At 41.2% G+C, this 273,735-nt stretch overlaps 18 protein-coding genes and 2 long non-coding RNA genes across 31 annotated transcripts; 12 read left to right on the top strand and 8 right to left on the bottom strand.

Annotated features, from left to right (window-relative positions):
- Nucleotides 1-624: 624 nt before the first annotated feature.
- cdk11b (cyclin dependent kinase 11B) lies at nt 625-10,003 on the bottom strand. Of its 2 annotated transcripts, none has more exons than XM_079557595.1 (20): nt 9,918-10,003; nt 9,199-9,326; nt 8,253-8,392; nt 8,051-8,178; nt 7,840-7,981; nt 7,590-7,762; nt 7,367-7,492; nt 7,186-7,284; nt 6,860-6,985; nt 6,711-6,785; nt 6,309-6,523; nt 6,145-6,235; nt 5,777-5,898; nt 5,588-5,693; nt 5,386-5,507; nt 5,138-5,245; nt 4,723-4,839; nt 3,611-3,759; nt 1,944-2,133; nt 625-1,113 (listed from the first exon to the last, which is right to left on the bottom strand). In XM_079557595.1, exons 2-20 carry the CDS (start codon nt 9,313-9,315, stop codon nt 1,021-1,023), a joined length of 2,439 nt encoding a protein of 812 aa, XP_079413721.1. In that variant the 5' UTR covers nt 9,316-9,326; nt 9,918-10,003; the 3' UTR covers nt 625-1,020. The 2 variants fall into 2 exon arrangements, with proteins under 2 accessions (XP_079413721.1, XP_079413720.1); XM_079557594.1 differs by having other exon boundaries at nt 626-1,113; nt 7,367-7,495.
- Nucleotides 10,004-13,500: 3,497 nt separating this feature from the next.
- On the top strand, nt 13,501-19,183 carry szrd1 (SUZ RNA binding domain containing 1). The gene is made up of 4 exons (XM_079557664.1): nt 13,501-13,602; nt 14,741-14,790; nt 16,736-17,005; nt 18,531-19,183. The coding sequence occupies exons 1-4, from the start codon at nt 13,555-13,557 to the stop codon at nt 18,646-18,648; spliced, it is 486 nt and encodes a 161-aa protein (XP_079413790.1). The 5' UTR covers nt 13,501-13,554; the 3' UTR covers nt 18,649-19,183.
- Nucleotides 19,184-20,937: 1,754 nt separating this feature from the next.
- atp13a2 (ATPase cation transporting 13A2) lies at nt 20,938-36,495 on the bottom strand. Its single transcript, XM_079557553.1, has 29 exons — nt 36,400-36,495; nt 33,674-33,750; nt 32,686-32,853; nt 32,357-32,415; nt 32,221-32,290; nt 32,066-32,145; nt 31,187-31,264; nt 30,491-30,560; nt 30,265-30,399; nt 30,087-30,153; nt 29,740-29,871; nt 28,279-28,440; nt 28,085-28,195; nt 27,796-27,842; nt 27,534-27,722; nt 27,260-27,466; nt 26,869-26,970; nt 26,654-26,798; nt 25,107-25,218; nt 24,902-25,026; nt 23,237-23,412; nt 23,034-23,126; nt 22,869-22,948; nt 22,644-22,796; nt 22,102-22,198; nt 21,802-22,025; nt 21,574-21,725; nt 21,263-21,435; nt 20,938-21,178 (listed from the first exon to the last, which is right to left on the bottom strand). The coding sequence occupies exons 1-29, from the start codon at nt 36,410-36,412 to the stop codon at nt 21,011-21,013; spliced, it is 3,465 nt and encodes a 1,154-aa protein (XP_079413679.1). The 5' UTR covers nt 36,413-36,495; the 3' UTR covers nt 20,938-21,010.
- Nucleotides 36,496-50,205: 13,710 nt separating this feature from the next.
- LOC306964427 (DNA repair protein complementing XP-C cells homolog) lies at nt 50,206-52,182 on the top strand (the record flags this gene model as incomplete). Its single annotated transcript, XM_079558419.1, has 5 exons — nt 50,206-50,358; nt 50,451-50,620; nt 50,731-50,824; nt 51,043-51,292; nt 52,157-52,182. 5 exons carry the CDS (start codon nt 50,206-50,208, stop codon nt 52,180-52,182), a joined length of 693 nt encoding a protein of 230 aa, XP_079414545.1.
- A 332-nt stretch (nt 52,183-52,514) lies between these two features.
- Nucleotides 52,515-53,917, top strand: LOC306963910. The gene is made up of 3 exons (XR_013792932.1): nt 52,515-52,567; nt 53,190-53,245; nt 53,778-53,917. It is a non-coding gene; the product is annotated as an uncharacterized lncRNA (long non-coding RNA).
- A 6,111-nt stretch (nt 53,918-60,028) lies between these two features.
- LOC306964426 (glutathione synthetase-like) lies at nt 60,029-62,284 on the bottom strand (the record flags this gene model as incomplete). The annotated part of the gene is made up of 5 exons (XM_079558418.1): nt 60,029-60,365; nt 61,290-61,476; nt 61,900-61,981; nt 62,076-62,218; nt 62,275-62,284. The coding sequence occupies 5 exons, from the start codon at nt 62,282-62,284 to the stop codon at nt 60,242-60,244; spliced, it is 546 nt and encodes a 181-aa protein (XP_079414544.1). The 3' UTR covers nt 60,029-60,241.
- Nucleotides 62,285-63,097: 813 nt separating this feature from the next.
- On the top strand, nt 63,098-64,672 carry LOC306963909. Its single transcript, XR_013792931.1, has 4 exons — nt 63,098-63,168; nt 63,280-63,345; nt 63,968-64,023; nt 64,540-64,672. It is a non-coding gene; the product is annotated as an uncharacterized lncRNA (long non-coding RNA).
- Nucleotides 64,673-70,878: 6,206 nt separating this feature from the next.
- LOC306963865 (glutathione synthetase-like) lies at nt 70,879-76,357 on the bottom strand. 2 transcript variants are annotated; one of them, XM_079557615.1, is made up of 13 exons: nt 76,240-76,357; nt 75,748-75,889; nt 75,535-75,680; nt 75,214-75,289; nt 75,011-75,150; nt 74,480-74,596; nt 74,317-74,397; nt 74,148-74,225; nt 73,756-73,825; nt 72,895-73,089; nt 72,719-72,800; nt 72,155-72,341; nt 70,879-71,215 (listed from the first exon to the last, which is right to left on the bottom strand). In XM_079557615.1, the coding sequence occupies exons 2-13, from the start codon at nt 75,877-75,879 to the stop codon at nt 71,092-71,094; spliced, it is 1,428 nt and encodes a 475-aa protein (XP_079413741.1). In that variant the 5' UTR covers nt 75,880-75,889; nt 76,240-76,357; the 3' UTR covers nt 70,879-71,091. The 2 variants fall into 2 exon arrangements, with proteins under 2 accessions (XP_079413741.1, XP_079413740.1); XM_079557614.1 differs by having other exon boundaries at nt 76,137-76,350.
- A 68-nt stretch (nt 76,358-76,425) lies between these two features.
- LOC306963895 (U8 snoRNA-decapping enzyme) lies at nt 76,426-79,746 on the top strand. 3 transcript variants are annotated; one of them, XM_079557655.1, is made up of 6 exons: nt 76,459-76,528; nt 76,627-76,705; nt 78,347-78,478; nt 78,829-78,869; nt 79,032-79,266; nt 79,494-79,746. In XM_079557655.1, the coding sequence occupies exons 2-6, from the start codon at nt 76,697-76,699 to the stop codon at nt 79,728-79,730; spliced, it is 654 nt and encodes a 217-aa protein (XP_079413781.1). In that variant the 5' UTR covers nt 76,459-76,528; nt 76,627-76,696; the 3' UTR covers nt 79,731-79,746. The 3 variants fall into 3 exon arrangements, with proteins under 3 accessions (XP_079413782.1, XP_079413781.1, XP_079413783.1); XM_079557656.1 differs by lacking the exon at nt 76,627-76,705 and having other exon boundaries at nt 76,426-76,528; XM_079557657.1 differs by lacking the exons at nt 76,459-76,528; nt 76,627-76,705 and adding an exon at nt 78,133-78,224.
- A 2,345-nt stretch (nt 79,747-82,091) lies between these two features.
- arhgap4b (Rho GTPase activating protein 4b) lies at nt 82,092-111,166 on the top strand. Of its 2 annotated transcripts, none has more exons than XM_079557563.1 (24): nt 82,092-82,277; nt 91,595-91,866; nt 96,368-96,539; nt 96,821-96,983; nt 97,656-97,718; nt 97,798-97,971; nt 98,856-98,984; nt 99,078-99,299; nt 99,386-99,487; nt 99,609-99,794; nt 99,898-99,982; nt 100,881-100,908; nt 101,081-101,177; nt 103,098-103,158; nt 103,243-103,320; nt 104,505-104,633; nt 105,527-105,632; nt 105,787-106,014; nt 106,238-106,293; nt 107,073-107,244; nt 107,776-107,859; nt 109,066-109,173; nt 109,245-109,347; nt 109,764-111,166. In XM_079557563.1, exons 2-24 carry the CDS (start codon nt 91,797-91,799, stop codon nt 109,968-109,970), a joined length of 2,823 nt encoding a protein of 940 aa, XP_079413689.1. In that variant the 5' UTR covers nt 82,092-82,277; nt 91,595-91,796; the 3' UTR covers nt 109,971-111,166. The 2 variants fall into 2 exon arrangements, with proteins under 2 accessions (XP_079413689.1, XP_079413690.1); XM_079557564.1 differs by lacking the exon at nt 101,081-101,177 and adding an exon at nt 102,206-102,233 and having other exon boundaries at nt 82,093-82,277.
- Nucleotides 111,167-112,357: 1,191 nt separating this feature from the next.
- Nucleotides 112,358-113,648, top strand: cav4b (caveolin 4b; the record flags this gene model as incomplete). Its single annotated transcript, XM_079557671.1, has 3 exons — nt 112,358-112,570; nt 112,831-113,018; nt 113,323-113,648. The coding sequence occupies 3 exons, from the start codon at nt 112,358-112,360 to the stop codon at nt 113,507-113,509; spliced, it is 588 nt and encodes a 195-aa protein (XP_079413797.1). The 3' UTR covers nt 113,510-113,648.
- Nucleotides 113,649-115,884: 2,236 nt separating this feature from the next.
- Nucleotides 115,885-129,654, top strand: fam50a (family with sequence similarity 50 member A). The gene is made up of 13 exons (XM_079557639.1): nt 115,885-116,144; nt 116,595-116,679; nt 118,030-118,129; nt 119,956-120,095; nt 120,162-120,238; nt 121,147-121,213; nt 121,293-121,354; nt 123,018-123,094; nt 125,398-125,452; nt 125,580-125,628; nt 125,711-125,781; nt 126,022-126,132; nt 128,913-129,654. The coding sequence occupies exons 1-13, from the start codon at nt 116,034-116,036 to the stop codon at nt 128,919-128,921; spliced, it is 1,014 nt and encodes a 337-aa protein (XP_079413765.1). The 5' UTR covers nt 115,885-116,033; the 3' UTR covers nt 128,922-129,654.
- Nucleotides 129,375-134,724, top strand: LOC306964425 (interleukin-17 receptor D; the record flags this gene model as incomplete). Its single annotated transcript, XM_079558417.1, has 12 exons — nt 129,375-129,494; nt 130,592-130,676; nt 131,011-131,169; nt 131,654-131,772; nt 131,912-132,035; nt 132,673-132,711; nt 132,826-132,977; nt 133,052-133,126; nt 133,197-133,263; nt 133,337-133,474; nt 133,581-133,759; nt 133,860-134,724. The coding sequence occupies 12 exons, from the start codon at nt 129,375-129,377 to the stop codon at nt 134,397-134,399; spliced, it is 1,797 nt and encodes a 598-aa protein (XP_079414543.1). The 3' UTR covers nt 134,400-134,724.
- Nucleotides 134,725-135,281: 557 nt separating this feature from the next.
- sars1 (seryl-tRNA synthetase 1) lies at nt 135,282-142,177 on the top strand. 2 transcript variants are annotated; one of them, XM_079557605.1, is made up of 11 exons: nt 135,282-135,469; nt 136,401-136,471; nt 136,536-136,616; nt 136,737-136,895; nt 139,037-139,180; nt 139,354-139,509; nt 140,633-140,854; nt 140,930-141,059; nt 141,134-141,291; nt 141,412-141,541; nt 141,675-142,177. In XM_079557605.1, the coding sequence occupies exons 1-11, from the start codon at nt 135,334-135,336 to the stop codon at nt 141,830-141,832; spliced, it is 1,545 nt and encodes a 514-aa protein (XP_079413731.1). In that variant the 5' UTR covers nt 135,282-135,333; the 3' UTR covers nt 141,833-142,177. The 2 variants fall into 2 exon arrangements, with proteins under 2 accessions (XP_079413731.1, XP_079413730.1); XM_079557604.1 differs by having other exon boundaries at nt 141,134-141,541.
- Nucleotides 142,178-143,196: 1,019 nt separating this feature from the next.
- LOC306963900 (PTB domain-containing engulfment adapter protein 1) lies at nt 143,197-145,519 on the top strand. The gene is made up of 7 exons (XM_079557662.1): nt 143,197-143,265; nt 143,333-143,407; nt 143,472-143,543; nt 144,249-144,347; nt 144,419-144,556; nt 145,038-145,142; nt 145,415-145,519. Exons 2-7 carry the CDS (start codon nt 143,360-143,362, stop codon nt 145,490-145,492), a joined length of 540 nt encoding a protein of 179 aa, XP_079413788.1. The 5' UTR covers nt 143,197-143,265; nt 143,333-143,359; the 3' UTR covers nt 145,493-145,519.
- A 557-nt stretch (nt 145,520-146,076) lies between these two features.
- Nucleotides 146,077-149,590, top strand: LOC306963886 (transmembrane protein 106C-like). The gene is made up of 7 exons (XM_079557642.1): nt 146,077-146,598; nt 147,470-147,533; nt 147,613-147,772; nt 147,919-148,059; nt 148,280-148,329; nt 148,408-148,461; nt 148,977-149,590. Exons 1-7 carry the CDS (start codon nt 146,298-146,300, stop codon nt 149,101-149,103), a joined length of 897 nt encoding a protein of 298 aa, XP_079413768.1. The 5' UTR covers nt 146,077-146,297; the 3' UTR covers nt 149,104-149,590.
- Nucleotides 149,591-149,968: 378 nt separating this feature from the next.
- Nucleotides 149,969-203,146, bottom strand: tns2a (tensin 2a). Of its 6 annotated transcripts, none has more exons than XM_079557542.1 (28): nt 202,603-203,146; nt 180,726-180,831; nt 180,608-180,645; nt 167,767-167,805; nt 167,317-167,355; nt 167,093-167,141; nt 166,207-166,403; nt 165,702-165,752; nt 165,234-165,356; nt 163,955-164,019; nt 163,207-163,290; nt 162,766-162,878; nt 162,513-162,573; nt 162,235-162,310; nt 161,166-161,295; nt 157,975-158,040; nt 157,767-157,883; nt 155,735-157,195; nt 155,263-155,428; nt 154,098-155,005; nt 153,727-153,858; nt 153,314-153,409; nt 153,036-153,113; nt 152,810-152,887; nt 152,510-152,675; nt 152,231-152,299; nt 152,012-152,041; nt 149,969-151,407 (listed from the first exon to the last, which is right to left on the bottom strand). In XM_079557542.1, the coding sequence occupies exons 1-28, from the start codon at nt 202,729-202,731 to the stop codon at nt 151,269-151,271; spliced, it is 4,806 nt and encodes a 1,601-aa protein (XP_079413668.1). In that variant the 5' UTR covers nt 202,732-203,146; the 3' UTR covers nt 149,969-151,268. The 6 variants fall into 6 exon arrangements, with proteins under 6 accessions (XP_079413668.1, XP_079413667.1, XP_079413670.1 ...); XM_079557541.1 differs by having other exon boundaries at nt 167,317-167,358; nt 202,603-203,145; XM_079557544.1 differs by having other exon boundaries at nt 166,207-166,390; nt 167,092-167,141; nt 202,603-203,145.
- Nucleotides 203,147-228,729: 25,583 nt separating this feature from the next.
- Nucleotides 228,730-230,971, bottom strand: LOC306964424 (keratin, type I cytoskeletal 18-like; the record flags this gene model as incomplete). Its single annotated transcript, XM_079558416.1, has 7 exons — nt 228,730-228,880; nt 228,960-229,159; nt 229,340-229,465; nt 229,549-229,713; nt 230,179-230,335; nt 230,409-230,491; nt 230,612-230,971. 7 exons carry the CDS (start codon nt 230,969-230,971, stop codon nt 228,748-228,750), a joined length of 1,224 nt encoding a protein of 407 aa, XP_079414542.1. The 3' UTR covers nt 228,730-228,747.
- Nucleotides 230,972-233,708: 2,737 nt separating this feature from the next.
- On the bottom strand, nt 233,709-236,976 carry LOC306963873 (keratin, type I cytoskeletal 18-like). The gene is made up of 7 exons (XM_079557624.1): nt 236,285-236,976; nt 235,691-235,773; nt 235,453-235,609; nt 235,038-235,202; nt 234,824-234,949; nt 234,440-234,660; nt 233,709-233,843 (listed from the first exon to the last, which is right to left on the bottom strand). The coding sequence occupies exons 1-7, from the start codon at nt 236,669-236,671 to the stop codon at nt 233,717-233,719; spliced, it is 1,266 nt and encodes a 421-aa protein (XP_079413750.1). The 5' UTR covers nt 236,672-236,976; the 3' UTR covers nt 233,709-233,716.
- Nucleotides 236,977-237,837: 861 nt separating this feature from the next.
- On the bottom strand, nt 237,838-244,656 carry LOC306963872 (keratin, type I cytoskeletal 18-like). Its single transcript, XM_079557623.1, has 8 exons — nt 244,358-244,656; nt 243,495-243,707; nt 241,590-241,672; nt 240,702-240,858; nt 239,790-239,954; nt 239,320-239,445; nt 238,494-238,714; nt 237,838-237,983 (listed from the first exon to the last, which is right to left on the bottom strand). The coding sequence occupies exons 1-8, from the start codon at nt 244,583-244,585 to the stop codon at nt 237,872-237,874; spliced, it is 1,305 nt and encodes a 434-aa protein (XP_079413749.1). The 5' UTR covers nt 244,586-244,656; the 3' UTR covers nt 237,838-237,871.
- Nucleotides 244,657-273,735: the final 29,079 nt, after the last annotated feature.

Below are 273,735 nucleotides of genomic sequence, written 5' to 3'. Positions count from 1 at the left end.
TTTGTGGATTTACTGTGCATTTGGGAGGTTGTGGTTTGATTTGGATAAAACTTTGGCTAAAAATAAAGCCCCTTTAATATGTAGTAAAAAGATTTTGATGCAGTTAAAATATTTGACTCAGCGTGCTATGAAAGCCAACATAAGCAATGTAGTGTGCAGCCTGTGGCATATGGAACACTTCAGACTCTTTACGGGAGGCACTGGAGCCAGCGCAGTCTCAGAGGAGCAGCAGTCAGTTCCACACAGCGCTCCGTCCAACACCACTCAACACATCAGGTGCAATAATCTGCACAGGGCGGGGGCAGATAAAACTGATTCATGAGTATCCCCCTCCCCCTAGTCCCAGGACGGGGGAGTTTTACTGTCTGTTCCACTGAACTCAGTGAGGAGTCGGGCACAAGCCGAGCTGTTTATTTAGCTTTGGATCACAATCAAAGCAATTATTTGTATAAATCTAAAAACACAATAGCATTGTAAAATATCAAAGCTACAAACAAAAATAAAATCACTTTTGGACGACTTTTAACTTTTTATATTTTTATCTGGCTCTAAGTTTTTGTCTGAATGGTTTGGACAGAGTCTATAAATACAGAAAGAATGAGTAGACAAAACAAAAGCTTTAACTTTATTTCTATGAAAAACAGTCCTGATGACAGAACAGGCTGACATTTCTAAGTATGGTCCTAATGGTGACAAGAGAACGAAGCCAGTGCTGCATCATTATACAGTAGCTGCGGTAGCCAGGAAATACCAACCATTTAGAGCCTGGTCCTCTCCGTCCAGTAGAAAAGGAAAATAAAACAAACGTGAGCTAAACGTGAATAGATTTATGGCTTCCCCGTTAAAAGCCAACTCCGGCACAAGAGGGGAAGAGTATTAGCCACCTGGAGTCTTTGCTGTGAGACAGTCCTGACCATTGGTCACAGTTTCAAAAGGACAGTTTGACTGTGTACTGCAGTAAAGCAGGACAGTCCCGGTCCACAGAACCTCCCTCGGTTTTTGCAGAACTTCAGTGCGGCCTCAGAACTTGAGGCTGAATCCAGGGCCCACAGCTGACGCTCCCTGGTTACTGGTCGTCAGGTGGAAGCCTGTGTCTTTCAGGTCATCATCGCCCTGCACACAAAAACATTGCGGAATATTAATCTATCCATCCATCCATCCATTTTCTTCCGCTTTATCTGGGGCCGGGGCAGTCTCAGCAGAGATGCCCAAACTTCCCGATCCACGCACACCTCCTCCAGCTGTTCTGGGGGGACCCCGAGGCGACACCAGGCCAGCTCGGAGACATAGTCCCACCAGCGTGCCCTTGGCCTTCCACGAGGTCTTGTCCCACTAGGACATGCCTGGAACACCTCCCGCGGGAGGCGACCAGGAGGCAATATTAATCTAACAAACAATATGCCTACATTCAAAACTTTGAATACAGTATCTCCTCAAGCAAATCCACACAATGTAATGAGCTTTCTTGCTTGTAGGTATAAAACATTCAAAGGTCATCTGCAGAACCTGGTTTATAAGCTAAAAAAAGCCAGTTCATGTATATAACGCTCTTCTGGCTTGGCATTGATTCCAGAATACATAAAAGCCTTATTCAATGTATTAGTTGCAACCATGTGATTTTCGGTTTATTGGTCATTTTATTGGAGCAGCTTGATCCTGGGTGAGTTTGAAGTGTGCTCCATTATAAATGCTTTTGCAGCAGCCAAGAATAAACAGATTTGAGTAGTAAAATGCTCAGTCTCGTGCCGGAGACAGAGTGGTCCTCTGCAGCCGCTCCTGGGTGGGGAGGTGCTGCAGAACACATTAGGAGGGAAGTGCGCTGATGATGGAAAACAGTGAGGAGCGGCGGCGACACAGAAGCTGCGGCTCTGATGTGTTTAACACACACACAGAGCTGGTAGCACAGTGTTTGCTCTGTAATCCACAGACCCTGATGCTCTTACCAGCTGACTATAGCCCAGTCCTCCCTCAGGCGGCCGCGGGCTGGTGCCTCTCTTCACCCTCTGCTGCTCGCTCTTGGCCGGCCATGTGGGGAACATGGACGGGTCGATGGGCAGTGGTGTCTCCCTGAAGTACTCATGTTTGAGAGCCTCGTCTGAAGTTATCCTCTTGGCAGGACAGTAGGTCAGAAACCTGTGACAACAATGAAGATGAGTGGAAGTATTTCACTGTTTGATGAAGGTGAAAGCCAAGCACCATCTTTCATCCGTCTCAATGGAAGAAATCGCAATCCTTCAAATTTACACTCCACAAAAGATCCTTAAAATAACCATACAGTCATATTTTTTTTCTGCTTCTTTTTACAAAACTGTTCAGTGGCTTTTGGGTCATTTTGATAAGCCACTGGAGCCCGCAGCCTTCGGGTCAAAATGACCCGGAGACCACACAAGGGATCCCAGAGTCGCTGATAAGATGATGGCTGGAGAGCGGAGCAAGGAGCAGTGCTGACGGTGATAACCCTGGACTACAATATTATTTATATAAGAAGATGAACTTCTTTTATGACTGACATTCCTCAAGTAAAAACACTGCAGCAGGAATTGGGTTAAATCCAACAAATTACTCAAATATATATATAATTTGTAATATGTAAATTGTCACTGCTCATAATTGTAATGTTTATATCTACGTTTTTGCCAGTATTTGCAGTTGTAAGAAATTCATAGCCTATTAAGTTTTTATATTAGGTTTAGAATTGAAGTAATAACTGCCTTTAACAGTCCTCTTAGTGACGACATGCACAGACAACATCACAGAAGTGCTTGATTTAGATTTTAGATGAGGATTGTACAAAGAAGAATCTCTTCACGGTTGAGCAGCTCCAGTGCAGATGTCTGTTACATAAACTATGAGGATATTTTCAAAGGCTTTTTCATATTCATTTGGCTACAGCCCAGTCTTCTCCTACAAAGGTGTGACATTCCTAGCATCTGTGAAATTTCTACCTGGCTCCACACACAGCAGCCCTTTATATCATGACCTTTGACCCAGTCTCCATGGAAACAGATTAGTGCACTACAAACAGGCTCAATAATGTCTCTGAACCAACCAAGAGCTTGAGTTTTCTCTACAAATTTGCATGCTCTTGTGTTAATACAATGGAGGAATGCTTAGGTTAGTCAGATTTGCAACAGTGAGTGGAGACTGTCAGTGCAACACTGAACACAGGAGTGAACAAATGTGATGAATTGGCCGAGGAGCCCGAACAGAGTCTAATCCGAGTTTAACATGCGGCGGGCGGCAGGCTACACAAGTCACCCTGAACAATATCTGCCATTCAGATCAACCGTTCAAATGTCAGGATGAAGACAGCACTGTGCCTTAATCACGCGAATAACAGACTGAAATATTCCACAGTGATGAACTGTAGATAAAAATGAGCCTTATTGTTGTAATACCTAAGGAGTACGATGCATGTGGCATTTTTCATTTATTTATATACAAAGTGTTTGTACTCCACTTTTAACAGGGTGAAGTGTCCCTCCCTCTGAATTATGCGAGTTTTCCAACAGTATATAAGACCACAAGTTTAACTTTGGGAGGTAACATGTTACTATTCGGCACAGGTGCCTTGTTGAGTGTGAGTGTGAGGATGCAGACAGAGTCATACTTGTTCATGAGGTCAAAGCCCTGGTCTGAAAGCAGAGCTCCGAAGCGCTTTCGCAGGTTGTTGTAGGGATACTCTGTGAAAGACATCTTCTTCACTGCAGGCAGCTCATTGTAGCCGGGCCAGATCTTCTCACTGGGAGAGCCCAAGTCCTACAGGGAACACAGCGGCGAGGAGATAATACAGGACATTACTATTTCAACAGACAAGACCACACCCTCAACTTTTACACAAAGATTTAACAATAGCATTACACAGTAAGGTGGATCAAAATGAAGACGCTTACTACAACAAACCATCTGTGTTTTAAGTCCTCCAATGTCTTTTGTAACAGACACATTTACTTTGTTGTAAAACTATGCAGCATAACATGTCAAAGAATTTCATAAAGTAACATTTTCTTAGCTTTTTTTTTTTTTTATTCCTGCGAGAAAAGGCTAGGCAGGCTCTGGCCCAGACCAGCAGCAGTTTATTTCGAAAAGCATGAACTCAAAGATCCATTTTGTGAGTAGTGCTGTTGAAGACGGTCCAGACAAGAGGCCACATGGCAGCGTGTGTGCAATACAACCACTAGGTCTTCATTTGAATGTCTGTGGTGAGGCTGGCTACACCGCAGCACTACACTCACCAGGATGGATGCACTGCCAACACTCTGGTCACTTAAAAGAGGCTGGCCAGTGGCTACGCATGCACTCATTTTTATTATCAGACATTTCCTAACTCTTAAAAGACATTCATTTGAGTTTGGGCAAATATTAGATAGATTTACATTCCACAGGTTTGATGAATAAATATAATTGTCTAATAGAAAAATTTGGATTGCAGTTTGCTTCATGTATGAAGCCATTTCAAAGTCATCAACTACAAAATCAAATAGACTTTGCTGTGTGTCACACTGTTGATGCAGCCTTGTCAAAACAATGATAAAAAAAGGAAAATGTTACAGCTCATTCACTAAAAATACAGACGTCTCAAAAAGCTTTTTGCGGTCTACACACAGCTCCCTCCTGTGGTGTATTTTACAACTACATGCATACTTTTGACAGGCTGCATACACAGAAGGTTTACAGTCGGTATATACTTTACATTAGTGACTCCACTTCACACACACTTACCTTAAAGATCTTGTTAATTTGGTCGATTTCAGACTTTCCAGGGAACAGAGGTTTCTGGGTTAGGAGCTCTCCAAAAATGCAGCCCACTGACCACATGTCTACAGCTGTGGAGTACTCCTGCGGAGAGAAGATAAACACAAGTGTAACAGTCTGCTGGCACCAGCGCTGCTGTGAGCGCACTCCTGGACTGCTCCGACCATCAATCACTACTGTAGCTGTGTCTGCGAACACTGAGCAGAGTCTACACAAGCATTATGGTCATAATAATGTTACTGACCAAGTAAAGTTTTTAGTTAGCCTCTAGGCCTTGTAATTTCTTCCATTTTCCTCATAGAACTGTTTAAATGATCATAATGCTAAACGTAACTCGTTGCAGCTGTTTGCCCTTGTTGTAGTTTAGTGTGGAAGCCCTCACCTTAGCTCCAAGCAGCAGATCTGGAGACCTGTACCACAGAGTGACCACCACAGGAGTGTAGGGTTTCAGCGGAGAGCCGTACTCACGGGCAAGACCAAAGTCCCCGATCTACAACACAGCACCTCACAGTTACATCGACAACAAGGATCAACAACTTAGGCCGAAGCAACTGACACTTTTTTAATGAGACTAATATCTCACAGATTATTAAACCAAGGAGTTTGAAAAGGTGTTTTATTGAAACAAACCTTGAGGATTCCCTTGTGACTGAGCAGCAGGTTGGAAGTCTTGAGGTCACGGTGAAGAATCCAGTTATCGTGTAGATGTCTGACCCCTCTGAGCAACTGGATCATCAGAGTCTTCACTTCACCTGTGTAAAACAACGTCATTCAAATTCTTCAAATAAATAACGGTTAAAACAATAGAAATGAGTGTTTTTTTAAACATTACCCGGTAGGAACGGCTGCTTCATGGTTTCCATCAGGCTCTTCAGGTCGTGCTCCACATAGTTCATTACAATGTAGATCTTGTCCATATTGCTCCCAACAACAATTTCCTAAAAAAAGACAGAGTAATGTACCAGTTTTTAGTTGTATGCTGATTGATACGCTTCAGTTTATTCTACACAATTGTTCATACCCGCACAGTGACGATGTTTGGGTGCTGAGCCTTAAGGATGGTGTTGATTTCTCGTAATGATGTGATCGGGAATCCTTCCTTCTCTTTCTCCATTTTTAGTCTTTTCAATGCAACAATCTCATCTGCAAACAGGGACCATATCCATATATTTCGGACAATTTTCAAATAGGCTTTAAGCATTGTTGAAATATTTTACATTTAGACAAATATCAAAAAATATTAGATTAGATATATTTTACGCATTTGAAACATTTTTTTCAGAACCTGGACCTGAAAGGATAGCAGCAATTTAACCATGGCCGATATAACACTGCTACTTTTGTCTTATTGTCATTGAACCCACAAATAAACATTGTTTCTTTGCATACCAGTCTTTTTGTCTTTAGCTCTGTAGACCACCCCATACGTCCCCTCCTCAATCCGATTTAGACACTGGAACTCCTCCACACTGCGGCAGCCCTGGAACGGCACAGTACAGTTAAGACATACAGTTTTTTTTAGCAGCTTCGTGGTGAACAGTTGGGCTCCACACCTGGAGAGCAGGCAGGTACTTGGGCAGCTCTTTCTTCAGCTCCACAGGGGACATGGGAGGGGAGTCGGGGACATAGTTCTCTTCAGGAGTGGCTGAGCGGGAGTGGGTCTGAGACTGAGGAGTGGGATCACCTTCCCCTCCTTCTTCCTCCTCCTCATCCTCCTCCGTGCCCTCACCACTCTCCTCTGAGTTGTGGTCAAACCGTGACTCTGGCACTGAGAATTCAAATTACCCAATCATTACATATAATGATGTTTGTCATTCATTGCAACATCTTACAGCAATCATCAATGGCATGAATGCACTGCAGGGTTAAACCACTTTCTTTACTCAGATTTTCTTGTGAGATTCAATACACTGACAATTATGGCTGTGACTGTACAGAGTAACTATTTGCATTACCAGGCGGAATATGGTTTCCGTTCTCCCGCTCCTCTTCAGACTCGTCCTCAGACTGTTCATCCTCACTCACGTCCTCTGAAAAGTAGCACAGAAACACGTCTTATTGCAGTTCAGTTCCCTTGATAAAACAAGTGTGACTGTGACTGTACCTGCACTGCGCTCTGACCGGACTGATCCTGAGGCAGACTCTTCCTCCTCACCCTCGGCCTCGCTCTGGCTGCTGGAGTCCTCTTCCCCATCGTCATCTTCCTCTTCCTCTGAGGCTGATCCAGAGGCTGCACAGCATATTTGAGTCAGCAAAGCAATAGTCTGCTTTTCTTAAGGGACAAAGACTGACCCGTGGCAAAATAAAATCAATAGATAATGTTATAACAATAAACTAGCATTTTTTTTCAAAGTACAAGATAGACACACATGTATACCAGATTGTATCCTTCTATCCTACAAGGTTTGTTCATGTGTAAGTATTAATTACCAATGGAAGACTCTGCTGTGCTGGTCTTACGCTCGTTGTCACTGATGTCTTGGAGATCTGCCAGCAGGTCTTTGAGTTCCGGCTTATCTTCCTTTGGCACTGTAAACAAAACATGACAACATTTTATATAAGCGGCTGCAGAAAACATTTGTACAATTCTCTCTGGAGTTTGCAGTAGCACCTGTAGCTTTGCGTGGTTCACTTTGTTCAGGCCTGTCTCTTGGAGCCCATGTGGGACTGCGGCTGCGATGTCTCGGCTTTGGTTTGTCATCGTATTCCTCTGGTGGAGCTCGATGGTGAGTTTGCACTACTACCAAAAAGAATGTAATGATACTTTTGAAGCATGCATTAAAGAATGACATTATGTGTCAATTATCAAGGCAGGAACACTAAGTGGGAGATACCTTGTCTCCAGTCTCCTCTGTCTTTGCGCCTGTCCTCTCCTCTCCTCTCACGTTCCTTCAACTCCCTCTGCTCCTTCAGCTCTCTCTGCTCTTTCAAATCACGCTGTTCTTTCTGCTGCTCACGAAGTTTACGATCTCGTTCTCGCTGCCTTTCCAGCTGCTCCAGTCGATCGCTGTAATCCACGCACAATACGCTAAAATGATTTTAGAGATTTTATCCAGGTTTTTTAACTGTTCACTGAATGCTCACCGCTCTCTCCGCGAGTGTGCCCTGGCCAAGTCCCGCCGTTTCTGCCTTTCCCAATCTCTCCGTGCCTTATCCTCCTCCCACTGGCGTTTCCGCCGGTCACTATCGCGTTCTTTTTCTTTCTCTTTCGGCCGTACGTGTTTTCCTGAAGATGCACAAACATTGTAAATAGACGTACTTGGAAAGGACAAGCTGCAACATCTCATCTGCTGACCTCCTTCAGCTGAGTGACTGCGGTTTCGTCTCTTGTCTTTTCTCTTCTCCTCTTTTCTGTGGTGGGATTTGTCTTTTCGTGCAATCTGTTGAGGAGGCTTGATGGCAAGTGATTCATCTTCTTCTCCCCTGATAATTATACAAACACATATTAAAAAACAATTACAACCAACTTCTTTATAATGGACTATTTGGACACTTGCCTGTCTTCAGTCGAATCCTCCCGAGCATACGGGGAATTACGAATTGTTATTTCCATTCTTTGATCCCGTAATTCTCCTTCTTCAGGAGTGTCTCGTTTAGATTCCCGTTCATCCGCCTGTGAAGCCGGGTCCGGTGTGAACTGTGGGCCCCAGAGAGCACAGTCTGTATTAATGCCAGCTGATTGTTGTGAGAATTAACCAATTTACCAAATGTTACAGTTCTAGTTCGCCTGTCACGATAACAGAATTTAAAGTTCCATATAGTGAGCCATGAAAATACTGCGATAAATGATATTACTGAAGACCTTTTAATGCCATAGAAAGTAACTCTAAAGCATAAAAATGGCGGTAAATATTGGTTCGCAAAGTACTTAATTTTGAAATATCTCACTAGAAACATTATATAAAAATGATATACAACTCTAAAAGGGAAGCATTTCAATTGAAATTTCCCAGTGTAAGGCCGGAAATTTTGACTTTCGAGTACAAAAAGAATGCACCAATAGATTCAATGAGATACAAAAATCTAATTTATCTTGTGTGCAAAACACATTTATCAGCATAATTAGCAAAGTAAACATTTTAGACTTACTATTTGCTAAACTGTAAGTATGTTGGTTGTTTTTTGGGGGTTGGATTTTAGCATTTAGAACATAATACTACCCTTTAGAACTAGTTTTACAACGCCTCAGCCTCGGTGCCTGCTTTGCTTTGTAATCATAAGGAGGAAGCAGAGCTTCTGCTTCTGCAGGGAAAGGTTAGCTCACTGTTTGAATGTGGCGCATTGAACGATGCAATGTGGGAATGCAACCATGCTGGACCGGCAAAATGGAGTAGCTGAGCTTAGCTATAACATAAACTTCATTGTAATTTGACATATTATTGCAGCTGAGATGTAAGAAAACAGTAGCAATACAGGATTAGGGATGTCATTGTGTAAACATACATTTTTTTGACGCTTGTTGTCAGGCCGTTCCTCTAACTCTCTTCTGCGTTTCTTCTCCTGCAGGATTTCATCAAGTGTTTTTACTTTCCAAGTGTCCTTTTCGTCCCCCATCAGCATCCAATCTCCGCCTGCACGCCATACATATGTGAATCATTAACATGCACACAGACAAAAGCTATATAGTTACATAACATAACATAACAAATTGTCCTTCCAAATTGTGTGCTATTAGTAAAACGGGTAAAGAAATAGGCCAAAGCCTTACTGTACTGTTATCTTTGTTGTTAAACAAAAACATTTTATTTATGTGCAAATACACATGACTTACTAAGTGTGTGTGGTTCACTTCACATGCAACTCCTACCGACTCCATCATGTCAATTAATAGACAGACACTGAAGCTTAATTTATAAATACATGTTTATAAACTAAGTTGTGGTATTATACATCAGGCGTAGCCAAGGCTCTTTAAAAACGTTCATCCCACACATGTTGCTTTAGCTGTTGGTATTTTTCTAAAAGACGCTAATGCTAGCGTTAGCATCCGCTATTTTGCGCCTAAGTCATTTTGTAGAGAACAACACAAGTGATCTCAACGCTACGTATAAGAGAAACAGGTTTCACAAAAAGAATTGTATCTCGATATCTCCTACTCTTTAAATAAGCCAGTTGACGATACAATTTAAGTCAACGAGTGACCAGTAAAATGTGAAACTAACCTGAAGTACGCGCAGTGTGACACACCGGAAATGCACTAAGTGGTGCAACGGCGAATTGGGTTCGACTCGCTGTAGAAACGGATGCACGGAATTCAATAGTTCCTCCGTTATGAAAACTCAAACATGAGTGACTGGTCGGGTCATCCTGTTAACATTGTAAAATGAGCTGTCACTAAAATATAGATAGGTGTACAATGTGTACGAGAACTGTTTTATGAAATATTATGACACTAGAAACAAAGTCAAATGATGAGTAGGCTATACTATGAATTGAACAACAAAACTTAGCTTTTTCAAACCACTGGAAATGACAAAAGATAAGCCTACTTAACTTAGAAATCATTGAATTTGATTAAGGACAGTAATTCTCAAATCCTCCTTGGGATTAATTGGGCCTGTTTATTGACTATGCATTAAGGATTACTCATGGATAGTCAATAAAAGGTAGAAGTTTTACAGATACCAATTCAATTTCCATAACTATGGATTCTGTATGTGCAATCAGTAGCTGAAGTCTAGAAAGCTGAGATTACCCAAGGCCCGGATTGCCCTTATCACACAGTCATAAGTAGTTTGAGAAAAACATTTTATGACAGGGTCAGCCCACTGAACTCTGACCAAGACCTTGTACTGAGAAGGAAAGCTCTTGGTTCAGTTCAGTGGTTATATGTGCTAGACAGAGGCAAGAGCTTCAGTTGGCCTGGTTGCCTGGTCACTCAGGTAAAACTTCTCTTTATTATCTCTCTCTCTTTCTTTGGACTAATCTTAGCCTAGCCTAACTAAAACAGTGTTCTAATGTTAAAGCCACATTGTGTAACATTTAACCTAATTAATAGATTTTAAACAAGCAATTATATATTACAGATATTTGTATTGTGGAAAAGTACCATAAACAGTTACAAACATGTATCTTTGCTGTGAGTGGGTCACCTTTCCGCAGATCTGGGACGTCTCAAGCTCATTCAAATCAATTTAGCTAAAATAGCATTTTCTGTGTTTAGCTGATCATTACAACCAGCTTTTGGCATTTTTAAAATGATAGCACTGGTACAATTCTGAGTTATAGGCTTCTGGGTTTCATTCTTGTACATCTGTTTTTTGTTTTTTTCAGGGCTTAGACGCAGAGTCTAAAGGGTGATTGAGACAGCTGATCTGAATAATCCCATCCACATGGAGTCCAAGACTACAGCCAGAGTGCAGTATGACCGCTGGAATGACACTAACATCAACATAGACATGGAAGGGGGACAGTCCTCTCTGACCAGGTTAGATCATGGGAGAAATATTGAAAATAAGAAATCGTTAACAAAGTAGTAGTAATAGCGTTAAGTGTGTTTTATTCAATACCTTAAGAAGAAGTAGGAATTGGTGATAGGAGCTCATGACCAAAGACAAAAAAATGTGCAAAAGTCAAGTCTTTTCAACTTGTAATAAGAGCTACAAGTTACAAACAAAGTTCTGAATAAAAATTTAAATAATACCGGCTTTGTTTTTCACCAATGTAATCAATGTCACAGTATATTCTATAGTATATTCTATATAATCTATGATATAATAGGCTACTGTAATTATATTCTATTGTACAAATGACAAAAAAAGTTTTTGAAACAGAGGGTTCACAATTCAGGGGTGTCCAAACTTTTTTCATCAGGATATGACCCTTAATTTTATACACACTAAAGGGATGACAGCAAACAAACAGTTTTAAGATGTTTGACATGCAAGCTAGAGCATTATGTGTAAGAAGAATCATCTCTCAAAGTTTTTTACCATCCTGATGATGTTGTACTGAGCCAGTTTATTGTTTCAGAAGGGTGTTAAACGTGCAAATGTTGAGTTCATTTAGTACAGTCATTTGGCCAGTACGTTCATTGATATTTTAAGGCTATTGCAAGGCTTGTGTGTTTGCTGGACTGTTGATTGACCATAGACAAAAGCAGACAAACAGTGTTAAATGATCTAACAGTGTCATTCTAAAACTAGTTAGAAGAACATATGAAACAAGTGAGATAAATCCATGTGCTCTCTGGGCGGCGGGTGCAGGATGACAGTGATGTGGTGCCTTGTCTTCAGGATGTACAGCCGCATGTGTGTGGGCAGTGCTGGAGTTGCAGTGAAGGCCGCTGGAGCTTTAGCTGCTCTGCTGTCCCTCTACATCCTTGGATATGTGACGGGATTCTACGTGCACAAGTGTGGAGGCTAGAAGCGTGAAAATATCTAAATTTAGTGCAGATAACTTATTTTATGAGCGATTAATTAACTTTACAAAATGTGTGTCATGCCGCTGCTGTTGCAACATGTAGCCCATTGAAGCATTGTATATATTTGTGTGAATAAATAAGCTGTATTGTAGTTGATAGGACTCCATGGCATTGACACAATCTGTTTTTCTGGGTTAGATTCCTGAATAGGCTTTCTCTGTATGGAGATTGCATGTTCTTTTTGTCTGTGTGAATAAAGCATGCACAATATCGGACTAATCTCCAGGATCAAGGCTCATTAAACTCCTGCAGCTTTGAAGGACAAGTCATATCAAAGGCTTCATTTCTAAAGGGAACAAAATCTTGCCATTCAACAATAACAATTGACTTTTAATGTGTTTTGCTATGTGCTACTGTTCAGCACTTTGTAAACATTGTTTTAAAGGTGTTCTATGAATACAGATTTATTATTATTAGCATAGACTGTTATCAGCAAAATATTTGAACTGCATTACACATTTGAAAATGTGAATGTACCTTTATTACTTGATAATTATCATGACTATTTCATCAGTGAAACAAAAGAAACTGCAATCATTCCTTATACAGAATGTAAAGTTAATTACAACTAGAAGAAGTCTTCTTCACATAGCAATCTAGAAGTTATGGAGGAAGGTAACACAGGGATAGACATTAAATCTATTCTAGTCAATTCATAAAGCACTTCACAACACTGTCCCCATGCGTTTGTTTACAAAAATCACGATGTCAGACTTGCGTCATCATAGCCCTCTAAATAAGCTCAAAAAGGATTGTATGCCCAATGCCTACAGTTATTTCATAGGCTATGTGTATGCATGCATGTTGGCAACATCTCTTTATTGTTTGCTTTCATCACAGAACATCAGTAGGCCTATAAGATAGTCTTTATTAGATGTGACTGTAGGCTACTGAACTGACAATGGAGAAAGTCAATTCTTAGAATAGTTCAAGAGCACACGTGGGTTGCAGGAAATGTGCAAACAAGTAATAATAATAGAATAAATATGTCTCAAATCAAATTAGAGCAAAATATCCAAAACATCAAAAGATGACTTGATCAAAAACGAGACTCAGCAGGTGCACACACTGCGCAGGCAACCACAGCGACGCGCCCGGGAATATTTTCTAATGCCTGATCTCAAGAGCCAGGCTCTTGGACAGAAGAGTAGGCTACTGGCAAGTGGTGTATGGTGTTCACTTAATTATATGGATGGCCAACAGAGTCAAGCATTTATTACAACACAATTTTCATGGTGAGGGTGAGCGCAGCCCATAGCGCAGCCATGCAGAGTCGGGGGATCCCGTCGTTGTGACGTCACAGAGCGCAGCCTTCAGGGTGGTGCACAAGCCCCGCCCCCAGCCCGCAGCGTGTCTGCGCCTGAGCAACATGAAACATGGATGAGGAGGTCGCCGAAAGTTGGGAGGAAGCAGCTGATAGTGGGGTAAATGGCAAAAGTAGAAGTATTTCCAAGTTTTGGATGAACAGGCTACCGAGGTTATCAAAATTTTAAATAATAAGAACGGGATTAACCGATGCTTTCTTCTGAAACTCACGGCTCTTCAGGGCTAACAATGTGGCTAAGCTAACGATAGCTTTAGGAAACTTGGTCGGCTAAAGTCGGGTTTCGAACAATAATGGCACTGGGAATTTGTTATCTAGCGTAGATTCTGGTAGAAGAACATGCTTTAAAAACTATTATTGTATTGCGAATGGAGATTACACTAACTGGATGAGAGTAACCAAAGTATTGGTTGTGAAATGCTAAAACTGACGTTAGCACTAGTTAGCATTAACTTAACAGGACAATTCAATCGATTGTAGTTTTAGACACGGCTCCTGTTAAATAGTTTCATGTTTCAATATGAGAGTTGCACACATGACAAGGGAATTAGGTATATATTAGTTTCAGTTTCAAGTGATAAACTTGTGACATGGCTTAAGGTTGCAGATTAAATGAGGCATAAGGGAACTGCTGGTATACACGTATCAGCAATGGTCTTGAACACCAGGTATGTTTTTGTGTAAATAATGTCATGTCTGAAGGTGTTTTTTCACCTTCATAACATGATGGGTGAATGTTTCTGCTCTTGATACTTTTCTCAGTAATATGGTGTTATTCTAGCAATAGAGAGTAAAATTGGCCTGACGAAGTGTGTTTTAAACCGTAATTCTTAAGGGGGTTGTAAATCTAATCAAAAATACATTTGGTGAATAGTTTGTGAAAATTTGCAAAAATGTATTCATACATGCAATTTAGTCTATTTCTAATCGCTAAATTAATGAATGTATTTATGGTCATTAAGTAGAAGTCACCCCTAAGGACCAGAAACTTAACTTTAAAACTAACTTTCACCTTAAGCTTGTTAAGTGTTCTACAGTCTGAGACATCTACGTCACATGCTGAATGTTGGCTAAGTGACTGTGTTATGACTTGGCAGCTGTCCTGCACATGGTATAAATAGCTTGAAACAGAACCCAGCTTTCCATCATCTCATGCACTTGGCTAATAATCTTCTGCACTGTGTTGTTTGTGTACTGCTGCTCTTAACACATGTTAACATGCAGCTTCTTCTCTTAAGGAAATGGAAAGACGGTTGGAGGAGAAGATCAGGATCGCCCAGAGAGAAAAGTAAGAACCCACATTTAAACACTGCTCATATTTGGTATGCTTTGGGTTATATGCCAAGGTACATAATCAATACTTGTAATGACACATTTAGGGATGCACTGATACCAATAAACCGATAATTCTCAGACTACCGATAATGACACAGATAATTATGTATATATATATTTTGTAACAAGAAATCAATTTCACAGTTCTGCCCAAAATGATCAAACTCTACTAGAAAATATACAAGTGTGTATAGATCAAATAATTTGATTTTATTTTGGGTTTGGGTCTCCACCTTTCTAAAAGCTCAGGGTTTTGTTCCATCATCTGAGCAGCTCTGTCTCTATCACTCTGCTCATCTGTGTCACATCTTATGAAATATAATAATATTACAACTTCCTCCAAAGTATTTTTCTTTTAGTTGCCTCCTATGGACAAGTGTTGCAAATTAGCAGTTTTGCTATACACAAAAAACAATGTATCTGGTTTGTCCAATGCAGTTGTTTTGTCCATATCAAATAAATAAATGATACTAATGAATCCTAAGGCACCAAACTGGTGGAATACAGACATTTATTATATTTCACTGAGTCCAGAGGTGAGTCATTTTGTTCTCCCCCTGCTGTTTTGTGCAGTGCTGCTCTAACCTGCCGCTGACGTGAGAGAGAAGTGACGCCTGTGACAGATTCACATTTGCATTGTGCATTAAGTAGATAATATGGCACCAAAGCAAGACTCTCTCCTATTATTCGACTTGTTTGTGCATTTGTGTGGCAGAAAACACGAGCCCCGTGACTCATTTCATCAATGTAAAAGTTATCCCGTTCACAGCGCTTTGATCACAGGGCTGTCGTCTTTATTTTGTCAAAAATACAAGGATAATACATCGCTCGGGACCCGCTCTGTCCGAGTGTTAAACTTACTTGAGCGCGAGTCCTTGCATTTCCTGGTCTTTTACACATTTTGGTGCGTTGAAATGTTGAAGTGACTTCAATGTAAAAAGTGAAAAAAAACCTCTTCCTTCATGGATAGTGCCTGCAAAGCATTGTTTTGCTGTAATATTCTTTGTATTTTACAGCTAATACAGTGCAGAAGTGGGGAGAGTGTAGATCTGCTGCTGTCATGAATCTGCGGCAGCTCCGGGCTGTTGGAGCGGGGCAGCCCGACAGAAAGGCAGCGAGCTGGAGCCCCAAAATCAATGCAATTTGGGCTTATAATTATCTGACCCAATTATTGGCCAAACAATTATTTATCGGCTTATCAGTGATGGCGTCAATAATAATGATAATTGCAGATATCATCGTGCATCCCTAGACACATTATTTTAAAGGGACAAAGTTCTGTAAATGTTTCAACACTCGTTTTATTACATGCTATGGCAATAGCGGGGTTGCATTTATGTATGAAATGGAGTATCACAGCGCACACTAATTGTACCATTCATTCAATATATGCATGACACAAAATATGATTCCATGTTGAACAAAAACCCCAATACAAACTATACCAAAAAGCAGTATATACTTTTCTTTGTAGGCTCAAAAACCACTGGGCCCATAGGATAAAAAAGTATTGTACTGAGCTCAGCCCAGGTTTGGCCAATGTGATGATAATGCTGACAGGGTTTTAGAATTTGCACATGCACCTGTATCTGAAGTTGCGCAGTGCCACAGGACCAGTTGGCACACCTGCATTTACGAACATTTGGCTCGCACTTCTCCATCATAGGACCCTAAGCGGCATCCGCATTGTTACCATAATTTCCGGACTTTAAGCCACTACTTTTTTCACACACTTTGAACCTTGTGGCTTATACAACGATATAGATTATAGATTTTTATATTCCATCGCACGTGCAACGGGTCAATATAGTTGCTGCACCATTAACTATTACTGTTGCTTTCACCATATTAATTCAAACAATGTATTGGTGTAATATGAATGTCATGTCTTGTGTCAGAGAGTCCAATATCAACTCAACACGGTCCCCACTGAGGACAGCAATGGTGATCCAGGATGAGTCCCAGCCCACAGCCCCTCCTCCTCAGATACGTATCTTGAAGAGACCCAGTAACAATGGGACACTAGGCTCCTCTCTGAACCAGAGTCGGCCCACCCCCCAGGTGAAATCACTGGCCCAGCGTGAGGCTGAGTACGCAGAGGCCCGCAAGAGAATACTGGGGAGTGCCTGCCCCGAAGAACCTCCCCAGGACAAGGCCAACACAGATCGGTAAATCACATTCATACTCTTCTCTAACAAGTATTAAGCATTTGTAAGTAAGGGATTGTTGTTGATTTATTGCAATAGATGGGGAAAAAAGTCGCAAATTTGGCCCACAGAAATACAGCTCCAGTGTGATCACAAGTTCTTCCAGTATCAATACAAGATGGACATGAGGATAATTCAAGGGTAGTTGGACTGGAGCTCTTAACCCTCAATCACAAATTTAAAAAAGTTTTGTCGTGGGTGCTTCGACACAAAAATGTACTTTTAACTTTAGAAAGCTATTAATAAAAAAGTATTGATATTTTTCAAAACTTTTTTTTTTGTCTTTTTGAAGGTTTCTCCTCTTTTTATACATATAAAAACATTCTAACAGTTTAACGTTTTTAACCCTTTAATTGCCAACAAAATATAGTCCCTGGTCCCCCAAAAATTCACTATTTACATTTTTGAACATTTTAATTGCAAAATGTGAATTTTCTGATCTGGCTGGTGTGGTCAGATGCCTGTGAAATATGACCCAAAGGATTTGTTTCAAGTATGCTTGGTTGTGGCAATTTTAGAAAAACAAAAAATCTCCTGTTGTGGGTGCTTCGACTCAAAAAAAAAAAAGTTTTTCATTTTGAAGGTCTGACTCTCCTCTTCCTATACATGTAAATAAAATTATTATTTCTCTATGTATGACAAGAGGCGAGTTAGACCTTCAAAATTAAAAATTTTAAGAAACTTTACAAACAAATTTTTGTGTCAAAGCAACGGATGTATTTTTAAAATTGTATTATTATTTTTTTAATAAAATTGCCACTACATTAACAAATTTGAACTTGGAAACAAATCTGGCCACACCAGCCAGAACAGAAATGTTTTCATTTGCAGTTGAAAATGTTAAAATATTTTATTTGTTTGTGTTTTTGTAACATAGACTACAGTATCTTTAGTAACTATACTGTATTGCTGCTGTGGGCCCTTTGATTTAAATAGTAGTTCATAGACTTACATTGTAATCACTTTTTTTCAAACCGATTGATTGAAAGTGTAATTTCAAACTTCGCATATTTTCTGAACCTTGAGCCATTTTTACCTTGTATGGCAAATATTTGCCTTTTATGATCAATGGGTCAAGCAGTGATTTCCCATTGAAGCCCATCTGTTGCATATGTCATCTATGTTGTGACTTTTTTTCTCATTTATTACGCCAGTATTTGTCCTTATAATCTCAAATATCATGTTTTTTAAAACATGATATTTGCCCAGATCACAATATTTAACATGAGTCACTCATTATGTGGACTATTTTAAAGACAGCCTTCATGCAAAGTTAAACCAAAACAAGTTTTTGGTTTAATCAGCTTTCGGCTGGTGTGCGCCCACATGGTGGCTGGGTGGATGAAGCCAGAATGCAAGAATGTCGCAGGTTCAGCTCTTGCACTATGTGGGCCATTTAATTTAAAGTCTGCATTTCTATGTCTGGGTGGGTTTGTCTGAACTAGAAGTTTTGAAATTGTAAATTATATTCTATTGTATCTTTTAGCAAGCCAGGGCGCAATAACAACTCAACACTGCCTTCAGAGGACTCCCGATCAAACAACCACACGGTGCGCCAGCCAGTGGGCCCGGATGGCACCCAAGGGTTCCGGCAGCACAGATGAAAGACCCACAGAAGCTGAACAGCGAAGGGAGCAGAACTTTCCGATAGACTGTGTGCTTCCTCCTCTGATCAGCCGAGGGAACTTTCCTCTCCCTTCCAGTTTGTGAACACTGTGACGAGAACTCACTGTGATGATGATCATCCCTTTAAAAAGTGCCCCTTCGCCTTCAGATGCCCTCCACACGACAGACTGATAAGGCGCAAGCGGCACACAAAATGAGCTGGTACTTGACAGCAATAATCTCACATCACTTCTCACGGTTATGTCTGGCTTCTTCAAAGTCTCTTCTAGGAATTCACTGATACACAGGTTTTTATTTACAAAAGGATTTTATAAACTGATTAGGTCACTATAATGCATTCATTGAGGTGACTGAATCTCTTCTAGGATGTTATAGCCTCCAGCCTTAATTGTTCCACAATTCCCTTATTTTAGACCTGTTGCCAGAATATACGAAGCAAAACCCTTTTTTTCCCACCTTTGGGACAGTGTTTTCTCTTAACATGTTAACGTTCAAAACAAATGGTGAAATGTTTTTTTTCTTCATTGCCCCCAGTAATAACCAGTAATAACCAAAGACTATCCATGAGAGAAAATCTGTGCATCTAGTATGGCAACAAAAAAGGTCTTAACTCGGTTCCATCCATTATTCAGTTTTTGTTGCCACAAATAGAGGGGTTATTTCAATAGAAAATTATTAAATTGTTACATAGAAGAAAACGTACATGACCTTTATTTTTGTTGTTAATCTACTGCAAAGATTTTACATTATTTTATTCCAACAGTGCACAGGCCTATTCCATGTTTTTATAATAGTGAGTTCTTTTGAACAGTATTATTCTAACAGGAATTCATAATATTAGAAAAGTGAGCTTTTTATAACTGCACATGTGGGTTATTGGTTGAACATGTGAAAAGACCATGAGGTCATTGCAGTTTTGGATGTAAAACAACACATCCCAAGACTTGTATTTTTATTAGCAAATACTGTCAGCGTGTCCCTAGTAAGAGTATGTGCAATGCCATTTTTTTAATCAAAAGTGATTGTACGGTGAAGGTTGCTTGTCAAGTTGTATTAATGTTGAGCTTTGTTTACGTTTTTTTAAAAGCTTTTTTAGCTGTCTTCCCCAGAGTTGTAATTTCTATTTAAAAATAACATGAGGATGGATATTTGGTGCATTTTAAGTTTATGCCTTTTGTATGAATGATATGAAAGTCAGTGTTTTAATGATCAACCAAAACCATTTTTAAAATGTACATATAGCCTATGGATTAAAGATTATTTAAAGGAGACGGTTAAAGCCAGGTCTGGAAAGAATTTCTATTTTTTTGTGGCAATAGTCTTCATCTCATCTGTCACTGATGTACATAGGATCTCAGGTACAAGTGATTGAGACTGAATGAATGAAATGAACAAAGATTGTAATTTTGAACGCTTAAAAAGCAAATGTTAAAGTTGGTCTAGAAGTGTGACAGCACTATTCTGGAACTTTCTCCACAGAAACATGTACCTGTTCATTGGACTATGTCTCACTTGTGAATCATGCAGCTGGTATTTCAGTTCAGTGTAGAATCTTAAAGCCATACTGAGTGGTGCACATTTTCAGTAGAAACTATTGAATACAGCTTGTGCCTCCTGTGTCACACCGTATCACTGGTGTCTTATTTTGCTGTAGTTAGTATCAGAACTCGAGTCTAGTCTGTTCATTTTCAGTTTGGAAAAGCCATCGGCAGGAAATGAACTGAATGAAACTGCCTGTACATAACTGATTTAATAAAATGATTTGCAACAAATGTGTGAAGCTTTGGAACTCAATGGCGATGACCAGGCCCAATTTGTCAATGTGAAAGGTTGTATTTGATAACAAAACCCTTTGTAGATTTTGATAACACTGTTAATATCCACTGGACAAGGAAGAATTTACTTTTTTTTTTTGAGTAATTTGGCCTTTAGAAAACCTACTCATTGTTCTGGAAATATAAACAGGATTGTAACAAGTTTTTGAAACTGGCCTCATACCTACTTTACCATCTATGGTACACACCTGAACGAGAGTTACACACAATTATGGCATTGAAAACCACATCTTAGTTTTTCCCTTGTATAATTAAAAATTACCATACTGTTTAGGACTTGGATGAATTTGCCTAAATCTACTGAGTATTGTGCATAAAGAGGAGGGCAAGGCTGCCATGAGAGCAACTAACAAAATATGCAACACATGCTCAAATGGTTTAAGTAACATTGTTTCCACCAAAACAACTGCCAACCACTGTTTTACTAAAAATAAATTTTATTCACACAATACAGAAATGTGTCCAGTCCGCTGCCATCACCAGGCCAGAGTGTAGTGAGAGACTGCTAACTCAGACTCATGATTGTATTGTGGGTGGGGAACAAGGCCTGGTTCAGGGGGGGCCACGTTGGAGACGCTAAGAGCTGAGCGTTCAGGCATTTGTAAGGTTTCTTAGAAGGACGTTGCCCGCGCAACAGCCGCAAATAGTTCAGTAGGCCAATGTCTACCAACATCTGAAACAGCAAGAACATTAAATTTCACATGATTAAGGTAATTTACAATACAGTATATGGAGTACATAGTTAAGGATCACTTACTTCCATCAACAAACAAGTGAAGAAATTGAGGGCAGAAAACCCAACAAGCACAAATTTGAAGCCTAAGTCCTCCACTTCGTATAGTTTGAGCCACGTACGCATAAAAGGCAGGGGGTACATTACTAGCCAGGTCATGAGTCCAGAGAAGACCAGCAGCAGTACCAGAAACCATCCTGCACACAGCAAACCGGACGGTTTTATTTAAATTTAGACAGAAAAACACAGTTAGCAGCATTACTTGTGTAGCCTGAGTAAAGTCTCCCATAAATTAACATAAAAAAAAAAAACTTATGTCAAACACAATGCATTACCGTTATAGTAGAGCGGTTTCTTATGGGGGTGGGCCTTAGTGACCACTACAGCCATGAAGATGTACTGAAAGCCAGACACTGCAAACATACTGGTGTCCTCTATGTTCGGCCAGTTATCTTCCCCAGGCACAGTTCCATTGAGTGGGACATACCTATGAATGGTACAGGAGAATTGGACTTTACTGGTATAAAACATTGCGAGGTCATTATTTTTGTTATTGCACTGACCAGTCCTGTGCTCTCGTAAAGAGAATCGCTCCAGTCTGGCCCAGGATAATGAGGGAGGTGTGGATCAAGAGGCTGCCCAGGACAGGAAGAGACCACAGACTGGCTGGGGGTCTGGTTGTATGGAGTTCATTACTTGGTCCTCCCTTCCCCATTACAATAGCCAGTACAGTGACAAGAACCAAGTCAAAGAACAGGAACTGCAGGTCTGCCAGGTTTGTCCTCATCTGGATACACAAAAACACATGCATCATAAGTTACTCAAAGACGCACTTTGTAAAACTGCGTTAGAGCATCGCTTACAGAGTAGAGTATGAGGACCGAGCAGAACTGAATGAGGCTGTACATGGCCATATATCTGAAGAGGCTGAAGGATGTGACCAGAGAACAGCGACCCTCCCTGCAGAGCACACAGGTAGAGACGGTATGAACTACACAAGTGCTTTTCAAACTTGGGAAAACGTGGGATTCTTTTTGGCTTAGTTCCTTTTAAATCAGAGACATATGCTTTAGAAATGCATTTAAGTCTGGAGTTTCTCTGATTTAGACACCCAGACACAACACACAATTTAGGTTTATGTTAGACCCTTTACTTGGCAATATAAGACCTAATAAGCCATAGCATTGCAAAATTTGGGAGCACACTCAACACCTCCACAACAGACACATTTTATTTATATTTATATAAGTAAAATGTAAAATATATTCTGGTCAATATCTTTTGACCAGGAACCCTTACCCCTCATTTGAACTTGGCCTGATAGTACTTGGAAGGTGAAATATTTTGTGAGGTGGTACAAAAATTGAGAACCACAGATCTGCACAATACAGAATCACAGTCTGACCTGATGAGCAGAGGGACACAGCTAATGTTCTGGATCTTGGAGGTGAAGGGTGAGGCCACAGACGCCTCTGCTTCAGAAAGAGAGATGCCCACATCAGCAGCTCGGAGTGCCCCGCAGTCATTGGCCCCATCTCCACACATGCCGACTTTATACCTATGGGTCCAAAAGTACAAGTGATTGTGTGAACTGCAATTATAGCATTGTTGTAGCGTGGCTTAAACTCACTTGAGTTTCTGTAGTTCTTTCACCAGCTGGGTCTTTTGGTCTGGAGCCATGCGAGCAAAGACTGTAGTTCTCATTAAAACCTCCAAAATCAAACACAAAACTATTGTCCTTAGAGTCAAGTACCTGTGTTGCAGAATGTTCTTTGAGATAATGAAGTAACATTACCTTAGACAGGTACTCTGGAAAGTAGTCACAAAGAGCAGCAAAAGATTTGCCATTGATGGCCAAATGATAGCTATAGCCACTCTGATACAGGCCCTGACAGACAAAATCAGAACGCTTTAGATAAAATGACTCTTTCAATTACCAATTACCGTAAGATGCCAGAACTGCCCTTTACGAGACAGTTCTAAAAATGAAATACCTACTTGGGTGATGACTTCTATGTTGTCCTGAGAAGCAACCGCCTCGTCCCCCAGAGTGAACCTCAGAGTGGGGCGAGACTGGTCAGTGTGAGGGAAAGCTCTAACATAGATCACCTTCTCATCAGATCCAATCATTCCGCAATTCTTTGCTACATTGACTGCTGTCAATATGTTGTCACCTGTAACAACAGGGTACGGAGAAATACCATCATCTGTTATAAAAATGATCAGTGCTTGTTACAAAAGCAAACTGTGGCTGTGAAGGGCAGCAGAGTGAGTGACGCCTTGTGGTTCACTTCAGTGAAGATGTTTATAGTTTATAGAAAACATCAGAAACCTTTGTGAAAATACTTTAATGCTGGTTAACTATAACTCAAAAGAATAAAATAAAATAAAATAAAATAAAACAAAATAAAATAAAATAAAACAAACAGTAAAATTGTCAGAGAATTTAGAAATATGCGAGGAGCTAAAATGCATCACTTAATAGTGATTATCAGATGAATGTGAAGATGGAATAGAAATCTGCATGTATCAATTGTTGTATTCTAATCAAAAGAGTATTCAGACCAAAGTGTTTGTGATATGGTAGAGAGTATTTACCAGGATAGAAAATAGCGTATTTTAGTAGAGTATTTATCTTGATTGAAAATAGAAGCGTATTTATCGTGATGGATGTTAAGTGTAGACACTATATGGACACTATAATACTCAGGGGTGACCATATACTGTGGGAAGTGAGTATGTAATGTAGTACAAATAATACAAATAAGCACATCTCACGTGCATGAATGAATGTGAACAGTTACATGATGTCATGCCAATAGGACTAATTCACAGGTCAATCATGTCAGGTCACCAATCATAATAATTGACAGGACCAATTAAAGGTTAAGTGCTTCCTAAGGGCCAGTTATTGCAACAACGACAAAACTATGCATGATCCATGTGTCATATGATGTCATGCTGTCAGTAAAACAGCCTCAGGCGGGTCAGAACAGACTATATACCCCGTATTCCGGGCGGAGTCAGTCAGCTGACCTCTGGGGAAGAAGACATCGCTACATCATTGTAGACCTCACCTGCGAGTGAAGGCATTTTTGTGAACTCTTTTTTTTCTCATACTAAATAAATATTCAAAACTAAAGTTTTTGAGTGACTTTGAATTTTTGCGTTTTTTAAGTGATCCAGCCCTGGTCGAGGGTCATTTTCTGAGAATCTGTAGATCACAGGATCAACTCCTGCAATGTGGGTGCATTTGGGCACTTACACACTGGGAACACATCTCTTGGTACCGAATAGAGGACCCTCTGGGGCAGCAAAAATCCATTAATGGATTTTGAGCCGTCAGTGAGCGCATCAGGGCACAGAGCCAGTGACACAGTGGTTAGTAAGTAATTAGTATAATCACATGTCATCCTAGTTACTATCCTGAGAAACCAAGGAGTGGAACTTCAGGAGTAGTTGATTCTGGGCACTTAAAAGGAGAGCCACAGTACGTAATAGGGCTATACACTCATTGATAGAGCAGAGAATATTGATTAGATCAAGACCCTGCTAAAAGAGCTTAGAGCAGGACGGACCAGGGAGGTGTAACTAGAGACAGGCCTGTCCTGCTCGACTGTATAACACAACAATGTTAATGTTGAGGGGATGAAGAGACCGCACCAGTGACCATGATGGTGCGCAGACTGGCCATGTTAAGCATGTTGATCACTTGGGGACTCTCCGCTTTCACCAGGTTCTTCATCATCAGGAATCCCAAGAAGTGCATGTCTTTCTCCACGTCCTCTCTTCAGAACGAATACATCACTGTATAAATATCTTTGTGAAATAAATATAAATATAAATATTTTACACATTGATGACTCACCTTTCAATAGTATTCAAGTCCGTAGCTACATCTAATGGTTTGTATCCAAGAGCTAGAACCCTCAACCCGTCTTTGGAGAAATTTGACAGCGTGGTTGAAAACTGCACCGGCACTAAAAAAATAAATGAAGTGGAGTCACAGCTTTTACAAACATTTCTCACCAGAGACCAGGATGTGATCCTTAGGATGTATTTAGCTTTATAAAGGGCCACCAGATGTAAAACAGATCTATATAAGGACTATATCAGGGCTCAATACTACAAAGCTGGTTGAACTTATCCAGGATAGGTTTCCCTTCCCAGACATGAGAGATATGTATGTTCATATTTGTCTGAAAGCCTATTTGTTCAGCGCTGAGTTTTCTAAAGTGTGCTTTAACGCCACATCGTGTGAACTGTGCATCGTGCTCAGGGATGAGAGCAGATGAAAGGACCTCTTTTCCTTTACTTTTGTGTGCGTTTATGAACCCCAGGTGAGTTTTTGTTGCTTGCCGTAGGACATTTGGGGAGCAAGGTGGTGAGAATGTTTGATGTTTCTGTCGCTTGTGCTAGCTGATGTGTATTATTGATGCATGACCAATTAACAACTTTGCACAAGGCTGCGTATTTGGACGTCATGTTTACTGTGTTAAACAATTATTTTGAAATGTGTTCTTATTACCTTGTTGTGTTTCTAAGTTGTCCACTACTTTTGCTGGAAATCATAATTTCTGCACTGTGCTAAGCGTAATGAGGACACTAGGCATAGTTATTTTATTTATGTATATTATTTAATTACCAGTATTTTAATAACTATATTTCCCTTTGTTTTCTCTGTATTCAGACCACACACACACACACGTACGTGGAAACCTGTATACTCCTCGCTGCTGAAATAAAGTTGAAGAAAGATTCTCTGACCGGAGTCATCTGCAGTGCTCCCTAACCACTAGTCTAAAATTTACAATATACATATTTTTACACATTTTTTCTCCACTCTTCACTCCAGTCCACTCCATTCACTAGAAGAGTTTGCAGAATACTTACCCCTGTGATTGGTCAAAAAGCAGTCTTTTTATGATGTAGGGTAGGGGTTCTCAAACTTTAAATCAAAAGGTCCGAAACATAAAATTCACAGATGCCAAAGGTCTGAAAAATTCCAGCCTTTCCAGCAAATTGTGCATCTCATTATTTGCTGCCCCTACAGGCCAAAGCTGCAACAGCACTTATGGGAACGCAACAAGCGCTGCGATGGCAATAAAATCAACAGCACAAAAGGTGACCAAATCACCATGAGGTCCACGAGAAGGCCTGATGTTGGAGAACTTCAGGGCATATTATCATAGAGATCTACAACGATGCTAATCCAGCTTTATAGTATAGGGCCCAAGTCCAAAATGAAACCAAAATATGACTTGAGTAGATCTAGACAAGGACTAACCAAAAAAGGGTAAAAAACATAAAGAAAATGTTTCTAAAAAGAAAAAAAGATAAGGCTTCAAAGAAGCCGTTGTACTGGCAGTGTTATACATAACACATTTTGGGTAAAGATACAAACTTGTTTCTAACCAGTTTCCTCTTTGCATAGGCTAGCCACCATCTCAGGAGATCCTTTGAGAAAAGCTACCACAGAGTGTCCCCCTGGAGCCACGGTCACCACACTCATCCTCTGAAGGGCGGAGCTGAAAGGAAAGCGGCGAATAATAGCCACTGCCTGCAAACAAACACACAAAACTGTTGCACTATAACACAGCTGTGTTCCTGCTTATACTGCGACTGCCTACGGTCGTGTCCTGCTGACTGGGAGGATTCATCACTGCCAACACTGTGTGACCTCCAAACTCAGAATTAAGAATCTGCCCATTCCCGTTTGGCTCATCTTGAGTCTGCAAATTAAATAAGATGTGGAAATGGGTTAGACAAAAAACAAGAAAAAAATAAAAAGATCTTCCACGTACCACCAGGCCTGGATCATGACCAGATACGGACTAAGCAGGGTCTAGATATATCTAAAGTGAACTAATTTACTTCTATAACAGGTGTAAACCACGTCCAAAAAACATACAATTTAAAAGCATTACTAACTTAAAGCATGAATGAAATGATCTCTAAGTAAAATAAATCCTCAGTACCTCCTGAAAACCACAGATAATAAACCATATGACGGAAAATTACCCAGCCGGTGGACTGGACCATCTTGAGCTCCAGAGGGTCTCCCAGAGGGTTTCCATGCAGAATAGTGAGAGTATGGCAGCAGGCAAGTGCTGAGAGCATGGGCCCAGGACGCAGCGATGAGGGATCAGAGACCAGCTCAGAAAAACCATCATGACTGCTCTCCATCACTCCCCACATGTCCAGACTATCCTCCGTCAGAGTCCCAGTCTACAAGGACATAATCTCTGAGCAACACCGCACTTCAACATACACTGTAGCTCATGTTGCTTTTTACCTTGTCAAAGCAGAAAACTGAAACCTTGCCACTGATGTTAATGCGAGGAGGACTGATGCAGAAGACATTCAACCTTTTGAGTCGCTGTTGGGCATAGATAGTGGCAGTGGTGATGGCAGCAGGCAGCGCTGGGGGCACAACAATGGTCACAATGTCCAGGGACCGCACAAAAATGTCCTTCAGAGGGGCCTGAGCACAATTAATGAATATATGTGAGTGAACCATCAGAATGAATCATGAGTCAAAACTAGTAGAGACTTACTTTGTATTTGATAAAAAGCAGAATGCTGTAAATAGTTCCCATGCACGCTGAAAGAATAGACAACAGTGAATTCAAGGGCTTACCAAACCTGCAGGTTAGTTAAGTGTTTGTTAGTGATGGAATACAGTTTATATTTATAGAGTTTATATCGACCAGCTGCTGCTGCTTGTGTTTATGTGAAATGTTCTTTATGAAGACATGAACATACTGTGTGTTGGATCTTAGAACTAACATGAATAAAAAGAGCTAAATGGACATTCCAAGTACAAAAAATATATTACTTCCTTACCTACTGCACCCAGAAAGAGCAGAAACTTGGAAGCATCTCGATTGAAGCGGAAGTCTGAATCCTGTGGATACAAAATGGAGCTCACCAGACCTCCTTTGGCTGTGAAATAACCTATCAGAGCGAGATGACAGTTTGAGAGCATGTTTTACTTATGCACAATCATGTCAACATAATAGTACTGGACATAGGTATACCAGTACTGGTGACCACAGCCATGGCAGGGCCGTCATTTGGCCCTCCTCCTTTGCCCTGGATGACCTGAGTGCCACAGAACAGAGTGTGTCGACGCTCTGTCTCAGAGCAGTACCGCCGGTCTGCAGCTGTCAGAGGAGTTTTCAACACAGGGACGCTCTCACCTAAAAACATTCAAGAAATTCAAATACAGAGCAATACCTATGCTATGAAAGGTATGCTAAAAATTACATTCAAAAGACAATTGTCAAATGATTCTTAATTCGCTAAATGCTGTAGTGCCAGTGTCATTCAATAATAACACATAATAAAACATAGTTACAAAGTGCTTTCCACGTTGGATAATCAGTTAAAAAAGCATAACACATAAAACCATAACAAATATAAAAACAATACATAATACATATCCAGAGTAAAACAAATTAGGTTAAAAAAGCTCTTCTGTAAAAGAGCGTCTTCAGCTTAGATTTAAAAGTTGACACAGAATTGGCCTGCTTTACCTCAGCAGGTAAGGAGTTCCACAGTATGGGAGCTCTGACTGCAAAGGCCCGGTCTCCTCTGGAGATGAGGTTAGTTGAGGGGACAACGAGAAGGTGTTGGTTAGAGGAACGCAGTGGGCGCCTTGGAACATAAGGTGTGAGCATATCCTGGATGTAAGGAGGGGCGAGGCCTTTCCGGGCTTTAAAAGCAATAAGTAAAATTTTAAAATCAATTCTGAATGTTACTGGTAACCAATGCAGGGAGGCTAAGATTGGGGTTATGTGGTTGTATCTGTTAGTGCCACTCAAGAGCCTGGCTGCAGCGTTTTGGACCATTTGGAGGCGGTTCAGGGCTTTTTTACTAATACCAGACAAGAGGGCATTACAGTAATCTAATCCAGTGGTTCTCAACCTTTTGGAGCCGCGACCCCCATTATAACAGGTAAAGGGGTTCGTGACCCCCCCGGCCCGGGTCACACTGTGAAAAATAGGAACATTAGCCTACATAATTCTTAAAAAACAAATGGCTGAAATAAAATTCATGAAACTACGATCAAATAATGGCACTCTGGTAAAATTGCAAACACTTGCTACAATAAAACATAAGATTATATGCTAATGAAATTATGTATATTTTATCTAAATGATCTGGCGACCCCCCAAATTTGTCTCGCGACCCCCATGGGGGTCCCGACCCCCAGGTTGAGAACCACTGATCTAATCTAGGGAAGATGAGGGCATGAATGACTTTTTCCAAGTCTGTATGGGAAAGGAAATGCTTCATTTCTGCGATATTTCGGATTTGGATGGATGGATTCAAGATAAAGATATCCTGCAAATAAGAGTCCTTTACTGTGGCTGTTGTATTGAAGCATTAAAAGATGGTTTATGGTGTTTTGAAACCAAATTAATAACAAGTTAGTGAGTAAGTTATTGTCTTTTTCAAAGCCATTAAAGAAACTACAGAACCAACAACACGTTTACCTGTGAGCATGCTCTCATTGACCAGGCACTCCCCAGACAGCAGCGCAGCATCACAGGGCAGCAGCAGGCCTTCTGCAGGGATCAGTATACAATCTCCAGGAACCAGGTCCACTGAGCTCACAATCTGCTCCTCTAACACAACATTGCCATTAACATGCTGTCACATAACACACACTGTACTGTTTTTCCAATTTAGGGTCAGAGCGATGCTGGTTTTATTGCCTTAACTGGTCACAGTGCATACCACAGCATTATACCGTATTAGCATTTTAGACTGAAAATAATCTTTATGAACTTTATGTCCTAATAGTATTTAATGTCTTCTTTATGTTTGAGCATTGTCTCACCTCCTGAGCTTTTGCTGATCTTTACATCCACGACCAGACGAGCCATGTTGTGAAGAGTAACGCTTTGCTGAAAAGATAAAACATGTTTATGTGCATGCAATAGTAAGAATAGTAATAGTAATAGTTAATGCTGATAGTAAATAATATACAAAATCAATTACAATATTTCTAAGCATACCTTTCGGATCATATAAAGTGAAACACCAATGGAGATGAATGAGATCACCATTATACATATAGCATAGTAATAATAATGATCCAGCATCCACAGGATGAAGCTAGCCAATTGGAAAATGTAGAAGGGATTGAGGACCTGGTAGAGAAAGAGGGCAGGTGTAAGTGGGTCACAGTTTCAAAAATTGTATCTTAAGGTGTGTAATTATCCAAAGTGGTGTCTGTCTTACCTCTTCAAAAAGGAGTTGAATATAAGATTTAACAGGCACATCTATAAGGTTGGAACCATACACTCTCCTCCTGGGAGAAAAAAGGACAGGAAAGATTAAGAACTGCATCAAGGTTAGGGTGCTCTGTGGCCCAATTGGCCCAAAAGTTTGATAATTAGAGCAGTGTTTTTCAACCTTATTTGAGCCCAGGCACATTTTTTTCCATCGATTAAATCCCGAGGCACACCACCAGCAGAAAATGTTTGAAAATGTAACTCTGTAGCCTATAGTCACAATATGAAGTTGTGTCTTTAATAGGAATGCCACTGTTACCACCACCTGTCGCATTCATGCATCACTAATTCTCTCTGCGGTCACTTACTGACATGGAAGAGTTTTACATGGTTACTCTGCCGATCACTACACAGCACAGAGACTCCACAATGGCACATTATTTGCAGATAATAATTCATATAGTTTGAAGACTTTTTTTTTTTTTAAACCAACTAGGTGAAATTGGACAATTTCCCAAGGCACACCAGACAATATCTCAAGGCACACTAGTGTGCCACGGCATAGTGGTTGAAAAACACTGAATTAGATAATAAAAAAGAAAAATGCACTACAACCATCCTGAACTTGGCAACATAGAAACATTCAACAGTTCCACCTGCTCCACTCAAGCATGTGTGAATTACATGTGTCTATTAATTTCACCTGAAGATCTGCTCCAGTGGGCCAAGACCTTTTTTGAATCCATGCAAATCTTTGCAGGTCCAGTCCTCATTGAGGATACTACAAGGGAGAAAAACAGGAGTTGACTGTATTTTAAATCCTATTATGTTATCGGTGATAACAGTTGAACAAAATTAAATGTTCAGGATGCTAATCATAGATGTACCAGTACAGCCTCAGCGCTTTTTAAAAATATATATGTTTAAAGCCACACTGCGTGAAATTTTACCCAATACATAATATTGAAATACAAGCTTTAATTTTTTGACAGATATTTTCATCATTGAAAAATACCTTATCAATGTACAAACAAACATGAGCCTTTGCTGTGAGCGGCTCGCCTCTCTTAAGGCATAACGGTAACTTTACTGGGAGCGGGTACACCTCCATTGAGAGCAGCAGAATTTGAGATTTAAATAGGTCAGGTCCTCATCCATATCCATTCTTTGATTACACACTGCAAAAACAGCATTTTCTGTGTTGAGCTGCTCATTGGCAAAAAATTTTGTTATGTTTTGACGGCAACAGTATAGTCCAAAATGTTACGCAGTGTGCCTTTAAGTAAAAAGAGCAGTGAAATATGACCCAACATTTCAATAAAGAAACATTAAAAATGTCATAGGCTTTATATAAGGGTAACATCAGCTAAAAAACAAACACATTTAGCTTTGACTTGGCATGTTTTATCATACCGTAGCAACTTGGTTTTCATATTGGTTGCTAAAAGGGTTGATTTAATTTGATATCTGATATCCGAGGAGCAAGTCTTTGGACTGACCCAGCCATACCAACCATCTAGCTTTTCTTTGTAGCCTAAATTGATTCTTTTAACATGTAAAGGAGATAGAGGTGACTCAGTACCTAACACGGACAAACAATCCCTTCCTGTCTAGCCACACATATCGCAGACCTTCAAGAAGGTAGTACCGCAATACCGCTTTCTGGGGGACAAAAATAAAGTTTTTTTTTTGTTAACCAATTTCACAGGTTAACACTCAGCCTTGGTCTTTTTGTACCTGGTCCTCCTGGTACAGTTGAACGGTGTCTCTTGACTCATTATCATCTACCTCTCCCAACATTTCCCAACTGCAAAGACAAACAACACAATAAGCAATCATTACATGCTAGATTTCAGTGACATATGTGGCCTACCTCCCCTCCTCCATCTCCTCAGTTAGCACTTTAATCACATGTTGCTTGCCACCACTGTCCTGAGGGGCAAAAAAGTCGGGCGTAATACATTTTGCTTTTACAGTTCAGAAGTCTCTCTTTCATTGACACCAGTCACAACAATAAGAAAATAATTTCTAACAGTTGAACCTATTTCAAAACCACGGTTAAATAACATCTGCCCTTCAGCTAATAATAAAGAAACACTTACTACTAATGATAATAATCGTATTAGTCATGTGCTACTTCTTTTTTCTGGATTACTTCTTACAACAACAGTGTAAAGGTGCGTTCTGTAGGTAGAGAATTACTTGTATGAGGAGGACATCAGCCAGTACCAAAGGACAAGGTGTGCAGCGGGCACGGACCCCCAGTTGAGGGCGCCAGTAAAGCAACAAAGCAAAGAGGCCCCCAGTCAGTATGGCCAGGACCCGGCACAGCCACACGCGCCACCGCACCCACTTATAGCCCTTCATATCCTGCAACAATGACACATCATGAAAACACGCTCAGAGCCACAAGACCTGTCATCAGGCAAATCTCCAAAACCTGCCCCACAAGCATTTCATGTGACTGCATGTTTAGTAGTAAAGCATTTCAAAGCCTTTAACTGGACAGGGTTGTTCGAGTTCACCTCATTCTCTTCTCTCTCTACGGTAAGAGTAACATACAAGCTGGAAGCCTATTTCAACTCCTTCACTTAGGGCAGGGGTGTCCAAAGTGCAGCCCGGGGGCCAAATGCGGCCCTCAGACCAATTTTTGGTGGCCCTCTGCCTTCTTGCTGAATCGGGACACATCATCAGAGATAGTCCTTTTTATTTGAAATGTAATAATTCTACACAATTCTAACCAAACAACTAACCTTTTACTGTGAGACTGAGCTGGCATGAAGGTTTTGAGCATAAATAAAAGTGTGGGGCACAATTAAAACCTCTGCTAGTCAAAGGTTTTGCGGCACTAACCTCCGAACTATGGCCCTTCACCCTGTGTTCGCTTCAGGATGCGGCCCCCCATGAAAAAAGTTTGGACACCCCTGACTTAGGGGGAGTGGATGCGGCCACAGCTGACCCGGCTTCCACCATTTCCAGATACACTTGAAGTCACAATGTCTAAATGTTATTTTTTTTAATTTTAACACATTTTATTCTCAACATATGACCACAATTTGACGAACAGCACTTCATTCACAAAAAACATTCTATAAAGGTAAGTTAAAGGGAAAATAAAGACACATATACACACATTAACCGGTTATGGTTGACCATGCAACTTAAAAAAAAAATGGTCAAACAATCTTACCATGTGTGAGTCTGGGCAGAGCAGAGGGCAGTGAGCACAGGGAGTGGGCAGCTCACTCGGAGGCTCCCCTCGGCTGCCTGCAAAATGGTAATACAGTGAACACACAACACTGTGCAAACATCTGTCATTAATGTTTACATAGTAGAACACAATTACCGGTTAAAAGTGCTGTAAAAGTGTGAAACTATACTGTTCTTGAAAGGCATTCGTTTAGATTTAACAGTCAAGAAGTAGACAATGGTGAAAATGTGAAGTTTATTCACAAATGAAGACCGAAATCGAAACCAACGACTATAACAAAGAAGTGGTTTAAGCCTATACCTATTCTATTTTTATTTGATTTCCTGTCATAAGATCTCTGTTTGCGTGGGTGACATAAAAGGCAAGAGATAAGACAATGGATAAACCAGTACATTTACCAGAGAGAACATTACAAGACCACTTTATAGCAGTCGTAGATCCTATGTTTTCGAAACCTTTAACATTTACAAGGCTCGTAAACATCCCGTAAAGAAATAAAAAAGAAACACAAGCTGCAGCACAAAAGCTGGAGCGACATTTCCGCATCGCAATATCGGACATTGCTTGAAGGCGGCCGTCACAATCGTGTATTAGTTCATTTTGAAATTAGTGTAAATACTGCACAAAAAATGTACATCCAAGTAGTCTGAGCGCGCACCTGCCCCGTGTTCCCTGCCTGCGGTGGATCTGCATCGCACAACGGGGAGAGCCGCCGCTGTACGACCTGCCCAACCGGCTCAACGCTCCGTCCTCCCTTTCTCTCTACTTTCAGAAAACCAGCGTTTCACTTCTGCCCGGAGAACACCTCCCATCCGAAACTGGGACACATCACTAGATCAAAGCAGCAGCGCGCGAGGGGAGTGAATGTCCAAAAGGTTCTAGACTCAAATATGTTTTTTGTGTGTGTCTCTTTTCCTCTCTGTAATCTTTCTGCTTTTAAAACTGGATAATAAAATGATTGTTATATATATATAGGCCTACAAAGGAGAGGCTATACCTTAACAGTACAATCAGGTGTCGACTATGCCTATAAATGTACACACATGTAAATAGTACGTGTGTTTTCAGTGGACACTTCCTGTGCTTTTTTTTTTCCTGAAGGCATTTTGTTTTCTTTCTGTAACACATAATCATCTAGTACTGTAAGGACTAATTGCACCTCCTTTTAAGAATGCAAACAAACAAGTCTGCAAGAACAGGTGCATGTCATCCTGATGCAAGATATACAGAAGATATTAACAACAACAAACCCATGTAAACAAGTTAAACCTTTAAGAGTGCAACAACAAAATCTTGATTTTTTTTTCTTTTTTTTTTTTTTAAAGAAACTACATGAATTGTAGATAAATACATGAATCATTTGAAATCTAGTAACTCCAAGTTCCTTACCCTTTGTTGGATTCATAAAGCCAAACCACAAGGGACTTACTACAATTCTTAGCAGATTCAAACTCAACACAATAAATCTTTCACTTGACAAGGAATTTTACTCTGGGAATGATGAAGGGAATTCAATGATTAATCAAAAGCCAATCATAAATTCCCATAAAAAATATCCATAAAGTCACCACTTTTGCCAAGATGCACATGACTGTGGGAGATGATCATCTGAAAACTGCTGCTAGCTGACTATTCATATGTTTTTGAATCATCAGCTGGCAGACACAAATCCCAGAGAGAAAAATGTTTCATGACAATCATGAACATTCTTCACGTGACCCGTCTCAGGTAGCCGCAGACAAAACAACAAGACACAGTAACTTCAAGTAGATTACCACTTGCTGTGTTGTTACATCAGGTGGTTTCGGTTACAACTTAAAATCTGGGGGGGTAAAAGGAACTGAGTCTGCAGTAAGACTCAGACAAGCACAAGACAAGTCAGCTGAACAGTGAACACCACTGAAAATACAAATGGTTTCATACAATCCAGATTCAAGAGAATCTACATAATCTCAGAGGAACTGGGATTTTCCAAAAGCCGAAGGCAAGGACTAATAGATAGGGGTCAGTCTATGGAACAGTTTACTTTAGACAAAACAATTAACATTTAGCATTTTTCTTTTAATCTATAAATTAAACACAACTACAGCTGTTGCAATATTACCAGCATCACCTTTTCTTTTGTCATTTCCGATTCTTGATGTGTTACCAGGGCTGAAAATAAGTATGTGACATATTCTAATGATCATAATAACTGAAGAATGAACCACATTTATTGGCAAGTGAGAGGAGAGTAGCACAACAGATAGCAGTCTTCACAATTACTGGAAATTAACAAGAGTGGCAGTCTGTACAAAATCTTTCAAATAAGACTGATTGGTGATCGAGCATACAAAAGAACTAATAACACATGTACTTCATCATCAAGTGATGTCACTGTGTTCCCATTGTACAATTACAGAATAAATAGACAGAAGGCAGCTCATTAAACATGATTCATATCCAAACATTTCAACTGTGGACTATAAGCAAAACAGCCAAAGACCTACTACTGTGAATGATATTAGATTATGATCCTAACATGTTATTTTCCATATATCACTATAAAAGGTAAAACAACACAAGAACTTTTATCTAGCAAAGCATGACAGCCACAGATTCCCTTGTGTTGCTATTGCAAAGCTAACAGTTAGCATCAGTGTGTGTACATGGTCTGTGAGCCCTTCTGTGTCTCTGTGACTTTACAGGCGATCCGACACACTTACCACGCCTGTCCATCCTGGTCCAAACGCTGACAGCCTTCACATCAGCTTTATTCACGGCATGTTCTCTTGCATTACAGCAGCACTAATAGCGTTTCAAAACATACATCACCGAGCCAGCCTACTGCTACGGGAAGTCACATGGTCCAGAATTAATACGACCAATACTGGAGGATGAAACCATACGTTGTAATAATAAATACAAAACACAAATAAATAGTCACCCTTTCCACCTAGAATGTGGAGAGGTAGGCTGCCTGCTTCTGTGGTTGTGCGTACTTTAACTCTACTGATTTAGACACGTTTACACACAGTTCAGACATAATGTAGCACCTTTTAGGTCTACATCAAAACCTTTCGTTCAAGGCGTGGTGGTACCGAAGGTCAAGTTGATCATGTTCAGTAAGATATGAATTCCAAATTATAGAATTATATAGTCTCAAAGAGGCCCTATTGGCTCATTTTCATTTACTTATTTTCAATCAAGTGTTAATGCCTTGAAACAGAACAGCTTCAACATTAGTTGCTTTTGAGTTAGAACAGCCATTTTGGTTGTTCTTTTTTGATAATGTTTCACTTTTACAATGTTGCCAAGTGAACTGCTTTGGTTAGAGTGAGGCAGTATGATCAAAAATATTCAGACTCTACAAGTTGTGCATTATGCGGCTTACAAAAGCAGGTAACTCAAACACAGCTCAACATGGATAGACATAAGTAGCCTACTGTGGACACATAGCTCACCATCTCCAGAATTGACAGAGCAAGAGGTGTCTGCGCTGGCTGTAATTAGGACTTGATTGAAAACAGGTTCTATTTTGAACTCTCTCATTAAAAAAACAGAGAGAGACTCCCTCACCTTCAAGATGTTACAAACTTACAAAATTTAGATTATGGCAAGGCAAATTTTTTTAGGATTATCATTTGAGAACCAAAACATAAACAGTTTTTACATCATGCAAATTAATATTGTGATTGTGATGCCACTATGAGCCAGAATCAAAGAGTTGTTTTGGCAACTTTAAATATACATGTATATTTCTGAAACCTTTTCAAATTGCACTGCAACAAAGAACCAGATTTGTTTTTGCATTGAATTTAATTGATGTCAGGCATTTTCAATTTTTTATTACAAATGCTTTGATTCCCCTTTCATTACATACGGCAGATGAGTCACCACTTAAAATTATTACAAGCTTCAATGGCATTTTACTGTAGCGGCTCCTGTTGTTTGCATGTTTATCTATGGGTCGCAGTCTAACTTTTTGAAGTTTAATACTATGGCGTAGTAATATAGCTTTTTAATTTATTTTCTATAAAATTGGTCAACAACCCATCATTTACTGTCAAAGGAGCTGAGAATATCGACTCCAAGGGGACACAGAACGTCCTGATGTCATTTGAAGCTCCTACAAGGCGCAGGACTGGGCAGACTGACCATCATCAGTCAATGTTCAGGCCCACAACACACCCTACCCCTGGGTCTGCCACCTATGCGGCTACAGGCTGACTTCTTTGTAGGAAATGTACTCTACACAGCAACTAAATCTTGTTATTATAAATTATCGTTGGTGTAGTGGTGGTCTTCAGCCCTGTCCATGGAGGAACCCCACCTATTTATATGGACATTATATTTGCCTGAATACTTAATGTGCTTGAACTTTACATTGTCTTGTTTATTGTTTTGTCTCATTGCTCAAAACCGGAGCAATTTGCATATATGCAAACCAATTGACATATTGATGAATGGAAATGGACTTAATTTGTCATACAAGATTGTAGGAATAGATGTTTCTTTTTCCCTTCCCTGAACTTCTCCTGTTTGTCAGTCGGACCCCGGATCCCAGCCGTGCACGCCCAGTCCGGAGTGGTAGCAGAACTCGCAGCGGCTCAGAGGGCAGAGGAGAGGTGAAGGAGAGGAGGTCTGCTCAATGCTCATGATCTCATCAGATTCTCAAATCGTAGGTAGTGGTGGCCATTGTCATTGTCATTGAGTCTGAGGTAAAACGTCATTAAGGAATTTTTTGGAATTTTTTTTCGAAATTCATTGGTGTTTGATGTTATCCTTTCCAGTCCAACATTAAATTTTTTCTCAAACACGTTTACTATGCTGAAATAGTAGATTGATATTGCTTTAGTTAACTTTTGATGCTTTTTAGGTTTGACTGGCACTACCAGATGTCCTGTAAACTTTGGCAAGACATGCCAGACTAAGGTCAGTTGTTTTAAACGTATTATTGTTCATTTATGGTAGAGTAAAATATTTAGCCATAATTGTAGTCAAAGTCATATTTTGAGAGACTAAAATTGGACTAAAACTACCTTCAAAGTTTTTTTTATGAGACTAAACCTGTATCTAAAATGTCCAGATATTTTCACAAATAAAAATAGACTACTACCTCTTTAAGCCCTGCATGTTGCCGGTGGGCTGTGTTCATCTGAAGTTGCCAAATCTTCACAGAGTCTCTAGAAAACTCAATCTGGACGCTGCTCCTGCTGTGACGGGGTTCGACTTCCACGGAGGATACTCGCATGCCGTGTAAGAGCCGTAACACTGTAACAATTTTACTAAAATCACCATCTGCACCTTGGCTCTTTTCATCTGCATTTCAAAGGACATGGGATTTATTGTTTTGCATGTTTTTGTAGTACTGATGGATACATAGTGTGTGAGGAGCATGAAGAGATTCTGAGAGCAGCGTGGGTGGAAGAACAGGAAAACTACAAACAGAAACAGAAAGAGGTAAGAAATAAAAAAATAAAAAAATAAAAGAAACACACAAACAAACTCATGTGTGGTGTAAATAAAGTTATTTTTTTCATCTTTTTTGTCTTTATGATTGTACGGCAACTGAAGAAAGTGCATTCAACTGCAATTCTCAACTTTTTACCAATTTCTTTCAACAGAAGCGTGAAAAGCATGCTCTTTCAAACTGGAGCTGGTTAAAGCTGATTCGTGAGCGTCTAAAGCAGCGATACGGGACGAAGCCTGGCGCTATGGGGTCTAAGGAGGGTCCTGAGGGAGAGACCGGCGGGTTCTCATCGGACGAAGACCCGGACAACGAGGAGCTCAGTCCAACAGGAAAAAGTGCCTCTGAAACTCTTGCTCTGTCCTGGCCACAGAACAGACAGGCAGAGGAGGAGACCAGTAAAAAGAAAGCCAAACGGGGCAAAAAAAGACAAGAGCAGAACCTTTTTCCATTTGAGAAAGTATCACACACAAAGAAATACTGCAAATTTCAAATAGAAATTGTTTTTGAATTAAATTGCTGTATAATTAAAAAGTTAAATTACTTTCTATTTGTTGATGTGACCGCATCATTTCTAAACTTTCACATTTTGGACTATATTTGCTCATTGATGGAGGAACTTTATTAATCACAGAGTTGAATACTAGACCCCATTTTCAAATGTTTACGCCTTAGGGACAATGGTTTCCCTAACCTTTGTAGGGGCTTAACTTTACATACATACATACATACATACATACATACATACATACATACATACATACATACATACATACATACATACATACATACATACATACATACATACATACATACATACATACAGTTTCAAATGTACTCTTCTGTTAAATGTGTGAATTACTTTGTTTACACTTTTTAAGTCACATGTCGTAAAGCGTTTCATTATGTCAATTTGTGTTTTTGTACAAAGTATTTTTGCAAGAAAATGTTCAATAAAAATAAACTATTTCCTTATTGCTGTTTTTCACTTGCGAGACACAATGGGTTATTGGCTTTGCCTCTAAAAACAGGCTGTCAAACACAATCGCTCTCCAAAGTAAAATAAAACCTGGAACCTCCTTGGCTAATGGTGCAACAACTGATTCCTCCCTCGCTCCTTTTATTTGCAGGAATGGACTCGTATTTAATTAAATAATATTATTAATATTTTTAATATCAAGAAGAAGGATACGGACGTTGCTCTTAATCTTGTTTTATTTTTGCCTTTCTACAGCTCGATTTTATTTTTATGGCGTTGTCGAAGTTGACGTCGTTGTCATGGCGACAGATGCGCTATATAAACTGCGAGTTGCTGGAAAATCATTCCTGTCACTGCGACACCCGAGAGAGAGATTACACGAGAGGTCTGTATCGTAATTTCTCACCAAGTTTATGTCAATTCTTAGTCTTAGACACATTCAAAACGCTTTCTAACACTTTGTTTCTGTGCTTGTATGTGTTTTTTTGTTTTCCAGATTTACGAACAAACGCTCAACTTTGACTGATCATCATGGCATGGACTCTGGACCGCTTCCCTGGGGGTAAGTGTCTTTACAATACTGTATATCAACAAATATCACTAAAATAGCAGGGATTTTCTTTGTTAGTACCAGTTTTGTCCGTGTGAGGGCAATGCGGCGTTTGCTAATGCTAAAATTTTGGTCTAAAGTGGTCAAGTTGAAGCTAATGGAATTGGTCAGGTGAGAGGGGTTAGTAACTTTCACTCGACGATTTCTTGTTTGAGCATGGTTAATACCTGATAAAAATGGCTTATATTTATCAGTAGGAGTCCTAAGTAAAAAGTTATCAAGGAATTTGTTAGAAACATGAAGTAATTTAGTTTCACGGCGTCGTTGTAGTGGCCCTAAGTGGTAAGGCTAGTGAAAAGGTCAGTCTTGAGACTCGTTGCTTACTTGGTAACTTTCAATCGTCTGTTTCTTTTTTGGACACGGTTAATACCTGATACAAACTGCTGACATTCATCAGTAGGATTCTTAAGTAAAACATCATCAAGGAATTTGTTGGAAAACAGAGGTATTTTAGTTTTTGGGCGTCGAAATTCATTGGTGTTTGATGTAAACCTTTCCAGTTCAACATTCTAGATTATTTCTCAGAAATGCATTTGCTTTGCTGAAAAAGTAGTCAACTTTTGATGCTTCTTAGGTTTGACTGGCACTACCAGGTGCCCTGTGAACTTTGGCAAGACATGCCAGATTAAGGTCAGTCATTTTAAACTTATTATTGTTCATTTATGGAAGCTAATTAACATGAATTGGTTATTACATTCGTTCGTGCCAACTGGACTAAAACTAAATTCAAAGTTCTTTTTTGAGACTTAAACTATGTCAAATGTCCAGCTATTTTCGTCGACGAAAATATGACTAGATAAAAATGAAATGAAGAGACTAAAATCATCCAAACTTCCGCTGACAGTTGAGTTTAAGTGCAGAAGTAAAAATTCACTGCCAAAGGCACAGCTGTGAGCTTTGTTCATGTGGGAGAGGCTCCATGAAGCAGAGGACCTTAATAATATATGATTATAATAAACATTATATATGCAAAGTCATCTAAATTTGTCTTCAATTCATTTATTCAACAAAAACTCGACTAAAGAAGAAGAGAATTATTTGACTAAATCTTGACTGAAATTAAAGGACATTTCCATCAAAAGACTTAAGACTAAAACTAAATGAAAATATGTTGTGAAAATGAACACTGGTTTGTGCTGTTGCTCATGTTTGTCTGTTTCAGACCCTGTGGACGCTCCGTGGTTCCTTCTGTGGGACGACACGTGGGACGCCCCGGAGGACGTGGTCGACGCAGACGAGGACGACGTAGGTGAGTTTGGGGGTCTTGGGGGTCTTTTTTTCTTGCGTGCGTTGGAAGAGGAAGATGATGAAGAGGAGGACGACGAGGAGGATGAGGTGGAGGTGGAGTACTGGGAGGACGAAGAGGACGTCTTCTTCATCGAGGAGGAGGAGGAGGAAGAAGACCAGTGCGTGCCTGGAGAAGAGTCTTTGGCCCCTCCAAAGGAAGAGGAAGACGACGAAGAGAACAGCGATGAAGAGGAGGAGGACATGGACGACGGTCGTCTTTCAGAGGAGGAGGACATGGACGACGGTCGTCTTTCAGAGGAGGAGGACATGGACGACGGTCGTCTTTCAGAGGAGGAGGACATGGACGACGGTCGTCTTTCAGAGGAGGAGGACATGGACGATGGTCGTCTTTCAGAGGAGGAGGACATGGACGACGGTCGTCTTTCAGAGGAGGAGGACATGGACGACGGTCGTCTTTCAGAGGAGGAGGACATGGACGATGGTCGTCTTTCAGAGGAGGAGGACATGGACGACGGTCGTCTTTCAGAGGAGGAGGACATGGACGACGGTCGTCTTTCAGAGGAGGAGGACATGGACGACGGTCGTCTTTCAGAGGAAGATGAAGACCAGTGCGTGCCTGGAGACGAGTTTCTGGCCCGTCCTGCTCAGTCTGTGGAGCCGGTGGTTCTTCCCCTGAACCATTCCGCACCGCGGCGACCCCTGCCTCCAGCCTTCCGCGCCCTGCAGAGGATGTTTGTGGAACCCTCCCGTCCCGTCCCGGAGTTGTCTTCAGGCCCTGCTCTGGACTTTCTGCCCCTCGGCGGATCCAAGCGCAGCAGGGATGAAGATGACGAAGACGAGGAGGACGACGCCAAACGCCCGCGCCTCTCCTTTTCTGAAGACGGCTCCGACGCTCCTTCCACTTCTGCTGGGACGTTCAAGGGCTTCACCCGTTACTTCCTCCACCCCCACGTGCTCCAGGACCGTGAGTCAGACGAGGACTAAGTTTTAGACTCAGAAAGTCTGTAACGGCCACATTTACCAACCTCCACGCGCCGACCTTTGACCTCTAGAGCCTGAACTCAGTCGTTCCTACGTGTGCTTAAAACACCAAAAGTATAGTAGTAGTAGTAGTAGTAGTAGTAGTAGTAGTAGTAGTAGTAGTAGTAGTGTGTTCTTAAAAAAAACAAAAAAAATTCTAGTAGTAGTAGTAGTAGTAGTAGTAGTAGTAGTAGTAATAGTAGTAGTAGTAATAGTAGTAGTAGTGGCAGTGTGTTCTTAACACCAAAAGTATATCTAGTAGTAGTAGTAGTAGTGTGTTCTTAAAAACACCTAAAGTATATCTAGTAGTAGTAGTTATTGTAGTAGTAGTAGTAGTTGTAGTAGTAGTATTAAACACCAAAGGTATATCTAGTAATAGTAGTATTTGTGTGTGCTTTAAAAACACCAAAAGTATTTCTGTTTTTAGTATTTGTAGTAGTAGTACAGTGGCAGTCGTAGAAGTAGTAGTAGTAGTCCAATAGCAGTAGCAGTAGTAGTAGTAGTAGTATTTGTTTATGCTTTAAAAACACCAAAAGTATTTCTATTATTATTGTTATTATTAGTAGTAGTAGTAGTGTGTGCTTTTAAAATCCAAAAGACAAAAAACATATTTCTTGTAGTAGTATTATTTATGTATTTGTGTGTGCTTTAAAAACAAAAAGGCAAAAAACATATTTCCTGTTTTGTAGTAGTAGTAGTAGTAATAGTAATAGTATTTGTGTGTGCTTTGTGGTAAGTATCTGTGTCTCCAGTTTTCTCAATGTAAAAGTATCTGTGTGTGTTGAACAATGACTCTCTATTGTTCTTCTTCGTGTCATAACTGTGAGACTTTAAGACAAACTGACCCAAAAAGTTTCATGTCTCTGTTGCTCGCGTTTGTGGGACAGTCGTCCCCCCATGGGGGGGTTGTTGTTGTTGTTTTGGGGCAGCAGTGGCTCAGCTGGTAGAGTTGAACCTCTAATTCAACGGTTGGTGGTTCAATCTCAGTTACTGGCAGTGCACACTGTCGTTGTGTCCTTGGGCAAGACACTTGACCCGCCTTGCCTCCAGTGTAGATGTGTGAGTGGAGAGAGTGTGTGGGTGAATGACTGAATGACTGACTGCTGTGCTGTAACGTAAGTGTGTCTTTGGAGCCGTCTGTTCACACTTGCTGACTGTTATAAACTGTAACCAGGACATTTGGGTTTGTCCATGAACTCAGCAGTTTGTGAGACACTCCCTTCTTCCTGATTCTCTGCTTTTTGTAACTGTATTAATATGTTTAATAAAAAGATTTGACTCGTCTCTTTGTACTTTGAAACCAAAGTAATATTAAAAGGTGTGAAACATGTAGTGAAAGAGCTTATTTTCATTTAATAAAAATATAATCCTAAAATGTTTTTTTTTGAAAATGGGCCAAAACTGCAGCGTTATTTTCACCTGATGTCTTCCATGTATGACTGAGGCCGTAATATTAAAGATGAATAGGAGTGTGTTTGGGGAGGTAGGGTTGTGTGTGTTTTTGTTTTGTTTGTTTACAGGGAAACATCTGGGAGTGAGCGCGGCACCAGCAGAGGGCGTCCTGACCCAACACCACATGGGAGTGACCTGTGGATTCTCAGGAGGCCGCTGCTCCTGGTAAATGGTAAATGGTTTACACTTATTTGTTTATAGCGCTTTACATCAAGGAGCTGCTCACCCATTCACACTCTCATTCATACAGCGATGTGCGCAGGTACCGGAGGCCAGGTGGACACCACCGCAGCGCGGAGGAGCTGGATTCTGACTTTCTGATCACGAGAACACCCGCTCGACCATCTGCGCCACTGTCTTCCTTTCTTGTGGGAAGTCACATGTCACTGGCGAGCCCAGTGGAGCTCCGGTGGAGGTGAGGCGGCGCTGAAGCCGTGTCCTTCTGATGGGTCCCCCTGACTGTGCAGTGTCGCCCAGGAAGCACTTTGAGCTCTGGTAAATAAATGTATGTAAATCAGGAGGATGATTTGTGTCGTCGTTTTTGTTTATCATTTATAGATATATTATTGGAACACGGGAATAATTGACCTCTCTTTAAGTGTAGTATTATAAACAGCCCAGGTTTTGAAAAGCAGAGACTGTCCAAATGCGAGACAGGGGAGTTTGTTTTTACAGTTGCTCCACTATTACATTTCTTTCATTCAGTAGTTGAAGGTAGTTATATAGTTGTGAGACATAAGAGAGTCAAGGTCCTTTGTTTTTGCAAGTCTAGTGATTCACAAACACCAGGGATTCTCCAGGTGCTACAGAGTCATCTGCAATTTAGGGCTGGAGATGGAAAAACGGACCGGACACGGCAGGCTGTGGGTCCCAGAGAGGAACGCACCGGTGTCACACACAAAAGAGGCAGGTTTATGGTTCTCCAACCACAACACTAGTTTCTGTACTTAGAGAAAACACCTCACAAAGAAACGGAATTTACAAAAATCCACACTTTTTTACACAGCCAAGCGCTTTGAGAAAGTTGTCAACACTGGCTTGTAAAGTGCACTTTCAAGTGTAGGCCATTATTATTATTAATAAAGACAAAATATATCAAAGCAGTCTGCCCCTTAATCCAGTATATGGACAGGTTACACATGATGAAGTATGTGAACTTTTACATGAGTCAAAATTATAGTTACTCTTTAAACAGTTTGAAAAAAATAATCATTTTGACACATAAAATAGATGTAGTTTATGTTTATTTACTTTATTCTACAGAAAACATATTTTGTTTTATATTTCTAGCATGTCCTTTGGAAATACTAGGATTTTTACAGAATTTCTTGTTTCAGTTATGATTTATGTCACTACTGAATCGCATTTTGCACTTTTGCAAAATGCTACTTTTGCTATTACTGTTGTATCAAAGCAAAGTTACTCGAGTCAACATTTTTATCTGCTCTGGCCAACATGCCAGTTACATAGTTGCTTTGCCAAAGATGACAATCATTTGGGACTTTATCTAGTGCACTGACATGAAAACGACCCATCTTCCCCGGCTGGTTCTCCAACCCATCATTCTATTACAGATCCTTCAACAACATAGATTCATCAGCTCCCATTTATTGAACACCTTCAAAAGACAAAACTGCCTCAACCTTATTACAATGGAAATGGAAATTCCTGGTGGACAGAGAACTAAATCTTAAACACAAAACTATAGCATTGTGAAACAAAAGTATCTGTTAATCAATGGCACAATCAGCCAACAGATCATCCACTTTTAGGAAGGTACAGGATGTCCATGTCCTTAAAGCTGGGCAGACACTGTGCGAGTTTAGACTATTTAAAAAGTCGTGTGATCTTTCAGCCTCTCTGTGCGTCTCTGTCGTGCAGTGTACAGGAGGCTACGAGCCACGATTAGCTGCTCACGACCAACGTACGACCATGAAAGGGTTTTGAAAGGAACTTGCAACGTTAATTTTTCCAAAGATGTGCTTAAGGAAGATCCAGGATGTGTTAAACCCTGCATCAGCATCCAATTTATGCTTGTGGATAAAAATTAGGATAAATAAACGGGCCTCTATTAATTTATTCATCTATCCAGCCATTAATTGATTTATTTCTTTAAATCAATATTTTTGTTGTTTTATTGTTGCATTTTCATCACACTTAAGACACATTTTTGATACTTTCATGTTTTCAGCCTTGTTTTCTTCTCGTTTTTGTCACTATTTTTATGCTTTTTCCAAGGAGCCTTTCGATTTGGGTAAAGCCAAACTAGGGGAAAATGTGCTTTGTTCAAGTGGGTGTTATTTCCAACAATAACACTTACTGAAAACATTTTGTATGTATCTTTATCTTCTGTCTCCTCTTTCAGCTGCAGTCAAAGCTGATGAATAAGCCCTTCCCATTTCCATGTCAGAGTACGAGAACATCCTCTGTACACTCTGAAGCTGTGGCGGAGTTTGGGAGTGGCTCAAAAGCACAGGATCTTTTTTTGACAGATTTTTTAGTGTTAGTTTTTTTTTTTTTTTTTGTCAAGCTGTAAAAGCATACCTGTCCATTCAATATTAGAAAAACAAACGAAAGCGGCAACGTAACGCCGTAATAAATGCACGCATAAACAATATAATGTCGTTGCATTAGGTAATTTTGATTGTACTGATCCATATTTTTTGGTAAATTATTCAAGAACTAATATCAACAGTTGCCAAATCTAAGTGGTGGAAAAAGTGAATAACATTACCAAAACGTAAAGATACAGAAGCAAGTATTTGCTAAAATTCTACTTCAGTTGTCAAACAAAAGCCAAATTATTGAAAGTATTAGAGAATTAAAGAGGGGTATTATGCTTTTTTCAATCACATAGCACCAGTCTATAGCACATTACAATGATGACGAAACCTTCTGTTGGTCTGTAAATGCAGTAAATTAGAATAACTGCCTTGTATAAAACTGCTCTCTCAAAATGGCTGTAGTGAATGTCTTGAAATAGGGCTCTGTCTCTTTAAGAACCTCTGAGCCTTTCCAACATGCCCCCTCCACACGCTGTCTGTGGCATCAGTGGGGAGGGGGTTCTGCTGAGGAGCAGTGGTTGGTTACTCCAGGAGGTGGGGGCGTTCCTAGGAGGACTCAAGCAAACCTGTCCGTAAAATGGCTGCCATCAGAGTTTTTACAGATTACTCAAAAATACGTGAATGTGCCAAGGCAACACTTCAGGCATGTTTTTAATGAGGGAAATGACCCCCCCCCCCCCTTTAAATACGGTTGATTACTCCCGTTATTAAACGTATGTATATTCAAAGAATGAAATTCTACAGAAACTTTGGGAAATTACACTAAAATTAGTTAAAACAGGTAAAGGATACATAAATGACCTAAAAGGAATCAGATGTATGATACTTAGAACAAAAACTGGAAAAAAAAGGAACATGTTAAAACCGTTTATTAAATTTAAAGGATTAAAGATACTTCTCAGAAATATATCATCAGCTCTTAACTACAATATAATAATATGTAATTTACATAGTTTTTTTTTTTTTTTTTAAATCTGAAAATATACATACCGTTATTGTGGTTTAATAGCTTTCTGTTGAGATGTGGGTTGTAGCACTTTTTAGGACCACATGATGGCAGCACCAATCGGAATGAACAAAGTATAAACCCAGGTCCAACACAATAAAGCTTCACAAACTTTCGTTATAAAACTAAAAGATCTGAGTACATCACTCAGACATGACCGTCATCAAACACTGGCTCAAGTCCTTGATGTCCTTACATGAACTTCAGTTCTGTAGTGTTAGTAGAGCAGAGGATTGTCCAGCACTGCCACTCCGGCTGCCACACCTCCATCTGCATGAACTGAACTTTTAGTCCTCAGCAGATGACCTACTTGCTCGTTCAGCACCATCTCTGTTCCCTGTCTGGAGAAGAACACAACGATTGCACTGTCAATACTGCATAAATATATACAAATATAACACCCAGTTCCTATTACAGGGAACTCCTAGCCCTGGTGAGAATCTATTGTGCTCGTTTTTTTGATATAGGAGACTCAGAGAACATGCCGAGTCCACACAGAAAGGCCCAGTCTGGTCTGCGAATCAAACCAAGGACCTTTTTGCTGTGAGGCAATTGAGCAAACCGCCAAATCACCAATATACTGATCATTAAGACACTATTCTACTGCATGAAACTATGATAGGTTTTGTTTACGTGACATCAAAATATTCTAAACAACCATTTTCAGTCATGTGACTTTTGGTTGGCCCATTTAAATATAAATGAAAATGGAACAAATCAGTTGTCAAATCAAATAACAAAACAACTGGCTCTCTTTAGTTGCGGAGCGGGAGTTCCAAATGACAGACGGAGAATTGTCTATAGTGTGAAAAATGAGGTGGAGGGCAATGTATGCCGTCCTCTCTGAACCCTTTGCCTCCTGAAGTACCTTGCAGATCTCAGGTCCATAAATGTTGTTGCCTGCCAAATGTTTGAAATTAAATTAGAAGCAATGTTAAAAAAAAAAAAAAAAAAAAGGGGGACTAAAGCACAATGGAACTATAACTCGTAGATGATGATTGGGGTTATATTTATAAAAATTAAAAAGGAAAAATTCATGTTTAGCAAGTACTGAAAGTAAATACCCCGAGGTCCTAAAGTTTGGGTGAGAGATGGGTTCAGCCAAATGCTTTGTGGTAACTCTGTTCACCTCGAAACGGCACAAAGTGAAGAAGAATAGAAAGAATACAATACTCCTATTTTTTTTTTACTTGTATAGCAGACTGTAGTGTTCACACACAAGGTCTATTCAGCCCAAACAAATGTGCAACAAAGTAATTGCGATTTCAAGTCATTGTGATTAAGTGTGCAGCCATAATTTCAGAAATCCACACTGACTGTACCTCCTCCTTCTCTCTGAGGCTTCAGCACATATCGCTCTGGATCTTTTAAGGCCATTTCAACAGCAAGAGCAGAGCAAACAAAGCTTGGTTGCGTCGAGTCCCACTGGTCCCAAAGTCTCTCCTGGATCCAAGAGACCCTCCTCTGATGAGAAAAAGCAGAGAGGAGGAAAAAAGCCTAAAAAAAAGAAGTCCAATCTGAGGATGAGGAGGAGATGAAGCGAGTGAAGCCAGGACAGAGGCCTAGAACAAGAAACGCAGGAGTGTGGCCTCCAAAGTGAGCTCCACAGAGGAGAGCTGCAGCGACGGAGGAGAAGGCGGGAGCGACGACGAGGAGTTCAGAGCCGTGAGTGAAGAGGACTCTGAAGAAGAGGAACAGAAGGGTAATAAGGTACGGTCTCTGTTCAGAAACTCTGGGATACAGTCGACCATACAATAGTTTGGTCCTGGATTTTATCTAGATCTACAGTGGGAGGAAAATGTATGTTAACGCTTTGGATTTTCTCACATTTCTGTCTAAATTGGTCATAAAATGTGGTCTGATCTTTATTAAAATCACAAGAATGATCAAAAAGTGTCTGCTTAAACTGAGACCACCCAAGAAATTGCATATTTTTATTGGCCATTACATGTAAACATTCACAGGACAGTGTGGAATAAGTAAGTGAACCCAGGAATCCCGCTGAACTGCAGCGGTTTTGTAGTTTTTAACAAATCACTTACTGGTAATAACAAGGGTAAATATCACATAATAATCATCAAATTGGACATATACAGTATTATGTAAAACCTTAAGTCTGCATGAGTGTAACATGAACCCAGTCAAAACAGTCTTAACAGTGGCTTAACCCCTGAGTAACAAACATGTGCCCGTGTCCCGGTCAGATGGTGAAAGGTTTTTCCAATCGCTCTCGTAAAGCCAGAGTCATGTCGGAGAACAAAGATGAGAACGACCTGGCTCTGTTTGGAGAGTGGCAGACGGAGGAGAACCAGCTGCCCATCGCTGTGGACGGGAAGGTAAAGAATACCATTGTCGCTGCAGCGCTAATACCTAACGCTCTGCCACACTAATATTACCACTTGATGAATCGCACACGTCTTCTCACTAGGTTCCCCGAAACGACTATGGGAACGTGTACCTCTTTAAGCCCTGCATGTTGCCGGTGGGCTGTGTTCATCTGAAGTTGCCAAATCTTCACAGAGTCTCTAGAAAACTCAATCTGGACGCTGCTCCTGCTGTGACGGGGTTCGACTTCCACGGTGGATACTCGCATGCCGTGTAAGAGCCGTAACACTGTAACAATTTTACTAAAATCACCATCTGCACCTTGGCTCTTTTCATCTGCATTTCAAAGGACATGGGACTTATTGTTTTGCATGTTTTTGTAGTACTGATGGATACATAGTGTGTGAGGAGCATGAAGAGATTCTGAGAGCAGCCTGGGTGGAAGAACAGGAAAACTACAAACAGAAACAGGAGGAGGTAAGAAAGATTAAGGAATTACTGTAAAGATAATTAACAGTCAAACTGCAGAATGTTTCTTATATAAGTTCAAATGAATAAAAGAAACACACAAACAAACTCATGTGAGGTGTAAATCAAGTTATTTTTTTCATCTTTTTTGTCTTTATGATTGTATGGCAACTGAAGAAAGTGCATTCAACTGCAATTCTCAACTTTTTCCCAATTTCTTTCAACAGAAGCGTGAAAAGAATGCTCTTTCAAACTGGACTCTGCTGGTTAAAGGCCTGCTGATTCGTGAGCGTCTAAAGCAGCGATACGGGACGAAGCCTGGCGCTATGGGGTCTAAGGAGGGTCCTGAGGGAGAGACCGGCGGGTTCTCATCGGACGAAGACCCGGACAACGAGGAGCTCAGTCCAACAGGAAAAAGTGCCTCTGAAACTCTTGCTCTGTCCTGGCCACAGAACAGACAGGCAGAGGAGGAGACCAGTAAAAAGAAAGCCAAACGGGGCAAAAAAAGACAAGAGCAGAACCTTTTTCCATTTGAGAAAGTATCACACACAAAGAAATACTGCAAATTTCAAATAGAAATTGTTTTTGAATTAAATTGCTGTATAATTAAAAAGTTAAATTACTTTCTATTTGTTGATGTGACCGCATCATTTCTAAACTTTCACATTTTGGACTATATTTGCTCATTGATGGAGGAACTTTATTAATCACAGAGTTGAATACTAGACCCCATTTTCAAATGTTTACGCCTTAGGGACAATGGTTTCCCTAACCTTTGTAGGGGCTTAACTTTACATACATACATACATACATACATACATACATACATACATACATACATACATACATACATACATACATACATACATACATACATACATACATACATACATACATACATACATACATACATACATACATACATACATACATACATACATACATACATACATACATACATACATACATACATACATACATACATACATACATACATACATACATACATACATACATACATACATACATACATACAGTTTCAAATGTACTCTTCTGTTAAATGTGTGAATTACTTTGTTTACACTTTTTAAGTCACATGTCGTAAAGCGTTTCATTATGTCAATTTGTGTTTTTGTACAAAGTATTTTTGCAAGAAAATGTTCAATAAAAATAAACTATTTCCTTATTGCTGTTTTTCACTTGCGAGACACAATGGGTTATTGGCTTTGCCTCTAAAAACAGGCTGTCAAACACAATCGCTCTCCAAAGTAAAATAAAACCTGGAACCTCCTTGGCTAATGGTGCAACAACTGATTCCTCCCTCGCTCCTTTTATTTGCAGGAATGGACTCGTCTTTAATTAAATAATATTATTAATATTTTTAATATCAAGAAGAAGGATACGGACGTTGCTCTTAATCTTGTTTTATTTTTGCCTTTCTACAGCTCGATTTTATTTTTATGGCGTTGTCGAAGTTGACGTCGTTGTCATGGCGACAGATGCGCTATATAAACTGCGAGTTGCTGGAAAATCATTCCTGTCACTGCGACACCCGAGAGAGAGATTACACGAGAGGTCTGTATCGTAATTTCTCACCAAGTTTATGTCAATTCTTAGTCTTAGACACATTCAAAACGCTTTCTAACACTTTGTTTCTGTGCTTGTATGTGTTTTTTTGTTTTCCAGATTTACGAACAAACGCTCAACTTTGACTGATCATCATGGCATGGACTCTGGACCGCTTCCCTGGGGGTAAGTGTCTTTACAATACTGTATATCAACAAATATCACTAAAATAGCAGGGATTTTCTTTGTTAGTACCAGTTTTGTCCGTGTGAGGGCAATGCGGCGTTTGCTAATGCTAAAATTTTGGTCTAAAGTGGTCAAGTTGAAGCTAATGGAATTGGTCAGGTGAGAGGGGTTAGTAACTTTCACTCGACGATTTCTTGTTTGAGCATGGTTAATACCTGATAAAAATGGCTTATATTTATCAGTAGGAGTCCTAAGTAAAAAGTTATCAAGGAATTTGTTAGAAACATGAAGTAATTTAGTTTCACGGCGTCGTTGTTGTGGCCCTAAGTGGTAAGGCTAGTGAAAAGGTCAGTCTTGAGACTCGTTGCTTACTTGGTAACTTTCAATCGTCTGTTTCTTTTTTGGACACGGTTAATACCTGATACAAACTGCTGACATTCATCAGTAGGATTCTTAAGTAAAACATCATCAAGGAATTTGTTGGAAAACAGAGGTATTTTAGTTTGTGGGCGTCGAAATTCACTGGTGTTTGATGTAAACCTTTCCAGTTCAACGTTCTAGATTATTTCTCAGAAATGCATTTGCTTTGCTGAAAAAGTAGTCAACTTTTGATGCTTCTTAGGTTTGACTGGCACTACCAGGTGCCCTGTGAACTTTGGCAAGACATGCCAGATTAAGGTCAGTCATTTTAAACTTATTATTGTTCATTTATGGAAGCTAATTAACATGAATTGGTTATTACATTCGTTCGTGCCAACTGGACTAAAACTACATTCAAAGTTCTTTTTTGAGACTTAAACTATGTCAAATGTCCAGCTATTTTCGTCGACGAAAATATGACTAGATAAAAATGAAATGAAGAGACTAAAATCATCCAAACTTCCGCTGACAGTTGAGTTTAAGTGCAGAAGTAAAAATTCACTGCCAAAGGCACAGCTGTGAGCTTTGTTCATGTGGGAGAGGCTCCATGAAGCAGAGGACCTTAATAATATATGATTATAATAAACATTATAAATGCAAAGTCATCTAAATTTGTCTTCAATTCATTTATTCAACAAAAACTCGACTATAGAAGAAGAGAATTATTTGACTAAATCTTGACTGAAATTAAAGGACATTTCCATCAAAAGACTTAAGACTAAAACTAAATGAAAATATGTTGTGAAAATGAACACTGGTTTGTGCTGTTGCTCATGTTTGTCTGTTTCAGACCCTGTGGACGCTCCGTGGTTCCTTCTGTGGGACGACACGTGGGACGCCCCGGAGGACGTGGTCGACGCAGACGAGGACGACGTAGGTGAGTTTGGGGGTCTTGGGGGTCTTTTTTTCTTGCGTGCGTTGGAAGAGGAAGATGATGAAGAGGAGGACGACGAGGAGGATGAGGTGGAGGTGGAGTACTGGGAGGACGAAGAGGACGTCTTCTTCATCGAGGAGGAGGAGGAGGAGGAGGAGGAGGAGGAGGAAGAAGACCAGTGCGTGCCTGGAGAAGAGTCTTTGGCCCCTCCAAAGGAAGAGGAAGACGACGAAGAGGACAGCGATGAAGAGGAGGAGGACATGGACGACGGTCGTCTTTCAGAGGAGGAGGACATGGACGACGGTCGTCTTTCAGAGGAGGAGGACATGGACGACGGTCGTCTTTCAGAGGAGGAGGACATGGACGACGGTCGTCTTTCAGAGGAGGAGGACATGGACGACGGTCGTCTTTCAGAGGAGGAGGACATGGACGATGGTCGTCTTTCAGAGGAGGAGGACATGGACGACGGTCGTCTTTCAGAGGAGGAGGACATGGACGACGGTCGTCTTTCAGAGGAGGAGGACATGGACGACGGTCGTCTTTCAGAGGAAGATGAAGACCAGTGCGTGCCTGGAGACGAGTTTCTGGCCCGTCCTGCTCAGTCTGTGGAGCCGGTGGTTCTTCCCCTGAACCATTCCGCACCGCGGCGACCCCTGCCTCCAGCCTTCCGCGCCCTGCAGAGGATGTTTGTGGAACCCTCCCGTCCCGTCCCGGAGTTGTCTTCAGGCCCTGCTCTGGACTTTCTGCCCCTCGGCGGATCCAAGCGCAGCAGGGATGAAGATGACGAAGACGAAGAGGACGACGCCAAGCGCCCGCGCCTCTCCTTTTCTGAAGACGCCCCTTCCGCTTCTGCTGGGACCTTCGGGGGCTTCACCCGTTACTTCCTCCACCCCCACGTGCTCCAGGACCGTGAGTCAGACGAGGACTAAGTTTTAGACTCAGAAAGTCTGTAACGGCCACATTTACCAACCTCCACGCGCCGACCTTTGACCTCTAGAGCCTGAACTCAGTCGTTCCTACGTGTGCTCAAAAACACCAAAAGTATATCTAGAAGTAGTAGTAGTAGTCGTAGTTGTAGTAGTGGCAGTGTGTTCTTAAGAACACCAATAGTATATCTAGTAGTAGTAGTAGTAGTAGTAGTAGTAGTAGTAGTAGTAGTAGTAGCAGTAGTAGTAGTGGCACTGTGTTCTTAAGAACACCAATAGTATATCTAGTAGTAGTAGTAGTAGTAGTAGTGGCACTGTGTTCTTAAGAACACCAATAGTATATCTAGTAGTAGTAGTAGTAGCAGTAGTAGTGGCACTGTGTTCTTAAGAACACCAATAGTATATCTAGTAGTAGTAGTAGTAGCAGTAGTAGTTGTGTGTTCTTAAAAAAAACAAAAATATTTCTAGTAGTAGTAGTAGTAATAGTAGTAGTAGTAGTGGCAGTGTGTTCTTAACACCAAAAGTATATCTAGTAGTAGTAGTTATTGTAGTAGTAGTAGTAGTAGTAAACACCAAAGGTATATCTAGTAATAGTAGTATTTGTGTGTGCTTTAAAACACCAAAAGTATTTCTGTTTTTAGTATTTGTAGTAGTAGTACAGTGGCAGTCGTAGAAGTAGTAGTAGTAGTCCAATAGCAGTAGCAGTAGTAGTAGTAGTAGTATTTGTTTATGCTTTAAAAACACCAAAAGTATTTCTATTATTATTGTTATTATTAGTAGTAGTAGTAGTGTGTGCTTTTAAAATCCAAAAGACAAAAAACATATTTCTTGTAGTAGTATTATTTATGTATTTGTGTGTGCTTTAAAAACAAAAAGGCAAAAAACATATTTCCTGTTTTGTAGTAGTAGTAGTAGTAATAGTAATAGTATTTGTGTGTGCTTTGTGGTAAGTATCTGTGTCTCCAGTTTTCTCAATGTAAAAGTATCTGTGTGTGTTGAACAATGACTCTCTATTGTTCTTCTTCGTGTCATAACTGTGAGACTTTAAGACAAACTGACCCAAAAAGTTTCATGTCTCTGTTGCTCGCGTTTGTGGGACAGTCGTCCCCCCATGGGGGGGTTGTTGTTGTTGTTTTGGGGCAGCAGTGGCTCAGCTGGTAGAGTTGAACCTCTAATTCAACGGTTGGTGGTTCAATCTCAGTTACTGGCAGTGCACACTGTCGTTGTGTCCTTGGGCAAGACACTTGACCCGCCTTGCCTCCAGTGTAGATGTGTGAGTGGAGAGAGTGTGTGGGTGAATGACTGAATGACTGACTGCTGTGCTGTAACGTAAGTGTGTCTTTGGAGCCGTCTGTTCACACTTGCTGACTGTTATAAACTGTAACCAGGACATTTGGGTTTGTCCATGAACTCAGCAGTTTGTGAGACACTCCCTTCTTCCTGATTCTCTGCTTTTTGTAACTGTATTAATATGTTTAATAAAAAGATTTGACTCGTCTCTTTGTACTTTGAAACCAAAGTAATATTAAAAGGTGTGAAACATGTAGTGAAAGAGCTTATTTTCATTTAATAAAAATATAATCCTAAAATGTTTTTTTTTGAAAATGGGCCAAAACTGCAGCGTTATTTTCACCTGATGTCTTCCATGTATGACTGAGGCCGTAATATTAAAGATGAATAGGAGTGTGTTTGGGGAGGTAGGGTTGTGTGTGTTTTTGTTTTGTTTGTTTACAGGGAAACATCTGGGAGTGAGCGCGGCACCAGCAGAGGGCGTCCTGACCCAACACCACATGGGAGTGACCTGTGGATTCTCAGGAGGCCGCTGCTCCTGGTAAATGGTAAATGGTTTACACTTATTTGTTTATAGCGCTTTACATCAAGGAGCTGCTCACCCATTCACACTCTCATTCATACAGCGATGTGCGCAGGTACCGGAGGCCAGGTGGACACCACCGCAGCGCGGAGGAGCTGGATTCTGACTTTCTGATCACGAGAACACCCGCTCGACCATCTGCGCCACTGTCTTCCTTTCTTGTGGGAAGTCACATGTCACTGGCGAGCCCAGAGGAGCTCCGGTGGAGGTGAGGCGGCGCTGAAGCCGTGTCCTTCTGATGGGTCCCCCTGACTGTGCAGTGTCGCCCAGGAAGCACTTTGAGCTCTGGTAAATAAATGTATGTAAATCAGGAGGATGATTTGTGTCGTCGTTTTTGTTTATCATTTATAGATATATTATTGGAACACGGGAATAATTGACCTCTCTTTAAGTGTAGTATTATAAACAGCCCAGGTTTTGAAAAGCAGAGACTGTCCAAATGCGAGACAGGGGAGTTTGTTTTTACAGTTGCTCCACTATTACATTTCTTTCATTCAGTAGTTGAAGGTAGTTATATAGTTGTGAGACATAAGAGAGTCAAGGTCCTTTGTTTTTGCAAGTCTAGTGATTCACAAACACCAGGGATTCTCCAGGTGCTACAGAGTCATCTGCAATTTAGGGCTGGAGATGGAAAAACGGACCGGACACGGCAGGCTGTGGGTCCCAGAGAGGAACGCACCGGTGTCACACACAAAAGAGGCAGGTTTATGGTTCTCCAACCACAACACTAGTTTCTGTACTTAGAGAAAACACCTCACAAAGAAACGGAATTTACAAAAATCCACACTTTTTTACACAGCCAAGCGCTTTGAGAAAGTTGTCAACACTGGCTTGTAAAGTGCACTTTCAAGTGTAGGCCATTATTATTATTAATAAAGACAAAATATTTCAAAGCAGTCTGCCCCTTAATCCAGTATATGGACAGGTTACACATGATGAAGTATGTGAACTTTTACATGAGTCAAAATTATAGTTACTCTTTAAACAGTTTGAAAAAAATAATCATTTTGACACATAAAATAGATGTAGTTTATGTTTATTTACTTTATTCTACAGAAAACATATTTTGTTTTATATTTCTAGCATGTCCTTTGGAAATACTAGGATTTTTACAGAATTTCTTGTTTCAGTTATGATTTATGTCACTACTGAATCGCATTTTGCACTTTTGCAAAATGCTACTTTTGCTATTACTGTTGTATCAAAGCAAAGTTACTCGAGTCAACATTTTTATCTGCTCTGGCCAACATGCCAGTTACATAGTTGCTTTGCCAAAGATGACAATCATTTGGGACTTTATCTACTGCACTGACATGAAAACGACCCATCTTCCCCGGCTGGTTCTCCAACCCATCATTCTATTACAGATCCTTCAACAACATAGATTCATCAGCTCCCATTTATTGAACACCTTCAAAAGACAAAACTGCCTCAACCTTATTACAATGGAAATGGAAATTCCTGGTGGACAGAGAACTAAATCTTAAACACAAAACTATAGCATTGTGAAACAAAAGTATCTGTTAATCAATGGCACAATCAGCCAACAGATCATCCACTTTTAGGAAGGTACAGGATGTCCATGTCCTTAAAGCTGGGCAGACACTGTGCGAGTTTAGACTATTTAAAAAGTCGTGTGATCTTTCAGCCTCTCTGTGCGTCTCTGTCGTGCAGTGTACAGGAGGCTACGAGCCACGATTAGCTGCTCACGACCAACGTACGACCATGAAAGGGTTTTGAAAGGAACTTGCAACGTTAATTTTTCCAAAGATGTGCTTAAGGAAGATCCAGGATGTGTTAAACCCTGCATCAGCATCCAATTTATGCTTGTGGATAAAAATTAGGATAAATAAACGGGCCTCTATTAATTTATTCATCTATCCAGCCATTAATTGATTTATTTCTTTAAATCAATATTTTTGTTGTTTTATTGTTGCATTTTCATCACACTTAAGACACATTTTTGATACTTTCATGTTTTCAGCCTTGTTTTCTTCTCGTTTTTGTCACTATTTTTATGCTTTTTCCAAGGAGCCTTTCGATTTGGGTAAAGCCAAACTAGGGGAAAATGTGCTTTGTTCAAGTGGGTGTTATTTCCAACAATAACACTTACTGAAAACATTTTGTATGTATCTTTATCTTCTGTCTCCTCTTTCAGCTGCAGTCAAAGCTGATGAATAAGCCCTTCCCATTTCCATGTCAGAGTACGAGAACATCCTCTGTACACTCTGAAGCTGTGGCGGAGTTTGGGAGTGGCTCAAAAGCACAGGATCTTTTTTTGACAGATTTTTTAGTGTTAGTTTTTTTTTTTTTTTTTGTCAAGCTGTAAAAGCATACCTGTCCATTCAATATTAGAAAAACAAACGAAAGCGGCAACGTAACGCCGTAATAAATGCACGCATAAACAATATAATGTCGTTGCATTAGGTAATTTTGATTGTACTGATCCATATTTTTTGGTAAATTATTCAAGAACTAATATCAACAGTTGCCAAATCTAAGTGGTGGAAAAAGTGAATAACATTACCAAAACGTAAAGATACAGAAGCAAGTATTTGCTAAAATTCTACTTCAGTTGTCAAACAAAAGCCAAATTATTGAAAGTATTAGAGAATTAAAGAGGGGTATTATGCTTTTTTCAATCACATAGCACCAGTCTATAGCACATTACAATGATGACGAAACCTTCTGTTGGTCTGTAAATGCAGTAAATTAGAATAACTGCCTTGTATAAAACTGCTCTCTCAAAATGGCTGTAGTGAATGTCTTGAAATAGGGCTCTGTCTCTTTAAGAACCTCTGAGCCTTTCCAACATGCCCCCTCCACACGCTGTCTGTGGCATCACAGAGGGGGAGGGGGTTCTGCTGAGGAGCAGTGGTTGGTTACTCCAGGAGGTGGGGGCGTTCCTAGGAGGACTCAAGCAAACCTGTCCGTAAAATGGCTGCCATCAGAGTTTTTACAGATTACTCAAAAATACGTGAATGTGCCAAGGCAACACTTCAGGCATGTTTTTAATGAGGGAAATGACCCCCCCCCCCTTTAAATACGGTTGATTACTCCCGTTATTAAACGTATGTATATTCAAAGAATGAAATTCTACAGAAACTTTGGGAAATTACACTAAAATTAGTTAAAACAGGTAAAGGATACATAAATGACCTAAAAGGAATCAGATGTATGATACTTAAAACAAAAACTGGAAAAAAAAGGAACATGTTAAAACCGTTTATTAAATTTAAAGGATTAAAGATACTTCTCAGAAATATATCATCAGCTCTTAACTACAATATAATAATATGTAATTTACATAGGTTTTTTTTTTTTTTTTAAATCTGAAAATATACATACCGTTATTGTGGTTTAATAGCTTTCTGTTGAGATGTGGGTTGTAGCACTTTTTAGGACCACATGATGGCAGCACCAATCGGAATGAACAAAGTATAAACCCAGGTCCAACACCATAAAGCTTCACAAACTTTCGTTATAAAACTAAAAGATCTGAGTACATCACTCAGACATGACCGTCATCAAACACTGGCTCAAGTCCTTGATGTCCTTACATGAACTTCAGTTCTGTAGTGTTAGTAGAGCAGAGGATTGTCCAGCACTGCCACTCCGGCTGCCACACCTCCATCTGCATGAACTGAACTTTTAGTCCTCAGCAGATGACCTACTTGCTCGTTCATCACCATCTCTGTTCCCTGTCTGGAGAAGAACACAACGATTACACTGTCAATACTGCATAAATATATACAAACATAACACCCAGTTCCTATTACAAGGAACTCCTAGCCCTGGTGAGAATCTATTGTGCTCGTTTTTGTGATATAGGAGACTCAGAGAACATGCCGAGTCCACACAGAAAGGCCCAGTCTGGTCTGCGAATCAAACCAAGGACCTTTTTGCTGTGAGGAAATAGAGCAAATCGCCTAATCACCTATATACTTATTATTAAGACACTATTCAACTGCATGAAACTATGATAGGTTTTGTTTACGTGACATCAAAATATTCTAAACAACCATTTTCAGTCATGTGACTTTTGGTTGGCCCATTTAAATATAAATGAAAATGGAACAAATAAATTGTCAAATCAAATAACATAACAACTGGCTCTCTTTAGCTGCGGAGCGGGAGTTCCAAATGACAGACGGAGAATTGTCTATAGTGTGAAAAATGAGGTGGAGGGCAGCTGAGAATTGTATGGTAACAATAATAATGGTCTCAAAATGCTGATTTTTCTTTTTTGTCTTGTTTCTTGGTTAATATCGCCGTTATTATTGTAACAATCTGCATGAAAAAAAAAGATCACAATGTCTTATCTGTTAGCAAATGTAAACTAAATAATTTTCTTCTAAGGTGCTCAACTGTGGTGACAATGTCCAAAAACACATGCGTTATGTTGTGGCAGTGGCAATAATGATCAGGTACAAGATTTGTTTTTGGACATTTCTTTTTGAAACGGTTTCTCTCCCATAGTCTTGTATTATCCCCTTCCTTCCATCTGAGATTATGACAGCATCAAATTCTAGAACGTGAACGCAACTACACAATACAATGCATTTTGACACCTTCTGCTCAAAACAAAATTAATATAAATTTGATTAGATTTCATTTTCTCTGACTCACCGAACATAAGCTCCGAACACGCCCAGCTCGCTCAGACAGTTGCTGACAGTGATGGGGCTGTCCCTTCTCAGGAGGTAGTTGTGTGAAGGAGTGGGTTTGATTTTATCCATCAGAATGTATGCCGTCCTCTCTGAACCCTTTGCCTCCTGAAGTACCTTGCAGATCTCAGGTCCATAAATGTTGTTGCCTGCCAAATGTTTGAAATTAAATTAGAAGCAATGTTAAAAAATAAAATAAAAAAAAAGGGGGACTAAAGCACAGTGGAACTATAACTCGTAGATGATGATTGGGGTTATATTTATAAAAATTAAAAGGAAAAATTCATGTTTAGCAAGTACTGAAAGTAAATACCCCGAGGTCCTAAAGTTTGGGTGAGAGATGGGTTCAGCCAAACGCTTTGTGGTAACTCTGTTCACCTCGAAACGGCACAAAGTGAAGAAGAATAGAAAGAATACAATACTCCTATTTTTTTTTTACTTGTATAGCAGACTGTAGTGTTCACACACAAGGTCTATTCAGCCCAAACAAATGTGCAACAAAGTAATTGCGATTTCAATGTCATTGTGATTAAGTGTGCAGCCATAATTTCAGAAATCCACACTGACTGTACCTCCTCCTTCTCTCTGAGGCTTCAGCACATATCGCTCTGGATCTTTTAAGGCCATTTCAACAGTTTGGTCTCCTTCTGGGCCCTGGAGGCAACAGGCTGTTCAAAAGACTGCTTTGCAATGCATTGTAATTTTCTGAAAAACAATAGTCTTTTTGGATTGTGTAGCAAGAGCTTACCATGTCCAGAGTGTAGAGGCCTGCAAACGTGGCTCTCATCTGTTTGACGACTTGGTGCTCATTGGGGAAGAACCGCTCCAAAACTCCAGGCCGGGCCAACACCTGCTGGATCTTCTTGGTTCCAGCCAGGTGTGTGGCAATGTCTGGGGAGACCAGTAAAAAGAAAGCCAAACGGGGCAAAAAAAGACAAGAGCAGAACCTGTTTCCATTTGAGAAAGTATCACACACAAAGAAATACTGCAAATTTCAAATAGAAATTGTTTTTGAATTAAATTGCTGTATAATTAAAAAGTTAAATTACTTTCTATTTGTTGATGTGACCGCATCATTTCTAAACTTTCACATTTTGGACTATTTGCTCATTGATGGAGGAACTTTATTAATCACAGAGTTGAATACTAGACCCCATTTTCAAATGTTTACGCCTTAGGGACAATGGTTTCCCTAACCTTTGTAGGGGCTTAACTTTTTAAATACATACGAGCATACATACATACATACATACATACATACATACATACATAGATACATAGATACATAGATACATACATACAGTTTCAAATGTACTCTTCTGTTAAATGTGTGAATTACTTTGTTTACACTTTTTAAGTCACATGTCGTAAAGCGTTTCATTATGTCAATTTGTGTTTTTGTACAAAGTATTTTTGCAAGAAAATGTTCAATAAAAATAAACTATTTCCTTATTGCTGTTTTTCACTTGAGAGACACAATGGGTTATTGGCTTTGCCTCTAAAAACAGGCTGTCAAACACAATCGCTCTCCAAAGTAAAATAAAACCTGGAACCTCCTTGGCTAATGGTGCAACAACTGATTCCTCCCTCGCTCCTTTTATTTGCAGGAATGGACTCGTCTTTAATTAAATAATATTATTAATATTTTTAATATCAAGAAGAAGGATACGGACGTTGCTCTTAATCTTGTTTTATTTTTGCCTTTCTACAGCTCGATTTTATTTTTATGGCGTCGCCGAAGTTGACGTCGTTGTCATGGCGACAGATGCGCTATATAAACTGCGAGTTGCTGGAAAATCATTCCTGTCACTGCGACACCCGAGAGAGAGATTACACGAGAGGTCTGTATCGTCATTTCACACCAAGTTTATGTCAATTCTTGGTCTTAGACACATTCAAAACGCTTTCTAACACTTTGTTTCTGTGCTTGTATGTGTTTTTTTGTTTTCCAGATTTACGAACAAACGCTCAACTTTGACTGATCATCATGGCACGGACTCTGGACCGCTTCCCTGGGGGTAAGTGTCTTTACAATACTGTATATCAACAAATATGACTAAAATAGCAGGAATTTTCTTTGTTAGTACCAGTTTTGTCCGTGTGAGGGCAATGCGGCGTTTGCTAATGCTAAAGTTTTGGTCTAAAGTGGTCAAGTTGAAGCTAATGGAATTGGTCAGGTGAGAGGGGTTAGTAACTTTCACTCGACGATTTCTTGTTTGAGCATGGTTAATACCTGATAAAAATGGCTTATATTTATCAGTAGGAGTCCTAAGTAAAAAGTTATCAAGGAATTTGTTAGAAACATGAAGTAGTTTAGTTTCACGGCGTCGTTGTTGTGGCCCTAAGTGGTAAGGCTAGTGAAAAGGTCAGTCTTGAGACTCGTTGCTTACTTGGTAACTTTCAATCGTCTGTTTCTTTTTTGGACACGGTTAATACCTGATACAAACTGCTGACATTCATCAGTAGGATTCTTAAGTAAAACATCATCAAGGAATTTGTTGGAAAACAGAGGTATTTTAGTTTGTGGGCGTCGAAATTCACTGGTGTTTGATGTAAACCTTTCCAGTTCAACATTCTAGATTATTTCTCAGAAATGCATTTGCTTTGCTGAAAAAGTAGTCAACTTTTGATGCTTCTTAGGTTTGACTGGCACTACCAGGTGCCCTGTGAACTTTGGCAAGACATGCCAGATTAAGGTCAGTCATTTTAAACTTATTATTGTTCATTTATGGAAGCTAATTAACATGAATTGGTTATTACATTCGTTCGTGCCAACTGGACTAAAACTAAATTCAAAGTTCTTTTTTGAGACTTAAACTATGTCAAATGTCCAGCTATTTTCGTCGATGAAAATATGACTAGATAAAAATGAAATGAAGAGACTAAAATCATCCCAACTTCCACTGACAGTTTGAAAGAGCCTCATATCATTTAAATTCACTGCCAAAGGCACAGCTGTGAGCTTTGTTCATTTGGGAGAGGCTCCATGAAGCAGAGGACCTTAATAATATATGATTATAATAAACATTATAAATGCAAATTCGCCTAAATTAGTCTTCAATGTATTTATTCAACAAAAACTTGACTAAAGAGGAAGAGAATTATTTGACTAAAGGACATTTCCATCAAAAGACTTAAGACTAAAACTAAATGAAAATATGTTGTGAAAATGAACACTGGTTTGTGCTGTTGCTCATGTTTGTCTGTTTCAGACCCTGTGGACGCTCCGTGGTATCTTCTGTGGGACGACACGTGGGACGCCCCGGAGGACGTGGTCGACGCAGACGAGGACGACGTAGGTGAGTTTGGGGGTCTTGGGGGTCTTTTTTTCTTGCGTGTGTTGGAAGAGGAAGAGGAAGATGATGAAGAGGAGGACGACGAGGAGGATGAGGTGGAGGTGGAGTACTGGGAGGACGAAGAGGACGTCTTCATCATCGAGGAGGAGGAGGAGGAGGAGGAGGAAGACCAGTGCGTGCCTGGAGAAGAGTCTTTGGCCCCTCCAAAGGAAGAGGAAGACGACGAAGAGGACAGCGATGAAGAGGAGGAGGACATGGACGACGGTCGTCTTTCAGAGGAGGAGGACATGGACGACGGTCGTCTTTCAGAGGAGGAGGACATGGACGACGGTCGTCTTTCAGAGGAGGAGGACATGGACGATGGTCGTCTTTCAGAGGAGGAGGACATGGACGACGGTCGTCTTTCAGAGGAGGAGGACATGGACGACGGTCGTCTTTCAGAGGAGGAGGACATGGACGACGGTCGTCTTTCAGAGGAAGATGAAGACCAGTGCGTGCCTGGAGACGAGTTTCTGGCCCGTCCTGCTCAGTCTGTGGAGCCGGTGGTTCTTCCCCTGAACCATTCCGCACCGCGGCGACCCCTGCCTCCAGCCTTCCGCGCCCTGCAGAGGATGTTTGTGGAACCCTCCCATCCCGTCCCGGAGTTGTCTTCAGGCCCTGCTCTGGACTTTCTGCCCCTCGGCGGATCCAAGCGCAGCAGGGATGAAGATGACGAAGATGAAGAGGACGACGCCAAGCGCCCGCGCCTCTCCTTTTCTGAAGACGCCCCTTCCGCTTCTGCTGGGACCTTCGGGGGCTTCACCCGTTACTTCCTCCACCCCCACGTGCTCCAGGACCGTGAGTCAGACGAGGACTAAGTTTTAGACTCAGAAAGTCTGTAACGGCCACATTTACCAACCTCCACGCGCCGACCTTTGACCTCTAGAGCCTGAACGCAGTCGTTCCTACGTGTGCTTAAAAACACCAAAAGTATATCTAGAAGTAGTAGTAGTAGTCGTAGTTGTAGTAGTGGCAGTGTGTTCTTAAGAACACCAATAGTATATCTAGTAGTAGTAGTAGTAGTAGTAGCAGTAGTAGTAGTAGTGGCACTGTGTTCTTAAGAACACCAATAGTATATCTAGTAGTAGTAGTAGTAGTAGTAGTAGTAGTGGCACTGTGTTCTTAAGAACACCAATAGTATATCTAGTAGTAGTAGTAGTAGTAGTAGCAGTAGTAGTAGTAGTGGCACTGTGTTCTTAAGAACACCAATAGTATATCTAGTAGTAGTAGTAGTAGTAGTAGTAGTAGTGGCACTGTGTTCTTAAGAACACCAATAGTATATCTAGTAGTAGTAGTAGTAGCAGTAGTAGTTGTGTGTTCTTAAGAAAAACAAACATATTTCTAGTAGTAGTAGTAGTAGTAGTAGTAGTAGTAATAGTAGTAGTAGTAGTGGCAGTGTGTTCTTAACACCAAAAGTATATCTAGTAGTAGTAGTTATTGTAGTAGTAGTAGTAGTAGTTGTAGTAGTAGTAAACACCAAAGGTATATCTAGTAATAGTAGTATTTGTGTGTGCTTTAAAACACCAAAAGTATTTCTGTTTTTAGTATTTGTAGTAGTACAGTGGCAGTCGTAGAAGTAGTAGTAGTAGTCCAATAGCAGTAGCAGTAGTAGTAGTAGTAGTAGTATTTGTTTATGCTTTAAAAACACCAAAAGTATTTCTATTATTATTATTAGTAGTAGTAGTAGTAGTAGTGTGTGCTTTTAAAATCCAAAAGACAAAAAACATATTTCTTGTAGTAGTATTATTTATGTATTTGTGTGTGCTTTAAAAACAAAAAGGCAAAAAATAAATTTCCTGTTTTGTAGTAGTAGTAGTAGTAGTAGTAGTAGTAGTAGTAGTAGTAGTAGTATTTGTGTGTGCTTTAAAAACAAAAAGACAAAAAACATATTTCCTGTTTTGTAGTAGTAGTAGTAGTAATAGTATTTGTGTGTGCTTTGTGGTAAGTATCTGTGTCTCCAGTTTTCTCAATGTAAAAGTATCTGTGTGTGTTGAACAATGACTCTCTATTGTTCTTCTTCGTGTCATAACTGTGAGACTTTAAGACAAACTGACCCAAAAAGTTTCATGTCTCTGTTGCTCGGGTTTGTGGGACAGTCGTCCCCCCATGGGGGGGTTGTTGTTGTTGTTGTTTTGGGGCAGCAGTGGCTCAGCTGGTAGAGTTGAACCTCTAATTCAACGGTTGGTGGTTCAATCTCAGTTACTGGCAGTGCACACTGTCGTTGTGTCCTTGGGCAAGACACTTGACCCGCCTTGCCTCCAGTGTAGATGTGTGAGTGGAGAGAGTGTGTGGGTGAATGACTGAATGACTGACTGCTGTGCTGTAACGTAAGTGTGTCTTTGGAGCCGTCTGTTCACACTTGCTGACTGTTATAAACTGTAACCAGGACATTTGGGTTTGTCCATGAACTCAGCAGTTTGTGAGACACTCCCTTCTTCCTGATTCTCTGCTTTTTGTAACTGTATTAATATGTTTAATAAAAAGATTTGACTCGTCTCTTTGTACTTTGAAACCAAAGCAATATTAAAAGGTGTGAAACATGTAGTGAAAGAGCTTATTTTCATTTAATAAAAATATAATCATAAAATGTTTTTTTGAAAATGGGCCAAAACTGCAGCGTTATTTTCACCTGATGTCTTCCATGTATGACTGAGGCTGTAATATTAAAGATGAATAGGAGTGTGTTTGGGGAGGTAGGGTTGTGTGTGTTTTTGTTTTGTTTACAGGGAAACATCTGGGAGTGAGCGCGGCACCAGCAGAGGGCGTCCTGACCCAACACCACATGGGAGTGACCTGTGGATTCTCAGGAGGCCGCTGCTCCTGGTAAATGGTAAATGGTTTACACTTATTTGTTTATAGCGCTTTACATCAAGGAGCCGCTCACTCATTCACACTCTCATTCATACAGCGATGTGCGCAGGTACCGGAGGCCAGGTGGACACCACCGCAGCGCGGAGGAGCTGGATTCTGACCTTCTGATCACGAGAACACCCGCTCGACCATCTGCGCCACTGTCTTCCTTTCTTGTGGAGAAGTCGCATGTCACTGGCAAGCCCAGAGGAGCTCCGGTGGAGGTGAGGCGGCGCTGCAGCCGTGTCCTTCTGATGCGTCCCCCTGAGGAAGCACTTTGAGCTGTGGTAAATAAATGTATGTAAATGATGATTTGTATCGTCGTTTTTGTTTATCATTTATAGATATATTATTGGAACACGGGAATAATTGACCTCTCTTTAAGTGTAGTATTATAAACAGCCCAGGTTTTGAAAAGCAGAGACTGTCCAAATGCGAGACAGGGGAGTTTGTTTTTACAGTTGCTCCACTATTACATTTCTTTCATTCAGTAGTTGAAGGTAGTTATATAGTTGTGAGACATAAGAGAGTCAAGGTCCTTTGTTTTTGCAAGTCTAGTGATTCACAAACACCAGGGATTCTCCAGGTGCTACAGAGTCATCTGCAATTTAGGGCTGGAGATGGAAAAACGGACCGGACACGGCAGGCTGTGGGTCCCAGAGAGGAACGCACCAGTGTCACACACAAAGGCGGCAGGTTTATGGTTCTCCAATCACTACCTTTCAAACACTAGTTTCTGTACTTAGAGAAAACACGTCCCAAAGAAACGGAATTTACAAAAATCCACACTTTTTTACACAGCCAAGCGCTTTGAGAAAGTTGTCAACACTGACTTGTAAAGTGCACTTTCAAGTGTAGGCCATTATTATTAATAAAGACAAAATATATCAAAGCAGTCTGCCCCTTAATCCAGTATACGGACAGGTTACACATGATGAAGTATGTGAACTTTTACATGAGTCAAAATTATAGTTACTCTTTAAACAGTTTGAAAAAATAATCATTTTGACACATAAAATAGATGTAGTTTATGTTTATTTACTTTATTCTACAGAAAACATATTTTGTTTTATATTTCTAGCATGTCCTTTGGAAATACTAGGATTTTTACAGAATTTCTTGTTTCAGTTATGATTTATGTCACTACTGAATCGCATTTTGCACTTTTGCAAAATGCTACTTTTGCTATTACTGTTGTATCAAAGCAAAGTTACTCGAGTCAACATTTTTATCTGCTCTGGCCAACATGCCAGTTACATAGTTGCTTTGCCAAAGATGACAATCATTTGGGACTTTATCTACTGCACTGACATGAAAACGACCCATCTTCCCCGGCTGGTTCTCCAACCCATCATTCTATTACAGATCCTTCAACAACATAGATTCATCAGCTCCCATTTATTGAACACCTTCAAAAGACAAAACTGCCTCAACCTTATTACAATGGAAATGGAAATTCCTGGTGGACAGAGAACTAAATCTTAAACACAAAACTATAGCATTGTGAAACAAAAGTATCTGTTAATCAATGGCACAATCAGCCAACAGATCATCCACTTTTAGGAAGGTACAGGATGTCCATGTCCTTAAAGCTGGGCAGACACTGTGCGAGTTTAGACTATTTAAAAAGTCGTGTGATCTTTCAGCCTCTCTGTGCGTCTCTGTCGTGCAGTGTACAGGAGGCTACGAGCCACGATTAGCTGCTCACGACCAACGTACGACCATGAAAGGGTTTTGAAAGGAACTTGCAACGTTAATTTTTCCAAAGATGTGCTTAAGGAAGATCCAGGATGTGTTAAACCCTGCATCAGCATCCAATTTATGCTTGTGGATAAAAATTAGGATAAATAAACGGGCCTCTATTAATTTATTCATCTATCCAGCCATTAATTGATTTATTTCTTTAAATCAATATTTTTGTTGTTTTATTGTTGCATTTTCATCACACTTAAGACACATTTTTGATACTTTCATGTTTTCAGCCTTGTTTTCTTCTCGTTTTTGTCACTATTTTTATGCTTTTTCCAAGGAGCCTTTCGATTTGGGTAAAGCCAAACTAGGGGAAAATGTGCTTTGTTCAAGTGGGTGTTATTTCCAACAATAACACTTACTGAAAACATTTTGTATGTATCTTTATCTTCTGTCTCCTCTTTCAGCTGCAGTCAAAGCTGATGAATAAGCCCTTCCCATTTCCATGTCAGAGTACGAGAACATCCTCTGTACACTCTGAAGCTGTGGCGGAGTTTGGGAGTGGCTCAAAAGCACAGGATCTTTTTTTGACAGATTTTTTAGTGTTAGTTTTTTTTTTTTTTTTTGTCAAGCTGTAAAAGCATACCTGTCCATTCAATATTAGAAAAACAAACGAAAGCGGCAACGTAACGCCGTAATAAATGCACGCATAAACAATATAATGTCGTTGCATTAGGTAATTTTGATTGTACTGATCCATATTTTTTGGTAAATTATTCAAGAACTAATATCAACAGTTGCCAAATCTAAGTGGTGGAAAAAGTGAATAACATTACCAAAACGTAAAGATACAGAAGCAAGTATTTGCTAAAATTCTACTTCAGTTGTCAAACAAAAGCCAAATTATTGAAAGTATTAGAGAATTAAAGAGGGGTATTATGCTTTTTTCAATCACATAGCACCAGTCTATAGCACATTACAATGATGACGAAACCTTCTGTTGGTCTGTAAATGCAGTAAATTAGAATAACTGCCTTGTATAAAACTGCTCTCTCAAAATGGCTGTAGTGAATGTCTTGAAATAGGGCTCTGTCTCTTTAAGAACCTCTGAGCCTTTCCAACATGCCCCCTCCACACGCTGTCTGTGGCATCACAGAGGGGGAGGGGGTTCTGCTGAGGAGCAGTGGTTGGTTACTCCAGGAGGTGGGGGCGTTCCTAGGAGGACTCAAGCAAACCTGTCCGTAAAATGGCTGCCATCAGAGTTTTTACAGATTACTCAAAAATACGTGAATGTGCCAAGGCAACACTTCAGGCATGTTTTTAATGAGGGAAATGACCCCCCCCCCCTTTAAATACGGTTGATTACTCCCGTTATTAAACGTATGTATATTCAAAGAATGAAATTCTACAGAAACTTTGGGAAATTACACTAAAATTAGTTAAAACAGGTAAAGGATACATAAATGACCTAAAAGGAATCAGATGTATGATACTTAAAACAAAAACTGGAAAAAAAAGGAACATGTTAAAACCGTTTATTAAATTTAAAGGATTAAAGATACTTCTCAGAAATATATCATCAGCTCTTAACTACAATATAATAATATGTAATTTACATAGGTTTTTTTTTTTTTTTTAAATCTGAAAATATACATACCGTTATTGTGGTTTAATAGCTTTCTGTTGAGATGTGGGTTGTAGCACTTTTTAGGACCACATGATGGCAGCACCAATCGGAATGAACAAAGTATAAACCCAGGTCCAACACCATAAAGCTTCACAAACTTTCGTTATAAAACTAAAAGATCTGAGTACATCACTCAGACATGACCGTCATCAAACACTGGCTCAAGTCCTTGATGTCCTTACATGAACTTCAGTTCTGTAGTGTTAGTAGAGCAGAGGATTGTCCAGCACTGCCACTCCGGCTGCCACACCTCCATCTGCATGAACTGAACTTTTAGTCCTCAGCAGATGACCTACTTGCTCGTTCATCACCATCTCTGTTCCCTGTCTGGAGAAGAACACAACGATTGCACTGTCAATACTGCATAAATATATACAAATATAACACCCAGTTCCTATTACAGGGAACTCCTAGCCCTGGTGAGAATCTATTGTGCTCGTTTTTGTGATATAGGAGACTCAGAGAACATGCCGAGTCCACACAGAAAGGCCCAGTCTGGTCTGCGAATCAAACCAAGGACCTTTTTGCTGTGAGGAAATAGAGCAAATCGCCTAATCACCAATATACTTATTATTAAGACACTATTCTACTGCATGAAACTATGAATAGGTTTTGTTTACGTGACATCAAAATATTCTAAACAACCATTTTCAGTCATGTGACTTTTGGTTGGCCCATTTAAATATAAATGAAAATGGAACAAATCAGTTGTCAAATCAAATAACAAAACAACTGGCTCTCTTTAGTTGCGGGCGGGAGTTCCAAATGACAGACGGAGAATTGTCTATAGTGTGAAAAATGAGGTGGAGGGCAGCTGAGAATTGTATGGTAACAATAATAATGGTCTCAAAATGCAGATTTTTCTTTTTTGTCTTGTTTACTGGTTAATATCGCCGTTATTACTGTAACAATCTGCATGAAAAAAAAAAGATCACAATGTCTGTTAGCAAATGTAAACTAAATCATTTTCTTCTAAGGTGCTCAACTGTGGTGACAATGTCCAAAAACACATGCGTTTTGTTGTGGCAGGTTCGGGAACCTAATTGCTACCAAATAATGATCAGGTACAAGATTTGTTTTTGGACATTTCTTTTTGAAACGGTTTCTCTCCCATAGTGTTGTATTATCCCCTTCCCTCCAACTGAGATTATGACAGCATCAAATTCGAGAACGTGAACGCAACTACACAATACAATGCATTTTGACACCTTCTGCTCAAAACAAAATTAATATAAATTTGATTAGATTTCATTTTCTCTGACTCACCGAACATAAGCTCCGAACACGCCCAGCTCGCTCAGACAGTTGCTGACAGTGATGGGGCTGTCCCTTCTCAGGAGGTAGTTGTGTGAAGGAGTGGGTTTGATTTTATCCATCAGAATGTATGCCGTCCTCTCTGAACCCTTTGCCTCCTGAAGTACCTTGCAGATCTCAGGTCCATAAATGTTGTTGCCTGCCAAATGTTTGAAATTAAATTTGGAAGCAATGTTAAAAAAAAAAAGAAAAAAAAAAGGAGACTAAAGCACAGTGGAACTATAACTCGTAGATGATGATTGGGGTTATATATATAAACTAGGTCCTAAAGTTTGGGTGAGAGATGGGTTCAGCCAAATGCTTTGTGGTAACTCTGTTCACCTCGAAACGGCACAAAGTGAAGAAGAATAGAAAGAATACAATACTCCTATTTTTTTTTTTACTTGTATAGCAGACTGTAGTGTTCACACAGAAGGTCTATTCAGCCCAAACAAATGTGCAACAAAGTAATTGCGATTTCAATGTCATTGTGATTAAGTGTGCAGCCATAATTTCAGAAATCCACACTGACTGTACCTCCTCCTTCTCTCTGAGGCTTCAGCACATATCGCTCTGGATCTTTTAAGGCCATTTCAACAGTTTGGTCTCCTTCTGGGCCCTGGAGGCAACAGGCTGTTCAAAAGACTGCTTTGCAATGCATTGTAATTTTCTGAAAAACAATAGTCTTTTTGGATTGTGTAGCAAGAGCTTACCATGTCCAGAGTGTAGAGGCCTGCAAACGTGGCTCTCATCTGTTTGACCACTTGGTGCTCATTGGGGAAGAACCGCTCCAAAACTCCAGGCCGGGCCAACACCTGCTGGATCTTCTTGGTTCCAGCCAGGTGTGTGGCAATGTCTGGGCACTTGATGGCACGAGAGCGCTCCATCATAAGTCGGGTGTCCCAGTCCTAAAAAAAACAATAATAATCATTCACACAAATTACAATTACCTACTTTTTACTATTCCAACACTGCAATATTGTTATGATGGGAGATACACAACCTGAACTAACACTGGGCACACAAAACTGGACTAAAACAAATTCTACAGATTCATCAATTTCTAAAAAGGAGTTTATAACTAAAAAAGCTTTTCACTGAAAAATATAAACATCACCACATTTGAGTTATGCTGGTCTGAGGAGACACTGGTGTTGGAGTTGATTGGAGTTGAACACAATTGTAAAAGAATTTGGTGTTTAAAATCTTAAACAAACAGTAGGCCCGATGGGCAACCATGCATAAGAAAGTTTGTTTAACTCTCAGGAGCATGTGCAGCTCTGACCAAATAGAAAACAGTAGAATGGCAACATGTAAGAAAATGTTCAAAATAACACGTACTATATCGTTAAAGTGAATACATTTGGAGACCGTTGTTGAAAACATAATAAAGTACACAAGACACTGCAGGAGCAGACGCACACTCTGATCTGGGCCTCAGTAACATGCAATGAATGCAAGCAAACTACCACAGCAACCAAAACATACTAGCTTCATTCAATATGTGCCAAAATGGTATGTTTAGAATCACATATTGATCAATGAAGCCACTGATGAGACTGTTTTTTTCTGACCTGTTGGGATTTGTACTGCTGAGGGACATAGCCGTTCCTGAAGTACACCACAGCAACTTCCATACCATCGCTGAAATAGAAAACAAACCATGTCAAATGCAATCATTGGTAAGAAAATATTTAGGAGACTTACAGCATACTTTTAGTCAAATCTAGATATTAAGACCATTACCCATGTAATCTACAGAGTAATATAAAAATTGACAGTTATGAACAATCTATAATGAATGAGTATCCTACTCAGCCAAAAATAATATATTTATTGAAATGTTACCACTTATTATGGTAATCACAATCCTGCTGTAACATGTCATTTTTACCTCTTGGGTATGAATAAAGAACATCTAAGATTACAAACACTTGAAGCCAAACTTGTACATTAGCATATTTACATAATCAGCTTCTTGTCCTGATCCAGTGAGGCACGTGCACACAGATCTTCAAACGTTCTTCGAATTGTTAAGACATTTCTAAAAAGGAAATGGCCACAATTCAGAATTCAAAATTACATAAAACCCAAATACAATATTTTTAGCACAATTAAGAGGGATGACCACCTACAGCTTTAGCAGCTCCATCTCTACACATCGTTGGTCGTAAATATTTCTTTCATCGTCTGATGTCAGCATCAGGACCACCGCTCTGGAAAAATACCATAGTTCATTGTTTATCCAATAAAATGATCATACTCAAAAGTAGGCTATGACATGATCGGAAATCCTACTTCTCTGATCCGTACAGTTCCTTGGCTTTGGCGATGGCTCTGGCAAGACCAGCTGCAGGGTTGTTGTCCAAAATAGCCTTGCTCTCCTCCAAGCATCCAGCCACTCTCAGGACATGTCTGTCAACAAATAATCACATCAATACACGGCATTCGTTCTCTGCTTTGTTGTGATAAGAAGACTTTGATGACAGATTAAACTAAAGCAAAGTGTAAAGTGTAAAGTACAGAGGGTAGAGCAGCAAGAGTAACATGGCTTTATAATATTTTTTATGCAGAGGTAAAAAGTTGTCATCCAAATATTAACATGAATAAAAGTGAAAATACTGCATAAGAACTGAGTAATTGTTTGTAAAATGTTTATAATTCCAAAAAGCAAAATAAAAATAGATGAGAAAAGTGCACTAATATTTTCCTATGTCAACCTACTTATTTTAAGTACTAATATTAATCCATTAAAGAGATTGTGTTGTAATGCTTTATGCACATGAATGAATGTAGCCAGGTACTACCCGCCTCTAGTACAGGACTTACTTGTGTACATTGACCACACCTGCAGCAAGACCTCCAAAACTGGCGGAAATAGTGTTGATTTCAATCTGTTTGAGTGAGGACGTCCCATCATCCCTCTGGTCCAGCATGTAGTCAGAACGGTTCAGACCAAGTACCACAGGCTAGGGAGAGTAGATTAACATTAGGAACAGAATGTAGTAGAAGAATAGTCACATATAGCATACCTGAGAACTTCCTTCTATCAGAACCTGTTTGTGGATTTTGAATAGTCTTGCAGTGAAATCATCCACCTCTACAGTGCTGCAAAAAGTAGATAGTTGTTATCTCACAAATGTAACACAACCAGGAGAACTGGTGTAAGTGGACATTCAGAAAAAGAAGGGTATTCGTATTTTCTATTTGTATTTGCCTTCAGAAATGCTATTTAATCAGTTTCTACAGTATATGCACACTGCTCGAGCAATAGTGACAAACAATGGCACTTGAATACTTATACTACTAAGTTTATTATACCGTCTGATGGCTGTGAAAAGTTTAAAGTCTACCTGGCCAAAGCCTCCTCAATGAAGTCTGCGTTTTGGCTGATCCTGTCGACTAGAGTGTTGTAGTGTGTCTGTACTTCCAGGGCCTGCTGGAAAACAGCTTTAGGCACATGGGTGGGGAAGAGGGTAAAGGGAGCGTAGGTCACCAGCTGCAAAACAAGCACATTATAGTGTCAACCAAGGGTTATTCATGTTTTTCCTTGTATGTGAGTGTACCTCTGCTGAGTTGGAGGCTTCTTTGGTTCTCAATAGTACGCCATACAAAAGTGCTGCATCTTTGGCATCTTTTGCAAGGCTTCCCACCTGTGCTGTATCCTTCATCATGGCATTTATTGTTCCCTGGGCCATGCTGTTTCACCTAGGACAACAAACATGTAAACAACAGATGAAAAGGCTGGATTTGTAGTCAGGTGATGTCTAGTTTGTGGTAGTGTATCTTGATGTGGAACGTATTGTGAGGAGCGGTGTCTAGTTTTGTTGGGTGTTTCTTTTTTCAATCATGATTAATTATTATTTCTAACGTTAGTGTTACTTTTGTGGGAGAAAACGCTCCTCAAATAACACCGAAAAGCCCAAAACAGCAAGTCTCGAGGGGTGTATCTTACCAATGACAGCAGCTCGTGCAACCGCTTCCTCAACGCGTAGTAGTTTTGGCAGCGAAATATTGTTTGTCAAGACACACCAAGCAATGATCAAATGTTTCTTTACCTTGACGCAATAATCTCGGCGTATCCCTTTGTAATTACAGCCTTTATGCCTCGCTTGAATAATGAAAGGCACAGAAAGTAAACCCACATACCACGCACACTTTGGGTCTTGATCCACGGTCTTGCAGGATTGGCTGAAACAGATACTTCCTGTTTCATTCAGCCAATGGGAGCGCTAGACGTTTACACACAAGTTCCGCCCACCCGGATCACACGGACGGAGGGAGCGAAGGTGAAAACTGCAAGTAAAGCATTACTCAGCGTTTTGCCCTCACTTCGTCTTCTTTGAGGTACTTTAACAGTTGGTTATTTACTACAAAGGAGAGTGACTCACGCTAAAACGTTTATTTGGTACGTGTGTTTGATCACATTGTAAACATGTGCCCAGTTCCGGCCTGTGAATGCCAGTCTGTTGCAGTATTTGGGGGCTCTAATCATGCATCTAATATCGGCTCCAAATGCATAAGGTTTGACAAGTTTATTTGTAGAGCCTTACTTCCCAGTGCTTCTGAGAAAAAGTTTTCCAGGCTAAGTAAAATGTCAATAACAGTAGAGTTCCATGTGTTATTTCGATCCATATAAATAGACAGTGTAGAAGAACAAATACAGAGACAAAGGTACATCCTGAATCTGTCCAAAATCTATAAACTCCAAACAACTTTCCTTTGCCCCATAATTGGCAAAAAATAAATTAAAGAGGGGGTATTATGCTTTTTTCAATCACATAGCACCAGTCTATAGCACACCACAATGATGACGAAACCCTCTGTTGGTCTGTAAATGCAGTAAATTAGAATAACTGCCTTCCGACACGCCCCCTCCACACGCTGTCTGTGGCATCAGTGGGGAGGGGGTTCTGCTGAGGAGCAGTGATTGGTTACTCGGCTGGTGACGAAAGCTCGGAGGCGTCTCCAGGAGGTGGGGGCGTTCCTAGGAGGACTCAGGCAAACCTATCCCTAAAATGGCCGCCATCAGAGTTTTTACAGATTACTCAAAAATACGTGAATGTGCCAAGGCAACACTTCAGGCATGTTTTTAATGAGGGAATGACATAATAACATGATGTAAAGCTTGAAAAAGTCGATTTTGCATAATACCCCCCCTTTAAGAAAACATTTTAGCTCGAAAAGGAGTGGGAAGAAGACAAACGTATTACCCCCTATTCATAATAATGTGGTGGCTGCAATAATATATAGTTTAGTCCTTGGCGTCTTTAAGGAGCTATACTTGATTTTACTTCTAGAAATGGAATGAAAATGATTTTATCCTCCTGTAAACTCTAATTCTTGTTGGGAAAACAGTGTGCATGAAATTATAAAACATTTGTTGCAATTTCATGAACTTTCAGGCTATTTTTGCAGCATTTTTGTGAACGTGACCCTGCAAGTTGTGAAATTTGCCTATAAACTTGTCCCTGTAAAGAATTTGGATGCTACAAATATATTAGGAAAGTTACAAATGAGTTTGGACCACAACTAACATTTTGATTTAGTGGCCACCCCTTTCATTGTTTGCAATAAAGAAAATCATGCATCACGCAACAGTGCATGACATTAAGTCAACATTTACAATATGCTATACTTAAAGTGTTTCCTATACCTAATATATTACCATGTTAGTATTATTGTTATTCATCATCATCACAACTCATATAGTATTTATATTGTATATAAATGTTTGAATGATATATAACATAATCCATATTTATCCATGAAAAGTATAGTAATAACAGATTGATTGGTGCTCATGGTAACTGGATCTAATTGTTAGTTTGTTTATATGTTCTATTATCATTTGTGTAAATAGTACTAATGGATACTGTGTATACTTTAGCTACTCCATACCAGCAGATGGAGACAAAACATTAAGAGTTACACAGGCCACTTCCTGGTATAGTACGTCACAAAGTATGATCAGAATACACTGGTCTTGTAGTTGTAAACAGGATCCACACTTTGACATATTGAGGCTTTATGTGCTCAGCGTGTAAGAGTTGTGATTGAGTGACTGACACGTGACAGGAGTTCATTCATCCAGGGAGAATCAGACAGAACTCACTGGACTGTGACTGTAGTTTCTCCATTCTGTTTATGTGTGTCCATTTGTAGATGGCGAGTGGACAGCTGTCGAGGGCCGAAGCGTTGGCGTGCACAAACTGCAGACATGCGTGTCATGTGATGCTCTACTGTGACACCCAGAATGAACTATTTGGGCAGATTCCAATTAAACACATTATACTGGTAAGAATGTATACAGTAGTAATTACACCGTTTCAGTGGGGGTATAGGCTCCCAACAGCTATAGAACACAAGTGTAGCTGGTCAGGAGACACCACCACATATTATCATAATTATTAAGTTAAATAAGGTTAAAGGTTACACTTGTCATTAAATTTGTGGCTGGGAAACTGTCTCATTTAATACAATCTTATCATAGAGATATCACACTGTACTATTACCTATGCTAGTTCAATGGAAAGATAGCAACTTAAATGTAGCTACAATCCTGTCTAAATGTTTTTTCGTTTAGATTTATTGCATTCGTGGCTGGTACCAACCGTATAAGGGTCTGTCCTGTGTTACTTTCCTAGATGCAGATGCGCTTTGACGGTTTGCTGGGTTTCCCTGGCGGGTAAGTGCTGCTTTTGTTCTCTCTAGAGTGCAGCACTGGTACATTTACTTCTGAAGCTGAAGTATGTTAGGTTTATAGATATTTTCACTGAAAGTTCACTCTGAAAAGGAGTATTCAGTCCTGGACGTGCGTTTGATCCGTTTTCATTCCTTGGAACTCTAGTTTTGTAAACCCATCCGAAGAAAGCCTGGAGGAGGGCCTCAGCAGAGAGCTGCTGGAGGAGATTGGTGCGGTTGTTCCTATCTCAGTGGAGAACCATGTGGAGTCCTGCCAGAGCCCAGCATCAACGTCTTCCACTGGGCTCATCTTACACTTCTACGCAAAGAAGATGGAAGAGGAGCAGATCCTAGAGCTAGAGCGCTCAGCTGCATCTACAGCCATTGACCATGGACATGAGGTACTATTGCCAGAGGTTTCTGAAAAGTTTTCTTTTTTTCTTTTAGCAATCTAATGGATTATAATTAGAACTATTAAATTGCAGTTGTAATGAGTTGCATTGACGCCACCCACATGAATATTATTTTCATTAATCCCTAAATGAAGCAAACCGTTTAATTTTTAAATGTTTATTTTGGCGACCGGTTTACCTCGTCTCTGACTGCTCTCCTCTCTACTTCTATGCAGGTTTTAGGGATGGTTCGAGTCCCACTTTACTGCACCAAAGAAGGGGGACTCTCGTCGTTCCTGTCTCACTCGTTTATTGGGACTGCTCGGCAGCAGCTGCTGGACTGTCTGCTGCGCTTTGGCCTCATCTCTCCTCAAAATTTATGCCAAGCCCTCTCTATCTCTGTGGCGACACACAAACGCACCACTAAAGACTTGAAATCTGCCTTGGCCCTCATGAAGGGGAAACAGCAATGATAGTGCTCCGACCCTACTGTACATGACGACCCCTGGAGGAGGACAGCAACAGCAACAATGCAATCTGATTGTAAAAGTTTAGGCATACTTGCAGGTTCGGTTTACTCAGTATTAACTTCACTTTCTACTTGGCCATCAGAATGTTACTCGTTCATACAATTGTAGTTTACAATTCATAATTAATTTAGTTCAATTATGAAAGTTCATTTCAGAACTCGTTATAGAAATGTATATATTTCAGTTGTCATCTAAAATTTCAGTTTGAAGGCTTTACATATAGTATTTTAGTAAAGCCTCTGCAAGTGGTAAATGTATATGCTGTTTCAAGTTGAGTTACTTTTGATTCTTGACTGAAACTTGTTTAGTTAAAAAGTTGAAATTCATAGTCTTCACAGTATTCACAGTTTGAGTGAATAAACGACCAAAAGTGCTCATGTCCTGACTGATGCTTGATATTTAAATATACTGACCTACCTGTTATACTGAAACAGGTAGGTCTCATAGCGGCTCCTCTTACACTCTGGGGCGGAGTGGGTGTGGTGTGAACACGGCCAACCTCCAGCCAAACTACACTCACTTTGATTCCTCTTTTTTGCGCAAAGAAATGACTTAGTTTTGAGGCAAACTGGATCAACTTTGTATCATCCAGGTATGTCTCTCTTCTGCCCCTCTTTCTCTTCCTGCTGCACAGTAAAGCTTTCTACTTCATGTGCCAGTAAGTGCATTTCTCCCTGCCTCACGTAGCAGCCCCACTGTATAACCACGAGAGAGAGAAATGACCACCGCGTTACATCAGGGAAGAGAACAGTGTGTGTTGGTGCATTGGCAGATTGATGCTTGTTGTCATGGGAATAAGTTAAGTAAGCAGCTGATTGTTGTTACGTGGCTGAGGGTGTGGCGTTTGGTGTGAGCACGTGTGAACACGGACTGAACTAATTTTGAAGTAAATACAGTTGAAACTGGGGCGGTCTCGGGTCGACCCACAAAGGCGCTCCAACAAGTGTGAAAACGATCATAGAATGACATGGGTTCTCTGTCTAATCCAGGGATATCCAACCAGTATCTCTCAAGCATTTGTACATGTTTACAAATTTTAGATATCACATTTAGAAACATTTGAGAATATTATTGGTATATACAGTATATAAAGACAAAACTCAAGGCATCTCCTGGGTAACCTCCTAAAACCAACGTTTTTGTTGCGTAAAAGTTGCTTGCAGGGTAAAAAAAAAAAGGTTGGAAACCCCTGGTCTAATCTAACAATGAGTTGGAACAGAGCTTTCTGCAGTAAGCCATTTTATTATCTTTGGTGTCTTTCACTAAAAGCCGAAAATAAATGCGATGAAACCATGGATCTATTATATTGGATGAAACATACAACATGATCACAATGATTGCCGTGATCACATTTTGTCGTGTGTGTGTGTTCACAGCACCAGGGCACATAAGGAGCAGCAATGTTGCCCTGTTTGTCAAAGATGTCTTTCCATTTAGGTTTCAGTCATCATCTTTCTCTTTTTCTACTGAAATCAGGCGCAGCACTGGTGCAATCTGAGGATTAATTATGTCCGTGACTTACTAAAGCCCGCAGCTCAAGACATGGTTCTGTTTAAATGTACCCTGGGTGCACATATCGTGGCTGCACCAGATGTTTCTAACCTCATTCCCTGACAATTCTGTGGGCTTTGAGGAAGACCAGACACATAAAACTAGAGGTGTATATTCCCCATCTTAAAGCATGTAATACTCTTTGACTTCTGCAGGTAGATCTGTAAGATGTAGGTTCATTCAAATCCAAGGCTGCTCGTTCTATCATTTGTATATGCAGCATATTGTGTCATCTGTCATCAGAAAAGAAAACAATGATTGATGTGCAATAAAGTGAACCAAATCCAAGCAGATTTTTCTCACATAGCAGGTGCATTTAGACAGAAATTGTCTTGTTTCTCAGCTGTCGAGATGAAAAGCTGCACCACATCCGGCAGCAACAGACAGGAAACGCAAGAGACGAAACTGCGATGTTTGTGGCCCGAAACGTGGGTAACGCTATTGAGTAAGCGTATGCCAGTGTGCCTTGTTCTCTCAGTCTGCACCTTGCAATGGCAGGATGCTGTCATGTGACTATGTTGTTAGGGCGAATAACACAAGGTCATCAGAAAAAACATTTGGAGCTAGAGAGAGAGGGATGGAGAGAGGAGGGATGGAGGGAGGGAGGCGGGGGGGGATCAGCGGATGGATGGAGGAGCAGAAGGAAAAGACGGTATATTCATAGCAGCAGCCGTATTTATAGGCGCCCGGAGGAGAGGATGGAGCGAGGGGCGGGGCTTCAGTGGCGCGAGCTGCTAGGACAGGGGGAGAGAGAGGCTTTAGGAGGGAAGGAAGAAAAGGGAGCCAGCGAGAGGGGAGGGCTGTTTTTGATGAGAGCGTGCGTGTGTAAGAGAAATCTGTCACATTCAAACAGCGTTCTGTCTCGTGCGCTTCAGGGAGACGGAGGGATGAGAGCGGAGGAAGAGAGGAGATAAGAGAGATACGACGGAAGGAGCACAAGTAAGTGATGTGTGCACTGCTGTCATGGCTTTTGTTTACATACACAAGTGCATGTAAACCTCGCAAAGGTCAGGAGTTTTGGGGATGGTGCGTGCGTAACCTTACGTTGACATCCCCCCCGCTGCTGCTTCTCGAAGTGTACACATAGATGGTGGGCTGCAGATTCACTGAAGAGGTATCAATTATGTAATATGTGTGCACCATTTTCAGTCAGGCTCACGGGGCTGGAGTGTTTATGTGGCCATTGTGTGGGACACCTCCACCACCACTCGCTTCTTGACCACACAAGTGATTTATTATGGCCATTCGTGGATATAAATCAAGTCTCTTAAGAGTCTCTGCTTGATTGTCCTCTGAGATTCCCCGCAGCGTTAAAATTTATTGACAGCCGATTTTATATCAAGCATTGGGATTCGATAAGCAGGTCATTGAAATGCATATCTGCTGAGTGGTACAGAATTAGTTGAGAAGAGAACTGTCCTTAAGTGGCTCTTGCACAGATGTATACAGTATGCTTACAAAAGAGTAAAGCATCAAAACATGAAAGAGATTTTTGTCACTGAACACATTTAATAAATAGAATAAAATACAAGCATTTATCTTTATCACAGATGTTTTATTGCATAAAAATGACTAAACAAACACCTTTCCTCAGACCTGATTTTTAACTTTTTACTGGGAGCAGGGACGTCTCTTGCTCGTCTCCATGGAGATGTTGACTAAAAGCAGCCAGATATGAGATTTAAATAGGTTAGGTCCTCATCCAAATCCAAACTTTTAGTACCCACTGCAAAAATATCATTTTCTGTGTATAGCTGGTCATTAGGAGCATGTTTTCTATTGTTAGCAACAGTCTAATTTAAAACCTTAAGCGGTGTGCCTTTAAGAGTGTTGGATTACTCCGTATAGAGTTGTCAGAAAAACCTTTACACTGCCCTGAATACATGTGTGTGTGAGTAAAATGGAAACATCAATATAAATCCATTTCTGTTTGATAAGGTGTGATCTATCAAGTCTTTCTGGTTACAACGCTCATCTTTTGCTCAGTTTAAAATACCAGGCCTATACCAACCAGTTTTTGTTTCTTGTTTCTTTTTCAGAAAGCTAAACTACCTCAGTGTTGCTTGTCATTGATGGGGAGTGCGCCCGAATGCATTCAGTGTACATTATTCACCAAATGAAAAGCACTTGTCATTTACGATGACGACATAGTGAGAAGCCTGACACTAAAACACAGTGTTGTTGAGGAAAGTTTGTCCAGAAATAAGCTCGGCTCAAAATGTTACGTGCTGTTTAGAACACCATGTGTCCATGTTATGCAGTGATGTGAAAAATAGTAGCCCTTTTTTGGATGCACACTAACTACAGAGCCAAGATGGAGACATTCTTCTCTCGGCTGTCTGTGTGTCGTTTTGCTGCATGGTGAGAAGAAGAAATGTTTTTGAAGAAGCCCTTTTTGTATTACTTCATGATTATCAAGGAAATATTGCAATGCATTTCCTTGGGATGAGTTAAGACAAAGTTCTATCTTGGGTTAACACTGGACAATAGCCAGTTAATGGCATCTGTACATGTATTTTGAAACCGAATTTGTAAAGTAAATATATTGTTAATAATAATAATACTATTAGCGTTTCAAACACAAATAGTATAAAGTAAGTGTATTGAACTATTAGTAATATTAATTATATTAGCATTTCAGAGTTTTAGTCAGCGAGGCAGTTATTTTTTTTTCCTGGCCCAATGAGCAGTTGATAAAATAATTGGTGTACCTCTATAACAGTCGATTAGTCAAGAGTCTATAGCAGTGCTTTTACTGTTCCAAATGTCAGGAACGTCACGACACGTTTAGCAACTCATCAACAGGAATACAGCTTTTGGAAATGGTGTGAATGTTTAGAATCATAGCACAGACAGGAGACTGAATGAGTGTCGAATGCCAGTCTGAAGGTGCTCTGCGAGCAGAGCGGATGTGGTCTGTTCTCTCACTCAACTGTCAGACTGCTTTCAATTCACATTTTCACTACATGCTTCTCCTGCCTACAAATCTCGGTTTATGTGTTTGAGGTACACAATCTGCTAAAATGTGAAGGCGCACAAGAAATACCTCGCTCTTTAAAGAGAGAGAGAGAGAAGTTAAAGAGCGAGGTATTTAGAGCGAGGGGCATGGTAGAGTAGAACTACTTGTACAATCTCAAATCTTATCAACATCTTTCAAAGCAATTGCGCTTCACTAATACCTGTACAAGATTGTGACTGATGCCCACCATGTCTTGCCCTTACAGTTCTCAAAGTGCCACCTAAGGAAATACTTGTTTTTTCAAGTATCACCAAATCTAAATGAGGTCAACAACAGGACAGTTTCGGGGCTAATCAAAGAATGAAGTAGGATTAAAGCAGGTCGATAGGTCAACAAAAAACATGAAGAAATGATATAATTAAACAAGAGAACACTGAGTGCCAGCAGAAGCAGCCAACATACCAGCAGATGTACATGTGCCACAATTTGAGAAGAAAGTACAGTAAGTAAGTGCCAGTATGGTTTTGGAGGTAGGGTTAACCGGAGCACCTGGAGTAAACCTGGCTGGCTGCGTTCAGTGTTCCCCTGAAACAATGCACCACCTCCTGGGTTTATCCCTGTTTCAGAGCGTGGTATCCTGGTCAGTTCTGGTCAGCTCCTCCTTCTGCGCAGCTCCCGCCGCGTACTGCCTCCTCTCGCTCTTTCTCATCTTCATCTTTGTCCTCCTCCTTCTCCCTTGGCCATTCTTCACCTGAGGGTCACCTGGGAAATTCCACCTTAGCCAGAACAACAATTGGGATTGAAGTTGTGTGGCTTAGCAGCGAGTCTTGCCCGGATAGCTCCTTGTTTCCTAGCAAGGCAACTTTTTTAATACTCAACTCAATGCGCCTCTTGTGACACCTCCACTGGGCTGCAGGTGTGGGGGTGTTCAGTGTTTCAGAGGAAGAAATCTGTGGATTTGTAGGTCTTAAATGCCGCTCAGCTAGCTGTTTGTTTACTTTAAAAAGTGGACTTTCAGTGGACTTTCTGCAATAAAGAATCCACTGAACCTTACAAAGATAGGGCAAAGATGTAAAGGCAAAAAACGCCACTGTGCTAGGAGAGAGAGTAACACTCCTCTACGTTTCCTCTGATCACAGGTACTGTGCATCAGGTGACCAGTTCAAACCTACTAAACTACATTGCTGCACTTTATAGACTTACTCCACCTCCAATGTCAGTTTCATCACACGTTCATAGATTGTTTATTACCTTTATAGAACAATAACCAATTTTGTTGAATGAAAATACAAATAACAGGTTTTCATTTCGACATTGTGACTACATGTAAACAAGAGTACCAAGCTGAAGGTTTGTCAGCGCTAAGACATTTCTTTTTGTGGATAATTCTCTGTAGAAGCTTACTCCATCAGATAAGGCTTCTCGTGCTGCTGCTGCTGCTGCTGCTGCTGCTAAAAGGATGTGCGAGACTCCTCACGGATGTTGCTCGGAGGAAACTTTTGTCTGAATTTGGATTTGCCTCGTTTGCATAGCTAATCTCTCATCGGCCTAAATCTCATCACAGCTCGACTTGTTGCAGAAACAGGCTTTGCACAGAACCATCAGTCGTTCTGCAGACCTTATCTTAATGAAATGAGCTTTGCTTTGCCTGCCTTGTCAGCCGATTAGATTGGAATACCCAGGTCTGAGTGGACCCCCCCAAAACAAAACAGCATCACTGAAGACAAGAGAGTACACTCAGCGGGGCCTGTTAAGAAATCTGATTGTTAACTTGGTGAGTTTAGTCTGGTTTTTGACAACAGATTGAAAATACAGATGGAACTGCACATCATAACAGTTTGGAGCTTTCTGGTTGTTGGCATCTTTTCTGAATGTGTGTCATGTGCTGATCCAATGTGAGTGTTTTGTGTTTTGTTAGTCCAAGATATTTAAACTTGTCCACTGTTTCTACTCTTTGGCTTAATGGCAATGGGTTGTTGCGGTGAAGTGGAGTAGAATATGAGTTCCTTTGTGACATTGAGGTGCGGGAGATTGTCTTCACACCATTTGGTGAAATGTATAACATTTTGGTATTATTTGCGTTATTGTCTTTGAGTAGAGCAAGAATGGCGGTGTCGTGTGAGTATTTGAGGTATCTGACGTATGGCGAGTAACTGATATTTGTGTAAGGTGTATAAAGAAAAGAGCTGAGCACCCACCCCTGTGGTGCTCTAGTGTTTATGGTGAGGACTGTTTATGTGGTAGATCCCACCGGTACGACATATGTTTAGCTCTGACCAGAGGAGACGTAATACTTGGGTATTTGCAGAGGACTCACTGGAGTCTGATCAAAATACTGTATATGCCTTAGTGATTATCCAATTTTAACTCATCCAATGATTGATTAGTGGTTAATCCTGCAGACCCTGTTGTAAGTCATTTCCCCCCAAACGAAAACTAGTTGACAGCAGCTGTTGGTTCACATTAATTCCAGCACGCTTTAATCACCTGCACAGGACGCTGGCTAAGCCCACTGAACCTCTGCTGTCTGCTGCTGATTTAATGGGCTAATTCCATTACATTTCATGTCAGGGCTACACCTCCTCGACACACCACTCCCCGCACATACAGATGAAAGCTCTCTGATGCTTTTTGGATTTGTGTTACATATTTAACCGCCTTCTTCTGCTGCTGCATCGTTCACAAAGAGTTTTTTACTCCCACACTCAAGTCAGAAGGTTTACTACAAGGAGGAGACTGGAATTATTGCCATGGATATTTTTTATAACTATACTATATTATGCAACTGTCTGCATCCAAATGTTACCAGTAATTCCCATTCATTGTCGAAGGGTGTATTATGACCATGCATTTAAAATAGCCCTGTTAATGAATACATGACAGCAATTTTATACCATCTCGAAGATTAACTTAAAGGCACACTGCGTAACATTTTGGACTATGCTGTTGCCCGCAAAACAAAACATGCTCCTAATGACCAGCTCAACACAGAAAATGCTATTACTGCAGTGTGTAATAAACAAATGGATTTGGATGATAAACTTACCTATTTAAATCTCAAATTCTACTGCCTTTAGTCACATCTCCATGGAGACGAGCTGGAGACGTACCCACTCCTGGTAAAGTTTACAGTCATATCTTTGGAGGGATGAGCCTCATCAATGTTTGTTGAGGTATTTTTCAATGATGATAATATCTGTCATAAAATAGATGCTTGTATTTCAATTTTATTTAATGGGTGAAATTCTACACGGTGTGGCTTTAAGTACAATTATTGCTTTGGATAAACACAAATACAAAGGCTAGTATGGCATTTATGTCTGAACTTGGTACATCAACAATCAAAAATGTATCATTCAGTTTCGTTATGGGCAGTGTTGGTCTTCGCCAAGTGCTGGTAGATTTTTGTTTTGGTAAGTTATGCCTTTTTTCCCTCTCAGAAAACACTTTTTGCAATAAAATCTAATTTTCTAATTTTACATCCTACTGATACCCTGTGTATTTGTTGGCCATAGACAGCATGTTAAAATGTCGCTTGTCTATAAACAGATGCCACCATGATGTTAATTTCCTGCATTATTCTCCCTGACTTTTGTTCATCTTTTTGTTCACTTTGCACCACTTTGTTCCAGTGAGTGAATCTGATGCAAAATGCAAGGTTTGCCAGAAAGTTTGGAGGAAGTGAACTCATTCTCAAGTCATGTATAATTTTCTGCAGTGTCCTCCTGAGATGGCGCTCGATGCATCGGAAACAGCTGTGGCCCGGACAGAATGTGAGCGTCCACCAGGCACACAACATGATGTTGACAGTAAGGGGGTCGGGCTGGCTCTCTGTGGCTTTGAGCGGTGCTAGGAAATCCCCATCTCATCAACAAACACAATGTACGGCTTGTATTCTCTGGAAGGCCTGATTCCCCTTTGGCTTTTATAGCACTGTACAGTAGGGGCTTTGATATCAGAATAATATGGAATGATAAGAATGTATGACTTCATCTGATGCATTTGATTACTCCTCAGCGATTTTCATACAGACATTATTCAATATTACTTTTGCCAACATTATAGATGTATTATTTTGTATGTATAAGAAACTAAAACAGAACCCCAAACACACATACAACACAGGATAACACTTACACGTTGGCTTAGTGGTTGGAGCATACTGTTGTCGAATCCATGGGGAATGTCTGAGTGAGTGTTTTTTTCTGACCATTTACTTTTGCCCCTGCGTGACCTTGATGTAAGTACAATCCCCTCTGTCCTCCCTGGATCCTCTATGTCCCTCTCTCACCGATTCTTTCTGTGAATTCCTCCGCTCCTCGGCTGCTCCTCAGATCATTTACACTGGCTTTGTTCTTCTCAGATTAAGGTCATAGGCTGATGAGGGCCTCTGGAGCCGGCAAGGTCTCTGGGCCCTTTAGGTCCGTCATTAAATCTTTCAGTTGGTTCTCTGTACTTCTTCATTTGCTGTATTTCTGGATCACACTGGTTACATAAGGGAATTGAAACCGGGCTAATCTAGGAGCAGTTTCACTTGTGCTTCATTTTGCAGGATATAAACTGAAATGGAAAATGGATTATTTAGGCAGTACACACAGTATCCTTCCATAGCTACTGATACATTATCTAAGTAGTTAGTAAGCTAACCCTGTAGGAATGAGAGTCATTGTTATATTTTGTTTATCAGTTCATATTTCCATCTTCTTCCAAATGTGAATTGAATCCACTGTCTGTAGCACATTGTTAAATTGTACTATTATAATATGTACTTAAAACTTGAATTCATCTTATTTCAGTTCATTTTGAGGCACATGGAGTTCCAACAAATACAACTTTGGGCTAGGAGTTGAATAGACCTTGTATAAATGTGGGACTGTATTTGGACTTAACCTGTTGTAACTCTGAATTGTGAAGTTGTGCATTTTTCTGCCCTTGTGGGCCCACGGAAACTCAGTGTATGGGAAACTGATCCAAAAGTTGCAGGTAGGCACTTGTTGCTCAGTGTTGGTTGAGAAACTGTCACCGGATGTGGGTTGTTGTTTAAGTCTGAGTTTGTGTTCAAGGCTGAAGATGAACGGCGAGATAAGATGAGGCTAAAACTGTGATGGACTTTGATTGATGTTAATCTGCATTGCCACTTAGATGTACCCAAGGACTGTTAAAAATTTACATAATGAAATATCTTTCTACAATAACAATAATAATAGTAATAATAATGATTTATCCATATAATATTAACTACCTGTGTTGTAATGCTTATTAAAGCACACAAAATTAAGAAATCTGACCAAAGGACGAGATGATTGATTCTTTGCATCTGAAAATCTCTTTGACTGAAGTGTTACTATTTACTTTCCCTTGATCTTTTTATAATGCACATGGTTGAGAAATGATGCATACCACACTGACGTTATACTTCCTGTTTTTTTTCTTACTTTTGCCATTGCCAAGATCGAGCAAATTACTCTGAGGGGAAGCTTGCATATATTTGCACACTCTATGCGAGTTATGTATCTCTGCAGAGATAACAGTTTGGTAAAACCGCAACTGACTAGTTTTGCTGCCACTTGCATTTTTATTGTCAGTCGCCACCAGAAAGTAGTCAGTCCACTTTTCATTTCACACATTTAATTAAATATTTTAAAGCAGTACTAAGTAACTCATGCCCCTAGAGGCCATGAGCGCCACTCCTGGTGCCGTAGCCTGTTACATCGTTTTACTCATTAATTGTCCGTGAGAGTAAATACTACGCTGACAGAAAAGAGAAAGAGAGAGAGGGGATTTGTGCATCACACATTTGATGTAATTTTTTTTCACTCAAACTTGGCTGCAAATACTATTTATGTGGCGCTATCCCGCAGTTAGCTTTACCCGTTAGCCTGTTGCTGTGATTCCATTAGTCTGTATTGGGGCTTCCGGGTCGGAAAGCTGCAAGTGTGATTTTCTGGCAAGAGACACCAGGGGGAGATGAAAGACCCCCCAATCATCCCATTAACACTTGTATTACCCCCAGAGGGACTACGGAAAGGATTTATTAAGTTAAAAAAGTTACTTACTACTGCTTTAAATCATGCTGAGCTCATTGCGTCAACGTTAGACAATTTCTTTTACAACGAACATGCACAAATACACTGCGTTCCAAATTATTATGCAAATTAGATTTTTGTGTCAAAAAAGGTAAAAAAAAACAAAAACAATAATAATGAAACTCATGGATGGTATCGTGTCTCGGGGCTCTATGAATCACTGACATTAATCTCAGAGACCTGGGATGATTAGTTTTCAGGTTAAGCCCAGTTAAGGGATAAACTACTGAAAAAGGATGTTCCACTTTATTATGCAGATCATCATTTTCAAGCAATATGGGAAAGAAAAAGGGTCTTTCTGCTGATGAAAAGCGTGAAATAGTTCTGTAGTTCAGTTCAGTCCTCTATGAACACACAGACAGATACAACTTTATGAACAGTTACAATATTAAACCGGAGTCAGTCCACATGGATAATAATAATAATGTTTTCTGGTGTTCCCCAGCAGTCTCCCATCCAATTACCAACCAGGCTCAGGTGCTATGGTTTTCCCTACCTCTACATGCTGGTCAGGTTGGCCCACAGTGGCGGCGTGGCTCTGGACTAACCCAACACCTGAACACAATTTGGTTGTACAGTACACTTGTACAATGACACATAAAGCACTTACTTTACTTAGCTAGACAGCACCCCATGCGGACATCCAGCTTACATTTCAATTATTCTATCTGTATCAGTGATATGAATGAATGCAAAAGGAAGCCTCATCATGTTTTATATTGATATGTTGGGGTCTGACCTCGAGCCTCTGCATGACCTTCATTACTGCAGTTACCCCCTCCCCCTGCCAGCACCCATCACTATGGACTCTTCCTGTCCACTGCACGCTGTCCTTTATGTCCAATCTCCTCTGGTGTCACTGTCTCCTCCTGACTGGCCTGACCTCATTTGTCTCGCTCTCTCTTATGTTCTCATATGACACTACATAAATCTGGCTGTCCTTTGGCCCTGCTGTCTTCTTCAGGGTCTGCAGACGTTTTAAAGCGCGAAGAATGAGCCTCACTGTGTTCATTAACAGATGCATTAGGATATAGGATAATGCCTTTTGCAGTTCATGTGAATTTTTGTATTATCATTTGTTTTGTAGCTGCAATGAACTTATTTTTCATAATTAACCGCTACAATGAAAGTGAGAGCGTAGAAATCTGATCTTCTACAAAGCATGTTATCGATATTGAATATGCCTTATCTTTTCTTGTCCTTCTGCGCAGGTTGCTTCACCTATGGATCTGCCCAGACGACCTCATGGACACTGCACACGCGCTGGTATCGCATCACGGAGCGGTCGCTGGAGCTGCGTGAGGCTGTAGAGGTCTCGAGGTTACACGGAAGACGAATCGCCCAGGTCAGAGGTCACAGGCCTAGAGAGGGGATCAGTGTGGGCGGTGACGAGCCAGGGTCCAGGGGTCAAACATGATGACATCACACGGCAAACTGAGGAGGGAGAAGGGCAGTCTGGCAGAGTACGAGTCCCAGATGAAAGGTGGGTACCTGATGTTCTGAGCGTAGTAGGTTCAGAAAGTATTGGTTGCGTTCACGTGGCACCACATTATTCTGAACAATGGTGGGCCGCACAGAATTATGTGGGGGTAACTATGGGTAACCGAGAAAATGCAGATGTTATTTCTTGGCTTATGGTTAATATCTCTGTAAATCCTGGACGTATCCACAAGAAACAAAACTGGCACAAAGTTCAACGTCTTCTCTGTCTACACAAATGACTCGAGTGAAAATATTTTCTCATTTAGGTGTCCAAAAGTGGCATCAAAACATTGTCTCTTGAAATTCTGTCAAAAGATGAAAATAACTTTTTCTGATTTCATAACTTTGCAAAACTTTTTAAATCTTAAAATAGTAAAATTGTTGCAACTTTATACAATTTAAATGTGTCCCACTGTGAACCCACTGCACCACCTGCATGCATGACAGCACAGATGACTCTGGGCACTCTGGGTACTGTTTCCGCAGTTAGCCAATCATAGACGGTGGCTATACTGTAGGTTTGCATAGTCTGAAAAATGAGATAACTGAAATAATCAGACAACCCAATAATCAGACCTGATGTGTTTGTATCCACTTCAATCAGAGGGGTATACTATGAAGCTGGATTAGAGGGTTAGTTGGTTAAGTTCAGGGGTAACCCTGACTTTGCCGTACTAAAACGCTGGATCCCTTTCTAGCAGGGGAGGTCTCAATGGAAACATGCCCTTAGCGCATAGCCTGCTCTGGACCAGGTTTAGTTCCCATCTTAGATAAGAACACTGCTCTTCGACCAATCAGAGGAGAGAATCCTCCACTTTGTCACCCAAAGTCTACGATGAACGGAGTGGAGAGGGAAGAGGAGGAAGCGCCTTAAGCAGCGACAAGAGAAGTCTTTTATTTGAAAGCGTGAATGGATTTTATGAAGTAGCGACATTGTGTTATACCTTTTACTGCACATGTGGCTGACACAGATTGTAGTTGACTACATGAAAAAGGCTTATTCCTTGTCCTCATAATAGTGCCATTGTTGCATTTGAGTTATAAAAATGAATGTGAACACACTCCTCATCTGCTGCTTGGTTCAGACACATGCTGTTCATTGGCCCTGTATAATATATTCGTCATGAGTTTAGTGATAGTGAGGGACGGATGGAGCGTGAGATCGATAGACGGATCGGTGCGGCGTCAGCAGTGATGCGGTCGCTGTATCGGTCTGTCGTGGTGAAGAGGGAGCTGAGTCGGGGGCAAAGCTCTCGATTTACCGATCGATCTACGTTCCCACCCTCACCTATGGTCATGAGATTTGGGTCATGACCGAAAAGACAAGATCGCGAATCCCTATGGTCATGAGATTTGGGTCAGGACCGAAAGGACAAGATCGCGAATACAAGCGGCCGAAATGAGTTTCCTTCGCAGGGTGGCTGGGCGCACCCTCCGAGATCGGGTGAGGAGCTCAGTTACCCGGGAGGAGCTCGGAGTAGAGTCGCTGCTCCTTCACGTCCAAAGGAGCAGCTGAGGTGGCTCGGGCATCTGTTCCGGATGCCTCCTGGTCGCCTCCCGTGGGAGGTGTTCCAGGCATGTCCTAGTGGGACAAGGCCTCGTGTAAGACCCAGGACACGGTGGTGGGACTATGTCTCCGAGCTGGCCTGGTGTCGCCTCGGGGTCCCCCCAGAATAGCTGGATGAGGTGTGTGTGGACCGGGAAGTTTGGGCATCTCTGCTGAGACTGCTGCCCCCGCGACCCGGCCCCGGATAAAGCGGAAGAAAATGGATGGATGGATGGAGTTTAGTGATTGATTTTGATATTCACCTGCAGAACCAGGTGAAGCTTATTGTGACAATGATAGCAACTCTCTTGTGCTTAGTCTGCTGTTTACATGTCACTTTAATAATCGAAGAACTCCAGAAGTCAGATCATGTTCATTTATGGTTTGCATGTAAATGTAGCCATAGTTTCTGCTCATATTTATGCAAATTTGTATCATCTGCTACATCTATCTGCTACTATACATCTATCTGCCATATCTATGTAATGGTCCCACGTACACCATATTGTATATCAGAGGTAGGCAACGTCAGGCCCGGGGGCCAAATTCGGCCCTCCAGCATAAAACCTTTGGCCCCCGAGAGGATTTTGAGAGAACATTTATTCATAAATTAGAGACCAAATATGTGATAAAGTACTCTAAAATGTGGAAAATACTGTCAATATTTTCACATTTCCCGGCAAAACACCCCATTAGGTCATATATGATTTGCAAAACTTATATTTGAAAAAAAAGTAGCTTTACTTTGGGCTACAATTGTTAGTTTCGGTCCTTGGCTTTCTTGCAATGAAGGAAATCGGCCCTTCACCAAACAAACTTGCCGACCCCTGTTGTATATTAACATTTTAATTTTCAATAAAAATAAGCTGGTTAACCAAGTTTCTTCCCGCTGATATAATGAGAGTATAAAGACCTTAACAAACATTTAACTTTATTGTCCACCTCAGAGGAATTTTGTTTTGTTTCACCATCACAGCTCACAAGAGTCACTGCAGTACAGTAAGATCATTGTAATAAGTTGTATTAAATAGTGACAAGTTCATTTTAAAACGGTGTCATGTGCTGCATGTTTCAGTAGCGTTTGTGCAATACATTGACTGTACTGAACACAAACAAGCCCTTATACTCTTTCTTTGTTGCTAAAGGCATTCTGTGATGGCGTCCTGAGAGCAATAAAGATCAGGTCCCATTAATGCACAAGTGCTACTGTGTTATTATGTTGTTTGGCACCAAACCGACAGAACAGAAAGATGGGCTACATTTACAGGCAGATAAACAAAGTCCCTTATCCTGCATTCACATGTATAGCATTCACAGGCATTTGATGAAAGCGCACGCTGTATTTTCATGTTTATTTAACTATATTTGAACTATATTTTTATCTTGTTGTTTATTTATTTAATTGCTTATTTAGTCAGGAGAGTGCATGTTAAGGCACACACATGGGACATGCATGTAAACACGGCACGCTGGTCTCCAGCTCGGCTCTATAGAGATGTTGACTCAAGTCAAATGTGAGATTTAAGTAGGTTAGGTCCTCATCCAAAATCATTCCTTTGCTTACCCACGGAAAAATAGCATTTTCTATGTTTAGCTGGTCATTAGGAGCATATTCTGAATGCATAACATTGAAAGTGTTACGCAATGTGCCTTTAACTTTCCCACTAAATTCAAACCTAAGTATTTGTATAACTTGGTACTACTAATTAAGCTAAAATACGCTTTATTGCCCTCCAATGTAAGGGAGAGGGAAACTTCTATGACCAACCCGGCAATTGACCACTCAGTGGGTTGCTTCATAAATAGCCTCTTTCACAGCGATACTTTGCATAGTTTCACCCTCTTGTTCTGATGATTATGTGATCAAAGTCTGATAATCGAGCGTGCTGATATAACATTTGGCCATGACAGCAGCGTGCAGGTCATGTGCCGTGGTGCCATGTCTGGCTCCGTGTACTGTACTACAAGGATGTATTTATTTATAGCAGTATTAGTGATGCTGTCTCCTCACATCCACTCACCCCCGGGCTGTGTACGCACCGACTCACAGAAAAGAGGAAAGATCAGAGAGAAGCAGCAACCGCAGACACAAAGAACAAAAGCAGTCAAGCACTTACAGTTGGTTCGGTTTAAAGGTAGGTTTAGGTGTAGAAAGACTTTACTTGTTTTATTGACATGATTATTTTTTTAATCTTAGTACATTTTCCACCAGCCTTTGACGACAAAGTAAAGGTTGATTTGAACACCATTCTCCATTTCAAACCTTTTGAAATTAATGTGGCGTGATGTTTATGCTGTTGATGTGTAGCTACTGGCACTCAGCAACAGTGTTTGTGCTAGCCACAGTAGCCAGCCACACAGCTCTGACACAGATGTTTCGATATACACAGAGGTTATGTCAGATATCAGGATATAAATAGTCCTTTAGACCTATATTTCATAATCCTCTACTCTGCGCCACGTTGCTTCTAAATTGCTCTCATGTTGTCTGCTCCACTGTACTAATGTGTGTGCATGCAACTGTAAAGAACACATGGGACCGGCTGCTAGCTTGCTCGCTGGTCTCGTTTCCTTCTTGCAGGTTTACCAATCACACTGTTTAACTCAGAAATGCCCTCAATAAAATGCACCATATTTGAATCTAGAAGAGAAAGAGGTGAAAATTTGTTCAGAATAGATATCTTTTTTTTTTACTATGGCATTTTTGTATTAGAGTTTCTTCTTATCATTTGCCCATGGTCGACCAAGTTTGCATAAGATGAATAAAAGTGTAGTAGCATAAGATGAATAAAAGTGTAGTAGTTGCATCAGGTGCGTGCGGGTTTGTCTTAGTGGTATGGGATTTATGGGATCCTTCATGCCTACATTATTCTGCCCTTCTTTAAAGTTTTTTTGTTCCCGATTTCTCTTCTATTCCGTGACCACCATGATTGTTTCTCCTGTCTCCCTGTCTTAGATTTGCGGGCCCAGCTCGGAGAGCAGATGAAGATCCTGGACTCGCAGGTGGACGTGAAGCAGCAGCAGCTCTCAGACCTCTCAGAGTTCCTCCGTCGCCGCGGAGACATCGAGTCGGAGTACGCCCGGGCATTGGACAAACTCACAGAGAGGTTCACCCACAAGACCAAGAAGTGAGTGCCAAACATGTACACACATTTTATCTCCTAAAAAATCATCAGGCTTTTTCAATTTTCTGATCTTTTCAATTTAACTGGACTTGGATGGCTTGGCCTGTAGTTTCTTTATGTTTTGTTCCATCCCATTGGTCTGATATGTATTTACTTTATTTACACTGATTCACATCTGGACTACAGACATATTGAGCTTGTTATTCCCATATTTTTCAGTGCACTACAGTTGTTGAGTTCTGATTCAGGAGACTAGATTTGGGCCTGACTGTTTGTCTGTGTAGGAAGGAGCAGTGGGGCCAGTCGGTGTGCCAGGTCTGGACTGTTCTCCTCACTCAGACACGTTTGATGAGCCGGGAGCACGGGGCGCTAGGAGACTCCTGCTGTAACACTCTGACACAGAGACTCTGCCACAGCACTGAGGACACACATCGCCTGCACAAGAGGGTAACATTCAAGGCTGTGTGTTCAACTCTTTCTCTCTCAAGGGTCAAACAGATCTTTTGAGCCGTCTATAAAAACAACCCTGGTGGCGCTCAAAAGCTGCTGTAGGTCTAAACATCTGTAACAATGTTGAAAAACACCTTTCTCTATCCGTCTTGTACCACTTCGACAGCAGCAGTCGTCGTGTCTTCAAGTGAAATGAAGCACACAAACTTAGTTGCTGAAATTAGCGGTTGTCACACACGTCTTGTACTTTGTCACGGTTGATAAGTGAGAAGAATTTTAATCAGCCACTACTACAGGGAGTAAGTAAAAGGGAAAAAAAACGCTTCAATTTTGCTGAGTCAACCCAAAACATGCACAATAGGTTAGACATTCTGCTTGGTAATTCTGACCATGAAACTGATTCGAACTATTTTACAACATATTGAAGGCACTGTCGTTGTAATTCTGTGTAATGATTTTGGAACAGACGAAAATGAAATAATAAAATAAAACAAAACACCACCTGCTTGTGTAAACAGACATTTGCTGAAAAGAACATCACAGAATACAGAAACTGCAGAGTCCTTTTAATAAATGGGGTTGGTGTGATCTTGGACATAGCGATTGTTTCTGCAGCAGCTTTGTGTGACATGATGCAGCCTAACCGCTCTCTGCCTTTGTGCCTTGCAGAGTAAAGAAGTCGGAGTCCAGATGCAGGATGAGCTGCTAAAGGTCACCACTGAGCTTCAGACCGTGAGTCACTTGAACTCATAATGAAAGCAGTGTGAAATGATTTTGGCGCTGAGACAGTCACATTATCCTCCTTCTGCAGGCCTTAAAGACATACAACCAGTACCACACTGACTGTCTGATTGCTGAGGGGAAGCTCAAAGAAGCTGAGCGATTGGAGGAGAGACAGACGGGCAAAGCAGCTGAGCTCGGCATCGGCCAATCAGGGGGGCAGAGGCGGAGCTCCGTCAAGAAGATTGAGAGATTAATGGAGAAGGTGACAGTGCTGATGGCTCTGAATGCGGCAGAGGAATTCATGAGCTGTTCTCAAAGTCGGCCACTTCCTGTGTCTGTGCACAAACCTGTCTGAGAAGTGCCATTGTGGTCTGTTTTAGAACAGCACATTCAGAAAAGAATTGACAGTTAAAAAAATGTCTTGCTACTTTTGATCTTTGGTCTGAAAATGATTTTCTTAGGAGATTTTAAATGCTATTGTGATGTAAATACGGCTTTGGCATATGGCTAAATCTATTTTAAATACTAAATTAGAGATGAATGTAGAGTCAAGCCAGGCTTACACTACAAAAATTAAATGTCAAGCATGGGTTTAAATGACTTGAATTGAGAATATTGATCTTGTTTTGAGCAGCTTTCACTCATTTAGACTTTTTTCCTGATCGGACCAAGTTTACTTCTCTCGTCTTATGACATTTCAGACCGGTTCTAAGGTAAATGAAATGAGAAAGAACAACTGCCAATAGGAGTTCTGATTCAGGAGACTAGATTTGGGCCTGACTGTTTGTCTGTGTAGGAAGGAGTAGTCCAATTTCTTACCCCATTGGCAGATAAATCAACCTGAAATAAATAATATAGGTCAAATGCCCAACTAAATCTTAACAAGTCAAAACAACTAAAATGTTCATAATTATGGTCAATTTGAGACAATACATCCAATATAGATACCATTTTTTTTAAGTGTAATCCAAGCACTCAATAGGAGTAACAAGTAAATCTTAACCACAGATTGTTTAGGTTTATAAAATGCCCATTGTGTATCATAACATTTTAGTAGTATAATTAGAATACTGCATCAAGAAATAATGTGGCATGTATGTATGCTGCTCTGGCTTGTGCATAATAGTGTGAATATGTGCTTGACAGAGGCACGGCCGTGTACAGGAGACCCAGCTGAAGTGCACTAAGGCTCGCAATGACTACCTGCTGAACCTGTCCGCAGCCAACGCAGCTATGAACAAGTATTACCTGCAGGACGTCAGCACCCTCATCGACGTAAGGCACAACCACACGTCTTAAGTTTGTTTTCTAAAATAATAAAAACTCTAAAATGTGCTGTTGTTTTCTTTCCCTTGCTGTTTTTCTCAGTGCTGTGACCTGGGTTTCCATCAGTCCGTGGAGAGAGTGATGAAGTGCTACCTGACCAATAGATGGCGCATTCTTAAGACTGAGGAGTCCGGTCTAAAGCAGCTGGAGACCGCAGTTACATCTCTGGACCAGAGCGGAGACCGAGACGCACTTCTGCAACAGCACGACACCGCCTTCTGCCTGCCCTTTAGATTCAACTACCACCCGCACGAGGGGGACCAGGTCTCAACATCACACACTAATATTACCACTTTGCTGTGATGGGGTGAAAGCCTCAGAAAACATGGTGTCCTCTTTGTTGATTCCAGGTGTGCGAGGTCAGTGCAGAGAGCCAGGTAAGGTATGAGCTTGAGACCCGCTTCCAGCAGCTACAGTCCCGACTCGCCGCCGTTACCCTGGAAACAGAAGAGGTCAGCACCATGTGATTATAAATATGTCAATGTTTTAGGTCCTCTCTGCGTTGATGTTATCCTTTATTGTCCAGCGCCCGGCTTTTATCAACTCTCAAAAATGTGATCTTTATTTTTCCAGATAAGTAAAACCCTCAAAGCCACGCTCACCGCTTTGCTGGACAATATGGGCGACACTGACGGCAACTCCGCCCCTGACGTGCCAAGCAGCCAAACCCACGAGCCGCCCGGGGCAAGCACCGCCCCCAAACTTGCTCTCGCCAAGCGCAGAGCCAATCAGCAGGAGACGGAGACCTTCTATTTTACGGTTGGTTTGCGACAACAGTACATTTAAACACTCACCACTTTGAAGCCATTGAGTTGGATTGACATTACTGCTGTATTTTTGCGTGTGCGGTTTTCATCTTTAGAAAGTGAAGGAGTTCCTCACCAGCAGCTCTCTGTCCTCCAAACTTCAAGCCAAACATGATATTCTACAAGATGCCATACAGAAAGGTACAACCATCAAGTTTTTTCTATTTGTGTGCAAGGAATCACTGCGGATGCTGCTTAGCCAACATAGTCATTTAGTATTAGGCCCCATGATATGTGAATAATTAGAAAATTGTATTCAAGCATTGCATTTACATTTCATTCAAGTTGAGGATTATATTATGCCGTGTGGAACTAATTGTATAGTATGTTTATTTTTGCCCTTAATCTCAAAATGAGTGATTTAGCTATGTCTAAATCATAGTGTTTGGATGCTTACATGGGACAAGAAGTGTCTGAGTATATGGTCAAAAAGTCTTTCCATGAGATACCAATTTTTGAAATATACAGCACTTGGCTGCTGGTGGTTCTTTCCCTTCAGCTATAGCCTGTAGTGGCAGTTTGCAGCGCAAGGGCTTCAGTCTACTCTACATAGGCATATGCTGAAAAACACATCTCTTGCCAAATGACCCAGATCTCTTTGCATCGCACATTTGATTCCAATTCCATTTTTTTGTCCTATATGGATAGAATGGAAGCTTTTTTGTACAGTGCTTTTCACATAGTGTCAGAGATTTGTTCTTCATTCACTTCACACAGGGTGATGTTTTTAGTGGTAGGGGAGTACCCAGAGGAAACCTACGCAGACACAGGGAGAACATGCAAACTCCACACAGGAAGGCCTCACCCGGGGATTGAACCCAGGACATTCTAACTGCAACTTAACTTTTACTTAAAGGCTCATTAAATGCAGGTTTAAAAATGGCACTACATCTTGGGTTACCTTGAAACTTCTTCTAAAAATCTTACATACCCTCCCTTTAAGGAAATATTATCAGGAAATGCAAATGAGTTCACGAGTGTCTCTTGTGTTTCTGACCGTTGACTTATTTTCTTATCTTCTTTTTTTTTTGCCCCACAGCCGAAGCCGTCAACAGTGACCCTTCCAGGTAATGACTTTTATATTAGAATTGATCTGACACACATGGAGAGAGGAAGAGCAGAGGAGGGTCTCACTCATCTGTTTGGGACACATGATGAAAAAAATCCTCCTAAAAATCTCAAGAGCCTCACCCACATTTGCTGTATGTGTGTGTGTGTGTGTGTATGTATATTTCCCAGAAGTCAATGTGCTCGGTCAGTGCGCATTCGGAAGTCCAGGCCTGTCTCACTGTTCTGCCACACACTCTTCAACACAGACATGCTCTCCTACATAGAGGTAACACTAAACGGACAGGGTCTCCTTGAGTGTGTCTGCTCTGCTTCTGCTGGTGATGTGGTCAGGAGCGCACAAAGCAAGTCTCAACAGCAAAAACTATATGACTACATTAGTACTAAACAACACAAATCTGAGTGTTCATAACACCTTTCAACAAATAATGCAGCTCTCTTCTAATTGTTGTCAAATTGTGCTGTTGGTTTGATCTTCTGGCCTAGTGGTTAGTATTATAACACGTATGCTAGCACCCCTGAATCATCAGTTCACAAACCTGATACATTCAGCAAAAACCTCTTTGTAGGCCTTTGACAACATGGGGTTCATGTTTTCAGACTTTCATGTTGTCTGATATTAACGTCAATTTTTCTACATAGATTACACAATATTAATGCATTAAAAATAAATTTTAAAGGGGTTTTAAAGGAAGGAAGAAACCCTCAAATTTCATAGTGACATAAGTAGACCTTATATAATTGTTCCAGGCCCATCCATTGCTCTCATAGTTGTGTTGTTTTCAATCCCTAAAACATACAGCCACATACAGAGATAAAGCCTCTCTCTCTAAGTGTGCTGGAAAATTAAATACATGAACCTGTGCAATATCAGACCTCAATGTAATAACATATGGATAAATGCTGAATGCTGAGCCAGCTGTAAATAAGCAACAGTAAGTTGAGACTGAAATGTGTCCTAATGACTCCATCACTAGTTGCTCTTCGCTTCTCTCTGAACCTCACGGAGGTAACTCTCCTGTCACACAGAGACAGTAGAATAGACCTGGGACTCAGATTCTCTACGGTTGTATTGAACTCTCCTCCGTTTGCTGCCGCTAACAGCTTACTGCAACTTCTCCCGTTCTTCAGCCCCTTTTTCACGTGCCCTCTCTGAAGGGATTAACGCTTTGGCCTCTGCTGCCTCCTCTCTCCTTGTGCCTTCCCTTTTTGCTGCTTAATCTCGATACCCTTATTTTCTTACTCTCCCTTCTCTACTTATCTGTCTCTGCCGCTCTGTGTTTGGCTTTGGTGCAGGAGGAGGAGGAGAATGTCCCGGACACAGGTATCCAACCCGAAAGTCCCCTTTTGTGCATGCAGCAAAGCATTTTCATCCTCATTTCTCACGGGCCTGATCTACTAAGATGTGAAATCAAATGTAAGAATTAGTTTATTATTTAATAGGGCTGCAATTCGCAATTTCCATGGCTGCAATTAGCAAATGACAGGTAATACAGACTGCATTTAATTACACATCTGGGCTAAAATTGGATGCATAATGTCTAAAATTACAGATGAACCTGAGTACCTCAAGAAAACCAAGCACCACCCGAGGTACACATACTACAGTTTGTGAACCACAAATTTTGGTATTACCATATTCTTCTGTGAACAACCAAATAGTCCGTCTTCATGCAGTCATATCATATTTAAAACCTACCTTATATGAGTTTTGTAGGCCTTAGCTTTCAAATGAGTCGTTGCCCTATGCAGAAAGCTCTCAGGTCAAGAAGCTTTAAGATTTGGATAATGCTGAACTGGAGAAAATGTGCTCGGTTATGGTGGTGGTTAAGAGGTTAACATTGTGGATCCGATGAACTTCGCCTGGAGAAAAGGTTTTTGTTCCTTTCACATTGCATGCGGTATTCACAGAAACATGATTTAGTTGTATTTCATAAAAATTCTTATTCATCTCCATTTGCACAGGCTTTTATTGATTCGTTTTCAAAACCATTCGCAGCTCGCCCACAGACCTGTTTTGTTTAAAAGGCCTTTGCGATAAAGCACCCACTCTGAGACATCTGAGTAGATCCATCCCTTAAAGCCTTTTAGAGTCAGCGTCACTTCTGTATCGTTATTCATGAACCCATTGTGTGTCCTTATCTGTCTGAGCTCTCATTCTAATTGCTGCGTCCTCTCCCGTGTACAGAGCTCTGGGCAGCAGATCCCCGTGGTGGTTGAGAGCTGCATTCATTTCATCAACCTTCACGGTGAGTCAGTGCTGATGATGCCCGTCTGACTCCGATGTGAGGTGTGGACAGTGAGTACTTACTGTAGCTCTACTCTCCGCTCAGGTCTGCATCATGAAGGGATATTCCGGGTCCCTGGCTCTCAAAGGGAAGTCAACCTCATTAGAGACGCATTTGAGAGAGGTAAAGTCACTCTTAACATCGCACAGAACAACATAACGACACTGATCCTCTTTATAAAATAATCTAATCATAATGTGTATGTTATTAGCAGAAACTACATCCTAGATCTAGTATATCCCTCCATCCATCCATTTTCTTCCACTTGTCCGTTGCCTGGTCGTGGGGGCAGCCGTTGGAGCTGCCCAAATCACATTGCACCAGTCAGCCCCTTATGGCTCCTCCTGCAGGTGGTGGGTCCACAGAAGGACGGCCTCACGATTAACCAGGCCTGTTGGCCTCTCATAAGGGGCTTCTGAACCGCTCTTTGTCTGACCCGTCACCTAGGACCTGTATGCCCTGGGAGACACTACCAGGGGCACGAAGCCCCCGACAACAGAGCTCCTAGCATTCGGATGCTCAAACCCCTCCACCACGTTAAGGTGGCGGTTCCAGGAGGGGGAGATCTAGTATATGTTTAGTCTAATAGTCTTGGCCATATATTCTCTTTACTTGATGCACTCGTGATAGTCTTGCTGCTCATCATTGTCATCGCGAACAATAGTGACTTTGTTGTAAGGAACAGACCTGTCTTTGCCTCAGCCATCACTCTTTGACAGTGAAAACACGGAGAAACATTAAAGTTTAACCATGTTAGCTTTTGTTCTCTTTGGCTGACAACTTCCACGGCTTGTCATAAGTTCAGCTTGAAAGAGGCAGACTTCAGAACTCACTCAAGTGAACACAGTGTACAGGGAACATGCAGATGGACATAAGGTTGCCCCTAAAGCAGGTGAAAGCAGAAGTGTCATAGTGTATGACACTTCATATACACTCTGACCCATCTAAAGAGGCAGCTGAAAAAAGAAACACAATTCTTTTTCACAGACAGAGTGCATGTTTGACAATAGATACACAAACTGAACAACAGACATCGGTGAGCTTTTGTGTGGAAACACTCAAAGATCTAAATTGTGCTTGATGTTATCGCAGCTTCTAATTTCCTGAAACATTGCCATAAAAATTGCACATTTAGAATTATTAATGTAAAACCTCAAGCTAAAATTCCCTCTGCAGTGACCTGGTGTCTGTACATGCCCCCCTTTGTTGAGGAGATGTATTTATTTGCATTGTCCATGTCCTTTTTGTATTTCGTCTTGAATTTTGCCTTGAATCGCTTCTTCAAATCAATTTTCTGTCCTGTTCAGGAGACGACCCTCTGTCTGACAGTGAGTGTGACCTTGACTCTGTGGCCGGTGTTTTAAAGCTGTATTTCAGAGGCCTGGAGCCCCCTCTGTTCCCGTATGACTTCTACAACCAGCTGCTCGACTGTGTCCGTAAGTCCGTAGCCTTTAACTTTGCCATGGCCGATCAGCATACAGGTGTACTCCTCCAAGCAATATATAAATATATTTTTAATTTGAGGCTTGATATTGACACGGATTGGTTAATGTCAGAGAATCCCTTTAGTCAAAACATTAACAGTGTTCTTTCTTCTGGAGTTGTTACAATAAATAAACCATTCTCATTCTTTCACCCACTTGAAAAACACTTGTTTATGGATGTTGACTGCTGTTGATGCAAGACTGTGAAACTCGCTTTCCCTCTGGCTCTGTGAAAGACTGTCACGCTCGGGTGTTTGTTGTTTCTCTATTTTCTAAACCCACTGCATTTGCATAAGAAACATGTTGTAACCTGCAAGCTCTTTTTAAACATGAAACACTTAAAGGAATAACGTTTTTGCATACTGAGATATGTTCTTATCTGAGCCTAGATGAGTAGATGCATATCTGTCTGGTCTTTACACATGCCCTCAGTCACGCAAACAGAGCACAGACAGCGTTAGCATTTAGCCGCTCCTCCTTTCCTCTATGGACCCTAAAGGGGGTGAAGTTAGGAGGGACAAAGCTCTTCCACGTTTTCCCTATTTAAATACAGTTACGTGAGTAGTTACACGATCTAAGTATAGTTACACAAAAGTAAACAATTGATTTTCTAAGCAGATAAAAGGGGTACTATATTGTGAGTAAATTCGAAGTGCTCCTACAGTATTATTCCGCCTTACGCACATGAAAAAGATCAGACAGGTACGCATCCACTCATCTAAGCTCAGGTAAGGTAACATATCTCAGTGTGGAAAAACAATGGCCTTAAACAGTAGCGTAGTAGTTTCTTACTTATTACCCCCTTAATTAACAATTCTAAACGGGATGTGTTGTTGTTTTTACAGAAATTGACTCGGTGACAGAGAAAGCCGCTCAGATCAAAGCGATCGTCTCCTCATTCCCACGACCACTGCTGATTGTGATGCGATACCTTTTTGCTTTTCTGAATCAGTAAGTCCACAGATTCGAATTTGATATGATGAATATCTGCAGACCCACATTATTTTCCAGCTCTCATATTGCATCTGTTTATGCTGGGTTGTTCAATCTGCATGTCTTGAGAGCATAATGCTGTGCTGTCTGTAACCTATATTGTGTCCTCCAGTGTGTCCCAGTACAGCGATGAGAACATGATGCAGCCCTATAATCTGGCAGTGTGCTTTGGGCCCAGTCTGCTCAGAGGGGTGGACTCGGATGACGCTGTAGCTCAACAGCCACAGGTCAATGAGCTGGTCAAGACTTTGATTCTCCAGCATGACGTCATCTTCCCCAGCCAGTCTGAAGTGCCTGGGCCCGTCTACGAGAAGCACATGACTCTGGAGCAGGAGTACTGGTGAGTGCGATGTTACTCTACACTACAAAGTTTCTTCTCCGCTACTTAATCCTTGAAGTCCAATGATGGTAATTTAAAATTACAGTTTTGATATTTTCCCCAAACTTTCTTGTCCCTAGATGGTAATAAAAACTATGATTTATGTTTGGCTTGTTCTTGACATAGTTTTAATAAAATGAATAAGTATTGCTCACTCCACTAACAACTAGGTTTCTTTTATCAGTGAACCGATAACAGAAGAGGGAGATGGAGAAACAGAGCATCTGCACAGTGAAGAAGGTGAGTTAGCTTTATTTCTTTTAAGGAACAGGCCACCATTTTTCCATACTGAGATATGTTCTTACCTGAGCTTAGACGAGTTGATGCGTACCTGTCTGGTGTTTACGTGTGTGCTCAGTCACGCAAACAAGACTAAAGATGTTGTAAGCATTTAGCCTCTCCTCCTCTCCTCTATGGGGCCATGGGGCTTTCAGTATGGAAAAGCGGTGGCCTGCTCCTTTAACAACTTTTTTGTTTTTTGGCCCCATAATATTCTGTCGTTGTTTTGGACATTTGTAGTATTTGTAGCATTTCACGTTCATTTATGGTTTGAAAAGGTGCGAAAAGTGAGTAAATTGATTACACTCATGGGTATAGCCTAATAGGTTCATCGTGTGACAGTTGCTCCCTGCTCTTCACTCCCTTTCACCCTGTGCTGTCCTATCCAGGAGCCCAGTGTTTCCCAACCAGGGGTATGGGGACCCCTTGGGGTACTAGAGGACCTAGCAGGGGGTACTTGTAGGAACTATTTCAGAATAAAAGGGGAAACTGAACATTATCTTGATTGGATAATCTATATTTTGCTGTAAAATTTGTAGTTTTGGGAGTTTTTTTGGACGCGACATCTTAAAAATAGCATTTTTGAGGGATTGCTTTCTAAATAAATTGAGATAGGAGGTACACGAATGGCCGCTGAAAGTTGGGTTGGGAGCCACATCAGAATCCTTTATTGGTAATCTGTCAGAAATGTCATTGTGTTTTAAACCTTTTTGACTGTGTCGTATGCTTGCCATGCTCAGAATTGGAGGCGGTGGCCATGTTCGACTACGTGGCCAGATCTCCCGCTGAGCTGTCCTTCAAACAGGGAGAGCTCATGATTCTCCATAACAAGGCCTCCTGTGATTGGTGGAGAGGCGAAGTGGGTGGAGTGAAAGGTCTCATCCCGCATAAATACATCAGTGTGCTGGATGGGTAAGATTCATCATTAAACAATCACGCTAAACGTCGATTGGAAGCGACTTGTAATATTATTGATCATTTCCCAAACACAGATTTCCTTTGTAGAATTAATGCAATTGTTTATAATGCTGTGTTTAGCTGCAGCTACAAAGAGCAGGAATGATTCAGCAGGAAAAGATCTGACAGAACTAACACTCCTGCCACCATTTTGCACATTTGTCTGAAAATATATTTTGGGCATCTTTGCTGCCAGAAATCCTCCTACAATCGGCCGGAGAAAGTGTTGAAGTGACTTTCTGAAGTCAACCTTGTGTCTTAGATTACACATGCCAATATTCAAAGCTTTACTGGTGTACAGATATTATTTTCTTCATCTTTCAATGCCTCTTGTTTTAGAATTGTTCTTTAAAAGTAGAGAGCGTTAGACCGAGTGCTACTACTACTACTACTACTGTGAAGCAGAATAACCTTTTTCTGCCTTATAATCAGACCAGTGTTTGACCTCCTGCATTGATTTATCTCCATGATGTGGGGCTGTTCCAGGTCGGAGCGGGGCAAGAGGGATGAAGGAGGAGGCGGCAGCACTGGGAATCTGACCGTAGAGGATCCAATGGAGAACACGACACGGTAAAAAAAAAAAAAAAAAAAACAGATCAGAGCAAGTAGAGAAGATAACTCTGCATGTTAATCTAAATAGATGATTTTAACACTAAATAATATTGACTGAGATGAGATGGCAGTAGTTTTGCATGACATTTTCATCAAATTACTGTGTGAGGGAGCTATACAATCTAAAATAATGAAGTTAGGTGGGTTATAAACTACTTAAGTCTTATTAAGTGACTTTTCTTCTCTCTACAATCTGCTGTTTATGTTCACTTCACTAACTTTAGCACAGTCAGTGAAGAATGAAATGTCTAAGCATCTGCCTATACAAAAGGGCGGAAAGTATCTCTTTAATACACATGAACCAGACTGTGAAGTACTTAACTCTCTGTCTGTGTGTTCTTCAAATTCTCTTACAAACACCAAGTAAAAAAAGTGCTGTTTCTATTTTTTTTTACTTTTCGCAGAGTTTAGCATACGATGCTTTGGTCAGACATAGTCAATACGGTATTAATAAAACATATTGATTTGAAATACGCACCACTAGTTATACCCGAATTGCCGTCATGCACGAGCTTAATATAGAAGGTGCAGTTACACATATGGCCTGAGGTGGCAGTAGTGATTATAAAATGGCGAACTTGCATCCAGCCCCTTTAAAGCAGTATTAAGTAACTTGTTTACCTTAATAAAGCCTTTTCGCAGTCAAGTGTTAATGGGGTGATTGGGGGGTCTTTCATCTCACCCTGGTGTCTCTAACCACAATTGCAACTTCGCAGCCTGCGGGTTGGAGCCACCCGTACACACTAATAGAATCACAAAGAAGAGGCTTACAGACAAAGCTAGCTGCAGGCTAGCACCACTTAAACAGTATTTACAGCCAAGTTTGAATGAAAAAAAAAGAAAAGATCTCCATTGTGTAATTGGATGTACAATATCCCTTTGTCTTTTCTGTCAGCGTAGTATTTACTCTCACGGACAATTAATAAGTAAAAAACATGCAACATGCTACAACACCTGCAGTGGTGCTTATGGCCTCTAGGGGCATGAGTTACTTAGTACTGCTTTAAATGATTTGACGCCAAAGACACGTCAATAAAAGCTTTGTGAGTCATTTGGTTCTAATTGTTTCAAAGTAAATCATTATGCACTGAGATGATGTTTGTACTTTCTTAACATATTCCACATTATTCTTTGTATCTCAAAAACACTGTTTTTTTGTAATAGGATGCGCGTGAACAGTGACAGTGCATCGTTGCCTGGGCGACAGAGAGGAAACGAAGTCAGCCCGAACAGGAAGCAGCCGTCCTCTCCAGCTACAAGGCATTTCCCAGTGTAAGTTTTCTGTCAGACAACGCAATTATGGAATATTGGGTGCAAATCTGATCGTCTTTGTTAAAATGTAGGTCCCAGGAAAGGAGACACACCCTGGACACCCTGCGACAGGGGGGCTTCAAACCAACGGACAGACCAGGCCTTGTCCAGCCGGACAAGACTGCAGTTGATAAGGTAACAAGGCCATTTCACTTAACAGGCAGCAAGTCTACCTGAACTAATTAATATGTATGTTGCAAACCTAAGACCAATCGAAAAAAGGCTGTTTTAAGTGACCTAGTTTATTGTTTTTGTCCTGAGTATGGTCAATAACTTGTCTCGTTGATATTTGCATACCACTGGTTGACTATGCAATTACATAGTTGAGTGTTCTCCTCTATCTTCTAGATAAAGGGTTGCATCACAAAGACACATCTCAATATAAAAATAACTTGGTCATGAACACATTTTTATAAAGTAGCTGTTGCACCTGTGAAATCGAGGGAGCTGTGTGTGCAAATGTGATAAACTGCTTAGTGTTAATGAAATTTACCATTTGCATATTCATGTATGCTGTGTGGTGTATGACCATGTCTTTTGCTGCTCTATAGGAGATCATCAGCCGCCAGATGAACTCTGTGTTCAAAGAGCTTCTGTCTCGTCAGCCTGCGATGCAGCCCTCTGCTCTGCCTGTCCCGTCTGCTGCAGCCCCCTCGGCCCCCTCCGGCTCCACCACCTCCCCTCCTCTGGCTCAGCCCGTCACCAAAAAGGGAGGTTTCGGTCTGCGTGGGAGAGTGCTCTTCAGACCTGTGGACTGACAAAGGAGACACTTGTATTTCGGCTTTGATTCAGTTGAAGAAGGTGAAGATTCTTTGACAAACATGTGTTTGACATCTGTGCCATCCTGTCGAGTACTTCTTGTTGTGTCCAGACGGTCTTCATGTTTTGTTCTGTAGGATTTTTGCATCTTTATGGAGAATCAGGGACTTGGCATCCACAGACTTGACTGTGGAAGGGGTCACCAAACTTGACATGAAGGTATTGCGCTGCCCCCTAGTGGCAGGTCTGAGATCAGCTCACCAATAGTTTTATTCAGAAGAACACTGATCTGGGGCCTGTGTCTAGGAGTGCCTTCATATTCTTAACTTAATTTCACTTATGTGTAAAGTGTTGTGCTTCAAAAAATAATGTGATTTCAAGACTGGAAGTGTTAAAAAGCATGCAGTTTAGGAAAAAAACAAAAAACAAAATAAAAACGTGTACAGCCCTGTGTAAATGTAGATGCTGAGGGGAAGAAATGCTGGCAAACAGAAAAAACACTGTTAGAACTCTGAAGATAAAGGGTCTTTTCAAGGACATAGTACATCTCAAAATCAATATCATTATAGGTCTGCACTAAACAAAACAAAATCTGTGTAAGAAGCACTTAACCAATACTTTCTACTCATCACCACAGCATTTCGTTTCCCTCGGTGCAACATTGACAGTTCTGTAGAGTAAGCGTTCCCCGTTGTATGTGAGCGTCGGCCAGGTGAAAGGCCAGAACTCAGGGCTTTAGAGTTCAAGACGAGCTGACTCAGGTGTGGTTCCTGAAGGACGAACGAGTTTCACTCAGGGCTTTGGTCCTCTCACTCTGAACTGGAAACTGTGCCCGCGCCTCAAGAGCCAAAATGGCCCCCGTATCAGAGAGGACAGCCATGAGTCGTCCTCTGGGTTCAACTGTGAATTGTGACTTAAGTTCTTAAGCTCTTTCTACATCCTGGTCCATGGATTATCTTTCTGCCTGTCTCATCTACAAGTACTGAAGTGTGTGAGGTGTGGACTTACTGTGACTTTTACAGATGATGGTTAGGACCACTGTTAAGACCAAAAATATTATTTAATTTGTCTATACTTTTTTTTTTCTTTGCCCTCTGAAATTGGCTTCTTTTGGAACATTAGTCTAAATTTGCGGGAAGTAGTCACTGGGTACAATACCTATCTGATGCCACAATTTGAGAAAAAGCATGTGATATATGTTTTAAAAAAAAAAGACATATTTATTTTTGAGAAATGGTCTTATCACCGTTCCAGAATTATTATTTTTTACAGACTGACATTTCCGTTCTGTCGTGTTTTAGTCTCAAAAACATAGAAATAGAACATTGTTTTTCAATAATGTCTATTGTTTTTTTTTCTGCATCACTCTTCGATGATGTTGCCAGATCTACTGTGTCCAACTGTACATGTGCAAATGAATAAATGAAAGGTGTAAAGTTGAGTCTCTTATCGCCGGCCTTCCTTTGTCCTGATGCCAGTGAGCAGGGACTAGCCCCACTGCTGTAACGCGATCCAAGGGCTGCCCACTCCTCTGCCCAAAATAACCACTTTTCCACAGCCACAGAAGCCCGAGGAAGCCCCTTTAGCCGGGTTAGTGCCTGCAGATCCAGAGTTGGAGCCTTGCAGGTGTTTTATTTGTGCTCGTGTGTGAGCCGCTGGGGACGCTCTGATGAAGTGATCTGGTTGACTTTGGGGATTAACGCGCATTCAGGGGCTTCTCTTGTCTGTCTACACACTGTCTCTGAAACGTGATTAGCATAGACCTTGAAATACGGTAAGTGCTATTTAAAAACAAAACAAAAAAGACTACATGCTCTTATAATAGTACAGATACTTTTACACTGTATATAGTGGCAAGGGATTGGATTTGAGTGAGTTGGACAAGAGCGACACAACCTGCAGTAGTTATTCATTTATGTGCAGAGCAAATACACAAATACAATTTAACAGACTGAAATGCGGAGATTTATGGGGCTTCCAATGTATTTAAACCCTAGAAATGACTTAACATTATTACAATTGGCTGTGTTTTTATTTCATTTCAGTAAGCATGCTTACACATTGCTAAGTTGGGTAATGATGCCCAATTGTGCACAGTGTTCACTGTTTATTGTGGTTTCTTGTAGCTAGATGTACATAGTCTGACTGACCTGTTACTTTTATGGATGAAAACAGCACTTGCGCATTATGCATGCATTGCCCCTATTGCAAAGTAGCATAATTATGAAATAGAGTTGCATTAGTTGTTGAACATTTTCTTTGTTTCCCTTAATATGAAAATAACCTTTACTTTCATTACGACTCAGTCTCTTTGTTGTCATGGCTGCACTCATGGGTGTGTCACTCCTGTGAGTGTGTACGAGTACGTCACCTGTGTGCAGTTACCATGATCAGTGATGAATGTCTGGTGGAGTGTCCCATTGATGATGATGATGAGGATGAAGAGCAGCTTGTCCTCTCAGCCCCTCCCCCTCCTGAGTTTGCCTCCAAGACCCCCACCCCTTCTCCCAAACCACCGACCCCACCTGCCACCCCTGCCCCCAGCCCTCCGGCCCCTCCAGTCAGCAGAGACCCCTATGGTATCAACCAGCATCTCAAGGTTTGAATCAATTGATCAATACTATCTCTGAATTTAGACGTTTTTGCATTCTACCATTGTTTCTTGGAATTTAAAAAACTTTTTTTTAATTAAATTATTATTATTATTATTATTATTATTATTATTATTATTATTATTATTATTATTATTATTATTATTATTATTATTATTATTATTATTATTATTATTATTATCATTCTGTCTATTAATCTGTTATGGTTGCAATGTTAATGCTGTCTGTGTGTCTTCTCTATGCACAGGTGGAAGTGAGTGATGTGTTAGCTGAGCCTGCCTCTCCTCACAGTCTGGACCAGGTCTGGGTGTACAGTGTGCTGGGCTTTGAGAAAACTCGTGTTTGGAGCTACAAAATCCTGTCTCTGCTGCTGGCTGTGCCCTTTGCTCTTCTGTGTGGAGTCTCACTTGGACTGTTAGCCTGTCTACATGTCTGGTACAGTCACAACACTCTGACAAACTACAACATAACAATTAGACACCTTCATAATGCCACACAGTCACACCCAGCATGCTTTTAGCCACTCCTAGTTCTTAACAGTGAATCAATGCTGCATTTTCATGTCAGTGGCAGACCAAAAAATAATAATAATGATAATAATAATGATATTTACTCAATGGAACTGAAATGTATAGGCCTGGCAATTTCAAAGACGTGTAATAAAGTAAAGTGATTTAGTAGATTTACTCAATGGTCCAGACTATTGTAGTTATAATCCTCTTGGTCCTTTCTTCTGTAGGTTTGTGGTCCCGTTGGCTCAGCTCAGCCACACCTTCGTCCCGTGCCTGCGCTCCTTGTGGATATGTACAGTGAATGTCCTGATCGCTCCTCTGTGCACCAGCCTGGCTCTCTGCTGCAGCCATGTGGCCATCATTCTGTCCAAGAAGGACTGGCAGCCTCTAAAATCAGACACCGAGGTGGCGTGAATTGGGCAAAGCAGGAGAGAATGAATATTTTTTTGTTTTTCTTTTTCTGATCAAACCAAATTATGTTTTATATATGCTTCACTATATTTTTTAACTTAAACCTTTTGTTGTTGTTTTTACCGTAAATTATTGTAATTGGCAAAAAACCTTCTTGGAACAGAGTCTGTCAAGTATAGGTGTAGTCCTGGACAGGACACGGTTGTTTAAAAAGCACATATCAAATCTGATTAAAACTGTGAAATTTAATTTGATACAGTTTAGATATTATTCGCCCTGAAACGAGCACAGATGCAGACAAGCTTTATATGCATGTGATGATTCACATTTTACATATTGTATCACAACTTGGTCTCTTTCAAACAGTGCTGCGTTGTGGCCGCTCCAAAGCCTGTATAAACAGGATCTCAGATAATTCAATTGTCACTACGGAAATACAGTATATAAATTAACATTTGAAAATGTAATTCTCTTTTCAAATGTCAGTTTAGTGTAAAATTCTTCATGATTTGACCCCACAGACCCTGAGAATGTTTATGATATCTTGAGAAGAAGCAGAGATGTGCAACTCTTAACGTTTGTAGCACTTTGCAGTTTTAATTTTACTTGGAGAAATGGTTGAACAATGGTCAGATTTGTGATTATAGCATAAATCGGGTAATTATGGTATTTTAAAATGTTCAAATATTGTAAATAACATGTAGATAATCAAGTTACTGTAAGCGTTGTATTTTGTATGGGCTTTAGTAAGAATGGGCCTCATTCATGAACGTTGACAACATGTTCTTATGCACAAATTTGAAATAAGGAATGAGGAAGTTTTTTGGCAGTCACAAAACGTGTTCTTAGCTAAAAACGCTCCTCTGTAAGAATAAATCCTAAGAACAGTGTGGAGGACTCTTACGCACAAAACAAATCTCCAGTTCTGTTCACGATCCTGCTCCTGGTGGGACCCAACATTTTGAGTCATATATTTGTACATATTAAACCATGTATTAATTCATTCCACAATGTAAATATCCTCATCATAAATTGCAGATGCCTTTATACGGAAATAAGTTGGTAATTTCACTTGCAGCCTGTACTCTTATTAATGTACCAATGTATTACTGCTAAGACCTTTGAATACTGCCACTCACAAATAATGCAGCATTAAATGCACTGCATAAACGTTATTTGACAAAGATGAACATGGGCCTTGATCCTGGTATTTTGATTTTGTGAGAACTCAGGCCGATCTATGTCACACACCTGGATGCTTTATCGCCCTTGAAGTGACGAAATTCATTGTTATTATTATTATTATTTGTTTATCAAAGAAAACCCATAAATTTGGAAATAAGGATAATCAAGGACTCACCTGCACCTTCCCGTGGTTGATAAAGAACGGCTCAGTGCTTTTCCCTGAGGTTCGGTCGGAGATAAGCAGCTGCATGTGTTTCCTCTGCTTTTCGTTGGCAATTTTCTGACGCTCTGAAGAGGAGAAGATATGTGATCACAGATCGAGGCGTGGAGACTCTGGATGACAAGCTGAAGCAGCTTTTTTGTCACTGAAGAGACAGGCTCTTAGTGACTTGGTGTAGAAGGAGTCTGAGCTGGTGTAGCGTGTCCTCCTCTTCCTCCACTTGTTCAGAGGGTTGTCACGGAGGGGTTAGGGCCAAAGGTAACGTCCCTGAGGCCAGAGGACAACAGTGTAATACAAACGTGTGTATGTTACCCATCTATTTTATAGTGGCCAACATGGGCCAGTGTGTGATGCATTAAAGGCAGGAATGCTCCACATTGTGGCTTTAAAGAGTTTGATGTAGTATGGGCGGTGGGAGGCGGGGCCTTACAGGTGGTGGGGGGAGGGGCCTCAGGGGCTTGATGCTGGAACAGGTCCTCAAAGAAGTTTCTCCTGTGGCCCTCAGAAAGCTCTTTCAGTGAGTACGCTTCACCTTAATGTTCACTGAACATACTCTGGAGCTGCAGAATATTCATCATACAGAGGAATGAGTGAAATGTCAATAAAAATAATATGATCAAATCAATCATCAGGAATAATAGAAATAAAAACCTCTAATCTGCTATTACTTTTAGGGGTGCTTAATTTCTGTTATTATAATTCTAGCCAGAGATTTTTAGGGGTGCTTCAATTATTTTTAGGGGTGGTTGATCACCCTGCTAAGCGAGCACCTGTGAACACTTTTATCACTGAATGAACCGAACAAATAGTTACAGTCCAACACACAGCAGCACAGTCGGCGTGACGAGACCATTTCTAAGTTACGCATGCACAACTCTATTTACACACATGTCTGACCGTCCTCCAGAACAGAAGGGGGCGGTAATGCTCTAATAATCGGTTGCCAACTGCCGCACATGTGGAAGAAGAAGAAGTTTCCCGCCGCCATTTTTCTTGTTGTGGTCGACGTTTCTTCGGAGCCGTCGTGTGCACTTCTGAACCATAACTGTTTATTTTAACACTATAATCCTTAATTTGGACTATTTATTGTCAGTGGGCGAGCGTGGGAATCTGCACAGCACCATGGCGCAGTACAAAGGCGCTGCCAGTGAGGCGGGGAGAGCCATGCAGCTGATGAAGAAGCGAGAGAAAGAGCGAGAACAGCTCGAGCAGCTCAAGCAGAAAATAGCTGAAGTATGAAGCATTTCACTTTTAACTCTACAAATCAATTATGTTGACGCTCATACATTTATTTAAAATGTAACTCACTGCAGATGCTGCTACTGCAGGATTTACGTTGTCACTTGGTTGTTGCTTTTAGCTGTATTTTACTTACAGCGTCATAATTAAACAAAGGTGACTTAATTCATTTACACAGCCACAATTTCCCCTTCAAATGTGTTATCATTGCACAGTGATGTTTAACTATATACTACAACAACAAAGAGTGAAACTTTCAAATGGCACAAACTTTGCAATTTTGATTGAGCTTATGACTCAAGCCAGTGGACAACAGGTCATTGATAATCGTTTAATAAAGAAACCAATATTTACTCAATGATAGAAATTAAACCTAATGCTTCCCTACAGCGAGCAACATCATTAAAACGAAGTAAAACATTTTATTTGTTGTGCATTCCCCAGGACAACATGGTCAAGGCTAATATTGACAAGAAATTCTCGGCCCACTATGATGCTGTGGAGGCAGAGCTCAAGTCCAGTACTGTCGGTAAGGTTTTATTCCTTTAAATCAATTATACAATACAGACAATGGAGAAAACCAAGACTAAGTTGAACACTGTTTGACACCTTTAAATAATTGAACAATGTTGAATTAATAGCATCACAACAGCAGCAGCATAAGCATGAGGCACTTTTCGATTGTAATGATTTTCTTGTGAGGCATAAATTCTGATCAAGGACTAAGGCTCGAAACGCCACAGCTGCCGGTGAGAACAATACACATTTGGTGAGCATAACAGTTGTGCAGATCTTTGGTTTTATACTGATTTTATGTCTCACAAATAAGTGGAAAAAAAATGACACACTGAATGTGAAACTCCAAGATATATGTCTGTAAGTAAAATCATGTGCGTGTCTTTCCTTTAAAAGTAAATATAGGAAATGGAAAATTAAATAAAGACTGCATTGTGCTTATACATTTGTAATTGGCCTTTAAATTTCCTTTTCCTTAATTTCCAAATCTAATTGTAAGAATTTCTAAGGGTGATTGGCTCGTAGGCTTTATTGGATTGGGCATTCAGTGCGAAAGGGGGTGAAGAACAGAGAGCGCCATCCAGCAAAGTCCGGACACGAACCCATGACACTGGGATCCGTGTGCGCGGCAGCAGTCTTGTTCACCAGATCAGTGGATGAGAACACTAGTTTTTATTGTGATCCAAATAATAGTATGCTCATAACTATACACCATCTTGTATTCCAATTGACTGACTACAATGACAAAGCTTTTGATTTCAACCAACAAACCCATTACTGAGCCCCTTTTCTCTACGGTCATTTCCAGGGTCATAACTGTATTATTGACATATTTTTACAACCATAAGACCTTAAAAAGATTATAGGTACTTATATTAGGCACTTTTTTCGATGAATTCCAATTAATTCATATCTTAAGGTTTAGTGCGATTAAAAATATGAATGGAAATCACACTTTACTTTAGTGGCACAGACACTTTTTCCTTTTTCCTGCAGACGTTGCCTAGGGACGAACACGGCGTAAAGCCAAAAACAATTTTGCTGTCAGGCTGGTTGATTCACACAATTAAGCTGACATAAACTTAATGAAAAGATCATTATCCCAAATAAATCAAACTGCTGAGAAAAACATCTAAAATATACCTCTGAAAAATAAAACAACCCCTAAATGCTTAAATGCGATTAATTACAAAGGCCATAATTAACTACATTAAAAGTTAAACACTATTCAAGGTAGATTCTTTGAGTGAAATATTTTGTTCCTCTTTTATCGCTTCTATATTTTCCCCTTATGGTTTGAATTAGTTTGTGAGGCAGTATGAAGATAAACTGTTCAAGTTGTTGAATGATGTGTGTTGAACAGGTTTGGTGACATTAAACGACATGAAGGCCAAGCAGGAGGCTTTGGTGAAAGAGCGGGAGAAGCAGCTCGCCAAGAAGGAGCAATCCAAGGAGCTCCAGCTGTGAGTCAGATGTCCTAATCTCCCTGTCAGAGCAGAGGTCAGCCGCATGTGCGAGGGACTGAACTTAGTGATGTATTCAGGAGGACGTGCCTTGGATCAGAAGAGTTCTCTGGACCGGGGACAAACATCCTCATATCTTAGTTAACGGATGGGGGCAACCAAAGTTTATGGCTCTTGCACAAACAAAGACCTTGAAATGCAACAAAACATACTTTCCAATGACCAAACCTGTATGACAAAACAACCAGGTGTTCAAGTTGTTCAGCTGAGGCAGCCCAGATGTTTTCTTGCTTCGTATCCATAAATTCTCACCTTCTCTTTCTTCTGCCATATGTTGCATCATATAACCACCGAGGCTTTTAATTTCTGCCAGTGGCCTTTATTTTAAGAGAAGAGGTTTACATTCTCTATAGCTCGCTGTGCAATATAAAAGGTATTTATTACGTTGTAAATGAAACCTATATTAAAAGTTTTCTTCCTACAAGTCTAAACAGGCTTTCAAAAAGAACAAAGTTATAGGTTTCCACCTATAGCCCCTGCCTGATGTCACTGATATCCACAAAGTTGAGTAGTTACTCAAACTCTGTAACAAATAAATCGTTATTTTTAAAAAGGTAATATATATATTTTCTACAGTCAAGTCCTCATTAAAGTAAACTACTTCAGGATTAGTTTATATTGTGATGGCATATTTAGTCCTTTACTATAGTGCTTTTCTAAACAGTTTTTCCCCCACTACATGTAGGCCAAATGTTTTGTTCACACCGGTGCTGCACACCTCTTCTTACCCTGCAGCGGGGCGCATAAGGCCAAGGGAACTAGTCAAATGTCGGAGGCATGTTATCACTTGCATGTTAACACTCGCTTTGTTTCTTTATGTGCGGATCAGTGGTTTTGCAGGGGATAATTTCTCTCCATTTTGACGGACAGGGTTGTAAAAAATCCGTCAGGAGCTATTTTTATCCATCATGAAATAATCTCTCATTATAAATGTTTTTGAACTTTATACATAGGCTGCGTATTGTTTATGTGAGGAAAAATGTGAGATTGCAGGATGAATGGAGCGAAATGTGTTTAAACTTGTGCGTGAAAGTCTCAAAGGAGAATGACTTATTCAGAGCCTCATCTGCTTGTCAATATCACACTAATACAAATGTAAATTGGAGCTTATATTTGCATTTTTTCAATTTTAACGTAATGTTTAAGAAACCGTGGGTGAACGGTTGGCAGGCTAGGTCCGGTCCGCATGCTCATACCTCCCCGCACCACGCCTCTTCTCTCTCTCCTCTCTTGGTCCTTCGTGTGTTTATCCAAATCCATGCACTCTCGGCTCCGATGTGAGATCCTAAAACGCTGTTTAGTTGCTGTGCAAAAAGCGAAACCACGCAGTGTTAAACAGTGAAGTCGCTGCTTTTCGAGAGAGAGCCCTGAGCGGTCAGAGATAGAGCTGTACTCACTACATCTTTATTTAACTTATGGTACGGATGCTGTAAATTACACTGAGCATTACGTTTCCTCCCTAATTTATGTTTAGACAAATAAACTATAGATTTCTTGTAATTTCCATGTGTTTTTCAAACCATTCCACCCCACACACCACAAAAACATTGAAAGTTCGAGCCTGTTTTTTCATCTCTGAGTAACTGAAGCGGTCAGAGGAAGGGAACAGCTCTGTTTCACTAGGCACCTGGTCAGCTGGCACAGGAAAGTCACAGTCCAGTGTTCTTCCACTATAAACAGAACATTATTACCCCGTTGATGAGAAGTTCTTGTTTTCCAGGATTCCTGCGGTCTCTTGTTATTAATGGCGTTGATTTTATTTTCAGCAAACTTGAGAAGCAGAAAGAGAAGAAAAGAAAAGAAGAGCAGAAAAGGAAAATTGCCAGTTTGTCTTTTAACCCTGACGATGAGGAAGAAGAGGAGGAGGAGGAAGAGGAGGAGGAGGAAGAAGAGGATGAGCTGGACGGTAAGGACTTTACTTGAACACAGTGTACTTCATTTACACAAGCACTTACAGTGTCTTTGCTAACAGACTTTCCCGCTAAGAAGAAGAAACTGGGGAAGAATCCAGACGTTGACACTAGTTTTCTGCCCGATCGAGACCGAGAGGTGAAAAATCCCATCTTTGCCTTTTATGTCAATGTGGTGCATCTGTAATGACACAGACAGCGACTCTGGGCTATGTCATTCGATTGTTGACATAGAAGGAATAATCCGGTTGAATATAATTTAGTTGTGGACTTGGGGCCTCTCTTTTCACCGTGTTAACTCTGAACTGCTAAATCAGAGGTGCCCTCGCAAACCAGGTCATATCACTCCAATTACCACCCACCAGGCTGATAAATTCTGTTTACACACGGGAATGCACTCATGCACAACGGACCTGCAAGCTACAAACAGAATAATGACTTTACTGGCAAAACACCGGCGGCATTTTGGTGGCATTTCTTCCGTTTGGCTGCCTTTTGCTGCAGCAAGTCAGCACAAGAAACAGCGATATTGTCACTCACACACACTTGAGGGAGGAGGAGAGAGAGGAGATGAAGAGGAGGAGACAGGTAGACCTATATAATGCATCCCTCCTACCTGTTCACTCTGTTTCTGTCCTTCGAGTACTTTAGTCTGAAGCCCCGCCCCTGACCGTTACCATCTAGCCCCAGTTACTCAAAATGACTCCAATAATATTTGAAGACATGAAGCGATATCAAGCCTCAATTGGCATTTTTTTAAATTATGATTATTTTGGGCTATTTGACCCATCTTTGACATTTAGACCATATGCAGAAATCTATAGGTAGAGCTCCAGGCCTTGCTGACTGAATGTAGCCTGCACGCCGATAAAGCGCAGACACCCGTATGTTCAAAAGTTACCACCAGCATGGAAAGTTCTTGTTGTAATTGCTCCATCTTGTGCATTATACCCCGACATGTTGGCTCAAGTTTGAATGTAAAACTCTTAATAGCAGACCTAAAGGGCATTATAAAAGACGACTAGCATGACTAAATGTGTTGTTCAGGAGGAGGAGAACCGCCTGAGAGAGGAGCTGAGGCAGGAGTGGGAGCTTAAGCAGGAAAAGATCAAAAGTGAGTGATCGTCCCTAAAAGAACAGTATGTCCTGTACAGTGTGTGTGAGGCTTAACCCTGCCATGTCTTTTGTTTTAGATGAGGAGATCGAGATCACCTTCAGTTACTGGGATGGGTCTGGACATCGAAAGACTGTGAAAGTATGTATTGTAGCCTATAGGGGTGTAACGGTTCACGGGGATGTATTGAACCGTTTCGGTTCGGCCTGTTCGGTTCGGTCCACTTGCGTACCGTTTCGGTGTATTATTTTCATTAAATAATGTAAATTTATTATTAGCGTCATATTAAGTGCCGCGGAACAAAGTTCCTACGCGAGTTTCCGCACGGACGCTATTGAAGCTGCATGAGTAGCTGAGAGAAACGGAGAAACTGCAGTCGTTGAAGGCGCTGGCTTTACGTATTTGATTAAAAGTCTTGAGCCTCGCTACAATATCCCATCACGTCCGCACTTCAGCCAAAAAGTTATACCAGCGCTCAGAGCCGTTTCTGCCTATACGCAAACTACGCAAGGTGCGTAGTGTTGATTCACTGATTAATCAACGCATTGTTACGGAGACAGGCTCTTCCAGCGCGCACTCACTCTCCGCCTACTTCGCCACATATAACACCAAAACGGAGCAGTCTGGTGAAGTGAATGAGCAGGAGAGACCGACCGCCTTCCCCCTGTCTCTTCCAAAGCGCGAGTGCTTCTCCGCTCGTGTCCCGCTCGGCCGTCTGTCTCCCGGTGCTCGCTTCGCCTCATGCGCGGCTCCTCTGCGGCTGCATCACGTCACCTGTGTCCCGGGCGCAGCTCTCATGTTTTCTCTGCGCGGACTCTGGGCCTCACTCTCATTTAAACTCTCATCAGTAGTTTTTGGCGAGTAGACGAGAGTAAAGCCGTTCTCCGTGCCCTTTTTGTTGAGTTGAATCCACATGGTTCTCACGAGCGCAGTTACTTACAGTAACTCTGGTTCTCTGAATGTGCACAGTCTAAAACGGGTTTGGCGACTCACAGGCTAATTCTCAGCGGTAAGACAGAGACAACAGTCAGGAGCAGGTTTCAGTTAGTTTTAAATCAGTGGTTCCCAATCTGTGGGTCAGGGACCAGAGGTGAGAGAATGGGACCATTTGCCATTTACTCTTTTAAAAAGGGAAATAGACTAGTAGTAGTCCTAAATCCCAGTCTCACAGTGGCTTAGTGGTTAGTGGTCCTCACACAGGGGGTCGCTTTTATTTATTTTATGCAAGAATTCTATTGTGTATTGGCAGCTTTTCAAAAGAAAAATTTTGTTAGTTCTTATTTATTTGTACCGAAAATTAACCGAACCGAGCCCTCCAAAACCGTGAACCGAACCGAATACAATTTTAGCGTACCGTTACACCCCTAGTAGCCTACTGTTGAACCCAAACATTTTACACACTTTCCCCCCCCCCCCACTGTTTGATATGAAAAAAAAAAAAAAAGGTATGTGGTCTATAATAAAAATGACCAAAAATCATCTGTGTTTATCAGTATTCACCAGATCTGGCCAAAATTAATCAAGATATTTATTTTTTACATTTAGATATACATCTGTCTATTATTGGCCCAGAGATGGCATCAGGCACATGATGTAGAAATAAAAGTTCAATTTGATTAGATTTTCTCATGGTTTATTTAATTTGATTGGAAATTGGATACATTTATTGTTTTGGGAAAGGCTCATTTATTGGTTGCATGGAAGAGTCTTTAACTTGGCGTAATACATTCCAGGTCTCTGAACAATTTTCATTGCTCTTTTTGAGATTTCCTTGAACTACCAAGGCTCTGCGTTTGTTTTACAGATGAAGAAAGGAAACACCATCCAGAACTTTCTACAGAAAGCATTAGAAGTTCTACGAAAGGACTTCAGTGAGCTGCGGTAAACATACATTTTCTTCTCTCTTTGCATAGTCTACACAAGGTTTTTCAAGGAACAGTGCACAGTTAGGACAGTGTGGGTACTAGGGCTTTAATGAGTACAGATTTTTAAAGGTCGACTTATCTGTCAATAAAGTTGAAGTCAAGTCATCATATTGTCATCATATTTCCTAGGTTTTAAAGTTTATGCCTTTACCTACCGACTCAAGAAACATCACATAGAGCCATGGGTCTGTCCTCTCCTTTTCCGCTGTCTCTCCACTCCTCTCTCCTCTTGCCCTCCTCTCTGTACTTCGCTCTCCTCATCCTCGTCTATCCTCGGTCTGAATCAAAAAGGCTTTCAGTCCCTGGAGGTTTGATCATAGTCGATTCCGTGTGAATGAGTCAATGTGAGAGAAAAAGTGAACGGTAAATGGTCTCAACTTATACAGCGCTTTTCCACCTACATCAGGCACTCAAAGCGCTTTACAGCAAGGATCCACTCACCCATTCATACTCTCATTCATACACCAATGTACGCAGACACTGGGGGCAATGTGGGTAAAGTGTCTTGCCCAAGGACACAGCGACAGTGTGCACTTTCAGGAGGTGGGATTCGAACACCCGACCTTCTGATCATGAGACGACCCACACCAGCTGCGACAGTGGCTGTGTGTTGGGTCTCGGTGCGCAGCGATCATGGAGAGACTGTCCCTTTAGCTTGTCTTGGCAGGTGTAATACTGTTTATTGTCCCACCGAAACGGCTTTTTGTATTATATAAACTTCACTGTAAAATGAATGGTGTACTGTAATCAGCAGAATAAAACCACAGACGTCGACTAGTCTGTTAAAGTCCCATCGTCAGGGGGAAAACTCAATGGATAAGGTCATTTTTGATGATGACTGATTTGACCATGTTAACAGAAGAAGTGGGCTTGGCAACATTGATTTTTGAAATCAGCGACATTGAATTTGTAAAAGTAGCTTCTGTATGTGGCCAAAAGTCAGAAAGAAATGCCTCTAGGTATCACATTTTTCAATTTTCCCCCCTGACTATTAGTGGGTACCTTTCAGTTTTTACACTATCAATTAACCTTAAAGGAATAGGCCACCGTTTTTACATACTAAGATATGTTCTTACCTCACTTTAGACGTGTTAATATATCCCCGTCTGGTCTGTGTCCGTGCGCTCTGCCAGGCAAACGGAGCACATACGCAGCCTCTCCCACATGTCATATAGCTCCAAAAAAGCTCACGATAGAAACTACCAAGCTCTTCCACGTGTTCCCTATTTAAATAAAGTTACGTGAAGTGTTTTCATGCGAAGTATATTTACCCAGAAATGTAGCATGTCGATTTTATAAGCAAATAAAGAGGGGGACTATATTGTGAGGCGTAATGATACGAGGAGCACAGCGTCCGCGTAGTAACTCCTAAAGACTTCCCCCGCTCACTTCCGGCAATAACCTTTAGGAGTTACTGCGCGGACGTTTTACTCCTCGTATCATTACGCCTCACAATATAGTCCCCCTTTTTATTTGCTTATAAAATCGACATGCTACATTTCTGGGTAAATATACTTCGCATGAAAACACTTCACGTAACTTTATTTAAATAGGGAACACGTGGAAGAGCTTGGTAGCTTCTATCGTGAGCTTTTTTGGAGCTATAGGACATGTGGGAGAGGCTGCGTATGTGCTCCGTTTGCCTGGCAGAGCGCACGGACAAAGACCAGACGGGGATATATTAACACGTCTAAAGTGAGGTAAGAACATATCTTAGTATGTAAAAACGGTGGCCTATTCCTTTAACCGTAAAAAGTTATGTCAGGTACCGGTATTGTTAACTAAGTGCAAGTAAAGGTACACTATGGATCCTTTTGGGATTTGTTTTCTGCATTAGACCCATCCTTCAATGGAGCTTGGGCAACTTATCGGATCAGAGGGCGCGTGCAGTGCAGTGCCTGGAAACCCATCTCCAGATGTGGAGCCAGGCTAATGGTCAGAATCACCTGGCTAGAGGATTAACCTATTATGCATGTCTTGGGCCGATGGGGGAAACCAGAGTACCCGGAGGAGGGAAGCATGCAAACTCCACACAGAAAGACCTGCAACGACTGTATTTGTATTTGGGCTGGAACAAACTTTTTACTTTTGTGCTGCATCAAAACTGATATCGGTACCAAACGTTTGGTGGGTGGTGTAATGGTACTTAGTCCTAATGGCAATTACTGAGCTCAAAAGCAAAACAATGCAAAGATGCACTATTTAATCTCCCACAATTATTAGTCACAGTGTAGTGATGCACATATCTGATCTGTGCAGGTCGGCCGGAGTCGAGCAGCTGATGTACATTAAAGAGGACCTGATCATCCCACATGTGAGTGCACGCTCTATTTATCTCTGATAAAAGACTGGCTGAGCCTTTATTTATCGGCGTACGTGCCAAACATTTATCTTTGTTGATCGGAACATTTTTGATGGTGTTAATATTCTGAACCTCCTAGCATCACAGTTTTTACGACTTCATTGTAACCAAAGCCCGGGGCAAGTCAGGTGAGTCCCTTTGTGTTGCTTCACATATTTTGGGTCTTGCACAGTTGGAAATCTAACACAAGAGGCCATGTTTCTCCTGTAGGGCCACTCTTCAGCTTTGACGTCCATGATGACATACGGTTGGTGAACGATGCCACGGTGGAGAAAGATGAGGTGAGGACAGATTTATAATCAGAAGACTGGCAAAACAACAGTAACAGAGTGTAGAGTAATGAAAAACAGATGGTGCAGCGGCTTGTGCAAGTTTAATGATGAATTCTCAAAAAGCTAAAAAAAAAATAAAAGAGAGGAAATGGCGAATGTTCTGTTGATTGAGGCTTTGTTCTTCTGTGTCGTTATTGAATGACATGAACAAAATTAATAAATCTTCTGTTTTTTTCCCTCTGCGCACAGTCTCATGCGGGGAAAGTGGTGCTACGGAGCTGGTATGAAAAGAATAAGCACATCTTCCCTGCCAGCCGCTGGGAGCCCTATGATCCTGAGAAGAAATGGGACAAATACACAGTGAGCAGTCAACTAAAATACTTTTTTTTTACATTTTTGCTGACTATAATTAGACTGAAACTAAATGATAAGTAGTTAAGGAGATAGTTTTGTCGGAAAAACAGAACAAACAACTGATAATAATCCTAATAATAATAATAATGCATTAGTCTTATATAGCGCTTTGCCAGACGGTCAAAGTCGCTTCACAATTTTGTGCATTATCCATTCACTCTATAGGTCACACACACACACACAGGTGGTAAGCGAGGCAACCAGTCTGCGCACATCAGCCACCAAACCAACCACTAACACACACACTACATTCATCAGGCTTCCTGGTGTTCCCAAACGGTCTCCCATCCAAGTCCTGCCAGGCCCTTCCCTGCTTAGCTTCCGAGGTCTGACGGGATCGGGCATAGCAAAGGCGGTGTGGCCAATTGAAGAGAATAAAACATCTGAACTTCCAGTGACAGTTTAAAAGTGTCTGATATAATTTTAAAGGAACAGGTCTGTGTTCATGTGGGGGAAGTTTCATGAAACTGTGCTTTGATTAAATATATTGAATACATTACTATCAATGTACATTTTCTATTTACTGTAAAGAATTATTTGACTAAATCTTGACTAAAACTGTCTTTTGCTTTTACATCTGAAGACTAAAACAAAATTTTGTTTATTTGAGCAGTTAACATTCTCAACATTCACATTATACAGTCATAGAAGCTCCAAAGGAATAGGCTGAAGCAAGAAAGCTTTTACCCCATTATCAATGTAATAAACATTTACATTTTCCGGTGATACAGCACGAAGCGGCACAAAGATAAGAATTCAGAACAACATATTCTATTCAATAGAAAGGTGTCAAACTCCTACTAATATTCTTACAGTTTGCCATTGCATAGACATCAGGAGTATTTCCTTCCTGAGTTTCCCGATTGCAAGATATTGTTGATAAAAACAATTCTGTGAAATGTCTGTGTCATCCCCAGGCACAACACACACTTATGATCACATTCTATGATCAGGCAACATAATAATATCCATAGCCAGGTTCATGCACAGCCTCTGCATCATGCGCCTGTTTTTACAGCAATAAGAAGATATAAAGTTCATGTATTACATTTGTCCTTGGCAGACACACACACACACTGCTATGTGTCTGTACCTGTTTATGAATTACATTTAATTCTATTGCAATTTAGATTCAACATACAACTTTAAACATTAATCTTACCGCATTGACAAGGGATGAGTCTGTAGCTGCATTTTAAAACAAACTAGTACAGACACGTGAAAATTTACACAACATTGTTTGAATCGATCATAAAGATGTTATAAGAAGCATTAAGACGTTCAATACCAATCCTTACCAATAGTCACTAGTCACAAATAGACATATTTATTGGAATTCTGTGATCTTTCTACTTGTCGTTGTCATTACCATCTCCACTGCAGTATTATGTTTATGTACATTATAGATATAAAAAAAACAACTCTTTCTCACCCTCCGCGGGCGGTCTCTTTTTCCTCCAAGCTCGGGTCCTCTGCCAGAGGCCTGGGAGCTTGAGGGTTCTGCGCAGTGTCTTTGCTGTTCCTAGAACTGCACTTTTCTGGACCGAGATGTCTGATGTATTTCCTGGGATCTGCTGGAGCCACTCCTCCAATTTGGGGTCACTGCCCCGAGTGCCCCAACGACCACAGGCACCACTGATGCCTTCACCCTCCAGGTTTTCTCAAGCTCTTCTCTGAGCCCCTGGCATTTCTCTAGTTTCTCGTGTTCCTTTTTCCTGACGTTGAAGTCGCTTGGTATTGCTATGTCGACAACGGCTTTCCTCTGCTCTTTGTCCACCACCACAATGTCCGGTTGGTTCGCCATTACCATTCTGTCCGTCTGTATCTGGAAGTCCCACAGGATCTTGGCTCGGTCATTCTCGACCACCTTTGGAGGTGTTTCCCACTTTGACCTTGGGGTTTCCAGCCCATACTCTGCACAGATGTTCCTGTACACTATACCAGCCACTTGGTTATGGCGCTCCATGTAAGCTTTTCCTGCAGCATCTTACACCCTGCAGTTTTGTGCTGGATTGTCTCATTGGCCTCTTTGCACAGGCTACACCTGGGGTCTTGTCTGGTGTGATAGATCTGGGCCTCTATTGCTCTGGCGATCTCACAGTTAACACAGATAGTGTTATAATAAGGCCGTGGCTTCAAAAGGTTGAGAACCACTGCTCTAGCCTGAGCCTACACTCTTGTTTTGGCTTGAATATAATGTCTACAACACTGAAAGTTGTTAAATGTTGAGCGGTTGAAATGCTGAAACTATTACTCTGTGAATTGGCACTTTTGCTTGTTATGGTCGGTTTGTTCTGTTTTCCCAAAAACGGATGGAAAATATAACACACATTGTTTGTAATGGCAACATTTGAGCTTGTGTTTTCTGTCCAAATTACAATGTAAATCACATTTTTATCAGAACCAAATGTGTAAACAAAAGGTTTGAACCTGAATTGAATTAGACTTGAAATGCCACACCAATATTTCAAATTGGCCAATTCTAGATGATTGAGTTTCCAGGAAAGAAAACTGTCTTGATTAACATGTTCAAGTGAATACAGATGAATTAAACATGGAAGACATTACATTTGAAGACTATAATAAAAAGACCTCCTTGATGTATTTGGACAAATGTTGGACCAGACATTGGACAGTTTCCTGGCTTGTGTGAAACCAATACGTGATTTCTCATGCGATGAAAGACCTGCACTGGCTTGATCTGTGTTGTTTTTTTCTTTTTCCAGATTCGGTGAAAGTGATCTCCCTCCTGGAGTCAGCTGTGCTGTGGAAAAGAACAACCGTCTCATTGCTTGTCACTGAAGCGTTGTAAATCCAGCCTTTTATGTAAATAGCTTTTTTGTGCCCAATAAAATTAACCTATACCCTATGGACTTTGAAGTATTGACTAAATATCAGTGTAACAATTGGATGCTTTTCAGCTATGATCACTTGCAGAAGCTTGTTTTGTCCCATGCACTCGTGATCTGCAGGCAAATATGTGTGTTTGAGTGAGGGAGGAAAGAACTGGTCTGGCAGAGGCGCTCAGTCGTCTGTTCCTCCCATAGCCTGAAGATACCACTCCCCTCGCCTTCACTCAACTCTTCACATCGCTATGTCATTATTCACATCTCAGCTCTTGGGATACGCAACGATTTGGTTCTGTAGAAATGTTTTCTGTGGGATAATTTTTTGTTGCTCTTAGCGACATGTGGACGGAGGTTTTTGTGTTGTACCTGTTCTCAGAAGTGAAGGCACTTGGGGCGATGGAGGAGGTCAGTGCTGCTGCCCTCACGCCTCAGGACTGTAGCCTGGAGTGTCTCCGACAGGTACATGACCTATACTATACTACAAATAACTAGAATTGACTTGAGATATTTTCAAAGCTTATTTTATTTGCTGCTTGCCAGTCATAAATATTTGTTGTATTTTCGCACTATTTTATATATCTTTGATATACTGACAATATGTAACTGCTTTGCCATCTGTACAGGACACTAAAATTAACACGAATTTAGTAAATTTATACAAATGTAAGCCTTTTGATGATCATCATATATTATTGCTATGCACATCATTTTTACATACGTAGTTTGGATTTTTCAAGACCAGTTTGTCCACCTATTTGGTCCACTTCAAAGTCTGAACTTAATGATTAATGTTGATTATATCACTCACTCATCACAACTAATTGTATGTGTGTATATATATATATAAAATTTAATTATATATATATATTTTTTCCCTCTATTTTGTGATGTATTGTTGTAGTACCTTCTGTGCGGTGTAGATTTGAGCACCAAATACAGGATGAAGAATAATCCTGGTTTGTTACTGCTGAAAGCTGGTCAGAAATTGATGCTTGTCCAACAAGTATGATTTGCTGTGGGTTGTCATGTTGAGACTGCACAACAGTAAAGTTGTTTTGTAAGGTTGAACAGGTGTTTTCCTTTTAGTGTGGTGATATTAGCAGTCTCAACGCAAGCATATCTGTCAGCTTATTACTGACCTTTTTGTAACATTTGTTGCAAATATATTTAAATTATGAACTTTGGATAATTTATTTTAATGTTCATGTTTTCATTCATCCCCGTAACACCTTTTAATTAAGGCTGTAATACACAGTTGTCTTTGAGCTCTTCACTGTTTTGTAAGGAGAGAGACATATAGCGTGCGAGTCAGTATTTACAATGCAAAGAAATGTTAACGGTGATTATCTTAGCTGACAGCTTAACTACTGTGTGAACTCCAGTACTTTTTGACCTCCTCACTCCCCTCAGAGCCTGTGGCATACATTCTTCTTGGCTGTTGTTGTGTTGAGCAAATTGTATCCAAACCTGTAAAGCAGGATAACTTTATTCACTGGATTTAATTAAGATATGTTCTGTCCGTTCTTATTTCATGTTTCCATCATGTCCCCTCTTAGGGTGCACTCGAGTGTAAATACTGTCGAATAACCAAAGTGGACTTGCAGAAGGCTCTCGGCTCCAAAGCACTAAGAACACTTGGAAGTAAGTGGAACAATTGTTCAACACCAACTAAGTTGCTGCATCGTAAAATGAATCGCTATCATTGATAATAAATCCACATTACTTTTTAAACTATTTTAATACTTTTCACTTGTTACGTTTTATCGCCTGCTATCCTGACATTAATTATACAACTATAATTATATAGATGCTGTGTTGATCTTAACATACAGTAAATAGGCCTATACTATTTAGTCATCAACACGAAGAATCGAAGACTAGCCTTGAGAACTAAGAGCAGCAGTTAGTGACGCAGGCTTGTAAAGCTGGTGTGAATGAACGCTCTGATGAGACAGTTGAACACATGTGTCACCAGGTTGTATTCCGTGGCCATGTTTTGAGCTGATGGGAAATGAAGAACCACACCTGTGCCAACACTACGTTCATGCGCCCAACAATGTGTCAGTGGAGATTGTGGATGATCCAGACCCCAACTCTGACACTGTGGTCGTTTCCTGGAAGCCCAGTCCCTATGGTAAAGCATGACAAACAGGCTTTAAGCAGTGCTGCATACAACTAAAGAATATTGTGATATTTATACCACACAATGATATTTGCTTATACAATTGTATACTGTATAAATATTAAGTACTAATTCAAAGAAGGAGCACAGACAGAAGTAGGAAAAATATACCTCGTCAGATGATACTGCCCATATATAAATACAGAGACTATCGTTTTTGCAGGGATTGCACACATCATGTAGTCTCTTTTAAAAATGCCTGCATTCGCCAAGTCTAACAGACTCCCGCCAAGTCATTTTCCCATCATGTATAACATCAAAAGATACTCTAGTGACGGAAGGTGACCCTGGGTTAAAAGCTGTCTAATGCTTTGAAGTAAATTTCAACTTGACGTGAAGGTTAATTGTCCGTGCAAAGAAGTGTTTAAACAAATCAAATGTATGCAGGGCATGTCACAGAGGAATGTGTTTTTATGTACGTACGTGCTGTGTGCAGGCATTGCCTTCCTGCGAGGCTTTCAGGTGTCTCTCCAGGCTCTAGGAGGCACAAATGTGTTCTGTCAGCTCTTCCTCTTCCACCGTAACTTGTCTCTCCCTGCATCTCATGCTCAAAAGGTAATATAATTAGGAACAGTAAGGCAGTCTTGTGAACACTTTTTCACATTTATGCACTTAATGGAATACGTTTTCAATTCTTTCAACCTGTAAATGCGATTGACATGATAATTGAAACTAATGTGCTGTTTATTGTCAGGTCTACAAGTCAGACCCTTTCCCAGGCCTCCCTCTGGGCTCTCAGTATGCGATTACAGTTATGGCCCTGCCGGTGCCAGAGCGGTGGGACCGGTTTCACCACAGCACGACCTTCTGCACACGCTGTAAGACCACAGGCTCCTGGGCTGGATATTGAATGACAACATTAGCACTACCTGTTTGACCCTGCACCATGCTCATGCTGTATTGAGCTTTTCATAGCTCCTTGTATGAGTTCTAGACAAATCTCTTCTTTAACTTTTTATTGGTAAAAGGGATATTTAAATCCAGGATAGACATGTTTAAATTGTAGATGTCCAGAATCGACAGAGCCTATAGGACTTTCAGTATTTCCATTTATTGCTTGCTATGAAATGTTTTGTTCTTGTTCTCTACATGCTGTTCTTCTGAGAACATTTCCGTCATTTTAGGAGCGTACTTAGCTTTAATTAGCAAGTCTGTTTTCCATCCATACATCCAAATTCTTCAGCCTTATCCGGGGCTGGGTCATGGAGGCAGCAGTCTGAGCAGAGATGCCCACCCTTCCCTATCCCTTATACACACATCCTCCAGCTGCTCTGGGGGGATCCCGAGCCAGCACCAGGCCAGCTTAGAGACATAGTCCCTCCAGTGTGCCCCGGGTCTTCCAGGAGGCCTCCTCCCAATGGGACATGCCCAGATTACCTCTGGAGTGATTACATGTCTTTACATGTTCTGATTTATTTGTCCAATCTCATCAGATATACTTTGCTGTATTTACAGCTTGTGCAGAGAAGAATGGCATTAATAAGTGCAAAACAGGTCAGCATACGTTGAATTTCTAACAATATTACATGCGAAAGACATAATTTATTACTTTATTCAGTAAGCAGTTTTTTTTTTTTTGCTTTTTTAATTCTAAATTTGTGGTTGCAGATTGGTACCCTCAGCATGTCAACACTGAACAGAATGGGACTACAGTCTCTGTCACCTTTAACCTGGCTCCTCAGAACCTGGGCATTCGCAGTTACTTCTCCATTTGTTACACCGATATGAAGAAACAAACAAACAAAATGGATTTCACACCGGTGCGTCTTTTGCTTCTTATTGTATGTGTCTCCTTCCTGATGCTGAAGCTTAAAACCTGTCCCTGATATCACAGAATCTGAGAACCAACCAAACACACCACACATATGAGCTCCAGGACCTTCAAGAGGGGGCCAACTACACGTGTGAGGTACAACACATTAATAACTAATCACTAATCAAGTGCTGACAGCAAATGAAATTCTCAATTCTTGCCACAGATTGCAGCAGATGTAGTTGACGCTGTGAGGAAAACATTCACTATTCAAGTTGAGCGCTCTCAAAAAGGTATAATCTATTTCACAGGAGTTCTTTTTGACTTGATGCTATGTGCGTCTGATGTCTCCATACCATTACACAGGCCCCGACCCTTCACTGTCCACCTCCCACCTGCTGATCCCTCTGGCTCTAGTTCTGGCTGCCATAATCATAGTCCTCGTGGCTGTTTTTATTTTGACAAAAGTCAAGAGGAAATTGCTGAAATTGACCTTTATACCAGGTTATTATTATTATTATAATTATTATAATTATTATTTTATATTATTATTATTAAATCACCTTATTTTGAAGAAACAACCAAGTTAAGCCAAATGTTGTTTTTTCAGATTCAGACATAATCAAGGAGCACCAGGAGAATAATGTCCCGGAGGAAGTGATGTCATGGCCCATGACCCGGGCGTCTCCCCCCCGGCTCCTGATCTGCTACTGCAGTTCTGAAGGCCCTGCTCACGTCAAGGCAGTTATGAAGTTAGGAGCTTTTATCCAGCAGCACATGGCCACGCAGGTATTATTATTATTATCAATATTGCTTGTTTATTTGGACAGTGTATATTATGAGCAACAATGGGTTTTAGGGATTTGCTGTAAAATCCATTTTTTGGCAGGTGTGTCTGGACCTGTGGGATTCCCTAAGAGTGGCTGAGGAGGGCAGTTTTGACTGGCACAGCCGGCAGATCCGCGAGTGTGACTTCGTGTTGGTGCTGTGTTCTCCGGGTCTGAGCCTCAGACCCTGCTCATCAGAGCTGAGTGAAAACACTGAGGATGAGGAGGCTACTTGGGAGACTGAGAACTCCTGTTCGAAGGCAGTCATCAGTCTGATTGGAGCAGAAGTTGGCCGAGCTAAAGTCAAGGACCAGGACCTGTCCAAATACATGGCTGCCATTTTTGATTACTCTAAAGAGACAGACATCCCCACAGAACTGAGCCTGGTGCCGCACTACACTCTGACCAGTGACTTACCACTGCTCTTCTCTCACATACACAGAGTGTCACTGCACAGGCCCGGGGGCTACCTGAAGATCAGCCACATTTCAGAGGAATGCTTCACTAAACTCCCTGCTGGAGCAGCTCTGCAGAGTGCTATCTGTGACGCAGAACTTAACTTAATGAAGGCAAGAAGACAGTCCCTGTCATTGAAAGAATGAATCAGTAATTTCTGAGAAGAACGTCTTGTCCACAGTTTCCACACTGTGCTTTCACATCTATGAATGCACATCTGGAATATTTGGAACATTTCCAGTTTTACAATTCATGTCTTCAACCAGCTACCCTGCCAACTTTGCACTTTGACCATGGGTAGTATGTTGTTCACTCACTCTGGTTTACAGGAAGGATATATAAAGTACCTATGAATGTAGTAAGCATTTTATTTTTTGCATGTCAATTATTTTAAATTAAAAAGATGAAGCGTTGTTAATACAAAATGTATAAAGCATTACTCTAATGTATTACGTTTCTGAAGCTTTACCTTGAGTGTATCAATATGTATTGGACATTTGGAAGTATTTGTTGAATAATCAATAATCACAATCTGTGTTATAAAAGTGGAGGAAGATCTGCTACAGATAGCTGAATATATAAACCTAGTATCATGCCAGTTCCCCAAAATAGTAATACAAAATATGTATGGTTTGCATTGCATACACATTATGTACCAACACACTCCCATTTAACAGGTCCCACCATTTGTTTGATGTTTTGTCAAGAAAACCTTTTTTATTATTATTTTTAAAATAAAGTTAACGATAAACATAATTGATTGTGCTGTGTGTTTGGAAACGCATTTAACCTATCCAGATGTGCAATTAATCACACAAACACTTTTCCCCTACTAGGTATGTTGCATGTCACAATTTGTTACACAGTAACATTTTGCTAGACTAACATGTGGTCCGAAAGAGCTGAGAAGGCGTATCATCATGAATGATCCTAAATAATCCGGATGGTTTGTAGAGTAGCTTGTAGAGTAGAGCGGTCGTGACGTATCCCAGGCGAGTCCCAGCCCCAGGGCGGAGAGAGCGGAGCGCGGCGTGGCTCTGGCTCAGCAGCTGACAGCGTTTCCCCGACACAGCGTGCAGCATGGTGCTCGATCTAGACCTTTTCAGGACCGACAAAGGCGGCGACCCCGAGATCATTCGGGAGACCCAGAGGAAAAGATTTAAAGATGTCACGTTGGTGGACAAACTGGTGGCTGCAGACTCAGAATGGAGAAAATGTGAGTTTTAGCTTGTTAGCATGGATGTATTAGCCGGTTCCCATGGCTAATGCTAGCGCGGTGGCTAATGACTGACGCTAGTGTTAGTATTTACTTCATTCAATATCAAAGGCACGCACCAATCAATGTAAATAATAATACATTGCTTATTGGTAATGTATTTCCATTAAGTAATATAGTTTCAATAATGTATTGCGCCCCTATTTGGGAGATTCTCGATGACTGTTGTGCTGTTTCTCTATTGTTCATTTACATTTACACCAAAAGTCAGCAGTCAGTGTGGTGAAAATCTAAAAAAAGATCTGTTTTTCTGCTGCTTGTTGTTTTTATATTAAATACATGTACATTAAATACATTTCTTCACAAACATTGTCAGATTGACCTGAAAATGCCAGTGATGACAATACTTGATGATTTTTGTTGTGAATGAAAAAGCAAAAAAAACTTGATTTCGACTGAAGTTGATGCTGAAGTTTTCTGTCGATGCTAATAATTGCATTGCTGCATCATTGTGACATTTAGACACAACTAAAGCTTGATTAAATGAAACGTGTATTCAGCGAGTCACTTTCCTACCGAATGCTTTGAATACGGGTTAAACTACATAAGTCGTGAAGCATAAGCCAATAGATATGTTTGTGTTTAGCCGGTTAGCCTAGCCAGCAGGTTCCTGAAGAGAAATCTGATGCAATCGAGGCTAGCACGCTGAGTGCACCTCGCCTTGCACTGCGGTGCTGTCATCCTGCCCCTGACACCTCACCATCCCACACCGTTTGTTTTGATATGCTACTAATAACCTTGTATCTGCTACATCAATATCTCAGGGTTTATGTTTTTTTAACAAATAAATCTGGTCCTGATCATTGGTGTCCTTGTTTTGTCTCTCTCAAACGAGACTTCAGACACAGTGTACTAATGATGTTTTCTACAGGTCGTTTTACTGCAGACAACCTCAACAAAGCCAAGAACCTCTGCAGCAAGAGCATTGGGGAGAAAATGAAGGTAAGAGTGTCACACAACATGTGTTTTAGTTTACTGCATGATTTACCATTGTACTTTTTTACAGAAAAAAGAGCCTGTTGGAGATGACGACTCTATACCTGAGGATGCACAAAATGTGGAGTCTCTTTCAGCTGAAGTGTTATCGGTATAGACATTTCATTCTGTCTAAATTCCAGTGTTTGGCTGCTCTTCAGTGGTTCTGACGCACCTTACATTATTACCTTTTTATTTATGGTGTTGAATTTCCTGGTGTCTTTTATGACAGGGCCTAACAGTTACTCAGATTAAAAAGGTGCGAGTGCTGGTGGATGAAGCGGTAGAGAAAACCGACAAAGACAGGACCCGACTAGAGGCAGAGCGCTTCGAGTACCTGAGAGAGATTGGAAATCTTCTGCATCCGTCCGTACCCATCAGCAACGATGAGGTGGGTGGGTCCGTTTTTGACCGTTGTGCATAGACACTTGGGGAATTGGGTGAAATATCTTCCCCAAGCACACAAAGCAATACACAACAGAGTTTGAGCCCCCTTGTTGGATAACAAGTGGATAACAACTCCACCACAATGACAATATACTCCATTGGTCTTAAAGTGGTTCTGTTCAAACCTAATGGGAGTTTCATCATACAGTTTTTCATAGGGATGTCCCGATCAGGTTTTTTTGCCCCCGATCCGAGTCATTTGATTTTGAGAATTGCCCGATACAGAGTCCCGATCCGATACCTAATACATAGTTTTAAAAATTAAGAAAAAAAACTATATTATTCCACTTGTTTTCATTCATGGTTTTGGATATAGAGCGTAACTCTGCTTTGTCTGTTTTTTCTCAAGTAAGCAAGACTATTAGTCTTTACAGTGTAATATAGTTTTACACAGAGAGGCTGATCTAAAATCCCATTTGTTACTAAATGTGTTTGTTGATTGGCAATGAAAACAAAACTTGGACAATACATTTTTTATGCACTGCAATGTAAAAAACTGTCTGGCAGCACAGAAAAAAATACAGCACTAATGTGGCCTAACAGTTAAATAACAATATGTTTGGCCAAAAGCTAAATGTGCCATGTTAACTTGATTACAGTCTCTTTAATAAGTAGATACAGGGTGACCACGTTTCCCAGCCTGAAAACCGGGACAGGGTCGAGGTCCGCGCACGCAGAGCACCGTCCACCGAGCTGTGCACACGCGCCGTTCACCGTGACTTGAGCGCGTGTCACCTACTGTGGGCGTGTACAGAGTGCGTGTGTTTTACTAAAGGCTTAAGACACCCAGGAGTGACAACAAGTGCTTCAATTCACCTCAAGCGAAGAGAGAAGGCAGTGGTTAAGAGAGGAGGCGGTGGTTATCAGGTTGTAGAGACGAAGTTTCCCCTCGTCTTTCAGCGTTTGCGCACGTATGAGCGCAGCGGGCCGCACTCTCGTCTCTGTCCACGGACTTTTAAACATCTCACATGTAGCGGTGTAATAGCGATAAAAACAGCTGTTTGCTACTTCTTACCGCCCTCTCCGCGCCCTGTCTTCCCGTCCGTTCTCACTCCTCTCTCCTCGCTTAGCCTACAGTAAACTCTGCACGGGTTATCGGAGATGTTATTATTGTTCTCCTGCGCTGGCACTTGTGTGGATTTGTGGATTTGTCAGACGAAGGGGGGACACGGACTGAGCGATGGTGCGAGCGGTTTGACGCAGCAGGTGGAGTCAGTGATGGAGGCGCTGGGCCAGGGGGAGAGGACAGAAAGTGGTTCGCGGTAGCTCGAAATCTGATCAAAAGTAACGAGAATGGACACGCATAAATATCCGAGTCCTGATCGGGAGGTATTGTCCGATTCCGATCGAGTCTGTAACCACGTGATCAGGCCCGATTTCCGATCACGTGATCGGATCGGGACATCCCTAGTTTTTCATCCCTCATATAAGATTTGAATGGACTAAAATAGCTCCCACAGTTTGGGAGACCATCATCACTGAAGCTGTATTCATGCATTCCCTTCATGCATTCTCCACTTCAACAACTTTGGCGCGCAATATTGTGGCAACTTCTTGTCTGACTTGTTATTTGGTAACTACCAAATATTTAGACTTGCAGGAACAATAGCTGTTCTAGAATATGGTGAAGTCATTATGTCAGGTGGAGGGCAGCTGCCAAAACATCTACGAATATCACCTCGGTATGTGGCAATAATTTGACCTCAGTCATTTGTGCAGACAGATATCATTAAGATAAGAAATGTCAGCATTTTACAGTTACAACAATCGATGTCAATCAATGTCGATGAAAACTACTGATGAAATTATTGTTGATAATAATCTATAATGGCAATTGTATGATGCGTGACACATTGGGAAACTACAAATCATTTATCAAGGTTCTGCTTTAATTTTACCATGGTAAATAATAATAAAAAATCTAAACTACTGTTCAAAATTATTAGTCCCATGTTAGCGCTTTCACATCAACTCATCGGTCAGGTTGGGGTCCATGCCAGAGAAATCAATTTCTGAAATAAATTCTTTCTACTTCCCACGAGTTCTTTACAATGAACCAGTAATTGACTAGTTTTTTCCCCCCAGGATGCTGACAACAAGATTGAGCGTACATGGGGCGACTGTACTGTTCAAAAGAAGTACTCTCATGTGGATCTGGTGGTGATGGTGGATGGTTTTGACGGAGAAAAGGGAGCCGTGGTGGCGGGAAGCCGAGGATACTTCCTTAAGGTATCTATCGTTCTTGTAGGTTACTCATACGCTAGCACTACAGACAAGTGCCAACAGGCCTGCATTCCTTTTCTTCTCTTCAAGTTTATTGTTTTTTTTTCTTTAATCAAATTATTGGCTGTTGTATGTGCAGGATACTCCCATTGACCTGTTATGTCTTGTGTTGTGTTTAGGGGCCATTGGTTTTCTTGGAGCAAGCGCTGATCAACTATGCTCTCAGGCTCCTGTATCAAAAGAACTACACAATGCTGTACACTCCCTTCTTCATGAGAAAGGAGGTGATGCAGGAGGTGGCACAGCTCAGCCAGTTTGATGAGGAGCTGTATAAGGTATCTGCAGTGGATCCTTGTATGCAAAACATTTGATAGAACCTGGGCACTGAAGCATACAGTATAATTGTCTGGCAGTACATACTTGGATTGGGTGTATCATACTGCATCGCTATCTTATTTTTGTGGCTAGTAATTATCTGCCACTTCATCTGCCAAGAAATTCCATTGTCAGCCTCTGGGTATGGCTCATGATGACGATAACTATACGATATGCCGATAATTGATATACTGCACAAAAATAACCTTCAAAACATCACGATTTTTAACTTTTTTTTATATATATATACTACAGATAATTCACCATTTACATTTGTTTTCCTGCGTTTTATACTCCTTTTTTATTAAATAAGTGAATAAATGATCCCTGACTGAAATGGAGTCATTGATCTGTCAGTGACTTCATTTTACATTTAAATAAACAAACAAACCACATTCCTATTTCAAAAGTTATAAATCAACACCAAATTAATCTTTTTTATTATTATTAAAAGTAATATATTTGTGAGTGTTTGGTCCAAGTGCTGCCCTTTACTGTTTTGTCTGAATTCTTGATTATTATTATCAAGAATCCTATTAGCTCTGGAAACATGAGAGCACTGCTACCTCATTAATATGCAGGATGATGTCCATATATATGAATATGCAGAGAGTCATCAAAATGTTGATTTCAACCCATACCCGATATTGTAAAATACCCAAATATTGGTTGACCTCTAGTTTTTATTCCTTATTTTTTTTCTAAACAATCAATGGTTTGGAAGCAAATGCAAAAAAAAAAACAAGTTACAAAAACATTGGGTATTTCTTCCTTCTCAGCACTATGCTTAGCTAAAGTTGATTGCTTAAAATAAAATTTTAACTAATGAGCTGTTTCATTTTTCTCTAGAGCCTAAAGAAAGATGTTGAAAGACCAATTTTAGGCTTATTCTTGATCAATATCAATGTTTAACAAGACTTCTTAAAATAAAATATAGAACATAGTGTGCGTTACTGCCATGTGAACCAGTACTGCCCTCAACTGGTGTCACTAAGAAATGCAGGCATCCCATGTTAAAGTTAAAAACACTTAATTTAAATTATCATTGTTCGTTCCTCAGAGTCTCTACTTTTGTTCCCTCAGGTGATTGGGAAGGGCAGTGAGCAGTCGGATGATAACTCCATTGATGAGAAATACCTGATTGCCACATCAGAGCAGCCCATTGCAGCTTTCCTCCGAGAGGAGTGGCTCAAACCAGAGGACCTGCCCATCCGCTTCGCCGGTCTCTCCACCTGCTTCAGACAGGAGGTGGGCTCCCACGGCCGGGACACGCGCGGCATCTTCAGGGTGCACCAGTTCGAAAAGGTATATGTTAGAAACTAGTTTGACATTTTAAATTATGATACATATTTGAGAACTAACTGGATGTCTCTATCATAGATTGAACAGTTTGTGTACTCCTCTCCCCATGATGGTAAATCCTGGGAGATGTTTGATGAGATGATTGGTACAGCAGAGGAGTTCTATCAGTCTCTCGGGATTCCCTACCGCATTGTAAACATTGTTTCAGGTAGGCACTTTCTCCTCTGTTTGCTTTTGCTTCTGACTCGTGTATTTAGGTGTGTGCTCTGTGCCCTCCCCCAGGTGCTCTGAATCATGCAGCCAGTAAGAAGTTAGACCTGGAGGCCTGGTTTCCCGCATCAGGAGCTTTCCGAGAGCTGGTGTCCTGTTCAAACTGCACAGACTACCAGGCCCGACGTCTGCGCATCCGCTACGGACAGACCAAGAAGATGATGGACAAGGTGAGTGCAATTTGTGAACCACGTTACTGCTCAAAGGGATTATTTTTCAGGATTGTCAATTTCTCCACAGTTTACTTCTTTTTTTTTTGCATTCAATTATGTTCAATTATTTTTTTTCAGACTGAGTTTGTGCACATGTTGAATGCCACCATGTGTGCCACCACTCGCGTGATCTGTGCAATCCTGGAGAACTACCAAACTGAAGAGGGAATTATTATTCCGGAAAAACTCAGGGACTTCATGCCTCCTGGTAAGAAGAGCTGCTACAAATTCTATCTTAACAATAGAGGAAGTGTTTTTTTTTTGTTTAATTTATCAATTTGGTGATGGCAAATCCCTGAAAAACTAAGGCATTGACATGTGACAATACATTTGTCTTGTAGGCCTCAACGAAATGATCAAGTTCGTCAAACCAGCACCTATCGACCAAGAAATGAGCAAGAAGGCTAAGAAACAGAATGAGGGTGGCAAGAAGAAGAAGCAAGGCGGGGGAGGACAGTTGCCCAACGCTATGGAGAGCATGTCTGTCAACGACTCATAGACTTTTACCAGAAATGGGCACCAAGCATTTGACATCTGAACTTCTGTATAGTTGTGTTCTTTCAATTTGTTCATCTCCACATTGGACACGCACATTTAAAGCGATCAGTCAAACACCAAGCCTTTTATGCTCTCTCTTTGGAGGAATGCTACATACAGTCATTGTCTCCAGGACCATTTCCATCAGCCTTTATGCACAGGTCAGGGAAGTATCTTAATGGTCTATTTCGACTTTACCAAAATATCATTGTGTCTCTGTAGTATGCTATGGATGGATTATGACATTGGCTGTGTCTGTGTGCACATGAAGTACATGAATCAAGATCTATAAAAATTAAATCAATGAAAACCATTTCAGTTGTTTGTTTTGATTTAAATATCGTCAGGTTAAGATTAAATAAATACAATTATATGACATATCCAAATACAGTCCTGATCAAAAGTCTAAGACCTGTTGAAAGAGTTTGCATGGTTACAAGACAAAATGAGAGACAAAAAATAAATACTGTTGCAGCTGATCAAAAGTTAAGTATCACATGCCTCTGTCCAAAAATCTGGATTCAGTGTCACTGTCAGGAAATCTCCATTGTCATGTTGACGTCCTGATGTCAAAGACGGAACGTTCTCATTTTGATCGTGGTCGGGTTGTTGAGCTGCATAGGAAGTTACGCCCACACTCACTCCCATTACTTGTTGCTTATTGTAGTTCTACTTGCAACCTGTTAAAGGCACTATACCGAATTTTGTCATTTCTATTGGTGGAACAAATTCTGTTTGTCCTACTTTAGTACTGTATATTGTAAACGCAGACATGTAGGGAGAATGTCCATCTAATTACAAAGGATTTGTAATTAGATGAACTCTAGCTAGTTCTGTGATAAAGACCCTGCAAGTTGTGAAATGTGCCTATAAATGCCTATGAAGAATCTGGATATTTTTAGTGGCTTCCTCTTTCATGGTTTGTAATAAAATAAAATAAAAGATTCAGGGCCTTTTAGACCTAACCATGCAAAATGTGATTTTTTTTTGGTGACAATTTTTTCAACTGGTCTTAAACTTTTGATAAGGACTATATTATAGATATCATGCATGCTGACTAGGAAATTGATGCGTCCTTTATTTGTAACCTCTTAAGGCTAATGTTTTGTGTGCGATTAGCAAAGAAACAGATTTTGAGTAAAATGTTGTTAAAAGGCAGTTTGAGAATATATGATTTGCAAAGAGGATGTACCATTCTCTAAATAAGGGAACACAAATTATTTATTCTTTCACATGTTTACAAGCCCATGAAAGCTGCCCTATGACAGAAACCTCTGATAAGTGGCAATAAGGAAGACGGGGCATGTCAATGATTGACTGTAGTGACAATACAAAGACAGTCAACAGTTGATCTACAGCGTGGTTAGAAGACAGGATTATTTTTTGACACTAGAGGTAAGATAAAATCTTTGTCTGCATTGGTCAATTTTGGGCCTTCATGTCTGTTCTACTTGTGTATCAGCTGTAGAGATAAGCCTGAGGTAGAACCATGAGCGACACTTCTGAGGACGACCATGAGATCACCTTTAGAGTCAAGGTACTTGGACATGTCTAAAATACATGATGACACTGGTTTACAAATGTTATTTTTTGGGCTATAGTTCCTGGGCCGAGTGGAAGTGCTGCGACCTGAGGGACTACAGATCCTGGAAGAGGCAGCACTGAGTCTTAAGGTCAGCGCTGCTCTACATTCAGTGTGAACAAAATCTCCATGATCAGTTTGGAAAAACACAGGTCTACAAGTTTATTATTACCATTGCCCCACAAAGTGATTTATTATGATGATCCGAGCGTGTGAGTGAGTGGTCGGATGGGCCGATGGATCACTGAATGCTTGATCTCCTTACCATGGCAGGCAGCAAGCCTCCATCACTGTGGGGAAACTGTCCAAATGGGTAGATTAAAAGAGGTGACCACTTTGCCCAGTGGACTGTTAATTCAGGGCACCACCCACATTGCGCACTTTTCTCATTTAGTATTGTATCTGCAGTGACTCACTGCGGCAACCAAGATAAGATATGTCTTTGAGAACGATAATTCACATACAATACAAAATAATCTCTTCACCAAATAAGCTATGTTTTATTTGTTTTACACTATATTTGAAAACAATAATGTTGTGGTTCAGGTGGCAGAGTGGGTTGTCCAATAACCGATCCAATAATCGGTTTGAATTGTTCACTTCACCCCAAAGGATTGGCAGCCCATCTCCGTCAGTCTACCCGAGGGCAGCTGTGGCAACAAAAGTATCTTACCACCACTAAGCTTGGAAAGAGTGAATAATGATACAGTTTAGCGCTTCGATAAACTTGCCACATGGACTTGGAAAACGCAATTAAAGTTTAAAATAAATAAATAATACATTTTCTACTCTACAGACAGCAGATGTTACTTCATCTGAAAAAGCAGCGAAGAACAGTAAAGTTCACTTGTTCCTGTCTCGAAGTGGAATTGACCTCCTGGAAAACAAAACTAAGGTGAGACACTGAGATCACAAATGAAGTGATGTACAGAACAAAGCTCACTTGTCCTTCTCGGTCTCTTGTAGTTCCTGTTGTACTCATGCCCTCTGCCCACTGTGTCCTTCTGTGCTGTGCTGCCATCTGTACCCAAAGTCTTTGGTTTTGTGGCCAAGCATCCCGCAGCCGACATGTATCACTGCTATCTCTTTCAGAGCAGGAAGTTTGTGAGTAGATTACGGCATAGTTGCAATGAAACACACTGACTGAGGTATTGCTGCCAAAATGTGTCCTGACCAAAACCAGTCTCACTGATGCTACAGTAAACAAGGGTGAAGTGTTTTGCCTAAGAAGTTAAGAGTATGTAATTCCATGCACATAGATTTGATTGGCAAAAGTTGTGGTCAAACATTAAAAAAAAAGAGCACTGACCATCCTACTGTGATGATTGAAGGTACTTTGTTAAAGCAAATTAAGTTCTTCTAACTAAGCACTTATTGAAGTGCTGTACCTTGAAGTATGGAACAGTTGTAGACAGTGGAAGTAAATGGTGATTATGACTAACAAACTACAATATGTATTTAGTGTAAAATAAATACATTTATTATCAAACTGAAAATATTATTTACTTGGCACGAGCCCCTAAAGCTGAAACTGGATGTTAAAATATGTGCAAATCGTCTCACAATATGTATTCTTTTGCTACAGTCTCATGTGTTAGTGTCAGTGATTGGAGATGCCTTCAGAGCCTCACAGAAAGAGAACAGTGTTCAAGGAGGAAAGGACCTGATTGTGGAGGCTCTCAGACACAAGGTACGAACACATACTGAACATGCGCGACCAGTGCGAAAGAAAAGAAACTGTTAAGAAGTATAAAGGCAATTACAACTGTAAGAAATAAAGAGCTTTAGATGATAAACTTTGAAAAGGGAATTGGAAAATGTGTTGTAGCTGTTTACATGCTCTTTATGTCACTTGTTAACATTGATCTAACAACAATTGTTTACCATAGCCTTTGATTGTGACTGTAGTTTTACCATATAGTTTCAGTTGCTCATTATCTCTGTCTTCCCTTTTTCCCATAGAATAATATGCTGCAGAGGGAGAATGCTGAGCTGAAGAGAAAATTGTCTGCACAAACCGACTCCTCCTTATCTTTCTAAAAGAGACCTCCAGATGTAACACGGCACACATAAACTTAAAAATAAAGTTTTTTTTTAATGTGGCTGGTTGTAGCTTATTCTTTGTTTACCTTTTAATGGTTAAAGGTGCATTATGCAACTTTTTATGCGGGAAAAAAAAGTTGTTATTTGTGCGTATTTGACCTTGTAGCGGCTGGAGCGTCCTCGAGACCGTTCATACAGCCGATGGGTCACTTCAAGGTCAGATACGCACAAATATAAACTTTTTTCCCCCACATAAAAAGTTGCCTAATGCACCTTTAAGGTACACTGAGAACAGTCCACCAGAATTAGACAACCACAGGCTTCTACCACAAAGCATAACCTTGAACACATCTTTCACGGGCAGCAGTGACGGGTGTTCGTCCCCAAGGATACCCTGGCAAAATGGACATAAGGATCAAAATACGTTTTTGCGACTCTTATTATTATGTATCATCAAAACAAAACCAGTCATTCCTGAGCATACTAGCAGAATATAAAGAAGACTCAAAATTCCGAGGTGTCCTGAAGGCAGCAGTGCACTGACAGGCAGCGGCAGCGCGGAAGAATCGTGAGTGTCCCTCATGGTTTTGTTCACGTCCTTGTAGCTTCGAAATAAACTCACTACTGGGACAAGGGGATTGTGATGGGAGCGCTCGGGTGTGAGGTAAAGTTTTTTTGAGTTGCGGAACCGGTTTTAGCCTCACGGTTTGATCCCAAATAAAGTTCGCAAGCCAAGCGATGAACGCGATGCTACTGTAGTTCTGTGGCAACACTTTTCCGCTGCGTCAACACGTTTGACTCCATGTTGTCCTTTTTTTCCTGTCATTGCTTGTTCTCCCAAACTTCCCCGCTGACTGACAGGTGTGTTGATGCAGCGGCCCTCATGGGGACCAGGTTGTCCCGCAGCGGCAGCAGCCAGTCTCTGCTCCCCGAGGGGAGGCTCGAGAGGCGGCTGCAGAGTGGAGAGGAGTGCCCCCGTGACACCGACTCTCTGGATGGGCTCGACCGCAGGGAGGACATCGCGCAGTTTCCGTACGTGGAGTTTACCGGGAGGGACAGCATCACCTGCCCCTCGTGCCAGGGCACAGGCCGGATGCCCTCAGGTGAGCCTCACGTTTGGATGATCTGTGGGATAGCTTTCCTCTTTTATAAGAGAGTTCGGGAATGTCCACAGTTACCATGGTGATCCGTCATCTTTGCAGCTGTTAGCATACATTTCCATAGACTAACATTAGCTAAAAACAGTATAAAAAGTGGAGAAAAAACCAGTGGAACGACTCCGTTAGCTGCTGAGATACTGCTGGTAAATACATCTTACACACTGTGGTCTCCAAGTGTTTTAATGTGAACAATAACTCCAGGATTTTAACTTGTAAAATCTCCATTAGTTTACAATGGCTGCTAATCCCATAATGCTTAGCGATATGAAGTCACATTCCCAAACTCTGGCTCTCAACCTCTTCCCCCACCGGAACCCCGGGCACATTTTTCTCCAGTTTGGCTTTACCCAAATCTAAAAGCCCCTTGAAAAAAAGTGTCAAAATAGCAAGAATAATGAGACGAAAACAAGGTTGAAAATGCAACAAAAACGCAACAAGAAAGTGATGGAAAAATGACAAAAACGTGTGACGAAACGCAGCCAAAAAGAGCAACAGAAAAGTTACGAAAGAGTGATGAAAATGTGACAAAAAAGTGACAAAGGGTGATGTAAGATTAACATAAAGTTGCAAAAATGTGAAGAAAACCCAAACAAAAAAGTGATGGAGGAGAAAAAAAGTGATAACAATACGAGGAAAAAGATCTATTTTAGATGAGTTTTGTAGGTCTTAGCTTTCAAATGAGGCATTACGCTGATAGGCTGTGGCTTTATGGATTTGGGTAAAGCTGAACTAGAAAAAATGTGCTTGGTTAAGAGGTTAACCCCCTGCTAAATCATTCAGCATTCATGTGCATTCACCCTGCTTTTCTCCACAGGTCAAGTAAATGAACTCGTGGCTCTGATTCCGTACAGCGACCAACGACTGCGCCCCCAAAGAACGTGAGTGACAACTTGCATATTATACCGAAGACCGAAGTTAATGCGAATGAATGTTCTGTCTGTAAATGTGTGTGCCCAGTAAGCTGTACGTGGTGCTCTCCGTGGTGCTCTGCCTCCTCGCCACTGGTCTCGGGGCCTTCTTCCTCTTCCCTCGCTCTGTCATTGTACTGTTTGACGGTGTGCGCTCCGTCACAGTTCACTTTGACCCCACCGAGCAGAAGGTCCTGATGAAGCTGACTGTGAGTATTCTACAGTAAGCCCCGATGTGATTTACTACAGTCAAGTCAGTGAGTGATATTACCCCCAGAAAGGATGAGGCAAGATCCTTTTGAGTGAAGAAACTGGCATGCTTACATAATGTTCTGGCGCTGTCGTTTATCCTCAGAGCACTCTTAACTTCAGCAACCCGAACTTCTTCTCGGTGTCGGTGCAGAGCCTCAGCTGCCAGGTTCTGTACATGAAGACGGTGGTGGGGACGAGTCAAATGGATAATGTGACCGCCATCCTGCCCCTCAGCCTTGCCCAGGTACTTCCTCCAATATACTACACCACCTGCAGAGAGCTGTTCTGGGTCTTTCTCACAGTCTCCAAACCTCTCCTCTGAGAACAACAAACATGCTCTTTCACTACACTCTTAAGTCTAAACAAGCTCAAACTTCTATTCTGCGTATGTCTGGCACCACACTCTGTAAAATGTCACAATGTTCCCATTATCAAGTGTTCTGATCTCTTCAATGTGCCCAAAGGTGAACTACACAGTCAACGTGGCGCTTGGAAGCAGCGCATCTTACCTGTAGTAAGTCATTTAGAGCAGCTTTATTCTTCAATGTACCAGTTGTGCTTTTGCCATTAAGTCTCTCTATGCTTGTTTCAGTACTTTCTGCACCATGCCCTCCATCAAGGTCCATAACATTGTAGTACACATGCAGTGAGTATTTCCCAACTTTCATTTAAAAGCTTGTTTGAAATTCTGAAGTCCGTTTGCTTTCTAAACAATTGTTGCCCCTCTTTTGGTTGCAATGCACGGCCATTTAGGTCTAAGCTGAAGAAGGTGGATTTAAAGTTAGATTTACATAAAGAATGATGTAGTTTCTCCTTACTACAATACCGTCATTACTACAATACTGTCTTTGAATATTTTGTGACCTACTTCTGCTGATAGTGTGTTTTGGGTCTAAAACAGCAGATAAGATTGTTCTATGGTGGCTTTGACCTAATACAAGTTAAGTTGGTCCATTCATGTCCCGCCACATCTCAGTTTCACAATGCACGTACTTATGTCATCACGTTCTTGGACAAATGAAAAATCTCATATTATAATTTGTGAATTTGACAAAAGGACATTAGACATGAAAACTTGCCACTACTCAATGACACCAATGGACTAAATCGGTGACCCCCAAATAGCTGTTTTTCTAACGTTGTTTTTTGGTGTGTCTTCAGGATATCAGTAAAAAGCTCCTACATGGTGAGAACGTCCCAGAACAATTTGGAGTCTTACCCTTACATCGACTGTGGAGCCAACAGCACATTCCCCCACAGGAGCAAGCAGCACTGGGACCCCTCCTAAACTATTTGAGGCTTCCTGCTGAGAGAGTTGCTCACTGGAAAGGCTGGACATACAGTATCTGCTGGTGGCACTGTGCCTCAGTCCACAGAACATCAGGTCACACTGTCTTATATGAAATATGAAAGGAGCCTCGAAGATCCAGGGATTATCTCCAAGTACTTTTTTAATGCACTGGTTGTCCCGGCAGCTTAGTTTGAGGACTTTATTTGGGGAGTGCTATTAAGCAGCACTGTCATGTTAACACAAATGAAGAATGTAGTGGTGGAAACTTGTTGATGTTGGCCATTGTCTGTGCCAATCAGTGATCTTTGGCCTGGTTCTAGAAGACACACAAGGGTCTTTTCTCTACGAAGAAGTGATGGCATTCAGCTGACAATGAGCTAATGCACGGCCAATTTGCTGAGGCTTACGTTTTTTCTGCTGTCCTTTGACAGACGGATATTGGTCATGCGCTGACACACTTTGGCCACTTTTAATTGGGGGACTTTTGATTGGAAAGTTCAGTGATAGCATTTTTGCTACTTTTAAGGATTCTAATACAACAGACTTGTGTTTATGGAGTATTTAATGACACAATTACTATGCAGAGTGCTGGTTAACGGTTAACCATTTTGATATTTGTGTGCAGCTGTTGTGGAGCATCGGAAAATAGTATGTGCTATACACAAATTGTTTCTTGCACTATGTTTTCCAGAAGAAAGTGCTTTTTTAAATGGATGCTTCTTAAGCTTGTACATTTTAATATGATTTATTTTATTCCGTTTTCCTAAATTGACTAATAAAATCTCTTGAATCACCAGCTCATGCATTTGTATTACTAGCAATGACGGACTCCAAAACATCTGATAACACATAATTCGTCTTTAATACATGACTTCATTGTTGCATACAAAATACCATATTCTTCCAATACTTCCTTTATGACTCATATAGGCTTCTATAGCTGCATGTGAAAATATATTACTACACAATAATGGCGAGGATACAACACAATATATTATTGGTGTGATTCTAGTCTGTCTAAGGTTCATACACGACATAGATGCTTAGGCATTATAGGCATACGTACAAAAATATAGCTGAATAAAAAGCTTATTACAATAGTGCTTTGTCTTTGGTAAAGTACATAGGTGTATGTTTGGCCTTCTGGTTCTGCTCAGGTAAAACATGTACATCTGTCCTCAACAGTTGCTTCTTTTTGCCACATCTTTTATTCCCTGCAACTGGACATAACGTATACTCACTTTATCTAATCACAAATTCCCTCCATGCAGTGACATTGTGCAGTCATTTCTCACAATCATTAAACACTTCCAATCAATCCTCAGTGTGATACTTTTTGTGGAAGCTTTTCCAGCCGATAAAATAAGCAACATGTTCACATCCTTGTCACAACGTACAGTATAAATCAACACTTTTTGACTTTCTCATAGTAAGTGAATAAAAGCAGGATTGTCCTTTCATTTTAGCACATTGTTACAGAAGGTGCTGAAGAGTATCGAACGAAGGCACTGTATAGGCTGTACATACATATCCAAAATATATAAAGAATATAGAATTTACATCATTACACTGGGAACCTGTTTTGGTTTTGTCTGTAATTTTGAGGCATGTCTGACAGCATCAGACAAACTATCATTAAAGCTTCCTTGAACCGACACGGTAACTGTGTGAACTCTAAACTGGTATCTTATACACAACCACAAGGAATGTACAAGTGTTCAGTTTATTATATGCTTATAGTTAATACTAGCGTCAGACAGCACTTGTAACAGTTGAGCACAACCCAACAATAGGAGAAGCAGACAGGAGGGCTGGTGAACCATGCACTTTGTGAATTAATCCAGTAAAAACACTATTTTACACATATTAAAACATAATTTAACTTTTACTTTTGTGCGTGTAACATAATACTTTTATGAATATTGGTCCTTATTATAACTCAAGTGCAATTTTGACAAACTTTTTCCACATCCAGTTTAAACAAGATCCTATCGGTGTTTTAGATTGTTTTATAAGTGCTTTTATGAGAAGATTTAACAGAGAGAGTAGAAGTCTATGTGAAACCATACACTACTAAAGGCTGTATCATTTCCACCTTTCTGCTTCTCCAAATCCTTGGAAGTCGGAAACACATTGTTTTGCATGTCTGAGACTGTCTGAGCCTATCTCCTCTGAGCAAGCAACACTTTGTTGACGAAGTTGACGATGGCAGTTGCGGGCTGCTCAGGGTCCAGCTCTGCGAACAGGTGGCACACGTTCTCCCCCTGGTTTCCCGGCTTACGGGCGACAAACCCAAACACTCTGAGTGGGGAGGAGGAAGTGGAGACATTACAAAAATATACATTTAGTCCATGAAGCAACATAACCTAAGAGTGGGGGGATGAAAATAGCTCAAGTGAAGTTATGTAATACGTTTAATATCCTCCCGAAACTGTGGGGAACATGGTGTACTTCTTCATACTGTATCTCGTGTGACTATTAACATCTGTTGCATTATCCAGCATATTAACTTTCTTTTAAGTGTACGTAAAACTACCATATTGTATTTGGAAACAGGCTGAAAGATACAGTACAATTAGACTAAATGAGATCGGTTGGTAAACTCCCAGATGGTAAATGGTAAATGTATTAAACAAATTAACTCCCAAAGACACAAAACAGTTTTGTCCCACTTAGTTGAACTAACCTCTAACAACCTCAAATGGTGTAAAACTAATCCCTTTTTGCAACAAAAAACCCCCAAAGAAACTAAAATAAAACATTTCACTAGGAATGATCCCGAGTCTTGCAAGGACATTTCTAGTGACTACATGAGTTTATTCTCTATCTGTCCAAAGCCATGCACAGGCTCAAACTGACTATTCTCTAGCATGTCAAATAAAGTCACTAAACTCAAAGCACTTACTTAACGGTAGCGTTGTCGGAGTTAGTCCACCTACAGCCAGAGAGAGAACACACAGGCTCAGACACGTGCAGCAGCAGCCAACATGCTTCAGGACATGACTCGCACATATTGCATCCATAATTCAACATTAGACATGCGTACAGCGGCTAATGCACTAAGGATGCACTCATTCACTGGGCGGAGGTTAGTGATGGCTCTGTCACATTTGTAAGCACTTACCGTCTGTCTTTAGGGTCAATGCAGCTGAAAGTCACACTGTTGACTGGGTAATGTCTGCGGAAGAACACCCTGCAAAGGACACAATAGCAAACATGATAATATTATCGTAGATAATAACAGACAGTTCAGTGTCTGAACAGTATCACATATGCATAGAGACAACATTTGAGTTGAGGATAAGTCTCTGGGTCAACGAATTAAAGTTAAGTAAAAAAAAAAAAAACTTGTTCAAAACCTCTTAAGCCTTGTTTAAACCTTCAAATGATTAACAATTCATACCTTCTCTGGCCATCGGTGAGAGTGATGCCCTGGGACGTCACCTTGAACTGGACCACAGTGGCAGGGGGGCGGGGTCGACTCAGGGTGGCGTCCATTGCCTTGGCAATGGCCTGGGGTCCAGTCAGAGACTCCGTCTCCACTGAGTTCAGGTATAGCACATTACACGCTGGAGAAAGATAATGATATGAAACTCAGCTGTCATTGGCATGGGTATTAAAGTCTATGGTCAAACATAGTGTGGGCCACAGTTAGTATTCTCCACGCTCTGTACTGTTTACATGAAGTGTGAGGCCTTCTCACCTGCTCCTTGTTTGAGCAGGTCCGCTGCTGTGCTGATGTTAGCCACTTGAGGCATCTCCTGTAGCTCCCCAATGAGGTCTGGAAAAGTTTTACATTTTAAGGCTTGAATAACTATACAATATACACCAATACTATAAAATTAGATCATTTTCTCTATAGGAAAAAAAAAAATTGGTTTATTTTACAGCTTAAACATTTTTAATAGGTAATAGTTAATATGTAACACCTTTTTCTGGGACCTTGAGAGCACAGGGCAGAGATATGGGAGTGATGGCGTGCTGGTACACCAATGCCGAAAGACTCCCTGTATGACATATTAAAAAAAACCTGAATGAGTGAAAAACTAGAAAAACATCATATTATCTAGGGTATACATTGTTCACATATTTTAATAATGCAGAAAACAAATAGCTTTAGAATTGCAATTAGCACACACACCAGCAGATGTCCCCACAAACCAGAGAATAAAATTCAGAGAATAAAAATCAAAGTTAAGAGATTTACCAAAATAAGGTTCGTTCTGACAGCCTTTAATCTTGACTCCCCGAGGACCTGTCTCTATAAGAAAGTGTCTGACCAGCTGCTCCAGAGGGTCACTCACTGAAATATTGATTAAATGAATGAATTAAAATGATCACAGACATCAGGGAAAAGGGCAAACTACTGAACTTTAAACATGTAAAAAGTGGGTTCTGTATTTTGTATTTTGATCTTTAAAATGTAATTATGACAGAGCTATGGAATGAGTCTGAAAACACATCTTTTCAAAGCTTTGTATGTTTCAATTTGAAAATGTTTCTTTTGTATAGAATTGCTACCAGTAAAAAAGATCATTTGATAAATTTTGTGTCAGATAGCGACATAGAGAAACGATACTGAAAGTTGGCAACAGCGTTAAGGCTGAACATCACACGTACCTCTGCTGCTGTGGTTGTTGATGTTGGCTGGGGGCGTGGCCACCTTCAGGGCCAGTCCGTACGCGCCCTGAAAAGAGTTACTGTCCCGGATCAGGAAGGTCCCGGGCTCCTTCTCTTTCAGTGCGGCGATTGCTGCAGAGGTCAAAAGTTACATTTGTAAGCATGTGAATTCTTCCTTGGATTTTCCTTGTGATTGTTTTTGTTACAATTTAATTTCTTTATTTTTTTACCCTCTCCAATATGTTTAATTGTATTTATTTATTTTGTTCAATTTTTTTTTCTTTCATGTTCACCAATTATCTCAACATGGCATAGCTTATATCTGCACAGTGAATGCTTCATAACCTCTATGAATAGTCACAGAATCGTACCCTGTTCTCTGGAGATGCCCGGCTTGTACCAGAACCGCGAACTGTCCTGAACGAACTTCACGCTGACCCTGGTGCTGCTCTCCATCTCCACAGAGCCCTCGTGTTGTCCAGCAGGTGGCGCCATTTCACCCACAGTGGGCGAGAAGGTCACGTGGTGCTGGCTGCTCCCCACTGATGGCCTTGGGACCCCCACCACACCTACCCCATCGTTCGGGGGGCTGGTCTGGGCCAGTGCGTGCCTCTTCTCGGGCAGGGGCGGCTGTGGGTGGGGCAGGGGGATGGAGATGGTGGAGTAGTTGGAGTGGTACTGCTGGGGGCCGTGGTTGGGGTAGTACTGCCTTCGGTCTAAAGTACTGACGTGGTGGTGCTGGGGCGGGGGTCCGTGGTTTGGGTGGTGGGAGTCTGAGAGCATTAGTTTTCGACCCAAAGTGGCAAATCCAGGGACAGGGCTTTCGGAAATGGGGGATCCCTCCATACTATTGGAATGGTTTGAAGTAGGAGAATTTGGAGTGATGGGCTTTTGGGAATGAGAGACGGGAGAGGAGCCATTAACTCCATTCACTACCTTTGTGTGATTCTGGCTTTCAGAGTGAGTTTGCACAGTGGCCTCTGTTGGAGGGGAGGGGGCAGTGTCCGGGGTGGGTGAGGGTGGACTGTTTTCTTGATTGATTTCTAAGATTTGATTTCCTGTTTGACTGGACACAATCGGTGTTGATGAATCTTTGGTTTGTTCTGTTGAGGGTGTGCTGTTTGGTTCACCCTGCGGTTGTTCTGTGCCATTTTCCTGTTTAAGAGGGGATTCTCGCACCCCGTTGTCCTCACATGGAGGGTCGTCCTGAGGGCTCTCACAATCACTACCGATGATGTCTGTGGTCCGGATCTCATACTCTCTACTGCCAGGACTGGGACTGAAAGATAAATAAAGACAAACAAATATAGTAATGTTTTACCTAATGTTTTTCTATCCATCCATCTATCCATCTATCCATCTATCCATCCATCCATCCATCCATCCATCCATCCATCCAACCATCCATCCATCCATCCATCCATCCATCCATCCATCCATCCATCCATCCATCCATCCATCCATCCATCCATCCATCCATCCATCTATCCATCTATCTATGACCATAGATACTTGATGTAAAGTGCTGAGACGTACCTCTCGTGGTTGCGTAGTGGACTGCTGCTGTGGACAGGAGTAGAGGGTCCGGACATGTCAGATGGAGTAGAACATGCAGGATGGGCATCCCTGTGAACCCTTTTAAAGGAACCATGGGTAATGTGGTCCCTCCAACCCACACTCTCACCAGAACTACGCAAGCCGTCTGCAAGATACAATGCAGCAAAATTCCAAAACATGTTATTTTTCACAATAGAAAATCTTGTTCAGGTCAGATTGTCAGATGTGTGTCGAATTACAAATATAAGGGATAGTTTTTGTGGTTCAGTGAAAATTACAGTTTTGACAATTTATTGCTTTGTTGTATCCTGTATCCTTAATTGTAGACCGTGACATTTGCTCTGAAAAATACCCCGTGAAGAAAGCATCTGTTTGGACACGTGTAATGTGCTTTGGGTAAGTACAGAATGGCTGCCATTGTTTAACGTCTTGCCTGTTCAGTGTTACTCACCCGTGTGTGACTCTGATGGGTATGTCTGGTGCTGGGACTCGGGGCAGTGATGTGTCCCATTACCATGGTGACTGCAATGTCCCGTCATCGAGGAGGAGGGGGGCAGAGGAGATGTGGATTCAGACTGGCACCCTGATGCATACCCCCTGCTTTCTGAAGGGGAGGGCTGGTAGGGTGAATACGGACACACCTGCCGGGGTGTCTGGTACCCGCTGCTGCTACTGCTGTACTTCATGTCCAGGTGGGAGTGTGCGTGGGAGCGCGATGCTTCGGGGTATGCCGGGTGACCTGATGGCAGCGGGTCAAAGGAAAACGCAGGAAGATCATGCGACTGTGGCCCATAAGATGCTACGGTGGCCCTCCTGTGCCAATATTCTGCTTCTCTATCTCTCTCCCATTCCGCATCTCTGTCCCAGTGAAAAGACATGTCCCGTGCTCGCCTTGGGTCTCTATCCCAGTGCAGCTCGGAACCTCTCTGAATATCGCCCTCCCTTGTCCGCCTCAGCCCTGCCTCTCTTTGTTGAAGCTCCGCCTCCCTATCCCAATGAAAACTCTCGCCACGCTCGATCCTCAGTGTGTGGTACGATTCCTCTCTCCTCACGGCGCAGTCCCGACACGGACAGTTAGCATGTGACGGGCCGTCCATGAGTATCAAATCATGGTACGTTGGGTTGATTTTGGGGTGGTGCTGGTGGCTGTGGTGGTAGGACGGGTACTGGTCATCTGGGCAACATGGACGGTGATGTGAATAGTTGTGGTGATGAGGGGCCAGATCTGGAGAAGGGTAGCACATGTGACGGGACGTTTCAGAACAGGATCTGTGTAAGTAGTGCTGCCCAGTCTGCCTGTCCCATACCAAGTCAGGTGGCGGTAAGGACTGGTGGGTGTGTGGGGAGTAGTGCTGGCATAAATCCATGTGTGAAGGAGGAGGGGGAGAGTTAGCAGAGGGGGTTGATCCCATGTGGCCATTGGTCCCGGGAGCGCGGTCCAGGCAGTATCCATTTGGCATGAGCAAGGTGCGGTCACATCCCGGCTCGGCACAGCGCTGCGAGCGGTAGCCGTCCCGACACGAGCAGGAACGGCTCAACCTTAGAGTGCCGTTTCTCTCTGAAGGCGGTAAGGAGTCTCCATCGTCCAAAATGGCTGTCTCCCGCTCGCCGTCCCGCCCCTCGATCCCGCCCAGGAGGCGCTCCAGCTCCTCCTGCTCCTGGCGGGTGGGGGGTGGAGGAGAGTGGGGTAAGGAGTCATCCTGGTGCAGGCAGGACTGGTTCAAATGGCTGGAGTGAGCTGAGAGGCCAGAGTCAGAGCTGTGGGAAATGAGGTGACTGGTCCGTTCCTCGAATATGCCCGCCCCCGGACTGCTGCCATTGGTTGAAGTGAGAGAGCCTGATCCCGCCCCTCTGCGCTTCTTTATCTGGGCGTAAAGGCTGCCGTCAAGAGGACCTTTGGTGTGGGCAATGTCTGGAAGAGAATTAAAAATAAACATGTACGTACAGTATATTCTCAACACAATGTAAAGAGGAACAGCAACATATACAGTAGAGGATGGGTGCAAAGCACAAAAGCAAATCCACTTCAGAAGAAGAAAATACACTTTCTGAGTCAAAGCCCTGACCAAAGTCCACTTGAGATGCTGGGCATGCCAGACTTCCCAGGAATCTCACTGAACTGCAACAGTTTTGTAAAGTGCAATGGTCCAAGATTCATCCTGATCATTGTGCATGTCTAATCTTCAACTACAGGAAACGTCTGATACAAGTTATTGCTGCCAAAGGAGGGTCAACCAGTTATTCCTCGCTGTCCTGTGAATGTTAACATGACAACATGTAGTTGTTTGAGTTGTATTAGTTTAAGCATACACTGTTTGTCCATTCTTGTGATTAAAATAAAGATCAGACCACATCTTAGGACCAATTTATAAAGAAATGTAAGAAATTCAAAAGGGTTCAATTACTTTTTTCTCCCGCTGTAAATCACAGATCCATAGGTCAAATAATTAACCTGTAATACAATGCAATTCAAGGTCAGTTACCTTCCAGACTATCCTGGTAACGGTCATTGAAGTTTTCATAGGAATCCCAGCGGACCACAGGGTCTGCGGTGTTGTAGTCCACCGTCACAGCCGGGTCGTTCTTCTGATACTCACGGCCTGGCCAGAAGAGAAACTTAACAACACTGATCCCGATCATGGCGGCACATAGCTATAGTAAATTAAACTTTTAAGCAACAAGAATAACCACCTTTGATCTTTTCAGGTCCAGAGGAGAAGACAAACTCCACTGTTGCGTCAGATGGGAAGCGTTCATCTGAGGACACACAATGTCAAAAATTGAAATACCCCTGAACACTTAGTTTTCCTCGAAGAACTGATATGCAAGACCTTTAAAGGGGGGGTATTATGCAAAATCGACTTTTTCAAGCTTTACATCATGTTATGATGCCATTCCCTCATTAAAAACATGCCTGAAGTGTTGCCTTAGCACATTCACGTATTTTCGAGTAATCTGTAGAAACTCTGATGGCAGCCATTTTAGGGACAAAACGCCTGATTCCTTCAGGAAACGCCCTCGACCTCCAGGATACGCCTCCGACCTTTCGTCACCAGCCGAGTAACCAACCACTGCTCCTCAGCAGAACCCCCTCCCCGCAGTGTCTAGCCCTAAGATGTAAACAGAGTCATCACGGAGGTTTAGCTTCATGTGTTGTGAACCGGAGCCACAGCAGAGTTTTACAAAGACACACATCAGTGTTTGTTACCTAAACACCCAGGATTAAAACCGGTGACAAGAACACTTATTTCAGTGTCTGGTTCTGCGCTGCGCAGGGTTGCCAGGTCCGCGGTTAAACCGCGGAATTGGGCGGTTTTTAAAGCCATTCCGCGGGTGAAAAAAACTGTCCGCGGTTTTTTGTCTTGCTGTAATCAATGTTGAATTGATCCAAATCACTATTTCGAAGGCAAATCCAAAGCTCTGTGAGCTGCTTTTTCAATAAGGGAGGGAAATAGGGGCGGTTTCTCATCATCGCAGGAGCACATGGGCTCTGTTAACTAGTAAACAATATTGAAAATTCCAGCCGCGCCGTATGTCCGCGGGTTTTCCGCGGTTTTCAGATATTTTTGGGCGGGTTTGGCTGCCCGGACCTGGCAACCCTGGCGCTGCGCTGCACAGAGCCTCCAGAGAAAGCTAATGCTAAGCTAAACCTCGAGTCATCACGTGGAAACGAGAAATATGCACAAATAAAGTCAATAAAACCACCACACACATAAAGAACCGTTTAACAATGATCACACACGGAGCCTGGCTTGTTGATTTGGAAGTTTATTGCTCACATTTCATCTACAATGGGTCATAGCCGAGTGGCTTTCTTCCGGAGCTAACAAGCTAGCCGCGATAAGCTAACGGAAAAATTCACTGAATACAAGCAGCATATTATGCACTAAAACGCCACTAAAACAGGCAACTGCTTGAAGCAGCCTTTATGATGACCACACACGGAGCCTGGCTTGTTGATTTTGTGGCTTATTGCTCACATTTCATCTACAGTGAGTCGTAGCCGAGTGGTTTCTCCCGGTGCTACGGCACTATTAGCCGCGACAAGCTAACAACCTTCACCTTCACAACATTCATTGAAAACAGGCAGCATATTATGCACAAATAATGTCAATAAAGCAGGCAACTACTTGAAGCAGCCTTTACGATGATCACACAATGAGCCTGGCTTTACACATTTGTGTTTTATTGCAGACTTTTCATCAACAATGAGCTGTAGTCGATTATAACAAGCTAACGGGGTAAAAAACACTGTCCACCTGCACAGATAATGTCCGTCTTTTGAATCGTATGGGCTCCTGCAGATCCTGGTGTCGTCCATGGGGGCATAGTTAGAGATCCATAGGGCATGGCAGATGCAAAGAGATAGCCTCCAAACAGCAGTTTTTTTTCAGGCAAGAGCCCTTTCCAAGCGTCCGGTGTGGAAGGTTCGTCTTCAAGTCATATCCTGTGTGGCCATTGTTCCCAAAGTGATAAACAGTAGCTCCTTTCCAACAATAACAATTAAAATGCACCGATCGTAGTTTCAATACTGTGGAGAAAGTGTTGTGATGCCACAGACAGCGTGTGGAGGGGGCGTGTCTAAAAGGGTCAGAGGTTCTTAAAGAGACAGAGGCCTATTTCAAGCCATTTGCTACCACCATTTTGAAAGAGCAATTTTATACAAGGCAGTTATTCTAATTGACTGCATTGACAGACCAACAGAAGGTTTCGTCATCATTGTAGTGTGCTATAGACTGGTGCTATGTGGCTGAAAAAAGCATAATACCCCCTCTTTAATGTAAAAGCAACACAAGAAGATCTAGATTGGAGGCAAACTCTTTAAAAAGATGAAAAAAAAAAAAGGGGATCCCAGAGAAAGACATCACATGTAGTTTCTGCTGCCATAATTCAAACTGTAATATCTTCCACAGATGTTTGGAGAAAGTCTGTTCTGTTCATTTGGACTGCCCATAGCTTACTGTATATAGCTCTATTTTGTCGCTCAGCTGCAAGTTTTCAGTGGTTTATAGAAAGTGAAACCAATGAGGAAATTAGATAATGAACATATCTATTATAGAGTTACACTGGAGAGGAGTATTGGAGAGTCTCTTTGGGACTGTTTCACTCTAAATCCAGTACAAGCCATTTCCACGGTGCAAACCCTCAGTGGGCTCTAATTATGTCCAGAGAGTGTGGATTTAGCATCTGCTGAGGTAGATCCAATTCACTGCAACATTCTAGCCCAGGCGTTACTACTACTACTACTCAGGGGCGCAGATAGGTTTTTGAAACTGGGGGGGACAAAGCTGCTCAGGCATGACAACCTATCAAACTTAATTGCCCATCATTGCAAGACAATAATGCGTATTGGTACGGTTTCTAATCACTCACCAAGCATGCCACATGACGTATGAAAAAGCAGTCCTGACGTAGGCTACACTGTCTGATAACCAAGTAAACCAACAGCTCGCGTTTCGCATTTTGACACACGCACAGCCCAGTCAACACAAACACATGAGCGCAATACCGTTTCTCGCCGCATATCAAAGTGAATGGTCAAGGGAGGCGCTGTTTCGCACATTGCAAAATGCTTGCAAGATATTTTTCTTCATAAAAGTGAGGGGGACGGATCCAGGTGAATGAAAATCTGGGTACGTCATGTCCCCCCCGTCCCCCCCGCTATCTGCGCCCATGCTACTACTACTACTACTACTACTACTACTACTACTGCTACTACTACTACTACTACTACTACTGGGGACGACTAAGGAAGTGATTCTCTGATGTGCTTGGGCATTGTTGCCATTGAAACTTCTGCGCTGTGAAATCTTTATTAAAATAAGTTTAGTTTAGTGCAGTTACATTATTTCTGCATAATGCCAAAACAATCAAAAACTCACCAGTACAGGCCTCATCCAGCTCCCCTTTCCCAAACCACAGCTGTGAGCCATGGATGGTGCATGTGTGGAACTGCAGCCTGAAAACTGTGTCTCTGTCCGGCGTGTGTGCCCGGCGGTGGTAGCACTTCACCTGCAGGGGGCAGCACAGGAGAAGTTTGTTGTGTGTGAATGATGCAACATTTTAATAATTGCCATGAATTATATTATTTGTTTATTGGTTTATTTGGAAGGGACAGTGCATGTTAATGAACACGCCACGCCGGATTGTAGTCTTGGAGAATGTATGTAGTCTAATATGCATCCATTGTCCCCCATGCACACTCTCAAACACACTCTCATTCATACTGGCCTATTGTACATGTTTTTCGTGCTATGAGAAACCAGAGTACCTGGAGTCATGGGGAAAACATGCAAACTCCACACAGAGAGGCCCCATCCAGATGGGAATCGAACCAGGACCTTATAGCTGTGAACCACGAGCTAACCACTGTGCCACGTATAATTACAACTCATTATAGAAATGTATTTTGAATATAACAACAATAGCTCCCTACATTAGGGGCAGGCAAGTTTACTTGGTGGTGGTGTGATTTTCTTCGTGGCCCAAACTACAGTAAAGCACCACTTCTTACAAAGGCACCTGTTGTACATCATATGTTTCCCAACAGGGGGCTTTGGGGGAGACTTAAAAGGAATAGACAGTATTTTCAGCCTTTTTTTGGTTACTTAAACAGGTATATTATCCCTGATGCGTGTACCAATACTTCTCAAAGTCTGGTGGGAGCCAACACCCCCCCCCCCGGGCCTGCCGTTGCCGACCACGGCTCAACTGATTAACTAACTGTCTCCATAAAAAACTGTATATGTAAAGCTGTAAAGTATATTTGCCGAACAGAGTCGATATGGCACATATCAGCATTCTATTTAGAAGCATGAACAATTAAGGTATAATCCAAAAAGAGCTCATATCAAATTTGCATTTACTTAAGGTTCTGCCATAAAAACATGACTGAAGGTCAAATTAATATCGTTTAGAAGCATTTGTCGTGTCCATCTGATGTGAACTGACCATGATGTCTCCCTTCAGTAACAAAGCTGGCTCCACTGTCACACTCAGCCTCCTGCCGCCGGTGCCATGAAGATTACTGCACAGAAAAGAGTAAACAATCCGACCATATATTATATATCAGGTATAACAGAGGCACAAAGTGACACATTCTGCGAGATTGCTAATTATTTCTGATATCAAATGTTTTTATTTTGCTTTATCAAACTACATATTCTAGGAGCGGACAAAGCGTTTTTTGTATCATGTTGTTCCGCTCATTCCTTTTTAATTAGACTCACTAGATTCCTGAAGTGTAGACCAACTGCATGGACTGGTAGATCTTCAAGAATGGGAAGTAACCTGGAGACAGAGACAGACAGACATTGAGGGCATTATCGAGACGAGGCGAAGGAATGCGCTGACGGCCTCCGATCTGCAGATTGAAGATAAACAGTGCGACTGTGTGGGCGAAGGCACCAGATCAGCAGCCAGATGCATATTTATCAGCGTAAAGAAAGGCAGATATTGTTTGCATAGTGATTACTGACGGACCTCCATCGCCCTGGAAGTTGGGGAGAGACGGGATGAGAACTTGGTGCAGGAAGAGAGGGCTGCTGTTCATCTTGATGGCTCCAGACAGAAGACCTCCGAAATAATAGATGTATCTGAAGGAGGAAATCAGATAATAATAATAATAATAATAATAATAATAATAATAATAATAATAATAATAATAATAATAATAATAATAATAATAATAATAATAATAATAATAACAAGGTGTGCTACGATTTGACATGTCATTAAATGGTTTTGGGACATAAAATGATGACATGAAATAAGTGTACACAACTGCTCGCTACCATTACAAAACCAACCAAAATTCACACTACTAATTTGTGAAGAAACATGAAAACAATAAGCTCATAAAGATAACCCTATGCATATGTCGTTATGTAACAAACATGAGCCACGCCTGACAGTGTCCTATACCTGTTTTGGGACGGCTGCAGGGAAGAGGACACCTTATCTTCACAGAACTTCCTCATGGCCAGAGTACTGAGCGCCTGGTCTGCCCTGTGAACCAAAACAAACACAGTCTTTTATGAAAACACTTTCCATCATGGGACCTCCAGCAGTCCCCTGTGTAAGACGGTGCCAGCGCCTGAGGATACAGCTGCTGTGTGGCGGGACAGGCCAGGATCATGCCAAACTGCACGGGACTCAACCCCCATCAAAGGACAAATGAAACTACTTGTTAATAGGGTGATATGGCAAAAGCTACAGGTTCTTTCTTATGTTATAGAGGATGTCCTTTGTTCATCCTGCAGCATAACTGGGGCGTTTTGACATTATGCTGAGGCAGATGGCTGTCGTATTGATGGGCGGCCTAATGCATGCATTAACATTGATTCTGTTTTTAAGCACAAGCCTTTTATTCAGCATGAAGCGCCAGATGAGATAACAGCATTACATAACATCGTCGACATCACCTCTTTTTATTTTCTAAAAAGTACAGTATATACATGCCCAGTTCACTTTGTGCTCTCATTGTCCACAACCAAGCACTCGGATAGCACTTGATACTAATGTCTGCGCTGTGTGAAAAGTACTATGACAAAAGGGAGCAGTTACCTGACTTTTACTATTTGAAGACTTAGAATGCTAAACTATTATCAAACATTATACATTTTCTTCCTTGTCCTTCACTTCTGTAGCCATGTGGTTTTTGAACACTCACCCAGCTGAAATCTTGCTGTAGTGCATGTAGGCAGCGATGATCACTCCCGTTTTACCTTTGTTGCCCTGAAGGGAAGACATGACACCACAAAAGGCTTGTGAGAGACCGTGAAATTGACTTTGGTTTCCTCCTCGGGCTCTGCGGTTTGAGATCACACTAAGACTTGAAATCTGACAGTTCTTGTGGGCACAATAGGACTTTTTATGCAATCACACGGCGCCGCCAAACATGCGAGTGCAGGAGCAAATTAAAAAGTTCCCTGTGGTGTTTTTTCCCTAAACTTCCTGACACATTCCAAGGACATTCCAGCCTCAGCTTCCCAATAGGACCCCAGTTAGATGTTAGAGGCAAGTGCACGCTAAGCACAAATTACAGCTTGTTTTCCTCCTAATAGTGTCCCCATTCATGTGTATTCATTTGCTAGCGTGATCCGCAGCTGGGAAACTACTGGTGGAGAGGGAATGCTTTGGAAGCCAATTCCACCACAGAAGTCTGGTTTAGTGTTTAAATCCTCCAACCTCCCAAAACAATAAATAAAACATCCACAAAAGAAACCAGGGTTCAAATTCAGTGTTTGATGGTCATGCGCTGACTGGAGTTGGGGAAGCTAATGTTTTCATAACTGAGTAAATTGTGGGTGAAATGAATAAATTATAAAGCACATCAGTACCATTTCACATGTGATGCATCATTTCCTTTTTGGCAGTGATAGCACTATGATTGTGTTAATCACTGAAACTGGAGATTTTATTGGGGAACCTGACTTAGACTGAACGCAAATTTCCACTTTTGGTCAAATAGGAGGTAGCCTATGTAACTGTGGTACTTTGGTATTTTGCATAAACAAACGAGGAGCTTCTATGTTGGATGACGATTTAATACAATTCAATGCTAAGCTGCGCTCAGTACTAGAGGCCTGGAAGGCTTGCGTATAAATAAGCAGCGCTTCTCAAATGAGGCCCCTGGAACCTGTCTGAATGTGCATAATTGGTTGGATAAGTAGAGGAGGGAACAAAAACATTACAAAAAGTTGTTTATTGTCAAAAATGTAAGACAGAAGTGGTTATTTCTAGTGAAGGTCGCTGTTATCTGGAATGTAACACTATTCCTATGGTGTAATAAGAACTGCAGTATCAACACAGTATCACCTGTGTTTATTTTGCAAGTGTAGTTTTACTACACTATTATTCAGGGTAACACAAACACAAAACAAATATAGTATTTTCATAGATGTGCCACAAGTTTGTAAAGTGAACATGTAAAACCTGGGAACTCTGACCTTGCAGTGGAGGACCACCACATGCTGGGGGTCAGAGGTCAGCCACGTCTCCATGGCTTTGCATATGGCACAGATCTTATCCAGAGGGGGAGCGTGCAAGTCGGGCCAGCCAAAGTCGTGCACCTGGAGGGAGACGATAGAGGTCGATATTAGGTTTTGGATCTATTTATTATTATATATTAATTGCAAACAGTTACTTCATACCGTATATTTGAACACATGTGTTTTGCTTTCTCTTTACGTTTTGTGATGTTTATGTGACAAAGTCATGTGATTTGGTCATTAGGACATGGAATCTGGTCATGTGATGCTTATGACCTGATAAATGACTAATCTAGAGAAATCTACAAAAAACTGCTAATTTTCAGTGCCTGATTGGTCAAAACTGTGAGTGACAATCAGAGAGGCTTGTGCAGATGTGGTGTTAGTGTGATATGGGCTGATCAAGTTCAGGGTAGAATTATGTACCTTTGGGTTGATGCGGCTGATATCATGACGTCTTTCGGAAAGATTCAGCAACTAGAATGACAGAGTACATCAAAAATGTCAAACATTTTTACACGTTCAAAGATAAACTGAGGAAAACATTTCAACTAAAGAAGCATCAGTAGCATATTATTTACTTTCCTCATGATATAATGGCCAATACTAATTCTGAACGAAGAGTCCCCAGATAAGGATTTATAAGTCCTGCCACATATAAAGTTAATGTTGACACATCATGTCTGTGTAAGAGACAGATCTAGGTTTGTCAGGAGCAAAACAAAAGAGACAAATCACAACAAGAGCCACCCTTTGGCTTTGTTTATCCAGGGTGTGTCCAGCCCCCCCAAAAAACACCAGCTCATTGTGGCTTCATACTTCCATGTGGTTTAAATACAACACAATTCATCCTCTCACTTGTGCAACGCTTCTTTAAATAAACAGGAGCGTGTTGTGAAAGCGCCACTAATTACTGTTTGTCTGCTCTTACCAGGAACTTGTCCTGGTGTTTGGACTTCAACATGGCCGCCACCTCCTTCAGGTTGAGCCGGTACCTCTGCTCCTCCAGTTTGGGCGGGAAAAACACAGAGATGATCCGCTCCGTGATGTACGTCAGGTCGAAGTCGTAGTGGCGCTCCATGACCCGCTCCATCACACGGTCCACGCTAAAGCTCCTGCACAGGGAGCAGTGAGGCGGAAGGGATAAGTGCATATAGGTCAAGCAGTCACGCAAAAAGAACTCCAAATGTGACAATATATACCATAGTTTTACAGTTTGTATAGCGACGCAGTGCATTCTCAGGTCTACATCACAGTCTTTACTCTTATCTGGACAAGTGCTGATGAGGAATTGGACCGTTGCCATAACCATTAGGCCTGGCCTAAATCAAGATCCAATCAGGACTAAACCGGGTCTAAAATACCCCAAATTGGACTGAATTATGTCCAAACTGTCCAGACTATAAACTATGTCTAAACCAGAAAAACACCACACTTAAAAACACATAGCTTAAGTATAACTGAAATCATCTGTAATTAAAATGTTCTTTGAGAACCACTGGTCTAATGTCATTCTAGGTATGTGTCAAAAAAAAACAGGGGAAAAGTGAAAAGAGATCAAGGTTTTGGATGTGCGTGACAAGTTCTAGGTCAGATTATAAGCCAACTTGTTCCGTCACATGTTCTGGTCTAAATCTGGTGCAAAATGCAGGGAAGAGATGATGACCACAGAGTATTAGGACTATATAACAGCAATAAGGACCTGATAATGTCCTTCAACGGTTATTTCCACCACGTCAATACCCTCATGTAGTAAAGAGTGTGTAATATGCTTTCGACTAGAGAGACATTCGTGTGTGACTGAGATGGCCTTTACCTCGGCAGGGTGTTCCTCTGTTTGGTGTAGGTCAAAGACTTGGTGGACCCCTGGAACAATGCAACAAGAATACACTCATGAGAATCAGTGGGCAATGTATTAATAGTGAGTGTAAATGAACGTCATTCTGAATAAGTGAGAAAAAAAGACCAGTCCACTTGAATTTGAATGTCATATTAGACATTCTGTCCCTGTATGGCCAAATATGTGACAATTAGTGCTCACCATGTGCTGGATGTGACGAGAAGGAGCGGTCCCTCTACGCTGCTGCAGAAAGAGAAAATACGGTGAAACAATGGAAGTACTCAAGACAAACTCAAGACACTAAAACGCAGCAAGTATTACGACAGGAAGTACACTGAGACCAGGAGGTCGAAGGTGAATGAGAGTATAGGAGAGCGCAGGGGCCCGGAGGAACAATAGGAAGAGCGAGAGCTAGTTCAACAAACACACTTTCAACAGATGAACAACATGACGCCGCGGCTTTCTGTGGCGACAGAAACAGGCGCGAGGTCCGGCGGAGCTCCAGGAGACAAGCCGCGAGCTGAGGGCTCGGCTTTTTCTGGGAGCAATTCACCGGGAAGAAGAACCGCACGGCTGTTTGGGAATCCACACTTGGGATAAACACGGGGAGGTCTATTCTGCTAGAGACTTTTGAGGAAAAGAGAGACTCACCATGTCATTGGACGGAGCTGGGATACAAGCTGAGGTCAACTGTAACACACAGAATTGTATATTATGCTTTTATGTAAATAGACAGAAAATACATTTGACTGTTTGCAACAAGTGTGTGCTGTCAAAAGAGGTAAATATATGGCCTTCTTGCTACTGTATGTTAATACCACTGTTTAGTTGCCTTGCGAAAGAATAATCATAATAAGGATGCCAAAGAAAGGTGGATTTATAGCAAGTGCCAAAATCCCTGCTCAAACGCTCAATCTCTTTTGGGCAAGCTGCCAATCTGCAATTAAAATAATATTTCATACAGCTCAGCGAGGCAGCTTGTTGAGGCCAAAATGGGGGAGAGTAACCTTGATAACGGCGTGTTAAAGAGCTTCAAATAGACATGCACATGAAGCCTATCTGTGGAAGCATTCAGGCAGTGTAAGTACTAATCCATCTGATTTTTGAAACGAAAAAAAAAAAAAGGCCTGAAATCCTCCCAGGTCTGTCCACATGTGCCTTAGGCAGAGCCACAGCTGATTCTCATTTTGGCCGGTGGCACAGGGCGGTGAACTGTGACCGCAGGAAGAGGAGATCTGATAACTCCACATGTGCATGTACCCGTGTTCCTCGACATTTGTCCTCTGTTTACATGGAGACAGGAAGTACACTGTGCACCGAGGGAGGGACAAGCAAAGGAGGTAAACTTGACTGTTTTATTTAGCTATTTCTCTGGATATTAACACTATTTATCAACTTTTTTTTTTTTACAGTTCTTTCTAGAGCAAATTTCTATTAATCGATGGCAGTGTATTTAACAAATGATTATTAAAAATGTGTTAATATTTTCTTCCTTCATTTGTACCGCCCTAAACCTCAACATGTAACTATAACCCAGTCCCAGTGTAAATAAATGAAATTGATGAACGAAATAAGAATAAATAATGTATGCGAAAGATCAATATCTAGCATTATGAAAACAAAAATCATGAGAAATGTGTTTCTCTTTATCAAATTATTTCAAATCACGCCTTAAAAAACTCTAAATTAGAACCAAAACAGGGTTAAAATGGACCTTTTAAGGGACCATAAAAAAAAGCAAATCTCAGTCGGATGATTGCGATATATTGTGACTTCTTGTGACACAGATATTGCATCACCTGATATATATTGCACAACACTACAGACCACAAAAAACATAATAAAAACATAAAAAATACTAAATATTCAAATACACATCATCATATCGATTCGGATTTCCCAAATCGATTGGATTCGATTCACTTCACAAGGGCCCGATTCGTTTCGAGATTCACTTTGATGGATTTTTTTACTTGGATATGGAAGACATTTTCCTGTAATGCTGCAAACAGTAGAAACTAACTCTAGTAAATTACTAAAAAAAATGAATATTTACATTAAGAATTTAACCCTCCCTCTTTGTTGTCATGTGTGTAATCGGTCCAGTTGGCCTTTGACAGTTAACAACATGGACACCACTAACACTCAGACTGAAGATGTCCATGGCAAGATTTTTGGAAATAACCCACAAAATCTGTGTTTGGAAGATATGCGGGACAACCCAGTAATTATACTCACACATAGTTACTTTCTTCATTATCGACTTTCCACTTATTTAAAGAAGAAACAATGGTTGATGTAAACATTCAGCAGGAGCCACACTCAGCACTTCCACATACTACTTCCACACACTTCATCAAAACTGCACCAAAGTCATTAAACATGTCTCTTGCATAAACTCGTACTTTCCCCAAATATCTCCTGACGTAAAAACACAGTCTAGTTTACAGCCCTGAAGGTACCTTGGAGTCACTGAGCAAAGTCCTGGGAAAACCGCACATTTGGGCTCGGACGGACAGCGAATGCCTCTTTGTTGCTGCGGTCCTGGGCTTGGGCAGCACTCAATGAAAGCCATTCCCTATAACTCATAATGGATGTGGTTCTGTTGGAGGAAAATGTGACCAGAAATTATGAACATTCTGGAACGTTTTGCATTTGAGATGCTTGAGCAGCTCCGAAAGAGGCCAGACACTCCCCAGTCTCTATTATGACTACAGCAAGAACCCTTTTATCACAAAAATAAGCTTACTGCTATCACTATAATACAACAGTCCATTTATTTATATATTACTTTTAAATTAGGGAGTGAAATGCCATAAAAACTGCTCGCCCTTAAGGTAGCCATAGCGATAAAAACTATCAAGTTGGCGTTTTTCAAAATAGACCATATCCTATTACATTTCATTCATCTTCTCTGAAACATTGCCAAGAGTCTTTATTCTTTTGCCGGCTACTTTTAATCGACCAATGTTTCGTGAATTTTAAATCTAGTTTTAACTTAGTAATTGCCTGAAAGCTTCTGAGATGGTACTTTGTGTGAAAAAAGTTTGTGAATCATTGCTGTAGACCAGTCTGCAGGAGGTCAGTGTTTCCCTGTCCTCCTCATCAGCCCCTCACACGCAGTGCCCGCTGGAGGGGCGTCCCGCGCCAGCACAAACACACAGATTCCATGTGCTCCGGCCAACAGTGACGCACTGACTTCCTGCACGGCCCTCCGCCCTGCCTTTCCTCCGCTTCTCTACAGTACAGTGCACACCAAATGAACTGCATTAGCTCCTATTCTTTCAAACGTGTTGTATCTGATTGGCTTCAATTTGCGCCGTGTCAACTTCAAATCCTCACAATCGTGCGGTTTATTATGGTTCCTGCTTCTCCTTCCACCAATATAATTCTTACAGCCACCATTTAGAGTTCAGTATTTACTTACACTGCCTGCTTGGATATGTGACGATTGTGCGGTTTAAAACAACCAACAGTGCTAGTGTAATCTGTTTTGCTCTAAGGAAAGTGAACCCCAGTGAAGTCTCCTAATGGTTTTACTGATGGGACGACAATGGATTAGACGGTGCAGTGGTTCGTCCAATAACCGAGGTTGGCGGTTTGAATTCCGTCTCCCGCAGGTATGGTATGGTTTTTATTTAGACAGAGACAATGCACAATTTAACATTGACCAAAAGGAAAGATGCATTGTACCAGGTTATACCAAAAATGCTCATTTCTACCTGTAGTCACTGGGCAGGTTGATGTTACAATACAAAAACTGATTTTAAATGTAGATGAATATGTGACCATGGATTTATACATTTTAACATCATTAACATACATTTAATTTGAATAAGTTTCAAACAATATAACATTTTCCACCAATCCTTTTTCTAGGTGACACTCATGACACTATTACTTTTTGTTAAATGCACAAAAGTTTTAGTATCTGTTGTAGCTATTTTACATTTTGAGATGCGGCATTCTCCCCGAGAAGTGGATCGAGTAGTTCGAGCCATTTGATCACATAAAGTTATGAATTTTCTCAGAGGAGCTGCAGTGATGCCATGAATAGTTTTAAAAAGTAAGCAAACATTACTTTTTTTAAATTCAGAATTCCATACTTAGTATTTGACAATGGTGAGTCAAGGTACAGACGCTTCACCCATCTGTGTATGTGAGTGGTTGGTAGTCGGAGGGTCCAATGGCACAGACAGAGCCTCACTTCTGTCCCATGGCAGCTGTGGCTACAATAGTAACTTACCATCAAGAGTAAGGAGTGAATGAATAATTACTACACTTTGAGACACTTGTGATTCAGGCTTGTAAAGTGGAATAAGCCTTTAATATCATCACAATTCATGTTTTGTGTTTTTTTGGCTAGTTTGCTTGTAAATGAGAAAGATGGCATTACAGTAAAGAGGAAAATCAGCGTTTAATTTATTTTTCTTTAGTTTCAGTTTTCATGTAATTGCTGCTAAAAAATATGCAACACAGAGTCTATTCTATGGTAAGTTGTTATGTAACTTTGTTTAAAGGAATAGTTCACAGTTTATCCATACTGAGATATGCTAGTTGATGTACCTTGGAGTCCGTGCCCATGGAAGAGCGTGGTAGCTTCTAACTTCACCCCGTTTGGAGCTATAGGAATACATTGGGAGAGGCCAAACGCTAACAACATCTTTGGTCTTTTTGCGTGACTGAGGGCACGCACAAAGACCAGACAGGTACCCATCAACTTGTCTAAACTCAGGTAAGAACATATCTAAGTATGTAAAAATGGTGAACTATTCCTTTAAGGACTCTTTAAAGAACTTTAACAGAAACAATGATAATGCCAATTGCTTTAAATTGTCCACCGAGGGTATTTCAGGAATCCACATTCTCTACCATCCTTCCTCTCCCTGGGGTGTACAGCATTTGTCCCACAGTGGTGACCCTCATTGACCCGTCCTGTGCATGTCCACACCTTTGTCCCGCTCCTATCTGTCGTGACTCTTGCTACTCTGCTCCACGCTCTTTGATCCATCAAAGCCAATGCAGGAGCGCGGCTAATGGGCCCAGCTCTTTCCTCTCAACGCATGGCTTAAGAGTAAAGGCTAACTCATGAGCTAGCTCCTGTGGTATGTTATTACTGTGAGAACGGGCCCCCCACGCGTGTGAGCGCACATGTAAGGAAGTGATCTGGGAATGTAGCAATCCGGACACTTTAGCATTATGTTCCGAAAAGAACACACAACACATGGATGTTGATATTTACGACTGTAGGATTCTTACTTTCTCATCTTAGTCATAAACTATTGGCTCTCGAGGATAAGATGATATCAAGTGAATGTAACCGAGTAGATCATTGTTGCCACTGCACGCTTATCATTAATCATGAAATTTTACAACCCTGCAACACAATCAGTGAGCAGCAAGCATGAACAGAGCCATCATGATGCTCACAGATAGGATGAGGTCACAGAAACGCAACCTTCCCCATCTTCACGGCTCAGGCCTAGGCCACCGTTCCAGGAACTCTCGGAGCAACACCCTTAAGAGCCCACACTGATGAATGCCACAGCTCATCCAAACCCCACTCTGACCAGGAGCTGCTTTCATCAGGCTCATTACACCGCAGCAAAGCGGCCTGTGACAAATAGGCCTACAGGCGAACAGTGGAACATTAGACAGAAGCATTAGCTAAAGTGATGCAACAGGTGGACAACAAACACAACGCCATAGCAACCGGAGGAGGCCCTGTCAGGATGTACCGGCGGGGTTTTTCCTTGAAGCACAGTGTAATAGTTGTATGAGGAAAAAGACACTAAGAGAGTCACAGCTCATAGTGTATCTGAGGGTGGACTGAAACCCTGTTGTGATCACACGGTCAGATCATACGGGTGTGGCCTTTTTGGGATACTGTATTTAGTATGAGCTCTGACTGCTCACATTATGAGCAACACAAAACAGATAATGGGATTGCAACATAACAACCTATAACAAAAACACTATGGGTATCAGCATTTTGTTCTAATGCCTTTTTAGCCATTGGAATGTATATAAATTACCCGAATTTCCTAAAAACATCGAAGCTTATCGGGTAGGAAAAGGGTTTTGTGGTTGTGGATTTATCATCTGGCAAAATAGGGGTCACTGCGAGAAAAAGGTCAAGAACCACTGAGTTAGTCTATAGCAAATGCACTGACACATGCCAGCTGCATTAACCCAGAGACGTCCAGCACATTCCTGTGTGTAAAGTAAGCAGAGAGCTTGATGTTGATGCTTTACACCTGTGTTCAAGAGAGTGAGGGGCCCCAAACAGGAAGTACCTGGGGCCCTGGCTGGCACCTTCAAACCAGAGGCACATGAAGGTATAATAAAGATTAGTCAGCTATGTGCGTCTAGGTCAGTTTATAAAGCGCTCTTCCACCTCCATTGGGCCAACACTATCGCTCTTGTTATAGTGTCATTCTAAAGGAAATCAGCCTAGTAATGTTCACTGTAACACGCACTGAAGCCTCTCAAACATGCTTCATCTGTCACAATAAATGTTCCCACGTACAGACAGCAGCGCCCCCAAAAGTCCTTTAACTCAAAACACAATCTATATGTTCCCATCATTGCTTTCTTTAAATGGAACCAGCTTCACAAAACACTGTTCCCACACACTTCTTTCTGACACAGACCGGAAATCAAGCGCTCTTTTGTTCTTCTGTCCTCTTCCAAACAGCTGAGAGGAGTCACAAGGGGGATGATGATGACGGAGTGGGTTGCTATTCCCTGTTATGGAGCTTCGAGTAAACACACAAGCGCACCAAAAATCACAACGCTACGGACAAACAAACAAATGGGAAAGGCTGAAATTATCTGGGTGTAATAGCGGCTAACCCTAAAGCTGTTAAAAAAATAATAAAAAATGTAGCTATCACGACACAAAATAGTGATTGGAATGTGCATGCACTGAAGTTTGAATGCACCAGTCTCCTCCCAGGACCGAAAATACATGTGGGTAGATAAACAAAGTGGCGAACATAGAAAGGGCATAGATGGATCAACAATGGAACTTATTACAGTTTCAACAACATCCCTGCCTTCTGTTGTCCCTCTTCCCACAGCTGTGAGACCTTTGTTCAAGCATACTGTAGGAAGACGTCCGTCATCGTCAAGGGGCATCACTTTTTATTGTGTACTGTAAACACGCCTCCCTTTATGCACGGTTTGACTGGCTGTAGCTTTATCTGGATCTTGTTAGCTAAGCGGCAGGGTGCAATCAAAAAGCACTTGTGGTTGAAATCTTTTGGTCATGGCAGAGCTGCCAGAACAGCGGGGAAACCTTGATGGCGAAAAAGTTAAAAAGTGCGATGACTTGCCTTGAAAACAGCAAATAACCTCAATTATCGGTCATACACTGTTCAACCATTCTTTTTTGTTGAACTGTTTGGAGAAAATGTTTGACTGGTGATTCATGTAATTCCCAGCCTTGATACGTGTGTCGCTAAATGTCTGGTCTAGAGGAGATATCCAAACAGACTGTTCCTGTTATGCTGTATACAACCAGCTCCATCCCACCGGCCAATTAACGAGGCTGATGTCCGACCACACACACCACAGGCGGGAGCTGGCCCTGTCCCAGCCAGTAACTCAACTGTCCACTGCACACAACCACAGCAGGAGCCTATCTGGACCAGCTGTAAGAGTCCACTGAGACAGAATAATGGTGTGTGATGTTCAGGCCATACTGTTGACTCCAGATATCTGCAGTGACTCATCTTTCAGTGAAACCAGAGGGTTTCTGCTTCAGCCCACAAAAAAAACTATTCATTTCGAGCCAAAACCTTTGAATTGTTAGGTTTGCTTTGTTAGTAAACGGGAAACATCCAGTTGAAGCTCAAAAGTGGGGAAAATGCAGGTGCAGGAAAATGTATGAAAAGGAAAGAGTTCAGTTTCCCGACAGCCTTGTGGATAAAACTGTCCTTCAGTCGGGAAGACCTGACTTTTGAGACTCTACAGTCTGCTGCACCACTTGGTATTCTTAAAGAGGGAGTATTATGCTTTATGCAGGTATTTGTAATCTCAAACACATCTTCATCACTATCTTGCACTTTGTTGGTTAGAAAATGCCGTATTTATCTACTTCACGTGATCTCCAAATAAGCCCCTTCCACCCCCCCCCCCACTACTACTACTCCCCTTTGCTGCACAACTGTTTCAGTAAAAAGAATTAAAAAGTCAGCGTGCCTTTTGTGGCTGTAGGGAAGCAATAGTGAGTGTTTTCACTTCGCGATGAAAGGATTCCCCTTAGCGGGATATCAAGAGGTGAGGAAAGCATTTCCTGGATGCATAGGACCTCAGGAGAAGCTTTTTGGGAAAAGGAGGATTTTTTGGGGAGCTGTTGCCGGGGTGCTATGAACAGCCACGGAGGAAGATCCAAAGATTACTGAAAGATGCACTAGTGGCTCGAAACACAACTCCAAGTCTGGTTGTGATGAGGAAACAACTTTGCAACATGGTAAAAAGTACCCTTTAAAGAAGTTATTATTCATGTAAATATAGAGCTAATATAGACCTAGCAAATTCCCTCGGAGCTACATTTGCATGACATTAGAACTGACTGAAAAGAAGTGCTCAATAATGGAAAAAGACTGCACTTACAAACCACTCAATGATGAGTGACGGCTTCCCAACAATATGTTTCATTTGGGAAATCAGCTTTTCCCCTGAAGAGGAAGTGTATGCTTAAAGTGCAGGCCCGGTCAACTTTACAGTGAGAACACTACTCTATCACTTTAAGTCCAAATGTTGACTAATGCTAAATGATAGATAAACGGAATACCTCTCAACGTAATCCTATTAAAGACCCAACACTGAACCTAAACAGTTTTGAGATGAAAAGTGCATTCGGAAGCCACGCTCCGACCACAGTGTCCTGATGAAAGGCTGTGTTTTGGGAGGGGTAATGCTGGCCTTCCTCTGCTCCTGTATCCTCCGCTGTTTCCGCTCTAACTATCAGTACATGCCTCTACATCCTCTCCATGGAACCAGCCCACCGCTCGCAGCCTGGTCTGTAAGAGTCTCCTCGGACCTGTTCGGTGGATAAGGGCTCTGACGTGGGGGGATATGAGGGGAACCAGGGGTATAGTTGCTCTGATACGTGGCTGGACGTTTCCGACATGCACCATCTGTAAAAGGACTTATCATCTCCTGTGGTGTGGAACATATTCTGCAAGGTTGTGTTGCCTGGTGTGTTTTGTTTGAGGAAGCCATTTAATCTAACACCAAACGTTTATCCCTTCCAGATTTGAAATTGCAATAAATTAAAGCTTATATTTATATGACTTCTTATTGGAGGATTGCAATGTTGCTTTATTTTGTCAGCCCTTACAATGTTGAATCTTCCCATCTCAAAAACCTTGTCCATAGAAGTTAACTGTGTAGCAACTTCACATGCTGGCGCTACAGTGGGCGTCCTGCGTGAGAGGCGTCCCAGCGGAAATGCTTCATCTGTCTAATTACCCCACAGACAGGTCGGCTCGTCACTGTTCTTGTTCTAATCATGTTTCCAATCCTCCTCCCACTGTCACACTGCTCCCCAGACACTGAACGATTTCCAGTGGAGATAACGAGGAACTGTTCTATTTGTGGACAGCGTGAAACCCGGGATCATAATGGTGCCATGTTTCTTGGTTTTTAGAGGGTTTTGATCTGATTTGACCTTAACCGTAGGCTACTAGTACAACGTCTAAGTAGTTCAACAGACACACATCACAGTAACAAACATTCTGTCAATCTTTAGTGCAATGTTGTTCATTTGTGAATGTCGTCTGTATTAAAAACAGTGACTCATTTGTTCTCAGCTCATCTATTGCAATCCCGGATACAAGAGCTGTTTATTCTTATCTGTTTTTACTGTAACCAACAGCAATGCTCTACGCAGCTCCTGCCATTGTTTGTTGCTTTGTTTACATCTCCATCTCACTATTTAAAGAATCTCGCCAATCATATTTACTTCCTTTTCTCAAAAGCAGACACACTTAGCAAAAAAGAGGAGGGAGGGGGGGGGGGGGGGGGGGTTTCCTCAGAGAAGGAGCAGACAGGAAATGGGTGGTCCGTGATTTGTCACCCGTTTATGGTAAAGCTAGCGGCGACACAAATAGAGGAGGATTGCAGCAGGATGGCTAACACATGACGTGGTCCAAATGTGGTCGACACATGTGTAAATATGCATGTTCAGGGATGAGGGCAAGAGCGATAATGGCAGACAAATGTGACTGTGGTGCCAACGAGAGGACACCTTGAACTCCAGACCATGTAATAGCAGCCACTTAGCCCAAAACATGCATGTGACAACAATTATTCGAGGGTAACATGGCTCAAGGATCGCAATGCCACTTTGGTGGTCCGTTAGTAATATGGATAAAAACAATACATGTTTTTGCAGGATATTTCTTGATTGTTGTTGATTGTTGTTGATTGTTGTAATTGTCATTTATTTTCTGTTAATTATGTGGTTATGCGTTTCTTTTGTATTTTTCTGTAATTGTGTCATTAAAAAAAGTGTCTGATGAAGGGCATGAGGCCCGAAACGTCACTTTAAATGGTGTAAGAAATAAAATAAAAATAAAAATTGGGAGCTCTTACTGCTGTGCGGACCCTTGCTTTCAATCATTAAAAAAAAGTAACTCACGCGCCACTTGCGTTTTTTTACTCATTAATTGTCACTTAAAAACACTGTTTAAGTGGTGCTAGCCCGCAGATAGCTTTGCCCATTAGCCTGTTAGCTTCTTCTTTGTGATTCCATTAGTGTGTATTGGGGCCTCCAACTCGGAGGCAGCGAAGTTGCAAATGTGGTTTTCTGGCCAGAGACACCAGGGAGAGATGAAAGATCCCCCAATCATCCCGTTAACATTTGTATTACCCCCAGAGAGACAATGAAAAGAGTTTATTAAGGTAAACAAGTTACTTAGTACTGCTTTAATAATGAGAAAGAATTTTGATATTTCCCTCTCAATCTTTCACTATAAATATCTCCAAAGCCGTGTGAGATAAATGTGTGATGACCAGGTCCCCACGCCCAGCCCTTATCTGCGCTCTGCTTCCTGAAGCTCCATCATTATCAACCTCACATCACAAACTTAATGTGCGGCATCCGCCTGTTTGTGCGCCAGGATTCACAACAGAAAAGAGCCAGAATCCACAATCGGAGCTGAATTAGTCCTAGTCCCGGATACTTGGAACACTTGTGGATACTGTGTGGCTTTGGAAGCACGCTGAACTACAAGTCAAGTGCAAAGTTCAATCTATTTGGAAACATAAACAAAGATAGGATCGAGACCACAGTCACCGAGTGAACGCCGGGTTAGGTTTTCAATTGAATATTCAAGCCAACTGCGGAGCCAAAATCATAAATGTGTTCACTTATATGATTAGTTCATTCCAGAAACATTGAAAAACAGGAACATTTAAAATCTTAAGAGGACAAGAATCATGAACCTACTGACTTTTATTTGGGAGCTGTTATAATGCTCAAAAGCAATGCTCATTTATCAGTGCTTTGAAACGCAACCAAAAAACTAAATAAAGTTTATTCATACCTGCCTCCAATGTTGTCTAACACTCAAGCCACTGCCTCAGACTACGAGACCTACAAAGTCACACCAGGACAGCGAGGGGTAAAGCATTGTGTCGCCCTGTTTCCATATTATCACAAAGAAAATGCTAACCATGTTCTCTGATATTATAAAGTCTGTACTTAGGATGAGGGTAAAGATATGGATTAGTTATATTACCATGAGATGAAGTATAATGACAGGTGTATGTCCTCCTTCCATGAATATTTACCACCCTCTTCATACCATGCCATTACTGTGGTATAACAAGTCAACAAGTCAAATATAAAAGCTGTGCAATCCTATTTCATGTTCATCATCTCGATGTGTCTTCACCTTGTTCCCAGAGGCTTGTTGGAAACTAAGTCGCATTGCTAGTTTATTTTCCGAAACAACTAGCAACTGTATCTATGGACTGGGACATTTGTGGCAAACTATTGACAAATTGCGCAGAAAATCTTCATCAAAGACACTCTCTTTCCTGGATTCCTCGTGAGGCCTTTCTTCGCTCTAATAAAAGCAGGAACAGACAGTGATGGCGCAGACCTCAGCCCTGCCACATGCCTCTCCTCTGGGCCTGTCTTCAGACTCTGCACCCTCAGCCTGTTGCCCACGGCTGGCCCTGTGCCTCTCCGTCCCTCTGTGCATTCATCGCACCCTTCTGTATCAATGCGTCTTTGAGAGAGCAGAGCGCGGCGCAAGGCATCGGGCCGCATTCCACTCCGGCATGCTGACACTTCAGCTCATACGCCTCTGTCTATCACAGGCAGACAATGTGCAGGCTTTATGGCAGCGGACAATGCACATTTTAAAACAAATTCAAGACTAAGATGATGCGAATATAATATCATCCCTCAACAATGGAAAACGTCCACATATTACTGTCCAGGTATAGTAACAGTTACAGTGGTAGTATATATAGGCCAGCGGTTTCCCAGGGCATGACTGATGGAGAAAGATTAGCAGGTCAGTGTGTGTGCTTAACCCAGATTTGGTTGGTCATGTCGTTGCCATGGAAACGTCTCTTTAACCTGTATCCAGGAAGTAAAGTTACTTAAGTTTGATCGAGGCAACTGTATCAAATGGACGAAGGCCTGTTTAGACTATTATTTACCATTATCATACAATGGTGGAAAAACAAAATGTCTGTCACTATTTTGGGATGAACGTAAGAGTGACCATTACGAACCTACTTCATGTTCACAAACTGCTAACGGTTAAAGCTGAATGTGCATAACTTCAAATCATAACAATGGCGCCCAGGGAGTGACTTCCTGTTTCAATGCAGCACGCCAAAATAAAAGCACTATCTCATTCATTAGTTCAGCAGTTGATAAGTTCAACTTTCTTTCTGCCTAACTATTAACAGACAAAACACTTAACATGTGTGTATTTAGTTATGTTGCAAGTACCTGCTGAACTAATCAATGAGACGAGCTGTGTGCTTTTATTTTGGTGTGCTAGATTGAAACAGGAAGTCAATTCTTGGGCGGCGTTATGTTTGAAGTTATGCACAGAGTCCATTCTCGCAGTACTCGTGAGTTCACAAACACATGAGAATCCATCTTGTACATACAGTATGTAATGGATTTGCGGTTTGTTGTTTTGAGACTTGGCTGTGATTGGCTAAAACGAGGCGTGCTTCATCCAATCAGCAGCAAATGCCCGAAGTACATCCTCCCCTCAAAAATTTGCGCTGGAGCATTAGTCAAGATCACAGAAATATGTACTCTTCAGAGGAATGACACACAATTTTTACCCTTAAGATATCAAATAGGCTCATTCTTAGTGGTTATTGTTCTCTGTCCACTCAGTGACACACACAGTCAGCATGTAGACTGCTGTTAATGCACAGATTCCGATTCCTTGAGACTGGTATTAGATTACCAATGAATGACAAGTGAGTAAAACGGCCTTACCTTAGCTTCGCATTTCCGGTGTGTAGCAGTCTTGCACACTAGCATCAAACGGAGACCAAGTTAGACATCTTGAAAACAGCACAGATGCATAAATTGTATCGTTGGTTTCTGCAAGTACCTCTGCAGAAGGAGCCCACATTGTCCACGGTCTGCCGGCACACACTGCACTGCCTCTTCTTCTTAAAGCTCTTCTCTTTGAAAGCGTGGGGCTCTCCTTTACCTGCCTGCACAGCACAAAGAGCAAAAATGACAATTGGAAACTTGATACATGTGTCTAAGTGCCACTCGCGCAGTCAAACAAGAGCCTACCTCCACCAGACTCATTCATCAACAGCAGACAGGTGGAAAACTCTAATTCTTTGGCTTCTATTATATAATTACGTCAGACAAATGTGACGTGGGTGGTACGGGATCATAATCCAGACATGAGCTTAACTGCCAAGTCGATCCTTTATGTTTGACAGAGCAGAGCAAATCCCTTGGTGGCTACATCTCTTCTCTGCTCACTTTGCCCCGAAAACTGAGTTGTGTAACTGTCTTCCAGCAATGATCTGTGTGGTTCCCGCCCTTTTCCAAGTGCTGTCTAAAGACTTGGAGAGGGACAATAGAATTCTGTATCTCTTTCTTGTGTGCTGCTGTGGCTGTTTGGTGGTATCTCGAGCGCTTTAATGTGTGAAACTGCAAGTGTTTGGTGTGGGAGAAGAATTTCCCGCCCATTCCTATTCTTTGTTTCCCAACACGGATCAGGCCGGCAGATCCTTGAGCCTGTCGTGACTCAGAGGGCTTTGAACATGAGAAGTCTGAAAACCAGGGACTTAGAGAAAAGGGGCACCGCTTTGAGTGTTTTCATGCATGGATTCGTAAGGCAGGGGGAATCAGGGCTGAAAAGTGTTACATAGCACCATGCAACATTACATCTCCTAAAATAAGATGTATATACTCCTTAACTGATAAATGTGATTATGTGTATATTTATTACTTTATATCAACAGGAACAATGTGTAAAAAAACATTAATTAAAGATGCATCAGATTTAGCTTGAGCTAGTTTCTATCTGCAGTCCCTGAGCAGATGAGCCATAATACAAAATGTACAATATAAAATGTATTTACCCACTCAAATACAAATATTCATTCATTCATTCATTCATTCATTCATTCATTCATTCATTCATTCATTCATTCATTCATTCATTCATTCATTCAACCATTCATCCATTACAACCATCAGTCCACAAAATGACGACAAAAAAAACATCACTAAAGGTCATATTTACGATTGAACGGAATAAATTCAACCATTTCTACAAATGCACAAATAGGGAGCACAACATCACTGATATGTGATAATGTTAGGACTGGGTGATATGGCAAAAAAAAAAATCAAAGATTTTTTATCCTATTTATTCTTCATGTTCCCTTCTTCTCCAAGCTCCAAACCATGTGCCGTTACTGCCAAAGACTCCATGTTTATAATTGAGATTGGCCAAAACTGAGATTGGAATTTTGATTATAATTCATTTAATTGCCCAGCCCTAATAAATTAGCCCAGGAAGGGACATGAGTGAAAAAAAGTGGGTGATTATGTCGGGACTTACTGGGCACGAGATAAAAACTTGGGGCCTGAGTTAATAAGTCGGGGGCCTGAGATACTAACTTGGGGCCCGAGTTTGTGAGTCGGGGGAAGGAGATACTATCCGAGGCGCCAGACATGAGGGGCACGGATTGTATATAGCGCACAGCGTTCCACTCTGCAAATTCAAAGAACCATCTCAGACAGTCTCACACATCGACTGAAAGAGGCCAAACGACTTCAAGATCAGTTTTAAATCTCTTTCCGCGATGATTTAACGGTTCCACGGTTAAAACCATTTTGCTTATCAATTGTCATATTGTTGGATAATGCTTAGCTGGATCGCTGACAACAGATTGTGCCCCCCACTTAATTATATTGGGCCAGAAGTTAATATCTGGTGCCCCCGACATACAGTAATTACCCCTCTTTTTTCTTTCTCATTCATGTCCCTTCCTGGGCTTCGTAGAGGTGAGAGAGAAGAAGGTGCGGAAGGAGAATGGATTAGATTGAAGCTGATGATTTGATGAAAGGAATATGCTAATTGTTCTAATACAAGGTTTCCTGGACTCGAGACAAAAGCCTTGCACGTAGGCTGGACTGGAAATCAAACCCTCGACCTCCTGGATGCACATTATGCAGTATACTCCTGTATCTTTTCCCACAGTTAATGTCTGTTTAGGGCTTACCTGTGAACCGCTGTGATCACCTCTCACATCGGAGTGTGCCCAAGGCTAATATTTCCACAGCTTACATAATTAAACTGATACATGCGGCGGCCTTTTCTATCTGTGTTCTTTTCAGCGGACAAAGCCAGGTCTATTTACACACTGCGCTTTCTCCACAGCCCTGAGCGTGTGGAGCCGCATGGACTCTGAGTGGACACTGTTTGTTCAGCTGGCCCCACTGCCAACCACAGCACCCATATACAAGAGCAGGGCGACCACACTGCACCCGTAGGACCTAACATGCCCTGGAGGGGGGTGGCTGCGTGTCACTGTCCAGGGATCATCACATCATTACGCAACAATTTGTGGTTTTGGAAATCGATCACGCGCTCGGAAACGGCACATTACTGTCATTACTGAGGAATAAAGCATATTTTATCATTTTTATGTTGACGTTTTTATGATTTGAGTTTGACTTGGCCGCCTTGGCTCAGATTATCTTACTATCCGTGTGCCACAGAAAAGGCTGCACAGGGTTCATCAGGAGGTCTCTATTTTTGCTGATGAATTTTTGTTTTGGTTTCTCTCTCTGGAACCAACCTTTAACTGGACCCCAAACATAACATATCCTGATCCACTGTAGTTGAACTAATGTGATGTTTTCTTTTGCTCATTAACTTGACTTCTGCCATCATGCCAGAGAGCAGGTTCCTATTAGTGATACAATATTATTATGAGCATCCAAAACGGCTCAAATCATCTGTTGACCCACGCAACTGTTTTAAAACATGCTACTTGTAACATAATCCTCATCATAATACAAGTTTTAAAGTAAGTGCCATTCTCCTAAATTTGGGAAGAACATTTCCTGATCTCCAGAGGGAGGGAGATGAACTTAAGCTGCTATCCATGGCCTAATTTACCATCACCTTGTCTAATTTCTTATGAGGCATCAGAATTGTACTCCACTAACTACAAGAAAAAGCTAGCTACAGGGTCTTGAATGTTTTGTGACTAACTTTAGACAATTTGGGAAAAGCGTCATCCACGTTGGCACTGCCTGTGAGATGGAAGTGAATCCGCGCTGGACACAGGAGCCAGGAAATCGTGCAGGAACAACATGCGGTGGAAACAACTAGTAAACCCAACTGTTCATCACGGCGCAGTGCCCCATAAAGCTGCGTTTGCCCTGTCATTTCAGCTCATTCACAGAGGAAACTGTTGTCTTTAATAAACTCAGTATTAAACTGGACTTAGCCAAAGGGTATCCTGCCAGAGACGGATTACTTAAACAACGGTTTTAAAATTATGTTGCATGTGGACATACATTTAATTCATAAATTCACATCTCCTGTCTACTATAGAACCAAAATATATCAGCCTGGGCCCAGAAAAACGTCTCTGTATGCATTAAAGATAAAGTGGTTAAGTTCAAGTGCTTATAGCCAAACAAAAACCTACCAGCCTTTGACTAGTTAATGTTATATTGACATGTCATTGCATATAAAGAATAGAAGTAGGACGTTTCTACAACTTCTACCTAAATCTACCTGACAGTCTGGACTTCTACCTTCACAGCTCTGCCCAAGCGTTCTCCAAATGTCCTGGTTCTTACAATTCGACACTAAACGACAGTCAGTCGACCTCCAGCTCCTGTCCTTATATGTCCCTACCATCCATTCTGCAGCACGCATGAGCAGGTTATACTGGTCACTGGAGGCCCGTGTGAGCCTAAAAAAGCAGCCAGGCTAACCACAGTGGTGATGTGGGCTCAGTGATAAACATATGGAGGAGGGACTGGCACATTCTTCCTGGTCCAGACACAATTAAGAGCAGTATACAAACCAACCGCAGCCAATCATGGTTAAGACAGCACTGCAGGGCGCACACAGGGACTCTGGGTGAAGAGGGTGTGCAAACATAACACAATGAAGTGTGGTTCAGATGAAGGGAAAGCTACAACAGCTAGTATGACATTAAGAAAGAATATGCAGCTACGGTATATTGAATGCGGTGTCCACAGCGAGCCAACAGCACTGTGATTCAGCAAGCTTGGACATTGTTTTCGTGTTCCTGTAGCAATAAGCTGCAAAGTGATTGACAATCGATTGATATAAGACTGTCAGTTCTCTAGGGAATGGGCTTAACTTCTTGTAGCGCTGTTATTCCTGTATTTCATATTCCAATAAAAAGTGTGTCAGTGAGCGGATAGGGAGCACAAACAATCTTTACTGTAGCGAGAAGGTTACGTCAGCAAAACAATAAAATTGTTGCTTCTGTCAGTAATTATAAGCTTTAAGGAATATATCAATACAACATTTGTTGAATGTTTCTCCCTGCTTTTCACCTTGAACAGTAATTGAGAGAGTGGAGGAATACAAATACGATGATTGTTGACCATTAACTGAACTTAAAAAGCAACACTGACTTCAAGAAGTGTCAAGAACGTTTGCACTTCCTTCGCAAACCTAGACGGCTGCAGGTCAACAAGTCAATCCTTCAGCTCTTTTATAACAGTTTTATCCGGTCCACCCTCACCTTTGGCCCACTGGGACGGTTTAGATCCCTGATAATAATATCAAAAAGGACTCAATAAGATCACAGGGATGAGTGAGGAGATAGTTGGAATACCACAGGTACCTCTCAAAACAATATTCCAAGGCATGGCATTAAAAAGGGCCTCCATTACCAGTATCAGCGGCTTCTATCTGGCAGGAGGTTCTCTTCCCAGGCCGATGTCCTCTTTTGTGTCCGCATCTATCAGACTCTTACATTTGTGTTCATTTACTTGTTTTCAACTTGTAGCCTATAGTTGGTATGGAGTGTACCAGACCACAAATAAAGTTCTTAAGGAAATAATCAATCAATCACTCGATTCACTCAATACCATTACGTTTTCCCTAAAACCCTAAAAAAACTAGATCTTGCTGTGCAGCCAATCTTCATGAGTTTCAAATTTATGCAGAAATCAGAACAAAAATGAAGAGAGCAGAGTGTGCTGGGAATGGGATTGGATTGTGGGGGGGCTATACCAGCTGTAGTTTTAGTCTCTGATTTGGAATTTGAAATACCGGCTCAGAACCAGTGTGAGTCAAAATGAGTCAGCAATGAGCCCAAAATAAAGTCTACAATGTAGTAGAAAAAAAGAGTCCATGAAGAACAATCCATACATTTTTAGTAAGTGTATTTCTCGGATAATAATCCATCCCTGCTTAAAGGGTTTTGACCTGATATTTGTGGTACACTGCGCTCAGTATGATCCCCATGAGACCATTCTAAGAAATAAGTGCCTCTAAAAACCTTAATCACACAAATATGCCATGTCAGTTTCATGGAGGCGGCCTGACTCGGAGGTCCAGGTTTACAGCCGAGCAGAGCACAGCTGGTCTGAGAGTCTGAGATAGTAATTAAAGTCATGGACGCTAAACTTTTTCTGCTGGTAAAACATGTGGTATCCTCAGCAAATACAGAAATGTGTGCTCAAGAGGACAGAGTCAGCAGAAAGAGCAGTTTGGTTTTAGGAAAAAGATGTGATTCATGTAATAAATATGACGCTCTGTTATCCCAGTCCTGATGTTCATTCGTCTTTTGATTCTTTCAAACAACAAAGACGGTTTTGTGAGATGTTTACAGTTGTTCAAACAAATGGACATATGAATGTAATGATCAATCCACCAACATGAGTAAACGGTCTCTGAAACTATTTACATTACCCCAATGTGTCCAAATTTGGAAAAAACACTGTAATGGGAACAGAAGCACAGCGGGTAAGGCATCTGCACACCAACTAGAGGGTGAGAAAGTCGAAGCCCACTGCAAAGCGTGCTGTGCCACAGAGCAAGGCACTTCACCCATATAGCCTCTACGTAGAAACAGAGACAAGCTTCAACCTGTTCATGATCAACACACTTTGGATGTTTTGCAATATATTAGGCTATGGCTTTTTTCTAGATGTTGCAATAACTATAATTTGGCGATATATTGTGCATCCATCCATCCAACCAACCAACAGAAGACAATGACTACAGCACCTAACCCCACATAAATAATGTTTTCTTTTATTTCTTCAAATAATATAATGAAATGAACTATAGCCCATTTCCTTCCTTTGCATTTGTATTTCAAAGTAAAATGTTGTGCCATTAAGCAACTCCAGCCAGCACCGTTCATTTTCCATCCATCTATTTTCCTCTGCTTTATCTGGGGCCCAGTCGCGGATGAGCAGAGGTGCTCAGACGATCCACGCACACCTCCTCCAGTTGTTCTGGGGGGACCCTGAGGCGACACCAGGCTAGCTCAGAGACATGATCCCTCCAGCGTGTCCTGGGTCTTCCTCCCAATAGGACATGCCTGGAACACCAACCAGGAGGCATCCGAAACAGATGCCCGAGCCACCTCAGCTGGCTCCTTTCGATGTCAAGGAGCAGTGACTCTACGCCGAGCTCCTCCCGGGTAGCTAAGCTCCTCACCCAGTCTCGAAGGGGGCTACCACTCTGCGAAGGAAACTCATTTCAACCGCTTGTATCCGCGATCTCGTCCTTTCGATCATTACCCAGATCTCATTTCCATAGGTGAGGGTAGGACGTAGATCAACCGGATATCGAGAGCTTTGTTCCCCCGTTCATTTTCATAAATTAATTCCAACTTTCCCAAATGACAAAGACCGTTACCTCATTTTGTTCCACATCCATCTTTCCTGGCAGTCCACAACAGGCATGTGCCGCTCTGTCCGCTCTCCTGACAGCCGTAGTAAACAGCTACCTGAGTTTCTCTCCCCGGCTCGCACACTTGCACACGTGTAGGACCGCAGCTGACCCCTCCTCCCCGAAACATCTGTCATGCACAAGAAGGCCCTTTCTACCACGGCTGGAGCCTGCTGGCAGGACTCTCCGTGGTGGTTCGGGGCAGTCAAAGAGATGCTTTTTCGCATGGTGCCCCCCTCCCCTCGGTCACGGACAGAGGCTGGATTGAGCACGGGAGGGGTCGCACACGTACAAATGTAAAAACAAATCAACCGAAACAGAGGGATCGGTCTGTGTGCTGTAACATATGCGTGGAGGCTTGGAAACCCCGTCTCTTGGATTCAGGCTATAAATAGAGCTGATATTTGGACAATGATGGGCTCTGTGTGGGAGTGGGACAGTCATGGTGGACCTGCTGACCCCGGTCTGGTCCAGATGGTCATTAAGGACGAAGATCTCTTGAGTGTCCTTAAATACTCTTCACTGTACGAGAACTTTGATGCTGCACCAAAGAAATTACATACTACTCACCCTGTTCTCTTCTACTTGAGAAATCTATGAGTTTCATATACAGTAAAGATGCTTTAATTCTGTGATACTTGGTGATTCTATTTGCAGATACAGTAACTTTGATCCACACTTTCAGGGCAGAGACATGAATATTATTATGCACCATTGCAAGCCGACGACGTTGAAATCATATAGTCGCTGAGGTGTCTTCTTATGTACACTCGTGTGGACAACCCGCTTGGCTGATAATAACAGACTGGCCACATCTGGAGTGAAGTCCAAAGCCTCATAGTAAAAACAGGTTGTTCCATGGAGCTCCCTCACTGTGGAATTTACAATCTCAGAAGAGCGGAGTTACCTTGACGGTGTGATAAAAATCTGTGTATGGTCAACGGAGGAGAAGAATCATATAATTATTTTGCGTCAGTGCAGAGATACCCGGATCAAACTTCATTCGTCATTTACGGGGCTTGTGACTCGACTCGAACATCAGATTTAAGACTTGGGACACGGGGTTGTGACTCGACTTGAGGTTCAGGCAACAGAACTTAGACGAGATTCAAACTTGTGCACCAAGGACTCGGATTCTTGGACTGGATCTGATACAGCTGTCGAGTCCTTGGCACTACCTACCTCTGGATACGCTTTTCAAAGGTGCAACAATTCTTCGGAGAGGGTCCACTGAGTAAACACAGCTAGGAAATTTAAATCCAAACTCTTCCTCAATGGTTGTGACTTGTGACATCTCTGTCTCAAAGTCACATTTCTTCCTTGCAACATCCCCCTGTATCATCACAAACGTTATCTTCCTCCAGTCAGAACAACGCCTCCATCGCTCCTCTGTCATGTGTTTAGATGACTTTTTTCCTGTTTTGCCCAAAGACTGCTCAGATTAGCCCGCACTGACACCATGATTGCTGTAAATTATTACCATGGAATGCGATTGTGTCGTGATAGCATCATCTACAGTGAGTTAAAAAGACAGAATGTTTAGGACACACAATTCGTGCACTTTCACGTTGACAGCCTTGTCTCATCATGTTGTGTAAGAGGAAAATTCTTGCACATCAGAAACACGCTTTAGAGGGGTTTACAAATGATCACATCAAAAAAGGGGACAAGGATACACACTGGTGGAGAGAATAGTAAGCAACATAAAACAAGGATTAAGAGTTGGGAGGGACATTCAGCAAATAGTCACATTCCAAAATTGATCACAAAACCCTTGGCCGTCCTGCAGCACCACCTGGCAAAATCAATACGCAAATCACTCAGCACTAGGAGGGAAATGGGTAGGGCCAAACTTGAAGAAAAGAAAATAACAATAAGCCTTCTTTACAAATTTGTATCCATTGCAAGTACAAGACAAGCCGTGTTTGTACAAGAACATGAGAAAAATAAAAAAAAATCTGTCTGTACCTCACCCAGCCCGCTATCTCAGTTCCTGCATCGCTCGCTGGATCAAGGCCGGTCTGTGCTCACACATGTGTCCAAAGGGTGGGACAGGTTACAGAACACAGTGCGCCTGTTCCTGAGCTGAGGTCAGCGCCACCATCGTCCACTTCCCGCTTCAAACTCTCGCTCTTGTCCACACACACACACACACACACACACCTCTTTCCGCAACTACCCCCGCCACTGTTTTTCATATTTACTCCTTAAATCGCCCATCTGTTTTGCGTCAGTACAGTGGAGCCCCAAAGTGGATGACATCACACAGCTGCTGATTAAGTAATGGTAAGTTACAGGAACACATCTTGTTGTGTTCTCTGCAGAGGTGACTGAAAGGCATAAGAATGACCGTTGAATTCACGTTAGCGGCTTGGCTAACGGTGAATGAGCGCTACTGTAAGTGTTTAGTACGTCGCCTGAAAAAAAAAAAAAAGCATGAGGCCGGTTTATGAGCTATGCAAGAAAGTGGTGTTGAAAATCGTATAAAGCAGTGCTGTGATAGAGAGAGCAAGAGCCGTTCATTGTCGGATTAGATGTCTCAACTGTAACTGATATTATGCAATGAGACGGATTCCACCTAGACAAACAAAACATGCACAATAGGCTAAAACCTCCAGGGAGTCCAGACCAAACCTATAGCTCAAGCTCTTTATCCCTGCTCCTGATAGGCTGCTGCTGCGGCCCTAAAGAATGGGTCAAATGTGACTCCAATATAGCCGATAGAGCGCCTTTACCTTGAGTTTCACAGTGCCTTTATGTCAGTCTATAACCGCTTAACCCCCACCTGAACCGAGCACATTTTGGCTTTAACCGAATCTAAAGGCTTCTCGAAAAAAAGTAGCGACAAAAATGAGATGAAAGCCAGGATGAAAACGCAACAAAAATGTGACGAAAAAGTGAGAAAAATGTGATGAAAAAGTGGAAAAGGCGTGACAAAAAAGTAACAAAAATGGGATAATGAAAAAGTGACAAACAAGCAACAAAACACCCCAAAAGAGTAACCGAAAAGTGACAACAAAGTGACAAAAACGCGAGGATAAAGATCTGTTTCAATGAGTTTTGTAGGTCTTAGCTTTCAAATGCGGCGTTACACTGGCCAATAGGCTTTGTGCTTTTAGATTTGGGTAAAGCTGAAATGGAGAAAATACATTTGATCAAAGCGGGGTTAAGAGGCTAAACTGCAGTATATGAACAGTGCCATAAAGCCTAGTTATTTAGTTGGAGTGAGAAAAGACGGTACATACAGTAGGACAGAGCAAGAAATTACCCCTGAAGGTGAAGGAAAACTGAAAGGAAAATATGCAGGTCCTTCAAGGAAAAAAAAAAAAAAAGGAAAAAAGCACAATACTTCATCCTTCAATTCAAGACAAACATTTCAATCAATTTCAAGGCCAATTCCCATTGCTACACCTCCTGACATGTCCAGATGTTTCGGGGCCACTGAGGAATGTGAATCAGTCCCTCATTTAGCTGCAGGGGGGGAAAAAAAGTGCCTTATGTAACTGACGGGACAAATGTGAGCTATCAACTGCTAATTGGAGATGTGTCACTCACCAGAGAAATGATCATTGTTGCAAGCTGCCAGCTGCACGAAGAAGACCGTTCAAAGCTTGCATTTCCTGTGCGCACTTTCCCACCATGTCAAAACCGTCACCACAAACCCCTGTCTCAATCCGGCGAAAAGGAACGAGCTTATCTGGTGCTTAATGAAAAATGTCCCCCGCAGATGAAAAACTGTTTAATGGACGGACTTATCGCTGAAGGAAAGGTCGGGGCAACTGGACAATGCTATCTGGTTGTTGACGCACAGATTTCTAATTTTACTTTATGAAGCAGGATACGAACTCTGACAAGGCATCGTGATCTGGAGCCAACAATAACTGCGCAGTCTAGATGCTCACACAGGTTTGTTCTTCAGGCTGGGCTAGAAGGCTGCTCCAAGATTACCAGCAAACTGAGTGTACTGAAGACCAAGAGCGTGATAGTCACACAGGGGAAAGCAGTTCTCGATGTTAAAGCCCTTTTACAAATATAGTACAAGGAACAAAAGTAAAATCCTGACAAATTATGGCATAATCAATGACTGCAGAGCTTGTTATGGTGAGTATTGCAGATCTGTGTATCTGGCCACATTAATAGACAGCTTGGTGGAAAGGAGTAAAGTGCATGAATTGAAAAATGTACTTGAGAAACCTTTAGGAAGATTTTGGTCACGTTCGAGTAGCCTTACCACACGGTAGGCTACTTGTTACTTTTAACAGTATTTTAAAGTGAGTTTACTCCTACTTGAGCAAAACGGTAACACTTTATAATAACTACACCTTATTTAGCCTTAATAAATGATGAGTTAACACTTAATCATCATGAACAATGTATTACTTAAGTGTGAATAACACTTCATAAGTACTTAAAGGCACACTACATAACATTTTGGACTATACAGTAAAAATCATGCTCCTAATGCTCGACACAGAAAATGCCATTACTGCAGTGGGTAATCAAAGAATTGATTTGGATGAGAGCCTAACCCAGGGGTGTCCAAACTTTTTTCCTGTGGGGCCGCATACTGAAGCGTACACAGGGTGAAGGGCCATAGATCGGAGGTTAGTGCCGCAAAACCTTTGACTAGCAGAGGTTTAAATTGTGCCCCACACCTTTATTTCTGCTCAAAACCTTCATGGCAGCTCTGTCTCACAGTAAAAGGTTAGTTGTTAGGTTAGAATTGTGTGGAATTATTACATTTCAAATAAAAAGAACTATCTCTGATGATGTGTCCCGATTCAGCAAAAAGGCAGAGGGCCACCAAAAATTGGTCTGAGGGCCGCATTTGGCCCCCGGGCCGCACTTTGGACACCCCTGACCTAACCTGTTTAAATCTCAAATTCTACTGACTTTAATCAGCATCTCCATGGAGACGAGCTGGAGACGAACCCACTCCCGGTAAAGTAATGTTGTGTCATGTCTGAGAAGAGGTGAGGCAAAAGGACATGCTTGAACATTCATGAGGTATTTTTCAATGATGAAAATATCTGTCATAAAATAAATGCTTGTATTTCAATTTCATTCATTAGGTAAAATTCTATGCAGAGTAGCTTTAACAAAGTGAAGCATGAGAAGAACTATGAGTTAGGCATTAGCTGTAGTAGTTAAGTAGTTATTAAGTGTTAGTCACACTTAACTAATGAATTGTTCATAATGAATTAAGTGTCAGTTCATCATTTATTAAGGCTAAATAAGGTAACATTATTATAAAGCTTTACCAATTTGGGTATCATTTTATTGTTTTATCGGTCAAATTAAATAAAAACAAACAGAGCCAAAACCAGGTGGCCAAAGCACATGAACTCCACAGGGGTGATCAGGTCATTTTAACCATAGCCAATATACTCATATACTCCTTATATAAAAAAAGCACACACAAAAAAAACATTAAAATGCAAATGTATTTAATTAAAAATAATAATAAAATGAATAAATCTGACTTTACCCAATCATTGGCAATCTTTAGTACTGCAGATTACATAATAAGCGGAGAGACTTACAGCAACACAGCAGTAACAGCCTAGACTACAGTAAAAGGGTTTAATAAACTTCGAATATAGGCTTGCTTAGGTTAATTATTTAGACTTGATTAAGAAGAAAATTAAGTCTGATCGTACAGTATATACTAGAATATATATGCTATACTCTATAAACATATTCTCCATATTTTTGCATTATTAGTGTCATTCCGTTCCACTTTAATTGAAACACTTGACGCTTCCGCAGCCCATGTCGCAGAGCGCGCGCCCACCTGGAACATTCTTTCAGGAGCGTGACTCCGCGACGTAAAGCGAAGTGACGGCGGGCTATGGGCGCGCTGACTGGGTGATGCAGAGGCTTAAAGCATCATATGACCCCGTTCCCTGCAATCTACGTCAAAGGAATCAACTCGGACGGATCGTGCAACTTCCCACAGAGCCAGTAAGTCCATTCACCAAAAGTTAATTGGTTACCATCGTTTTAGCGAAGGTCTCAAAACCACCTCAGGCTGTGGTTGGTCACAAAAAGAATACTCAATAAGTTTCCAGTAACATATAAAATACAAGTTCAATGAAAGTCTAAAGTTGCAGAGTAGTTCTGGCAAAGTGCGCAACATGAAATCTCAGCATCCCACATCCATTCGTATCCACACAGACCGCAAGTATTAGGTTTCCAAGCAGCTTTTACGCAGTAGAAAAAGCAGCTTGAACTTTCTGTTTTGTCGCCAGTGTTTCGAGATCTTACCTTACTCATTTTGCTGCATATCATTCCCCAGTTTATGCGCTGCCCATTCTCAGGAAGACCATCAATAACATGGCCAGGACGAGTATGAGATAACTTGTTTTCTTTAGTCCAGTCCACCCTCCGCTCAGAGGGGTGGAGCTCTACGCACCCGAAAGCATGGGGAATAGTATTACTAGAACTTCTGCGCTCCGATTGGCCGCTGTGGGAAGGGGAGCGTAGCGATGTTCACTTCTGATTGGATCGATTTTAATGTTATTCAAAGTAGGACTATAGTCTTATTGAAGTGGTCTCTCTGTAACCTAAACATAGACAGTCGAGCCGTTCCTCTCACCCTAGATATATCACAGATTGTGGTGGTTTATGAAGTGATACAATCAGACAACCACAGACATTTAAGCAGTGCATTGCAGAGCATTGCATCGGCTTCCATATACTGCATAGCCTGCAGACTTTCCGCAGACCACAAGAAGTCTATCTCTGATGATGATTGAGTGAATTACTGCATGAAGGACTGTACTTGGCCCCTCTGTTCTTCTCACTGAGACATTTATCAGTGTTGACCTCATGTATTTTCCATTCAACTGGTTTGGATCTATCTCTGTGTCTACGACTGTGCCATCATGACTCAAAGAATAAGATCTGGGTAAATGGTCTAAAGAGCTCCCTGGGAGACAGGGAGAGCGTCTCAGTCATTTGGGGGAGCTCAGAGTAGAGCTGCTAATCCTCCACATTGTGAGGAGCCAGTCTACTTGTTGAACACTTTATAATCCCCAGGAAGAGCTGGGGAAAGTGAGTGGAAAAACCTGAGCATCTCTGCTTAGATTGCGGTCACATTATCAGCACTGAGAAAAAACACCATTTTATTTTTAATGAAATTGAATAAATATAAAAACATATGTATATTTATATGTTGTTATGTTTCTATGTTTTCAAGTGCATTACATACAGTGGGAACCAGATGTTTACATACACTTCATAAAAAGAGACATTTACTCTTTTTCTCACTGTGAGACATGAAACCAAAATTAACTGTTTTTTTTTCTTTTAATGTGAAATAGAATTTAATTTTTTTTATATTCGCTAAATGCCAGAAGAATGAGAGATAGAATTTTCTACACATTTTTTACTACTTTTTACAAAACCAAACCATTAATATTTGGTAGAATTCCCTTTAAACTTGGGTCCAGCGTTTTGGATTTCCTTCCACAACCTCCTCACAATAGTTGGCAGGAGTTTTGGTCCATTCCTCCAAACAGAACTGGTGTAACTGAGCCAAATATTGGCCACCTTGTGTGCACATGCCTTTTAACTTAACTTCGTTTTCCTTAAGCCACTTTGTAACCAGTATTGACCATTTGCTTTGGGTCATTGTCTATTTGTTAGACCCATCTGCACCCAAGCTTTAACTTCCTGGCTGATGTCTTGAGATGTTGCTGCAATATTTCTACCTAGAGTTCTTTCGTCATGATGTCATCAATTTTGTGAAGTGCACCAGTCCCTCCCGCAGTAAAATGACCCCACAGCATGAGGCTGCCACCCCCATATTTCAGTTTCAGGGTTCAGTTTTCTCAGGCTTGCAAGATTCACCCTTTTTCCCTCCTCATGGCCAAAAAAAAAAAAAAAATCCCATCAGGCCACAAGATATAAGATATGTCCAAACTGGCTTTTTCATGTTTATATTGGAGTTGTTTATATTACTCCTGTCAGAGTACCCTCTCAGCCCAGTGATGACAAACTCTTACAGGTTCAGCATCTTCACCAGGTCTTTTGCATTTGTTCATGGGTTTATATTCACATTTCAGACCACAGCACGTTCATCTCTGTGACACAGAACCCGCCTTCTTTCTGATCTGTATGATGGATAGTGAATCAATCAATGAACCTGGCACCTTCAATTTGAAAAAAAGAAAGACAATAAAAAATGAAATTGCGTCCAAGGATGAACCAGACTTGTGCTTCCAAGGTCATGACATCGTTATCTGGGCTTTCCCAACTTGCTTAAAGGTGTAGTAGTAATCTTAGAGTATGTAAACTTCTGACTGTGTGAAAAAGTAATAAAAAATTGTGTAGAACATTCTATCTCTCATTCTTCTAGAATTTTACAAGTAGAAATAATAGAAAAAAATTCTAATTGACCTAAGAAAAATGAAAGTTAATTCTGGTTTCATGCCGGACAGTGAGGAAAAAAAATGCGAGATGAGTCTTTTTATAAAGTGTATGTAAACATATGGTTCTCACTGTAAATGTGCTCTGATTTATCACAGGCTGAGGCAGTGTATATATAGGCTTTTACAAACCTGGATTTGTGAAAAGCTTGCAGTAAAACAGGATCCACCAAAAATAGAGATTTTAAGAAAAACACAAGACGGTTTGTTGGGCATAACAGGAATCGAACATTGAAATATGCTCTCTGTGAGAACTGAGACTGTGGGAACATCTGTCCAGCCACTGGTGCAGAGCAGCAGCAGTCCCTAGTGGTGAAAGACGAGCCCTGCACCAGCTGTTTTGCATTTACAATATGTGTGCAATGCAGTGAATCTTTAGAACCCAGAGTTAAAAGCTTGGGAATAAACGTCTTTAGGGATTTGGAAAGGTATTTTATAAAACTGGCCCGACTGAGCAGATGGGGCTGCAGATCCAAATCTCAATTGTTATGGTTTCAAAGGCCAAGCCACACAGCAGCCTGGCTCTCGTGATTATAATTTAAGCAGACAGCCTGGCCTTTTCTTAAACATAGCAGCCAAAATGTTTGAATGTTTGCCAAGGCCTTGCGGGCTTTTATGATTTCTATACATCGGGACTTATATATTTTCCCCCGTCCCAAATCATTAGCTCCATAATACATCCTGCTTTTAGACTTAGCCCTGTCTGTCTGCTGATACAGTCTATAGATAATCTCCCATCATTGCCATATGCATCTAAGACCCTTGAACTATATATTCCATACAATCAATGCACTACAAGACTTTAGTAATGATGTATGCACCATGCAGCAATCCCACAAGCTGCACGTGTGGTAAAGCAGCCAATTCTCTGCGCTCATAACTAAGGAATGTCCAGCTCATGATGCATAAAACTGATGTATCGAGTCGTGTAGATTAGGATAATGGCCGTTTGATTGCGCATTGACTCATTTGTCCATTTATTTCAGATGGCAAGCGGGATGTGGGGGGAAATGAAAACAGCGACTTGGTGAGTAAGTTGCAGAAAAAGGAGTGGTGAGGTGAAAAGGTAACAGGAGAGGCTATAGAGAAGGGGGCACATGTGAGACTAAGAAAATACTGAGGGTCCGTATGAGAGGCAGGAAGTGGGGCTCGGGGCTGGAATGAAGGGGGAGTCCGTGGGGGATGGTCATGTTCAACTCGACATGTAGGAAAAGCAGATGAGATATGCTTGAAATGTTTGTAAATGACACTTTGTCGTTAATTGTTTTACACATTTCAGAATTTAAACAGGTGCTAGGCATGGAATTACTCAAAGCTGCACTTGGCAGTGTAAGTAGTAAATAAGTCTGTGTAATGATCTAGCTTTAAGATAAGATAAGAAAGCCTTTATAGATCTCACAATGGAGACATTTACATAGTGTAAATTGAATAGTGCAGTCTGTCAGCACTACCCGTTCAGTTAAGCTTTAGGCCCTAAAGTTTAAGGGGTCGACAAAGGCTTTGGGGTAAAAAGAAAAGGAGCAACCCTTTTCTCGTCTTGTATAAAGTTATTTTTATTCCTCGATCTATCCATCTTCCCCTCCTTATCCGGGCAAAGACTCCTTGATTTCCCTCACCCCAGACACTGCACCTCCTGGGGGACCCTACCAGGCCAACTGAGATACCTAATCCTTCTTGTGCTTCCTATAGGTGTTCACATCACTCGCATCAATGCCCCTTGTCTCCGCAGATGTCCACCACAGGGTCATGTGCCAGGTGTGATTTCGTCCGGAAGAGAGGAAGCTCGACATGGAAGGCCTGGCCCGCTCTCGGAGGTAAATGAGAATGAGTGGGAACCTGTCCAAAGGGAAACGAGGGGTGCGGTGCGGGTGGGGTGGTGGGGGCCTCCGTAGCTTGAGCAGGGACTGAGTAGAAAAGTGGTCGGCCAGAGACTGATAAGGTGCAGCTGTTAAAAGAGCGGGAGCAAGAGAACGCCAGCTCACACAGAAGATGCCGCTCACATACTCCGTAGTACCATCCAAAGATCCCGAGCACATTTCCTGGACAGGCTCTTTTTTCTCACTTGGACAAACGTCAAGTGGACATTTTTGCGTTGAAGGGAAAAAATATTGTGCATACTTTTGTGAGCTAGCGGTGGTTCTTTCTGAAGGGCGTTGCTGGGATTTGTTGGGAGGATTGTAGACTCGCTGTGAGGGGAAATGGTTTTATGTCTCTCCCTGTTCCCTCGATCAGCTTTCATGTGCCACTACACACAACAACAAGACACAGCACTCCCACAATTCTCTGCGCTATCATTTTGAACAAGCAGGAAGCTGATCTTTAACATCCACCCTCTGATAAATTGTGTGCATTTAGGATTATTCTTGACTATTTTTAGCACTGAAAGGGATTCTAAATATAACTGTGACCGGTCAGTGTTGTTTCCGGTGTGGGGTGTGGTTCATGGTGTTTCGATTGGTCATGGCCAATATAAACTTTTTTGCTTCAAGTAATTAGAGGGAAGTTGGACAAGTGTATTTTATGCCCCAGAAAACCACAGTCTTAAGATGGTGGATATCACATTTTTTAAGCATTTGTGCTGTGTACTTATATTTACAATAAATGAAGGCATAAACATGGGCCAAACAGTGATTTGACTGGATCAAATTGCTCAGCTTATATTATAACAAACTTATATTATGTTCAAATTGACTGAACTTTTGTGCTTTTCCTTTTAATGATGATTGTTCATCATAAGGGCATTTCTTTGTGGTCAGACACACGGGATCTTGTCAGAAAAACATTTCTCTGCACTAATGATGGCAGTGATGGCAGTTTCATGACTTCAATCTGAGGCTCGCCTGCTTTGATTCGTCCCACATGGAGTCAGCCTCATACTTCGGAGTTTGGCGCTTTACTTTTTAAAAAGAACCATATGAAGTGCAGGCTAAAAGTTCCTCTGTGATGAACTGCTGCTGCTGCCGGCATCTGTTTCTCAATAGTATGTTTACTGATGCACAACTGCTGACAACAAAGGGTCCAGAAACAACATGGTCAGATGATTCAGTGAGCAATTGTAGACCAGTCTAGATGACATAATATTGAAATAAATGGGCACATGATTAGTCATATGATAGAGTGAAAAGTGTTGAGCAAAGCGTGAAAATAAATGTCAATGGTTGAACAAGCACATTATTCAAGTTTGCGAGATGTGCGCTCCGACTGATTTCATGCTGTTGTTTTATGTGAACTCTTACTCAATGCAATGATGTGAATATATGGGGGGGGGGGGAGTTTTCAGTGAATCTGGTGATGATGACATTTGATACATTCGTGGTGAAAAAGCAGCAGCAGGAAAAAGATGTAGGATAGAATTACAGCGTCTGCACTCCTTATCACCTCCATCACTGCCTTCAAAAGCTGCCCTTTTAAAACCTATAATCACATTTTGCTCTAAAAGACATTTTGTGACTCGAAGAAAGGACAATTTACAATTTAGTTTCAATCTCATTTCACCGGGCCTTTTTGGTCCGTGGTGCCTTTCATTTCTTTGTGCTTTGTGCAATAAGATATATACTGAACATGACTTGCATGCTATACCATCATAAGAACTTGGAAACATCACTCTCCAAATGCTACAGTTCCGATTTTTATGTCTCGAGCAGCTAAATACTAAATACTAAGGATGCACCGATCCGATATCGGAGCCGATACTGGAAAAAATCAGATACTGAACCAATACCAGTTTTGGCTCTCAACGCCTTAAAAACACAATTTTCACCACATAAATCTAAGAGAATATGGGCATGTTGTATGTTTTAGATCACCGCGCAAAAATCTGAGGTTAGCAATAGCATGCTAAAGCTACCGTGAACATGCTAATGCTGGCTAAAACTAATCAAGGCTGGGTCAGAAACTGTGATAGAAATCCATAAAGTAGCCTAAACAACAAAATACAAAAAAAATAAATAAAATACAAACACTTGGCTTCAGCAGTGGCTGATTTTATTTTATTTTTTTGTATTTTGTTGTTTAATGTAACCTAACCTCAACTTAATGTAACCTATTTAGTGTAGAAAAGTCATCCTTGTTAAATATTTATCCAAGAGTTTATCAATAGATATAATTGATAATTGATCTGTAACATGACAATAAAATATGACTTTATTGATATTACAATGGAGAAGAGTCAATACAATTTTTCACTCAGAGAAAGCCACTTTTAAGAAAGTCTCTTGGTATCGGTAAATGTCGGATATCGGCAGATACTCAAACCTTTTTTCTACCTTGGTATAGTATACCTTAGTATCAGTGTCGGTAGCACAAAAGCCTGATCGGTGCATCTCTACTAAATACATTAACAAGATAACATATGTTACGTCTCCTGCTTGTAGTATGGAAGCTGTGATTGGTTGAGAACGACACTCCCAAAAGTCATGAGTTAAAGTAAATAAAACAATCAAAGCTGTGGAAAGCATTTCAACACACACTCACTGTTGCATCATCATAGTTGTTTAACAAACTGCAGGCACTTTTTTTTAAGCTAGCATACAAAATCACTTTGTCAAGTAAAACAAGCCCAAACTGCTCTCAAACATCCTCCCTCCATGTTTCTGATATAGACATAAACACATTATGTAATGGCTCTCAGTGCTGCATGTGGAATATGACTTTTGGTTGCCAACTTTTTTTTTCCTGTAAGGGCTTGGCCTTGGCCTGGTCAGGTATTTACTGTATGTACAACTTTTTACTTCCGGAGATGTTGGGTTTCATACACCAAGAAGCTTCCTAACATGACAGATGATAGGAAAGGCATCTCACATTTCTATGCTATAAGCGAAAAGGAAACCAATGGAATGTGATAAACAAGTTTTCCAAAATGACCCTAAATAGATGGGACAGTCTTGCATAATCAGTGGGATCGGCGTGGTTCCCACGCCCATGTCGGGGGTCAGTTGGTGGTAGACGACGTGGACCGGAGGGCTTTGTGTTCTCACGCTGCCCAGCATGTGATACGGAGCTCTGGGACTTGTGTTGCTCATTTATCAGTAATCATTCAGATGACCAGTTTTACTACACGCATTGTTTGGCAAAGATTTTTATGAGATTTTTGGGAGTGCCACAGAGTTTCTTGTACTTCTTCAAGGATAGTGATTGGTGCATCTAGATTTAGTTCTTATTTTGAGTTGCATCTTAAGAGACTTTACCGGACGCTTTAATTATAGCATTCAGCGTGTTTTCTTCAAATCTACACAGCATCAGGGCTTTTTATGTGGGCGTGCACACCCCACATTGGTATGAGTGGCGGTATTGAGGTATCTGAAAAGTGATCTGGGGCTGAGGTCAAATGTCAGGTTTTAATGTCTCTCCTGATGCCACTGGACTCTGCACCAGCCTCTGTTTACGCAATGTTAATTGACCTAAAGCAGGGAGCGCAGTCGTCACAACACTTTCATTGTATCGGAGCTGTGACTCTGAGAAGCCACATCGCCAAGATGCTCAACCACAACATGATCCATACATCAACAAGCATGTACTCATGCAGTTAACATACTTTCGCCCTGGCCAACCTTAAGCAAGAAGTCTTGAGCTTCACCCGAGCATATACTTACTGTATGGATTTGATAAACAGACTTACAAGAGGATGCAATCTGCATGAAACACACATTTTCTCACACGTTAAGATGTTTAAATTCTCCCTTTTAAAGGCATTTAAAGACAAAAAAGTACAAACAGAGCCAAAACTAAATAAAAAATGGGATAAATCCAAATCTAATCCTATGACATGTTTGACATAGATAGAATATTATGTTATTGCAGCAGCAAAACAAGAGTTCTTTTCATTGGCGCTGCATCATACGGAGCATATGACAACCCTAATGAGAAAGTCTCTGAAGAGCCCTCTGTGTGTTCTTGCCACAGGCATAATGCTATAGGCTGTACACAATACGGCACATCAGGTTATTGCAACAGGGAATTTGGTCAATGAAAGCCGATAGTTTAGAAGATATTTGTCCATTCTGTCACAATACTCACCTGCTTCTACACCTGACCCTTCTTTAATCTGTAGTGACCTACACACTTGCAATCAGAAAGTCATCTTATACACATCACACACATTTTAGTGACAACATATGGATGAACACATCTGAGCCCTTCAGCTGACCTTTGACCTCCAGACAGGAACAATCTGCGACATCAAACTTACTTTAATATCATTGCTATTCTCATATTGACTGTTAAAGTTAAGGCTTTGAAAATGCACTTTTATGTGTGGAATGTGAACTAATTACTCATAGTCATGTCCCCTGTCTCTCTGTCTTCATGTCAGCTGACTTCTGACACAACCTTTGACCCTTTCAAACAGGAAAGTCTTTCCTCAACGCATCAATAAGTATCCAGTGTACCAAGTCCTTAACTAAGTCAGGTTTGAAACGGCTGCATGTTTATTTAAACAGACTCTGCTCATAGATTTGACCAAACAAGTTCACACAGAGAAAATGTATACTTCTTACTTCGTACATGTAGAGATACTTCAACTCTAACATCTAAGGAATGTCAGAGAACATCATATGAACCAGTGAAAGACAGTTATGTGAGGTATGCCCACATGTGTTCATACAAAGCCCATGCCCGCTCACCTTGATCAGCCTCATCCTCTCACTCTCGCTCCTCGCCACGCTCCTTCTCTTCAGGGATGAGTTGCGCACCGCGGGGGCCACCGGCACCTCTTCTTCCCCGCACCAGTCGGAGCCTAGGACGCACCCCATCAAAGCGTCCCTCCCCTCTCCTCGCTCCTGTGCCCGGGCTGCGCGCTCTGAGCCGCCTGTGTCCTCCAGCTCCTCGCTGGGCTGCTGTTTTTGTCAGCTGGAAGCACCAGAGGAGGCCCGGCCCCTTTTCCTGGCTTTGGTTCAGCCTCGATTTGAGACGAAGGATACACACGCTGCTGCCCTACCCCCCCTTCACTTAACTTTCAATCTCTCCATAACAACTTACACTTCCAACTATGTAACTTCTCATGTGCAATAAGCCCTCTTCCCACTTACTCCAAACTTTTCTCCTCAGCCGACCCTTCCTTACTCCATCTCCGTGCAGCGTGCCATTCCCTTCCCTGCTCCCCTACTCCTGCCTCTCTACGCACTTAGGTTGCCTCACTCTTACATATACAATTACCCTTCTGTTCTCCCCCTCTTTGGTTTCTCCTCCCAGACTCCCCTCTGTTTCCTGAGCTCGGGCTCCTCAGCACATGCTCCGGTATTGTCCACCAAACAAATGAGACAACCACCACAACAAGTGACGGCACGGGATGAGTCAGAATCCATGGAGCCCAGCCTCTTTACAGGGCTGTAACTGAGCCTCAACTGGTAAACACTGGCCTATTTATCCCTATACAGGACATGGAGAAGAGGAGAGGACAGTTTCTGTCAAGAGAGTAACTTTAGGCTTTGAAGAGTTTAGAACATTCCTTGGGCTTGTAAAATATGAAAAAAAGAAAGAATATATTTCAGGTTCTGGAAACTGCAGGTATTGCTTAAACACTGGCACCTTTGCAGAGGGTGCATGCAGCTTTTGCCCTTTAAGTTCTTCTGACTACATTGTTGCATTCCTGAACTTACTTTCAATAACAGCTGGATTTTGAGGGATTATAGTGAACGCACATAAAGTACAGTGAGTCTGTCTGATCTTCCCCTTCCAGAATGAGGAGATATGGTTGATTTGAATGGTTTAGTTTACTAAACTTCATGTGTTCTTCTGGTGGGACAAGCTTTGAAAAATACAGATTGCTCTCCCGCTCATACACGTTCTGCTGCACTTTGCTCTTAACACACAAGTTTGAGTTAAGTCCCTCTTTGGAGTATCGGCTATATTTAGATCATGAGCAGCAGGACTTCATCGGAATAGAAACCTTTTCCCAGCCCTTTTCCCATCGTTTTGAAAAGCAGTCAAAGTTGTTTAAAGGCATTAAGACAAATGTATAGCACCCTTGCATGACTGTCTTTATTTATGTTATTTGTAACTCATTGGTTCCATAGAGTGGCACTGCACGAAAGGTCCTCTTGCTGTTGTTTATTTCTCCACCCAGAGTGGAGAAATAAGCTCAGACTTGGAAGAGTGAGACTGTACCCCTTAAAAGGCAAATTCTTGATGTTTCTCCAGAGAGCCCCCTCCCCTTCTTTGTGTTACAGTCCCTTTTCCCTTTGTTTTCTTCACTTTTCCCCCTCTCGCTCAGCGCGGGCGGAGTGTTGTTGTAGGCACGCTGCCCCAGACGGATTCCTACCAGGTGTCCTTCCTCTGCTGCATCTACACTATAGTTCACTTCTCCAGAGATGAGTAGATATTAAGTGATTAAAATATACTACTGTCTACTTTATAATCTGTTTTAGTGACATAATCTGACACAAGACAAAATGAAATAACATGAGCATTTGGATAGTTCCAAACAATGTAGCATGAAATTAGTAAAACAACTTTTTAACGTGAAAGAAACAACCTTAATCTTGGTTGTCATGAAGATTTTAACTTTTTTGGCCACAGGCTTTCACTGAAGTATTAGTACCATTACTTGAAAATATTCGTCCAGTCCAAGTAAAAAGTAAAGTGATGGAACTACTCCAAGTAAAATTTCTTCAAATTGTAAAATAAATAAGTCTAATTACCCGCCTCTGCTCTATTCACTGCTCTAACTGGCCCCTCTTGTTCTAGCACCCCTCTCACCTTGTTTTCCTGGACTCGATCTGTGCCATATGTTGGACTCTCAGACATGAGCTCACTCTAGGCTGTGTTTACAATGGACCCCCTCCTGCTTTACTCGCCATGAAATTAACTCCTTCTGATCAACCCAGGGTATACAGGAGTAACACTTTGAGATTTACATACATCTCTGGTAAACTTGGTCAGAAGACGTGGGGTCAGGCAGAGCAAATCATTTTAGTTTGCCCGACAGTTACTGCATAGCTTCAAGCCAAATTGATATCACTCCACACACTTTTTGTTGCTACAAAAACGTTTTTGGTGTGTGTTGGTTTGTTCAACAGTTGCAAGAGAACTGTTACTGCAAAGTCAGATTTTTAACTCAAACAGGGAAATGGACAAAGGATGAAATTATCTTAATGCATAATCTGGAATAAGGATGAACAGGGATGTTCTGTTCTGCTGTGAGAATATGCCAGCCATCTGCTGCGCCTCAAGATGAGAAAAGAATATCTTCATTTTAGATGGGGCTAGTTTAATTTGTAGAGTTGGATGATGATGGTTTGATGTGGTAGTATACAAACCTTCTCTGCAAGCTGAATTCTCACGGTATTTGTGAGTTCACAAACACACTAGAATCCATCTTTTGCTGCTCCCTCCGAATCTGTTTGAACCCAAACCAAAAGTGGTTTGGTCCAAATTGACACAAATTAACAATGCACCAACAATGGAAAAACACGAGGTATGCTGCTATACTTTACTAACACATATACATTTTTTCAAAACTAAATGATGTAATAGATTTTGGATGTTCTGGATCCAATCAGCAGCTAATGCTGCTCCATAAGTGCATCCTCCCCCCGAGCGATACAAGCCAGAGCAATCCCAGATTAGTATCAGTGCTAATATTGTTTGGTCTTTTAGATTATTCCTCTGCAAAGTTGCAAAGTTGTTTTGTTGACATGTTGATTGTTAAGTCTGATTGTTGGTCTGTTAAATGTATTCCGTTGATGGTTTATTGTGGCTGCAGAAGGGTTCACTTACAGCAGGTTTGGGAATTGATTGAATTGATTGTTGGTTAATAATTTAGTAGTTGGTGGTTGTTTTAAAGATTGTTAGTTTATGGTCTTTTGTGCCTAATTAAATCTATTTGTCAATATAAATCAACTTTGACATAACAAACGTATTCCCTAGCTTTATGGATAGAGCATTAAGAAACTCAAAGTACCATCTTCAAAACTATGCCTTTTTGGATCCATGTGTCTTCTCTCTGAAGAAAATATCCTGGCAAGTGTCGAACAATGATTCAGTCCAGGTTTGTCTTAAGACTTTATTCTCTCGAACCAAGTAACAAATTTGTCTGTGTGGCTAAACAAGTGGGGCTGTTATAGGTCATGGACTTGGCAGGATGTTAGTTTATATTGGAAGGAACATTTCCTGAAGATGGCTCCTAATAGTGGGGGGGATTATATGAGTAAGAAGGGATTAGAAAAGATAACATCTGGAGAGGAGCAGAAAAAAAGACAAAATAAACCATGACCAAACATGGCCAAAGGGTGAAAAAGAGGGATGTGTAATTCCTCACAAACCATGAGCCACAGGGACGGCCCCGGGGGTGATGAGGTCAGGGGGGACACGACAGCAACTTTATTAGTGTTTGTAAACATTATGGTCTCAGCTGCACTTAAGTATGTTTTACTGGACATTTACTTGCTCAAATGACAATAAATAATATAGGAAAGTTTACAGAGAAAGACATAGCCATAGTCTGGACAACAAAATGATTCAGATGGGAACAAAGTGCACTGGGACTGGCACTGTTTGCTGACCAAGAACTCTGCTCTAAATATTAATAGATATACAGTACAGTTCAACATTTAAAACAAGACATGCATTTAGAGGTTCACAGTAATACGGTTTTCCTCTCAGAAAACCTCTAGAGACAAAGGCCAAAGTATAAAGTATAAAGAAAGCCTGTTTATTTGCCCCTTGAACTCTTAAATTACTGCGATTTCTTGAAAGGTTGTGGACTTGTACACACATTAGCATGCCCGTATAGTAAACAAATGCCTCCACCCAGCCTCGGGCCTCTCTGTGAACCCGAGCCTCTGTTTCTATGGGCCAGAATGAGTGTGTCAGGAGATTACAGAGACGACTATAGATCGGTGTGAAGCCACAGTGCCAACCAACCAGAGGGTGACATCAGGACAGATGTTCCCAACAGCAGCTCACATTCCAAGAGTGGACCATGATGTGATTGGTCATACACTGAGGTTGAACGAATTGAGATGAACGAATTGGGACTGGATTACATTTGCCTGGTTATCAAGGTTTGTCTGCTCTCTGGTGGAAAATTAACTAAAACAAGTGCATCAACTACACAACAAGCTCTTGAAGCACATGGATTACTACATACACATTTTTTACTCAGAGGGATTTTCTTCATATGCAGAAATGATATTGTACTGAAAGGTAAAACGATTAGATATTTGTCCAGTCCAAAATTTTGGCAGGACATTCTTGAGCTGCTTCGCGTGTCTCAGTGTCAGCTTGCTCTGTGGAATTTATTTTCTGATACATTTTTGTTGTAATTCCAGAAATTGTCCATTGGGTGGCGACAAGTAATTTATTAACAATTACTGAAAATCCTTTAGGATGTGCTTTTAGAGATGAAAAATAAAGGCTCATATCTGTAAAATGTCAACTATGTTTAAACTGTGGTTGTGCAAATGCAAACAAACTACTAACAAGACAAATAATATAGATGTAAAATCTATTTAAATTAACTTTTTCTCCATGTTCATGATAAACCATCAATATCGGAAGACCATCGTGCACTCTTTTTCATGCTCTCAAATGACTGAAGAAAGACAGTTTTTAGTGCGGGTTGTCACATATAGATTGTTTACTATTCAGACTCCTCCCATGCAGAGGTGAGGATCTCATGAAAGATTGCCCTGTTGTTGTGAGTGAAAGGTGACAGGTTGGTTGACGTCAGCTGAGACATGGGGCTCACCGTGGACACAAAAGCAGGAAGCACACTGTCTGCTTCCACAGTACTAGTCATTATGGAAAAGAAATAAAACTCGGCACGACGGAAGAGAGTGGATGAAGGGTCAGTGTCAGAACTCTGTGGAAAGTACAGGACAGAGTGGCTGTCTGTCTGCTCTCACACCTCAACAAAACAAAATCCACTCATGTCATTTGTTTGTTGAATGTCAACTTCCTTTTTGACAGCTTGTTATCCTGAAAGTCCCTCTCACCAGCAGGCAGCATGAAACAGCCCTGTACTGTACCTGTAATAATTTTTATTTTTTATTTTTTTTATTTTGCAGATATAGCTGATCTTTGAGTGCATCATCTATGCCAGAATGCACTCAAAGGCCTCCGTCAAGAAACACATAGTGAGTACAATCCAATCCACTCCATTGTAAAAGCAGACAATTGTGAAGAAATACCTTTTGTATGCTGTACTTCTTAATCTAAAGCCATTTTTCTGATGATGAACTAGTAGTTGTTGTTTACATTACTGTGAAAGTTGTATAGGATCAGGGTTTTTTTCCCTCCACAATATTAAGCTAATGAATGTATTGCAGAATGGCCCAGAGATCTGGCTGTAATACACACATGCAAAAAAATAAATAAAAATAATAGACTTGCAAATGTCTTGTCATCGCTGTAGAATAGTATTTCAGTGAAGTATAAATGCAGACAGGGCACTCAGCAAAAACATAGTCGGTGAGGATATGGCAGGTCGATCCCAGAGAGCTTGATGTGATGTGCCAAGTGAAAGATTTAGTGAAAAATCACAGCAGTTATAATTTCTCCACTTCCATTTTGGGCATCCTGAACACAGTGCTCTCTGAGCTGGTTTAGACCAGTCCAAAAGGTTCCCACAGTCCAAACTGTGAGAACTGTAGGTGGAATGTACAGCAGATATTTTGGGGCATTTACATGGGAATCTGTGACCATGAAGAGTTGCTAAAATATTTATACAAGCCTTGTGTAGAAATGTTGTGGTGCATACGTTCAACAAGTAATTTTATGTTGGAAACTTGGTAAATGAGGACACCTCCATCTACTGGATGAATAGGGAAAGTACAGAAAGTAGATTAGCTTTTTTCCCTTCGTTTAAGGATAGTGTGTAGTTTGGTGAGGGAGTGCTTTTGCCCATAGGAGTAATTGGCTACACCAGCCCATTTCCAAAGTCCAAGGCGACAAAAAAAGGCGGTATTTTCCAAAAAAGTTTGTGTCAGACTCTATTTCTTTTAATCGCCTATATGTGTTGACAACTATTGGGGGCTTCCCTGCAATGTCTCTGAGGCCCCACAAGGGGTCCCAGACCCCATATTGGGAGCCTCCTAAATGTGAATTACTAAAATGCAAACAAGAACTCAGTCAACAGTTAGCTGACAAAGCTTAGTGACAGTCAACCCTACAGCTAATTTAGCTAATTATATTTATCTACATACAATGAAAGAGGAGAGTGTACATTAACTCGTTAGTTGTGGTCCAAACCTATTTCCAATGCATTTCTAGCATTACAATTCTTCACAGTGATGAGTTCATAAGCACATACCATAACTATCAGTGAGCATTACAGTGACGGTAAGTGATCAACAATTACCTGCACCATCAATAAAAAGGCTTTAGATTTAGAAGCACAGAAGGTCTCCTCTGTGAAGAAAAAAAACAACAACAGGTATGGGGCCTGTCAACAGCTAGAAAAGAAAAAAAAAGTTGTTGTAATTCCAGAGCTCCACTAGAGGGCAGTGCTTGCAAAGAAATGACGACTTGCAGAAACTCAACTTTCCACTAACTCACATAAGCACATAATATGTCCCAAGTCATTCTACAAAAGAACAGTTTTTGGCTTCTTCTGTGTGATGAAAATGAAGAGATACTTAGACCCATGCGAAAGCAGAGGATAAAATGAATCAGTATATAAGTAATCAATATTTTAGTAAATGAAGTACTTGCCTATAAAACAGTGAGTTATTATGGACTTATGAAGTGTACATTATACTTTACATTTTTACTCATAGCTTAATGTGTTTACAATTCTCTGAAAAAGAAGAAAAATATAAATAAATAAAAAGACATAGCATTGTCACTTATTATTACACTAATTATAACCAACCAGCATGTTCTTGAACAAAAACGTCTACTCATTTCTTTCTATGGGATTGTTTACGCAGACAGCAGTGCAGAAACATGAGGGTAGAGGCCAAACAAAAGGAGAAAATAGGATTTTCTTTTTCTCAGATTTACTGCTAACAGGGGACAAAGGACTCACAGCAACTCCTAACAGCTCAATCTGTGTTTTGACAACAGTGGTTCCCCGCACATTCCTCTGAACATGCTGCTTCTGTATACAATACTCTGGTCTTCGTTATGAACCACCCACAAGTTCAGCTCATAATCCTTGTATGTAGTACAGAGGACTCATTTATTTGATTTATCCATTTTTATTTATTCCTCAAATACTCTGCATACAACTGTCAGACTGTAGACCTGCCTTAGTTGATCATTGGCAGCTAAATCTTATGGCTGTACCTAATAATGTGGCCAGTGAGTAGTCATGTATTCATAAAAATGTTCAGAAACTATGAACAGAAGCCTCTCTCACTCACAAAAGGGGAAGTGCGTGTTGTAATTCACTGTACATCTTTTATTTTAGCCTTGTGCGTTGGCAACTGCTGTTACTCAGTCACATGGACACCACTTCCCATTCATGTGCTGTCGGCATGGCAACGCCCAAAAGCACAACTCATGTCTGGATCCTCCGTCATGGCAGCGGAAACGTAGACTTTTGGTTTAGACATAAGTCATAAATAGATTTGTGAAGTGTAACTGGTGAGACGCATGGCAGTTGTTACAATATTGAATTGAAAAATAGAAATTTCTCACATCTATATTGGTTTCTACTGACTGAGTCTAGTCAGTAACACTATTTTACCCTGGGTACATTGTATCCAAAATTTAGTACAATGTAATGTGCCCTGTAAAAATGTTTAATAACTACTACCTGTGTTACACGATGGAATATGTATTTGAGGTTTGGAGGTACATAATGTAATAAGACATAAGACTCTAACACTAACCCTATAACCCTAACCCCTCCTGTACAACCCTCAGTTGTTCATCCGAGATGACGGTTCTTGAGTCGTCATCTCACTAGTGTCACTGTGTCTACATTTATTTAATCAAGAAGACTAACACCTTGAGATGAACCATCTCATTTTTGAGGGCATCCTTTGCCCAAGTACAACTATTAAAGGAGCAGGCCACGTTTTTTCCATACTGAGACATGTTCTTACCTGAGCTAGACGAGTTGATGCGTACCTGTCTGGTGTGCGTGCGCTCAGTCACATAAAAAGACCAAAGATGTTGTTGGCATTTAGCCTCTCCTCCCTCACGCAGTAAAGTGAAGATATTACTGCACAGACGTCGAAGTGCTTCTAAGGTGTTATTACGTCTGACAATATAGTGCCCCTTTTAATCCACAATTTTATTTACTACTTAATTATACTTGAGTCGCGTCTAACTTCACCCCCGTTTGGCCCCGTAGAGGGGAGGAGGAGAGGCTAAATGCTAATAACATCTTTGGTCTTTTTGTGTGACTGAGCGCACGCACAAAGACCAGACAGGTACGCATCAGCTCGTCTAAGCTATAAGAACATATCTCAGCATGGAAAAACGGTGGCCTGTTCCTTTAACAACAGCTAAATTTAACACGATTTTGTAGCTTCCAGTCAAACATGTATGTCCAGCTGGTGCAATAAAGTAACTTTTTCCCTTTGAAGCACAAATTTTGGCCACACAGAAAATACCTAATAATTGTGTTTTTACAACATACTTTGGAACCGAGCTGGGAATCACCAAGAACAACCATGACAGTTTCCAGGCCCTTGACCTGCTTTCTGTCCCCGGTCCACTTGTCACTCCAAGCTGCCACATTTTCTTTTTTTCTCCTTCACATTTCCATGTTTTCTAGCTCCAGACCCTCATTCAACACAAGCTAATAGACATCAGCCATCGGAAATAACATCCAGCTCATTCAAGTAGTGTTGATGTGTCCAACCTTGACCATAATAAAACACGCTGACTCTCTTTTGTCCTCACACCTGCTCTAGTACAAATCCGTATCCCATTTCACTCTGTAGTATATACAAGACAAATGACCCCCGACGGCGCCCCCTGTCGTCCAATGCCAGGGCCGGTCCCTGTCCTGTGTGAAACATGACCTTATGTGAGTGATCGCTGTGGTTCCTGGCACCAGCATCTCCAGCATTCCTCAGCCTGGAGATGCAACCAGACTGACACACACCCCCAAAACTAAAGAGCGCCTTTGAGAAATCCGTAAGACGTGACCCCCTCCGGGCAAACCAGAGTGTGGGCAAGTGCTGTGAAAGCCGTGTATTGTCCAGCGCTGCATAGACAACTTCTAAATCAGCTAAATTGCTTGAGAGAATGGACTGGATTTCTTGGTGTCATTGCGAGGCAGTGGGAGTACACTGGTGAGATTGTGCTGGTTGATTTATTGGCGTCAAAGCAGAGCCTGAAGATAATTTTTTTTTTTTCTGTTCACAAGGGATAGGCGTGTGTAGATTATGGTTTTAAAGTTGTACGTATGAGTTTATCATCATGTAAAGCCCCTCAGCAGAAGGCAAACATGTAAAAGATATGATTTACTAGCACATAAAAGTGACTTAAAGGGGGATTAGTAGGCATGCACAACAAAATGGTTAAAGTAATTACAGAGAGGACTTGGAATGGGGTCATTAGGAAGTTGATTGTTGAAGTAGTGTGGGGGATCTGGGGTCGTTCCAAGTTCATGGTGAAGTGAATGCGGGAAATGCATCTAAATGACATTGTTTTGATCATCTTAAGGCCTCTTTATTTTAATGTTATGGGTAAAAAAAAAAGGAAGAGGTCTCTTGAAGGAAATAATTTTGAGACATTTAAATTCAAAGGAAATTTTAAAACGACTAGGTAGAAAAACTATGTCCGAATCAGTCAGAAACTACTGGAACAGTTTAACAGTTCATTATTTAGTCCTAAAAGATAAAGAACAACAACCAAAAAACAGCCAAGCCGACACTACACAAAACGTGGCTCTAACCTCTCTTCACCTGAACCGAGCATATTTTCTCCAGTTTGGCTTTACCCAAATCTAAAAGCTTCTTGAAGAAAGTGTAGGGACAAAAAGGAAACAAATGAGCGACAAAAATGTACTGGAAAAGCAACAATAACGCAACAAACAAGTGACGAAACACGACTAAAAACTGATGAAAGAGCCACAAAAACGCAACAACAATAAAAATGCTTAAAAAATGGGACATAAACGCGGCAACAACGTGACCCATAAGTCACGATCAGCTTTTAAGGTCTTAGCTTTTAAATGAGGTGTGACGCTGGCCTATAGGCTGTGAGCTTCAGTCAACAAGCTTTTAGATTTGGGTAAAACTGAAATGTATTATTATTTCAGGATTTTTGACATAGGGCCTCATTTCCTAGTATTCCAGAGTTCTGGAGATATATATTTTTTAAATTCATGCAGTCCTTATATTTTAATTTTTTTTTGGTGCTAGGCTAGTGCATGTCAATGGTAACTAGTAGCCTGCGTTAAAAACAGTCTGACCCAAGTGCAGTGCACCTGAGGCAAATCACTTATAGCACCAGACTACTGATATAAATGTCTTTGTTGACTGAATGATTTTTGAAATGTAACCATTTTGCATTTAAAATAACTTATATCCGAGCAGCATCAGCTTCCTGGTTGTAAGATACGCAGCGTTTGTTTATCTGCGGCCGAGATTACTACATGTGGAATTCACAAAGGAGCTTTCTACAAATCAGATATGGCAACGTTTGAAGGGCTACCCAATGATTTTGAAGAGGTTTTTAATGCAGGCTACTAGTTACCATAGACATGCGCTAGCCTAGCACTAGCTTAGCACCACTAAACTCTTCAAATATAAGAACTGCATGAATTAAAAGAAATGTATATCTCCAGAAATCAACAACACTCTGGATAACTAGGAAATGAGGCCCTATGTCAAAAATCCTGAGATATCCCTTTAAGGCGGTTCAATTCAAGTAAATGCGGCAGTTTTTGAGTGATTTGGACTCAATAAGCCACCCAAAATGGGTTGAGGTTGAAACCAAATCCCATTCATCAATTTCATGTTTACCCTGCATGTAGTTGATTGTGAAATTTAGGTCACACTAATTGCAAAAGTCATACCATGAGACTGTCATAACTTTCATTGGAACAGAAGTGCTTTTAAAGATGAAACTCATGCTGCTCTTATGACTTGGATGTCAAAACCGAGACATCTGAATTCTTGTCCGTTTAGCAGAACACTTCTTGACCCTAATTTCTAGCCGGCGACTTTACAAGCTTTCCCACTGGGCTTTGGCTTGTTTGCCTCTCGTTCCGCTCCATGTGAAGTCACTCAAGCTAACCCCCTCGTTTTAATTAACAACACTCTCATTATATTTTCCCCTCTATCAGCTCGCTCCCTGTCTGCCCTCTCATCTCCACTGACTCCCCTCTGTGATGACTTTATCCCCCCTCTTGGCACTCGGACACTTCTCATGAGGCTGTGCAGGAGTCTGGTTTACGGAAATGTCAGTCCGCCTCATATTCTGCTCCAAATGATGAAAGACATTTCCTGAAAAAAAAGGAGGAGCGCTTAGATCTTCCGTTTATAGCTCTGTATTTGGGGTCTAATACCAGTCGTTCCTGATAACAAGCGCAAACGCCAGATAAAACAGTGTCTAGTCCAAGCTTGGTATTCTCAATATTTTTGCAGCTGATGAGATGGAGCCCAGTTTGTGCATGACATCATAGACTAAGACCTGGGGGGATTACGGGTATAAAGATGGGAGTGGGAGGACTGCTCCATCTCATACAAGCTGACATCACTCTCCAAACATGACTGAGAAATGGCAATATACGTCTTTGAGGCAGGTGAGCTCCTAGTAAGACCACAATAGTACAAATAACAAATGGATGGAAATATTGTTTCATTGTTGCGTAAGTCAGAGCCCAGACTTCAGTGGGTTCATCATATTTGGTATAGAAAGTGCAAAGAGCAAACAGTGATGTCATTTTGAGTGGTGTAAGAGTTAGCGAGTGCGCAGTTTCGACATGGGAGACTGAACATGCATGACTATGTCCTGAAATGGTTATGTGATCAGGTCAATAATTTAACTGCATTCTTACGGGGCTCTGAGGGCTGGAGCCAATCACAGTTCATCTGAAAGGTAAACAGAGACAAAGGATGAATGAAAACATGGTCAAATTTTCTCCCTATTTCAACATATGTTTCAATTTGTATTCCCAATCACTTAAATTTAACAAGCAGCAACCTCTTTCTCTCTAGGTACAGCTGCGTTTTTTGCCTTTTTCTGCAAACTGCATTTGTGGTTTCTGTGTTCCACATAGTTTTACTGAATACTTCAACGTCTTCAACCATGCTTTTCTTTTTACCGCTGTGAGTCCATAATAGTCAGAAAGAAAGCAAACAGCCAGCTTATGAGCTAAAGATATTTGAGACCAAATTTCGTCTGAAGAGGCACCAAGAGCCCCCGACACCTACAGCACAGTGGAGGCATTACAAAAGGTGCTACAGGAAACAAGGAAGGGACAAACGAGGAGGTACCCGGGCAAGACTCACACATGCCTTTGGTCCCTATAGTGTTCTGGCTAATGGACGTTCACTGGAAAATAAAACAGATTAAGTGTTAAGCCCTTCTCAGAAGATGGTGAAAGCGGAGCGGAGGGAGCTGCTGTTTGGAAGAGGCAGGAGGAGGTGGATGAGCTTACTAGTGCAGGACACTACGCTCTGAAACAGGGACAACCCCACGAGGCACGGCACCATTTCAGAGGATCAGAGGAGGACTGAAGCCAGTCAGCCAGGTTTGGCCCACAGTGGTCTGAGTCGCAGCGGCTCAGGACTAACACCTGAACACCATTTTGTTGTACAGATGTACAATGACAAATAAAGCACTTACTTACTTACTTACTCAATTTGGGTTGGACTGGTTCAGTGCAGATAGAACCTCGGGAGACAATAGCACCCCATCTTACCTATGCAGTGTTGTTTTTGTTAATGATGTGTGTGAATGACGAAGAAGGTCTGTATTGTTTTGTTTGTGTATTAAAAGTATTGTCTGTGGTGTTGTCGGGGAGAGGTTCGGCAGCTTCGGTCTGACTTCCTGAATGTGTGAGAATCATGGAAACAACAACATCAAGAGAGATGAGACATACCCATGGAGTCACAGGCAGGCTTTGAGCATGATACAATCTTCACTCTGAAATAACACCAGCTATTTTCAGCTTGTTTTTTTTTTTCAGTACAATTTCTTTCCACTCAGCGATGACCCAAAACCAACGTCACTTATTGGAACACAAGCGCAGCACTGACACACTGTTCCCAATGTGTGCAATTATTATATACAGAACAAATCTACTTCCTGTCTCACCTTGTCAGCCGGGCACATCTGGAAATGCTTTAATTTCATTCTCGTGGCTCGACATGGGTCAGGTCAGTGCAATCCCTAAACTTGACGGCTGTCCAATTCATTTAGTTGGTTTGACGTCACAGGAGGTGCAAACAGGAGGTAGCCCCCAGTCCACCCCACCTAACGGGACTTTCCTTCTGCATGTTCTTTTTAGGAAGCCAGGCTGTAAACTCAGACTGATTTAACTTCACATTAATTCAGGACTGTGCACAGTGATTGGGTGAAGTCGGGACAAACATTCGGGGGTCTCTGGGGGTTAGTGGCTGGGCTGGTGTTAGAGTGATCTAACTGCTGGAGGCTCCCTTACATAGTCACAGGGCTTTGTCAGGTCCAGAGCCGAGGGAGCCACAGGAGGCCCACTCACTGCCGGCTGCTTATGCAAGACCTCGGCACGTACACCAGGAACGGGAGTTTAGGCCTGTTCACACCAGACAATAACATACAGATTCCTCCATGGGACAGGGGCGGGGGTGGGCGCAGGAGCAGGGGGAAGACCGGGCTGCTTGGCTATTCTCTGTGATGAAAGTTGTGCAAGCATACATTTAGGAGGGAACATAGTGTCTGACGAGCTGTATGACTCTTGAACTGTAGTTTTTCAGTGATGTTTGACAAGATGTGTGGTCAAAATGAGGTTTTAGGATCTGCAGGTATTGCTTTGTCAGTCCCAAAACATTTTGGACACCAGTAACAAAATGTTTCTCAATTCATTCATCTTCCTCTACCACTTATAGAACCCGTGATTGTCTGCAGGCCATACTTAGCACTCTGGGGCACACTGGGGTAGACAAAGTAGATGACATAAAGGTATCCAGGCTTAGCAGACCAGAGTACTAGGGTTGGTTATGGTAGGCTTAATCAGGATACACATTGTAGCGAGAGCCTATTGTGTTGTGGTTGTTAAGTCTGCGTCATGGCCTTTGAAAACTTGATATTTGGACATGGAAACGATTAACTGAAAACAACTGAAAAAAATGTCAACCTTTTTATCTAAATGTATCCCACCATTCAAACAGAATTGTCGTTATGTGTCACGTTGTGGCTCTGCTGTGTCAAATCTGATCTCAACTGGAACGTTGTTATGCTCCTCTTGGCTCTGACCCAGCCTGTCTCTTTTCCCACATTAGGACCATGATTACTCTTTGATTTTTGTGGACATAATGTTAAGGTTAATCCCAGAGCTAACTAAACCCATCTGCACTGAGCTGCAATATCAAGGCAATCTCCCAAGGCTATAAAAGTTTACTTGGAATGATAAAAATCCTTTTTAGCACCTCCTTTCCCTTCTATATCAGCTGTTAATTATTACATAGGCCCTACCTGTCTCAATGCGCATAAATCCACTGACCTTTAGTAGCATTCTCCTGTCCAATCCCGTGGAAGCTGCGGATGAAGTATAGCCCGGTCATGCAACGCCTTTTTTGGTCATATCACGGCGAGCTGCAGCCAAATAAGCCGCTAGCTGGAAGAAGTGTGGAGTCAGCAGCACGGTATTACTGTTGCTTGACCTGGCCACCGCCGAAACCTCCCGGTATGCAGCAGCTTCCGAGGGCCAGGCCTTGGATCAAGATCAAGGGCAGAGATGATTCCATGAAGATTTGTGAAGAGATGGTTTCTCTCTGAGGAATTTCATTTGGCCTCTCTGGGCTTATGTAATGTTGTGTGTGCAGAGCAGAGCAGACACAAGGGGGAGCGAGGTGTCAGGAGTTTGGAGAAGGAAGGGATTACAGTGGCCATCATGTGAAACTTCCCTGCATATTAGTGTGTGCCCAAGGTGAAGTGAGGACAACTATTGTACTAGAGAGGAAGCAGAAAAAGGGATCAATGTGATAATGGGTCTCATGTTGCATTTAACTCCATGCAACATGAAGTTTATAGCTGTTTAGAGTAAGATTATTTTATTTGTTGGCCACTTGACATGACAAAACCTGTTAGTTTTATATTGTGGAGGTAGGGATTTACCATTTTCTCCAGTTCGGCTTTACCTGAATCTTAAAAGCTTCATGACCGGCCCAGGCCAGTGTAGCGCCTCATTTGAAAGCTAAGACCTACCAAACTGAACTGAACTTTTGTGTCGCATTGTCGCCCCTTTGTTGTCACATCTTTAAATGTTTTTGTCATTGTTGGTCTTTTTTTTTTGGTTGTTGCTTTTTTGTGTCTCTTTTTGTCATGTTTTCTGCACTTTTTCGTTGTGTTTTTAGCACCTTTTTTTATTGTGTTATTGCTGTTTTTCTGGCATGTTTTTTTGTCGCTGTTCTGTGGATTTTTTGTTGCTTTTTCATCACTTTTTAGTCATGTTTTTGTCTCTTTTTTTTCTTTATTTTGGTCATTTTTTTGTTGCTTTTTCATCACTTTTTAGTCATGTTTTTGTCTTTTTTTTATTGTGTTGTAGCTTTCCTGGGACATTTGTGTCACTTTTTTGTTGGTCTTTTGCGGCTTTTTCATCACATTTTAGTTGTGTTTTTGCCTCTTTTTTTGGTCATTTTTTTCATGCTTTTTCGTCACTTTTTGTCATTTTGTGTCTCTTTTTTTGGTCATTTTTTGTGGCTTTTTCATCACTTTTTAGTCGTGTTTTTGTCACTATTTTGCCGCTTTGTTTAAGAACCTTTTAGATTCGTGTAAAGCTAAACTGGAGAAAATGTGCTCAGTTCAGGTGGGGGTTAAGAGGTTAACTGTGTCGCCCTGTAGTGAGGCCGACAAACACACAGAAACACTCAACAAAACTGTTTTCTCTTGGGCAATTTTGAGCCCGTTTTAAAGAAGCCGTTCATATTCCTCCCCTCGTCTGACAATAATGGTGCCTCCAGACCACCCACGTTTGCCATCCAGAGCAGACGCTGATCCAGCAGCAAATCCAAATGTAAATCACACACACTTATTTGAATCCTCAATGACACGTTACTAATTCAATCATCGCAGTCCGACCCCTGGATCACAGCTGTCCCACATATGTCCACAACACCCCCCCAACCAAAACCAAACAAACCTCTGAGCCATATCTACAAACGGGACAGTCCGACGGTGAGCTTTCCTGTCAGCATCGCTATGGCAACGGCGCAAACACTAGCGCAACCGGATCTGTAAACGCAACGCAAACTTCGACTCCCCCTTTCAAACCCCCAACCAGAAACAACCAGTTAGACAAATGTGTTTTCCTCTGCAGAAACCGGAGTCCTTTCACTTGCTCACTGTGTACACAATGATGTCAGGTTTGGGGTCCACGCTTTTGTCTGCGCTGATGTGTAAAAGAAAAAAAAGGCCACTTTAAGTAGGAATGTCGGGGTTATTATTCAAGGCCCAAGTTTCTTCACAAAGAAGTCCACCTTTAATGATGTGTGTGTCCAAGGCTAATTTATACTTAGTGCCAGTGTAGTAAAGATAACAATGAGGCCTACTGTTAGCTACTACTGGCTCATAGTCTGTTGGCTGGAGTTCAGGGGAAATAAATATTCGGGGCTATCCGTGCTGTAGCTTCAGATACTTGTTCACACACTAAATTTTGTGTACCACCCAAGGAAAAACAAGTTGTACGCCAGCGCAGAGACTTTGAAGCTAGCACCAAAAGTTGCTAAGAGCTGCTTTTTTGTTTTGTTTTTGTGTGGATAGAAATAACAACTTGTCTTATTTGTTGGACTAAAGTGATAAAAGTAATTCAATCCTGGACGGTCAATTTGACAACGGTTTGTACCTGACAATGGGCAAGCTTCGAAAAGGGACAAAAGACATTTCAGACACCAATGTACCGGTGTTCCCCGTTGTCTATACATGGGGGACATTGTTACCCCAATCTGTGGATAAAGGTCATGTTTACACGACTGAGAAGTTTGTGTTTTCAAGATCCAGAAGGCATCAGCACTTTGGTTGCCCAGCCCACTTTCATGGCAAGTACCATTTGAGAAACAATCTCGCCCTATGAGCACTGCCTGATCCTAAGCCTTGACTTTCAGTGGACCATCTAAATGTCTGTGAAGATTGTCAGTTCAGTTGCCCCACACTTATGGTTATCAGATCCTGCGAAATGGCAAAATGTTAATGTGGCGACTTCAGATCAAACACATAAAACAGTGTATTTATTATTTCTTTTCTTTCACTCTACATTACTGTGTCCTCATTTGACCTTACGAGATCAACCCAAAAACAAATGTTGTATTCAGTAATTATGTGGCAAACCACTAAATACACACTTAGTCCAAACCAGCGTTCTGTTATCTACGTCCCGTCTGAGCCCCCTGATTTGACTGGGACCATTGAGCGAAGCCTCAGAGCGTCCCAAAGTCACACCCTGGTTCCAACTCATTTAGTTTTCCCGTGGGTAAAAGAGGCTAAATGGCTCATTTGCCGGTTTAAAGTTACACAGACTCAAGAATCAAGTGTAAAATATGAGCACCAGAAGTGGCGTCAGACTTCCCGGCTCCCTGTTGTGACACTGGGTCACGTCCACCTTTGGAAGTGTGCAGACTGTTCCTGGTCAGTGTTATTATAACCCTTTCATACTCAATTATGGCCTAAATGGACTGTAGGTCTACATTACATAGAACTACAGCTGTGATGAATCGACTTGTTGTCCTCATAGGTCCAGATCATGTTGTCTGTCCTTTTATAGTCTGAACCTCTAAACAAACAAGGACTTTAGCTCCTCATGACTTCATCGAGTGGAACAGAGCTTTCTGAGCTCTTGAAAAGGAGACAGATGGAATATGAAGGTACATTTGCATATGAAACAAAAGCAAACTCCATGAGGTTTCAACTTTATAACATTGTACCAAATAATTGCCCAGGCCTATATTGTCCCTACTATAGTGTCCCTATTTCCCAAACAAGTGGGAGCTAAACAGCCTAAACCAAAAACAAACAAGCCTAAATCATACTTGCCATTCGTTCTTTGTCCATCAAGGCAAGGATGATCCATATTGGAATACAGTCACATGACTTTGTCGGCATTTTGACCATTGAAAAGATTTTGTTTTGAATTGTTTATTTCTAGCCACGGTGCTAATTTTTCATCACATTCATGGCTTCTTAATAGCATCTGTGTACATAGACATTGCCGCAACACTTTTAAATGGGTCTATTTTTATTTCACAAACGACCAATGTCGACACTAATAGCACTTGAGGTAACAGCGGTTTAACAAAGTGACATGACACAACCTGTCTGAATGTTCTTAGTGACACAATATACACTTTTCACAATGGGGAGGCCCTAATTGAGGTTTCTTCTGAAAGCATGGGCTCAGAGCGAGTTGCAGATGACGCTGGGTGTTGCTGCTTGAGGTCGCCAGCCTTTGTTTTTTATTGCTTCTGACTATAGCACAACATTCCCCATGCTCACTGCACACTCGACGCTTCAGACTGTGCATTCAGCAGCCTGTCATTGGAGCGTATGTACTGTATGTGTGATGTGTGGTATATTCTGCACGGGTGGCTGGATTTGACTCTTTGCAGAGCTTCACTCTCTGGAGCATGTTTACCTAATGATCGGTTGACAAATGATGAGCTCAGCGTGTGTGCAGCTGGCGCCACTTGGGGTTTGTCAATAAAAGCCATGAAATAAAAATAATAACATTTTTTAGCTCACGATGATGAGAAATGTGGATTGAGCTCGATGGATGTTTGTCCTCATTGTCAGTGTGGCGCATCATCACAGGTGGCTGACTTCTGCCGAGAAAGAAGATTCAACTTGTTTCTCCTGGACAGTAATCCGTTTTGAGTGATCAAGTTTACGTAGAAATGGAGCAAAAGTGGGAGTTTTATTCTTGCCATGAAGCAAAAAAGAAATAAAATGGTAACTGGACTCAACTTATATAGTGCCTTTAAAACTACTGGCAAGTTAATAATTTACAAATGCTGTCCACAACTAGAAGAATGGGTTCTTTCTTTCTTTCTTTCTTTCTTTCTTTCTTTCTTTCTTTCTTTTTTCTTTTTTCTTTTTTCTTTTTTCTTTTTTCTTTTTTTTTCTTTTTTTACTCCTTTTTTCTTTCTTTCTTTTTCTTACTTTCTTTTTATCTTCTTTCTTTCTTTTTTTCTTTTTATCTTCTTTCTGTCTTTTTTTTCTTCCTTTCTTTTTTCTCTCTCTCTTTCTTTCTTTCATTTTCTCATTTTTTTCTTTTTTCTTTCTTCCCTTCTTTTTTCTTTCTTTCTTTCTCTTTTCTTTTTTTTCTTTTTTTACTCCTTTTTACTTCTCTTTCTTTCTTTCTTTCTTTCTTTCTTTCTTTCTTTCTTTCTTTCTTTTTCTTCCTTTCTTTTTCCTTTTATCTTTTTTCTTCCTTTCTTTTTTCTTTCTTCCTTTCTTTTCTCTCTCTCTCTCTTTCTTTCTTTCTTTCATTTTTCTCTCTTTTTCTTTTTTCTTTGTTCCCTTTTTTCTTTTCTTTCTCTTTCTTTCTTTCTTTCTTTCTTTCTTTCTTTCTTTCTTTCTTTCATTCTTTCATTCATTCATTCATTCATTCATTCATTCTTTCTTTCTTTCTTTCTTTCTTTCTTTCTCTCTTTTTCTTTTTTCTTTGTTCCCTTTTTTCTTTTCTTTCTCTTTCTTTCTTTCTTTCTTTCTTTCTTTCTTTCTTTCTTTCTTTCTTTCTTTCTTTCTTTCTTTCATTCATTCATTCATTCATTCATTCATTCATTCATTCATTCATTCATTCATTCATTCATTCATTCATTCATTCATTCTTTCTTTCTTTCTTTCTTTCTTTCTTTCTTTCTTTCTTTCTTTCTTTCTTTCTTTCTTTCTTTCTTTCTTTCTTTCTTTCTTTCTTTCTTTTTTCTTTTTTCAATTGAACCATTGAACCTTTGCCCTGGAATGTGTGCCGGACAGGACACTCATTTCAGGAGCGCTCGGTTAATATAAACTGCTGCATTCTCAACACACATTCATCTGTGTGACTTTAGGTTCAGCGCAATTGAAAGTGTAAAGCTGAAACGCTGGCCTCGTCCACACCACAGAACTGCTCCCCACGCTATATTTTTAGCGGCGGTTAGTCGTATTCGTCCCACTTCTTTGGGCCCCGTTGCAACTTTTCTGGTCAGCGGGTTCTTTTTCAGTTGGTCACCATAGAAACCAGACAAATGAGTCACCGCTAAATTGAGCCAATCCAGCGCAGAGGCCGTCACAGCGGTGGAAAAATGGATCCGGTGCCCAAACGGTGGCGGGGCAGATGGCACACAGCCCAGTTTTGGTCTGTTCTAATCTGACTTTTGAGCAGCTTTACGCCATCACAGTTCTGGACACATCTATCTAGATTCCCACACTCTTTTACCCTTATCCAACTTTTGCAATGCTGAGCAAATTTGCACAGCGGCAGCTCAGATAGTGGCTAGACTTACAGTAACTGCCTGAGGTGAGAGCGAGTGAGTGAGCTGAACGTTGAATTTGAATCCCCTGAGTGGCGTTCGCAAAGCCCACTTGTGTTGACTCACTGGTTACTTGCAGATTGTGTTTATCCTCTGGTGGTGAGCGCTGATTAGGAACGCTTCCTGTGGACCGCCCCAAATCTGTTTTTTGTTTAGAAGTCTGTTCACCGACTGGCACACTACAAAGACAGTCATGGAATTGTTTATGCCGAGACTTCCGCCACAGAAATTTCCAAAGAATTACTGTAAGAAGTTATTTCAGCCACATTTTGGCCTCAGTTTCACATTTTTGCACACGCAATATCAACAGCAAGTCAAAATGTAGTTTGGTTTCAGCGCCCAAGGCATGTCACCTGTCTCGTTGTTGTGGGTTTGCGTGCCAGCTTGTCTATTTGCTGCCAATAACAACTATCTCAAATCTAGATTGATACGAGGAATACGTACGGATGAGTGATTTAGTTGGTAGGTCTTGTTAGTAATTAGTGAACTTGGCTCACATTAACCTCTTAACCCCCACCCAGTTTGGCGTTACCCAAATATTAAAGCTTCTTGAAAAAAAACTGTCAAAATGGCAACTAAAATGAGACAAAAATGAGAATGAAAATTTGACTAAAAGGCGATGAAAAAATTACAAAATTGTGTGACAAGAAAGTGATGAAAATGCGACGAAAAAGCCACTAAAGAGCAACAGAAAAGTGACAAGAAAATGATGAAAAAGTGACAAAAATGTGCAACACGGCAACAACGCAATGAAAATGATCCTATAGCAGGGGTCTCCAATAAATTTCCCTGGGGGCCAAAATATATCGGAAGTGTGTTGCGGTGTCCACAAACAAAAGCTCCAGTAAAATATATTTTTATTGGTGTTTATGAAAGAGCAAATATCTAACAGTGCTCTCTTAAGACAATAAGAAACCAGTGAACCGAGATGAAGTATTTCCAAAATCTGCAGTTAATTGCTGCCCTTCAGTGAACTGAGATGTGTAAGTCACATGGGGCCGGCCCGAGCCAACTTTGGCGCCCTAGGCTAGATTGAACTTTTGCGCTTTATCAGCTTTATCACTTTACCAGCCTGTGTCACATGTTTCTGCTACACTGTTGCCATTATTCATTTATTCCACACTCGTGGTGGTAAGCTACTATTGATGCCACAGCCGCCCTGGGACAGACTGACCATTTACCACATGTGTTGTTTATATTCTGATCTCTTATTATGTCAGTGCCCTCTGCTGGACACGTGTAGAATCTCTTTTTTATTTTTTGGGCAGCACGGTAGCGCAGCGGTTAGTGCTTGTGCTTCATAGCTAGAAGGTCCCAGGTTCGATTCCCACCTGGACGGGCCTTTCTGTGTGGAGTTTGCGTGTTCTCCCCGTGTCTGCGTAGGTTTCCACTAAAAACATGTACAGTAGGTTCCCCTCTGGGACTCCCCTGAAAAAGAGATTGTTAATCTCAGTGGGACTATCCTGATTAAATAAAGGTCAATACAAAAAATAAGGGGCTGGTGCAATGTGACGAGAAGAGTGGAAGAAAGTGGATGGATAGATGGATTATTGAAACTGCCTGGCTGGAGTGAGCATTCTGGTTATTGCTTTAAAAAATCAACTCCGCACAGGAATGGGCTAGAGACTTACTTTTTTTTGGACATACTCCGGATTAAATCATCTTGTGGGCCGCCTGTTGGAGACCCCTGGCCGATAGCGCCCGTAACCCTTTAGATTTGGGCAAAGCTGAACTGGAGAAAATGCACTTTGTTAAGAGGTTAAGATTAACTTATTTTTCAGGTAAGAGAAAGTAACTTAATGATTCTCTGACTGCCTGCTTACTACTCCAGTGTGTTTCTACATTTGTTTGCCAATAGTCCATCATGTAATTATCAAATAACTTTCTTTTACATCATAAAACATTACACATTTACTACACCCTCACTACATTAATGCTCCAGTTCTCTCTCTTCACTCTGTCCCACAGGAGGACGCCTCACTCTGAGCCTGGACGGGACACACCCTGCAGATGTGAGGGCCTCTCCTCCACATCTGGGTGTGTGTCTGTGTGTGTGTGTGTGTGTCAGCATGGGGAGGGATGGTTGACCCACGCCTTATCTGCCGCCATTTTAACCCATTACCAGAAAGTGATCGTCCTGACCCCTGACCCCGCCCTCTCATTTCACAAGAATGTCTCAGTTCTCCAGTATCAGAAATCAAATGTTTTCTTGTTTTAGTTGAAATCCAAAAGTAACTCTCTGTAAACATGCCAGAGGGGAAGAGAGATGTCTTGTGGATCGCTACATGCTGCATGATGCAATCTGCCTGCAACACATGAAATGTAAATACATCCTCGTGCCGGTTTGAAAAAAAGGACAGTTTTGTAACATTGCAACATAATTGTAGTCGTCAGCCGCAGACACCCAAGTACATGGTATGTGCATCATGGGTGGCACTGCATACTCTTGTTGTTACACCACACCAGATTAAGGAGAGAGGAGGATTTAGCGCTTTGCGAGGAAGGTTTTTGGTGAAACTCCAGAGGTAGGCAATATGTTTTTGGCTCATGGAGGTCAAGCTCAAGAAAGGATTTTTAAAGAGTCACTTCTGTCTTTTTGTGTATTAACAATGAGCCCGTCTCCACACAGAACAGGATATCAACAAATGACATGTTCCAGTTTAATTTACAACCATATGTACAGACCACTTTCCATGAGTGACACTTTCAGTGAGAGGTCCAGAACATGTCCAATCATTGTGTTTGTCTTGTTGTGCATAAGTATATTGTCGTCCAAATTGGAGTTTTTTCTCAGTTGAACATTAGAAAAATGCCAATGGGATATTTTAAAAATGATTGCCAAAGTTAAAATCAGGCCAGTTCAAGGGAGGACAAACTTCCTGTAGCTCTCCCAGAGGCTTTCCATCTGCTGTCAACTCATCTGTCAGACTCGGCAGTCAGATCTTTCCATCTGTAGAAATGTCTGACTGCCGTTCTACAGATACATAACGTTGCTGTCATGCCATTGATTGGTTTAAAATACATGACTGAAAATGTGAATGTGACTTTTTGTCCCCGTTTCTGATCCAATATGTCTCTCTGGCAGCAGTTAATTATTGCTGACAAACAGTTACCCCCCCCTTCCTAAAAATAAATAAATAAATACAAAGACGTGTATAGCGTGCAATTGATAAGGTGCAATCTTATCTGAGACTTTATTTCCAAAAGTGAATAATAAACTCAGTTATCACATTTGGTTTTGGTTTCCATTTAAATCAGATAAGTAGGCAAACACAATTTGTTTGAAGAGTACAACTTATATTCTCAGTATTTCAAAGTAATTTGGAGTACAGAGGATTTTAGTGACAATACAGTGAAAACACATGCATGATTAAGAATCACAAACATCTCATCTCTATGTGGCACTTGGCCATTGAGAGACTCATTCACAGCAACTGTTTTAAAGCCTATTCTCTGAGAGGTTCAGAGAGCAGGATGTTACAATAGTCTAACGTGTTGGAGACAAATGTTTCTTTAAGTCAGGTTTAAACATTATACTTTCCAGCAATCTTTGTGCATAATTTTATGTAATATAACTCTATTACCCCTTGATTCCTGTACTTGATTTTATTTTTATTTTACAAAGATATTGCACAACTAAATGATGGGTCTTGTGATTAACAGCAGATCGAGGCGTTGTGTTAAAGTTGTGTAATTGTGCAATAATGTATTTATTGAGGTGCTGGTGCCATCTGCTCTTTTTCTCTTGCTTTAGGTGTGTGTGTATTGTCCCCGAGTGTGCAGAGTGATGAGCTCTCTGCACTGTCTAGTAGCCAATGGATTAGTTAATACGTTCTTCCAACCAAACCTAAACCTCATTTTAAAATGATTGACTTTCGGTCTGCTTGTCAGTTGTTTTGAGTGTTTTATAATTCTCTTTTATTTAACATGGGTTTGAACCAACTCTTCTGACCGCCCGTCTATTGCAGATACATAGCGTTGTTGTGCCATTGATTATTTTGAAATACATCACAGAAAAAGTGAATGTGTTTTTTTTCTCTGTTTCTGATCCAATCTGTCTTTGGCAGCGGTTCAGACAAAAAGTTACTCCCTCCCCCCTCATAAAAAAAAGAAGACGTGCATAGCGTGCAATTGATTCGGTGCAATCTTATCTGAGACTTGATTTCCAAAAAGTGAATAAGTAACCTCAGTTATCACATTTCGTTTTGGTTTCCATTTAAATCAGATAAGTAGGCAAACACAGTTTGTTTGAAGAGTACAACTACTCTCAGTAATTCAGAGTAATTTGGAGTACAGAAGATTTTAGTGAAAGAAATCACAAAAGAGTTAGTGAAAGAATCACAAACATCTCAAAGATGTGGCACTTGGCCATGGAGAGACTCATTCACAGCAAATGTCTATTCTCCAGTGCCGACAACTGAGCACTAGACACATTCATAGTCCTATTTACTGCAGCCATTTTACAGCTCGTTCAGAGAGACCAGGGAGCAGGATGTTACAATAGTCCAACCTGCTGGAGACAAATGCCTGGATATGTCTCTTTAAGCCAGGTTTAGACATTATACATTTCACTTCACAGTCGACATCTCCATGGAGACGAGCTGGAGACGTACCCACTCCCGGCAAAGTTACAGTCATGTATTAGAAGAGCTGAGCTGCTCACAGCAAAAGCACATGTTTGCTTGTACGTTTATGAGGTAGCTTTCAATTACCAAAATAATCAGTCAGGAAAAAAAAGCACAAAAAATGTTTTATTCATTGGACAAAATTCTTCGCAGTGTGGCTCTAAAGATTGTTTTTTATGAGGTGCTGGTGTGTGCAGAATGATGTGCTCTCTGCATTATTTAAGTAGCCAATGGATTAGTTAATACTTTCTTCCAACCAAACCTAAACAGCAGCATGGCTATTGTCATTCATGTGCGTCATATGTGACTCATCAACCCCAGTTCAGTTCAGAACTACACAGGTTAACGAGGCATATCTAGAATATTAGGTCTAAGGGCATAATTCAAGTTTCCAGAGGACAAGCAGAATTTACCAACAACCCAGCCCTTTTTAACTTATGTATGTAAACTTAAGATTGTTTGGATAGATATTCTATTTAGAGTTTGCAGACTTGATCATTTCAAGGCAGGCAACCATGTTGAAGAAAAGACTTCAATCAGAGGCTACAGTTTTTCCACATTTTATTAACAGAAGATGCAGCTTTGCTACAGTTTAGTCCATAACAACTTCTTGTTCTTGTTCTTGTATGTCTTTGCTCTCTGACACCACTTTTCCGTCCACCAGGGTCTGAGTGAGAGTCACCACTTTGGTCTGTACCTTCTTGACGGCCGTGGCATCCTCTACTCTGTAATAGCATCACAGATGTCAGCAAGAGAACGGTTTGAAACATTAATGTAATGTTTACACTTGTTTGTGCCACTTACTCGAAGTCGTCCCCGCCCAGAAGCCGCCTGTACTCGACGATCTCACTCTCCAGGTGCTCGTACTCCTTGATTTTGCGCTGCATCTCAGTGCGAATCTGGCTCAGCTCCTCTTGCAGTCTCAGGATGATGGTGTTGTACTCTGACAACTCCATGTTGTTGCGCATCTCAATGTCCCTCAGGCTTGCCTCCATTGACGCGTTCTGCAATGATCAAAATGTGGTCAGTAATTTTTTTCTAAATTTCGGCCCCGGACAAACCGCACACGTTGTGAAGCGGCTGATGCTTTCGAACAATTATTTAAGATCTTCATAATTATGTTCCCAACCACTGCTCTTAACAAAATGGGCACGTTTTTGTATTTAGTGTTATTTGCCTCGTACCAGGCTGAGAGCGGACTGCAGTTTTATCTCCAAGGCTGGGTATTTCCTCCTGGTTTCACTCAGCTCGGTGGTGGCCTCCTTCAGAGCTGTGCTGCTCTCTTTTACTTGAACCTTGACTTCTTTGATCTACAAACACAGACATATTTAAAGAGATGTTTCATGAAGCTAAACACGGTATTCTTATGAATACACTTGTATTCATGCCATACCTGAGATTCATGCCATGTTTTCAGCTCCTCCTTGTTCTTCAGAGTTATTTTCTCATACTTGTCCCTCATTTCTGACATGACATCGGCCAGGTCTTGTCCTTTCGGAGCATCCACATCCACACGCACGCTCCCCTGCGTGATCCGCTCCCTCAGTGCTGCTAAATCCTGTGCACACAGAAGTACATTTCCGAGGTCATGCAGGTTATACATTTAAAACATTTTACTTGTTGTAAATGGTAGAAGAGTAAATTTCTTTATGCAAGTCCCACCTATAGTATATTTCAAATGCTATTACTTGTGGGGGGGGGGGGGGGAAATGACCATTAATCATCTGCATCCTACACGTATAAAGCATTTTTCTTTAAAGAAACCCAGAAGAAAGACAAAGAAATGCTTTTATTCAACGATCACGCATTGTTGGAATTTCTGCATCAAAATGGTCTAAATTGCATATATTATTCATCTCTGTGTAAACTGTAAGTCATCTAGGCCATAGACTTGTTTTAATTGTATATTGAAGAGGGGTTTTTTTTTTGTCGCAGGACACAATGCACATCTATAGAGTTTATTTCCCTCATGATTAATAAACGTGTGTAGAACAGGTCTTACTTAGTGAACTTTGAATCTTACTTCATTGTGCTCCTTCTCAAAGACAATGCGCTCCTCCTTCAGAGCCTCAAACTCGCTTTCCAGCTGCAAATGGTTCAAGTTGGTCTCGTCCAAGAGCCTTCTGAGTTGTGTCACATCGGCCTCTGATACCTTGCGCATGGACAGCTCATACTCCAACCTGCAACCACACAGAAGCATTTAAAGTTTGTTCATGTTAATAAAGCTGCATTATATACTATTGTATTTCTCACTTGACTCTGAAATCATCTGACATCAGGCGATTGTTGTCCAGAGAGAGGGTCAGTTTAGCGTTTCTCTTGATCATGTCCATCATCTGCAAGAAGATAAATTGCATTGTTTACAATTTAAAGGATGCATTTTCTTGTTTTATTTTCATTACTAGTCGCCAAACATAAGACAATTATATTTTTGCAGCTTAAAAGTAACAAGTGACCTTTGCCTTGAGGTCTGCAATGATGGAATTGTACTTGCTGTTGTCTCGTCCCTCCAGTGGACGCTTCCTCTCAGCCTCGTAGATCTGGACCTGCAGTTTGTTGTTGGCCTTCTCCAGAAAATTGACTGCTTTCATATAAGTGGCCAGCCTTTCGTTCAGGTCTTGCATGGTGAACTTCTCGCTCTCGATGAACCCAGACGGTTGATAGTTGAAAGTGCCTGCAGCCATACCACTGCCAAAGCGGGACCCAGAGATGACAGTGGAGATCCTGGTGCGGTGGCCCATGAAACCCCCAGGTAAACTATGAGAGTACCCCGCTGAGCGAGAGTAGGACCCTTGGCGTTTCATGGGGGAGGCCATGGTTTGTGGAGGCTTGTGGAGCAGAGAGTGAAGGACCAGGCTGAGCACTGGGTGTTTATATACCACTGCTGCACGACCTCAAAGAAAATGTACCTTTAGCACGATACCCTCGACTTTGTCCCTGGAATTAAATATTTCATTATTTTATAATGTTGGCGCGCAGAGTTTACGAGTATTTTTAATAGCTGTAACCTCAAAAGATAAGTTGTACACAGTAATAATGAAACTGAAATCTGTCATTTAACCAGCAATCTATTAACCCCTTGATGCCTGAATTTATTTCCAATTATATAAAAAATATATTATCAGTGTTTTTAGATTTAGATTTAGGTTTATTAAACATTGACAATAGAAAAAAAAAACATCTTTTAAAGAGATTTATAAAACAAGCTCGTGGGATAAAAGATATTTCACAGCCCAAAAAAGCTGCTCTTCTTGGCTGCATATGGTCTTCAGAGCCTGAGCTGGTATCCAATGGAGGAGGTCTGAGTTATGAAGGTGTGCAGAGGAGAGGAACAGTCCTTCAGGATTATCTGGAGGGTCTGCAGTGTGGCCATGTCCTGCCTCTCACTCAGAGATTGGATGTGTTTTTGCTTTCATGCTGATGCTAAATTCTTGCAGGAAGAGGTATGTTGTGAATTAGCGACACTCGGCGTTAAGGGGTTAACTGAGGTCTAAAACAACCAACCGCCAGCCTTTATTCCCATAGCACCTTTCACAAAGTGCTTCACAGAAGACAGTAAAAACAGAGCAAAGATAAAAACAGACAAACAGTAGATCATAAGGCCAGTCAAAAGGTCTGCAGCTCAGGGGAAGTGTGTCCCAGAGCTCACTTCTTATAATTGGACAAGGGCATTACCAGAGTAGTTTCACCAGAAGAAGGCAGCGCCCTGACTGACAGTGACCGTCATCCAAGAAACTCCCTCACCAGCAGTTCTGATCATCCACTGGACCCCAAACTGAATTTAAGCACCCCTTCTAAGGAGACGAGTTTGACCACTCCTCCGGGTTGCTTATGGTTCATATTGAGACTTGTGAGTTAGATACGTATGAGGAGGCTAAAATATAGGAATATAACTGAATGTAAACTCTCCTTTTCTATTCAATTATGTTTCTTCTTTCTCCCTCTGTCAAACAATCATTTCCTTGGCTAAAATTCTGGGTTCACTGTCATCAAATGGTTAGACTCAGTATTTAGCAGATAGTTCACTGCTGTTATCTCTGTGATTCTGACGCATCTTCTATGTATGCCTTTTTGCAATGAGTACAACCCTTTGACTGTTTATGACCAGTGTCAGCTACAGAGACTCTATACCACGACAGCTTGGGGATAAAGATTATTTCAGGAAGGCTTTGAGACCCCTCAGTGGTTCTCAAACTTTTCATAATTACTTAAATTTGAAAGTAACATCAGGCCTAGAACAAGAGCCAATCATGACAAAACAGGGTCAAAAATTGGCCGAAATTGAACTAACTTATATCTTAATAGAAAACTCCTCACTGGAGTAAAGATTAAATTACCTAATCTTACTTGTCTGAAGAACATGGGTTGGAACCAACTCTCTTATGTGTTAACTGGAACACAACAGCATGATTTTTTGTGGTGACCAAATCTATATTGAAAATGTTTATTTGGATATTCCCCTTCTGTTTGTCTGTCTGATCTATTGTGTCTGATGTATTATGTCTCCGACAGTGGTGACTCAGCATTGCAGTATCAAAGTGTCTCTCTGGGGCTGCAGGACTAAGGAATGACAGGTATGTGGAGTTCAGATCATCTTTAATACTCAGTCTATCCTTCATCTGTCTTATCTACAGGGGGCTCTGAGTTTCGCTCTACGAGGTCTAGACCTGAAACTGTCCACCATAACAGAGCGAAGAAAGATTAGGCGTTTTAATTTGTCCTTTAGACCTGCCGTCCTGAGGTTACCAAGGGCCATGTTATCACTGGCATTTTCAGCATGAGAAATGCTTTGGGTAAGAAAAGAGAATGCAGGGTCTTGTGAGAAATGGCAGCTCGATGAGAAAGTTGAGCATGTCTTTCCAGGCGGCAGTAAATTCCTCATGTAATTATCAAGCTACTATCATGTACTGTTACTGTGGCAAATGAATGGACTTGATCAGAGCCACAATGCTGAATGGAACCAACACTGTAAAAGTCGGCACCAAATGTCACCATAAATTGACTGAAAATTGTGAAAACAAAAAGAGATTCTGTGTTAAGACTGTGAATGTGGTAATCTGTTTAAAATGCCAGAGAAAACGCTTAAAGTGGGAAGAGACATGTAGCCAATTTTTAACCCAAGAATCCACTATAATACCCTTTTACCACAGTACTGTGTAAAAAATGTATTATTCCAACATCCTTTCGCTGCAAACGCTTTCAATTAATACTTTCCTTTCAGTCTTAACTTCTGTCATCTTTTGTGTCCCCATTTACAGTAAATGTTGGGAATTCTCCAGCTGAATCAGAGCGGACCTGAACAGTTAGCTTCTCTGCCATGGGAACAGACATTTCTGATTGAAAAGGTTAATGAACTGAGGGTCACTGTACATTTCTCAGAAGCCGGAGGAATTTCCTGCCTTGGTTGTGGATGTGCGTGTGTGTGTGAGTGTGTGGGAGCACCATGGACCCGAGCCAGGAAGCAAACAGCAAAGCGGCCATGTTGGAGGGAAGAATGAAAGCAGAAGCAACGAGTATGTTTCAATTTTTATTCCATCCAAAAAAAGTCATTTAGCCACAGTTCAGCTAACCACTTTTTCGCTGGATTTGACGTCTTTGCTCTCTGACACCACTTTTCCATCCACCAGAGTCTGAGTGACCGTCACCACTTTGGTCTGCATCATTTTGGGGTCGACGGCATCTTCGAGTCTGGAACAAAGAGCACCGCCGAGGTTAACAAGAGAGCAGTTTGAAATATAAGTATGAAGCAACATGCATTAGCTGAATTTGGAAATAGGCTCTATGTCCAGTACTTGTTTATGATTTTCGGTAATGATTCAGAATAAGATGTTATCATCTATGAAGAACAAATAATGGCACACTTTTTCAGAACCTCAAAATGGAGGGACTATTATAAGGGACCATTATCAGTGGGTCATTGGAGGGGTGGAGCTCTTGGGTTGGAGCTTGTCTTAGGTTGAAGGTTGGTCCTGATGCTACACCTGTTGATTCCCACTGAGGAAATTTAAGACTAGAATGATGCTGTTCATTGCTCTTTAATCTCAATAGATTAAAGGGACATCTTCACGGCACACTTTACTCCTGGCCAAAAAGTGCCGGCAAGAGGCAGCAGAGTCCACCTTCTATTCAAAAGTGATCCTGGACTTCAAAGCTCTTGTTTTCCATATGACATTTGCATGAGGTCATTTGAATGGTGTCTCATTTGCACAAACTATAGACAGGGGTTAACGTCTCTGTTCCACTGGTGCTGGTGTATTGCGAATGTGGTGAGTTGTGGCACTCACCTGAGGTCTTCCCCGTCCAACAGCCGTCTGTACTCGGCGATCTCGGCCTCCAGCTTCACCTTGATGTTGAGCAGGTTTTCATATTCTCTGGAGTTGTGCTGGATGTCAGTGCGGATCTGGCTCAGCTCCTCTTGCAGTCTCAGGATGATAACATTGTACCTCTCCACCTCCATGTTATAACGTGTTTCAATGTCCCTCAGTGTGGCCTCCAAAGATGCTTTCTACAAAAGTAAATGATGTATGAGACTGCATTAATGATTATTGCAGGATCCAAGTAAAAAGTCCATTGTAAAAGCTATGACAAAATAATCTGCAATGTACAATTTCTATGAACAAATAGCCCATAAGAAAAAGTACTCCAGTTTTACAGCAGTGCTTTCTTACCAGGCTGAGTACAGACTGCAGTTCGATGTCTAGGGCCTGGTATCTTCTCCTGGTTTCACTCAGCACTGTGGTGGACTCCTTCAGAGCTGTGGTGCTCTCTGTCACCTTAACCTGGACTTCTGTGATCTACAAAGACAGACATATTCATCACTCAGCTTTTATATCATGAAAGCATCATACTGCATTGCATAATCAGCATATATTTTTGGCATACCTGAGATTCGTGCCATGCCTTCAGCTCCTCCTGGTTCTTCAGGGCTATCCTCTCATACTTCTCCCTCATTTCCGCCATGATGCGGGCCAGGTCCTGCCCTTTAGGAGCGTCCACATCCACGTTCACGCTCCCCTGCATGATCTGTGCCCTCAGCTCCGCTATATCCTGTGCACATAGGAAATGGTCAGGGAGGGATTTCCTGAACAGGTCACTCAGGGTATCCAGTAAGGAACAAACAAATAGCATTTTCATTTAAGGCTAATCTCTCCAAACAACCAAATATTGCATTATGGAAATGCAGTGGGTATAAAAAACCTCTGCTGTAAAGGCATAGAAAACATTCAATAAACTGTCACAAATTAATGGTGGTTAGTTATGTAGCACACGTCCACATGAGTTGACTGTCATGTCTTACATTCTCGTGGTTCTTTTTGAGGTTGATGAGCTCCTCTTTCAAAGACTCGATGTCGCTCTCCAAGTGCAGACGGATCACGTTGGTGTCGTCCAGGAGCTTCCTGAGCCGCGCCACATCCGCCTCGACTGTCTGACGCATGGACAGCTCGTACTCCATCCTGCAGCCACACAAAGCAGAGTAAGTATTCAGGTGAGATTGAAGGCTACACGATTACAATATACCGACTCATCAGACTCACTTGACTCTGAAGTCATCTGAGGCCAGGCGTGCGTTGTCCAGAGAGATGGCCAGATGAGCGTTTCCCCTGAGCATGTCCATGATCTGCAATGTTAGAAAAATTGTAAAATTTGAATTGGTTACTTCCTCTTATTTGACATGCAATGTCTGATTATGATGAATTGAACATTTTATGTTGCAAAATGGAATCCACCATAAAACCTGAGGCAGTTGTCTTGATCTATGCCGGAATAGATAAGGGCATGCCATTAAAGCAAGCAATAAAGGTTTCGAAACCCCTCAAGCCTGACACTTTGGAGTGTGATAAGATAACGTATGAACTAAGGCTTTATAAAAAAAAAGGTCTTGAAAGATTATTTTCTATTCTGTATAACTTAGTCAGTAGTCATATTGCAATTAAATACTGTATAACTGTGCTTTGGTCAAGATTGACTTTCTAAATACATCAATAAAGAAGCGTAGCGGAGTCAAGTTTAAAATTTCAGACACAGATTTGTTTTACCGTTGTTTGAGCAAAATGGCTTAAGATTTATGAACATGTAGCTCAGTTTTGCATTTCTACTACTTCAAAGTGTGATTTATGTAAAGGACAAACCTTTGCCCTGAGCTCTGCGATGACAGCGTTGTACTTGGTGTAGTCTCGGCTCTCCATTGGACCCCTCTTCTCGATGACTTCCCGGATCTTGATCTCCAGGGTGCTGTTGGCCTTCTCCAGAGCCCTGACCTGCTCCAGGTAGCTGGCCAGTCTGTCATTCAGATGTTGCATGGCAATCTTCTCATTACCGATGGCCAAAGAGCCTGTGTTGGACCCGGCGGCCTGGTAGTCAAAGCTGCTTCCCACCATACCACTGCCGAAGCGGGATCCATGGGTGACAGTAGAGATCCTGGTACCATAGCCCCCTGCACCTCCACTCACACTGTGAGCATAGTTCCTTGGGCCGGAGTACGTTAGGGACACTTGGCGATTCATGATGGAGTCCATGGTGTTGGAGGTTTGTGGAGCAGAGAGTGAAGGACGAGGCTGAGCACTGGGGGTTTATATACCAGGACTGCCGCACCTTGCAGCCCATAATGGGTTTCTACCTTTAGCACAAAAACCTCGACTTTGCCCCCGGAACAGAGAAGGGCGTGAAGCCGTTATATCTTATTGTATTGTGATAAAGTTGAGTTAATAAGTGTTTCTTTACTAGCTGTGATTTCAAAAGAAAGTCATTGGTATGCAGTTAAATGAGACCTAGATGTGTGGGATTGGGAGTGAAGCTGCTGACGTATTTTGAAGTTGATATGTTATCTCTGTGTGCATGAAAATTTGCAGACTGTATTTTATGCCAAGAATTTATTGTATTCTTTATCTCTCCTGGCACTTTGATAAGGCATTTATATAAAAAAAAAAGGCTTGTAGAGCGTGGATTTCAGGTAGTTTATTTTTAATTTTTAGTATCATTATTGTTGTGCATTTACCCACTTATGGCTCCACATGTTGGAAAAGTTTGTTTTAAAGGTTGTTTCTTGTTAAACAACTAGAAAAAAATTAAATCCTTTTTTAATGCACTTAATATAGTTTTTTCAGTTTTTTTTAAATCTCATACCACCTAAAAAGTTGGATTTATCTGAAACAAAACAGTTATAATAGACATATTTCGTTTTGAGAGATTGTATAGTGTGCATATCTGCCCTGTAACCAGAGAATTGCTGGTTTAATGACAAGTACTAAGTTTTACTCTTCCATGTTCCAGTTTTACAGTCATGACACCTGAATGTATAGAGTAGCAGTGATATTCACTATTTCATTTGTCTTGGTTCAAATCCCAGAAGCTCTATTATGTAATGTAAAAGTCAAATAAACCAATGAAACACGTTGTAGTATAAAGACAGCTGACTTTAATGGTATGGAACATAGACTGAACTGAACAGACAGAAAACCCACAACATGAAAAATATACTTTTTTTTTTCGATTGACAAATTTAAATGGCCAGCAGTTCCAATAAAGTGTGACAATTATTGCAAACGTCAATGTGTCAACACATAAATACATGGACATGATGGAAATGGAATAAATAAAAGATGACTAGATTTTCTGCTCCAGTTTTATGACTGATCTGTATAGGGTGTTAGTGTTGCATGACTAAAAAGTGGCCAATTGTAAATAGTGTTGCGTTCAGGGAGTGTGGGGCGCGACATTTAAACGTTCTTGGTCTCTGTGCTGGAGGAGACCACTCTCCCGTCTACCAGGGTCTGTGTGACTGTCATCACTTTGGTCTTCACACTTTTCTGCTGCAGGGCGTCTTCGATGCTGAATAAAGAACATCAACAAAATCAAACAAGGGCATAACAATACATTGAATAAATATAGTAAAGAGATCTAAAGGTAGGAGACAAATGTTTCTATTGGTTCTTTTAAAAGACTGACATCAATGTCAATGCTCCAATGTTTCCATCAAACTTTTCAGGTCTTATTTTGATGTTTCTATCAGTAACTGTTATTGACAGAAAGTGACCTATTTCAAAAACCGAGCATAAACATACTGTAGCAAATTGATACTATTCTCAACAAAGAAACAGGAACTGAGAGCCTCTGTGTACAGTAATAGGGACTTTGACATTGGTGGCCGTTTATGGTGTGATTTGTATCAGCTATAACAGTAGGTTCATTTGAAGTACATTTTTCTTTCTGATGAACTGAATAAAGACTGAAGATGTTGAAATTACAATGAGATGCTTGGGGTTGAAGTCATAAAGGCCAGACAATGTTTGGAGAGAGAACAGTGGTGGAACTTAAACATGATCATGAGTGCCATCTCACCTGAAGTCCTCCCCGTCCAGCAGCCGCCTGTAGGTTGCGATCTCAGCCTCCAGCTTCATCTTGGTGTTGAGCAGGGACTCGTAGTCCTGTGTCTGCAGCTGGATGTTGTTCCTCAGCTGTGTGAGCTCCGCCTCAAGTCCAATGATGACAGCATTTAGAGCCTCAATCTCCATGTTGTAGCGCATCTCTGTGTCCCTCAGCGTGCCTTCCAGAGATCCTTTCTGCATGGGAGAAACAATCACAAAAATATCAGCAAGATATAGCCAGAGTCGTTTCAAACTTTTAGGGTGTCCGATTGTAAAACTACTGTGGCGTGATCCCAAAAACTTCAACCAAATGCTTAAAATACTTTACATTTATGACTTATCACTATTGACCATCTTGGGATTAACATTTTAACCAAGTAACATTTGTAGTTAGATGAAACAATTAATAGAGTAGCTAGTTCTCACTGGTGAAGGGCGTGACACAAGGATGTATCCGCAGTCCTCTATTGTGCATATTGATGGAAAGAACAATCTACTGAAACCTTCTATTTCCAAACTTTAATACTAGTAGACATGACCTCAGCTTCCGATAATTCATTTTTGTTTATGTTTCCTTTTCCTTATTTGCCCTTAAACAGGTATTGCTGCCTTCAGGTGCTTTTGGCTAATAGTTGGAGCAAACCCCTCCAGTCAGAAAAGTACTACCAGTACCGACAGCTCCATGGCAACAGGTCATCGGAGTGTTAATGCTTATGTCAACAGCGCAGTGAGCCGGAGAGAGAGGGAGTTAGCCTTGCGTGAGAGTGCAGAGTGTGAGTGTTAAGTGAAGCGCTCCTCACCAGGCTTCTCTGTGACTCCAGCTCGATCTCCAGCGTCTGAAGCTGTCTGCGCAGGTCGTTCACTTCAGTCTGTGCTCCCTTCAGGGCCTCTGTGTTCTGTATCACCTGGCTCTGCACCTCTGTGATCTGAAAACAATGTCATCAAGTTCAGTGGTTTGATATTATTTCAAAGAGGGGGGTATTAGGCTTTTTGCAGGTATTTGGTAATAATCTCAAACACATCTTGATCACGATCAATCTTAGTTAGAACATTTTGTGAGCTTTTTGGGAGCTGTTGCTAAGAATAACCACTGGAGAAGATCCAAAGATTACTCAAAGTTGTGGCTTGAAACACAACTCCAGGTATGTATTTGATGGGAGAACAACATTGTAACATGGCAAAAAGCTCTAACAAGTCGATTTTGCTTTATACCCCCCTTTAAAGCAATGAAGTACTCGTAGTAGCATTAGTAGTAGACAGTTTTATTTACCTGAGACTCATGCCATGCTTTGAGCTCCTCTTGATTCTTCTTTGCCATCTTCTCATACTTGGCCCTGATCTCTGCCATGATCTGGGCCAGGTCCTGACCTTTGGGGGCGTCGACGTCAACGTGGACTCCTGATTGGGCGATCTGTTTACGTAGCTCTCTCACCTCCTGCCATCACAAAGTCATGAGTTGTAATTATTGATAGGGTGCAAAGAATTTCAATTTCCCTTTCAGTAAGCTTATCTTCATGTGTCTTGCGAAGTCTAGTCCCAATGCTCAAGTTTCTGCAAGTGTTGAAATAAAACCAGCTCCTATCATTTGTTTCACTCACATAGTTTGTTTTCTTTCTAAAATTTGGTAAAATGTTGCGCATGACCTTGGCATTACTCCCAGAGATACACTTACACGCGGTACCTTTTATCTCATTTGCCTGACTCTAACTGTCAATTTTATTTCTTCTTCTGCAGTAAACACATGGTTTTCTTATGGCTTTGGGCTGCAGTCAGTTTGTGGCAATTCTCTATTGCCAAATTCCGATTGGGATGCTCTTAACGATGAGGCGAGCCACACACTTCACAGAGGCATTTCAAATGGTGCAACAACCTCATCTTTCCATCTCAGCTCATCTATGTGAAATATGTAGTAGTAGTTTGTCTAGAATCAATGTTTTTCTTGAGCAAATAATTTCTGAAAACATTCAAGAGGTGTGGTTGTTTGCAGACGCCTCTAGGCTGACATCCTGCTTTTGTGCAAAGCTTGGGGCACGGTGTGTTTAAGGCAGCTGCTAAATATGTCAACTGTGAAATACAAACACTTTGACTGTCAACAGAGTGGGGTAAATGACCACTGGCTTTAGATGAGGTGGTGGCAGTAGTTGAATAATTGTTGGTTGTAGGTGGTGGTGTGGGGTCTTACGTTTTCATGGTTCTTCTTAAGATGAATGAGCTCCTCCTTCAGGCTCTCGATCTCACTTTCCAAGTTCATTCGTGTCATGTTTGTGTCGTCAATTACTTTCCTCAGACCAACTATGTCCGCCTCCACCGACTGACGGATGGCCAGCTCTGACTCGTACCTGCACAGAACACAATGAGAGATTATCCAAAACAGCCAATGCCATCCGTGTATACTGTGATGTGATCGACAAGTTCCTCTATTTGTAACGTTTTAATCTAAGATTTTAAGATCTAAGAGAAGTAATTGCGTCCCTGACATATTTGACCAAAGACATGGGAACTTCTACCATCAGGCTTGACTTATGAACAGGATCGAAAACAATGGCTCTGAGCGCTATGTGATCCTGTGTATTCAGGTAATGAATTGTTAGGACCATTGCCATAGAAAATAACAATTCAAAACATTGTTGCAGCTTTTGAGTGGGTATTCCCACAACAGGAAAAATGTATGCGAAACCCATGAATACTAAAACATCTTCCATTCTTTAGATCTTCAAAGCTATTAGTTACTACTATATGACTTGGAACCAACTCTAATCTACTAAACAAATTCCAAATGTATACTTTTCATCACTTTTAGGTGTTTTCCACTTGTCCTTGCACAAAACGTTCCATTGTAATTCCCTAATCACTGACATTTAGTATCCATCTGCCTGTTCTTTGACACCACCCAAACTCCTCTCGGACTGAGCCCAAGGTCATCATTTCCAGTCCAGTGGTTTTACTATATGAGAGTATATGGTGATGATGACACGGTGCATCAATCCTCACGCCAGCGTTAACATTATACAGGGCGTGTACCCACAGCTGCCTGCTCTATATGTTTACAGCCTCAGTGGGAGGGACTCACTTCACTCTGAAGTCATCTGCAGCCAATCGGGCGTTGTCGATGTTCAGGACCAGACGAGCATTGTCAGCGGTGGCATCAAAAACCTGGAGACAAACAAAGACGTACATCTGTCTAAACAGAAGCTCAAATAGTCAATCTAAACGGCCATTGTGCATCCAGGAGTGGGCAGTGGGAGATTTTTTGGTTAATTCAGGTGACATTTTATTTGATTAGATAATAGGTATAGCAGATGGTGCAACTACTATACCTCTTATGAAATTAAATATAGAGACACAACAGCAGAATTTGTTCAGGATAGGCTCAAAGAATGCTTAAATCTCTGCAATGCTAACACCACCCTGACTTATTTTCACATAAATACAGTCACATAATTGGACAGACTTGGACAGTGCAGGACATTCCCTAAGCAACCAATGGCTATTTGCATTAGCAGATAAGGAATGGGAAGAGGAGACAGAACCAGGAGACAAAGTCCACTGTCCAATCACAGACTGCCAGGCAGCTGCTGGGAGCAGGATGTGTGGACATTTGCATTTGGCGCTGTGGAGGCGCCCGTATGGTGGGTGTGTCTTGCAGGCCTGGCTGACGCTGCACGCTCTGGACTGCTCTGGAAGTTTGGGAGCTCAGGGCTTGTGTATTTTCCCATGAGGGTTCAAGTGAGGGCCGCCGGTTGAGTTTAGAGACACGCTAAATGAAAAACGATTGCACCTTTCACCTCTGTATGTTTAGACGACCCTCATTTCACAAGTAGAAAAATACTCGACTCAAGAGCCAATGTTTTGTCCCGGCATAATCTCCTAATCTAGTTCGGTGTCCTGTTTCCACAATGCTCCTCCATGAAAACGCATCATTTATTACTATTGTGTTTGATGTTCGGATTTAATTTGATGCTATTTTGGAGAATTTATGGCTTTTCCATTCAAGGTCCTCTGAATATTATTTCAATGTGGTGAGTCATTTTCCACTTTCTTAAGCAGACATTGTGTAATTCAGTGGTTGAAACAGATTAAACCACAATTTATGGAATGTTCCTCTGGGAAAGTGTCCCTGAAGTCATGCACGGCAAGAAGAATGTGGATTCTCAATGAAAACTATCACTTTCTTTTTAAATGTTGTCTTCAAACTTTCACTTTCAAAAGCAGAATGAAGGATTTTTCCGCAGTGGAACATCTGGTGTAGCTCTCTGCGAGTCGACTATAGCATATCCCACGTTTCTTTGTTCAGCTCTGTCCATAATGTTTCCCATATGTTACGCAACCCACAGTAGGCCTCAGTGTAGCAGCACTAGTGTGTGACTGTCCAGCCCTCAGTGTTAGTGTTTCTCCGGGCGAAGAGGAAAAGGACTGTTAAAGATGTGATGGATATCTCTGTTGTTTGACCCTTTGTTGGACCTTGTTTTTTTTCGTGTTTGTCTGAAAGTGGACATTCCTGCTCCTCAGTGTTTCCGCCCCGGCCCCTGTTCCTGCCACTGCCCAGACAACAGTGCAAAGCAGGCACCGTGCCAGGAGCCAGTGGGACCCTCTGTTATTTTTATAGCCAATCATTAACGCAAGGAGTCAGTCCTGCATTTAGTCACACGGTTTTACCAATATATGTTGGGTAGTAATTACTGTATTTAAACACTCGGTGATGAATGATAAAGAAGGCCTGATTTACTTTGTTGATGTACGGTAATAGTTTTTAATTGTAATTGTTTAGTCGAGTTTGTTTGGTCGAGTTTTTGGATAATTCATGTTTTAAACTACCATTGGTAAATTAGATAAAAAGAAAATAGTGTTTATTTGATGACATATTTTGTGTTTTTACTGTAATCCACCAAGAGATCAAAAATAATTATTCCGTAACTTCACTCTGGGATGTTATAAGAGCGGATACCCCCATCCCGTCTTTGCAAGCCCTCCTCACCTTTCTCCTCAGGTCGTCCAGAATGGCCTGGTACTTGCTGTAGTCTCTGAAGTCCGGTCCACTCTTGGCCAGTGCCTCCTTGATCTTGACTTCCAGCTTCTGATTGGCCTGCTCCAGGTTGCGCACTGTCTCCAGGTAGTTGGCCAGGCGGTCGTTCAGGTTCTGCATGGCAAACTTCTCGTTGCCCATGATGTCGCCGCTGTTCGCGCTCACCTGGTGGTACAGAATGCTCATTGTGTAAAACATTGATTCAACTATGTTTACACGCAGGTGATTTGTATTTCACTCAGGCCTTGTGTACAACTCGCAGTACTGTCTGATATTTGTAAAGACGCCAAGTACTGGACTATTTTAATTCCACAATAACATGTTTCAATTGAAATAATCCCTCCTAAATATAAAATTATCCAAGATTGATCAGTTGCCAAGGTGCTGATGCTCTGACCAATGACTAAGCAACACAGGTGGCGCACTATTGGCTGTTGGTCCACACTGCTAGGCAACATTGAAACAATGGCGGCCATTTGTGCAGTTTAATGCCAGCAGTGTCTCTGTGTCGTGTAACAGTTATTACAAGTAAAAGTTGCATTTTGTATTCATATTATCATCAGCCACAGAATCAGACGCAGTAAAGTGTTAAATCCAAGTTGGGATGCAATAATCCACATTACAAAACTATTAAACTCAAAGTTCATTTCTAAAAGTTCCTCCATAAAGTAAGGCACATGACCATTTACACCCTCTCTTTTGTATGAAGTTACATTAAGCAGTAGAAGGAGTAGTTAAGAATACTTTACAATAGTTTCTCCAGTATAATAAACAAATTCACAGGTAAGCATTATTATCTTAAAAGCTCCTCTTACCTGGACACTGCTGGAGAAGCCCCCCATCCCCATTCCTCCACCCATAGAGGACCTGAGGGTGTTGGCGGAGCTTACACTGATGCGGCCCCCTCCAGCTCCTCCATGGATGGATGCGGCCCTGTAGACAGGGGCCGAGGCGCGGGTGATGGAGATTCCCCCCGGTCGGCTGCTACCGCTGGAGGAGGAGTGGACTGAGTACGTGGTCTGTCTGGAACTCTTCATGGTCATAGCGGCAGAGAGCACACAGAGGCAACAGGCTGGGACAGAAGCACACAGATGCAAGGCAGGAGCACCCGGTGAACCGCTAAACTATATAAACCATGGGCCCCCGGCACCGCCCCTGGCCCCTCCCCCAAACACGCCGCCCACTTTTCCACCGGCTCAGACCGCAGCCGGCTCTCACTGAAGGCTTTGTGCTGCGAAAGTAATGGGACAGGAGATTTTTGGGAAGGTTAGTCATTAAGAAAAGTTTAGAACTGCTGACTGTTGGATTTCCTCTTGACTGTGTCCTCTTCTTTTCAAAGTTTTTCAGTCCATTACTTTGCTGTCTGATTTCTGTTACTTGTAATAACCTTCAACATTTGTAATTTGAAGACATACAGTGATGTAATTTACTGTACAGTGCGTCTCTTTGAAACCTAGCAATAGGTAACTTAAACCCAGTACACACAAAGACGGAAAGACATCTTGTTTGGCCCCTTAAGCGGTCAGTAACAACACAGCTTTAGAACAATGAATGGAACTTTTAAAACGGTAAACAGCACTGTGTAGCTTTACTTGTTCAGGCCCTCAGTACCCCATAAGATACTCAATTACTGCAAGAGTTTTAATCTTACTCCTTTAAAACAATTAATGGTCTCTTAGAAATAGTTGAGTATATTCCACTGAAATGTACTACAATGTGAAAAACCAAAATGTAGGAATGTTGGGTAAACATTAAGTCTGGGACGATGAATTTAATAAGAAAGTGCAAGCTGAGTTTCCAAAATGTATGAATTAAATATAAATCAGTCTGATGTTGATTAAAACATTTTGAAAAACGCAAATGGCCAATTTCCAATACGATACACGTATCACAACAAAGAGGTATAGTGATATATTGCAAAATGATATTTTGACTGAAAGGACAAGATCATGAATACAAGCGGCCGAAATGTGTTTCCTTCACAGGTGAGGTGCTCAGTTACCTGGAAGGAGCTCTTAGTAGAGTCGCTGCTCCTTCACGTCGAAAGGAACCAGCTGAGGTGGCTCGGGCATCTGCTTCGGATGCCTCCCAGTCGCCTCCCGCGGGAGGTGCTCCAGGCATGTCCTATTGGGACATGGCCTCATGAAAGGCCCAGGGCACGCTGGTGGGACTATGTCTCCGAGCTGGCCTGGTGTTGCCTCGGAGTCCCCCCAGAACAGCTGGAGGAGGTGTGTGTGGATCGGGAAGTCTGGGCATCTCTGCTGAGACTGCTGCCCCCGCGACCCAGCACCGGATAAAGCCGAAGAAAATGGATGGATGGATATTTTGTTCCAGCCCTAGTAAAAATTTAGAGCAAGAACACTTTAAATGAGGTACAGAGCACTTTCTTCTCCAATACATTTTGACCTGGATTAAAGTATAGAAAGCAGTAGAGTTACAGAAGGTCTACACAGAAAGATAGGATTAAAAAAGTGAGAAAACATTAACCACGTCTGCTAATTCGGTTTGATCACATCAGGGCAATTCTCCATCCTCCCCATCAGGTAACTGTTAACTCTAGTAAATGTAAACGTTTACAAATACTTTATATGCTTAACATATGTTAGAATTTTCCTATGACACTCTTACTATCTCTGTGTTTTACTTAAAAAAAATACCTCTTCCTCCTGTCATGAAGGGTGTGAAAACAAAGACGTTATCAGCAATGATCACTCCTTTGTCAGAATGCGATTGGCACATTGAGTATGTCACAGTCTGATGATTCAATTACTCATCAGCTTGTGCGAGTAAGTGCATGGGACTGGCTTTTGTCTAACCTGCAGCTTAGATCACCCATACAATGACACGCTGTAATCTCTGTGAACCATACAGACACCGGTGAGACCATGTCTAATATGACAATGTGCAAAAATATGCTTTGTACATTTTATACCATCCAATTGCATTTACGACCTAATCACATGTCTACAGTAGCCCAAAAGCACAGCAGAGGTGACAGAGGTTGTTGTCCATGTTTCAGAAGGGTAATTACAGACGTAAAAATTAGTGGAATGGCATGGCACCAGATGCAGTTTGTTATCCGGTGCGCTGCCGGATGAGTGTTGGGCCCACTCCCAGAGAGGATGCGGCCAAACAAAGGAACAATCACGCAGCAAAAAATGTTAGGAACAGGCAACAATAACAGTCTCAAAGCCCTCCTGTGGACAGGGACATTCCACAGCCTTAAAAACTATTCCAGAAAAGACCAATTGCTTTACACTGGACTTGGTGGATATATTCAATAATAAAGCTTTTTTTTTATTGATAAGAAGAAAGTTGAGCTCAGGACAGGAAATCATGAAGGATTGTTTTAAGCTGGGAGAGAAAATGCAACAACGAACACTAAAACAAGCCCTTTGCATATTTACTCTACCAAGCCAGCTGCAGTACATTTAAAATCATACAAAATATCCAATGTTAAAAACAGGATATCAAAGAGAAATGTAACAAATAACACTAAATCGTGAATAGTGAATTTATTATTTTACTTGGGATTTGTTGAATCAATTAAAATGTAGAATTATTGGACAGTCTAAAATAGTCCCTCTCAATCCATACATGCTCGTAATAGTAGCAAATATAGAATCACATCAAAGGGATCATGGGCATGTCCTTTTATAAACACAGTGCCTCTCCACCAAGCTAATCTCTTCCTTTTGACCCATGCAAACTAATAGGCTTAAGGGAACGTCAGCAATGGCACAAAGTCATTTACACACAGTTTATAATACAATAATAGAAGCCTTGCATGTTGTCAATGTCTTAAACGTCTGACTTCCTGCTTGTTTGGAGGTAATGCTGACAGTTTTCCTCCTGTATGGAGTCACGTCAGGCTCGTCCTCTAGCCTCCCATGTTTGTTTTTCAGGAAGGAACCGCCAACAGGATATTAAAGAATCAAAAGCTTCACATTAATCCAAACTTACATTTCTCTGGGTCTGTCAGTCAACCCGGGAAGCTTAGATTCAGATGAGCTCATCTCATGAAAGATAATAATAATAAAAAAAAAGAAATTAAGCTTTCATGAAATGCAATATCTGAGGGCATGCATGGGCCGAAGCCAAGTAAATGTACAAGTTGGCTCTTGACCATACTACAGATGTCCAGAGCACTATCTATTTAAAACACAAGGAATAAAGGTGGCGAGGAATAAACAAACCAGAATACCCTGACACATAACTTGTTTTGAAAGTTTCGAAACCACAGCCCACACTGCATCCTGTTTCTCTAATCCATCTACAAACACCAGTATAAAAACATAATGTTATGGTTTTAGAGCCAGCTCCCAAGTGGAACAACAACTGGACACACACTGCGATATTTAAATGAGTCGCCTCACACTTTTGAAACATAATGCGACTTTACTAGAGTCATGCCTGTTGCTTTGCTTCATGCTGTAGCGCAACACCTGTTGATTTCAGCAATAAGAGCGACAATTTAATGTTTTAAATAAATCATTTTAGTTCTACTATAGAAAATCAAGGAAGTGAACAACTTTGTCAAAGCAATATTGAAACACACTATGGCAAAGTGCTCTCTTTGTAAAATGCTCTCATGGTTCAAACAATGTGACCATGCACAGAACAACCTATACTTTCTTTCATACCCGGGAAGGCAGTGACTGAAACCAAAGAATGAAACCAGTGACAAAGATTTATGTGAAAATAAGGTTTGAGTCTAAGCAACAAACCTCGTTGTTGTATATACTAATTTCTCATGAAGTATATTGTATATCATGGTTGAATGACTGTGATAGTCATAGTCTTGAAGTCTTGTATGTTTGGCTGGACAGAGCAGTCTTCATTTTCACTTATGGCCCTGTGTCAAGAATCTTTGCCAGTGACTCCCTGAGCCTTCACTTTTATTACAATGATCATGTTTCAAATCCCACTGCATTCTAATCTGTATGAGGCAGAACACTCAGTACTTCACAGAAACAATTCTAGCTAAATGTTAGACAAACTGACTTGGTAGCCACTACATGACTTGATACCAGAAAGGGGGAACAGAACATCATTACATCCAGACCCTGAAAGATATAAATTGTTATTCTGAATTTGGTTTATGGTTTTGGAAGTTCCCTTATGTGCATGAAGATAAGATAAACCCAATGTCAAGCACCTGTTAATGGTGAAGTCCATATCACTAAATAAATATGGCATTAAGGTGTAGGCTACATTATATAGCCGTGCCTCGATGTGAAGACCAAATACTAGGCCATGTCCTGTGCACAAAAGACAACCTGCAAATGGTTATTGAGGGAGAAATCTTTGCAAATGTTAAAAGCAAGAAAAACTATTTTTTTTCAGACCTGTCAATGGAACTGAAAAAAAAAGCTTGGGCTGATTCCAAGACATTTAGTTACGCACTGCATTGGCCTTATCTCATAGTGCCCAAACCGTGAAGCAGGGATTTCCCACTTCAAAGCTCCATCTAAGCCATCTCATCATCAAAGAAAAAGGTTTAGTTCTATGATGCTGTATAGCAATAATACAAACCGCTTTACTAAATGGAGCGTGATTTATCCGCTCCTCAGTCTCTCCCAATCAAACTTCTTATAGTGAGATGATTAAAAAGAAGGAATTTGGGCTTAGATTGTGATGTGCAAAGTCTACTAGAGTTATCTGGGCCACTTAAATATAGCACGATTTCTGTTCATGAGAGGCATCTGTCATCTTTTGTTTGGACAGCTCACTGGATACAAGGGTCATATTTAGTCAGTAATTGAGCTAATATTGTCCCGGACAAACGACTTTGTAATGTTCTCGTGCAACCCAATTATCGCCTGAAATAAAGCAGGCCCGTTGAGAGTCTAGACAGGGATTTCTCTCAGTCTGTGCAGCCTTGTTGTTGTGTCGGACCCTCCTTTCTCTAACGCGACCTTTGGGGGCCTGGACACCCACAGAACACATGAATCAAAGGGATCTGACACCAGCAGAGATGCACCACAGAGAAGTCCTGTTTACGCCTGGCCCGAGAACTGTCCAGAGACTGACCTCCGGGCGAGGCCCATACTGACTGCACTTGGCTGAAGCTCACTCAAGACTCTATTCACAGGAAAAAAGGCTACTGCTGGTGAGGTCATCTGAGGACAGAGTTATCTAACCATAAAACTGCTTGGATTTAGATAGATGTGGCAATGCAACAAAAAACAACAACCAAAAGAATTCGACTTGGGCAACTTTGTGCATATAAATCAGCTCTCCCTCATTGAGACACACAGTGCATAAAAGTATCCCAGTGAAAAAAAGGCTTTGCGGTTAACCAGCAGGCGGTTGCTTGCCAGAGAATCCCACCTTGTGTTACTTGATGTACTGTGAATGTCGCCAGCTCCTATACAGTAGTAGTTGTCCCCAAAAGGTTCTATTGGCTACAAATATCCAATACTGAACCGATACCATTTATGGCTCTCACGGCTTTAAAAACACAACTTTCCCCGACTAAATCTCAGTTAAAGCTGGGGTACCTGACTTTTTGTTGTTGAAAAGTAAATTTGTTTTTACCACCGGTAAACTCAGGGTGAGTTATAAACACAGCAAAAAACGGATATTGTTAAATTGTATTCACCTAATTTTTTTATTGAGTGATAGAAGATAGAAAGACCACTCTAAATGAGTGGTATTTTTTAGGGGTGGTCACCACTTTTCCACTTTTCCACTGCTCAAAGCTGTACATGGGCGAGAAACGTGCATATAAACAATTTGCTAGAACAATGTGGACATGCAGGAGGGATTGTGAGTGCTAGAAATTAGTTTGGGCCAAATGAAAAAATGACAAAGTTTGTGTGGGAAAAATCAGGTACCCCAGCTTTAATATAAGCATGCTGCATGTCATTGTGAGGCAAAGAACCTTCAATCGCTGAGTTTTATCCTCCGCAAACACATTTTTGATCACAGCACAAAATGCCGTAGTATGCTAAAGCTCGTAGCAACATGCTAGCATTAGCACGTTAGCATGCGTAATTTAATCAAGGCTGATTAAATGATTAAATCAAGGCCTTGATTAAAGTCATTTAATCAAGGCTGGGACAAAAACTATGATTTGATCATCTAAAGTAGCCTAATAAAATACAATCAGTGTTTGTATTTTAGTTTAAGGAAAGCTATTAAGGAATAGCTGACACATATTTGTTATGTACAAGTAATCATTCATCAGATCCATTTATGTGAGTTTGTGATAATAGCTTGTTTACTGATCTCAAACTGGAGAAAAGATGGGTACATTTTTTAATTCTCTAATTTAATTTAATTTAATTTAATTTAATTTAGGTCTCTTGGTATTGGTAAATATCGGATATCAGCAGATACTCAAACCCCCAGTATCGGTGTCGGAAGCTTAAAAGTTGGATCGGTGCATCTCTACTATAGACGGATCACTTTTCCAAATCAGACTTTGTTCATGTGGCAGATTGGGGGCTGTCACGTACGCCGAGTTCACACTCTACTGGAAAGATGTCTGGAATCCTGGCACGAGAATGACATAGGGACGATGAAAAACAATTGTATCACCCGCACGCAGGCGGCAAAGTCACAACTCACAGGTGTGCGCTAGATTCCAGCCAGGTGCAGACGCTGATTCACCAAAAACAATATCGAGTGTCAGGAAATGTGGTGAGAACATGACAAGATGACACTGTGGGGAAGGGGCATGTAGCGCTCTGGTGATTAAAGGAGTCAGTTTATGGACTTACTGGAAGGCTCACACGCCAGGGCTGAGAGTCTGCTGTGAATAGTTCTTCATGACAATCTAGAATTTAATCTCATGATTTCAGATAGGGGGTTTGGGCATATACTGTAACTCTATGGGTTGATTCTCTGTTTTTGAGAAAATGACTTAACAGAAGATTAATCTGGGGGCTTAAAGTCCTTTCAACTGAGTGTTGCTAACAGAGAGGACGCTGAACTTTATGGCAGTTTTTGTTTCATGTGGAGTGACCCTGTAATAATATACACTGACTCTGAACTAGGTTAACCTCTAACCCCCCCACCTGAACCGAGCGTATTTTCTCCAGTTCGACTTTACCCAAATCTAAAAGCTTCTTGACTGGAGAGCAACCTACAAAAATGATCATAACTTTTTTGTCACACTGTTGCTGCATTTTGTCACTCTTTTGGTTGCTTTTCCAGCATGTTTTTTGTTGCATTTTGTGAAATTTTGATATAATTTTTCACCACATTTTTGTTTTATGTGGCTTTTTTTTTCATTGCTTATTTGTCACGTTTTTGTCAATTTTTAGTCACTTTTTCTTGCATTTTCATCTTCGTTTTTGTCACTATTTTGATGCTTTTTTACTAAGATTTTAGATTGGGGCAAAGCCAAACTGGAGAAAATGCACTCGGTTCAGCGGTTCAGGGTAAAAGGTTAAGATTTATGCATTTTGATTTTGAATTAAATTGAATAATTACAATTCACAATAACTTATTACAGAATGCGGTAAACTTAATGGCAACAATTTATCAGCCAAAAATAACTTCACTAGTGCAAATAAAATGTCATAATTTCTAAAACATAGCAGAACCTATATATAGTCAACGAACCCAAACCCGTTCCCTAACCATTCCTGACATAACCAGATAAAAGGTGGGTGTGCGTGCTTACCATGGCAACTATTTAGGTGCTAATAAATGATGAACACCGATGACTAAAACTGCTATGATGTGGCCTGGGTGCAGTGTATGACAGTGGACGGTCAGTATCAGGTCATGAGAGCTGAATGAGGGTGTTGTCGCTTCAGAAGGTTTACAGGACAGAGGTGAAGCAGAGAGATCATGTGTCAAAGGTGAAGTCAGAGGTCTAGAATCCGGGAGGACTGAGGTCACACGCTCAGAGGAACGTGGGGGAATAGTGGAAAAAAGTGACAAGCTGCTAGACTCATTTATGTCCTACAGAGGCGCATGAATATGTCATACGTTTGCTCAATGTTCCACTCGCCCTCCCCTTCCCACTTAACTCTGTCATCCCCAACTTGTCTGTATGGTTCGTGGTATCTTGAGTCAATAAGTGAATGTGCTTATTCTTTATATTAAACAAAAAGTTGAACAAAAGTGCAGTAATATGTCGTGGCGATATGAAGCATTTTTGCCTTGCAGTAAAGTAAGAAACAATAGCACCTGATTCTTATGCAATAGAGATTCCTTCTCGAAATGACCTGTGACCTTGTCCTGATTTCACCTGAGCTCTGCTACTTCAAAGCCCCGACACGAGGAACAAACTGTGCAGTGTTATCTAAACAGAGGAGGGCCATTTGGATGTGACAAAGTTCCCAACAGAAATAAAGAGACCAACTTCAATCTTTATCTTAACCCCAGCATCCTAATTACTTTTCCCTTTTGCACCCCGGATGGAACTTTTGCTGTGCGGAGAGAGGGTGGTGAAGAGAAACTTGAAAAGCATATTTTTGGACCTGCTCAGAGGGAGAGGCTCCGGGTGTGTGGCTTCTGTGGAACACTGTGGGGTGGGTTAATGGGAAACATGAATTCAGTTGTAAAAAATAAGGGTTGGCCTTTGATTGACACATGGTGTTTTCACAATAACATCTTTCTTTTTTGCATCATCAAGATGGGGGTGGACATATTTTAGACGCATCACTGTGTGAGTACAATGGACTTAGTCATACCTTAAGTTTTGCTTAATAGACAGCAAGACTAGCTTCTAGACCACCCGTCCTGCGCAGACTAACAGTACCAGACGGGTATTGGTCATCAGATGATACTAATGACTACCAGATTACCAGATTTGTGTAATAATGTTATCTTGTTTACATTTACAGTACCAATGGGGTAGCTATCAGATGTTTCCCTCACGTGTACCATCAGATAGCTACTACACTGTATTATGTGTTTTATATGTTTAATGAAATTTGAAAAAAAAGAAAGAACTGTTGCATCCATATATTTCTGCACTTTATGACATTGTAACTTGACAGCATTGCACACACATTTGTATATTGCAGTTGTATTTGTTATTTGTAAATTGCCTATTGCTATGTAAATCTGGTGCAGCCATCTTTTTAATGCAACGGCACACTGTCCTTTCAATAAACTAAACTAAACTAAAAGCAAATTGCAATTGATTATGGTCATTTTCATCCACTTGCAGTTGCTACACAAACATACCTTTGTAAAAAAAATTATACATTCAGTCTACATTATAATGCTCATTTAATATACGTCTTATGGGTTCCATGAGGATATTTATAATCCTCCTATCAGTGAGATGTGACGTGACTGAGTATTAAAGCTGCTGTGCATATGCATCAGACCACTCCGTTTCCTACACTCACAAAATAAACAGTAAATCTTGGTTTATTTGGAAAATAATTAACGTTGAAGCGAACTATTCCAGCCACCAGACAGATAGTAACAAGTCAGAGGCAGGAACTAGAAACAAGTTTAAAATGAAAGGTTTACGTGGAAAACTCTAAGATGTCACAAAATTGCCTTTCATGATCTTTTTACTTCTTTCCCTAAGTTTCCATCTTTCTCACAGCGACATTCTGATCCGCTGCGTCTCCTCCTGCTCCTCTGTAACCACCCACATTCCCGCTCCGTAATTACTCCCAGGATTCCTCACTCTGACGCACAGCGCTGCTAGGAAAAGCGCCTTCTAAACCCGTTACCATGGGAACCGGAGTAAACTTGTGCGCGGTCCTCTTTGGGGCAGGGGCCCGTCGGGATAGCGCCCGCTGTGCACTTGGGCTGGATGCACTGTATTTCACAAGAGCAGAGCACAGCGGCGGCCACTTTCCTGGGCACAAAGAGTTCATTTAAGATGAGAGGAACACAGTGTGAATGATGTCCTCCGCAGAGCCTTCAGTCTTAGTCAAGGGTAGCAAGCATGAAAAGAAGAGGGTGCAGAGAAATGGCCCCTGTCTGGACTGAAGGAATGCTCGGACTGGCCAAGTTTGACTCTTGAAGAAGAATCAGCCATTGATGGAGCTGTTTGCGAGTCCCTATTGACTCCGCAACCTTTAACATCCAGCAATTCTGTCCGTCCCTCATTGTCGCTGACTTTGTCCAATTGTATAAAAGGTAGAGTAAGGTAAAGTGCTTTGTTTGTCATTATACACAAGTTTTACAACGGAATGCCTGCAAAACTACCCACATGGTTTGGTGGGAAACCAAAGCATCCAGAGAGAACCTACAGTGTGCAATGTGAGTACAGGGAGCACATTCAAACCAATCCGACAGGCCCAGTTATTGTGAGGTGAAAGTTCACTGTGCTAGCATGTCACCCATAAACTTGTGAGGGGAACATTTTTTTAATATCAAATAAAGCAAATTCCTCTAAATTGCCATTTAACCCTCACTGTAACCGAGCACATTTTCTCCAGTTCAGTTTTACCCAAATCTAAAACCTTCTTGACTGGAGCTGGCCTGTTGACCAGTGTGACACCTCATTTGAAAGCTAAGACCTACAAAACGGATCCAAGCCTTGTCCTCGTGTCACTTTATTTGTGATATTTTTGGTGGGGTTTTTTTGGTCTTGTTTTTGTTGCATTTTCATACAATTTTTTGTTGCTTGTTTTGTTGTGTTTTTGTAGAATATTTATATATTTTTTTGCATTTTTGTAGCTTTTTCATCCCTTTTTTGTCGCCTATTTTGATGCAGTTTTGTCACTGATGCTTTTGTTGCTGCGTTTTCATCCTTTTCATCCTTTCATTTACGTCTTGTTTTTGTTGCTATTTTGAAGCTTTTTTCAAGAAGCTTTTAGATTTGGTTAAAGTCAAACTGGTCAAAATGTGCACGGCTAATAATCGGGATAAGAGGTTTAAAGGGACAATACAGAGTCTAAAATGTTAAAACTAAGTATTTTCCTCCCCCGACAATGTCCAAATTCTACAAATTTGGACGTACCAGCCATGTCCAAATGTGTAGAATGAGCCCAGACCTATTCACCACAACTGCCACTCAAAAAGTTGTTACTTCGGGTCCGAAGTGTCATGCACGAGCCTAAGACCTGAGGTGGCAGTAGTGAGCATAAAATTACCAACTTGCGTTTAGTCTCTTTAGAGATGTGTAAAACTCATGGGAAATACTGTTTGACGTCTATGGGGGAGATCAAAAGTGAAAGTCACTGACAAAGTTTCTAAAAGACTTGGAACTTCAATGGCAAGCGCTTAGATAGACAACTCATTTCAGCCTTGACCGCTAAAGCAGGCATGAGATACTCCGAAAAATATGTTAACTATAAAGAAGACTCAGCTAAGTTTAATATTAGCACCTGTATAATTGCCTTTACTTGAAAATAAGAAAGCTCTTTGTACTACTGGCGCCCTGAGATTAGAATCAAAAGAAATCAGATTTAAATAATGTTGACAATTTGTTCCACTCTCGATTGTAGTTAGGATTACAACCCTCCAGAGACGAGCTGATTCACCACTATTTCCCTCTGGTTCTCTCCGGTCTGTGAATGGGGCTGCTAAAGTGTTCCCATCTGCAGACTGCTCTATTTTCAGGTACTGGGTGACTCACTTCTCCCTGTAATTACGGGCCGCCTCTGCAGTGTGTACCGAAGGAAACGTGAAGGGACCGGGAGGCCGTGCAGGGAAATCCCGCTACAGGAAGGGCATCCCCCAAAACCAAGGATACCCCCGGATGGACCCCTCCCCGGGACAACCTCGACATATGGAACGCAGGGCTGGAAACGATTACATACATGTTCCAAGATACATGGTCCAACTGCAGTTTTCTCTGGTCTTTTCCACGACACACCCCGATGCCCATGTGTAACTATGTGGCTACAAATGGCGGGAAACTTATTTTCCAGTCAACATTCAGGGTGGTAGTGGCCGCAGTAGTATCAAGTATTTCATATTTTCAGAGCAAACACTAAGTTTTGTTGTGATCCCACCAGTCGAGCAGTACAGAGTTAGAGGCAGGGAGTCCAGCAGGATGGGTGGGGGGCTGGGGTCTGGCAAATGTAGCACATTCTGTCTAACTGCAGCACTGGTATATGAAAGAATGAGACTGTGATGGTGCGTTGGTGGTGGATCAGACAGTGCTCATGTGCTAAAGCCTGGGTGGGGGTGGAGGGGTCTGTCTGGCACACATATGCTGCTGGCATGAGGACAAGGGGGTTCAGGGGCCATGCATGACCTACACATCGCCCCCTCGGCTCCATAACACTGACACAGAAGATTTAGAACCACTGTGTATACAGCACATAAGGCAGTCGTTATCTGAGAGTTGCATAAGTTTTTCACTGTGGAATTTTGCCAACTGAACTGGAATATATATCAAAGATTAAAGGGAACGTTTTTACTATTTTGGATAAGGCTTTGTAGAAAACTGGGAAAATGTATTTCATAGCTTTCATTTTGTTGTAATAAACAGTTTTCAATAGGGCTCCATCATAGACAGAGGTTCTTCTTCACTGAAATAAAGGTTTGTTTGCGAGAAAGTTGACCTGAACCAAGCACATTTTCTGCAGTTTGGCTTTACCCAAATCTAAAAGCTTCTTGAAAACAAACCATTAATATAGTGACGAAAACAAGAAAAACCAAGGATGAAAACAATCAAAAGTGACCAAAAGAGCAACAAATATGTGATAAAAAAGTGACCAAAAAGTGATGAAATTGCAACAATAAATTGACCATAACTCAACAAAAAAGTGGCAAATATGTGACAAAAACGTGACCAAAAAGCGATGAAAGTGCAGCAAAAAAGTGACGAAAACTCAACCAAAAGAGCAACAAATATGTGGCAAAAAAGTGATGAAAAAAAGCAATGAAAGTGCAGCAAAAAAGTGACACAAACTTAACCAAAAGAGCAACAAATATGTGGCAAAAAAGTGATGAAAAAAAGCAATGAAAGTGCAGCAAAAAAGTGACAAAAAGTAAAAAAAAAAAAAGTGTCAAATATGTGACAAAAAAGCGATGAAAGTGCAGCAAAAAAGTGACAAAAAGTCAACAAAAAAGTATCAAAAAAGTGATGAAAAAGCGATGAAAGTGCAGCCAAAAAGTGACAAATATGTGACAAAAGCTCAATAAAAAGCCACAGAAAAAATCAACAAAAAACAACAAGAAAGTGACAACAACACTGATAAAAGTGATAAAAGAGAAATGAAAAGGAAAGCGAATAAAGTGACAACAACAAGGCAAAAACGCGAGGCATAAGATCCGTTTAGATCAGTTTTGTAGGTCTTTGTAGCGACTTGTGTAGACACTGGCCTATAGGCTGTAAGCTCCAGTCCAGAAACGTTTAGATTTGGGTAAAGCCAAACTGAGAAAATGTGCTCGGTTAAGGCGGGTGGTTTAGAATAAAGCTGGGTGGCACCATTACGAGTTCAACCCAAGCTTGGAAGTCGTCTATTTGCTCAGCTGGCCGAGGATGCGCTCTCGGTGAGTCTTCACGTCTGTGTAAATGCACTACTGTTTACTCACATATCCATAATGCTTTTGTTCTGCTCCAATATGACACGTGTTTTCTCGCTCTGTGTATAGAACTAGTGGGTGTGAAGTTTATGCCTGTTTGTCTTTTGGCAACCTTTGACCTGGGTGTGCCGGGGTACTTTTGTGTGTAAAATGCGAACAAACCTACTAACTCCTCCTTTGAAACTTTCCCTTTCTAAACTAAAGCACTAAGTCTTCCCTTTTTTTTTTTTTGGCTTATTTGTGTTCAGTTTCACTTCACTGTTTCATAACCATTCACATCCGCAGCTGCTGCTCCATTATCCTGCGCCCCATATCGCTGTAATTCCTCCTCCTGTGCTTTGCTGTAATTCATAGACCAAGAAGAGTCTAATCCTTTTCAGCAGCCTGTATTCTACCCTGGGTTTGACCTTCAGGTTCCTTGCTGGTGTGCTCAAACACCGCTCGCCTGTCCCCCCCCCACCCCGCAAGAATGTGGTGTTTGTACATAAACACTAGTGGAACAGATAAAAGTGTCTTCACAAGGACAGTGAGCAGACCGGCTACACACTATCAGGACAGATTAGTCATTAAACCACAAGGCTTGCAAAAGGGGAATGCCTCCTAATGATCGTTTTTTAAATATTTGCAGGGAACATTAGCGAGTGCAGCTTCCCAAAGGCTTACAATGTTTCTAGATAAAAGTGAAGAGTCACACTAGATTTCTCTCCATTGTGAAAAAATTGTATAAAGTCACACTTGTCTAGGCGCCTTCTCTTTATCCACACATCCAAACTAGTGCTATAAAAAAACAGTATTATCTAGAGCTGTATCAGTGTGGAATCATCTGCCTCCATATATAATATAGATACTTCAGAAGTAAATTGTTGCATTACATTTGCTGGCCCTTTTTAATGCCGTGTGTTTCAATGTATATTTGTTCATCTAGTTTTATCCAAATCTAAAACCCTCTCAACTAGAGCTTACAGCCTATAGGCCAGTGAAACACCTCATTTGAAAGCTAAGGCCTCCAAATGATCTAAGATGCTTCCTCGGGTTGTCGTAACTTTTATTTTATTGTATTTTTCGTTTTGTTTCTTTTTCATCACTTTTTTGTAGCCACTTCTGCTGTAGTTTGGTCGCCTGTGTTGAAGCTATTTGTTGCTTTTTCATTGCTTTTTTTGTCGCCTCTTTTGCTACGTTTTTGTTGTGTTTTTGTAACCATTTTGTTTCTTTTTCATCACTTTTTTGTCAACGGTTTTGTTGCTTTTTTGCTGCATTTTCCACCTCATTTGCGTCTTGTTCGTGTTGCTATATTTTGCACTATATTTTTCAAGTAACTTTTAGATTTGAGTAAAGTTGAACTGGAGAGCGTGCTCGGTTAAGGCGGGGGTGAAGAGGTTAACCAACCTTTAATTATTTACTCAATGGATGTGTTTTTGAGTGGACTCCAGGAAGAATGGTGATGTCAGCTGTAACTAATGGGGATGAACACACTCTGCAAACATTTGATACCAAGAATAGTAAGAGTATCATCTCTATTCAGAGTCAAGCAAGTCTCTTTACCTTTTTGGACCTCGTGGTTAAAGTTCAGCGCCGCAATATGTAACACTTTAGTCACGGATTCCAGGGAGCACAGATGCAGCCGTTACTATGGAAACAGGGCACATACTTTCAGTGACTCAACAAACAAAATGAGAAGCCTTTACTGGACGATAAAATGAGAGGACTTCACTGGTTTTCCATAATAGGTTATAATTAGGTTAGTTGAACTTCACATCTTATCATCACTATCGCACAAGCGTCCAAGGAAATTCTTCACAGTCTCGTAAAATAGTTGCCTCCAAGCCTCCAGTCACTGACCTTCTTCAAATCTGCAGTCTAAACAAGAATATTCACAGTATTTGGAGCAGGCAGGAAAATGCCATATTAGACGCCTTTTCTGAAATGCTGTAAGAATCATGGAGAACAGTGCGGTGTGTTGTAAAAAGTGTAAATGCTGCCAGGCTTCTACACACTCTTTGCATTTGGATGTGTGTCAGACCGTTATCTGACAATGTAATACTTACTACACAATGCTTTCAAAGCCTTAACTAAACAAAGCATCGAGGATGATTGACTGATCCTGCTTCTCTAAAACAATAAACTAAACAAAATGCGTTTCAGATGTGGGATTTGGCTAACTTTGTCTCCTCTTTATTTTTGTGTGTGCAGGTAGACTCAACATCCAGCTCACATATTATATAATGGTGTCGGGTTACATGCAAACACGGGCAGCTGGCTCACACAATGGCCGCTTATTCTCTGCTACTGTCCACAGCTGGACGCGGCCCGGAGCAGGAAGTAAACCTCATTCTTAAAACATCACAGTATTCTCGTCACCCTCGCATTTTCATCAAGCTGCTTCAATCATTATTCTTAAAAAAAAAACAACAACATCATTTGTCAGAAACTTTTAGCCTTATTTCGCTTCTAAAAGTGCAGAGTCATGAGTTTAGTTGCGTGCAGAATCAGAAGGGGGCAGTGCTGTGCAGATGTAGGGCAGGTAACACTACAATGGGAACAGTAAGTGCAAACATCTTTACTCCAATATCATGATTAAAGCTGAGGCTGAAAAAGTCAATCTTTTATGCTCAAAAGATCTACATGTCGGCACAGATAGAGGCTGTCTCTGTCTGTATCGTGGACAATAAATGGTATTTACGACATTCCTAACCTTTTATGAACGTTCAAAAACAATAAAACAGTGATTGAGAGCAATGAGATCGGTCAGCAGATGTGGTGCCAGGACTGAACACTTACACCACTTTGGAGTTTTTGAACGTTTTACAATTTACAAAATGTGTTATTGAAGGGATATCAGTGTATATTTGCATCAACAGAAAACAACATTCATACAGTTTTAGTATCAGCGGGCTGCATAATAACATGTAAGTAATTAAAAGCAGCCTGAATACTTTCTGAAGACGCTGCACATGCTCTCTTCAGGGCATTCCAGTCTTGTCTAATCTGCTCCAACCTTTATCCTCCCTCCTCCCCACAGGATTCACCCCCGCTGTCCTTCTCTACCTTTCAACATCAGACACTCCCACTCTGTTGGTCATAGTAGTAGTTACATATTTTAAAGGAGAGTCCACTACTGTTTTCTCCTTTGCTCATTCTTCATTTCTAATCTGTTTTAATTAGACTTAGTTCAGGTTCTTTTGCTAATAGTTATCAGTAGAGCAGTACATTTTAATTGCAGTGTTAGTACAAAAGACATACAGGGAGGGGTGAGGGCACCTCTAGTACCATGCAGGGAGTTGGGAAGTCTGGGTGTGGTGAATTTGAGTGTTTATCATAATTCCTTATCAGCCTCCGGAGTCCGGCCACATTAAAGGTGTTGTGTCTCAGCTTTAAAACAATGGCTCTCTGGGAAAATAACATTCTTGTGCAGTTACAAAAAAAAAAAAAAAAAAAAAGTAGGAAATGTCTGCAGAGTGGCCTTCCTTACTCCTGTGTGATTCCACTGGTTTAGCTCTTTGTCCTACGGTCTTTGTCACAACACAACTATCTCCACTGATCTACTACAGACTGCTCATTTGCAGGTATGTGGCCCCAGGCTGTAGGCCAGACTTGCTATTGTTCGCCCTGGTCTACCTTGGCCGCTGGTCTGCAGGCTGGAGAGGTGGCAGTGAGAGGCAGTTGTAGCACGTGGAAATCTGCACATATTAGGCTCCTGGTGGTGAGGCTGTAAAATAAAAGTGGGAGAGAGAGAGAGAGAACAATGTGCAGCAGGAGGAGGAGCCTCAGTAAAGTTTACGAACAGAAATCCACTGCAAGCAAACGAATGAAAGGTTGCTTTATGACAGCGGTGTTTCACTGTTATCAGTCTTTTGCACTCCTAAAACATTCTAAACAAAATAATAATATGATGAATATAACTGACCTCAATGATCCATCTTTGGGTAATGTTTTAGTTTGACAGTGCTGTGGGTTGCGTAAGGCCACGGAGCAATACTTCAGGTTGGTGACTGTCACTGTGCAACCGATGAGTATCTTCAGCTCCACCCATCTGACACAAATATTTCAGTGGTTACCCTCAGGGATCAATAATATTGTTTTTCCAATTGCAGCACATAAACAAAAACAGCTGGACAGGGGTACACAAGATGAGAGATTATTTTCATTCAGTCTTAACAAATACCGGTAGACCTTCCAAGACTTTGTGGACGTGTGGTACACAAAATGAGGCAAAGATACACTTTTATTTTAGTTTATTGCTCGTAGTTTATAATCCTTCTGTCCTCTTTGGTTTATTGATATTTGGACTAGCGATGCACCACTTACTGCACATTATTTTCATGTAGTAGTATTAAAGTATTAAAGCAGTACTAAGTAACTTGTTTACCTTAATAAATCCTTTTCGTAGTCCCTCTGGGGGTAATACAAGTGTAAATGGGATGATTGGAGGGTCTTTTATCTCACCCTGGAGTCTCTGGCCAGAAAACCACAATTGCAACTTTCCTGCCGAGCCGGAGGCACCAATGGAAACTAATGGAATCATGAAGAAGAAGCTAACTGCGGGCTAGCGCCACTTTAGCAGTATTTATAGCCAAGTTTTGAGAAAAAATAACTAGATGTACAATATCCCTATCTCCCTTAGTCTTTTCTGTCAGCGTAGTATTTACTCTCACGGACAATTAATAAGTAAAAAAGGTGCATGAGTTACTTAGTACTGCTTTAAATTGAATCGAATCAACAAAATTCTGCATATTCCTTAGACTGACAAAGAGACATTCACATTTTTCTGGATTAGGACGATTTAATGAATCAATTGCCTAACATGTAATAAAACTAAGTCCAGAGTTCCTGAATCTAAACTAAATCTAACATGTAAAGGACAACGAGCTCCAGAAAATGTGTATTGTTTGGGGTCACAGTGCCAGGTGTGTGTAACATGTGTAGAACAGCCATGAAAAACACACGGTCCGTAATTGTGTGCGTGTTTAGCTTAGTTTAAAGAAAACATGCGGAACATAACAGGATATGAGACTCTTAGGTTCTATACGGCTCACTCCTCTGGGCCACATCTCCAGATATTTCATGCTCGCTCACGGCTGCTGCCAAAAGCCCTGTGTCAACAAAGATAACATATTTAAGCAATTATCTTCAGATACCAACATCTGCAGCAAATCTTTCACAAAACACTGAACTCAACTGACTTATCGAAGTTTAAAGCTTTAAAACAATTGCAGTTCCAAGTCACTGATAAAATATAGTTTTATTTCCAGTATTTTGCTGTCCTCCTGATTTACACGGTTGCGGCACATAAAATGACTTGTATAGTAATATGCATTGCTATGATATTCTAATCTCCCTAGGGTTTGTGTCCCGGGCACCTCACTGTGGGAGGAGGCCCCAAGGAAGACTTAGGGCAAGCCGGAGGGACTACAGTTCTCAGCTGGCCTTGGAACTCCGGAAAACCTGGAGGAAGTGTGCATGGATAGGGAAATCTGGGCATCTTTGTTCAGCCTGCTGCCTCCGCGACCCACCCCATGCTCTGTCCCAGAGAGAGTTTTGGTGCAAACATTCAAACATAAAGTGTTTTCATAGGTTGTATTGCGTCGATTCTGGTATTAGAAGAGTTCAAAGTTCCTGACTGTTCCCAAAAAGCAACAATAAAAAAAAAAGAAAGTCACAAACTGAAACTGAAAAACAACACACTTATGATTGAGAGCAATGAAATTGAGCTGAACAGTCCCACCCACCTCTGGATTTTGGGAGTAAACAACCCATTCAAAATTCACACAAACTTCTAGAAACATGAAACTGTGAAGATTTTACAGGAATGATAGCAGCTAAATATGTGATAACTCATGGACATGAAACACACATCTTATTTTCAGGATTCATCCAAAACTTCAGAACCTGTTATAAAACATTTTGCAGTATTTTCAAGATATTCAAAATATTCACACTATGGTCAGTAATTAGCACATCATTGATTAGTGTCCATTGATAAACTATTGATATTTAAATTGTCAAAAAGCTTATAGAGATCTTGGGCGGCACTGTTGATCTTCATGGGTGTCCATAATAAAATTGAAGTGGTTTGAAGAGAACACTGTAAACGCACCTTCTCAAAGAGATCTGAATCAGTAATGAGTGAGGCGGGTTTATTGAGCTCCGGTTGTAAAAGGTGCATTGTAGGCGTGACCAGATCACCCGGTGCAGCCCATATCAATAATTCACTCCAAGTGCGGCCTAGAACAGCACTGGAAGAATCCACGGTGGATGGTTTTACTTTACATGCAGCACAGCAGCCTCAGTCACTAACCACCACAGTTACTGTTGTTTACCTGTGACAAATGGAAAGGGGTGAATAGAACTTGAATGCCAAGTGCCATTTTTTACACACTGCAATGGTTTCCCTAAACACATACGTACAAAGGGTTATGTAATGCGGTAGATACGCAAGGAAGCCCAGGATCCCTTACTGTCCAATGAATCACTGTTTCTCTGCATCGGCACATAAGTGTTAACACTGTAAACTCCAAAGGTGCTGTCTTTTGTGACTTCACAACGATCTGAAAATAGGCCTGTTTTAAACGCTGTAAATTGGGTGTGGTGACGGAGCAGTACTAAGGTCAACAACAGTCCAAGGTCAAGTTTAAATGGTGGAAAGTTAACATCTTTAAACTGATTTTACTGAAAAGACTAGTCATTGGCTGACCTGATCTGAACTGGTGTGAGCTTGGCACAATATATTTCAGATCTGTGTGATGTTAAGCAGACTTTAACATGTAAAATACTCAAGGTAGAATTCTGATACTACACTGTGTTGTCTTTAATATGTATAATTACCTGCAGCCGTTATTTTTATTTTGCCTTTTTTATATATATATTGTTTTGGCTACAGCTTAATTGATGCTACCAGTGTGCTTTCTATCTAATCTCTTCAATAACAGTTTCCAAATTACAAAACAATAAGTCCATTCTACTCCATCTTTATATGCAGCGCAACATTAGGCTATTATTACATTCTGAAGGATTGTGGGACCTTAAGCACTACCCACACTGGACCGTTTGATGCAATCCTGCGAGACTGGATGGGGCATGCTAAATACTGTTTATATTTGTGATCTGCTGTTGACCTACAGGGACCTGGTCCATCCAGTCACAGAGCAAACTTAGTCAGAGCACTAGGTGTAGTTTATTCAAAGCAGAGTGAGTAGGTGTCTCCTTACACCGGGTATTTGATCCGCATTAGCTGGTCAATCCCGGTGTGTTCGCAGTATTATTTTGGACTTTATTCTAAATAATTGATTTGAGTCCTTTCTTTGTGAGGTATAATAATGCAATAACCACTAATTTCTGTCAATAACACACTAGGTTTAAAATATAATTTGAGCCAATAATAAACAATTCAATACTGTGTTGCAAAATCCACTTTCTAATCAATTTTACAACTGGCATCCGCTAAAAAATATTGTGAAAGCCAAATGCACACAATCAGCAAAAATACATATTTCCTTTCCTCAAAAAGCCCTTTTTGCATATCGACTGTTTAGGTCCTTACACAGCTTGTGTGGTAAACCACTATAAAGAACATTGAAGGGGAAATACAAACACGGGCATGTGCTGCAAACAATATTCATTTAACAATATTCAAACTCTGCCTCTCATGTTAAAATCTAAAAAGTAAAGAGTATTACAATTTATTATGTAAGCTCTACATGAAAAAAAATAAAAAATAGTGTGAGACAATGCCTGCATGTGTGCACATATGGTTTGAGGTGCTACATGAGAACAGTTTCATCTGGTATAACATATATGGTTAGGTAACGTGGCTCTCCTCAGCAGGCCTCCCACTCTCCCCTCCCCGGGGCTCGGCAGGGTCAGGTCATCTCTAACTCCTAGCAAATGTCTGGCTGTGTTGCTTCGGGCGTGGTACTTGACCGTAGTAAAAGCATCGTACAAAAAAAGAAAGCATTAAAACGAAATTAAGAGATAAGGAGGACAATGGATGGTAAAAGTAAGGAAGTGTCTGGATGTTTTACTTGCGATTTGGCTCTGGGTTTAGTATTCAAATCAAGCCAAATATGTGATTCATCTGTGGCCAGCAACGACAAGCCGAACATGCAAAAGGGACTCTCTAAAGGAGAAGTCAACTGGGCAGAAGAAGTCGGTGTTTGTGTAGCTGTAGAAGTACAAGTAAATAAATACAAAGTGGATCTAAGGTTTACTTCATAAAAAAGCTATCAGAAGTAGTTCAAAGAGGTTTGTAAAGATCTAGTTCCTTTTATGCCACTTATACAATGGCCGTAGAGCGTAATAACTCAGTAAATCCTTGGCACAATAGAGGTGCCCTCTTACAAAAGAAGAGAAGCAAAACATGTACAGCAAAGCAAAATACTTAATTTCAGTATACCGTCTCTGGCCATGTCTGACCCCTCTTCAGACAGAGCTGGTTTGCTCTTGACCTTGAGGTGAAAGGTCAGCTGACAGGCCACTCAGGTGTGCATGGCTATGGACGGGAGACGCAGAGGAATAGGACACTCACATTCCTTCCGTAAATCCACTTAACATAGCGGCTCTTGTTTAACTCCAGTTTTCTTTTTATTACTCTTCCACTTCATTCCCATGACTGTAATCCTGTAATCTCCACTTGTACTTCCCAAATGACTGTTTATATCGGAGAGCGCTTTGTGAGTTTTAGATTTAAAACCACATTCATTGGTTGTTAAGACTTACGCCACCTTTTTCAGTGCCAATATACTTGGCGATACACTTTGATTTCCTCCCTTTGTCCTTATTTGAGAACAGGCAAAATTGGGCCCTGGGGCACAGAAGAAGCAGACAGTTGGACAGAAGAGCAGATCACTGGTCTGTTATGCTGTTCAAAGAAATGCAAGAGTGGTGCTACAACTGTATACCTCTCACTTTTGAAGCTATGAAAATGCTTTTGAAATGCACTTTTGTTTTTTTGGGGATGATGAGTTGTGTTGTGTTGTGTACCAGGTGACTTGACAGCAGAAAAACATAGGCTGCATAAAAATTCTTGGTCAGGTTGGCTAAAATGTGCTCCCTCTTAAAACACAGTTAATTCTCTACGCATGCAATAATTTTCAGCTATTCTGCAAGTGTAGCAAATTTTAACCAGTCTGTGCCCTTTTCCAAAGCCGACAGCTACTAATGTGTGATCTGGTTGTCATGACGACACCCCTGTTTGACATGCTGCAAACTCCCCTAACTTTCCCTGTCTGTCCTCCTCCACAGATACTCCCTTTCAGCCCTCTATTCTCCATCTCCCTCGGTTCCTTTCACTCGTTTTAGCACATTCCTATGAGCTGCCCTCACAGCTCCTCACACGGGCCCTACAGCGCAGTGGTGCTCGTGTGGTGCAGTAAACCCACATTTGGACAAAGGCCGGTGCCACTTTTCGCACCACTAACTTCAGACCTCCTTCTGTGGACCAACAGAAGAGAAAAGTTACTGAAGCTTCTGTACCTGATCCTGTTCTTAAACAGGGCTCAAAAACCCTTCCACACAGAGTGAATGAATTCATTTGCATGTTTTCAACCGAAAAGACAATGAAACAGGGTTTGCTGTCAAAGCAAAATCGTCAGCTCCTAAACTTTTGGGTTGGCCATCAATGAAAAAAAAACAGAACACGACGCTCACTGCCCGGAGTGGTCATTTTTGTTCAAAATTCATACACTTACATTAAAATTGAGTTACAGCAACAACATCTCAGATTGGCTTGAGGACAAAACAGGAACTAAAATATCTTAAAAATATAAGTGACAGAACATAAACTGAAGAAAATAAATAGAATATGGTGGTCAGAAAAGCCAGCAGTAAGAGCAGGTGACCAGAGGAAGACAAAATCGTACTACAGCATGGAAATGTTCAGGTAAATTAGACGACTGGTTGTTTAACTCTTCGACAGCAGTGCCATGGGCTTGTGGAGAACTGATGGGGAAGTCGTTTTTTCAGCCAAACGCAGTCTGCTACTGTTCCTATTTCCTTTTATGCACGGGCAGTCATTTTCTAAGCATAAACAAAAACCTGTTTACATCTTTGCTGTGCAGCATTTGGCAGCAGTCTCCAAGGCCACAATCAGATTCAGAAGCATCATGTGCAGAGAGAAGCCTCTATGACTCAGCGGTGGTCACGGGGACAGGAAGCTCAGATCCTGATTTGAGACCACGATTTGGAGCGCACTTTTTTCTGTTCCTCACTAGAACGTCGACATGAGAGAGTGAGTCATGGCAGCTGTATTTCCAGTTCGTGAGCACCGGCAGATTCATTATGCTGCTCGTTTATCGTTCTCCTATCACAGTGCCAGCCTTAACTAACTCTGGAAGCAGGACCACTTCAGGCTTTTGCAATTGTGCACACGATATGGCTTTGCCTGAATAACTGCTTCAAATTGCCAGAACTATCTTCATTTTTCAACAATATACTAGATGATATTGAAAGCTAGGGACAGGACATGCAGAAAATACATTTGCTGTGAACAAGCTCGCAAGGTACAGATTAGTAAGGCGCAGCAGGCCCATGGGACCACAGTAGAATCAAAGACAATAACGGCGTATAAACAGCTGAAAGGTGAACAGGGGCATATGATCCGGAGTGCTCGACCACACAAACGATGGGTCTATCAGGGTTATAGATCTACAGTGTTCTTGTGCCAAACTGACACACCTTGGCACAAATACTACACAATACTTCACTGGCACTCCCTCTGCCCCCTGTTAAAAAAAAAAAAAACCCATTCACACCTGTCCCTTGCTGAGCTCCTATTATACATCAATAGAATAAAATGCAGTCACCTCCTATGTAATCCTAAAGGGAATTTGGATATTACCTCAACAACGCTTTTTTCCCAACATTCACCACAGATAGCGCAGACGTCCGCAGCAAGGCCTTGGTAAATTCCTCACGCCCTGGGAAACAAACACTACTGGATCACAGCTTCATCTGTGCACTCGTATGCACTCATGGATCAACACAGTGCATGATTTCCTATTGCAATTAGAGCACACGTGGAAGGTGTAACAAGCGAGATACTATTTAGCACCATATTGGCAGATGTACAAGCGGAAAATAGGAAATAACATTTGAATGTACTACATGACTGTCAGAACTGTAATTAAACGGTGGCTTGGCCTATAGATTGGCTTCAGGAGCTTCACAAACACTGATCACTGCAGCCTATACACTCCACGGTCAAATGGCCCTCTCTAAACAGACAAGCTTACTGGTTACTGTTCATATACAAATCCCTAATAGGCATCTCCCCCCCATACCTTCGCCCTCTGTTAAACATTCATAACCCCAGGCAGCCATATATGCCACTCCAGTCGTCTCTGTTCCCAAGGCATGCAAAAAATACAAATCTGCAGTAGGCAGCGGTACATTGGTGCATGTGTTGGTGATGTTGGATAAACGGAGACTTGACTGTCACTGTCCGAGTGTTCTCTTCAGAATACAGTACATGCCTCGCAGCAGTGTTTCAAGAAGTAACTTTTCAATTGGGTACTTGTCACGGGGAAAGTTCACAAATCATTAGAAATGGCTTTACGATATTTTACGAAACCATTTCAATACGATATGTTCCACTCTAAATAAATACATATTGGGTGTAACTCATTTTTTTAGCAAATTGTGTGAAAACAAGACTTAAAAACAATACATCAGGACCAAAACAAACAAAATTGAACTAAGTTAGTTAATGTTCAGTCAGATGAAGACTGATGTTGCGCTATATTGTGGCTTCTTACGATACAGATATTGCATCACCTGACATTGCGATACGACATTTTTCAACCTCTCTGTGCCCCACCATTGAGCCCTGCCCCGCCTGTCAGACAGGGATACTCCTATAGACTTTAAGCAGCATATAATCACTGCTCTCGTCGACCACAATGTACCTCCACTTAGATTAGATAAGGCCCAAGCAGTTTCCTAACACCACACTTAGTTCATCCCGCTCAAGTACCCCAGGCTCCCTGAACGCTTCATTCAGCATTCACACATAGAACTGCCACCGTGTAAACAATGCAATCAGCTTTTGTGTATCCTACACTCTGTTAGTTTAAACAGGCACACCCAGGTGCATAAAGGGACAGGGCCAAACAGGGCTCAAGTCCAGGCCTGAAAATGGGATATTTAAAGAGCGATGGATAAAAACATTACATTAGGTATTATTGTTGTGGCTTTTCAAAATCAATGTGCGTGCACGCTAAAACAACAACCTTGAAGTAAACATCACTTTTAAGATGTCTCTGCCTCGTGCTGCAGTTTAGCTCAGTGGAACTACGTAAGTGCAGAGTGAAACGCCTCAGAGATGTAGTAACTTTGTGTATATAGGCTCTGACACCTTACTTAGGATTTCCGCTCTGTGTGTGTGTGTGTGTGTGTGTGTGTGTGTGTGTGTGACAGAACCTGACAAAGGTCTGTCCCGAAATAAACTTCATAAGGACACAACTGATTATCTCCTCTTGAACTATCTCCCAGACACAATGCATTTAAATGGGAGTGTTTGGTATCAATGGTTTTGTCTTTGCTCCAACAAGTATCAGTTCCCTTCACTATCAGATGACACTCACACCAGAGACTGATCAGGATAAGATCTTATTGTGATTGTTTATATTTCAAAAGGTCCGTTGCACATCACACATTTGGATGATTACGTCAATTGATTTTGGGTCAATTGCCTTGCTTTAAGACAAATAATATAAACATTTTTTTTTTTACAAAGTTTTAAGTTAAATGCAACAAAACTAAATTGAACAGTTTACTTGTATTGCATTAAATATAATGTGAAATACTGCAGGTGCATTTGGTATAAAAAGACGGTGAACTTGTAAACTGAACCTGAACAAGCCAACAAAGGTTATTGCTAATGAACATACTGTATCTATCAACATAGCAAAACATAGCAGTAGACTATTATTGTTTTATTATTTATCCTGACAGTCAGGTTTAACAGAGGAACTACATTTATGACTCAAAGGTATGCACTAGTCCAGCTATAAAAGTTATATCACCCCTTTCTCATTTCCCAGTAAGTTTTGACCAGTTACACAAGAGGAGAGGGAGGTCCGATCCAACAGATATGTGGCTCCAACAGAAAATACTGTGACCGGCCTTGTGATTAATGACGTCCTTAGACTAAATAACAATGATTTATGTGTGGAATCACCAGTCAGCTCAAACTCAGGTGTGTTCAGTCTGTGTACAGAAGCTGGATGGATTACTTGTTTTACAGATTTCAATAGTGACCCTGTCACTATTGTCTCTACAGTAGCAGCATAAAGTAATGAATAATGACAGCTTAGTCAGGTTAGCGATTATCCGGAAACCGACAGACACTTGTTTCTGTAACTTCATTATTAGTAGCTTATTAATTTTAAAAATGTGAGTCACGAAGCTAGCACATAAAACACAATAAAGTACAGTGTAAATATATAAATGGTCAATTATCAACATAAAAATGTGTATATTTATATACATAATATGGAACAATAATTTGCACCAATCTCCACCATTTGTCAGTTTGGTTCAGGCCAACAATTTGAGATGCAAAGGCTTTTTGAAAGATTTAGGGCTACAGTTTGCCTAAAAACATTGCCATACATACCAGAATTTATTGTACTGTTTCCTTATGCAAAGCAGTGCATAGTGCTGACATTAACTTATATGTTTTATAGTTATTTCATATCACAGAATTTGGGTAAGAAGCATCAGTCATCTGCGCTAAGAACCAGATTTACTTGCCATTTATTAATTCACTTGTTTATGATAAAAGTACTGGAGTGTCTGGATAAATGAACAGTTACTACATGTGTACCATAACAGCTGTCCACACAAAGCACACAGATGTGGTCATGTCTGGTGGTACGTGACACTTATTTGTACTTCAGATTGTGATGTGATAAATAGTAGGGCATTAAGCTCTCGGAGAGGCAGAGACTCGGGTTTATAATGTAATGCAACAAGAACTTGTTAGTAATAATAAAGACAGACAAATCTACCGGTACTAATGTTGAAGCTGATCACTGTTAAAACATTATACGATCTTATGAGCCTACAACTATCTAGTGTGCGTGGCTGAATAACAGTCATGCCAGTAACAAGTGACTCTATGGCCCCTTTTTTCAGTAACAAGTAATGCATTACTCCTCCAAACCAGTAATCGGATTAAATTTACTTATCTATGTCAATGTGAGCTACTATTTTTGTCATCTTCCTTTACAAAAAGATGTATTTTCTTTCTTCCTGTGTCTCAAGATGTCTCACGGTTCCAGAATGAGAATATGTCACGTGTAATACATATTAGGGATGCACCGATACCGATACCACATGCTTGTACTCAAACTCGTACTCATTCATGAGGTCCCGATACCGGAAACCGATACCATTTGACGTGCGTCCAGCGCGCCTACGAGGCGCACCTCTCAGCTGAGGAGAGAAGATAGCAACAAACTGGAGAATTCTTTAGTGGAAATACAATATTCCACATAGAGCTGACTTTATTACAGACTGCGCTCTCTAAATCAGAGTCTGTGCTGGATTTAACCAGAGCTAAAGGTTGTAGCTACTCGCTAAGTTGCTACAAAACACATGAGAAAATCTACAAGAGCTGAAGTAAAGACGAAAAGAGACCATTTAAGTAACCATCTTAATACTATCGTTAAATAAAAATACATAAATAAATAAAGCACAGGCATTGGGGAGCTTTTGGACATAGGCTTTTCTGTCTATAATGGACGGTGCAATAAAAATTAAAAATTATATTGAATGAAAATGAAAATAAATAAATAAATGGCATCACCACAATTCTAATATAACTGCTCTTAAATGTGTAGCAAATGAGTAAATTTACTAATTACAAACCAATCTGCTGTGAAAAAAGTAAGAATGTTGAACAAAAAGCCTTGTACTCGTATCGGTATTCGGTATCGCCGAGTACTTAATCCAAGTACTCGTACTCGTATCGGTTTTAGAAAAAGTGGTATCGGTGCGTCCCTAATACATATCAAGCACTCACAACGCAAACGTAAACGACAATGGAGGGACGAGAGAGATGTGCGTTTTCTCGCTGGAGAAAATTGTCCCTATTATGAGTTTGTGTCAGCATGGTTGATGTTACTGTTAATGCACATCCAATAAAGTGAGTGTTGGTCAAACCGGCGGGTGTAGGTGTGGTTAGCAGCTGGAAATAATAAAGAAACTTGTAATCTAACTTAGTTACTTTTCAAATCAAGTATTCTGTATCATATCAATGAGGCTGAAGTTCTCCACTGCTTTTTCAATAGTGGACAAGAATTCTGGCAGGACATGAGAGAGCAGCACTGTTTATCTTATACTCTCAATATAAGGAATTGTTTCACCCTCCATATATGGTGATATGTATTACTGTGACAAAAATGTCTTTTGAACACAACTTGACGAAGCTTGACTGATGCTCTCTTCTTACATGTTTTCGGGGCTGTTTTAAATGATTACTGTCGTCTTGAGGCAACAGGTGGCACTGTATGTGTTTTTGAATCAGGTGTCGAATTTGTCAACATACCATTACTGTGCCACCGCTGAAGCTACGTCATTTCTTATCTATTCAAACTGTACGTCACCTGTCTGATACTTATATGCGACTAGGGATCATGATGCAGTCCTTCTCAATGTCTGAACTTTTAGACAGTGTTGTAAAAGCCTGCTGCATAGGTGTGTGAAGGGAACAGCTGCAACAGACACATTTTATAGATTTCACACAGGACATATAATTACTCAGAGTCAAAGCCCGTCATTATTC

This window comes from Gobius niger, assembly GCF_951799975.1.
Source record: "Gobius niger genome assembly, chromosome: 6".
Taxonomy (NCBI): domain Eukaryota; kingdom Metazoa; phylum Chordata; class Actinopteri; order Gobiiformes; family Gobiidae; genus Gobius; species Gobius niger.
Note: the sequence above shows the minus strand (reverse complement) of the source record. Positions and strands in the feature narration are given on the sequence as shown.

Excerpts from the sequence above, each read along its gene's own strand:
- cdk11b (XM_079557594.1), bottom strand. The coding sequence starts at position 9,315 with ATGCTGATGGGGGACGAAAAGGACACTTGGAAAGTAAAAACACTTGAT. Across the intron at positions 6,236-6,308 it reads AGTACCTGCCTGCTCTCCAG|GGCTGCCGCAGTGTGGAGGA; the intron begins GTGTGGAGCCCA and ends GTGCCGTTCCAG. Across the intron at positions 3,760-4,722 it reads AAATTAACAAGATCTTTAAG|GACTTGGGCTCTCCCAGTGA; the intron begins GTAAGTGTGTGT and ends TGTTCCCTGTAG.
- szrd1 (XM_079557664.1), top strand. The coding sequence starts at position 13,555 with ATGGATGAGGAGGTCGCCGAAAGTTGGGAGGAAGCAGCTGATAGTGGG. Across the intron at positions 13,603-14,740 it reads AGGAAGCAGCTGATAGTGGG|GAAATGGAAAGACGGTTGGA; the intron begins GTAAATGGCAAA and ends TCTTCTCTTAAG. Across the intron at positions 17,006-18,530 it reads GACAAGGCCAACACAGATCG|CAAGCCAGGGCGCAATAACA; the intron begins GTAAATCACATT and ends TGTATCTTTTAG.
- atp13a2 (XM_079557553.1), bottom strand. Across the intron at positions 25,027-25,106 it reads GACTTGAATACTATTGAAAG|AGAGGACGTGGAGAAAGACA; the intron begins GTGAGTCATCAA and ends TTCGTTCTGAAG. Across the intron at positions 21,436-21,573 it reads GAAACCGCTCTACTATAACG|GATGGTTTCTGGTACTGCTG; the intron begins GTAATGCATTGT and ends TGCTGTGTGCAG.
- LOC306963865 (XM_079557615.1), bottom strand. The coding sequence starts at position 75,879 with ATGGCCCAGGGAACAATAAATGCCATGATGAAGGATACAGCACAGGTG. Across the intron at positions 75,290-75,534 it reads ATTGAGGAGGCTTTGGCCAG|CACTGTAGAGGTGGATGATT; the intron begins GTAGACTTTAAA and ends TACTTTTTGCAG. Across the intron at positions 73,826-74,147 it reads CAGGACAAGAAGCTGATTAT|CGATGGTATGGAAGTTGCTG; the intron begins GTAAATATGCTA and ends TTTCTATTTCAG.
- LOC306963895 (XM_079557655.1), top strand. Across the intron at positions 78,870-79,031 it reads TTGCTGGGTTTCCCTGGCGG|TTTTGTAAACCCATCCGAAG; the intron begins GTAAGTGCTGCT and ends TTGGAACTCTAG. Across the intron at positions 79,267-79,493 it reads CCATTGACCATGGACATGAG|GTTTTAGGGATGGTTCGAGT; the intron begins GTACTATTGCCA and ends ACTTCTATGCAG.
- arhgap4b (XM_079557563.1), top strand. The coding sequence starts at position 91,797 with ATGATGACATCACACGGCAAACTGAGGAGGGAGAAGGGCAGTCTGGCA. Across the intron at positions 104,634-105,526 it reads CCAGCTGCTCGACTGTGTCC|AAATTGACTCGGTGACAGAG; the intron begins GTAAGTCCGTAG and ends TTGTTTTTACAG. Across the intron at positions 107,860-109,065 it reads CCAATGGAGAACACGACACG|GATGCGCGTGAACAGTGACA; the intron begins GTAAAAAAAAAA and ends TTTTTGTAATAG.
- fam50a (XM_079557639.1), top strand. The coding sequence starts at position 116,034 with ATGGCGCAGTACAAAGGCGCTGCCAGTGAGGCGGGGAGAGCCATGCAG. Across the intron at positions 120,096-120,161 it reads AGAAGAGGATGAGCTGGACG|ACTTTCCCGCTAAGAAGAAG; the intron begins GTAAGGACTTTA and ends CTTTGCTAACAG. Across the intron at positions 121,214-121,292 it reads TAAGCAGGAAAAGATCAAAA|ATGAGGAGATCGAGATCACC; the intron begins GTGAGTGATCGT and ends CTTTTGTTTTAG.
- sars1 (XM_079557604.1), top strand. The coding sequence starts at position 135,334 with ATGGTGCTCGATCTAGACCTTTTCAGGACCGACAAAGGCGGCGACCCC. Across the intron at positions 136,617-136,736 it reads TTTCAGCTGAAGTGTTATCG|GGCCTAACAGTTACTCAGAT; the intron begins GTATAGACATTT and ends CTTTTATGACAG. Across the intron at positions 139,510-140,632 it reads TTGATGAGGAGCTGTATAAG|GTGATTGGGAAGGGCAGTGA; the intron begins GTATCTGCAGTG and ends TTGTTCCCTCAG.
- LOC306963900 (XM_079557662.1), top strand. The coding sequence starts at position 143,360 with ATGAGCGACACTTCTGAGGACGACCATGAGATCACCTTTAGAGTCAAG. Across the intron at positions 143,408-143,471 it reads AGATCACCTTTAGAGTCAAG|TTCCTGGGCCGAGTGGAAGT; the intron begins GTACTTGGACAT and ends TTTGGGCTATAG. Across the intron at positions 144,557-145,037 it reads TCTTTCAGAGCAGGAAGTTT|TCTCATGTGTTAGTGTCAGT; the intron begins GTGAGTAGATTA and ends CTTTTGCTACAG.
- LOC306963886 (XM_079557642.1), top strand. The coding sequence starts at position 146,298 with ATGTTGTCCTTTTTTTCCTGTCATTGCTTGTTCTCCCAAACTTCCCCG. Across the intron at positions 146,599-147,469 it reads CACAGGCCGGATGCCCTCAG|GTCAAGTAAATGAACTCGTG; the intron begins GTGAGCCTCACG and ends TTTTCTCCACAG. Across the intron at positions 147,534-147,612 it reads CGACTGCGCCCCCAAAGAAC|TAAGCTGTACGTGGTGCTCT; the intron begins GTGAGTGACAAC and ends GTGTGTGCCCAG.
- tns2a (XM_079557541.1), bottom strand. The coding sequence starts at position 202,731 with ATGGGGTGCGTCCTAGGCTCCGACTGGTGCGGGGAAGAAGAGGTGCCG. Across the intron at positions 167,142-167,316 it reads CTCGTCACATCCAGCACATG|GGGTCCACCAAGTCTTTGAC; the intron begins GTGAGCACTAAT and ends GCATTGTTCCAG. Across the intron at positions 155,429-155,734 it reads CCCATCAGAGTCACACACGG|ACGGCTTGCGTAGTTCTGGT; the intron begins GTGAGTAACACT and ends TGTATCTTGCAG.
- LOC306963873 (XM_079557624.1), bottom strand. The coding sequence starts at position 236,671 with ATGGACTCCATCATGAATCGCCAAGTGTCCCTAACGTACTCCGGCCCA. Across the intron at positions 235,774-236,284 it reads TCGCAGAGCTCAGGGCAAAG|ATCATGGACATGCTCAGGGG; the intron begins GTTTGTCCTTTA and ends CTAACATTGCAG. Across the intron at positions 234,950-235,037 it reads AGGCATGGCACGAATCTCAG|ATCACAGAAGTCCAGGTTAA; the intron begins GTATGCCAAAAA and ends CTGTCTTTGTAG.
- LOC306963872 (XM_079557623.1), bottom strand. The coding sequence starts at position 244,585 with ATGACCATGAAGAGTTCCAGACAGACCACGTACTCAGTCCACTCCTCC. Across the intron at positions 243,708-244,357 it reads GCTTCTCCAGCAGTGTCCAG|GTGAGCGCGAACAGCGGCGA; the intron begins GTAAGAGGAGCT and ends CTGTACCACCAG. Across the intron at positions 241,673-243,494 it reads TGGACGACCTGAGGAGAAAG|GTTTTTGATGCCACCGCTGA; the intron begins GTGAGGAGGGCT and ends GTTTGTCTCCAG.